This window comes from Balaenoptera physalus, assembly GCF_965194825.1.
Source record: "Balaenoptera physalus genome assembly, chromosome: 17".
NCBI lineage: Eukaryota > Metazoa > Chordata > Mammalia > Artiodactyla > Balaenopteridae > Balaenoptera > Balaenoptera physalus.
The window spans coordinates 71,217,235-71,505,592 of NC_138895.1; the positions used below are offsets into that span (position 1 = coordinate 71,217,235).

A 288,358-nucleotide genomic window follows, 5' to 3' on the forward strand; every position below is an offset into this window, starting at 1 on the left:
AAAGAAGAACAAATGAAATCAAAGGTAAGCAGATGAAAGAAAAAATAAAGATCAGAGTGGAAATTAGTCAAATAGAAATTAGATAATCAGTAGAAAAACTCAGTGAAACTCAAAGCAGTTTGTTTGAGAAGATCGACACAATTGATATACCTCTAGCCAGACCAAGGAGGAAAAAACAAAGCGAAACAGAAAGATTATGTTAATTACTAGTATCTGGAATGAGAGATGTTACATCAACATAAGCATTACACGTATTAGAAGGATAAGTGAATATTATGAACAACTTTATGCCGATTAATCCAACACCACAGATGAAATGGACAAATTCATTTAAAGCCTCAAACTACCAAAGCTCACTTATGAAGAAATAGATAACTTAAATAGTGCTGCATCTATTACAGAAATTTAATTGCAGTTAAAAAAAAAAAATTTCCACAAAGAAAGCTCCAGGCCAAGATGGCTTCATGATGAATTTTACCAAATATTTAAGGAAGAAATAATACCAATTCTACACAAACTTTTACAGAAAATCAAAAAAGAAAATACTGGGACTTCCCTGGTGGCACAGTGGTTAAGAATCTTGCCTGCCAATGCAGGGGACATGGGTTCAAGCCCTGGTCCGGGAAGACCCCACATGCCGCGGAGCAACTAAGCCCGTGCACCACAACTACTGAGCCTGCACTCTAGAGCTCTCGAGCCACAACTACTGAGCCTGTGTGCCACAACTATTGAAGCCCGCGCACCTAGAGCCCGTGCTCCGCAACAAGAGAAGCCACCGCGTGAGAAACCCATGCACCGCAACGAAGAGTAGCCCCCGCTCACCGCAACTAGAGAAAGCCTGCGTGCAGCAACAAAGACCCAACACAGCCCCAAAAAATAAATAATTAATTAATTAATTAAAAAAAAAAAATACTACCCAATACATTCTTTGAGGTCAGCATTACCCAGATACCAAAAACAGTTATTACAAGAAAGCTACAAATCCAATGTTCCTCATAAACATAGATGCAAAAATTCTAAACAAATTTTTAGCAAATGGAATTCAAATATATATTTAAAAGATAATACATCATGACCAAATAGGATTTATTTCAGAAATGCAAATTTAGTTTAACATTTGAAAATTGATAAGTGTAATTTACCATATTAACGGATCAATAGATGCAGAAAAAGCATTTGACAAAATCCAATATTGATTCTTGATAAAAGCTCTCAGCAAACTAAGAATAGAAGGGACCTTCTTAAACCTAAGAATGGTGTTTATGAAAAACCTGTAGCTAAAATCATAGTTTGTGGTAAAAAAATAACTGAAAGCTTGTGCTCTCAGGAAACAAGCAAGGATGTCTACTCACCACTTCTATTCAGCATTGTACTGGGTATTCTAACAAGTGCAATAAAGTGAGAAAAAGCATAAAAAGCATCTAGATTGGAAAGAAAGTAGTAAAACTCTTTATTTGAAGATGACATGATCATCTGTGCAGGAGATCCAATGGAATCTCCAAAAAAGCTACTAGAACCAATAAGTGAGTTTAGCAAATTTGCAGGATACAGGATCAATAAATAGAAATTATATTTCTAAATACCGGCAATAAACTATCAGAAATTGAAAATTATTAAATGCCATTTATAGTATCATCAAAAAATATGAAGTACCTATAAATGTATCTGACAAAAGTGTGCAAGAGCTGTACACTAAATACTACAAAAGACTGCCGAGAGAAGTCAAAGAAGACCTAAATAAATGGAGAGATACACCATGTAAATGAGCTGGAAAACTCAATTTACTTAAGAAGTCGTTTCTCACCAAATTGATCTGTTGATTCAAGCAACCCCAATCAAAATCCCAAGGGTTTTTTTTTTTTGGGGGGGGGGAGGAGGGAGAGGGCGTGGATATTGACAAGCTTGTTCTGAAATTCATTTGGAAATGCGAAGGACCTAGAGCAGCCAAAATAACTTGGAAAATGAGGAACAAAGTTAGAGAAGTTATTCTGTCTGACTTCAAGACTTTTAAAGCTATAGTAATCAAGAAAATGTAGTAAGATAGACACAGTTAAACAAATTAATGGAACAGAATAGGGTCCAGAAGTAGACCCATATACAAGCAACCAATTAATTCTCCACAAACATGTAAAAACAATTCAGTGAAGAAAGGATAGTCTTTTTCAACAAGTGGTCCTATAGCAATTGACTATCCATATGTTTAAAAAAAAAACTTTGAAAAGATATTGAAATGGACAGAAAGTATTGAAGTGAACAGACACTTAAAATATGCTGGTGACAAGTAAGTACATGTAAAGTCTCTTTAGTCATTAGGGAAATACAGATTAAAATCATAATGAGATACCACCACAAACCTATTAGGATGGCTAAAATTTAAAAACAAAACAAGACACAACTGACCAAGTGGTAGCAAGGATATGGAGTATGTCAGTCTCTTACACAGCTGGTGGGACTGTAAAATGATACAACCACTTTGGAAAACAATTCAACAGTTTAGTTAATGTATACCTACCATATGATCCAGCCATCCCATTCCTAGGTATTATACAAAAGCATTGGAAACACATGTCCATACAAAGACTTCTAGTACACAGATGTTCATAACAGCTTTATTTGTAGTCATTCAAAACTGGAAACAATCTAAATGTCCATCAACTGATGAATGGACAAACATTCTATGGTATATCCATAGAATGTAAGACTGCTCAGCAAAAAAGCAGGAACAAACTTTTGATATATGCAGCAAGGAGCCAGGAAAAAAAAAAGCGCATACTATATGATTCTTTATATAAAATTCTTTGCAGTGCAAATTGATCTAAAGTGGCAGAAAATGGATCAGCTGTTGCCTGGGAGTGGGGAGTGGGAAGGGGTGGAAGGAAGGGATAACCCTGGGCAAAAGGAAATTTGGGGAATGATTGATTCACTATCTTGATTGTGGTGATGGTTTCACGGATACATACCTATGTCAAACTTAACAAATTATACACTTTAAATATTAGTTCGTTGCATGTCAGTTATACCTCAGTAAAAGAGGGGGACAGGAAGCTGCTTAAATGTTATTTATTAGGGGACTCATTAAGTGAATTCTAGATACCTATAAAATAAAATATTAAGCAGCTATTTTTAAAAATGAAGTCAACTTGTGTGTGCCAATATGAAATGATCCCCCAAACATATTATTAGATGTAAAAATCAAGGTGCAAAACAATATATATTAACATAAGTTCTCTTTTGAATGAACAGTAGACGTGTGTGTGTGTGTGTGTGTGTGTGTGTGTGTAAGGGATTTCTTGAAGTATACATAAAAACCTAACAGTAGTTATTTCTGAGGATTGGAATTGTGGGCTGTGGACAGGGAGGGAGTCTTTTACTTCTCATTTTATTCACTTCTGTTGAGTTTTTAACCATATGCATGCATAATTTTTTAAAATAAGTCTAAAAAGAAAACTCTGGTTTAAAAGAGCGAAAGAGAAAGGAAAGGGAAAAACAAAAATTGGGAATTATTGATTAAAATATAATCACCAAATGAATATAATTACCAACTGAAAAATACTTGTTTTTTATTCCTTAGAACCATTACAGAATGTTGCCTTTAAAGGAGACTTTAAAGATTATTCCGGGTTAAGAAATTGATTTTGTGGGTTTGTCCGAAATAAATATTTTATGCCTCATTTCTTGGTCAAGTTGAAGCGAGAGAGTATTATTTTTCAAAAGGCCCTTTACATTGAGCTAAAAAACAAACGTCTTAGTATTGTGTGCGAGGGACAGCTATATTACAAGAAAGCAGGTGCAGAAGTAAGGAGGTTGGGGGTATTTTTTATACAAGTATTGGGCACAGAATGTCCAGAAATAAAAGGTGTTGAAAGTAATATTTCTTTAGGAATATTATAGATTGGAACGTTTGACCTGAAGGACTCATTTCTCCAGTATGGATAAGTAACCACGAAATATATGTATATAATTGTCAAAGGATTTAAAGGCAAAACTGTATTAGGTAACTAATTATCATAGGGATTATTACAAATGGGTTTAACAAAGGTTCTCAGCATCTCTAAATGTGTCTGAATGGATTATAAATGGGTAATCTGGGAACTCCCTTTGAATCTTTTGAGATTAGTATGTATTAAAGAGCTCCTCCTCAATAAAAGATTGCCGTATTTGTGACATGTTCTAATTATGGGTGAGGTTTTCCAGCACAAGGAAATACATTTTTAAAAACTGCTTTAGTGAAACTAACTTTTAAGGAAATAGCACTGGTCATTTTTTCAAGTTTGTTAGTCACTTTTAAGAGGCAGGCATCCCCCAAAGACCCTTCACTGGCCCTTTTCTACAGATTCTTTTGATCTTTTTAAAAATTCTCACATTGAAATTGACTGTCAGAATCATGTCTGCAAGTAGCATGTTCTAAACCCAATGGTAGAGACCTTCGTGATGCATCTGTCTTTACAAGTGATTCCTAAACTGTTTATAAGATCATGCATTAATGCAAGGGTGAAGTGGAGCTAAGTATAATAATGATATTCCCCATTTAAAGATCAATTTCCATGCCTGTCACATCAGCTTCTAGTGAAAAGAAAATAAAGTAAACGTGTATAAAAGCACATGGAGAGCTATGAACCTGTGAATGACTGAGCACCTCGAGAGCCGGGACTGGGTTCTGTGCCCGGCAAAGGGGTATCTTGACGCACATATTCCTTGGAGAAATTCGGGATGCTGAGCCCTGTTGGTTTGGGAACTTGATTAGCTGCCAGGCCAGAAGTGGTGATGAGTAGTTCTCTCCTGAAAGCCCAACTCAGGGATTTTCAAAATGTGGTCTTGAGGATCGTCCGTATGATTCAGAGGCTGCTGCACAGGATCTCAACCTTGCTGTTTGTTTTCTGGCGTGAATCAGTGATAGGATATCCATCATCACTGTTTCATCAGCAACAGTATCAGTCTTTCCATTAATTCCAGTCAGTTGGGTTTCCATTTTCTTGTGGTTTTCCTCTTTCTTTTTAGTGGCGGGGGAGTTACAGTCTTCAAATGTTATAGTTAGAAATAATATTCCAGGGCATCTAGTTCTAACGCTGTCATAGATGAGGAAATGTCTGGTTACTGCGTCAGCAGGACCTGAAGTCCGATCTCCTGACCCCAGTTCAGTGCCTTCTCTGCTACCTATGTCGTGCCTGTCCCCTCAGACAAACAGTCTGCAGGCCAAAGAAAAGTGAAGAGCATTGTTCAGACTCACCCAGGATCGAGCTGTGAGCTTAGATGCAGAGAAAACCACTCTTGAATCATGTTGCAGCATCAAGGATGTTCTCAGTAACATCGCCACCTGGGAGACCAAGTCTGAAGTGTAGCAAGACCAGGCTGACCTCAGTCCACATCAGGGCATCCTTTCTTAATAGGTTCTCTCGGTGAGACAATAAAGATGTTCTTGGAAGTGTTTGAAAACCCAGCGCAGCCTTGCTGTTGCACCCCGCGTTTGTTCAGCCCCGGGAACTGCAGTAGCTCAGCACTGCAGGAACCCTAGGCTGTGAGCAGGGCTATTCAGCTTGGCTCTTCCTTCAAAGCTGCCACAACCCCTTTGAATTGCCATTGTCTTTTAATATCCTGTTTCCTTTCTTTTTAGTTAACAAGAACATTTCCTTTTGAACAAATACTGTGCTTTGTTTAGTTTGGAGTTAGGTGTTTATGTGGATTTCCACTTGGAATCCACATCAACCTTTGATTATAGACAACTTCATTGCCAGATGATCTTATTCTCCAGCAGCGCACCTGTCCGGCTTGTTCCAATACCACTGGACAAGCTCAGAGTCTGGAGGCCCTTCCTTATCTTGTGACCCCATCACAGTATAGAGAGTGGTAACGAGTGTGGCCTCTTGGACCAGAATTAGCGGTGGGACATTGGGCAACTTTACCGCTCTGTGCCTCAGTTTCCTTGTCTGTAAAATGGGTATATTTGTAACCAGCCTCATAGAGTTGTAGTGAGACACATGATGAATTGGGTTAATTCACACAGAGTGTTCACTTAGCACAGGGCATGGAACTCAGTGAACACTCAATAAAATGATGGGGGGTAGAGGTAGTGATGGTGGTGATATTAGTAGTAAGAATGGTCATCATTAGCACTTCTCTCCAGACCCCTACAAAAGAACCACCGTTACCTAAACTGTTGACTTTGGGGCCAGTGAGGTTAGGAGTTAGTCAAAAGTGGGTAAGCTGAACCGGGAGGAATGATGACGTAGGAACAGGAGTGGATGGGTTGCTTTAAGGATTTGGAGCATGTAGCTTTCAGAGGGGTGGAAATAAAGCTGCTCTCTTGCTAGGGAAAAGCAGAACTCGTTCTGTGACCCACCATGAGAAGTATGGCAATCTGCTCCACTGCCCTTTTGATAATCTCCAACCTCGGGAAAGAAAGCTAGTCTCAGAGGAACACAGATCTGCTCCAGAGGTTTGAGTACTTCACGGACCAGTGATAAGCTGGCACCTGGAGGACTCTAGATTTAATTCCACATCTAATGACATTCATTTCTTCAGCCTTGAATGTATACTAGGTGCTAAAGAAAACAGTTTAGATCTAACCCTTTAGAGTTTCACATCCCAACAAGAAGGGACAGTCCACATGGGAAGCCTGCGGGTCTGGGATTTGGATGAGCGGTGGGCGTCCTGACACTGGCTCTGAAGAGCATGAGGCCTTGAGCGCTCACCTCTCTCCAGGTCCCATCTGTAAAGTGCGGGGTTTGAACTAGATGACCACAGGCTCCTTTCAGTTTTAATGTAATACTGAGTCCACTAAAAGAGAAACCCAAACCTTGTTCCCTTTATGTGTTCAGTCTTTGAGTTTGTGCTGACACTCTCAAAGAGGTGGTAAAATGTCTTATATATAAAGGAAGAAAGGTTTCTCATAATTTTGAACAAGTCATTAGGCTTCTATGACTGTTTCCTCACCTGTAAAAGGGTTATCAGTACCCAGGGCTCTCCCTCATAGGGTGCCTGTGAACATGAGATAATAAAAAGATTGTAAAACGCTGTGTAAATGTCAAGAGCCGTGTAATGGGAAAGAGTAACCTCAAATAGGGTAGGAAAACAGCATGCGGAAGACGAAAACTATAAATTTTCTTCTTCCTGAAGTTTAAAAAATACGTATTTTCCGCTTTGCTTTTTAACAGAAAACAACTGAATGCTTTTTGTACACTTTTCTATGAATACTTTCTAATAGCACAGTTTGGGGGCCGACCTTCAAAAATCAGACCGTGTTCTAAGAAGTTACTTCAACAGAGTCCAAATTGGGTTTCAGAACCGAAATCCCCTTGGAAAGAATTTAAGACAGGCTTATTGTATTTTTTTTTTTGAAGTATACTTGGTGTACAATATTATGTAAGTTACAGGTGTACAATATAGTGATTCACAGTTTTTAAAGGTTATACTCCACTTATAGTTATTATAAAATATTGGCTATATTCCCCGTGTTGTACAGTATATCCTTGTAGCTTATTTTATCCACAATAGTTTTCATCCCGCACCCCTACCGTGCCCCTCCCCCTTCCCTCTCCCCACTGGTAACCACTAGTTTGTTACTGTATTTCAAATTCCAATCAATAATGAAGTTGCAGCCTACAGTCTGGTCCACCTCTTGCAATCACAGATTTATTTGCAGGGGTAAAATTTGGAAAGTTTAGAAAATGATGGAGGATGTCTGGTCTCTAGGGTGCTTCTTATAAGCTTCAGTCAGCTATGGCCTTTAGAAGGACAAATAATGTTCCCTAATTCATTTATTTGTCACCTTTCTCTAAAGAGATCAAAGCTGCTTTGTGGACTTAAATCTATTTAATTCTCACAACATCCCTGCCATGTAAGTAGCTCCTATCACCCTCACTCTGCTGATATGGAACCCACAGCCAGATATGAAAACTGCCTTTTCAAGGGCACTCACACCATCAAACCAACATCAAGAATGGGAGGTGGATTCAAATTTTCTGAATTATATTTATTATCTTCTTTCCATTTGTCCGAATTCCTCTAAGTGAAGCACATCTGAGAATTCCATAAAAGACATACTTCTGTCTCCAATTCATAGATTCCTAGAAACCTGGCAGATTTGCTGAGCTTTCCTATTCAGTGTTGGATATTCTAGAAATTTTGACCTAAAGCTTATTAGATATTAAGGTCATGTTTGTAGTATTACGTGGTTTATGGAGTCAAATCTACCTGGGTTTGGCTAGCTCTGTGAACTTCAGTTTTCAACAAAATGTGAATACTTGCATCAGAGTTGGTTCAGTGAAACGGAGAAATGTGTGTAAAATGCTTAGCGCGGGGCCTGGCACACATAGTAAGGCTTCAATAGATAAGAGCGCTCGGACTACAAAGCAAACCGATTCTTGGGTTCGTTCTTCCCTTGTTAATATAGACTTTCACTGAATCTTTAAGCTTTCGTCAAGCAGATCCAGATGTATTACAGGTTTTTGTTTTGAAAAGAAGCTTCTTAGGCTGCTGCAGCAAGCCTGTTGCCTTTACCCGTTCCTCTTCAGCCTTTCAGGCTGGTTACGCAGGACTCGCTGCACTTTAGCTTGGATTTCTATCAAAACAAGGTTACCTCTTTACTGACCCTGTGAGTCTCATGAACCAACATTTGATTTCAAAATTCTTTGGGTTTTCTTGCATGTGGTAAGCTCCCATGTAATATGCTTGGAAATAGTCCAGTTTGGGCTCTCCTCAAGAGACAAAGAGAAGGATTAGATGATCTAATGGGCCTTGGAACTTGGAAGAGACAAAGTTGTCTGAATGGAACGCTAAGCTGTGACTCCAGTGTCATAGGCATTTATAGCTGCCAGTGATCTTTGTTCCCATAGCGGGGCACATGCAGAAAATAAAGTGTACTGAGCCCCACTCCAGCTCCATGGAATAAGAATCTCCAAGAGTGGACCCGGGAGTCTAGATTTGTTTCTAATATTGTTTTCTTTGTGGTCCTGATACCCTTCCAGGCTTGAGAACCACTGCTCAAGGCCATTTTCCAGATGAGGAAAGTAAGGCCCCAAAACTGCCACCTCCAAGATCACACACATGGCCAATGGCAGAAGCCTGCCTGGAACTCAGGTCTCCCTCCCAGTCAGTCTAGGGTTTTTCCACTACTCACGCGGACCCCTGGGTCCACTGGTGACTCAGGAGGAGTGGATGGAGCTGTCTGCGTCTGTACTTTCTCATCTGTGTTACAGAGATAAAAACTCCTGACCTTACAGGGCCACTGGGAGGTTAAATTAGTTAAAGGGTATTCAGTTCACTTCGCTCTTCACTCAGAGCCTGTTCTTTAGACTGAAAGAGTGCTAAATTAAGCCATTTTGCAGAGAGGTCTGAGTCATCTAGTGGCAGCTGTCTGTGCCTCACTGGAGGTGCTTTGATCATTGTCATCTAAATGCACGTGTTAAGTACTGTCTGTGGCACCTCGCTCCAGGCTGTGCTAAGTGAGTTACCCAGATAATGGTCTCTGCCCTTGAGAACAGTGCTGAGGCTAAGGGGTCTAAAGTTTATTCACACAGCAGCAGAACAACACAGATAGGCAGACAAGACTGGGCATCCGAATATACCGAATTCAGAGAATCTAATCTTCGAGCCTAGAGGGAGCTTGGAGACATCCAGTCTGCCTCCCTGGCTTAGACAAGTGAAGTGCCTTAGCCCAGGTCACATAGCAGGTTGGGAGCAGGTTACCTGATCTGACCAGCATTCTCTCCACCTCCCCATGCTGGAGCAGAATTGTTTTTCTCAAGGGTTGGAAGGTAACAGTGTCCATTATATTTAATCAGGAAAGTTGGGAGCTGGCATTTCAAGGACATCTGGAGATGAGAGAGCTCAGAATGTGGGCATAGGGGATGGTGGGCAGAGTGTGTGTGAGAAGGATTGGGCCAAAAAGGATTATGAAATAACTTGAAACAACCTAGAAAGAAGTCTTGAAGCAGTAGGTGAGGTTCATGGGCCTGTTTTGTACCACAGAGGGAAGTCACAGTGTGACCATGAGAGGAAGGTCAAACACTCAAAATTACTGCCGCTAAAAGGTCTGGGATGGGGTGGGATGGAGTGGTTGGGTGATGGGAAGCAGCTCTGGAAGTTCAAGAAAAATCTTTTCCCCCATTTCTTGACAGCTGTCATATGTCAAGGCCCATATCTAGCATTTTACGCAAAATGTTTTTATCCTCAGAGCCACCCTACCACACAGGTGTTGTTTTCCCATTTACAGATGAGGAAACACACTCAGAAGGATTGGGTAACTCGCTCAAAAACACCAAAGTACTGAGGGAGGCAAGATTCAAGCTCATGTTGTCTCCTTCCATGAGGTCTCTCTGAGAACACTGAGAGGAAAGTTATAGACATCCAGCCAGGAGGTAATTAAAGTTGTCCCTTTTTGTCTGTAAACAAAGAAAGGAACAATAGAGGGGATATTGCACAGGCTGAGAGGTGGGAAACCCACACGAGCTCTTGGAGTAGTCTGAATCATGCCCCAGAGAGGACAAGTGGAACATGGCTAGCGGTTACTTATTTGTCAGATCATTAACATGGGACGTGATACAATGAGATAGAGGAGAGGAAGACTCAGAGAAGAAAGATAAGCAGATGTCATATAAAATAAGAGTTACTGATGATTTAGGGTGTTTCAGATTGAGGACTAAGCATTGCTCAACTGAAGGGGAAAGTTCAAAGTGAATAGGTTGGTTGATGTATCCTCTAAACAAATAATATAGTGGCACTGGGTGAGCTAAATCCTCAGAAAACGTCATTTATGGCCCTGTGTGCATATGGCACTGTACTAAGACACTGTAACAAGGAAGTGAATAGTCAGGACTAGGAAAATAACAAACTAGGAGGGGCCGTATATTATCACACAGCACCTTGTAGTGGAGGGAGAAGAACAGGGAAAGTTAAGCCCTGACAGGACCTCAGTGCCAGGAAGAGGGGATCATTGAAGTGGTTTTGAAGAAGATACGAAAGAATTGAGGCAGAAAACAAAAGCAAACGCATCCAGTCTCCTGGAATCCAAGGGAAAAGAAAGGGAGAGAAGACCTGATGGGTGCTTTATTATGTGCTGCGTACATTAAATAATCAATTTACTCAAATTAAATAAGGTATTCAGTTAAATTCTCAGTCCTCACAACAGTCCTGCCAGTTGAATGTTGTCCCATTTTACAGATGAGGAAACTAAGGCTCTGAGAGGTGGTGCCTTTCCAGCGATCAGACAGCTAGGGGAGGCAGGATCCACCTAGATCTGCCTCTGAAGCCCTTGCTCCTTCCTCACTGCCCCAGTCACAAGTTGGCTAGGAGACGGTGGGGGGGACTGGTTATGTGCAGAGTCGGAAGCTATGAAAGGATGATGAGGATCAGAATGGATGCAGAGAAGTGACGAGGAGGCTGGTGGTCTCGCTGAGTGAAACTGCTGCGGAACAGAAATGGGAGATGTTGACCGCAGGGAAATTCACGTGGTCAGGTTCACGGTTCATTTGCCATGTGTGGCATTTTACTGTCTGGAACATGGAAGAGTAAATATTAGCTGCATCCAATTTGTGCTTTTGGAGAATGTGAGTTCCTTGTTTGAAAATTCTTTGCAAGCCACATTTTAGTCTTTGGGCTTCCAGATCGGTACCTCTTCAAATAATAGTTCCAAGAAAAATACTGGCTCCAATGTGTGGTTTTCACATTTTTAAACTGATGGTCCTGTTGGCTACCTAGACATTCACACCAGCAAGACATCTGGAAGTTATGGGAATCCTTTCCCCCAGCTAATACAGTGATTTGGCCATCTATGTTCAGTAATGTCCCCAGGTCTGACCTCCTTGCCCTTTTCAATGACCGGTGGGCTACTTAATGTTTGTGAGATTATGGGTTTGTGTGAATTGCAACTAATTGGTGAAAAAATAATTATAATTTGGGGAAATGAGGTTTGTCTATATGAGGACTTTGTAATCTGGAGTATGAAAAGAAGAATGGACAAATGTTTTGTTTTAAAAATACCTAAGTGTCTGTGGCATAGTAAGAAGTCTGGGAAAATGTATTTCAGCTACTGACTTAATTTCTGTTATTGTTGCTGACTTACAGCCCTGCTCCTCCTCTAAGTATGTGTCAGGTCTGAACATAATTCTTCTTTGTAGTCCATTGACTCTTGGAAAATAATGCTGTGATTATAAGGCTTCCTGAATACTGTTTTCAAAATGTTAGTAATAACCGCATTGTACCTATCTGCTATACTTGGGTAACCATCTCTGTTGCTCAATTTATACGTAACATTGGTCATAGTGAAACATGTTTTCATCACTTGAAATCCAAATTTTATTTGCTAGGTTAGTAATGGCCACTTATTTCTGTAACATAAATTAGGATGTTGTGCAAGTTTGGTTTGCAAATAGGTTGACTCTTGAAGGCAACAAGTTTGCCTTGGAATTAGTATGAGGAGTCATTTGAGTTGACTACCTTAATATTCATGAAAATCTTTGTTTTTCTGGTTTTCAGATAGTGGTAAACTTTGATAGTGATTATAAGGATAAAGGATTTAAAACTGGAATGGGTTTTTAGAACTATAGAGTCCACCTTCCTTCCTATTCTCATTCCTTTATTTTTCAGGTTGGAGAAAGAACAAGGTCAAGAACAATAGCTTAAGTGGCATGACCTGCCAAGTGGCAGAGCCCAGAACTTTCAGTCATTCCCATTTACTATCCACCAAAGTACTGTTTTCCTCTAATTGGCAAACAGTTCACTTGAAGGCACTGTGTTTTTCTACCCTAGATGTTGGGTTGGAAAAAAAAAGAAACTGCCTTTTACATAAAAGCTCTTGAAAATGTTTCTCATACATCAGATCAGCAGAACACAAAAGTTTCTTCCTGCCAAATTTCCCCAAGTCCTCTCTGCTTGAATTTTCTTCTCACTTTTCTTTTGAAAAGCCGTGTTCCCTTTGCACTTAGGAATAACGAATCTTATTTGTTCTGACAACAGTATGCAAACATCTATTGCATCAAAATTCCCAAGCAGAGTAAAAAAACCAACAGTCCTTTTCTGAATTTCATTAGCAATGGCAGCAAACATTTCATCAGAACCTCAGAAGCAACACAGAGAAGAAAAGAAAAATCAAGTTAGCAATTATATAGTTAACATTATACAAGATGAAAGCCTGCATTAGAAAATCCTGAGTGCTGTAAACTCTACTTTTGAATCTGCCTTCAGGCTGTCTGTCCTTTCAAAATGTGGTGCCTGTTGGCAGAAGTAGGATTTGAAATGAAATTCATTACAGGAGTAATAAATACAGTGTGTATGGTGAAATTGAATGTTTATGGAAAAGGTTTTTTGATAAGGACTGAATCAGGCCATCACAATGCTCAAGACATCTTTGGACATGAAATCAGACCAGAGGTTTTTAAGAGAGTCTCTGAAAACTTATGTATAGCTCTAGCCCTGAATTTGCAGTCGACCTGAAGGGGCAAGGGTGAGCAGACAACTGGGGAGAACACAGAGTACCTCATCACAAGATATAACTTATCCCGAGAAATCTTGTCCAAAATGTTACATGTGGATAATTCACATACGGAGAGGAAAATTTCTAACAAGCACCCTGACACCTTGCTGCTCTGGAAGGCTCACTGCTTAGCAGTGTCTGGTGTCATCCAGGTCTGCCTCATGTCCCATCCACTCCCAACTTCCTCTCCCCCAGCATCCCTGAGCCAAGCACTTAGAGTTCTCCAAATGTACCTGGACCTCTCTTGCCTGTAGGCCTTGCAGGAGCGCCCCACCCCGCTTGGAATCCCCTTTCTCCTCTGGAAGCCATTGCTGAAGCTCGTAGAACTTATTCCACTGTATTTTAACGGCACTCTCTCCCCTGACACTAGACAGTGAGTCATTTAGGTCAGGAGCTCTGCTCGGCCTTACTGATGTTGGTGAACACAGGACCCACCAAGATGACAGGCCCTCAGTTCATGGTGGTGGGTGGGTGGGTGGAAGAGGAAGAAGCAAGCAGACAACCTCCTGGGTAGCTTGCATTTTAGGATGCACTTAAAAAATAATAATAATACTGGGGAAATATCAGTAATATCAGAAAACCTGACTTTAATATTGCTTCCTTTAGTGTAATATACATAATAGGGTATCTGTACATATCACTGGAGTTGCTGCTCTTAAACCCATCCGCTGAGGATGATGGAATGGCAAGCATTGCTTTCTCTCACCTTTTTGCCTTTGCTCATCTTACCTCCTCTTCCTTCAAGATTCTTCCCAGTATCACTGTCCCTCCTGCAGTCGTGTTTAGAAGCCTCCCGGTAAGCTCCCCCAGACCCCCTAAGCTCACGTCCATCCTGGTACTCAGGCCACCAGGATAGAGTCATGTGTTTTCTAGTCCATTTCAACCCCTGGCCTTTGCATCCTCCTCGCCTAGGAAACAGGAGTGGTCGGCAGACATTTACTCAGTGAAAGTTACATGAATCATTCCTTGAGCCCCCAAATGAGGAAGAGAAAATAGATTTTCTTGACATTTTATTCCCAATACATAAGCTTTCAATACTGTAGTCTCTTCTTACAACCTAAGGTTTAACCCTATTTAGGGCTACAAGTTTCAGTTATCTGACAGCTGTGAGACTGCTACCAGACTGTCATCCTGAAACTGGGTTAAAATTTGAAAGCTCTTTACCGTGTCCTGACAATGATTAATTAAGTTTAATTGCCATTTTTGTATTAATTCTGAAAAAGTAACTGAATTCGTTCTGAAAAATAAGAGAAACCAATCATATTTTTAGTACTTATTCCTTTCTAGTTTGCCATCATCTGTAAGTCTGTTGTCAACTGAAGGACGTTTGACTGTATTCCATTCTCCTCACTTGTTCTCACTTTGCCGGTTTCAATCTCCTTACATGTTGAATCATATTTTTGGAATGAAATAGTCATAGGCTTTTTTATCATTAGCTATTTTACAATTTAATTTAGAAGAGGGAACAGAATGATAAAATTAAATACGAGAGGCCCTCTGTGTGTCATCAAGTAACCTCGTCTACTTTTGGTAACAAAAATAAAATTCCCTTTAAATAATTTCTAGCTCATTCTGAACCAACTCTGTACAGATGAATGGCCTTCAGACTGTGTGAAGATTATGAGAGAACTCAATCTCTCCCTCACGATGAGCCCAACCAAGTTTTTCCTGACAATTAAAATTTTCCTTTTCTTAATTTCATTCCATCGCTCCTAATTATGACCCCTGTAGTTAGTGTGCCGATTACCTCCCCTGCACAAAGTCTCTTCCTCCTTGATGTTCACCCTTTATGTATTTTTAGGCTCCTCCTCTCTCAGCCCCTGAATTCCCTCACGGGGCTGCTGGTTGAGGGACTCAGAGTGAGTCTTCTGCAGTCACTTAACCAGCTGTCTCACCACGCTTGGCTTTTGTCTCAATTTTTAGCTAAGGAAGAGAATTGTCCTCAGGGAAACCAGAGAGCTATTGTACAGCCTTGTCCTTCTGCGATATTGGGGTATGTGTGCTAATGAGTTGGTGCTCTCTCACTACTTCCTGCACAATCCAGATCAGGTCCACACTCTAGGCTGGAGACTGTGGCTCAAACAGCATCACCCTCGTTAGAAGCTCAGAAAGGTAGTTAGCTGAGATCTTTCCATCTGCCTATAGAGTTTGTAAAGCAAGTTCTGAGAGCCTTTTTGCTTCTTTCCTTCCTTCCTTCCTTCCTTTGTTTCGTCCCTCCTTACCATCTTTCACTCCCATTAGTGCTACCTTTTGGAGCTCGTGAATGTCCGTAGACCGTACACTGTAGCACTAGAACTTGGACCCCCCCCCCCCCCGCAAAGTCTTTGAAAATGAACAAGATCAGCCAGTCGCCCTGATTTGCCCTTTCAGAAACTGTCTCCAGGGTTCTCCTTCCTCATGATGTTCTTGTTACTGCCTGGATGTATTTGTTAGGTCCTTTTTTCTAGAGAGGGCAAAACATTTCATCTCATCTTCACTGTATCCTACTGAAATAGTTGAGAAGAGACAGTGTTCGCCTGAAGGAACTTCAACACCTATCCCCCAATTTATGGTAGAGCCACGTGGTACCTAGATCTAGACTTAACTCACCCCACGGAAGTCCATGCCTTACAGAGCTCTTCTCTGGGTCTTGCGCAGAACCGCTTTTCTGCAGAAGAGCTAGGGGGTGAATGGTGTAATTTTTAAGCCGCCCTTGAGATTGGATGCCAGGTATCAACCCTGAGCCCCTATCATGCGCCACGCACTGTGATGCAGAGATGATGAGCAAAGGTGGTCCCTGTCCTTGAGCGGCTTACAGATTAGGCAGGGAGACAGTGGCAGAAACAGGTAATTACCGAGGATTTAAGTTTGGGAGGGATGAGGGAGCCCCTGAGTGAGAAGCTTTCCCAGAGGAAGGCAGCGGCCTTGGTGAGATGCTCTCCTGGGCTGCTGCTCAGTTCTCTGTGTTTCTGCGTGGCCCAGCCCAAGTTCGTAGCCACCTCCGCCACTGTCAGGCCCACTTCTGCCTCCCTTAGCGAGCTCGCTCCTAATTGCCACCTGCCCTGGAGTATGTGAGCTCTCAGTGAGAAAGAAAATTTATCCCTCCTGACATCTTTAGGTGTGGATAAGGAAAAGAGTAAATGTTCCATGCTAAGCATATTGTCAAGTGCTGTGAATGTCACAGACGAAGTTTCACAAGTGTGATTTCTCCATGTTTACAAAACGAACAAATGACTCAGATCTATTGTACGCATTCACAAGAGCTGTGTCCTAAGCTGCTCCCGATTTTGAAGTCATGTGTCTTCTTCCTTTGCATGTGCGGAAGGTTTTATAGAGGGTGGAAAGTGGAGGAGGCGGGGGCGGGGGGGAGCAGAAAGAAGGCTTGGCCACAGGACTTGGTTCTAGGTGTGTGAGCGCCGCCAGGGCCTTTCCTCGGGCTCTGTGGTGTGGGAGATGCCCCATAGCCCTCACCCCTGCTTCCTTTCTTCTTTCTCTCTCTCTCCCTCCCTCCCTCCCCCTCCTCCTTCCCTTCCTCCGCCTCCCCATTCTCCTTCTCTTTCTCCATCTCTCTCTCTCTCTCTCTCTCTGTCATTTTTCTTCTTCCTTCCAGTTGGCAGGGATTTTTTCCCCCTTTGGTATGTTTTCTGTTAGGCTAACTTCAGACAAGACCCTGAAAACTGAAAACAGATGTCGAGGTGGCCCAGAGCGTCTGTGGGTTCATCGCTCTCGGAAGCCCCGATTGGCTCTGCGCACTTTGCAGGCTGGGAGCTGGGCTGCGTTTTGGGTGGCTTCGCTGACTTTGCGGCTGACAGGATTGTTGAGCCTCACTAGATCTGGTCCCTCGGGCTCTCACCTTTTTAAATTTCTTCCATATGGAATGCACTTTGGGGATTATTCCCCTTTCTTTTTTCTATTCTTTTTTTTTTTTTTTTCTTGTTTAAAAATGACTACACTGTGCCACCATAAAGAAGGATTTTTAAATGGATCAAAAATAAACCTTGAAAAAAAAAAAAAAATAAACCTTGATACTCTTTATCAGATGCATGTAGAAAGGAAAAATAAGCATATTTAATTCATGCCAGATTCTGAGGCATTTTGTAACTACCATGCTGGGTAAATCCTACCGAGTAACATACCTGATTAGACTTGAGGCCTGCCCTCACTTAGTAAGACAAATAATTCCCCCTTCACTGAGCTTTATGCCACAATGGACGTCTTCAGTGCCTCTTTACCTTTTATCGTCTGAAGATCAAAATTTATCATTTATTTCGAGAAGCTTTACAAAACAAAGTATGATACTGGTGCTGGCTTTATTCTGTTATTAAAGTCTTGCATTCTACACAGCAATTTCATTTTTGTTTTGTCTAGAGCTTCGAAATTAGAGGAGATAGAAGAGAAGATGTTATATAAATTACATTGTGAGGGGAGCAGATAAGTTTGAAATATTACAACTGTCATTAGGATAATAAATCTCAAATGTATCAGGGATGGAAATGGTGTCATAGTCCCTGTCTTACCCAAAGCTGAAGTGTTGCAGTTTTAAAGTTGAGCAATTAAAAATTGTAAAGTTCATTTTTAAAATATTATGATCTCTAGACTTGATTTCGTTATCTGTTTCAGTTTGACAAACTGAATAAACAAATCCATCCATCCCCATTGCCATCAGTCCTACTTTCTTCTTAAATATTACTTGGTCTCATAAACAGTACCAGTTACAAAAAGTACAAATGAAATAATTATTCTTCAAAAATTAAAAAATGTCCTACTGCCAGTTCACATATACAGTAGTTATGCCACCAGGACACAGTGGACTGCAATATTTTGTCATATTTTCTTTCAGTCTTTTTTCTGTACGCCATATTTAAGATAAATTAATCACACTACATATATAGTTTTAATTTCATTTTTTCCACCTCTTGTTATAAGCATTTTCTGATGATAAAGATTGTTCTTAATTTCTGTCAGATTTTGAGTGGTGATGTCACAGTTCATTGAAACTCTCAGTCTGTCAAATGTCTAGATTTCCCCAGTGTTTTTCTCTGTTATAAAAACTGCTGTACTTGAATGTCACTACATGTACACTCTGGCTAAACTCAATAAACTTAAGATGATTTACACATTTTTCATAACTGATGATTATTGTACTTTCCTCTGGGCAAGGGAATAGAATCAGAGATGATATAAAGACATAGTGTGGAATAGTTTATTTCTTGGAATACGACCTCTATCATCTTGCTTTTTGGTAGTTTGCTTTTGCATTCTCTTTTGGAACAGAGAATGGAGAGTGGAATGACCTAGACAGTGTAAAATGGCTCCCTTTATGGAAAAAAGTAATTAGATCAAAGACCAGCTTGTCTTATTCTAAAATATTTGCCTGCAGAACAGTCTTCTTTACCGTTTTCATCTTATTATCACTGTCAGTTTATATATAACAATAATCAAAGCATTCTCTTGTTTTGGCACCCAGTCACTCAGTGGACATTTATTAAGTTCCAGCACCTTGCCTGGCTCCCTGAGAATATGAAGATAAATAAGGCAGAGTTCCTTCCCTCAAGGAATTCATAGTCTAGTAGGGAAGATAGAGAAGTAAACAAATGATTACAGCATCTACAAAGGTATTCTGGGGGCTGAAGGAGGTATTACCTCTGCTTTGGGGCTTCACGGAGGAAATACTTGAATTAATTTAGTCTTGAAGCGTGGTCACAGGTTGCTAGGGGAAGGGCTAGCAGAGGTGCAGAATAGCCTGGCAAGTGTGAGCAAACTGTAATGAGTTTGGGATGGATATGGGGAATGGGATTGAGGAGGGAGATGAAGATGCTCTGGGCCAACTAATGGAAAGTCTTGTTGTTGTGCTTAGGAGACCATGGCTTTAGAAAGATGAGCTAGGGTGTAGAAGGAGGTTGGGGAGAGACTGAGGCAGAGAGATAAATAAAGAACTTTTGCAATATTCTAAATAGGAAGGCTGGGGACTTGAATTAGGACAGCAGCAGTGAGCATGAAAAGAAGGAGACAGAGTCAAGGTAGTTTAAAGATAGAGATTGGAAAGTGTATAGGAATAAGTTGCATCTACTGTGTTGGGTACCTGGATAGGTGGTATTTGCAGCCCTCTAAAATAAGGACACATAAGATGGACCCAAATGGGATTTCTCATCTTCTGATCTTTGCTTGCTTCATACTCTTCCGTGGTTCTAAACAATTGAGAGTTGTATACCTTCTCGATGCTGGCAAATCAGTTTTCCTATCATGTGGTTTTCTAGTTAACTGCCCAAAGCAAAGAAATAGAATGTGTGCATTCGGTGGTCTGCTTTTGCTTAGAAACCTAGAGATGGGCATCAAACCTTCTCTGTACTTGCATAACAAGTACTAAATGCATGTACTGAATTTGGGGATATTTTCAGTATTTATTGACTTAAAGTGGATATTGTATGACCAGATCTCAAAGGATGGGTTTTTGTCCCACCAGTAGAATGCACCAGGTTCTGATTACTTTAAAACCCTCGTATTTTGACATATGACGTATTTTGACAGTATTTAAAGAAATGGAGGCAAATTAATACATGATGTCAGCTGAGGACAAAGAACGTGTCTAAAACAACAGCAGATAAATTAACAAGTGCATGATAATGTGACAGGGTACATCTTATGAAAATCTCAGCTCATTTGGAGGTTATAAGCTGAAACTCTTCATTCAGTTTACTTTCAAGATCTTTAGAGGAGTTTGTTGAAAGAGCTGTGGAAGTGAAAGCGGCCAGGAAACTAAAGATGTTGATAGTGCCCGGTCAGCTAACTACAACTGGGCTAATTGAGGCCTCCCTCTGCCCTGGGCATGGAAGGGCTCATCCCATTCAGAATCCTGGGTCGAGCAATCTTGTGGTTTCTCTTCGGGTGAGTCCATAGCACATCGTTTTTATTTAATAGAGCATATATGTTGCAGGTACCCACTCTATGCTAGCTCCGTGGGAATTCTGAGTAATAATATTAATAATCATAACAATATTTATCGACCCCCTGCTATTTGCCAGACACCCTTCTAAGAATCTTTCATACATTAATTCATTTAATCCTCATACAGCTCTATGAAGTAGGTTCATTCTCTGTGAAGTAGATTGTAAACTCCATTTTACGGCTGAGAAGATGGAAACAGAAAAAGGTAAAGTAACTCACCCAGGAGCGCCCAGCTGATAAAGTGTTGGGACCAGGATTTAAACCCGGGCAAGCTGTCTCCGAGCCCATGTTCCTAAACACTCTAATCCTCACTGCCTGAGTGTCCTTCCCTCTTCTTATCGCACCTCCCTGGAGAGCCTGGCTTAGTCATCACTTTCTCAGGGAGGTTCACCTTGATTCCTCACCCCACCTTCCGAGATCTTCTAGGTTACTTTTCTTCTTTGTACAAAACATGTTTGTTATTTCACTCATTGCACAGAATAGAAGTGTTTGTATCTGTCTCTCCCACCAGACATGATTTTGATTTTAATCCTCTTCATATCCACGGGCATTTGTGTAGTGTTTGGCACAGAGCAGGTGTTCAATGAATACAACTTGAGTTGAGTTGTTTTGGCTTGAGCCCACAATGCTTGTCCTCAAGGAGCTTTCAATCTACCTAGAAAAGAAGTTCCATCCACATGAAACAACTGAATAATGAAGAAATTTAAGCTAAAAGAGTATGGTATATACAGTAGGTGTTATAGGATTTCAAAGGAAGGAGATTAGCTGCAGGGATTGGGTTAGGTTGAGTTTGGTTGGGTTGGATTGTGTTTGGTTGGACTGGATTGGATTGGATTGGGTTGGATTGAATTGTATTGGATATATATAGCTTCTTCCAAATGTGTAGAATCTGAGATGAATATAGATTATAGCTAACCGAAGAAGGAAGAATACTGATCAAAATGTTGACCTGAGGTAGCTGCGAATTCAATGCTCACGTTTAAGGGGGCAGCAGAGTTGTTTCAGACAATGTGAGCTGAAAGATCCTCCTCATTGTCACAGATCAATTATGAGCTCCTCAGAGAGGCTGACCCTGTTTGCTCCTGGGAGCTTCCTTCCACAGTATCTTGTATGTGCATAGCCCTCACAAGACTGCTTTGTGTTGTATATATCTGTCCTGTGTGACTGAACTCCCTGAGGGCAAGGATTATTTTTTGCCAATACCAAGCATACAACCTGGCACAAAGTAATGATAAAAATAACAATAGCAGCAACAATTTACAGTTATATAGCATTGGTTTATAATAAAATGTATACATGATAAATAACATTTATCGGATCCTTACTATGTTCTATCCATTGTTCTGATTATTAAGTCAATCTACCTTTGCTGAATATTTTTTGTTGAAATTGTGTCTGTTGAATTTTGCTATCCTATGAAGATTATGACACCTAGGAAATTTTTAATTCTGTAGGCCCTTTCTGGACATGATCTGCATTTTAATTCTGCAAAAGCTGTTCACACACAGAAGAGTCTTAGCTCTTAGCCAGTGCCAGAGAATTTCAAAACTAGGATTCCCTCAATGGTAACTTGACCCAACCAAAGTGCTAGCATTCAGGACAGGCCACTCAACCCAGGAAGAAACTAAGAAGCATTCAGGACAGGCCACTCATCCCAGGAAGAAAGTAAGAACAAAGCTAGGTACCCATTAGTAGTAGAGTAGACCCCAAAACAACGCGCACGCGCACACACACAATCCTGTTAATTCCAAGCCAAAGAGACTGAGCCTGCTGACCCACTTCTTTTTCCGTTTGGAGTCTAAGACATGTCCGAGTTCACAGATGAGGCCCCTCATAACCCCGCCTGTGGGCTGCTTGGTGGGGCAACAAGTCGGGAGTTGGCACAGACACATATGCAGACACTGTGACTGCAGAGCTTCCAACTTGGAATCAACCTTCTTTTGCAGGTTAGGGAGGGGATCTCCCATGTACCAGCTCAGCCGCTCCAAATACTCCATCCCAGAACAGTGCAAGTAAAATAATCCAGGCAGTCCAATAAGCATTTCAGGCGGGCAACAAATATTTGTAAAATATTTGCTACTAACTTTTAAGAGAAAAGTGCTTTTAGAAAAATGTCGAGGCTTAATTGAAAAAGCACATAGCAATCAACTTTTATTCCCAGCTGGCGTAAAACTGTCTGTCAGCCAAATTTGGGTTGCCTGAAGACAGACAAGTGACTAATATTAGGGCTGTGTGTGGCCAGGCCCAAGTGTATTTTCTGACCACAAAACCATGTCTGGATTCTCCTTTGTAATTACCACACGGCCTGCTATAATTGTAACATTTACTTGCTGCCTTTGACATGGAATTCAGGGTCCAAGGCTGTACCCCAAGCTAGAGTGAAGTCCTCTGTGTTATTTGCCTAAAACCTATAAAATCATCATTGTGTGAGACATGTGTGTGTCTGTGTCTGTGTGTGTCTGTGTTGTCGCATCTGTTAAATATGTTAAGTATATCCTTGTGAAAAGTATGCCCACTCCTGCCTTGTTGGATGAAGCACTTTACTAATGGGATGCTTATTGAACGTGCTACCACTACGTGCCAAGGACATTTTAGAATCTAGGAAACAGCAATGAACAAGACAACGAAGTCCCTGCTTTCCTGGAAGAGAACAGGAGTAGGGGAAAGTAGAAGAGAGGGAGACAGACAAGAAAGTAGCACTTAAAGAGATGCGCTGTGCAGTCACAACAGAGTGACGGGGTAGAGGAGGGCTGGTGTCTTCTTTAGCTTACGAGGTCAGAGAAGGCCTCTCCAAGGCGACAACATTTAAACCGACATTTTAAAATGACAAGAAGGAGTAGGACAAGCAAAGATCCGGAGGGCAGAACATTCCAGGCAGGTTAGTATAGCAGCCAAAGATGAGAAAGAGCTTGGCATGTTCCAGAAGCAGAGGAAAGACCAGTGGGACTCGAGCACGGTGGGTGAGAGGGGGACTGGTCAGAGGAGCTGTCTATGTAGGCCCCTGTAAGAAGCAGGCGGGGGTGGAGGGGAGGAGGTGGTGACCCCTGTAAGAAGCAGGGATTCTAGTTAGGAGGCGCCTGAAGAGGTCTGGGCAGAAGGCCGTAGTGGTTTGGGCTAAGATGCAGTAGAAATCGAGAGAAGAGGCTAGATTTCGATTTAGGGAATATAGTTGAGAACCAGTCAACAGAACTTGACAGTGGTTTGGATGTGAGGAATGAAGGGAAAGGAATAATCAAGAATGATTCCAGGGACCTCCCTGGCGGTCCAGTGGTTAAGACTCCACGCTCTCAATGCAGGGGACACTGGTTCGATCCCTGGTTGGGAAACTAAGATCCCGCATGCAGCACGGCACGGCCAAAATAAATAAGATAGATAGGTAGATAGATAGATAGATAGATAGATAGATAGATAGATAGATAGATAGATAGATTGATTCCAAAGGTTTGGGCTTGAGCACCTAGGAGGAGGACGACTGAGATGAGGATTTAGCTGTTCACTGGCGGTCATCACTGACTAACCATGAACCCACATCTTGGGATCTAATAACTGCCCTCACCGACCTCCTAACCTTACATCACTGGGGAATATTCGTAGACTTTTGGAAATCCTTGATTGTTTACTTAATTACTACTACAAGCATTTTCATGTCTTCTCCTTTTGGTTTTTATTTTATGACATCAAAAAAATCCCATTCAAGTTACTAACTCAGTCCTGATACATCCCTCCTGGGTGCTCTGTAGATATTAGTTCATGCCCAGGTTTCCCTCCTCAGCACTTTGCTTGGGTGCCCTGGGCCCGGGCATGGATGTTAGGTGTGGGTCTGAGATCTGCCCATCTGGGCGGAAGCTGACAGCTGGCGCGTATACTTCTGACAACATGCCTTGTTTATGTATATGGAAAACGGTGTGACTCATCATCTTGTTTTTCCTTTTTTAATCAGAAATTTTTTTGAGATCTCTTGAATACCAAACAGATTTAATCCGCTTATTTCTTTATTATAATGCTGATATTTTCTACTTTTGCCTTAAAAATATTGTGGAGGCTTCAGCTTTCTTGTCTATTCAGTAGGAATAACAATAGAGTTGTTCTTCATGGGTGTTTTGTGCAGATTAAATGAAATAATGTATATAAAGTGCTTAGCATAGTAGCTGCTATGTAGCAGTCAGTAAACTTGAGGTATTATTATTAATAAAATAATAATCTGGGGGAGGGAGGGATGGCTCCCAGAAACTATACACTGGTTTTAGTATTCAAATTAAGCAGACCAAGAAAGTAGAGCTATACATTGATTTTCTGTACTAACTCCCTGCATGACTTTGGACAAAACCTATAATGTCTTTGGATCTCAGTTTTCTCCAGGAAATGAGAGAATAAGGATAAATAACCTCAGTTTAAAACTTTTGTGATTCTAGTAGACGATCTGGATTTTTTCTCTCCAATCTTCCTTTCAGCGGGCTTATCAAAAAGTTTTGTCTTTCTGTATAGATTAGTGTAAGTGGTATTTATTGCCAGATGTGACCTTTTGTTTTAGCACACTGTAGAATCCCAACGTTAATATCACTTTCTATAAATATAGATTTCGGGTGAGGAAATGTTCTAGCTCAAGAGAAGTTTAGCTATTGAGGCTCTTTCTCTTTTTAGACTCTCGGTCCTTGGGCTATTACTCACCGTTGGCATTCTTTCCCAGTCTCACTTATGTCACCTTCTTCTTTCGTGATCGCTGCTGTTGATAGCCACCTACAGCTTCTAAGTTCCCCACTCAGCTTTCCCTAGTGGTTGGCATTGCATTTGAGTTGTGCTTTCTTGCTTCCTCTACTTTTTGAAATTTAAAAATAGAAAATTAAAAAAAAAGAAAAACCCACAGTCTTTCACATTGGCTGAACCCTGTTATTCATCCAACAGATTTTCTGGTGAATTCCACAGTATAACATATACAGTCAGAAATCTATCAGTTCAGAGTAAGCCCTGTAAGAAATGGACAAAGAGATACTTTTATTTTGACTGTCAAACGCACAATCAGAAATGGGCGGCAGCAGCCCGCAAGAGGAGGCTTTGGAAAGTGAATCAAAGAATCAGAATAGCTCTCAGCTCTGCTCCTTGACTTTTCTCCTTACCTGTCCAACTTTCCTGAACCATCGTGAAGAATCATTGGGTTGATAAGAGGACTCTTTTAAGAGTCTGACTCTTGCGCTATTCATACCAAAGACAGGTCCTGGGAAGCACAGAGACTCTTCATAGATCGAAGGAAAATTATTTCAGAAGCCCCAACTCACATCATAGCAAACATACTAAACTATGGCAACTTCCACATTAAATATAATTCTATTGCTGGCAAAATTTTTTGAAGATATTTTTACAATTTTGCTTTGGAAAACGGTTGGCTACAAGTAAGTGATTTAACCTCTAATTGGCTATTAATTTCTCAGCAATTATCTTAGCATACTTGGGAATTATTAAATTAAAACCTAAATCCAGCGTATATATTGCTTCCAAAGGAAATACTTTTGATTACCAAATCAACAATTAATGAAGTTAACCCAACATTACATTTTGTAGACCTTTAAAATTGATTGTTTTCCATTTTGTAGTTATCCTGTTTTGAAACCAGTAAATGGTTTTCAAGGTCTCAGACCTTTTTATCGACCCTTGAAAAGCTGAAAGGCCCCAGGCATTGTACCTTAATGACCAATGGTTAGAAAATGCTCTGTCTGGGAAATCTTAAGCTCTGAGGGCTTCACTCTTGCCTTCTTCAAGGAATAAGCGCTGTTTGGGGGACATTTCTCTAAGAAAATACAACAAGCTGGCATATAAATAGCACTAGTTGCTAAAACAAAGAGAAACCCCTACCAAAAAAACAGAGTAATTGGGGGCAGAATCCCTGGGTTTCAGCCATAAGTTCACTGGGTGACCTTGAACAAGTGCTCTGTGACCCTTTTCCTGCCCCCAGTAGTACTTTTCCAGCATATACTTCATCTGGCCAAGGGGGAAGGCCAGGGCCAGCAGTTGTAGGAACTAAAAGATGTGCAGAACCATCTCAACTTAAGAAAAGGGTTTCCCTCACACATTAAAAGCGAGGCACTTTTTAATGTCTATATTCAATATTTTGCCAAAATGAAAGAAGGAAGGGAAGAGAGAAGAGAGAAAGGGAGGGGAAAAAGGAGGAGGAAGGACTACACTGTCACTGCACTGTCACACTTGTGTTTAAAACACTACTGATCTTTGATTTCAGTGCAGAATGACAAGTCTGCCTTCTCCAGAAAGAAAGGCTTTTTCATATGAGATTCTCTCAGTACCCCATTCAGAAGCCATCTATTATCTAGTTTCCCTTGGTGAGGGGCAAGGACCATGAAAAGAACACAGATATCAGAATCAAATAAGTTATATTCAAAGCTAGCTCTACCACTCATTTACTCAGCGGTTCTCAAAGTGTGGGCCAGGAACCCCTAGGGTACTCTGAGAGCCTTTCAGGGTACCCACAACGTCAAAACTATCTTTATAATAATACTAAGATGTCATTTGCCCTTTTCATTCTCTTTCTTTTCATAAGTGAATTTTTCCAGAGGCTATGTGATGTGATATCATGACAGACTGGACGCATACGCAGATATCAAAATCCTACTATCTTCTATTAAGCCACACATTAAAGATATTTTCACAAATGTAAAACAATGCTACTCTCATCTCTAACTTTTTTTTGTTCTGGAAAATATAATTACTTTTAATTTTTTAAACGTCATTTATGTTCACATGTCATGGGATTGTTCTTTTTAAATGAATTAATAAATACATATTTTTAAATTCCTAAGTCGTAGTGTCTAACATGGCAAATCTTGATAAATATAAACCACATTTTAAAAGTTTATTGGCATCCTGAATAATTTCTAAAAGTACAAAAAGGTTCTAAGGCCAAAAAGTCTGAGAGAATCCCTGTACTGTCCAACAGTAACTATCATTTATTGAATGTGTCTTCGTGCCAGGAGCTGTGCAGAGCACACTGAAGTCTTCACCTCTTAATCTTTGCAGTAAAGTTATAGAGACGTTAAAAACAGACCTTGCTAGCACTAGGTCTCACAGCTGGAAGTGACAAAGATAACCACGTCCTTCTGACTCCAAAGCCACATTCTTGATTAGTGAACAGTACTCCCTCACAAATTCACTCTCTGTAACTTTGAAAAAGTTACTTCGCTGCTCCAAATCTGTTTCCTTACCAAACATGGGCAGATTCCTGCCTCCCCTGCAGAAGAGTTAATATGCATCCAAGCGCCTAGCACAGGGACTAACACCAAAGAGACCCTTCCATCCCTTCCTGTCCTTGACATGTTAGACCAACAAGACTCAGCAACTTCCCTTTTTCCCTCTAGATGGTCTTCAAGTAGACAGAGAGGCTGACGGCACGGAAGGAGTTGATGAAGATATGATTGTGACCCAAAGTCAGACCAACTTCATCTGCCCCATTACACAGGTACTGTTTTCTCCTCCTTCCCCTGAAAGAAAAAGCGATTTACTTCATAGAGGCAAAGGGTTCCTGTTTGCTTTCTGACTTCATTTCATGTCTAGAGTTGAGGAGGGAGGAAAGGACAGGGATGAGAGTTGAAGAGTATACCTGGGAAAGAGTTTTCAGTCAATGATGCCCTTAGGGATCTAGGAATAAATTCCTGACCCACAGGCCAAGTGTCATTGGTGCCACTGGTCTCCCTGCATTTTCTGATGTGGTCACCTGCCCTAAGAGTTATCTAGAGCCATGAGATGGGGAGGTTAAACCTCGGAAGCCCCAGGTCTAGGCAAACATAGCGCCGAATAATTGTTGGCTTGGAGAAGTTACTGGAAGCTGATCACTATCATTCCTGAAAGCCTGATGTCTCCTTGATTGCAGTTGGAAATGAAGAAGCCAGTGAAAAATAAAGTGTGTGGCCACACCTATGAAGAAGAAGCCATTGTTCGCATGATTGAGTCCAAGCACAAGCGGAAGAAAAAGGCCTGGTGAGTTGCCGCAAGAAGGGAAGTGACACCTTCCCAGGGGGTGGTCAGTCCGAGGCGGTGCGTTCACGCTGGAGGAAAAGGCACTTAAACTTCTCCCCTGAAGTCCATTCAGCTGGAGGGATAGTGTCAACATGGAAAAACAGGACATGAGGGAACAAATTAGTAATCTGTTCAGGAAGAAACTGAAGGAGCTTCAACCACACCTTCAGAACACGAGAAAAAGGAATTGGATGTAATGTTAATCATTAGATAACAGGAATTTTTATGAATTTGTGCTGGAGCCTGAAAAAAATAGAGAACTGTCATACCGAGAGATTTCTTTTCCCCTTTGTATATGCACTTACCCAAACAAGAAGGAATGGTTAAAAAAAAAATTTTTTTTTTTTTTTTGCATCCTGAAATACAGGTAGTTTATTTAAAAAATATATTAAGTCATCACTCTAAGATAAGAATTCGTATCCAGTTGGTCTTGATGATCAAGATTTGATTGTCCGGGAAAACTTTTCGTATCTTTAATTACGTAAATAACTTCCCAAATGGTTTAAGTAAATTCATGGATGACTGCACTGAGAAAAAAATGTTTAATTGGAATGTTTAGAGAATCCTTCTTTTATATATATATTTCTACCCCTTTCTCTTACACATACACACACACGCACACACACACATGCACACATGCTCCAACCCTGGAGGACCATGGCTCTGTTTCTATAATTAAATAGAAGCCTGGGTTGGCTAGCCTAGCTTTGACTTGGTTGGCATTTCTTGTGCTTTTATCACAGATTTGTGGAAGGAATGGAATTGCAGGTGTGACCAGTTCTCAATGGACTTGTGATAACAGTCCCTTTGATGTGTGGCTTGCTTCTCCATCACCCAGAAATTTGCTGGTCCAGACCTAGAACTGGAATTCCCCACCACTCCTCATCTGGGTGTGGACTTAAAGATAGGGCATTTGAGACTGCAGATATCTTGATGGTCATTCAGTCAAGTAGTTTGCCCTATTTATTCTAGAAGAACTGCCTAATGATTACAAAATCGAGATTGTTTGAGCACATTTTTATCTGTTTTGACTTTCCAGCTTACAACTGAGATATCATATTTCCCTAAGGAACCTTTCATTTTCCCTTGTGAGTGTAATTTTCTTTGTTTCTGGACTTCTAAGCCTTCTTTTTCTCCTAACTTTTTTCTATGTTTATTCTCTGAAAAACAAAATTTTAATTTGTTGACATAATTGCTAAGAATAGGTATTCCCAGATAGTTCTGCGTCACAGCTCTTCTTCCTTAAAGTTTGTGACATTCTCCTCGAGTCAGATTTGAAAAGGGCAGGCACTGATACAAAAGCACATTTCTCCCAAGTCACAGGATGGCTGGGAGCAACTCCCAGAGCAGGCTCACATTTAAATGCATCTTCTTGATTACATACTTTGACTTTCTAATGTCCTTTGCCTTTTTTGAATTGTAAATGATGTTTGGAAGCACTTGAGTAACACCCGTCATTTGGAAAAGGTGGGCATTTTTCTGTCATACTTCTATAACTTGGGTGCAGATTCCACAAACTCTGCAGGTTCTCATAGCATAGTAAGAACAGTTAAGTCCAAGTGGAGGAAGTCTGGAAGGACTACAGCGAAGGTACTATTTTTGCTGGGCCTTGAAAAATGAGAAGGATTTCAGAGAATGGTGAAGAAGACTCTTTCTAGCCAAGAGGCTCGCCCTATTCAGAGTCTGTTCCACTTGGGGGAGAGTAGGTACAGCAACAGTTATTGCATGTTAGCCGGTGATTAGAAGGATGTTCTGGACAATAGCAATAGGGGAGTGGTGTATGTAAATTCTCTCTCTATTCTATACTCATTGTAGAGGGTGTTAAATGTCATGATTTCATTAGTTTCTTCATCTATAAATTGATGATAATAGTTGTAATTGCCTCATTGGTATGTTTGAAATTTGAATAAGATATATGTAGAGCACTTAAAGTACCTGTCACATGGTCAGTAAACTTTATCCCATCATCATTATCCTCATCATCATTCTTGCCACCATTATTCTGTAGGCATGAGAGAACATTGCAGGGTTTTGAGGGAATAAGGCGAGTCAACCTGGGTTTTAGGAAGTTACTCCAGTAGCAGTTCAAGAGATGGATGAATAAAGGCATGAGGTGGAGATGTCAATTTAGATGCTTTTGCAGTAGAGTAAGTTATAGATAATGAGAGCTGGGATTGAGGCAGGAGTCATAGGTGGAAGGAAATGAGGAGGCACATGATCGTGGAGGTATGATGGACGGAATTTGGTAGCCGGAAGTTGAAGGGAACAAGTGGAAGGATGACTGACATTTCTAAACTGGAAGGATGTCTAGAAGGATGGCAATGTCATTAGCCAACAGAGAGGTCGTAAGGGGGACACATTTAGGAAGGATTATAAGAGGCACAGTTTGGGTCATGCTGAGTTTGAGGTCCTAGCAATACAGCCATCTGGAAAGTATCGAGGCACAGAAAATGTGGGTGTTTGAGCTCGGGAGAGAGCTCTGAGTGTGAGATGTTGACTGTAAGGTTATTGATACAGAAGAGTCAGACCAGCACAGGTACAGCTCTGGACCAGATGTGACAGCCAGCTGAGAACCCCCAAGGACGGGACCTTGGCCTGGCTCTGAGCAACGCGAGGCCAGGATCTAGCTCTGCTCTGCTTACCGTGTTCCCCCAGCACCTAACATAGACCCACAAAAAAGCATTCTGCCATTTTGAAAGGGCAATCAAAGGAAGAAGACTCCAACAAAGCAGTCTGAGACGTAGCCAGGAGAGAAGGGATGAGAGATAAGCGAGTTGAGTATCACAGGAGCCAGTGCTGGAGTGACAGGATCTTGAGGATGAGGTACATTGTATTTGGCAACAGGTTAGAATCCAGGGCCTCTTCAAAGCCTCCTCCAGAGGTTCCGGATTAAACACGAGTTAGTGTTGTTTCCCAGGACGCATGTTAGGGCAATGAGCAGTTCCGGGTTCCCTTTGTTTAAAAGTGTCTGTGACACATCCAGTCTGAGGAATCTCAGTTTTTCCTCCTTGTTGGTTCCAACTATGTTTTGTCAGACAGGAGTTCCAGGTACATTGTGTTACTGGCACTGACTCCATTTTAAAGTCTCCATTGTTGAGACTTTAGCCCTAACTAAATACAATAGTTAGAATAGTTTCTTTTTTTTTTTTTTTTTTAATAAATTTATTTATTTATTTTTTAGCTGTGTTGGGTCTTCGTTTCTGTGCGAGGGCTTTCTCTAGTTGCGGCGAACGGGGGCCACTCTTCATTGCGGTGCGCGGGCCTCTCACTATCGCGGCCTCTCTTGTTGCGGAGCACAGACTCCAGACGGGCAGGCTCAGTAGTTGTGGCTCACGGGCCCAGTTGCTCCGCGGCATGTGGGATCTTCCCAGACCAGGGCTCGAACCCGTGTCCCCTGCATTGGTAGGCAGATTCTCAACCACTCCGCCACCAGGGAAGCCCTAGAATAGTTTCTTAAAACACATCTCTTAATAATCAGGCTGTTTATTATCTTACTAATAAAGCTGCCTTATGATTTTCATATTAATAAGACATTTCCTATTATCCATAGTCATTTCTTTCCTTTTTTGTTTAAGAACAGAGGCTATATTAACAAACAGTCACATTTAAGAGCACGGAGAGTACAATTAAGTTGAACAGAAATGTGTCGTTGAATAACAGAACTCCAGCATTGCGCTTGGAGGCCCTATTTTAACCATTTACCAACAAGTCCATTAACCTCTCAGAGCCTCAGTGTCTTCATCTGTAAAATGGAAATAGCGACATCTCACAGAATTTCAGGATCAAAAGAACAGTGGGGAATTCCAGTCCAGGTCTGGACCAGCAAATTTCTTGGCAGTGGAGAAGCAGAGCACTTAGGAGAAAGCTCTTTTTGGACTACAGCGTGCTGAACAAATAGCAGTCGGGTTATTGAGGTCAAGACTGTTCATGTTTGTATTACTTACCTCACTGCTTAGTGACACATTATTTTAGACTCAGAGGATGTAGGATAGAGTTACACTCTGTGTTTAGGTATGATGGGAATCCATCCCACTCACATTTCCAGACCTGCTTTCTAGAGCTGGGCTGGACTCTGGAATTCTTGGGGCCCAGATCCAGGAGCTCGTAAGACCCAGAATCCTGTACTTTTCAGCTGATGCTGAGGCCAAGGGTCCCCACAGCCTCTGGGACCCCCTACGACTCGGTCCCTTTGTTCAGCAGACACTTACACGCTTGCCCACTGCTGCAGTGGAATGTTCTGCCCTGTCAGTGACCCCAGTTCAGGACCCAGCCTCTCCTTCCAGGCCTGTAGGTCTGACTCTTGCACAGCAATGACGCGAGAGCTTAAGACTGGGTGTTGCCACGCCTATCTTGTTCACCAGGATGTCGTGGGGATGAATGCACTAATGCTTATAGAGTGTTCTTTCTCCAGGGGAGGAGTGCCCTGATTCAGTATCATGTCATTATGACCTTGTCTTATCCTCTTTAGAGACTTGTGTTTGTTTATTTGAGACGGGGTGAGAAACAAGGTTCTCCTGCATCGACCTCTCCTCCGGGAAGCCTTCCTGGAACCCCCATTTGTGCTGCGCAAGGTGCCCCACCCCTGTGCTCCCACGACGCCTGCCTCCTGCCAGCATTGTAGGTGGGCCCGGTTCTTCTCCACAAGGTTCTAGAGAACGGAAGTTGTGTCCTAGAGCAGGAACCAGCTTATTGAGCACCTGAGTGAATTCCTGGACCGTTGTCGCATGCATCCTACTCATTCTCACAACAACCCTATGCTCTGCCTTCCTAGAGGAAGAAACTGAGGCCCATTAATGACATCAGTTGCCCAGAGTGTCACAGCCAGGAGGCTTGAGCCCAGGTCTTTTTCACCCTTGAGCCTGTAGTTGTGTCTTTAGGCCGTCTGGCTCCCATTGGGAGGGCTTTTTGGTTAATGCCTCTGTCCCCTGGGCTGATACCCTAAGTGAGCTCAGACCTCTTTGTGTGACACGGGTGGCCCTGGGATAATGTGCATGCAGCTCTGCAGCTGACTGGTGTGGTTAATCCCACCACACATTCTCAGAATGCTCTCATTTACTGACTAAAACCACTGATGTCATCAGGAAGTCCTCCCCACCCCACTCTCCACTTCCCTAAAACAGCTTATTCACTGTCTGACTATTGGTGCTAAAGACTTTGTTCTGTGAAGCGGGGGGACTACAGCCTGGCAGTCAGTGCGAATGATCAGCGGGTTGACAAGCGCTAACTGATGGTCATCCCAGCCACCGCCTTCAGGTTGCATTTCCATGTCATGGAAGTTGAAGTGATGACAAATGCCTTTGCTGAAGTCAGGAAAGTGTCCATATCCTTCTCATAATCTCACCTTAGTTACTTTCATACTGAAAGAAAGAATTCACTTTGAGACAGCAGGGTGTTTTAAACCAGTGTAAAGCATTTCTCAAGCACCTCCAATCCTTCCCCTAACGCAAAGCCAAATCATCATACCTGGGCCAAATCACCCCCATCATCTTTCATATGATTGCCTTTCTTTAATCACATTTTAACACATGTCCCCAACCATACAGGACACATTTCAGTATTTTAAATATAAATATTGTTAGCAAGCATATTATTCATTACATTGATTAATGCTCCTCTAATATAAAGATGCCTTGGTCCAGAAATCAAGACCAAGAAAAAGTTTCACTTTTGTGTTGAACTGTTGAGCTTTCTACTGCTGGACAAATTAGAGCTCCCATGATCTGCTTTCTTCCCCTTCTGGTTTATAGCTTTTGTCTTGAATTTGTTATTTTTGATCTGTGCTTTTTGGAGGGTTGTCTCAGATCACTGGGCCAGAGCTCTGTGTGGGGCAGGAACCTATATTTGTATTTTACAGCTGGGTGCTTAGAACTAGCACAGGGCCAATCACATAAAAGGGTCAAATGAATGCACGAATGTGCGCCCGTCTGCGTTGGAGGTATGCAATCTATAGACAGATCAGCAGCTTTCATCAGGAGACGGGTGATAGTCCTAGGAGATGGTGAAGGGAATGAAAGTTATTGAGCACTATGTTGCCTGGAGCCCTGTGAAATTGGGACTCTGCCCCTTTTGTAAATCTGAGGACACAGAGGCTCCAAAAGGTAAAGTGAGTTGCCGGTGGTCTCATAATAAGCAAGTAGGCAGTGGAGTTAGAATTCAGACCTAGGTTGGCTTGACTCCAAAACTGGGCACTCTACTCTACCAGAGTCTGGTTCATGTTGAGAAGAAATCAGGTGACTTCATCCAGCCCACTGCCTTCAGAGGAGACCACATCCAAACAGAACCGTGACTCACCCACTGATTTCTTCAGCCACAGCTTTTCCCCTGAGTCCCCATCAGCCCACTCAGTCTCTCCACTGCGAGGACTAGTGGGCATTTCAGAGGGAACATGTAGCAACCAGGACTCCTGCCTGACTCCATCCCAACCCGGTTTTCCAGTTGTTGCCATGGAGATGAAGGGTACCACCAGTCCCCTTCGGCTCGGGCCAGACTCTGCACAAAGCTCAGCTCTTTCCTTTACCCTCCACATCGGGTCCATCAGCAAGTCCCATAGGTTCTATTTCCGGCTGTATCCCAAAGCTGCTCACCGCTACACCCTCATCCAAGCCGCCCTCTCTCTGCTGGCTGCTGCACAATCCCCCTCTCTTCCCTGCTTGCCCTGTGCCTGTGTTCTGTATTAAACAGCCAGAGTCATGTTTTCTAAATGTAAGCCAAATCCCATCCCTCCCCTATCTCCACCCCTCCATTGTTTTCATATTTAAAATAAAATCCAAAGCCCCACACGCCCTCCAACCAAATCTCCAAATGCCCTCCCTCTTGCCCTGGGCATTCCAGCCACACTGACCTTGCTCTTACTCCCGGGCACCAAGCGGCTATCTCCTCGACTTCTACACATGCTGCTTCCCCAGCCCGAGCCTCATGCAGCCCTTGTTCTAGATAAGACCTCCCAGTGAGCCTTGCCCTGACCCCCTCTAGATAAGCCCCTTAGCTCACACTCTCTCCCTTGACCCTCCTCTTTAGCCTTTGCAGCACTTAATGCCGCATGAACTCACGGCAAGCATCTATGCGGTTGAGTTAGCGAAGATCTGTCTCCCCCACTGGAAAGTGAGCGCTGTGAAGTGGGCATTGCCCTGCCCCCGGTGCTGGACAGGCCCTGGCGCAGGTGGGCACCCGGTGAACAAATGAATGAGTGCACATTGGTCCTGATTTTTCAAGTGTGCTCCATTTTTGGTAAAATGTCCTCCCTTGAACACCACTCAGCCATAAAAAAGAATGAAATGTTGCCATTTGTAGCAACATGGATGGACTTGGAGGACATTATGCTAAGTGAAATAAGTCAGAGAAAAACAAATACTGTATGATATCACTTATCTGTGGAATCTAAAAAATACAACAAACTAATAAAACAAAAAAGAAGCCAACTCACAGATACAGAGAACAAACTCTAGTGGCTATCGGTGGGGAGAGGGAGGGGGAGGGGCAAGATAGGGGTGAGAAGAAAAAAAAGGGGTTATTATGGGATCATATGAAATCACCTGTGTGAAACTTTTGAAGATTGTAAAGCACTATAGAATTTAAAGAATCTTTCATTCAATTAAAATAAAAAATGCCTTCGTTTAAATTCTTGCCTGTGAGAGAAGTTTATGCTGAAGGCATTAAGGTGAAGTGGCCTGATTTGATTTTCTCATCCCTCACAGTTGCCCGAAAATTGGCTGTAGCCACACAGACGTGAGAATGTCTGATCTCATCCAGGATGAGGCGCTGAGAAGGGCGATTGAGAGTCACAACAAGAAAAAACATCGTCAGTCCAACTAGGAAGAGCCCCCTTCCTGCAGGGAACTCCGCAGCCTACCTCCTACCCCAGCCATCTGTAGAGAGCGATGCTTGTCAGAGCATTTCGACTGGCTGCATAGCATACTTTGGGGTAAAATTGAAGGAAGCCTTTTTCTATGTTACAGTAAACATTCAAGCATATTATATTGTTTATTTTTAAGTGTTCTGCAATTTTAAATAAAACTTTGATTATCTGTGTGTGTCCTATCTGTGCACCTCCCGAGGTGTAAATGCTTCCAGTGGTAAAGCCTGGGTGGTGCCAGACTTCTCTATTTCTAATCCTTCAGACTGTTTTTTATTATAGTTTTAACAGAAAAAATGTCTTGGAAGGCATGTTTGAAATGCAAACACATAGAAACATCCCCAACTGCAAGCATTTTCTATCAGGATAGTAAAGAATAGCATGAGAATGTAAAGCAAAGCCAGCTCCCTTACCTATATTTACTTTGTATATTGACAGTTCCAAATATGTAAATGCTTTTGTCATTCTGATGGGCACAGAATGCTCCAGTAGCTGGCTTATCAGTGCGATGATAATTGATGCCATAATGGAAACTCTGCTGCAGCCTTCTGAGATCCTGAAGCGTCATCGGAAGCAACCACGTCCTGGCTGTTCTCTGCCTTGCTCCGTGGCTTTCGGTAAGTGGCTTCAGCCCCCTGGGGCTGGGGGGTCTTCAGCCACGAAATAAAGATATTGAATAAGATGTTCTGTACTGTCCCTTCAGCCCCGAAAGTCTGTAGACTTATGACCAGCAGGGTCTTTAAATTGAATAACATTGATTTATATTCCGTTTGTATAAAAAGTGCTAATCGATTCATAGTCTCCATAGCAGCCTTTCATCAACTAGAATAATCAATTAAACCTAACGAAGCATACCCTGACTACACTAGGAAACCAAGAATAACTAATAATGGCTAACATTTATTGAGCACTTACTGTATATCGGGTGCTATTCGAAGCACTTTACATATATATTAACTCCTATCATTTTCACAGCCTGATGAGAGAGGTACAGTTATTATTCCCACTTTACAGATAAGTAAAACGAGGCACAGAGAAGTGAAGTGACCCGTGGAAAGTCACAGAGCCAGTAAATGGCTGAGCTGGGATGGGAACTTAGATCATCTGGTCCCAGGGTCTGGATTCTTAATCGTATGCTCTCCTCCTCCCTATCGATTTATTTAGAATCTAAAAATATACTCCAAGTCCACATTTAAAAATGGAACCTTTTGTAAATAAACAAGCATATACATGTTTGTGCAAAAAAAAAGTTCACTAAAATGCAGGAAGTAACTGGATTTGATATCTAATAGGCAGTAAAGGCCATGAAATAATAACACACTTGAGTTTCAAAGCATAGTCTAAAATGGCACAATTAATTTGGAAAACACTTTCATGAAATTCAGAAAGCAGTATGACATTCAGTTGTCTACAAACTAAGTAATTTTGCATTTCTTAAGATGCTTTACCTGAATCAGACTTTCAGAGGAAATGATTATGTTTAAGCCAGAACAAACATGCTTTTCATGGAATGTGGTTCTTTTGTGAAATAATTTGTTTCCTAAACAGATAGGGGCAAGCATGAAATGCTTGCCCAAGGTTGGATTTGCATTTTCCCCTACTCTTTCTAAAGAGAATTCTGGAATATTGGTGTGGACACTGATATCGGTTAGAAAAATGCAAACACCATTCTACTACGGAAAAGGTATTTGTATTGTATCCTGTGACATTTTTCCTTCTTTAGTCTCCAGAAACATATACTTGTCCAGCCAATTAACGAATTTGAAGTTTTATGTAAAACTTATTTTTATCTTTGAAGATTCACCATTTGGTTGTCATTATCAATCTGGTATATTTGTTAAATTGCTATTACAAGAGTTTTCCAAAAAAGTGAAACCTTTTCTTCAAATGAAATCGTATTTGTCTTACTGAGAAACCCAGTAATAATATGCCAGCTGAAAGGGGAGCAGTTCTAGTCAAAGAGGAGGTGGGAGTTCCATCCCCTTTTCCCCAGGGCAGCCCCAGTCTTATCTGAGATCACCCAAGTCCCCATGAGTGACATTTGAAAACCGCACCAGATATTGTAGCTAAATCATTTCTTCGGATGACTGGTTTAGGACTTGGATAATTGTGTGAACATGGCATTTTAAAAAAATTGCTAGTTCCTTTAAGAAATTTCCAATTGAGTAAGTTTAAAACATTACCACAAACTCCAAACAATAAGATGATCTCTCTCTCACCTTATATAGAAGTTCAAACATGGAGTGTCCAGTTTGAAGCAACTCCTTTTGGGAGCACTGCTCCCAACTGAACATGCCCCAATTCAAGTTTTCTGTGAGGACAGAGAGATTACAGGACTGGGGGAACCGAGGCCACTGGGAACTGATCGCTGGCCACACACCAGGCTCAGGTCTAAGTGCCTTAAACATATCACCTAAGTGAATCCTCCCTACAACCCTAGAGGGAAGCGTTATCGCCCCATTTTACAGATGAGGAAACTGAGGCTTGGCGTCATTAAGTCATTGGCCTGAGGTCACTGGCTTGTGAGTGGTGGTGGTAGAGCTTATACTGGGATGGAACCGTGAGTGCAGAGGGAGTGCTCTCACCCACTGGGCTCCCGCTGGGCTCCTTGCCCCAGGGCCGTAGAGGATGCATAAATGATCAGCAGACCTGCACTTCTATCCCATCTTCCTTATTTCTGCTCCTGAGACCGCCATTTCCCGGGGGAGGGGGGCACCGTTTTCCAGTCATCGGTGCATTTTGCATAGCCCAGTGCTCCTCCCCTCCTCCCCTCTGCAAACACCCCACCAAGTCCAGGCCCTCCCTCCTGGCTTCACACTTAGACTGTTTTCTAGCCTTCCAGCTGGTCTCCCACCTCACATCTGCCCCCTCCCATGTTAATCTACTAGAATACTGATTGGGTAATTCTATATCCTTTCCTACCGAATGAACTTCAGGCCTGGCCTTCAGGATTCTACCCACAGACCAGCCCCACTTCTGTCTCCCCAACACTTCCGTTCACCTGCTCTCTTCATGGCAGGGTTTCTTCCAGAAGTAATGGCATATTCCTAACCAGCACATGCAGATGACCTTGGGCAAGTCACTTTACTGATCCAGGCCTCAGATTTGTCACATAAACTAAAAGATTTGGACTTCTTCCCAAGGTTTTCTTAAACCCTAAGATTCCTCTTCAGTGAATCAGTCCTATGCAAAGTATATGGCCCTTTTGAAGGAAAACAAGCTGACTTGGAAATTAGAGTATATTTGAACCCAATGTGTATGTTGCATCTTTAAGTATTTATTCAGCAAACACTTTTTAAGGCCCACTTTATGCCATGTTTTGTGTTAGTCACTTTGGATACAAAAATATTCCTTCCAGAGCGCTTCTTGTCTAGTTGGGGTAGACAGATATGTAAAAAAATAAATTGCATAAAGGGTTATGTGAGTGCCACGTATGGGGGACAGTAGCACAAAGAAAGGAAATAACAGGAAAATTATTGAGTAAGTAAAAATTGTGTTTTAGTAAGTCAGGTCACAAGACTCAAAAGAAGTTAATCAAAAGTTTGTGAAACCTTCTGATTGGGATATGGGAGATAAATCCTGAGGGTGGATGACCCAGTGGCACTGGAAATCTGTTATGTTTTGGAAATCTGCCTTCTATCTTGTGTCAAACTTTGTGGAAGGGAGTAACTATTCTGAAAAGAAGGCAGTTAAATCTGAGTGGGAACAGGAACTCTCATATATTGCTGGTGGAAATGCAAATTGGTGCAGTCACTGAAAAGTTTGGCTTTAAAAAAAAATGTTAAACATGAATTCACCACACAACCCATCAATTCCAGTCCTGGGTATCTACCCGAGAGAAGTCAAAACTATGTTCACACAAAGACTTGTGTGTAAATGTTCATAAGGAACATGCTTTATAATAGCAAAAAAGTGGAAACGATACAGATATCCAACTGGTAAGTGGCTAAACAGAAGCGGTGGGTCCATACAAATGGAATATTATGTGGTTACAAAAAGGAATAAAGTATCAATGCTTGTAACATGGTTGAACATGATGCTGGTGAAAGGAGCCAGTCACAAAGATCAAATATTGTATGAATCCACTTACATGAAATGTCCAGAAAAGATAGCTCTATAAAGACAGAAAGTAGATTATTGGTGGCCTGAGGCTGGAGGTGAGGATGGAATTGCTTTGGGGTGAAGGAAATGTTCTAAAACCAGATTGTGGTGAGGATTACACAACTCTAGATTTATTAAAAGTCATTGAATCCAGCACTTGAAACAGGTGAATTTTATGGGGTATAAATGATATAAATCAGCTGAGGGAGGCACTGCTTTACAGGAGAGGGAGGGGAGGCCTTTCCTCCTGGTCATTTGAAAAGACGGGACAGCTATAACAGCCATTGATTTCCCCAGTTCAGCTGGTAACCACATCTCTATCAATATTCTGAGAAGCGATTTTGCATCTTAAAGATTAACGTGAAATAAAAAAGAGTTCTATTCAAGCCTCAAGAAATCCAAGAAAAAAGAAGCAATTACTTAAACAAAGAAATCTGTTAAGGGTTAATGAGAGGGTAAGATTAAATAGGATTGACAACAATGAGGAACTTGATTTTACCTATTTCTATGTCTTAATCTCCCAATTGTAGATTCATTTTACCGCAGTGATCACTAATAGTAATCAATAGTTCTAATTAGCTACTTTTATTATTTTTTTTAAGTATAATGGAGTGAAAACCCTGGCTAGTTCCTTTCTCTGTTCATCCTGCCATTGGGAAGGATGAAACTGAGTCCCCAAAAACGACCCCGTAATCATTTAGTGGTTGGCAGAATGACCCAAACTTATAACAAGACCATAAACATTTATGACCACAAAAAGGAACATTTAGTGGGGATTTTTTTTCATGAGCAAATACAGAATTTGTTTTAAAACAAAAAGAAAAAGCAAGACACACTTACGAAAGGAAGCGCAGCCCAAGGACCATCCTCCGTCATAACCAGAATACAAACCAGAAGTGCAGTGCTGTTAAGAAAGAAGTCAGAAGGCTGCTGGAATGTACGGGAAAAGCTGTCGTTCAGAGTCAGGGAAGACTCTGGCCGTCAGGCTTTGCGTGGGCCCTGAGCTGATAACGGTCCCCACGGTTCACAAGGAATGCGGCGACGCTGATGAGTCCAGAGATCAGCACAAACAAGGCTCAGGATGATGAAACGTGGATGCTATGCTGGAAGGCACTGGGATGTTTTTGCCCACAGAGAAAAAAGACTGAGGCTTCTGTTTTACACAAAACATGGGACTTTGTGAAATATTGCAAGACAATTGACAATAAGCTCCATAAGAGGGCCAACTAAAAGTTCTTTGGTAATCAGAAGAAAAAAATTACTGTTAGCATCTCAGCACAAGAGCTCTTATCCAGGAAACCATGGATCCCCAGGAGACTGTGAATAAAATTCAGAAGGTTTACGAATTAGTACGGGGAGAAAAAGGACATCTTTACTTTTACTAACCTCTAATCGGAATTTGATTCCCTGCAATTATGAATGCAGGCAATGAACTCCAGTAGAATTAGCAGTATCTGTGACTTCATCACCAATAAAAATGACATTTTCACATAGCATTCTTGTTGCTGTAAAGATAAATTTATACTCATCTCTTCTTTTGAAATACAATACTTAGTTTCCTTCTGGCAATGATGGGCTAACAGAAATTGGATTTACCTCCCACCTTTAACAACTAAAAACCTGAACAAAGTATGTATGAAATTGTGGTTTTCAGACATTGGATGCTGCCCTTGCTTCCTGCCTAAAGAGTTCCCAGGCTACCATAGAGGGAGAGGGACCTAGCTGGAGCCTGGAGGTCTGTCTGAGTTGAGGAGACAGAGTTGAAGATCAGGGAGGCCAAGTAGCTAGAATTCGCAGAGCAGAGAGCTGCTCGGAGATTGAGCTCTGGAGACCTGCAGAGGGTCCCCTGGGGTCTTCTTCTGAGTCATCATCAGCTCGTGCCTGTGAGGAAGCTACCTGAGGCTGGGAAAGAACCTCCCAGAGGGTCAGCGGGAACAAAAGCCAGAGCTCACACAGGCCCAAGATGTTCCTTCTCCCACCAGCCAAAGTGGGGCGAAGTTAGCCCTGGACTAAAGGATGCATTTATCTGCTTAACAGTGCTTATAAGCAAGCCTCAAAAGCAAGGGTAGGCAACTTTTTGTGTGAAGGGCCAGACAGTAAATATTCTCAGCTTTGCAGATCACTTGGTCTCTGTTGCAATCACTCAACTCTGCCATGGTAGCACGAAAGCAGCCACAGACAGTACGGAAATGAATGCTAGTGGCTGTGTGCCAATAAAACTTTATTTATAGACACTGAAAAGTTAATAAAATTTTCACATCACAAAATATTCTTTTGATTTTTTTCAACCATTTCAAAACATAAAAACCATTCTTAGCTCATGAGCCATACAAAAACAGAAAGGGAAGCCAGATTTGGTCCCTGGACTGCTGGTTGTTGACCTTTGATCAAAAAGATTGAACTGTCTCTGATTAACAGTGCCCAGAAAAAGGCTCAAAGATATTTAAAAGAATATAAAAGAAATAAAAAAGCCAGCACCCAGCAATGTTAAATTCACAATGTCTGGTATCCAATGAAAAAGTTCCAGGCATGCAATGAAGCAGGAAAATATGATCCATAATGAGGAGAGAAATTATTCAATAGAAATAGACCCAGAAATGACACAGATAATAGAATTAGTAGACAAGGGCATTAAAAGAGCTATCGAAAAATATACTCCATGTGTTTTAAAAAGGTAGAGGAAAGCACAGAATGTTGTGGAGAGACATGGAAGATATAAAAATGACTAAATCAAATTCCTAGAAATAAAAGAATATATCTGCAGTGAAAATTACACTGGGTGGGATTAACAGCAGATTAGACACTGTAGTAGAAAAGATTAGGGGTTGAAGATACAGCAATAGAAACTATTCAATGGAAACACAGGGAGAAAAAGGTCACAGAAAACAGTAAACAGGGCATCAGTGAGCTGAGGGACAGCGTCAAGCAAACTAGCACACATGTATTTGGAGCCCCCAAAGGAAGGAAGACAGATAGGAAGCAGAAAAAGTGAAGAAATAAAACACAGTACTTACTAAATCTGCTAGATCTCATTTACTGTGTTAAAAGAGAACCATATCTACTAGATCACAAATTCATTTTTCAAAATGGTTCCATAACTATATTTCAGTATTATTGGTTTCCTTTGTAATCTTATGCTTTTAAAAGCATTGTTCTAAACAGGGGTGGAACACTTCACTCAACCACCCAGGAGTCCAGGGCACGTTGAAGGTCTACAGCCCTGTGGACACTTGTACCTGTCTCTGTTGTGGCCCTCTCCCACAGTTCTGGGGCATCCTCTGGTGGGGTGTGCTGTATTCACACATCTCCAGCCCCTAACACAGAGCCTTGGCACCTCACAGATGCTCACTGATTAGTAAAGAGGACATGGGGAAAAAAAGAATGTTCTCTATGTCCTTGGAAGATTAAATAAGAAGGAGTATGCATAAATTAATGAAGATAAATTTTCTCCCAGACCCATGGTAGTTAACGTCTGTCAGAGTTCATCTGACACATTTCACGTACATTATCCCATTAATCCTCCCAACTGCCCTGGATTCAGATAAGGAAACTGATGACCAAAGATGAAATCTTTTCCCAGGTCTCTGAGCTTGTGAGTGATGGGGCCGGGGTTGGAACCAGAACCTCCAAAGCACATTCTCCTGTGTCAGGGCTGTGGTTTGACAGGAAAGAACTGCTGGGTGAAGGCAGACCAAGTCCTGGGCCAAACCATGAAGTAAGTGTGTGAAGTCCCTGAGGGAACCAGCCTTAGTGGTTCAGATCCTCTCAGATGGAGTCCCCAGAGTCTTCTAACACTTGGGTCTAACTCCCTTTTATTAGGCCATGGGCCCTCAAGGAGGGGCGGTGGGTGGTGATGAATCAGATATTGTGAGAGGAGGTCCCAGCTCTTGGTCTTGCCTCAGCTTCTCACAAGATCTCTAACTTCCTTCAAAGGAGCCTTCAGGACCGCTTTCTTGATTCTGTTGGTAAGCAGTAGAGGGTGGGGTATTGGAGGCTGTATTTGTTTCAGGCTGCATGTCACCTCCATACAGCTTCGGAAGAGCACCCAGGTCTTGCCACCCGAATCTGGTTTCTATCCAAGACCAGTAAGTGTTTTCCTCCCCACTACCCTTCACCAAAATGAAAGATGAGCTCCTACATCACTGAAATGATTCTTCTGCTAGAGGTAGAAGTAATACTATGAATATGTAATTCAAGGTTGGTTGGAATACAATCCAGCAAAAGTGTGGAAACTTCTCAGAACAGAGGGTCAAGCTTCAGCACCCCTGGGTGTCGGAGATGGTGGTGAGAGCTTCCTTGCACTTTATCTCATGCTCTCCAGCTGCACTGGGTACCTTCTACCTTGTGACTTATTGTGGTGTCTCATCTCCCTCCCTCGACTGCGTTCTGAGGGTGGACTCCACATCTGGACCATGTATATTCCCCAGGCTTCAAGGTTTCTCAAAGGGAGGTCCAGGAACACCTTTATCCAGGGATTTGAAGAGCTTGTTAAAAATGCAGATGACGACTGAGTCAGAATCCTGGGAGGCAGGTCCAGGAATCCGCGTTTTAACGAATTCTCCAGCTGATTGTGATTCACACTTCACGTGAGGACTGTAGGCATCTGATCTATAAGGAAAGGCCCAAATGAATTCATGTTGGGTTAATAAAGCCAAACAGAATGACATATGTATACACAGTAGAGCTACAGCTATCTAAATACCACATTCTTACGTCAAAAGCTCAAAAAAAGACCATAGGTAAATACAAAGAGTTGTACATCTTTTTCTTTCTTTACTTTAAAAAAAAAAAAAAAAATCATCTGCTGAGTTGAAAGCTTGATGACCCACTTCATCCTGATTCTATGCGTCACGCCCTCCCTGCCATTTCAGATTTCACTACACAGACTCTTTTTAATTGCCCCACTTGGTGGCATCTGTTCATGTCTATCCCCCAGGGCCCCATATACTGTAAAGTCTCAATTAAACCAAAACAAACAAAAAAACCATCTTACTCGCTTTCCCTTACCAATCTAGCTTTCATACACGTTGAAAGCTTGGGAATGGACTAATGTGGTTCCAGAGAGAGAAATCTCTAACCCTCCCCTCATCTGGATCTAGGCTTGGTCCATATGTTTGGCATGAATATTGGATTCTCCAAGAAAGTAGTGTTTCCCAAACGCCAATAGTTCAAGCTCCTCCATTAGTTTTGCCACACTCTCATCACCTGTACTATCATTTGCTTAATTTTTTACTTTAATCAAGCCAACTTAAAAAAAATGTTTAGCCTCCTCCTAAGTAATAGTATACATGAAATTGCGGGTTTGATGTGCTAAGTATCTTTTAAAACATATTAAAATAAATAGGTAATTCTTAAAATAAAAGAAATAGGTATCTTGAAGCAGCTACAATCATCCCGAGTGGCCCTTTGGGAAACTCTTGCACTGAGTGGGACTAGGGGTCCAGGCCAGGGCCCAGAGCCTTCCCACACTCACCAGGGTTCTCTTAAGAACCACCCTCCACAGGCTGCCAGCGTTGAAATCAAGTCCCTTGAGAGGACATTGACACCACTATGAAGCTCTGGCAATTAATCATCAAGATGTACCCGCCCACCCACTGTGGTTGGGATTTCAGCAGGCACTGCAGAAAGATGGCCCGAGACCAGGTTTGTGCTGACCCACAGATCTGAGTTTCACATGAGAAGCGTGAGCCCAGGAACAGGGCTTTCTGAGCCCCTGGGGCTGCCTGGTCTGGTTCACGCCCCCAGCGCTCAGCCAGGCATTCCTGCTTCTCCCCCGAGTCAGTAACGAGGAGCTTACCCACACGTCCCATCTGTTTCCTGAAGGCAGGTGACATCCCTGCCAGCCGTGGAAGCTTCGTAGGGAGAAGCCAGCTCTTGGCACCCTAGAGCACTTGTATTCTACCAATCTGTTTTTCCTGTGGATCCGTGTTTGCCTTGGAGGCAACGTCCTGCATCTCAGCACATGTCAGAGGTGACTGTTTAATACCAGCAAAAGAAAACAAGCTTCACACTGCACCGAGCTAAAGGTGAGGCGACAGCTGGCTGATGGTTGATGATTCACCCAGGTGGACGCTGAACCAGAGGCGTGAAAGGGACTGCCACCCAGGGCCCGTATCAAGTCACAGATGAGAACCCCGGCTTGGCTGCCCCCGGAGCGAAGAGGGATTGCAACATGTTTTTTGCTAACCTCAGCTCTGCAGAGCAGGGCACTCGGGGAGTGAGGTTTAGGGAAGTCAAGCATCCTTCAGAGTTTTTCCCAGAACAGCTGGGCTTGTCAGAAGACGCCAGTTCCAATTTCACTCTCTTTCTCGCTAGCTCTGTGACCTCAGGTGACTCCATGAAGTCTGCTGTGTCTCTGTAGCTTCACCTGTGAAAAGGAGGTCTTACCCCCTGCTCTTGGGGCTGGCTGTCCAGAGCCAGGGGGACAGTGCATGTAGAAGGAATTAAGCACTAATGGCCGAAGCCTGGCTGGATGCTTGGGGAACCAGGGAAGCCTGCCTCAGCTCCTGTTCCTGCTTTCAAGACCGTTCATTTGAATGTGTGTGAATGCATGAAAATTAAATAATGCAAAGTACCAACCAAATTTATAATGGGTTACCTGGGGGGCTGGGATTGGGGGGTTTGGACCAGGTTTGAGGGTGGGGTAGTTCATTTTTCTAAAATAAACATTCATGTCTTTATAATTCATTACATCTTTTTCAAGGATAATTCTAGAGTCGAATTGTGCCACCAGCTCGGTGAGGCAGACACAATCCTTCAGGATGTAAGAGGAGTGACAAAGCCCTGTGGGCATCAGTGGTCAGAAAAGACTTTGTGGACCGGGGAGACTCACCTTGGGCCATGAGAAAGGGACAAATTTGGATGGACGGGAGGGAGCAAAGGTCATGGGCACCAGCAGAAGCAAATGCCCCGTGTGGTCCCAGTGGGGCAGGAGTGAGGGGAGGTCGGGCGGATGAGAGCCCAGACTCCTACTGGGGACTCGAGCCCACAGAGGGAGCCACTGGACGCGGGTCAATATGTATTTACTGTCTGAGTGTGCAAGGCCTGTAGCAAATACTGGGCATGTTAGCACTTGGTGCAGTTAAGAGACAGTGGAGAAAGAAAACTCTCAGGTTTAAAGAGGGAGGGAAGGGGGCTTCCCTGGTGGCGCAGTGGTTGAGAATCTGCCTGCCAATGCAGGGGACACGGGTTCGAGCCCTGGTCTGGGAAGATCCCACATGCTGTGGAGCAACTAGGCCCGTGAGCCACAGCTATTGAGCCTGCGCGTCTGGAGCCTGTGCTCCGCAGCAAGAGAGGCCGCGACAGTGAGAGGCCCCCGCACCGCGATGAAGAGTGGCCCCCGCTCGCCGCAACTAGAGAAAGCCCTCGCACAGAAACGAAGACCCAACACAGCCATAAATAAATAAATAAATAAATAAATTAAATAAATAAATAAATAAATAAATAAATAAACCCAAAGTTTAAAAAAAAAAAAAAGAGGGAGGGGAAAAAAGTTCAAACCATAAGCAAAAAGACCCAGGGACAGTTAAACCACAGAACATGTAAAAAGAAGCTGTGCCCAGGGATTTAATAAAATTTCCACATCTTAAAAGTGCACTGGGTGGGGTCTGGGAAATGAAAAACAGTCATTTGTGTCATCCTTTTCTCTCCCAGGGAAACCAACTGAGAGCCACTCAAAGCTTGGGCTTTGGCTGATGGGGGAAGTGGTGAGGGAGCACAGATAAAATCTGACCCCTCCCCTCTCAGACCCAGGAGCTTTGCAGGAGATGCGCTTGGACCTCACAATGGATGCCAGCTTGGCCGACACCTTCCAGGGGACACACAGGGGGTTGGGGGCTTATGTCCTGGGCTGAGTCCCCATCCAGGTCCCCAAGCCTGGCCTTGGGATTTGGCAAGAGTCCCTGACCTCTCAGCCTCCACCCGTGAGATAACAGGACAAGAACCCCTCACACCCTTGAGCAGAGGTTGAAAGGGTGAAATGAGTCAGGGTACTGTTCTCTGTCCTTGTTGTTTATTCACAGCTCAGATAAGACACTTGGGCATGGCCATGGCTGTGAGACTGTTTCTTAGGGAGAAAGAATGCTTTTGCTGTCAGTTCCCCCACAGGCAGCCTCCCGTTTGGACTCTTGGCGCCGAGGCAAAGCCTGAAACTCTGGGAGGGATGCAGGAGTTAACAAGCTCCCCGGGGGTAGCCTGGGAACCACCCCACACAGGAGTTCCACCCAACAGATTTACCGAAAAATTCTTGACCAACGTCCGCGGGTTGGAGGTTCATGCCAAGGACTTAGCCAACACTACCGCTTTGGATTTGCAAATCTGCCCTCTGAATTTGAACATGCAGTTGTCGAAATTTGTTTTCTGAACTATGTGTGTGTGCACACAATGAGGAGGGATGTAAAAACACACACCCTTCTTAGATATCGTCTGTTCTTGGAAATGCTAAAGCCGTCTACCGAGGGAACCCAGCAGTAGCAATTGCAGATGCCCGATCTAAGAGTCTGAATCCCAGCTCTGCCATTGACTAGATGTGTGCTTGGAGCAAGTTTCTTTATGGCCCTCGGCCTCAGTTTGCACATCTGTAAAATGGGGGAGAGGTGTTTGTGAGGATAAATAAGGGAATGTATGTAAAGTGTGAAGGTGGAGCCTGGCACGTTATAAGTGCTCGATAAATAGGAGCTATTATGAGCAGTTTTCATCCCATAAATCTTTACTGAGTACCTTCTATGTGCCCAACATCTAGGCTCTGAACAAAACAGACAAGAAGTGAGGGAGCTGGGCAATAAACAGGCAGAGGAGCAAAATGCATAGTGTGTGAATGATGACAAGGGCCGAGGAGAAATACAGAGCAGGACCAGGGAAAGTGTAGAAGTTGCAAATACGGTAATTAGGACAGGCCGCAGGAGAACGTGCTGTTTAGGAAAAGACAGGGGAGAGGTGAGGAAGCCCTAGCCACACGGATGCGGGTGTGAGGGAAGCGTGGTCCAGCGAGGGAGACCCCCACCCCTGCAGCAATGCCGCTGTTGCCGCAGCCCTGGGCCTCCATGCCCACTGGGGTTTGTGCGGGGGAGCTGCGTGCTGCTCGGGGCTCTCCCCTGAAGGCTTTGTCTCAGCGCCAGTTGTTTCCCTCAGGCCCATTCCATCTATTCCGTCCCATCAGTCTATGGCTTTCCCCATCACTCTGCCAAACAGAATGTTCCGCCTTCCCCGAAGCTCCGAGGCCCTCACCTGGCTGTGGCCTGTGCAGGTGCTGCTCTGTTAGCCTGGACCCTTCCTTGTGCCCTCACCGCCTCTCCTTTTCACCTGCTAGCTCCTCCTCCTCCTCCAGCTCTCAGCCTAGCTGTTCTGTCCTCCACGAAGCCTCTCTGCCCCTGCAAACCGCCCCCCACCCCCGCCCCACCAGAGTCTGCGTGCGGTACTTTGTCTTTGGTTTCCCCCTGCATCCTGTGCGGTCCCCATCCCAGCTTGGACACAGGGATGCGCTAGACTGTGGGTTCCTTCAGAGCAGGGTCTCGCGCTGCCATGTGGCGGGGTATTTGTGAAAGGAGCACAGGAGAGCAGGAAAATGTCTCCTCCCCCAGGGCCTCCAGCCTCTCTTGGGACCTCTATCAGGACCAACCCCCTCTAGGTCTCAGGTAAAACTTAGCCCTTTGGGGTAGCATACTTTGGGGGGGCATCTCCTTTCTCCTCCAGAAGCTTCCTGATAGTGTGGGTGGAGGAAGAAGCACAATCTTCTCCAGTGGGGGGTGGGGGGGAGTGGAGAGGGGGCGGGTCCTTCTGGGGTGGTTCATCAATTACATTCCCTCAGTATGGGGGGCGGGGGGCAGGGACGACTGGTTCCAGGACCCCCAGGAATACCAGAATCTGAGGATGCTCAAGTCTCTTATATAAAATGGTACAGTACTTGCATATAACCTACACACATCCTCCCGTGTACTTTCAATCATCTCTAGATTACTTATAATACCTAATACAGGGTAAATATAAATACGATGTAAATAGTTGTAAATACCATGTAAATGCCATGTAAATAGTTGCCAGTGTGGCAAATTCAAGTTTTGCATTTTAGAACTTTCTAGAACTTTTTTTCCCCAAATATTTTCAATCTTTGGTTGGTTGCATCCACGGATACAGAACCCGTGGGTACTGTATCTGGTCCAGAAACCAGCCAAGGGATTTTCTTAATCGCTATGGGTGACATGAAGGAAATTACAGAGTTCAGAATTATCTTGTCTTTCATCAATATCAAGAGGAGCCCTGAGATTAGTGAAAATGGAAGCAAAAGCTCAGAAAAAATCTAGTGAAAAAACAGCGAGAGAGAGAAGAAACTAAGCCATGGGGAGTAGCTCTGTGAGCCGAGAACTGAGCTTTACTTTGGACCTGCCTCAGGCCAGCGCCTGCTGAGGTCCTGAGCAGGCACAGCTTGAAAGGTCCCTGTCCTAGCAGGGGGGTGAGGCATGCATCCAAGTGGGTGCAAATGAGTCTTGTGAAGGGCCCAGAAGGAGAGTGTCTAGGTGGTGATATTTAGGCATTGATGTAATTTTTACTCCACCCTTCCTGGGGGGAGGGGGCAATGATGGACTTGTGGCCTCAGCAATGATGGACTTGCGGCCTCAGAAAGGGCTTCTGGAGAGGTGTCCCTGCTATTCTAAGTTGGAACATCAGAGGTCTTATTCCACGAAATGCTGAAGAACCAAGGAGGATGGGTTCCAGAACAAACTTAGACCTTGGTGACTGTGTGGTACACCAACCACAGGCCCCTCCAGGACCAAGGCATTTGTTTCCCCAGCTGCCAGAGCTCGAGCTGCAGAGCTGAGGCCCTCTGCCTACCCCGGGGCAGCTGGTTGACAGGGGATCACAAAGGGGCCAACTTTTTAAGGCCACCCCAACTCCAGAGCCTCTGTTGCAGGTGCATTACTCATCTCCCTCTGCCCAATGTGCTTCCTTTGCCCCCCGCCTCACAGATGTGGTTCCCAAGAGTGCTCCCCGCAGCCTCCCCATATGCAAATCTCTGTCTCAGAAACTGCAGGGAACCTGACACAAAGCAAAACCTGCATCTCTGAACTGTTACGTGCCCGGCGCGTCAATTCCACGAGGGGTCCCCGGCGCGTCAATTCCACGAGGGGTCCCCGGCGCGTCAATTCCACGAGGGGTCCCCGGCGCGTCAATTCCACGAGGGGTCCCCGGCGCGTCAATTCCACGAGGGGTCCCCGGTGCGTCAATTCCATGAGGGGTCCCACCGGCAGTGTGGGCTGGCCTGGGAACCCGTGGGACTGTCATTGTATACCTGGGAGAAGGCGTTCAGAGGGCCACACAACTGACTTTTAATGGCTTTTGAGGACAGAGAGGGTCCAGGCCATCACTACTCCCTGGGAACATGTGGACCCTAGGATTTCCAAGCTGGAAAAGTTCTCTCTCCCTCTCTCTTTTTTTTTTTTGGCGTTTCTATCCAGTGATCGGCAGCCTTCACCATCTGGAAGTTCTTCCTTACTTCAAATTGGAATCCCTCCTTCTGTGATGTATCCCCATTTCCTCTCCCTTTTCCTTTATGGAGCTGTGTTCTTGCCAAGAAAGAAAGTTAAAAGGGAATAAAGACATACGGTTTTCCTATTCAGACTGACACCCACAGTTTAGGAGAGTCAGAGGAAAGAGTTCAGAATAGGGCAACAGAAATACATTTGCATGGACGGCACCAACATCTGAAACTCTTTTTTTTAAAAAGTAACCAAAACAGTGAGTGCTCCTTTTTGTTCAGTTTATTAAACTCTGGAGTACTAAGAATATATTGGAGACTCTACTCAGAGGTGGCTTGGTACAGAGAGCTGTGGATTTGGAGTTTGACATTATGCATTAAAAGCCTATTTGCCAGACTTCCCTGGTGGTGCAGTGGTTAAGAATCCGCCTGCCAACGCAGGGGGCACGGGTTCGAGCCCTGGTCCGGGAAGATCCCACATGCTGCGGAGCAACTAAGCCCGTTTGCCACAACTACTGAGCCTGTGCTCTTAAGAGCCGGTGAGCCACAACTACTGAAGCCCGTGCGCCTAGAGCCCGTGCTCCGCGATAAAAAAAGCCACCGCAGTGAGAAGCCCGCGCACTGCAATGAAGAGTAGCCCCTGCTCGCCACAACTAGAGAAAGCCCATGTGCAGCAACGAAGACCCAACGCAGCCAAAAATAAATAAATTTATTTAAAAAAAAAGCCTATTTGCCATATTTGCCTATTTGCCACCTGCTAGCAATGTGACCGTGGGAAAGGCTCTTTGCCTTTGAGCCTCAGTTTTCCTTATTGTACACCAGCTACACCTGCCTGGGTCACAGGCTTGTTGAGAGAGTTAAGTTGAGGGCATGAAAGAGCCCAGTAAACCAGGAAGCACTATTGTAGTGTGAAGAGTCAAGACTGAAATCCTGAACAATTTCTTGAGCAATGACTTGGTACAAAGTCCCACCACATCTTTCTTCTTTTTGAGAAATTGACAAACTAAAATTCGTATGGAAACGCAAAGGACCTAGAAGACCCGAACAATTTTGAAAAAGAGCAAAGTTGGAGGACTAATACTCCCTGATTTCAAGTCCTATTATAAAGCCACAGTAGTCAGGACAGGGTGGTATTGGCCTAATGATAGACAAATACATCAATGGAACAAAAAGAGAATCCATAAACAGACCTACACATAGATGAATAACTAAATTTTTTTAAAAAAACAAGGGTGCAAATGCAGTTCTGTGGAGAAAGGATAGTCTTTTAAATAAATGGTTCTAGGACAATTGGATGTCCATATGCTAAAAAATGAACTTCGGACCATACCGTGTGCCTTATACAAAATTTAACTCAGAATGGATCATAGGTCTAAAGGTGAAACCTAAAACAATAAAATTTTTAGAATAAAAAAAAAGGGAGAAAACCTTTGTGTCCTTGTGTGAGGCAAAGATTTCTTAATTGTGACCTCAAAAGTATAACCCATTAAATAAGTGGATAAATTGAACTTCATCAAAATTTTAAAACTTCTGCTTTTTAAAAGACACTATTAAGAGAATGGTAAGCTAAGCCACAGACTTGGAAAAAATATTTGCAAATCATGTATCTGATAAAGGACTTGTATCCGGAATATATAAAGAACTCTCCAAACTCAGTAATAAGAAAACAAACAAGTATAAAAAGTGGGCAAAAGATTTGAACAGATCTTTTATCGCCAAATACAATAAACAGATGACAAGTGAGCAGGTTTGAAAGATGCACAATATCATTAATCATCAGAGAAATGCAAGTTAAAACCACAGTAAGATACCATGACTCATATATTAGAATGGTTGTCATGGACTAATGTTTGCATCTCCCACAAATTCATATGTTGAAGTCCTAACCTCCAGTGTGATGGTATTTGGAGATGGGGCCTTCGAGAGGTGATTAAAGTTAGATGAAGTCTTGAGGGTGGAGCCCCCATGATGGGATTGGGGCCCTTTTAAAGGGATGAAGAGACCAGGGCTCGCTCTGTTGCTCGCTCTCTCTCTCACTCTCTCTCTGATGTTTGAGGACACAGTGAGAAGGCAGCTGTCTGCGAGCCAAGAAGAGAGTCCTTACCAGAACTGGTCCATGCTGGCACCTTGATCTCAGACTTCCAACCTCCAGAAGTGTAAGAAAATAAACTTCTGTTGTTTAAGACACCCAGTCTGTAGTATTTTGTTATGGCAGCCTGAGTGGACCAAGACAGTAGCTAAAATTAAAAAGACTGACTAAGGGTTGTCAGGCAAGTGGAGCAGCTAGACCTTTCATACACGTGAGAATATAAATGGTGCAACCACTCTGGAAAACTGTTTAGCCATTTCTTACAAAGTTCAATCATACCTACCACTATCCAGTCTTTCTCCTCCTAGGAATTTGCTCAAGGGAAATGAAAACATAGGCCCACACAGAGACTTGTCCACAAACATTCATAGCAACTCTACTAGTAATCACCACAAACTGGAAACAACCCAACTCTCCATCCACAGGTGAATGGATAAACAAACTGGGGTGTCTCTATCACACGGTGTACCAGGGCCTTGGTCAGGGGTCAGTGGGGCGTCAGTGGGTCAGATGCCCAGCGCTCAGGGTGGAGGCCTGAGGGTGATATTCCAGGTGGGCTGACTCTCTGACGTAGAGCTGGCCCAATCCCGCACACCTGGACCTCAGAGACTGCCAGGCCCGGAGCGGAGGTGGCAGCTGGTGGAAGTCTGAAGCATGGGTCTGAGTGCTGACCTGGCCACTACTTGCCCTATGACCTCGAGCTGATCCCTGAATCTTTCTGTCACAACAGGAATGTGATTCTAACTCAACTTCCTCTGGGATTCCTCTTGACCCCCTGACCCTCCCATCAGAGCCTTCCCACGCTGGGCTGTGTCTGCCTTGTTATCGGGTTGCTCCATCATGGCAGCGACCTGCTTGTTCACCAGCAGCTGGCACACAGTTGGTGCTCAACCCGTGTTTGCCAAGTGATCGAAAAAGCCGCTATGTGCTAGGCACTTGGCATATGACAGCTCATTTAATTTTCTAAACAATCCTGCAATGTGGGTCTCATCGTCCCCACTTTAGAGATGAGAAAACTGAGGCTGAGTGAAAGGACTGAAGTTATCCAGAGACACAGGGCTATTAAGAGGTGGTGCTGGAATTTGAACCCTGGCTCATTAGACTCCAAAGCTCCTGAGTTTGCTGCCACATGGAGCTCCCCCAGCCTCTGAGGAGGGGACGACCCTGCCTGCCTTTCCCCCCACCCCCACCGGCTGGACCCATGAGACAGTCTAGAGAGTGGTTGGCAAGGCTCACCTTGCCCCCAGCGGGATTGCCCCTTAGAGAGCTTTGTGGCCGGAGAGGGGGTGAGCTCACCGTGTGGAGTGCAGTGTGTAAGGCTGGTGGCCGGACTGGTTCGTGTTTGGGGTGTGCCACCCATGAGCCTGGTTGGGTTTCTCGCAGGTTCCCACGGAGCTCAGCTTCTTCTGGGAGGTATCTGATGCTCTCTTCCTTGATGGCTGACCGGGCAACGACTCCACTCGCCCCTCTGGAGGCCTCAGTCTCCAGCCCGACCGAATTACTCAGGGGAAGTCAAAGCTCATCATTATTTGACTAATCCTCATGTGGCAACACACCGGCGACTGTTTTTTTAGCCAGAGGCAGGGCCCAGCCCGAGTGAGAGCTTTCTCCCTGCAGCGTTGCCCCGTCTGGGTCTGCAGGCTGAAAGCAGGGCGCTTCCTCCTTCCCAAACCCTGGGAACCCGCATCACCCCATGTATTAGTTTCCTAGGGCTGCTGTAACAAATTACTACAAATGTGGTGGCTTAAAACAACAGAGATTGATTCTCTCACGGTTCTGGAGGCCAGAAATCCAAAGTCAAAGTTCCAGCAGAGCTCTAAGAATCCTTCCTCGGCTCTTCCAGCTTCTGGTGGCTCCAGGTATTCTTGGCTTATTGGCTGCATCACTCCAGTGGGTTCCGCCTGCCAATGCAGGGGACATGGGTTCGAGCCTGGTGCGGGAAGATCCCACATGCTGCAGAGCAACTAAGCCCGTGCGCCACAACTACTGAGCCCACGTGCCACAACTACTGAAGCCCACGCACCTCAACGAAGAGTAGCCCACGCTCGCTGCAACTAGAGAAAGCCCGCGAGCAAGACCCAACGCAGCCATAAATAAATAAATAAATAAATAAATAAATAAATTTATAATTAAAAAAAAAAAGAAAAAACCCAGCTACAAAAGACCACGTCTGATATGATTCCATTCACTTGAAATGTGCAGAATAAGCAAATCTATAGAGCCAGGGCCTGCTCCGCTACAGCTTCTTTACATACTTTTCCCTGAAGGTTTTACCAACCTACATAAGGGGCCCAGGGTTGGGCTACAGCAGGTGTAACGGAGAGCCTGTGTCACCTCGGGCAGGTCACCTCCCTCTCCTGCCATCTACTTCCTCATTTGTAAAATCGGAATAATCATAGCTGCCTCAACCCTCAGGGAGGTGGTGACAGGTGGATGGGATCGCAGAGTGAAAGGGCTTTAGAGCCTGTAATTACCATTTTTGATATGACTTCACTTTCCAGGGAAGTACCCAGGAAGACATCTGAGCGGGAACGTGACAGCTCCGTGTACCTGTCTACTTGTTTCTCTATCTCTACTCCAGTCTGTCGGCTCCATGAGGGCGAGGACTGGGCCTTTTTTGGTCATTAACGGATGCCCAGTGCCTGGCATGGTGCCTGCACACAGGAGGTGCTGCAGAAATACTTGTGAGTAGAAGAAAACATGAATGACTGTGGCAAAGAGGATCAAAAGAAGGAATAAAAATCATATAATACGTCCAACGGGTGTCTACCCACCTCTCTGATCACTCCTCCCCTGCCTGCCCCGTGAATGCCAGGGCCCCTCGCCTGCTTCATTCATTCACCAGCTCTTCGTTTGTTGGGCGCCCACCACAGGCTGAGCTGAGCTTGACATCAGTAGATGTCAAAGGTTTTCCTGAGTGGTTGTCCCCTTTCTCCAATGGATGCACGTCCACCCTGCCCCACATCCTCATCAGTGCTTGATGATCCGCACGCGTGCACACACACACACACACACACACACACACACACATATTTTTTAGGCCACTCCATGCAGCATGTGGGATCTTAGTTTCCCGACTAGGGATCGAACCCGTGCCCCCTGCATTGGGAGCACGGAGTCTTAACCACTGGACCCCCAGGGAAGTCCCAGCACTTGATGATATTAATCCTCCCTTTCACTTAAACAATTCTAAGAGGCGACTTTTAAAAGGCGTGATGTTCTCTATTTTCTAATGTTCATGAAAACTGACACATAAATATGAAAATGAAAAGGATGCATTCAAGCGCCACCTCGAATCAGGTGGTGCAGCCCTGGAGGGACACCTGTATCCCTTCTGAGGACCTGCCCCTCCCAGGCCGTCCCTTCTCTGCTCCATCCTCAGCGTCTCCCTGAGTCTCATCCACTCCCAGGCTGCAGGGAGCACCTACCGTGTGCGAGGCACCCTGGGGGCTCTGCACAACCCCCAGCTCCGCCGTCAGCCCCGCCCTCAGCTCAGGCTTTCCTGAGCTCTGGCTCTCACAGCAGACACCCAGGAGCTGCCAGCACAGTCCTGTACAAACACAGGCAGACCTCGGAGGTATTGTGGTTTCGATTCCAGATCGCAGTAAAAAGAATATCTCAATAAAGCGGGTCACACGATCTTTTTGGTTTCCCAGTGCATATAAAAGTTATGTTTACACTATACTGTGTAATGCTATTAGGTGTGCAATAGCATTAAGTCTAAAAAAAGCAACGTACATACCTTAATTTAAAAATACAAAACAAAAAAACAATAACAGTCACATCAAAGATCACTGATCCCAGATCACCATGACAAATATAATAACAAGGAAAAAGATGAAATATTGCAAGAATTACCAAAACGTGACACAGAGACACAAAGAGAGCAAACGCTGTTGGCAAAATGGCGCCGATAGACTTGCTTGATGCAGGGTTGCCACAAGTCTTCAATTTGTAAAAACACAGTATCTGCGAGGACGATAAAGCAAAGTGCAATAAAATGAGGCATGCTGGTACCTCAAGGAGATTTTCATCTCCAGCCCCACCTGCCGACGCAGTCTGCAAAATGGGCTTGCCCTCCAGGTGGGGAGCCAGTCTCTCAGCCCAGCCAGTCAGGAGCTGTGCTCCCCTGGGTCCCCTGCTCCTCACTCGCCCCTCCCCACACGAGGCACCCAGATCCGGGTCCCCTCCTCTCTGACTACCCCCTTGCCAGTGCCACTGCCTTCATGGGATCCTTGCCCTCTCCTGCTGGCTGGCCTCTGACAGCAGCTCCTAAGGGACCTCCCTGCTTCCAAGACTCCTACCCCTTTCTGTCCCTTCCCTCGAGGCAGCCAGAGTTAGACCTAGAATCACAGATATGGCCATCCACCCCTCCCTGCCTGTTTCCCAGGGCCCCTGGGACAAAGTCTACAACTTATTCTGACACTCAGGCCCCTCCAAGTGTATCCCTACCCCCTCCCCATTTTCTCCTGTTCCCCTCCCCCTCACCAAGCCAGCCATGCTACCTCCAAGGCTCTGCTCAGGCTGAGCCCTTTGCCTGGAATGCCCGTCCCAATTTCTGTGCGATAACCAGAATGCAGCTCAGCTATCACCTTCTCCAGGAAGCCTTCCCTGATCTCACCCTGCCTAAGCCCATCTCAGCTGGGTTTATTAGGTGGCCCTGCTCTGAGCCTCCAGGGCCCCCTGCTCCTCTCCACGCTCTACTGAGCTCATCTGCAGATGACTCCAGGGGCCTGGCTGTCCAGTCTGTCTCTATACCCCTGAGTCTGGCAGGTTGGCAGCGGCACTGAATTGAGCTGAAGCCCTCTCCTCTGCTCTGGGATCTGACCTTACGTAAGGCTCCAAAGCTGCCATGGCAGGAAACAGGTTGTCACCACGGCCTGAGGGACACTGGGGCCAGCCAGGAGGAGAGTGGTTTCTTGGAGGGAGGGGAGGCGGGGCGGTGGAGAGGGGGACCTTCTCACGTCCTTAGCAGCTAGCTGGAATGGCTCTGGGCGGGCAGGCGCCTGTGGGAAGTATGACTGGTATGCAGGCTCCAAGCTGCTCCCGCCCTCCACCCTCCCCCTGCATCTCAGTTTACACAGGTCTGGCCCTGGGGGGCAGGGCTGGACCCCACTCTCCCTGCCAGGCACTCTGAGGGGCAAGAATCCCCATTTTTCATGTTGTCACAGAAGAATGTCCTCGATGCTTAGAATACCTATTCTACCTTGGTCCGAGGTGATGAACTGAGGCCACGTGGGCATGGCCGGGGCACAGGGCAGTGGGGAGGGGTTTTGAGACTGCCCTGCTCTGGGGTCATCTCAGCCCCCATGGATGCTGGATGGGCGGCCTGGGCAAATTAAACGGAGACAAGAGAGTCCGGACCCTGCCGCTGGCCTTTGAGCTCTGGGCTAGGGACTTGCCACATCTTTCCTCATTAATCCTCACAAAGGAGCCCTAGGCGTTGGGTGATCATTTCAGGTTCAGGAAACTGGGTCAGAGAGGTTAAATCAGCTGCCCCGCTGGAAGAGGGCAGAAAAGACAGGGCCATCTGCCTTTCAAGCTCTGTCCTTTTTAATACGCTTTTTAAATAAATAGGAATAGGACTTCCCTGGTGGCGCAGTGGTTAAGAATCCGCCTGCCAACGCAGGGGACACGGGTTTGAGCCCTGGTCCGGGAAGATCCCATGTGCCACGGAGCAACTAAGCCGGAGAGCCACAACTGCTGAGCCTGCGCTCTAGAGCCTGTGAGCTACAACTACTGAGCCTGCGTGCCACAACTACTGAAGCCCGCATGCCTAGAGCCCGTGCTGCGCAACAAGAGAAGCCACCGCAATGAGAAGTTTGTGCACCGCAATGAAGAGTAGCCCCCGCTCACTGCAACTAGAGAAAGCCCGCGCACAGCAACGAAGATCCAACACAGCCCAAAATAAATAAATAAATTTATAAAATTATTTAAAAATAAATAGGAATAGTGATAATATAGCCTTGTTAAAAACAACAGACTAGTATACGTATCTGGGAAGAAACAAAAAGCAAGTTTGGATCTTGAAGAGCTGCCATAAATTATTCCCTCAAGAAAGAATCACCCAGCCCTCCCCCACCCCAAATTCACGTGGCCTACACCCTTGGCCCGTCAGGGAATCTTCTCACGAGTCACTCAGTGGAGGCCTGAGCTCTGTGGCCGGCCCCCTTTCACGTGTGACAGGAAGCTCCGGTTACCAGGGCCGTGGGCCATACTAGTTACCACCAGGGTCACATCACCTGGGATTCATCGGTGTCAGGGAACAAGCCCAGCGTGCTCTGGCTGGGAACCTGGGCTGCTTGGTGACTCTACCTCTACATGGGTAAGTCCTGTTACATCTCCTAGCCTCAGTTTCTGCAGAAATGGTGTGAGGTTCAAAGGCAGGGAAGTGTGGGAAAGCCCTTCGCAGACTGCAAAGTGATTGACAAGAAGGGAGGGGTACTGATGTCATTATCACCGGTTGAGGCCCTGAATGCGCTTCCTGGTTCCACCTGGCTTCCAGGAGGTTCCCTGGGAGTCTAACAGTGGCTCATCACTTAAGTGAAGGAAGGACAAAGTACTGAGGTTCTCATAAGGTGTTAGAAACACAGTTAATTGGGGAAATATGTAACTCATTCAGAGGACACCTGCCCCCTCCTCCGTCACCCAGGTAGCTGAGCAATTGCTGGGCCTCTGAGCCACTCAGGCCTGGGGTGCCCTGTGCCAGCTCAGCCACCAAGAGCAAGACCGACTTGTCTGTCTGGCACACGACACCCAATACCTAGGGCCCAGTATACTTCTAGGGGCCCACGCAAATGGTTCAATTTTCATTTCTTTTAAAATCAGAAGAAAAAATGAATATGTCCATCATTATACCAATGTAGTCATAAAATATAACGTTAGTTGTTAATTTATTTTATGGAGGAAGGGGCCCATGGAGGCAAACTGCCTAAGGCCCATGAAAGTCACAGCGAGGTCCTGGCAGAGAGCAGTGTCTGGGGAACAAGGTGAGTCCTTTCCTGGTTTGGGGCCACTCAGCTTGCGAAAGTGGTTTGCAAAAATGGTCCCAATTCTTCTCACTACAGAGGCAGTCTGTTTTTCCAGCCCTTGAATCTAGGCTGGCATTCTCAGTTGCTTTGGACAATAGCTGTGGCACAAGTGCCATGGAGTGAGTTCTGAGCCTAGGCCTCCAGAGGTCCTGCAGCTTCCTATTCTCTAGCTTTTGGAACCTCAGGACCACTGTGGGAATGATCCTGGGCTAGCCTGATGGGTGATGAGAGACACAGACTCAGCTTCTTTGTCACTCTGGCCACAGCCAGCTAATCCCTGGAATCAGAGCTGCCCAGCTGACTCTGGACACTGAGTATGACCAGCTGAGATCGACAGAAGAACCGTCTAGCTGAGCCTGGCCCAAATTGCAGGCTCACAGAGCTGGTAGCTAAATAAATGCTCCTTTTAAGCCACTATATTTTGGGATGGTTTGTTATGCAACAAAAGCCTAATTAATGCAGCTGCCTTCTGCCCCGAGGAAGAACTTTTGAACGAGAAGGGATGGGCTGTTATCCCATCCTCTAATCTAAGTGGGACAAAGCCTAAGGAGTCAACTAGACCAGTGTTGTCCAAAGGAAGTGCAATGTAAGCCACAGATGTGAGCGTGTGTGTAATTCTATTTTATTTTATTTTTTGGTGGGGGGCTCTTTTTTTAATTGAAGGATAGTTGATTTACAATGTTGTGTTAGTTTCAGGCGTACAGCAAAGTGATTCAGTTTTCTTTCCATAATAGGTTATTCAGATTCTTTTCCATTATAGGTTATTACAAGAGATTGAATATAGTTCCCTGTGCTCTATAGGTCCTTGTTGGTTATCTATTTTATATATAATAGTGTGTATCTGTTCATCCCAAACCCCTAATTTATCCCTCCCCCACCCCCTTTCCCCTTTGGTAACCGTAAGTCTGTTTTTCTCTGTCTGTGAGTCTGTTTCTGTTTTGTTAATAAGTTCATGTATATTGTTTTTTTAGATTCCAGCATGTGTGTAATTTTAAATTGTCTAGGTGACATATTGTTAAAAGTACAAAGAAACAGGGAGATTAATTTTATTATTCATTTGTATTTTATTTTTTAGTTACATAGAACTACATTTATTCAAATGGAAAGATGTCTATACAATAGTGGAAAAGGCAGGTTATTAAACAGAAGGAAGCCATAGCTATTTAAAAATTCTCCCCCCGAGTAATTCTAATTTTTAGTTTAGGTTTCGAACCACCCCCAAGTTGAACCCCTTTCTTTGAGAGATGGGGCCAACTGAGGCCAAGAGAAGGGAAGTGACTTAGTACAAAAGCTAGGAGGAGGCCCAGGGCTCCCCAGCCCCCAGACCAAAGCTTTGTTTCCCAGACCCTTCCTCACTGAACCAGGAAAAGGAACGGGGGCTGAGGGCTTCCCTGGGTTTACAGAGCAGTAACTCTAAGGGAGCCAGCAGCTGAACTCAAGGCCAGGGGAATGAGCAAAGGGAAAAGTGGGTGGCACTCCCTGATTTAAAGCTGAGATGAGCACTATTCTGATCCTTACTTTATAGATGGGGAAACTGAATCACAGTGTGGTTAAGTCACTTGCCAAGGTCACACAGCTGGAGAGGGGCAGTCATGACTTCAAGATAGGCAGGACTCTGGAATCCTGACTGTCAAGTGTTCCCTAAAGCTACCCACATTCTTTCTTACCTTCTTCTCTTCCTTTTGGGCCCTGAGTACAGACACTCATCGGCAGGAGGCAGTGGCTTTCGGGAGGGCTGAGAAGTGGGCTACAGGAGAGCGAAGAGCCAGGACCAGGGGGGCTTCACCGTTGCTGAACACGTGCTGGGCCAGGTAAGGTGCTGGGTGCCTTAGGGCCACCATCTCATTCCGTCTCCCAGAGCTCAGAGTCAGTGGGAGGTTGGTGCTTTATCTCGCTTTACAGAAGAGACAGGTGAGGCTCCCAGAAGTTAAGGATCTTGTTCTCCATACTGAGCTGCTGTGGGGCAGAGCTCAGAGGCTGCCTCTGAAGGGGCTACACAGGCCAGGGGCTCTAGGTGAGGCTCCGAGGGAGGTGGACTGTGGCCTGCCCTTCTCTGTCTCCTCCTTCCCACCTGAGGCACCCAGCCATGGCTGAACACTGCTAGGGAGGGCAGAGAGCAACGGGGTATATGCGCTGTAGGTGGCCTGCGCTGTCCCCACGGAGGGCTGGCCCCATTCTGCTGCCTCGGGCCAGGGACCCCTCCCTCGTCTCTCCCTGCTTCCTTCTTTCCACCACCATTCCAGTTAGCCTCCCTCCCTCCCTCCCTTCCTTTCTTCCTATCAACAAAGGGTAACTGAGGAGACACTGGTAGGTGAAATAGATGTGGTTGCTGGCCTGATGGCACTTGTAGTCTGGGGCGGTGGGGAGTAGGGGCAGGCACTGATCAAACAATTGCACAGATGATTTTCCTATGATGGTCAGTGACATAGAGGAACTGTAATCATTGGATGCTGGGAGCAGGAGTAACAGAGTGACTCAGCTAATTTAGTTTGGGGGTTCAGAGAGGTCTCTCTGGGGAAGGGACATCTCAGCTAAAACCTAAAGGATGAGTGGGAGTTGGTGGGGAGGAGAAATGGGCAGGTGGTGAGGAAGAGGCTTTTAGAAACAGACTCAGCATGTGCAAAGGCCCTGAGACAGAAAGTGGCTGCCACGTTTATATAGAGAAGGTGTGTCTGGAACATGACTAGGAGATGAAGTTAGAGTAGGCAGGGCATGGAGGGGTCCAGACTTTATTATATTTGACAAAGATTTTTGGTGAATGCTCTGAGAAGTAGCATTAAGCCACCCCATTGACCATCTGCTTTCCCTCCCTCTGGCTTCACTCTGAGCCATTGACCATTGGGGTCCAGCCAGGCGTGCTGTCCTTGATGTCTGTGTTTTTTGTGCCCACAGAGGGTGCACTGATTCATTCAAGTTCCCCCACTCCAGGCAAGTGGCAGCACCTGCTCTGGAAACCAGGCCGCCTCGTTTAATTCCAGTGGCCACTCACGTATGTGTCCCACCTTGTGGGAGCAGGCTGGCAGGGTGTCGACAGCCTCTGTAAATCTGGACTCATTTCTTCCTTCCCCAATGCAGTCGCATTGTCCGTGCCCGCAGGCCCTCCCTTGCTCCACAGATCTGTGTTCTCCATCACTCCTGCTTCTCAACCCTGCCCGGCAACCTCCTTGGTTTCCCAAGTACCCTCTCTTCTGCCCACAGAAGCGATTTGAAACTTCTCTCCTGGCCTTCGGGCTTCAGAATTGCCTTGGCCCCAGTCCCACTCTTGCACGTCTCCCCATGCCTGGCACGTGGAGGGTGTTCGGAATATACTTTCAGGGCATCCCTGAGTGCGGGGCAGAGGCCCCCTGGCTCTCTTCTTCTCTCTGCCCCGGGTGAGGTGGAGCTCAGGCCTCCCGGCTCCGGAAAGGGACACCTCCTGTTCCCAAGAATCCCCCCTCCTCTATCTGTGTCCCCTACTCAGGAACTGCTTCCTTTCTGTTCCGCAGTTACTCACACTTATTCTTATGCAGAGAGAGCAACAATGGACCGCAATTAACCTAGTGCTTCCTGAGAGGAGTTGGCTGAGGACTGTGAGTCACCCTCAGGGCAGTGCCAGAGAAGGCTCAGCCTCCCCTGCCTCCCCAGGGGGAAGCGTGTTCAGACCCCACATCCTGCCTCTCCCCGGGGAAGAGAGGCAATACGGTGTGAGGACTGTAAGAGGTAAAAGTGCCGGCTTTGCAGCCTGATGGATACTGATGCCCTAGGGCAAGTCCTAACTCTGTTCTTACTAGCTGTGTGACCTTGGCCATTTAGCTTAACTACTCTGAAGCCGCTCAGGAGGGAGAGACTGCAGAGCCCACCTCACAGGGCTTGGTGAAGTCTGAGTGTCCTCATGCCCACAAATGATCTGCCACTTTGAGGGGGCTCATGACAGGAAGGCTGTGCAGACGTTGGCAAGGATGACGATGGCTGATACGATGATGATGGTGGTGCTTGGAGCCATGCTCTGTGGATGTGGGAGGCCACCGATGGCCTAGGGACCTCTGGGAATGTTCTCGATGCCTTCCCCCAAATCTGGCTTCTGCCCAGGCTCAGGGGACACCATGGAAACAATGGCTGCTCTGGGGTAGGTGACTTGGGCCTCCTGGGCACTGCCCTTGAAAGGGGTAGAAGCTGCCTCGGGGATGTGAAACGCCAGGCAAGTGGACTCCACGGGCTGGTCAGAAGGGAAGGAGGAAAGAGCGTCTTCTCGAGGGAAATCCCTGCTGCAGCCCCAAAAGAGAAGGTGCAGGGGTACCCCCTCGCTATCTAGGAGGTGGTCCATAATCTCCCCCAATTCCCACCGAAGCATCCACTGGCCCTGGTGGTGTCACTGATTCCGGGGACACCCTCCCTGGGGCAGTGACAGTTGAATCTCCTCTCAGAGGGTGTATTTTGGGTGAAGATGGGAGATGCCATAGTCTACCTCAGGGTTCCCTGCCCCTGATCTTAGGTTCCAGGCATGGAGAAGGAAAGAGAAATTGGCAAGAAGGTGGGCAAGGTACATTTTTGAGCAGCTCAGTCCAAAATGTTTATTGTGTCCATTTCTCATTTGGACAACTCTGTCACAAGCCCATTTTACAGAAGAGGAAACTGAGGCTTAGAAGTAAGGATTTGAACCAGTGACAGAACTTGGGCTGACCTCTGGCTCATCCTACTCTAACGTTGATGGCAAAATTGAGCTCTAGCTTAACTCTCAATGAAATGACAGAAAAAAAAATTCAAAAAACAAAACAAAAACACCCTCATATTCATTGGAGCTGTCCCCTTGAATTCCCGGTATTTTTTTTTTTTTTTTTACTAAATACAATTTTATTTTTATTTTTAAAATTTTCTTAAAGATTAAAAAAAATTAATTTTTTTCCCCTTTATTGAGACATGACTGATATACAACACTGTATAAGTTTGAGGTCTATAACATAATGACTTGACTTACATACATCATGGAATGACACCACAGTAGGTTTAGTGAACATTCATCATCTCATGAAGGTACAACATTAAATAAATAGAAAAAAAATTTCTTTTCCTTGTGATGAGAACTCTCAGGTCTTACTCTCCTAACAACTTTCAGTTATAACGGACAGCAGTGTGAATTATCTTTATCATGTTGTACATTGCATCCCTAGTACTTGTTTATCTTACAACTGGAAGGTTGTACCTTTTGACCACCTTCCTCCAATCTCCCCTCCCCCACCTCCCACCTCTGGTAGAGACAAATCTGCCTCTTTTCCTATGAGTGAGTTTGTTTGTTTCTGAAGCATAACTGACCTGCGACACTATGTTAATTCCTGGTATACAGCAGAGTGATTCCATATTTCTATACATTTCAAAATGATCACCATGATAATTCTAGTTGCCATCTGTCACCATACAAAGATATTACATTAGTAGTGGCTATATTCCCCACATTGCACATTTCATACCCGTGACTCATTTATTTTGTAACTGTAAGTTTGTACCTCCTAATCTCCCTCACCTATTTCTCACTTCCTCCCACCCCACTCTCCTCTGGCAACCACCTGTTTGTTCTCCGTATCTATGACTCTGTTTCTGTTTAGTTATGTTTGTTCATTTGTTTTGTTTTTCAGATTTCACATATAAGTGAAATCATACAGTATTTGTCTTTCTCTGTCTGACTTATTTCACTCAGCATAATATCCTCAGCGTCCTTCTATGTTGTCATGAATGGCAAGATTTTATTCTTTTTTATGGCTAATATTCCACTGTATGTACATACCACATCTTCTTTATCCATTTACCTACTAATGGACACTTAAGTCCCTCCCATATCTTGGCTATTGTAAATAATGCTGCAATGAACATAGGGGAGCATATATCTTTACAAATTAGTGTTATCATTTTCTTCAGGTAAATACCCAAGAGTAGAATTGCTGGATTGTATAGTAGTTTTATTTTTAATTTTTTGAGGAATCTCCATATTCTTTTCCATAGCAGCTGTACCAATTTACATTACCACATTACATTACTAGGGCTCCCTTTTCTTCACATTCTCACCAACACTTGTTATTTGTTGTTTTTTGGATAATCACCATTCTGACAGGTGTGAGGTGGTTTCTCATTGTGGTTTTGATTTGCATTTCCCTGATGATTAGTGATGTTGAGCATCTTTTCATGTGCCTGTTTGCCATCTGTATGTCTTTCTTTTTTACTTTTTAAAAAACTTTTCAGATTTTATTTTTTGCTTTGCTATTAAATTTTTTTAATAAACAAACTCTTCATATTTATTTTATATTTAAGGATCATTGTCAGTTCATTCACCATATTTTATTTTTTATTTTAAAAAATTTTTTGGCTGCGTTGGGTCTTCATTGCTGCGCACAGGCTTTATTTGCGGCGAGCGTGGGCTACTCTTCATTGCGGTGCACGGGCTTCTCATTGCAGTGGCTTCTCTTGTTGCGGAGCATGGGCTCTAGGCACGTGGGCTTCAATAATTGCAGCACTGCGGGCTCAGTAGTTGCGGCACATGGGCTCAGTGGCTGTGCCGCAACAGGCTTAGTTGCTCCGCAGCACGGGGGATCTTCCCGGACCAGGGCTCAAACCCATGTCCCCTGCATTGGCAGGTGGATTCTTATCCACTGTGCCACCAGGGAAGTCCCTTGCTATTTAAATTTATTTTTTCATTTTACTTTAATCTTTTTTTTTATTGGAGTATAATTGCTTTACAATGTTGTGTTAGTTTTTGCTATACAATGAAGTGAATCAGCTATATGTATACCTATATGCCCTCCCTCTTAGATTTTATCTATTTTTTAAGGAAATAAAATGTTAGAGTTTCAGCTATATACCCATTCCTTCTCCCTTCCCCGTCCCATGTTTATCTTCTTTTACTATACAGTATTTATCCATAAACGATTTATACCATTGTTTTATGTTTTGCAGTTCACATCAATGACATTATACACCACACATTATTTTGCACTTTGCTTTTTTTCACTTAACGTGTTCGTGAATTATTTCGGTTTACGTGTGAGGACTTATTTCATTTATTTTATCTGCTATAAATGCACCCATCATATAACTAGAGTTTCTTTATCCACCCTTGATGGAGGCGTTGTTGCTTCTACTTACTCCCTTTAAAAACAGGGCTGCAGTGAAAATCTTTGTGCACACCGTCTCCTGTCTGTGGGGAAGAGTTTCTCCAGGTCTTGCAGCCTCCTTGAGCACAGGGATTACAGCCCTCCCCTCCCCCAGCCCTGTCTCGAAACGGGCACATAGCAGGTTCTGATATTTGGATGCTTGTTTCATAAATTTATTTATTTATTTTTGGCTGCATTGGGTCTTCATTGCTGCGCGGGCTTTCTCTAGTTGCGGTGAGCGGGGGCAACTCTTCGTTGCAGTGCGTGGGCTTCTCAATGCAGTGGCTTCTCTTGTCGCGGAGCATGGGCTCTAGGCGCGCAGGCTTCAGCAGTTGTGGCGCACGGGCTTAGTTGCTCCGCGGCATGTGGGATCTTCCCAGACCAGGGCTTGAACCCATGTCCCCTGCACTGGCAGGCGGGTTCTTAACCACTGTGTCACCAGGGAAGCCCTGGATGTTTATGTGTTGAATGAGTGAATTCAAGAAGTTCAAGGCCACCCAGACAGCACACATAGTGCAAACTTTGCTATCTGCCTCTCTAAATCCCTTCCCTTTTCCTCGTTAACAGAGCATGCCAGCCAAGTAGTGGATCGCCATTGGCCTAAACCAATCATGAGAATCCTGTTCCTGCTTTCCAGCTCCCCTAGTGGCTGGGAGTGGCCACGTGACCCAGTTCTGGCCCATGAGATTGAAAGGATGTCTGGATGGGAGTCTGTGGGAAGGCTTTGCTTTCCTGGTGAAAGGGGGCTCTGAGGCCCTTGGCTGAAGATGGCCAGGACAATATCTCCTGCTCCTGGACCCACACTGCTTTGCAATGTGACTTTGCTGCTCCTCCATCAAGAGGTGGAGTTTATTTCTCACCCCTGTGACTGGCCTTGTGACTTGCTTTGTTTGATCAAAATGTAAAGGGCATAACATTGTGGGACTTCCAAGGCTTTGAATTTCCAAGAACTTTGAAGCAAACTCTTGTTCTCTTGCTATTCTGAAACCACCATACAAGGAAGCCTCAGCAAGCCTCCTAGAGCAGACAGGGGCTGGCAAACTATTCTTATAAAGGGCCAGACAGTAAATATTTTACTTTTTTTTTTTGGCAGCACCTTGGCATGTAGGATCTTAGTTCCCCGACCAGAGATCGAACCCATGCCCCCTGCATTGGAAGCGCAGAGTCTTAACTACTGGACTGCCAGGGAAGCCCCCAGATAGTAAATATTTCAGACTTTGTGGGCCATTCAGTCTCGGTCACAACTACTGTGCTGTTGTAGCGTGAAAGCAGATAATACGGAAAGGAATGTATGTTCCAAACAACCTTATTTACAAAATCAGGCAGCAGGGGCATAGTTGGCTAACCTCTACCTTAGAGAATGAGAGAGCAGTGGAGGGAGACAGTTTCTTACTGCTGCTGTAATAAGTGATGTAACACAAATTTACTATCATACAGTTCTGGAGGTTCGAAGTCCAAAATTGGTCTTACTGGGGTAAAATCAAGGTGTTGGCAGTGTTTGTTCTTTCTGGAAGTTTCAGGGAAGAATCCGCTCCTTGCCTTTTCCAGCTTGTAGAGGCCACCCACATTCCTTGGGTAGTGGTCGCCTTTCAGCAATGGCATCACTCTGACCTCTGCTTCTGTAATCACATATCCAATAGCCAGCATCAAATACCAGATATTTGAGTTAGGCTATCTTGGACAATATAGCCCCTACTGAGCCATCAACTGACAACTGTCACATGAGTGAGCCCAATAGACCAGTAGGAGAACTGCCAGCTGGTCCCAGCCCAAACTCTGACCCTCAGAAACATGAGCTAATAAATAATTGTTGTTTCCAGCTACTAAGTTTTACGGTGGTATTTTAAGTGACAATAAATGACTGATACAGAAATATTTGACACCAATAGTGCCACTGTTTTGTGCCCTTCCCTCCTTTTTCAGCCTTGAGGGTAGGTGTGATATCTGGAGCTGCAGCAGCCATCTTGCAACTTGAGGGAAAGACCAACAGAATCATGGTGTGTATGGCTTTGACATCACTGTGCTGCCAAAATAACAACAGTCCTTGTTCAGTTTTGAATTTCTTTTTATGTGAGAAAATAAACCTGTACTTATGTAATACTATAATTCCAGCTACTTGCAAACTAAATAACATCTAACTAATATATGGCAAGTTGTCAGGCCTCTGAGGCAACTAGGAAAGAGTCAGGGATAGCTAAGAATTAAGAAGGCAGAAATGATGTTTGACGGGGGAATTTCGAAACCTGGGTCCCAGTCGTGTTCGGTTTCTTCTTCTGAATCTTGACCTGCCATCAGCATAAACATCTGGAGAACCTCCTCCCAGTGGAGAGAACTTGGAAAGGACCTGAATGAGGAATGTCTGAAAGACACCTGGGTTCAGACTCACTGATGAGACTTGGAGTTCTTGTCCCTTGGCTGTGTCTTCTTAAAGAGAAGTACTCAGGACAGTTACAAAACTCTGAGGCCCATGTGTATTTACACTTGGACCCTTTCACTACTCTGGGCAGGAAGATTTCTAGCCTTAGGTTGTTCTCCCAAAGGAATTGTTGCTGGGACTGGGGAGTGGCTAGAAAGAAGCTGCACTTGACTCATAGCAAAGAGTCAATGGAGCACACAGGTGAAGGACAGGTGGTTGTTTCAGCAGGAAACATCCCAAAGCAGGACCAGGGCCAGCCCAGGTCCCCTTCTGCTTCTTCCTCCTTTCTAGAAGGTTCCAATTCCATCTGTGAAGAACCCCCCCGCACTTCCTTCCAAACACACACACACTCACACACACACACACACACACACAGGAAATGTGCTTTCTCTCCTTTCATCTCCAAAAGCTCTTTTCTTCTCCATTTTGTAGATAACAACAAGGGTTACTCATTAATGACTGCTTACCGTAAGCCAGGCCTGTGCTAAGAGCCTCATTGGTATTAGCTAAGCAAATCCTCACAGCAAGACTGTAGGTGGGTTTAAAATTGCTCATTTGACAGATAAGGAAATGAACATAGTGAGGTTAAGTGACTTGTCCAAGGTCACACAGGCTGTAAGTAGCACAGCCAGGATTAAAATCCAGGCATTCTGATTCCAGAGTTCAGACTCTTAACCGCAACCCTCTCTCACCTGCAGAGGAGGAAAGTAAGGCTCAGAGAGGTTAAGTAACCTGCCTGATGTTGCAGAGCCAAGATTTGCACTTGGGTCAGTCTGGTTCCTGTACTTGTTCTCACCCTGACACCTCTGTTTGCCTCTGAACCCTCCTGACAGCATCACCCATCACCCCCAACTGTGAGAAATGAGCACTAGACCCAGAGTGTGGAAGTCAGATTTGAGCCTTACTTCTGCCCTTTCCTCATCCGCTGACCTTGCGCAAACCGATGTTGTTGGCTGTAAATTGAGACTTGGGTTTGCCCCTCCCACCTGAGTGGACTTTGTTGATTAAATGTGATTAGGGGTGTGGAAGAATTGGATCAACTGTGGGGTTGGTGGTGGTGTTCTTGCTGTTTCTCTAAGGCCCCAGCCTGGGGTAACTGTATTTCTGGACTAGCGTTTGACCTGCAGGGCCTTGTTCTGGCAGCCAGGTGAGTTTGGGGTTTCCTGCTGCTGTGGGAAATTACCACCCTCCATAAAACACTCAGGGATGCAAGGGCTTTGCGATCAGTTACTGCATCAGGAAGACTCTCTCAGTGGTGCCATTTTACCCTCTTCCCCACCCAGGTGCTGGCTCAGCCAGCCGGAGGTGGGGCATTGCGGGGAAGGATAGGTGTTTCCTCTCCCACCACCCAGACAGCGCCTGCAGCAGGACCAGCTGGACCTTGGATCTAACCCAAACACCCCCAGAAAAGTGCTGGTCCTCTGGGGGGATAGGACGAGAACGAGGACACCAAAGCCAGCCTGGGAAGTGGGGTGGGGGACATGGATGGACTGGGCAGCAGCCCCCTGCCCCACCCCACCTCAAAGGGTCCTCAGTCCTGCCCTGCCACTAATCAGCTGTGACACAGGGCAAGCTGCACACCCTCTCTGAGCCTTGGGTTCCTCATCTGCAGAACGGGAGACAAATTCACCCTGATCCCATAGGGAGATCAATGCGTATTTTCACCCTCACTTTTTAAATTAAGTCCTCAGTAAGCTCTAGCCACAGTCATTGTTATTATTACTCTATGACTCTGCCTGGCCTGTTTGACCCTAGCAGCACCATGGAAAACCCGCAGTTTCAGTCACCTCGGCCCTGCCACCATGACCTTGAGACCGTTCCTCTGACCTCCGTGAACCTTATTTTTGGGACGGGACTATACCCACCAAGTCTGTGGGTCAGTGGTATGAATTCAACGAGAAAATGGGTCTGGAGGGTCCGGCCCAGTGCCTGGCGCAGAGGAAGTGCCCGTCAATGGTGGCCTTTATCATGAGTCTGGCTTGGATGGGACCCTGAGGGAAGCGGAGCTGGGGAACAGAGGAAGCGATTGTACAGAGGTGAGTGGGGGAGGGAGCCTCCCCGGGGGCGGGTAGTGACAGTCCTGGGCTGCCTGGGCCCGGCTGAGCCCTACTTCCACTTCATTCTCTACGGCGGCATTCATCCTCCATCCTCGAAGCCTGGGAACAGCGAGGGAGGGAGCCCTTCCAGGATGCCGCACCGGACACCCTCAGGATTTTCCCATGCCCTCTGTTTGCTCGCAGGTTCCCACTCGCGGGCTCATAAAACGTTTTTAACCCTCTCCTGCCCCAGGAACCATTTTCCCGCAAACATCATGAGGGACTGGACTTTCAGATGATAAAAGTCATCCCGGAAGGCAACGGGGAGGTCTTCCTAAGCACCAGCGGGCTGGGGCTGCCACTGTGCACGTCTCTTCCCAATTCTGTGCTCAGTGGCCTAATGTGGGTCCTTTAGAATGGGCCACAGGGGAGTATTTACACCATGGAAATCGGCAAATACTACAGCGCTGCACAGCTTATTAAACATTCACCGCACCCCTCTGTCCCCCAGCAACTTGGAAATGAGGTTGTCGTGGGAGTTAAAGTGGGATTGGTCTTCAGCTGAGGAAACCAGGGGGCAGACCATACAGGTGTGAGAGAAGAGTTGGGGGACCTTCGCCCCCTTCCCTGCCAAACTCCTAGCAAGGTCAACTGCATTAACTTCTAGAAAGAGAACTGGAGAGTGATGGTAGTTTGGGAAGCAGAAATCTAATGAGACAGTTGTCCTGATGCCTGTTTGGAGAAGGATGGCAGGGGGCTGGAGTGCACAGAAAGGGCGCTGGTCCGAGGACAGGGGTCAAGCAGCACCTGTGGGGTGCACGGCGGCCATGTTGGCTATCACTGGCATCGCCCTCTGTTCGCCCAGTGTCCCTCCCATCAGCTTCCTTCTTCAGAGCCCAGACCTCGCTCTCCCATGAGCTGTGTCTCACACCGACTGCACCCCGGGAGTGAACTGGATTGATCCATTCTGATTGCCAGTTGTACCAGTTAGCTAGAGCTACTGTGACAAAACACCATGGACCAGGTGGCTTAAACAGCAGAATCATATTTTCTCACTGTTCTGGAGCTCAAAGTCCAAGATCAAGGTGTTGGCAAGTTTGGTTTGTTTTGAGACCCCTCTCCTTGGCCTACAGATGGCCACCACGTCCTCACATGGTCATCCCTTGGAATGCGTGTTATCTGTGTCCTAGTCTTCTTTTCTTATAAGGACATCAGGCATATTGGATTAGGGCCCACACATATGACCTCATTTTCACTTAATTACCTCTTTTAAGGCCCCATCTCCAAATATGGTCACAGTCTTCGGTACTGGGGATCAAGGACTTCAACATGTGAATTGGTGGGTGTTGCGGGAGGGTGACCACAATTTAGCTTACAGCAGCAGTAATTGGTTCAGAAATGGGCATATGGCCCAATTCAGGCCAATGGTATACGAGAGGATGTCTGCTGGGGTTGGAGTGGGGTTCTCTGGGGAAACCCTCATCTATCCTATGGGAGAGCACAGGGAGAGATGCTCTCTTCTTCCTTTGAAAACTGTCATGTTGGGATGTGATACCCAGGCCTGCTGGAGCCGACAATGAGGGTGGTACCTGGAACCCTCCAGGGTTGAGTTGGTGAATCAGCCAACCCTGGAATCGGCCCAAAGTTGTCCTTTGGCTTTAAGCTGGTTTAAGTTAAGGTTTTGGTTACGCCTGAGAAACACCCTAACTGCCATTTGAAGCAGAGATAGTCAGGGGTCCACCTACACCTACTCTCTCCATCTTCCTGGGCTCATGGCAGGACACATGTCATTTCTCAGCTTCCCTTGGAGTTGGATGGGACCATGTGACCAAGTTCTCACCAATGGAATGTGAATATGAACGCAGGGCACATGTGCCCTCTCCAGGCTGTAGTGGGTGGGCCTCCTTCACCCACCCCTCCCCCCTAGCCAGAGAGGACCTGATGTGGTTGAGACCTGGCCTTGACCATGTGGATGATGTGCTAGAGCCCCAACATGGAGGGAACCTAGGTCCCTAAAAATCTGTCCATCAGTAATGGTCACCTCGGAAAGTTACAGGGGAGAGAAACAGTCTCTGTAGTCTTCGCACAGCTTCTTTCTGGCTATCTTTGGTAAAGCAGTAGAGCTTTGCTTTAACTAATACATCATCTTTATTCTAAGGTGGAGAGAGTTTTGCCAGAGCAAACTTGATGGCAAATGTTTCCTGCAGAAGACTTTCTTTCCCTTTAGGGTCAGAGATGGCTTCGAGCTACCCTGGCTGACATAGACTTCTTAATACTGCCAAGTCCCCTTTGTGGATTCCATTTGTGCAAGTAACTTTCCGATAATGTGGCTTCCTGTGGGCGGCTTGTCCAGGCAAAGGGAATGCTTTCATTGATCTGCTGATGCGTACATCCTGCTCTGCCGGATGCCTGCCTTTATCAATGTAGTTCTCACTATGTGTCGAGTTCACAGAACCCGGTTCAAGTGAATCTGCTTCTGACGTGTATCCAGACTCTACAAGGACAATGTCAGGTTCCAGAGCCTGGCCCATGAGGAGCCTTCTGGCAGAACCAATCTCTCCTTCCTGTGTGTCCCTCTTCTATTATCTATTTCGTTTTGCTCAGACCACAGTGCTCCGTGCCACTGACTTCCTTCCCATTCCGCTGGGAGCTCACCGAGGACAGGGCTGCCTTCCACTACTGGTGTCCATCATGATGCCTAGTGCACAGGAGGAGCTCGGTAAGTATGGGCCCAGTGAAGGCTGACTTTGGCCAAGGACAAAGATCCCTTCCCGAGCCCCAGCCCAGGTTCACCCCAATATACAAAGTAGGAATATTCTCCAAAGGTCTTGAAACAAGTTTTGATAAGTTGAATTGTGTTTTACATGCACTAGGTAAGCCCTCCCTCAAGCCCACAGGTGAAGCTATGTGTAGTCTCACCCCATACCCATAGGTTAAGCAGAGGCACTTACTCTATGGTTTCCTCAAGAGAAATGGAGAGAGAGAGACTGTGAGGGAGGGAGGGAGAGTGAGAGAGAAAGAGAGAGAGAGATCAGGGAATGGAGCAGAGGAACAAGGGAAGGACAAGTGCCTGGAGATGGTCCAACCTTGGGTTTGAACTCTGACTCCCAATCTTTCTAGCTGTGACTTTAAGCAAGTTACTTAGCCTCTCTGGGCCTCTCTTTCCACAGCTGACAAGTGAAGATGATCATATCAATCTGTAGGGCTGTTGTGAGGATAAACGACATAACATATGCAAAGCACATAGAGTGGGTATCCAGCAGAGGTGGGTCTTCCCCAATAAAGGCAAATCATCTTTGACTGGACAGTCTCCCAGGGAAGGAGGTGGCCTGAACCCACAGGCTATGTGGACGACTACCCCTCTGCAGTCTTTCTCAGAAAACCAGACTTTTGTCCACCAGGTTTGCATAAGATGAGTTATAAAGTCTGCAAACCCCTTGACATCTGCCCCTACTGAATTTGCAGCTGCCAGTTAGACCAAAGGGGAAAAGACCTCCATGCTGGGAGCCGGGAGGCCAGAGCCATGGCAGGGAGCCGGCAGGCCTCTCTGCCACACTGCTGAGATGGCCCTCCCACCCCCTGCAATTCCCGTGACCCCACGTGATCTGCCGCAGCCCCCTCCGCCCTTCAGTTCTTGCCTGCAGCCTTCCTCAGGAATACTGCAGAAGAGCCACAGGCCTCGAGTTTTTTAAATGGAAATCCCAGAAACCAAACAGTCCTGCACACGGGGCCAGCTTCCTTTGAGAATGAAGGTAGATGGGCTTGGCTGGCTGCCACCAGGGCCTCATTCAAGTTGAGTGAGGGAAAATGGTATGTTTGAAGAGGCAAGATGAATTACTTCAAAATAGCCTGAAGATCTCAGATCAGATCACGGTAGGGTGGAGCTTTTTTTTAATGAGAAAAGGGAAAAAGAAGCCCGTAGGATATGTGTGTGTGTGTGTGTGTGTGTGTGTGTGTTTGATGAATGCTTTATATGTCAAGATGACTCACTGTGAGGCAGCGCTAGCAAGGTCTGAGGCCTTGCTAGGGGCCTCCCCAAATCCTGGGAGATGCTCAAGGAGCTCATGGGGCAATTATCTGAGTTTTGAGAAAATGCCTTCCTTCCTGTCAGCTCAGCCATGCCGATCCCAGCAGAAGAGAAGAAAGTGTCTCTAGGCAGTAGGGCCACCTGGTTGTGAAATCCAGCCTGCACTCTGCTGGCCAAGCCCTCTGCCAGGTGTGGGGTTGTGACCATCCGGAGGAGGGAGCTCCCTTTTCTAGTCAGCATCTAAAGGTGTCCTATGGGCTGGTGAGGCCCTGCCTGTCAGACCTCCTAATTTATCCAGAACAGATTCCGAATGTTATACTGGTCATCCATTGCTGTGTAACAAATCACCCTAAAACTTAGGGGGTAAATGATTCTGTGGGTCAGGAATTCAGAAAGGGCAAGGTAAGGACGGCTCTTGTCTGCACTGTGATGCCTGGGGCCTCAGCTGGGAAGAAGCAGGTAGCTGAGGCTGGAGGATTCACCCCCAGTACGGCTTCCTTACTCACCTGTCTGGCGCCTGGGCTGGGATAGCTGCAGGACAGTCTCAGCTGGGTCTTTCTTCTGGAGGGTCTACCTGTGGCCTCTCCAGCACCGTGTTCTCAGGGTAGACGGACTTCTTACCTAGCCACACAGGGTTCCAACTGCAAGTGTCCTGCAGAACAAGACAGAAGCTGCATGGACTTTTGTGACCCAACCTTGGAAGCCTCAGAGTGGCACTTTCATTGTACCTGATTGGTCAAAGCAGTCCTGAGCCTGTCCAGATTCGAGAGACTCTGCCTCTCAATGAAAAAAGTGACAAAGAAGTTGCAGCTATGTTTTTATACCTATCACAGTGGTCTTCTGGGCTGGGCAGACAGGAGGAAAGAGGGGCACTCGTTATACCTAGACTACCCCAGTCCCTCTGGTGGGGAACATCTGTTTCCAGGCTATGGACCCTTCTCTTTTTTGCCATCTGGAGCGTCTCTTGGGAAAAGAGGATCTCAAGGGAGCACTTCTGAGGATGCAAGCTCAAAGAGCTCCAGGGGCCATGCTGCTAATGTATATGTGAGGTGGCAAGTGTTAGACAATAAGGAACAGTGGGGACTGTGGTAAACTAGACGGTGCATCATCACTGCAACGACCTACAAAACATGCTGCAGATTGGATCTGGCCTCTGGGCTTCTGATTTGTAACCCTTGACATTAAATAAAAGAATCAGTAGCAGAGATGGGGCCTCAGAGATACAAAGGCCACTGGTTTTCACACTCTTTTTCTCCAAAGCAGTGGAAGCCTTTTCTCAAACGTGATCTTACAGAAGCAGCATGACATGGAACATGTGATGGAAACTGGAATGGGCAGCCCAGAATCCCACATCAGCTTCCCGCTCTCCTCTTTTTATTAAAATAAATTTATTTATTTATTTATTTGTTTATTTATTTTTGGCTGTGTTGGGTCTTCATTGCTGTGTGCCGGCTTTCTCTAGTTGCGGCGAGTGGGGACTACTCTTCGTTGCGGTGCGCGGGCTTCTCATTGCAGTGGCTTCTCTTGTTGCGGAGCATGGGCTCTAGGCACACAGGCTTCAGTAGTTGTGGCTCGCGGGCTCTAGAGTGCAGGCTCAGTAGTTGTGGTGCATGGGCTTAGTTGCTCGGCAGCATGTGGCATCTTTCCGGACCAGGGCTCGAACCTGTGTCCCCTGCATTGGCAGGCGGATTCTTAACCACTGCACCACCAGGGAAGTCCTCCCACTCTCTTCTTAAGGTACCGCCATGAAGCCCAGGGTTCCAAGGAACCCAGTCCGAGAACCACCCGTTTAACATCTTCGCGCAAAAAAGGAGAAAAGTGAGGCCCAAACTGGGGAAGTGACCTGTCCAAATTCACACTGTGAGCTAACGGCAAAGCCAGGCCTTGAACCCAGGTCTTTTCTGACACGAAGACCTATGCCCTTTCCACAGGCAATACAATGAATGCCTTACATGTGCACGAAGCTTAATCATTGACAAAGTGTTTTCACCTGTATTAGGACAACATGCTGCCTTGTGTCTGTCCCCCAACCCCTTCCCAGCCTACAGGTGATCTTGGTGAGGGCAAGTGACTCACCAGGTCAGCAGTGAAGGGCTGGGCCGGGGGAGGGAGGTGATTCCCCAGCCAAGCGGTAGAGAGGGTTAGCCATTGTCCATGTGCTGGAAGAATTAAAGCAAAAATGAACCAAGAGCCAGTGGGCAGGGACGACTTACAGACGAAAGGTGCAGCAAATAACTCTGAAGAAAGTGAGGGCTGTTCCACCACGTCATCTAAGGTGGCTGTGGAGTTGTGCTCGCCCCTGGATCCAGGAAACTTCCAGCCTCTGTCCCCAAGAGGCTTCCGGTCCAGCCACCCTGACAAGTGCATGTAAACCCTGGACACGCCATCCGTGGAGATAAGTAATAGATCGTCCATGGTGTTCCAAGGCCACCTGTTCTGTGAAGTCTGCCCTGATCCTTCCTTCCTCTCCCTGCCAAATTATTCTCTGCCTTCTAGGCAATAGACTGCAGCCATTTGTTTATATTTCTGTTTACTCTGCCTTTTCCACTAAGGCTCATTCTGGAAGGGCAGGGATTATGCTAATTACGGCTCAGGTCACTGGAAGAGCATTTTAAAGGCAAAAGGCAGAAATGAGCATATGAAGAGGTGGGAGAGAAGGTCTTGGTGGAGCTCCCAGGAATCCGTCATGGGGACCAGTGCCTCTCTCTTAGACCTGGGCGATCCAGCCCTGACCTGGCCCTCTGCCCACTGCATCTGTCCCCACATGGCCAGGGGGTGTGCCTACATAGAGCCTGTACCTGCTGGCCTAGACCAAATTCCAGGTACCCAGGACTGGGGAATCCTCTGCCCCAATGTCCAGAACATGCTTCTAGGGTCCAAGAGTCCAAGAGTTCTTTCCTGGGTCTATTTTCCCAACGTGACCTGCTGTGGGCACCTCTAGCACTGTGGGTGGTCAAGGAAGGGCCAAGGGCAGCACCACGGATGTAGATGTTGGCATGGCCAAGGTGTGCCCTGGAGACCTTACAGGGGGAAGGCAGGAGCTGGGGCGGGGGGGAGAGAAGGGGCATCAGGTCACAGACTCTCATTTTCACTTCCGTCCAGCCCCCCACAGATGTTAGGGGGAGGCCTGGAAGACCTAAGTCTTCCTGTGCTCTTAAAATTAATAGTTAAACAAAAGAAAATTTAAAAAAAAGAAGTAATATGAAATCATCATGTTAAGGTCAGATTTGAGGCTCTATGAATGTTAATTTTCTATCTGTGTATGTGAATGTTTGGTGGGGGAAGGGTAAGTTCTTAAAAGATAAAGATTTTTACTGAACTAAAAAAAAAAAGATACAGGAGGAGAAATATATGGATAAACTTTCTCTTCATTGGGAGACTGGGTGGTATATAAAGCAGAAAGAGCCGGACTTGAGGTCAGCTGGATCAGGGTTCCGATTCTAACGGGCCACCTTCCAGCTGCGTGATCTTAGACAAGCTAATCGACTTCTCTGAGCCTTCTTGTGAATCTGTAAAATGGTGGTAATAACTAGTTTATGAGATAACTTTGAACATTAAACAAGAAAATAGACAAGGTTCTACCATATGGGAGGAACTCAGTAAATGTTCATCTCTTTTCCAGTTTTTGGAACCTTATCGTAAACACTAATATTGTTTTTCTTAAATATGTCCCAATATTTTTGGAATGGGTAGGATGTTCATAACCTTCCTAATGGTGCTGCCAGGCACCTACCTGGGCATGAATGAAAATGAATCAAGCCTGAGCTCATCAGTAGCCCAACTTTGTCCCCAAAAAATCAATACAGGTTTCCCCACATTATGTAATATGTGCTTTCCAGAGACATTGGAGGTAAATCAATTTTTTCCCCAGTTCAACATGTCATCCAGTGAGCATCCGGTGTCAGCTCAGCATTGTGCTGGGGCTACAAAGGGGACACACACATACACACACACGCACAACCAACTGTGATTCTTGCTTTCAAGTTTCCTATATTTTTACCAAACCACACCATAAATGTGCCAAAGGAGCTTGCTAAATGGCATCACGTGGTAGACCCTTTTATAAAGCAAAGAACCCTTTTAACACAGGAAGAATTACTATCTAATTCACATCCTATTTACTTATATATTTGTATTTGTCAATTTGGATTTTCATGGTAAAGGCCTTTTCCAACTCCGGCATATGGTAAGCTGATAGTGAATATTTGTTGACATAGTTCAAAATCAAGGCATGCCCATATTTGATAATCATATTTGTGTATGGGTAGATAACTCATAAGGACAAATAGTTTATAGCTATTTGTTCCCATAAGAATCTTGCAGGGGAGGAAAAACAGGCCTTTGTTATGCCCATTTCACAGGTGAGGCAACTGAGGCCTATAAAGAGTAACTGACTCCCTCAAGTAAGTATCTGAAAAGTCTGATGGAAGTTCAGTCCAGACTTTGCCAGCAGGGAAAGCCCCAGCAATGAAGTCAGGACATTTTTAGCTCACTTGTCCCCTTGGCTGACTTGATCTCAGGACCTGTCAAGAGTACATGTCTGTCCTCCCAGGCATGCAGGCTGGAGGCCCCCAAAGCTTCAGCCCTTTCTTTTTCCATATCCTGTTGCCTTCCAGGGCTAGACATTCAACTCTGAAATCTGTGCCCTATTCTCCAGTCCCCTGTCTTGGCCCAAATGCCTGTTCTCCATCCCTGTCTCTCATCTCAGGCCCTCCCTGTGGGTGACCCTCTGCCCTTGAGTACATTTGTTTGGTTGTCACTTACTAAGCCCCTCCTGTATAACAGACACTGGGCTGGGGACTGGAGACACACGGCTGAATAAGAAATGGCCTCTGCCCTCTGGAACACAGCTGAGTGGACAGTGCCATGAGAAAAAGCTAGATGGAGGACTCAACAGCACTTGGCAGGACATTTAAATTTGACTGCTGTGCAGGGGAAATCTGTGTGGGGTTTTGAAGGATGAATAGGAGTTCATCAGCTTGGCAGTGGGAGGGGAGGGAATTCCAGTGGGAGGAAAGAGCACAGGCAAAAATGCAGAGGTATGAATTAGCAAGATCTGTTTAGGGCCCTACCAGGAGCTGGCATGGGTATGTTGCTAGTGAGGAGACAAGAAAGTTGAGACTGGAATGGGAAATAGGGCCAGGAAAGAGGGTGTTTGGATTTTATCATCTGAGGGTCCCTGCCAGGTTTTTAGGCCAGGGCCTGATGTGATCAAATTTAAATTTTAGAAAAAGTACTCTGATAGGGGTGTGGGGAATAGATTAAAGAGCTCAAGGATACATTTTGTTTTGTGAACCATTATTTCTCCAGCACCTAGTAGGTGCACTGGCAGAGTAGGTGCCCTTGTATGCTGAAAGGGTGAATGAGTGATCCAGTTAGCAGCTTACTGCAGAAAGCCAGGAGAAGGTTCTGAACTAAGATCATGAGAGTAGAGAAGAGTGGATTGACATGTGAAAGGTACAGGGTTTGTAACAGTCAGGAAAATGGAACCCAGGCCAGGAAGTTCAGTGGAAAAAGATTAAAGCGAGGAACTAGTTATGAAGGTATTGGAAGAGCAGAAACAAACATAGAACAAAACAACACCCAGAGGTTATCAACATTGTGAAGCTGCTTCCACCCTAGGGCAGGAGGGATGAAAGTTGTGTCACTTGATCCCAGGAGCCAGAGTGCCTAGAGCAAGCTAGGGCCAGGAAGAGGGAGGCGGTGCCTTGGTCGGGTCCCCCAGGAAGCCAACTCGAGATGGAGATTAGCATGCAGGAGGTTTATCAGGGAGTGCCTGTGGAAGGGGAGGGAAGGAATAGGACTGGGTGGAGAGAAGAGCTGGGCTGGAGGCAATCTCAAGGAAGAACTCAGTTGACCCTAAATGGGCGGGCTGAAGCTGGGTTGCCCTTCAGAGTTGGCTCAAGTTCGGGCGAGGAGGCTGGACTCCACAATCACCTGTCATTGGATGTGGACCTCCTGGGAAGTGAGTGTGAACTTGGGGCAAGGTAGCCCTTCTCAGTTGAGGCAGTTTCCAAAACTCCCAAAAGGCGCTCCTAGCAGCCCCGGGGTGGAGGGTGGGTGGGTGTGGGTGGATAAATTCTTCATTCCTGTAGGGAGGTCTGGCAGCACATGGCAACAGCCACACAGAGGGGCTGGCTAGTGGGGCCTGGGCCACAGAGGAGGTGCAGCCAGTGCCCAAAGCAGCACCCTCCCATCTCCCTCCAGGGCCTCCCTCTGGGCAAAATGGGCTGTAAGCCAGTGGGCAAGGGAGCATGAGAAATAGTCTGCAAGGGGCAGCTCCAGGAAGCTGAGGAGGGGACGGCAGGGGGTGGCTGTGAGAGCTAGCAGGTCTAGGATGGACCCAGTGACAACTGAGTGGGAGATAGGAAAAGGGTGGATTCAAGGGGAAATGACTGCCAGAGATTCTGGCCCTGGGGATGGGTGGTGGTGATGACTTTCTCTCAGAAGAGGCAGTGAGGGAGGTGCACACCTTGGAGGAAGATGCTGGTGGCCCATGCTGAGTTTGCCATCCAAGTGCTGATGCCCAGCTGGCAGTTCAATGGATCTTAAATAAAAAGCACAAAATGAACTTGAAAGAAGGAAAACCTCTGGTGGGCTCTCGCCTGGTTACGGGATTAAGTGCAGCCTTCTCAGCAGGCAGGCATTGGAGCTTTTCACATTTTCCCCAATGACACGTGCAGGCTCAGCTCAGCTCCAGCCTTGCAGCCACCCTGGCCTCTTTAAGCTGACCCTAACCTTCCCCACATCCCTGCCCTCCCCCCCAACCCTCCCCCGCCCCCCCCAGCAACTCGTTTACAATCCCACACATCCCCCCAGGTCAAATGCCTTCTGGGGGAAATCCTCCCTAACTCCTCTTTTCTCTGTACAAATTGTAATCTCCCCTGAGTTCCCACAAATGCTTAAGAGCTTGAGTGCATTCAGTAGCTATTTGACCACAGCAAGTAACTTAATATTTGCAGGCTTCCTCTGTGTGAAAAATGGCAAAAAATAACCCCACTGGGTGGCTGTAAAACTGCAGTGTGTGTAAAGTGCACCTTACAGACCTCAATTAATGTTAGCTGTTATTACTAGTTTTCATCTTCTCATCCCTAGCGTCTAGTTTAGCAGATGCTTCATTAGTATTTGTTGAACGAATGGAGATTTGATATGGAAAAGGATTTATCCTTGGGGCTCGACCTGGTTTTAGAAAATGAAATATTTAGCAGAAGTACAGAAGGGACTGTCTGATAACAGTTATCTATGTTGGGTGTCCAGAGACTCCAAATTGACCTGGTTCTCGAAAGTAAGAAAACCGACAGATTCTAGGTTGTTTTTTCACGGACCTTTGTGCAGGGTCTGACACACATCTCGAGCTCACCCAAATCACGCTGCACGAGTGCATGCACACGCCCTGGCAGGGTTGCCCGGGTGTAGGCAGCACCTCTGTCGGTGGCCAGAATGACTTACACTCCGCTACCCGGCCACCACGGAACCGGGCTGGCCCCGGCGTCCTAGACCCTGCTGCGCGTGTGGAGTCTGGGGAGAGGGCAGGAATTCGGCGACGGCCACGTGGGCCCCTTCCGCCCTCTCCCCACATCCTTTGTTTCCCACCGGCCCCGGCTCAGGAAGCTCTTTCTGCGAGTCACCGCGAAGGGGCGGCCCGGGAGCCCGGAGGAGCTATTTCCGTGCAATCCGGGCGGGCGGCAGCCGCGGGAGGGGCGTGGAGGTGGAGGCAGCGCAGAAGGCCCAGTGTTTGCTCTTATTTCATCCAACAGAAGGTTCTATTTGTGGAAGCGAACAGACGCTGGGGATTAGAGCTGGGAGGGGGCGGGAAAAGGAAAAAAAAAAGCCACATCCACTACCACGCGCAGGTCTTCCCCGGAACCACCGCGTGGGGGTGAATGAGTGATTCTGGAATTCATCACCTTCTCTCTCCTCCCTTCCTCCGACTACCGCCGGGCCTCGGCGACGCCCACGGCTCCAACCGGAGGTCCCAAGGCGCGGGGCATTGGGGGGATCCCCGGGGCAAAAGGTGTCACCCCGCGGCTGCAGCGAGCGGCGGGTGCTGAGAGCCCTGGTGCGCGCGCCCGCAGTCCATTGTGCTCGGTGTGAATGGGGAGCGCGCACCAATCAACGGTCGCTTCGCCCCCCACGGCCCCTCCCCTCCCGCCCACTTCCCCGGGACCCTGACGTCACGGGAACTTTTCCTCCGCCCCCTCCTCCGGCTTCTCGCGCTGAGCCCGCGGCCTGCGGGAGGGCGCGCGCCTCCTCCCGCCTAGACCATCCCGGGGGGCGTGTGCGCGCGCCCCAGCGGGCTCAGGACACGCCACCTGCGCCGGAGCGCGCTCAGCCCGAAGCATCCCCAGCCGTCGGGCCACCCCCGTCTCCTCCGCCGACCCAGCTCCACCTCCCCTCCGCTCCGGTGACTGCTCGCCCGGCGGCAGGGCCTGAGTCGTCGCAGCCACCTCATTGCACAACCCGGCTTCCCAACTGTTTACACAGCCCGGCCTGTGAGTGTATGTGTATACAGCGTGAGTCACCGGGAGGCGGAGGAGGTGGAGGAAAAGGAGAAGGAGGAGTGCACTGGCCGGGATCGGTGCGGCGCACACACTCACTCACTCACACTCAGTCACCCTCTCCGAGCGCGTCTGTCTCGCGCACACTCACGCCGGGAGCCCGGAACGCGTAGGATCCCGAGCGCCGCGGAAAAGTTGGTCCGGCTTTCGCTCCGACACTGCTTGCTTCGGGAAGTGCATTTGCTCCGTGGCTCCGCCGAGCCTGCGGAATCCTGTTCTCGCTGCTCCGGACCTCGGAGGCCGCCGCCGCCTCTGCTTCCCCGACTGTCGGCAGCCTCTACAACAATAGCGAGGCGCCCCGAGCCGGTACCCACGGGGATCCGGGGACCCGAACCGACCTCCTTGCCCCGGACGCGCGGCCACCGTGGTCCTCGCGTGTACCGCGAGCGCCCGGGAGCGGCTCCAGCTTTGCCCCCCGTGGGGGCAGAACCAAGCTCCGTCTGCAACCTCCATCCCGCGGGCTGGAGTAAGTCGCGGCGCCGGCGCCGACCCCATTGCGCCTTCCCGCGCCGATTCGAGGACGTACAAAGCCGGGGCCGCCCCGGCCGGGGACGGGATGCGGGTCGGTCCCGTGCGCTCTGCTATGAGCGGTGTCTCTCAGCCCCGCGCTCCGGCCTTGCTGCTCCCGGTCGGCCGGGGCGCCCCGGCCAAACGCTTGCTGGACGCGGACGACGCGGCGGCCGTGGCGGCCAAGTGCCCACGTCTCTCCGAGTGCTCTAGCCCCCCGGACTACCTCAGCCCCCCTGGCTCTCCCTGCAGCCCGCAGCCTCCGCCCGCCGCTCCGGGGGCTGGCGGCGGCTCCGGGAGCGCGCCGGGGCCCAGCCGCATCGCTGACTACCTGCTGCTGCCCCTGGCCGAGCGCGAGCATGTGTCCCGGGCGCTGTGCCTCCACACCGGCCGCGAGCTGCGCTGCAAGGTAGGCACTCAGGGGGCCGGGACCTGGCGGGGGTCGCGGGGTGAGGGGACACGGTGGCAGGCAAAGGTGTTTGGGGTCTCGCCCGCCGTCGCCCGGGGGCCGAAGGTGCCATCAGGGCTTGGGCTTGGGGCAAGGCGGATAAGGGGGTTTGAGCCCGGTAAGTCAGCATTTGACCAGGGTCACCCTATTGGGGATTGAGGGGTTCGGATGGAGTGGTATAGTGGGGGCTTGGCGGTCGAGAGAAAGTGCGGTGCTCAGTTGCTTTACATCTATATTATTTCCTTAGCGCCTAGTTTATAGTGCGAGGCGTTCCACATAAGTTGTGGAATTGAAATGGATTCCAGGGCCATGCCATTCCCCTTTTCCCATTCTCCTCGCTTCCCCCGCCCCTCGTTCTGGAAGGGCGCCCTGCTGTGGGTGCCTCCTTGGAGCTTGGAGCAGCTGGCAACTCTCTTGCTGGGGCTGTGAGGCACCCGGGCTCAGCCGTGGGTGGTAAGGGGGCGGGAAGTCCGTGTTGGGCTCCGGTCTTGGGGATTCCGGCTGGAACCCGCGCTGGAACCGGAACCCTGTCCTCCCCAGAGAGTAGTCTGAGAGGGTCTTCCAGCGAGGGCGGGGGGATTTGCCCGGAATAGAAATGTTGGAAAGCCCACACCGACTAGGAACCCTCGCTTCCATTCATGTCTTGCTTTTCCGGCCCGCGATTTTCCTTTGAACATAAGGGGCTCCATCCAGGAGGGGATACAACTCGTGGCAACAGGATCCTCCGCGCTCTCCTCCAGCGCCCATAGACGCAGAACATTCCCACAGGCCATGCACCCTTTGCGAGCTGGACACCCGGGCCTCAGACATCCCTGAGAACCCTCCAGGCTGCTCGTTTTCACCCGAAAGATAGGGTCACCCCTCAGTTTAAGTCGCTCTTTGGTTTTCCGCAACTCACCTGACCCCCCGAGCTTCCCTTCCCTGGGCTCGCTGCTGCCACCTACTGTCCGACCCGAACGAAACTTCACATGTGTGATCAAGCCCAGTTTAAAGGGGGGAAAAAATCTTTTCTTCGGGGTGGCTGGGGAGCAGACCTCAGAGAGTGTGAATGTCGGCTGGGGTGGGAGGAGGGGGGCAGCGGAAAGGTTTTTCGAGCTGGTGCCAGAGCAACCCAGCGTCAGAGGTGGGGTGGGTCTGGTCATTGTGCAACCCCTTCCAGTTCCTCCGAGCAGATAATAGCTGAATCCAGATGGTGACAGCCCGTGTGTCACCGTTTCCAGTTGAGTCTAGGATATGAGTAACCGGACTAAACAAAAGGCCCTTAAAGAGACCAGCCAGCTTCTTAGAGAAGATGCTACCCATGTCCTGAGTGACAGTGGGGATGGGAGTTGGTGGGGGGTGGAGATAAATAAACAAATGAACTCCCCCCCCCCCCCGAGAGGATTCCGTATCCCTCCTGTGGGAATTTTAACTCAAGACTGCTTATACCTGAGTCAGCCTAGGCAGGTTGCTTAGGGCTGTGTTGACAGTCTTGCTCTTGGAGTCATCTGTTCCTTCTGAGTAATGACAGAGCTGTACAGTCTCCAGCTGTATGTTCTTCCACTTGGAGGCTGCACAGTCACCATGTCCTGTGCTCTCTCTGGTCTGCAGGAGGTCATGCATTTCCAGGGGCTGCTCCTGGAGATCCCAGGGGGACCTCTATCAGCCACTTTGCACAGCATTACCTGCCAACGAGAAAGGGCCACAGAGGGTGGGGACTTAGGAGCTTAGCTCTCTGGAGCCGGAAGGCCATACATAGAAGACTTCTTTCAAACCATCCATATGGTCGCTCTTTGGAGATTTGCTAGCCCTAGATGCTACTGCTTTTGGGTGTTAGGAGTAGCCCAGGCTGCATAAGGTGGGGTTGCAGAACTAACAGGGGTTGCAGGAGGTTGGGGTAAATGAATGGAGACTTACTTTCACCCAAAGCCCCAAGATTGAGAACTGCAGCCCAGCCCAGGATCTGGGAGGCGGCCTCTGCTTTTCTAGCCTCCTAAGTGAGTCCCCTTCTCTCTGCAGGTGTTTCCCATTAAACACTACCAGGACAGAATCCGGCCTTACATCCAGCTGCCCTCACACAGGAACATCACTGGCATTGTGGAAGTGATCCTTGGGGAAACCAAAGCCTATGTCTTCTTTGAGAGGGACTTTGGGGACATGCACTCCTACGTGCGCAGCCGGAAGAGGCTGCGGGAAGAGGAGGCTGCCCGGCTCTTCAAGCAGATCGTCTCTGCCGTTGCCCACTGCCACCAGTCAGCCATCGTGCTGGGGGACCTAAAGCTTAGGAAATTTGTCTTCTCCACGGAGGAGAGGTGAGCCGCCTCCACAGCCCCTCCTGTGCCTTTTGACACCAAAACGAGGGTGCAGGTCGAGCAGTTAGGTGCAGGGTGTTGGTTCAAAACAACACCAAGGGCTCAGTTGTCCCAGAGTTAGTCTTTAGAAATCCTCTCTCCAGAGGAGCCGAGGCCAAAGTTGGTTATCCTGCACCCTTGTGGATGTGGCCTGGGGACACCTTGGTGCATCTATGGGATGTCACGTGAGGACACGATGCCCTCCCCACTTCCACCCCAGGATCAGTTTTATTCCCCATCGTTGTCAGAAAGGTCATTTCTTCTGGGGTACAAATGTCAGTCTGCCCTTCACAACATCCATTCCTAGAAGATGTCTTCAAATCCTTGTTTACACCGAGTGGGGTTTTTTCCTTGTTTTTTTTCCCCTGTTTATTTATTTATTTATTGTACCTAGTAAGTATCACAGAGCTGGTCAGACTGTCGTATTTGCAGAAACCTATCCCTTTCCTTCACACCACACTCCTATTATGTGTCAGCCTTGGCCCCCAGTATTTTCTCCCCATTCTCCGGTGACTGTTTAGACATCTTGTTTGGATACATCTTCAGAAGATAGCCACAGTTGAATGAGAAATGGAAGCTGGCTAGAATTGGTTGCTAAATATAGATCATGGCTTACTTCATAAAGAACAAGATGAGCTCGATAAGACAATAATGTGACATTAAGATTCAGAGTTGAGGTTTCAGTTGAGAATTCAGGAAGCCACAGGAGATAAACCTTACCTGATTTTAAGAGGTGGGCCACATCCCTTGTGGAAAGATTAAAAGCAGTACCATTGTAGAATTGCACAGGTGGGTGTGTGTTACTTTGTTGTAGGTATTCATGCAGGGCTCACCCCACCTGTGCCTTTTTTACCCTTAACTTCAGATCCTATGAAAAAGTACAGGGTTGAGTTGCCAGAAAGCATGGCTTTGTGTCTGACCTTGCAAGAGTCATTGGATCATACTGATTAGCAAAAAAAAGCAAAGTGTTGACAGTGAAGAAGTTTCCAATTCCTGGAACACACTCCTTTGATATGGTGATGTATTTTCTGAAACACACCTTACACACCTCCTTGCTTACTGTTGAAATCTGCCATTGCACAGGCCAATGTCATGTGCGTGGAGTTTGGCAACCCGAGGGTTAAGCAATGGCAAGCTGACGCTATTCGTGTAACCAGCACAGGTGCAGGGTTTTAGTACTACAGCAGCCAATCAGTGGCAGACAGTGTGGGTTGAGTCATATTTTCCGTTTACAGAACCAATGGGTATTTTACATAACGACGGGCGGGGGGTGGGGGGGTGGGGGGGGAGGTCAGGCTGAGGACATACTGAAGTTAGCACATGTATACTACACTCCAGGGAACAGGAAGGCAGGAAGAAGAAGGAAAAAAAAACAAAAAGAAACTAGACCTTTGAGAGGAAAAGGAATTGACCCAGTAGCCTGTACCAAATGTTTGCGTCTAACTTCGCAATGAGTGACTTACTGAAACAGGGCTATTTCAGAGAAGCTGGGAAGAGCATAAGTGACCACCAGATATTGGAGACTCCCCACATGGCTCTGGGCTTTGGGGGAGCCAAGAGGCTTGAGTGGCTGGATCTGAACAAGGAGGCACCTGCAGCTTCATCAGAGAGCATTAACTAAAGATGTTTTAAACCTTAGTTGTTACCTGAACAGATAAACCCTTACCTGAGTAAATGGGCTCAGGTGTTGATGTGCCATCCTAGGGGGTGTGTGTGTGTGTGTTTGTATGTGCATGTGCACACATACGTGGACGTTTTAGGGCTCCTGCATCTTTCAAATCCACCAGCTGCTTTTCTTTGTCCTCTCTGTCCAGGCTAAGCATTCTTTGCAATTAAACATCCCAGTAAATGTAATTAACATTCCTTGTACTTTTCCCATCATGACCATCATGGCTTGGGCTCAGGTGGACAGAATTCCCTCTGTGTGTATATATCGATGTGAGCAGGAGTGCTAACAACCTGTGCGCAGTAACAGTGACCTCGGGCTCCGTGTTCTGTAATGCCAAGCAATGGGTCCAAGTAGCCCTGGCAGTCAGTGGCATGATAAGAGATAAGATCGGCTTGTAGGATGCCCAGGCTCTCCCTGAAGCAGTAGGATAAACTGCTCTTCCCTGATAGCTTTTGGAGAAATGTCAGCATTCCCCTGAGACAGGCTCCCACTGCTGCAATGTGAACTTTGTAAATTGTGTAACCCCTATTAGGATATGTCTTATAAGCTGTAGCATAATGAATAGTATTTGGGGCTTTGCATCATACCCTCCACCCCAGGCTCTCTCTCAATACTTTGCTAATGTTTATTGCAATTTGTATTGGTTTGTGAAATCCTGAGTCCTCCTGGGTGATGCAAGGCACTGCTAACTGGATGAAGGGGTAACTAGCATTCCTCGGGCCTTTGCGATGGGTACTTGTGGGCGCTATTATTGGGAAGGCCTTGTTTTTCATAGTAGCTGATCTGGAAGTAATGGCTTGTTTCCTCTCTCCTACAGAACCCAGCTCAGACTGGAAAGTCTAGAAGACACACACATAATTAAGGGAGAAGATGATGCTTTGTCAGACAAACACGGCTGCCCAGCCTACGTGAGCCCCGAGATCCTCAACACCACAGGGACCTACTCCGGAAAGGCGGCGGACGTTTGGAGCCTTGGCGTGATGCTCTACACCCTTTTGGTGGGACGCTACCCCTTCCATGACTCAGACCCCAGTGCCCTTTTCTCCAAAATCCGACGTGGACAGTTCTGCATTCCTGACCACATTTCCCCCAAAGCCAGGTGCCTCATTCGCAGCCTCCTGAGACGGGAGCCTTCAGAAAGACTCACTGCTCCAGAGATCTTACTCCATCCCTGGTTCGAGTCTGTCTTGGAACCTGGGTACGTCGACTCAGAAATAGGAACTTCCGACCAGATTGTTCCAGAGTACCAGGAGGACAGTGACATCAGTTCCTTCTTCTGCTAATCCCCAAACCTCAGAAACCTCATAATTCTCACACATGGCATTTCCATTTCTAAAGATGGACAGGCCTTTCGGCGTCTGGCCAGTCAGACACGTGACGGCATAAAGACTGTCGCTGCTGAATTCAACGTGGCGCCCTCTTTCTTATCTGTCCTGATGAGTGACTATGGAGGAGAGCAGCATACACTCTGATTGGCTGCCCTGCAGAGTTGTTTCCCTTAACGAACCTTCGCCAACTGTCCCTCTGTCAGATTTGGGGGTTCCGCATTTTTTATAGGTGGCAAGGAGTATGGATATCCTACAGCATGTGATCAAGTGAAATGAACATTCTAAAGGGAGAGGAAATGAATCGCACAATGGCATTTTGGGCGATAACCATATTTTTAACAGGGTGACAAATAATTTGGGCCAATAAACCTGCCATCTTTGAACTTGTCTTTGGTAGCCAGACTTTTGCTACCCTAGCTTCTCTGATCGGAAAGCTGTTCTTTTCTGGTTTGGTTTAACACTCACCCTTTCTTCATCTTTTTGGAGCAGACTGTTTCTGGGGCCTAGGAGCCTGCCTGAACCATGAACCCAGAATTTCTCCTCCATTCCCTGCCAAGACCTCATTTGCACTAATGCCTTCTTTCTGACCTTGAAATGCGCCCTCCCACCCCTTCACTATAAAAGCACTTACCAGCTAACTGTGGAAAAGTATCATAAAAGATTCAAACTCCTGGCTATTTTAGAACTCTGAGCTCAGACAGAGAGACTGGAGACTTTTAACAAGGATTTGAGCACTTGGAAACCATTAGCTTTCTTGGTTCCCCTCAAATATGTTAGCATTTATCCTTTACTTTTTTCCCCAAGACCATCTCAGGGTGGAGCATTTTGTCTAGGAGGAGAAGATAAGAAGACTCTCCACTCCCTCTCCCAAGAGCAAATGTTAAACATCTTTGTGCTTCAGAGAAAGTGAATTTTGGGTAGTCTTAGATGGTTCTCAGACTAACTTCCAGAATTATACTTTAACCACCCCCATGGGTATGGTCTGCAGTTTTGCATGACAGGTGGTTAATATTTCAGATGTGGTGTGGTTTATGAATACATCTGTATCATCAGTATCTGGGATGAAATAGCAAGCCCCAAATCTTTAAACTTGAAAGGGACGTTAAAAGTCATCTGGTCCAACTTCTTTTGTTTCTCTGCCACCTCCCAATGCAGAAATCCACCCCCCTACCACACAGCTTCTTTCACAGGTGGGTCTGCAACCTCTGTTTGAATGCTTCCAGAGATGGGAACTCACTACCTACAAAAGATAGAGCTTAACAAAGAAACTGCAACTTGCATTAAAAAAACAAGTACAGATGAAATATCAGTAAATGTCTCAGACAGTACTGAAATCAGGTGATTAAACGGGTAAACCAAACATACTGTATTTTGAGAAATGGCACAAAAACAGGCAGTCACTTTTAAGGGCTACGCCTAGGCAAACTACTAACATGCATTGTGAGAATACCGTGTATACCTCACGTACTGTGTACTTTGTACATATAGTGTACCTTTTATACATATGTCCGATTTTTTTTGTTGTTGTTTTGGCTCTGACGCTTGTTCTGTTGTCTGTGTCTGTCTGAATAACCTGCGTGTCTAAGACCACGTGAAATGTGAATGATCATTGGCAATATTACCTTGACAGAATCATGGGACTTGGAGAAGAGGGAGGACAGAAGCCTCTGTCCCACTAACGCTCTCGTGGTTGCTTGAATGTTGTATCTGTGATACATGACCCGGCTAAGGACTGTGGGCTGGCTGGGGCTTCGAAACACTAGATCCTTCCTGTACATGTGTATATATGTGAGACGGCTGTTTCTGACTTGTAGAGAAATTTTAATAAATCTGGTTTCGTAAATAGGTGCAGTGACTTTCTTTGGAGTCCAATCCGCCATTGCCTGGTGCAATTTCATGCTGAGGGTGCAAAGGTCTCTGGCATCAGGGCCTGGAATCTCGAGGAGGAGATGGAGAAGTAAACAGATGATGATTATTATGTATGACCTTTGACAGCTGAGCCCATTCACTTTTTCCATTGAAGTGGGCAAATTCATTTTGATGGGTGAAACCAATTTGGTGAATCAGGTTGGTGAGGGCTATGGGTTGAATTTAGAGTCGAGAAACATTTCAAGAGGAGCATACATAAAAAAGTCGAGTTGTAAGAGTCCCTCTGACTTATGGTCCTTTTTAGTTCAGGGACCCTTGAGAATTTGATGAAAATTGCGGACACTTCTCAGAAAAATGTACATGTGTATCCAACAGAATTTTGTTGTAATTTCAGAGGTCCACATACATCCCTGGAGGCATCACAGGACTTCCGTTGAGAACCAACCTCCCCCCTTACCTCCCCCATTAGACTTAATTAAAATGGCTAATTGAGGCTCTTCCTTTTTTTCCCTTTTTCCTGTAAGTGTGAAAATGGAACTAAAGGAAGGAAAACTGAAAGCAACATTATTTTGAATTGCAAAGGCAGAGAAAGAGAAAGGATTTTGATTTGATTAGGTGTATAGCTTCACTATCACCTCAGAATTTATTCTATATGAAGTCAGTTAGCATCCAGAGTGATTTTTAAAAAAATCTTTGCATTGTAAGTGTAACAAATATATAGGAAAATGCACGTAGAAGTGTGTGGCTCTGAATTTTCACAAAACAAACTGGCCTAACCTACAGTCAGGGCAAGGAAACAAAACACTGCCAGGACCCCAGGAGCCCCCTCCTACCCGTTTCAGTCCCTACCTGACACCTCCTCCAAGGGTTACCACCATGGGACAGAATTTTAACTCTAAGTTCTAAAGGTAAAAGTTATAATGAAGATTAAGTCATCACTCTGGGCTTAAATGAAAAGGCATACAGAAATTACAGATGACACAATTGCCCTCTTCTAGGACTTAGGCTGAGATCACTCAGGAAAGAGACCTATGACACCAAAGTAAGTGCAACTCAGGCCTCGTGACCCAGGAACTTAAGAAATGGAAAAAGCACGAAGCAACACAAAGAATGGTCAGATGCCTGAGTAGCTAAGAGACTAGGAAGCTGGGAGTGGATCTAGGGCCATTCCATGAAGAAGACCCTTAAACCCCGAAGTTCCTGGGTCCTCAGAACATACACTGCAATTTCTCCCTGCCCTGACGAACCCAGGCGAGGCTCAGCACAACTCCTTGGGCACACAGAAGGCTAATACTTTGTACTTCACAGAGCTTTTTAATCTAAGGATTTCAAAATACTTTGCAAGCAATTAAGGTTACAGCACCTTTTTGTACTGTCGTTGCATGAACGAAGTGGAGAGAAATGTGGGTCAGGATTGGCTGGGACGACACATGATGCCACAGATCCATAAATTTAATCTCTTCCAAGGTTGGAACAAATCTGGGGCAATCACAACCAGTTACATCATAGAAGGTTGGAAGGAGAGTGTACCGAGCACTGGTTAAAAAGCTGATCACTTTTATTTTCTCTTGTACCCTCAACATAAATCATTCAAGTAACATCTCAATGACTGTTTATTCATGTTGTACTTTCTAGAAGTTTTCACTCTTTTTCTCCCCTTTTCCTTCTCCCTCTCCTTGTCTCTCTCCTTTTATATTCACAGCAGCCAAGTGAAATAGGCAAGTCAAATATTATTTGCTCCATTTGATAGATGAGAAAACAGGCTCGAATGTCTTTCAGGAGCTACTTAGAAGTAAGCAGCTCAGGGCTGGGACATAAACTCAGCTCTTTTACTCCTTGTCTAATGTTGTGGCTATGTCTGCACACGGCTGTTTAAATTCGTCTGGTAAGAATGACGACTGGAGAAGACGGTTCAAGACAAATACAGATACTGAGATTTTAGCCTCCTCAACATCTTCACAACAATTCAGTACGTCAGTTATAAAGGTGGGAGCATTACTGAAGATGAGAGATCCATTATTCAAAAAACATTTACTGTTCACCTACCATGTGCCAGGCACTGTGGTAGACCCTTGGGAAACAGATGACCAAGACTCAGTCCTAGCTCAGTGAATAGAAAGCTCCATGAAGTCGGGGACTGCGACCGTCTTTGTCACCCCTGGCTCCCAGCACTCAGCTCAGTGCCTATCACAGGAAGGTGTCCAATGCCAACGTGGGTGGATGAGTGGGTGGGTGAGTGGATGAGTGGAAGGATGGGTGGTTGGGTGAATGGATACGTGGATGGATGAGTGGGTGGGTGCGTGTGTGGATGGATAAATGGAGGGATGTCCTCCAGCAGCTCAGAGCCTACTGGGCCTCCAAGTCAGAGAGCCGAGAGCACAGAAGCAGGAATCTTGTGACTGGGGTCTCTTCCTAGCTCTGAAGCCCTTCCACTATTTGACCTTGAACAAGCAGATCTGCCTCTCTGGTTCTCATTTGCTCGTCTTTAAACAGGAGTGATACTCTTTGACTTCTTCGGCCTCTTCAGCTGCTATTCTGTGAAAACAGACTGATTCTGTGATTCTGTGAAAACGGGCCCTACAATAATCTTCGTCAGAGGGACCATCGGAATAGCTTTATGCTTCCTTTTAAAACTAGGCACAGGGCTTCCCTGGTGGCGCAGTGGTTGGGAGTCTGCCTGCCGGTGCGGGGGACGCGGGTTCGGGCCCTGCTCTGGGAGGATCCCGCGTGCCGCCGAGCGGCTGGGCCCGTGGGCCGCAGTTGCTGAGCCTGCGCGTCTGGAGCCTGTGCTCCGCAGCAAGAGAGGCCGCGATGAAGAGTGGCCCCCGCTCGCCGCGGCTGGGGAGGGCCCTGGCGCAGAGGCGAGGACCCAACACAGCCAAAAATAAATAAATAAATAAATAAATAAATATTAAAAAAAAAAAAGCTAGGCACAGGCAGCATGAAATAGAATGAAAATTTCATTCTGGATGAGAAAAGGCATTGTAGCAATGAAGATTATGGAACTGGCTTTTCAATATGACTTTGGCTCCCCTCCAAAAAAAAAAAAAAAAAGAGGAGTAGGATCTCACTACCAACCCCTGGGAACTGCCCATACGATTTCAGTGGATTCTTTAAAGATCCCAGTAGCAGTCAATGACTTACGGTTCCTAGAAGAGGTAGGAAAAGAGAAAGATGGTCTCTTTCACAAATATCACACCTCAATCCTGCTAGATGCTTTACAGTACGCGTCTCATTTTATCTTCTCAGCAACCCTGTGAAGTGAATGATTTGTTCCCATTTAGCAGATATGGATGCCGAGACCTAGAGGCTGAACAGTGTGTCCAAGTTCATGCAGCGGGTGGATGGGACTCTAACCCGGGCCTGTTTGACTCCAGATCTTTGCCTTTTCCAGTCCTGTGCTTTACACTTTGGGTTTGATGTGCTAGACCAGCAACATGATATCTTCTTTTTGGAGCAGCCATTGTGCTGGGAGATTTTTTGCCAGGAAGTGTACCATATGCTGGGTTACTCCTTGTTTTAGTCTATGATTTCTACTTGCTGAGACTTATCAACGGAGCGCTCATGGTGTACTAAGAGCTGTGCTAAGTGCTTCACGTGAATTAATGAATGATTACCTCACAGCACCCCTATAGAGCAGTACTGGTATCATCCCCTTTTTATAGATAAAGAGACTGAGGTTCAGAGAGGGTGAGGGATTTATCCAAAGTCACACAGCACAGCATTCATCCAGAGCCCTTAACCATGAGGGCTTACTGCCTCTTGGTTTTTAGAACTGGAAGACTTTGTAAACGATTTAGTCCTAAATGCAATGTGGCATCCTGGAACAGGAAAAGGACGTTAGCGAGAAAATGAGTGAAATCCAAATAAAGTCTGGATTTTAATTAGTAATAATGTGCCACTGTTGGTTTCTTAATTGGGACAAATGTAGCACGGAAATGTAAAATATCATCAGGGGAAACTGAGTGAGGGATATTCGGCAACTATCTGTACTATTTCTGCAACTTTTCTGTAAATCTAACATTATTCCAAACTAAAAAGTTTATTATAAAAAACACGATTTAGTCCACACTTCCCCCATTTTAGGAGGGGGCACCAAGGCTGAGACCGGGGAAGCCACAGCCAAACAGTGGCCAGAACACTCCTGACCAAGCTCCCACCCCCGCGCCCGCCCCCTGCAGCTCAGCTTCCTGGGTGCCAGCTGGTGTATGTGACCTTCTAGAATGTGTCTGGACCCAAATGAGATCAATGTCAGGCACTTACATGGAATGAGCCAGAAAAATTTTGTACGGAGGACACAGCATTTTGAAAACATCGGTTCTGAGGTCTGTCCTTTCAGACAGTGACTCCATGAGTGTCCCCAGCAGTTTCCTCACCTGGCTGTCGCACTTGGTCAGCACAGCCCGGAGAGCCAGGACCGTGGCTGTGCAGCTCAGTCATGACCTCAACTCCATGCCTCGTTAGCTAGAAGGCAGCAGGCGCATCCCCAGTAGAAGGCTGGAATACGAGGGCCCGTGGGGTCAGGGTTCAAGCACACTCCACACGGACTTCCCATCCCCGTTACACGCGAGGAGGCCTTCGGGAGGTGAAGAGCCACCACACCCGCTCTCTGTGGAGCCATAGCTGCCAGCAGCCGGGAGGCAGGTTCACCCACACTCCCCCCATTTTATGGATGGGGAAGCCAAGGCTGAGAGAGGGGAAAGAACAGCCAATTAGCAGCCAACGCTCGTCTTGTATCTGAAAGTTTCTTTCTCAGTAGCTGCAGTTAGAGTTGGTTTTCAAGTTCCTGCTGACGAGCATCTTTCTCACTCTTCACTGGGGAAGCGAATTTGTGGAGGACATTTCACGGACAGCCCCTGAACACTCAATATGCTTTCGACACACTGCTGGATGTCCTGTGCCAGTTATGAACACAGAAGGGGAATCATTAGAATAACTGTGATGATAGGAACCCACGTGTACGGAGTACTCAGTATCTGCCCAGCGCTGCCTTAGCACTTTACAGGCAAGGCCTCATTTCATTCTTATAACAACGCTGTGAGGAAGGTACTCTTATTTGTCCCATTTTACAGGTGGGCACATGTAAACCCAGAGAGGGTAAGTAACTTGCTCAAGGTCACACAGCTAGTAAATGGGATCTGAACATAGGGAGTCTCACGCTAATGAATATGCTCTTAACATGTGAGTGACCTGCTCCCCCATTTTGGCAGATGTTCATCTTTTTTTTTTTTTTTTTAGAAATTCACGTTCTTTTATTTATTTATTTATTTATTTATTTATGGCTGTGTTGGGTCTTCGTTTCTGTGCGAGGGCTTTCCCCAGTCGCGGCAAGTGGGGACCACTCTTCATCGCGGTGCGCGGGCCTCTCACCATCGCGGCCTCTCTTGTTGCGGAGCACAGGCTCCAGACGCGCAGGCTCAGTAATTGTGGCTCACGGGCCCAGTTGCTCTGCGGCATGTGGGATCTTCCCAGACCAGGGCTCGAACCCGTGTCCCCTGCATTGGCAGGCAGATTCTCAACCACTGCGCCACCAGGGAAGCCCCATCTTTTATATTTATTCCCACAGCTAAAGTCCTATCATGTCAGTAGACCCTGAGCTCTCTTGGGGTAAAACACTTTACACTTCCCCAAGCTGGCAGCAAAGAGGAAAGAGCTTGAACTTCAGGGTGAGAGAGACCTGGTAGCAAATACCAGCTCCATAGCTAATTAGCTGTACGACCCAGACAAGTCACGTGACTGCTCACTGCCTCAGTTGCAATAATAATGCCACCTATCCCCAAGGCTGTGGCGGTGAGGGTTACATGAAGGAAACCTGTTCAGTGTCTAGGCCAAGGTGCCTCGTAGGTGGCTTGAAATTCAGGCAAATCCCTTCAAAGTAGAAAGAATCCAGGCTGGGAAGTCAGACGGACCTGGATTTGGATCCCAGCCTCCCTCTTTACTTGCTCTGTGACCTTCAGCAAGTTGCAAAATCTTTCTGACCCATCATTTCCTCATCCGTAAAATGGGTACATAAAAATAAGTGTTTTGCAGAGCTGCAGGGCTGCAGGCAGGATTGGTGATAAAACACACAAAGGGCCTGGCCTGGGATTTCGGTCAGAGATTAGTGTTCCCATTGTCATTATTACACGTCCCCCTCTCTCCTTTGTCATAACTGTTCTTTTCCTTCTGGCTTGCAGGCTTGCCAGGTCAAAGTGTTGACTGTTCTAGGGGGCAGCTTAGATGGGAGGGCCAGTCTCAGGGGGCAGGGCGGTGCCCAGAGCATTAGCCTTCCCACTACCTGCTTCCCCGGGGGGCCTGTTGACCTTGGCCTTAGTCAGTTCAAGTGAGCAGAGAGCAGTCTGGCTTCTCTGACTTTGTCCAGCTGGCTGGCTCCTCCAGGGTCTCAAAAACCCACCTTGGGAGCCCGGGGGGACTTGAAACTGCCATTTCACAGATACCCAAGAGGACTCACTGGGATCCCACAGGACAACAGGGATTAAAAAATTAACCCATGCCCAGTTTCTGCAGAGGCAGAGGTAGCTTAGTTCTAGCCAGCAGGGTGGCAAAGTGAGGAGCATGGAGTTGCAGAGGCCCAGGGTTTGAAGTGTGGCTCTAGAACTCACCCGCGGAGGGAACTCACCCACCTCAGCTTCGGTTGTCTTATCTGTGAAATGGGTGGGGTTAGTGAGCATTCTCACTTCCGGAGATTGTGCAGTTTAGATAAGATCATGCCCGTAAAACATTTCCCACATGCCTGCCATGTATCAAAGTCTCAACAAATGTTGGCTACCAACAGCTGGGGTCAATGATGGCCAAAAGCAGTAAGTCAACTCATTAAAAAAACATGCTTAGTGGTGCTTCTCATGAGTAGGGTTGGGGATCTTGTTAAGATGCAGATTCTGTTCATCAGGGCTGGGTGGGGCCGGAGACTCTGCATTTTCAACCAGCTCCTGGCTGAAGCTGATGCTGTTGACCAATTAGGGCAACATGAGATTGCCACCCATTTTCAAACAGAGACCTGTTAAGTCTCAGTTAAGGTGAGGTCATTCCTGAAAATGGGTATATTTTGGGTAAATCCAGGAGAGGGGAGCGGGGAGGAACTAATATTACCGAGTAGCTGCTGGGCATTGGGTGTGTTGAATGAATTATCGCTTGCAATCCGCACAGCATCTCAGGGATATTATCATCTCCTTTGTACAGATGGGGAAAGGAGACTCAGATGTTAAGTGCTCAAGGTCACAGAGCTCACTAAAGACAGGACTGGGATATGGACTTGTCTGCCTGCCTCCAGTCCCATCACCTTTCTCAACCTCAGAGGCAACGGCAAGAGCCTGAGAACACAGCTGAAATAAGACCTTGGTTTCCCAGTTGGCAGAATGAGTGGCCTGTGTGTAAATGACCTCTAAGCTCCCTCCCCAGCCTCCTGTTGGAAGAGTTTGCCAGTCCGTGTGCTCTCTACTCTTACTCAGCATTCACTTGGCTGTGTCCCCATGCTGCTTCCTAATTTGGTGCTGACGTTCTGGTTGCAGATGCATCAATGTCACCCTGTCAAGTTGGGAACACCAGCAGAGCTGCTGGACCCCGTCATCTTCCCAAGAGCTGGCCAAGCGGTGCAATGGTGACCAGAATAAACTCAGCACCCGGGCCAAAGAGAACATTCTTCCACACCCCAGAGATGAGACTTTCAGCGTCCCTGCAGGTAGAGAAGGCCACTTGCGTCAACTGGAAGTCATGTGGGGCCCGGTTTCACCTGGAGCCCAGTCTTGGAGTCTTAACCCCACAGGGCCTGGGTGCTAAAGGGTTCTGTTTGAACCCACACTTAGTGAAGCAGGCAGAGGCACCTACATGCCTCAGGTGGGCTCACGCATATCTCCTGGGCTCATAGAGCAGAGGTTCTGAGAACTGGGCAGGATTTCAGAAGGACATGTTGGCCAGAGCTAAAATCTCTGGGTTCAAATCCTGACTCTGCCACTTTCTAGTGTGTGACCTTGGGCAACTTATTTAATCTCCCTAGGCCTCCGTTTCCTCTTCTGTAAAATGGGGCTAACGGTAGTAGTTGCCTGGTAGGGATGTGGTGAGAATTGAATGAGTTAATACACGAATAGCCCTTAGAACAGTGGCTGGCACATGGCAAGCATGCAGGCCATCTCCATAAAATGTGAAATCTGTCAGAGCAGGGACTTATCTCTTCTTGTTGTTGGATACCTAGTACCTGGAAGAATGACTAGAGTGGTGGATGCTCGTGAATATCTGTGCAATGATTGAATCAGAGAGCTCTAGAGTGTGGTTTTCTAGCTGTGTTCCAAGGAACACTGGGGTGCCTGGGGCCACTGCATGGTGAGTTGGCGGGAGTGTGAGCGAGAAACACTTTAGAAGGAGTCAGCATCATTCTGTTCCTTTCGCCCGCCCAGAGCTTCTCCGATTTATGTGCTGGATATATAGTTTCTACATAAAATGATATTTGGAGGAAGACTTTTGCAGCTCAAAAATTATTTGAAACTATCAATATCCAACATTTGGTCCCTAGACTGTCAGATTGCCCTGGGTGAGGGTTAAGAGTGCTGATTTCCTGACTCCACCAATGATCTGCTGAATCTCATTTTCTTGGGAAAGGACATGCATTTTAAATCAATTTCTTAGAGGATTCCTATTCATGCTAACATCCAAAGAACACACTTCTAATCATTTTACAAGTGGGGAAGTTGAGACCTTGTTAGGTGACGTGCCTGGCTCAGGGTCTCCCAGGCTGGTGTAGAAGTGTCTTAACTCCAAGACCAGTGATCTTTTCACGCTGCAACTTCTGTGACTGTTAAACAGGCGAGGCCCTTGCAGAGACCCCTCCCAGGTTACCAGAGGGGGTGCTGGGAGGGAGACAGGACCGATCAACACTATCTCGGCCTTGTGGGAACTTTCTGCCTCGGGGAGTTTTGCTCTGCCCACACATACCGCAGGGTAGGCACGCAGTGGGTGTTGGAATGGAAGAAGGAGCAAATGAAAAAATGACATTCTTATGGAGAGATAGAAACAAAACATGTGCAATGTAATGGCGGGTAGTACTAAGATCTGGGAAGAAAGTAAAACTAGGTAAGGGATACAGAGTGATAGGTTGAGGGACTATTCTAGATAGAATGGGGACAGAAGGTCTCTTCTGAGGAGGTGACTTTGAATAGATACCCAAGGAATGTGGGAGATGGAGTCATCTAGTGGAAGAACATTCCAGATAAAGGGAACAGCAAGTGCAAAGGGCCTGAGACAGGAAAGTGCTTGCTGTGTTTGAGGACCTGCAAGGATTGTCTGAGGCTTAAATGAAACAATGGGTGTAAATTTCTTAGGATAGTGCCTGCTGCACGTTGACTGTTACAATTACTGGTGCCATTTTATCTTCATGATGAAGACAGGTTCCATCAGATTTGCATTTTATTTTATTCCACTTTCTGTTATTTAAAAGTCAGATTCATTGAGGTATAATTTCCCTACAGTAAAATTGACCCTTGTCTAGTGAACACGTGGATGAGACTTGACAAATGCCTCCACCTGTATGAGTCCCACCACAATCAAGATTTCAAACATTTCTGTCACCACAAAAGTTCCCCTGTGCCTTTTGTAGTCACTCTCCTTGTTTACCCATAGCCCCTAGCAATCATTAATCTGATTTCTGTCTCTAGAGATTTGGAATCATACAGATATAAACTTTTATGTCTACCTTCTTTCACTTGGCAAAATGCTTCTGAGATTTCTCTATGCTGTTGTATGTATGCTAGTTCGTTCTTTTTTATTGCTAAGTAGTATTCCACTGTGTGGATGGAAACCTATTGTTTACCCCTTCACCAATTGAAGGACATCTGGGTTGTTTGCAGTTTGGGCTTATTATGAGTAAAGTTGCCATCAACATTCATGTACATGTCTTTGTGTGAATGTGTGTTTTCATTTCTCTTGGGTGAATACCTAGAAGTGAAATTGCTGGCTCATATGTTTGACTTGATAAGAAATCACTGAATTGCTTTTCAGAGTGGCCGTACTATTTTGCATCCCCATCAGCAATGTAGGAGTGTTCCAGTTGCTCCACATCTTCACCAAGATTTTGTATTGTCAGTTAATTAGTTAATTAATCAATTAATTAATATTTTAGCCATCCTAGTAGACGTGCAGTGGTAGCTTGCTGTGGCTCTAAATTTCACTTCCCTAAAGTCTAGTGAGGTCTGGCATCTTTTCCAGTGCTTATTTGCCCTCTGCGTCTCTTCTTTGGTGAACTATCTGCTCAAGTATTTTGCCTATTATTCAGTTGGGATGTTTGTTTTCTTATTGAGTTGTAGGAATTCTTTTCATATTCCAGATGCAAGTTCTTTATCCAATACATGTTTTGCAAATACATAGTTCCTCCCTGAACATAACTTGTCTTTTCATGTTCTTAAAGAATGCTTTTTGAGGAGGTAAAGTTTTACATTTTTTTAAAGCCCAGTTTACCACTTTTTTCTTTTATGGTTCATGTACTTTCTAAGAAAAGTTTTGCCTAGCTCAATGTTACAAAGATTCTATCCCACATTTACTTTCTTGTAAAAGTTTTATCGTTTTAGGTTTTATATCTGGGTCAATGATCCATCCTGAGACTTTGAGTGAACTTTCATATATAATATGAACTAAAGGTCAAGGCTTTTTTTTTTTTTTTTCCCCATACTGATCGGCCAATAGTTTCAGCACCATTGGTTGAAAGATCTGCTTTACTGAAAGATATAAGGCTTTGCCCACCATTCCATGTAGAATAGACTTTTTAGTCCAGTGTGAGTGATGACAGAGAAAGGGTGAAGGTACAGATTGGGGGGAGCGTCGTGTGAGAAGTGGAGCTCCAAGTCACGTACCAAGTGGCCCACATGGTAACGAACAGCATCTGGCGGTTTCATCTCCACGATGAAACCGCCAGCCCCAAAGCAGGGTGAAGGCCAGCCGGGGAAGTGCCTGGTCGGGTGTTTCTCTTAGTGTTTCTCAGAGATTTGCACTCATCTTGCGTAAACTGCAGATTAGGAAGGCATTAGGTAATGAGAGGGTGGCTGGAGCGTATTACACGCCAGGCTGGCGTGAGGCCACAGAATGCAGCCTACGGGGACGGCCATGCTCAGCAAGTCAAACGGAGCTGGAACCTGGATGGGATGACTTCCCCTTTCCCTCCTGCAGCCAGAAGGGAGCTTCTGCTGGGTCCGGCTGGTCTCTGGAGCCTCAGTGTGTCACAGCCTCAGGAGGTGACTGTGGGACAGGAAGGCCCTGGGAGCTGCGTAACTCGTTCCACTTTAAGAAGGAAGCGAGGAAAATATTGAGAAATTTAAGAGAAATGGACCAATACGGTTGGAGTCATTAGCATCTCTCTGTCACTGATAGATCAAGCCGGCAAAAAATCATATGAACATAGATAATCTAAACAGCACGATCCAGCAAGCTGATCTGATTAATATTATGGTGATACTAGCCTCATATAATGAATTAGGAAGTGTTCCTCTGCTTTTATTTTCTGGAAAAATTATGGAGAATCTGTAGCCTTTCTTCCCTTTAATATTTGGTGTAATTTACTGGTGAAACCATCTAGGCCCGGTGATGTCTTTTTTGGAAGGTTTTGATTATTGACTCAATTTTCAAAATGAATATAGACTTATTAAAATTATCTATTAAAAAAAAAAAAAGAAGGAGGTATGTTGCAGAAGCTCCGCCTAGAGGAAAGTTAGCGACAAATAAAAATTCATTCCAGTCCTCCTGCTTGCACCGCCCCCTGCCCCAGTCCCCGCATTGCTGACCTCCCTCAGGACCACTCAGATGTTTGATGCTCAAATATTTGGGGAGCATCTTGTATGAGCTCACAAATTCTCCCTTCATCTTATAGGATGAAGGCATGATCCCTGCCCTCTAGGTGCTTACGCTCAAGCTGGGGAAGATGTGAATTCACGTGATTAAAGGTAAAAAGGAAACTAATCTTCGCTGAGGGTCTCCTCTGTGCCAGACACCATGTCAGGGTGTCCAGAGGTTATCGGATTTATTCCCACAGCAACTCTATGAGACCGAGATGGTCATCCTCATTCCTAAGGTGAAAATTGGAGCTCAGAGAGGTTAAGTAATTTACCCAAGATTGCACAGCTAGTAGTGTCAGAGCCAGGGTGTGCACTCAAGACCGTCAGACCCCAGAGCCTGTGTACTTTCACTAATCATGGTGCCACACTATGTACCAAGAACTCCTCTGGGGCCTGTGGGGATCACAGAGGGGAAGGAGCCTCAGTGTCTAACTACAGGCCCTTGATGTCTGGTGAAGGGTGAACAGAAATAACTATGATATTGAGGTAATGCAGACAGTACCATGGGGCTCCGGGGGGTCTGGGTAGCATTTGTGGAGGAGGTGGCATGTCAGAGGGGTCTTGAAAGACAGAGGCCTGTACTCTGCAGATGTGGGGCTGGGGAAGAAGACCCTGGAGGGAGAGAACAGTGGTAGGAATAGTAACAGCACACCCAGCATTATTCTGTGCCAAGACCTGTCATGCTTTGCAAATCCAAACTCATTAAATCCTTACATCAGTCCTAGGAGGTAGATACTATTATTATCTTTATTTTACGGTAGGTCAGAAAGGTTAAATAACTTGCCGGTGGTCACACAGCTGGTAGATGATAGAGCAGATATTAAACCCAGGCTCTGGAGGGGGAAGTAAAGTCAGCCAGGAGTGTCATATTTGCAGGGGCAGCAGGACGGAGGGTCAGATTGAAAAGGTAGGCTGGGGCTGGCTCCCAGAGAGTTCACATGCCCGGCTGGGGAGTCCGGCCTTTGTCCTGTGACCTTGGTGAGCTCTGGGAGGCTTTGAGGTAGGGGAGTGATGTCAGCAACCTGTGTTCAGGCAGGTGACTCTGCTAGAAGGGGATGCCCGGGAGGAAGCAAGATCGTAGGTTGGAGAGGGGTTGGGAGGTTGCTGTCCTTACCCCGGGGGGCACGGATGGCAGCAGTGTGTATGAGGGTTGGGGAGGTGGGGGTGGGTGGCCGGGGGAGGGGACTTGCCCAGATGCAGGCCTGGCCTCTTATGCAGCGGGCGCTCAGTCGGAGATGGATGAGCTGCGACATGTGCTCAGACCACGATGAAGAGCAGTGTGGCATGAAAGGCTGTGCTGTGTGGTGTTCGTGCAAATGCCATCAGAATCTTGGGCCTGGAGGTCAGACCCCTGTGGGCTGGGCTGGCTGAAGGCAGCTTCAGGGCAGAGGACAGAGGGGGGTCTCCCCAGAGGATGGACAGACGGAAGGAGGAAGCCATGCACAAGGGTTTCCACTGTCCTGATGGACTCATCTGCCCACTGGGGTTGCTGCTACCTGCCTGCATCAGAGGGTTCCCAGGCGTGTTTTGAAGGCCAAATGAAACAATGCTTATAAAGCACGTGGTGAATTATTATCTTGTGCCCACATACAAAAGGAGCTTGGTCCCCTGGGGAACTGGGGAGCAGCTGGTGGCTGTGGGAGTTGCTTCACTGGTCAGCAAACGCACTGGCTTCTGGTGACCTGGAAGGGGGACTGCTTTGCCCTCTGATGACAGCAGGCTCACTCCCCTTTCTACAGGAGCAGTGACTGGAGCAGGGCTTTCCACCTTGGAGCAGAGTAAACCTAGGCCAAATGGAAGCGCTCTCAGTCTTAATTCACCAACCCTCAAGGGCACTATGCCAGGGTGGGGGTGTGGCTGTGACTAGTGCCCGGTTCTTGTCTTCCCGAGGCTCTCAGTTTAGCGGCCCAGGTGTGATAGAGTATTCCTGTCCCCTTTGAGTAGGATTGCACATCATTGCCACGTTAAACACCCGTGTGGTCGTTTAACTTGCTTTGAATAATGAAATGTCAAAAGAATAAATGTGTATTACTTCTAGGTGGAAGTTTTAAAAGTCAACACCTTCTTTAACGTGTTTTTCTTTTCTCTCTCTCATGATGACCAGCAATGTCCACAAAATGGGATGTACTGTCCAACTGAGTTCTTGAGTGAAGCTGAACAGAGGGGCAACCAATCTGTGCTGGACACATAGGGTGAGTGAGAAGTAAACCTGGGCTGTTGTAAGCCACTGAGAATCCGGTGCTCTTTGTTACTGCAGCATAACCTAGACCATCCTGACTAATAAACCAGGAAACAGTCCACTATAGTGGTGAGGGTAGTGCTGGAAATGAAAAACATAGTGTTCCAGGGGAACATAAAGGAGCAGAGGAGGGAACAGAGATTAACCCTGTAGGGAGAAGCCTTTGATTGTTTCTTCTTTTGATCTGGTACTCATTTACTCCTTCCAAAACTTAGTGAGGTAGGAAGTATTATCCTCATTTTTCAGGTAAGGAATTTTCAGCTCAGAGATGTTAGATTTCTCAGTGTCATTCAGCTTGCCTTGCATGGAGACGGCATTCAAATTTAGGTCTCCCTGCTACCTACACCCTGGACTTTTTTTCTTTTTTGGATTAATAATAGCTAACACCTTAATACACATTAATAATAGTAGCACCTCTCATGTGCAAGTGTCTGATGGTGTTCTAAAAGCTATGCATGAATGAACGCAGTTAATCCTTATATCAACCCCATGAGTAGGTGTATTGTAAACCATGTTATAGACAAGGAAACTGAGACCAAGTGACTTACCCCATGTCACACAGCTGGCATTTGAAGCCCAGAAGTCTGGCCCCAGAGTCTATGTTCTTAGCCACTGTACTATGCTCAGCCTGGTTCTTCTAGGCCCGTGGGGGAGACAGAGGAGCTCTCAAATAACTCCTCACTCTATGTGCTTTGCCTGGGTGATCTCACCAACACCCATGGCTTCAGCCATTGTATGCCAGCTGTGTACTCAGACAGATCTTTTCCCACTTCTCATTAAACCTCCCTTCCTGGATGTCTGGTGCACATCACAGACAACTAGATCCAGTCCTTGTAGGTCACCTTCAGGCTCCAATCAGCAAGCTGTATCAAGGGATCCTCCTGCTGAAAATCATGCCGGGTCTTTTCAACGTCCTCCCTTCGTATCGGTGCCATGGCTGTTCCTCTGTCTCTTTCTCCAGTCTTTCTTTTTCCTCCTCCCTTTGCTGATCTTCTTTTCTAGAATATTCTAGACTAACCCTCACGGTCCTTTAAGACTGAGGTCAATAGCAGCTTTACTTAGGATAGCCCCAAAGTGGAAGCAGCCCAAGTGTCCACCAGTTGGTGAATGGATAAACAACCCGTGGTACATCCATATGACAGAGTCCTGCTGAGCAACAAAAAGGACTGTACTCATACACAACAACGTGGATGACTCTCAGAGACATGAAGCTAAATGAAAGGGACCAGAAACAAAAGACTGTATGATTCCAGGAAGTGCTAGGAAAGGCAATACTATAATAACAAAACTCATCAGTGGTTTGCAGGGGTTGGGGGTGGAGAGGGCAGGGATTGGGTACAAAGATGCACATAGGAAATTTTTGGTTTTTTTGGAAAGAAGGAAGTAAAACGCTCTTTATTCACAGATAATGACCACTTATATAGAAAACCCTATGCAATCTGCAAAAGGACTCCTAGAACTAACAAAGGAAATTTTTAAGGTGATAAAATTATTCTAGATCATGCTTGTGGTGGTGGTTACACAGGTGTATACATTTGTCAGACTCATAGAACAGTTAAAACAGATTATTTTACTTATGTAAATGACACCTTAATAAAGTTGATTTTAAAAAAATAACTTTATTCATGGGGTCTGGCCTGGGGAAGCCTTGCAGATCTCTATCTCTATACCCGAACCCTCCTCACGCTGTATTTTCTCAGTCTGTTTTCAGACTCACATCACTTTTTCTGTTTTGTGTCTCACATTAGACTCTGAGCTCCCGGAGACTTACCTTGCATGATCACCATCACTTAGCACAGTGACTCATACTCACTGGACACACAAGGAGTGTTTGTCTAAGGAAGAGCTGGTAATGACTTGGCAAAGTAATGGAGCCACCTGAAGAAACCTTTCCTTGCCTTCAGGATCATATTCAAGCCCCCAGTCACTTGGGCTGGAAAAATCTCTGACCCAAATGCTGCAGGCTGTATCAAACCTCAGTTAACCAGCTCTCTGGTCTGAAGAGAGGTGAGAGCAGAGGGTGCGGATGGGGCCTGAGCACACATCACTGCGCCTGGAGCAAACCCTGAGCAGAGGGTCTCTCGGTCACCGTCACACCCTCATCCCCTCCCTGGCCCAGCTGTCTGTCATGCATCCTGGAATGTAACCAGAATCCCCAGGAGGGAAGGGACCTTATCTGTCTTTCTCATGGATAGTTCTCAATGCTTGGCATGCAATAAAATTGCAACAGCTCTCCTAAATGACTAAATTGTCAAGTTTGGATACCTGGAATAAGCAAATTGATAGTTTGTAGCTAAACATATTAGAGTCATTTTAATTTCTGGAATGGGGGGCAGCCCAGGCAGGGGTCATTTCCCCATCCTACCCCCAATTGTCTTTAACCTTAAATGGTGGTTTGGCGCTTTGGGGGTAAGAAACACAAGAGAGATGGCGTCTCTGAGGTGTTAAAGTCTTGATGACCAGGTACATTTTGGAGGGGAGTCGTGAGTGGGACTGGGTTACTGACATTTTGGACAATGCTCTGTAGAAAATTTTTTAAAAAGAATTTCATTTTTTAAGGATAGTTTTAGAGTTACAGAAAAATTGCAATGATAGTACGGAGAGTTCACATATATTCTACACCTAGTTTTCTCTATTAGTAATGTCTTAAATTAGAATGGGACTCTTTTCTTTTTCTTTTTTGTACAATTAATGAACCAATATTGATATATTGTTAGTAACTACAAATCCAAAGTTTATTTAGATCTCCTTAGTTTTTCATCTAATGTCCTTTTCCTGTTCCAGGATTCCATCTAAGAGAGCACATTCCATTTTTTGTGTGTGTCTCCTTAGGCTCCTCTTGGCTATGATAGTTTCTCAAACCTTCTTTGTTTTTGATGACCTTTTGAGTTTGACCTTTTAACGAGGTTTGAGGCGTAACAGTCTGGTATTTTGTAGAACGTTCCTTGATTGGGATTTGCCTGATGCTTTTCTCATGATCAGTCTGGAGTTATAGGTTTTTGGGAGGAAGACCATGGAGGTAAAGGGTTGCACTTATTTTTAAGATCTAAATTCAGTTAAGTTTAGATGAAAATGTGTTGTGGTTGACATTATATGCTCACGAAATCACCATGCTGATAAGAGATAAGAGGACCTGAACCCCAAATGAAAACAAAACAAAAAAATTACACATTTTGTTTTGCACCTAATTTCACCCCCCCAACTCCCCACCCCCAAAGCAACAATTACTGCAATTTCTGGATCTTGATAACTTTTTCTAAATGGACTCAGAATGAACCAGGAAGCCATTGCCTTTCCCACCTGAGATCAAGCTCTTTCTGCTTCAGGGTTTTGTTTCTGAATGAATCTTCTTGGGATCAGAAGGTCGGGAAATCATTCTGTTCTCAAAGGTCTGCCCAGCCAGGGAGCCCCTTACTTTCTCCCTTCCTTCCTCACACATTTATTAAGTTCCTGTTATTAAGTTCCAGGAGCTATGCTTGGGCTGAAAAGATGACCAAGCCCTAGCAGGACTGATGCCTGCAGAGAGTTGGGTTTGGAAGGAGAGACACACAATGAATGAAAGCTGTCGCACCTTTCAGGTGTTGGGGAAGTTAAGGATGTACCGGGGACTCGGTGACCCAGTGGAGGGGGGGTGTCATTCTTTGGGGTTTGTATAAAGCTTGCCAATCAAAAGAAATCGGGCAGCATAGGAAGCAAATAAAATGAGCATGTTAACGAGCAGGGTGGGCTCTGCTTGCCAGGGGCCAATGGAAGCAGGAGTTAGCAAGGACAGTCTCTCCCTGCATACTATCAGACTTTGGGTGAGCGAGAGGTGCATTCCCCTTCCAAGTTCTGCCTGTGTGATGGCAAACAGTTTGCTTTGTACCCAAGCTGGCCTGGGGGAGGTAACCCAGTTTATCCAGAGGCAGCGCTATGTTGTACCAACCCCTAATCCTTAAGTCCTTGGCTCTTTTCCACAAAGCTAATGTCAAAACCACCCCCGGGAGTGGGCAGCGCACTGCTTTGCAAAATGCTATGAATCTTGAGCCAGAAGGTTTGGGTTCAAATTAAAATTAATGAAAATTGCCTCTATTTGGGGGCCATATGAAAAGCCAGCTTCTATACTAAAGAAGCTGTGTGTACTGTGTCATCCAATCCTAACAGTATGAGATAATCATACTAATGGGAGTTACAAGTTATTGAGCATTTATGATGTGCTAGGGCTGTTTAAAGAGCTTGCTGCGGATGACCTCATTTCATGTTCACAACAACCCTGTAAATGCATACATCTCAAGCATGGAGCTCGATCAGTTTTTACCTCTGTGATCATCCAGCACCTAGATTAAGATACAGGACATTTCCCAGCAGGCTCCCTCGTGTCCCCTCCCATCTTCTCCTCACCCCCAAGTGACCACTCTTTTGACTTGTAGTACTGAAGACGAGTTTGGCCCATTTAAAAAATTATTTTTATTAAAGGTGAAATTCATATAAGAAAATTCACCACCTTAAAGTGCGCAATCCAGGGCCATTTAGTACATTCACACGGTTGTGCAACCAACAGCTCTATCTAGTTCCAAAACATTTTCAGCACTCCACAAGGAAACCCTACGCTCATTAAGCAGTTGGCTCGTTTTTGAATACCAAATATAATGAATCACGCACTATGGCCTTTTGGGTTTGGCTTCTTTCTCCCCACATATGTTTGTGAGAGTCACTGTGCTGTGTGTGCCATGGGTACCGGTATCATCCCCGCATTATAGATGAGGAAACCAAGGCACAGAGAGGGTAAGTAACCTGCCCACGATCACACAACTGTTACGCGGTGGAGCTGTGACCCCTGGCAGTGTGGCCCCGGAACCCTGCTCCTGGAGTGTGCGCCATACTGCAGGGGAGGAAACCAGCTCCAGGGAGTGAGGTAATAAGCTGAGGGCAGCCAGCCAGGGTTTCAGCGAGATTCCTCTGACTGCAAAGACCAAGCTGTTGATAAGTAGGCGATCTCCCCCTTGACTAGCTGTGTGACGTGGGGCACTTTTCTGGGCCTCAGTTTCCCAATCTCAGTAGAGCCTTCTGAACCTTCCTTGTTGGGCTGTGGGAGGTTGGCTGAGAGCCCTTGAAAACCTTGGGGTGCCATACAAACTCAGTCATTAGGATTTAGTTGGCTCTATGCTGTCGCGGTCCTTTGGGAACTTGGCAGGGGCTGGCTGGGCCCTCGAGGAGGGCTGGCACTGCTTGGGACTGGGGCAGTGGGAGTCCAGCCCTTCCTGTTCTCTCTGAGTGCTTGTAGAGCTTTAGTATTTCCTGTGCTTGGCTCCATCCAGAGTTATCACTCCAAACCTTGAAAATCCAGGGTCTCTGCATGTAAGGCAGTTCACCTTCAGAAATATCCCTTCCCAGCCTGTGGCCTAGAATATACATCCTCTGGACAGGCCCTGCTGGAATTCCACAGGATGGCATTGTTATCCTTATGAAGGTAATTATCTGTTGGTTCAGAAGTCAGATTAGGAGCAAAAAAGAAAGTCAAGGGCATTTTTCTCATTAGCCCATATGTACCACTTTATTCCCACTTTAAATGGCCATTTTTAACTTGAATCGATGTCATATTTATGGCCTGAAGCCTGCATTTACTTAGAACAAATAGTGTTAACTGACCAGCTTTGTTAGTTTGTGATAACAAGGAGTTTACAGCTAGTGAAAAGATGACATGTACTAATCTGAAAATGGTTTCAGATCTCTTGGTTTTAATATAGCTACTTATGATGCTTTAAATGTATCTTGAAATGAACAATTCCTTTAAACTCCATGTTTAACTGACCTTGAAAGAGGACCTGCCTTATAGATGCTTTAAAAATACTCAATTTTAGTACAGCAGAATTTTTGGCAAAGAGGTATGTTCTGAAGCAGGCTGATTTAGATATGAATGTATTTCAATTGTTCCTGTTTTGTTGAAAGGGCCTAACGCAGATGATATCAAGAAACACACTATTTGTGCAATATTCCAAAAATATTTACTATATAGGGCAAATAAAATACTTGAAATAATCCTAAAACAGTTGTACCTGGGGCAGATGGCCTCTCAGGGTTTCTTCAGGCTTTATGGCTTCATAGTCTAAGGAAAATTTTTTAAAGTAGTTACTTGACCTGAGGGGACCCCATATTAGTTAGGGCTGCACTCTGAAAAATCAAATGATTATGATCTCTGAAATACTATTTAACTCTGGGGAAGAGAAATGCCAGAATAAAGCCAAAAGACCATCACCACAATGATGGAGAATTCAAATTGACCTGCCTGTTCTTTTCAATGCCTATCTTACTAAGGTTTGGATCTTTTAAAATCACCTTATCAGTATAATTCTTTAGGGAATGTTAGGTCGTTCTCCTGCAAGGATAAAACTGCACAAGCACAGGACACCATGATTGGTTAATACGTACCTTGGTGTGTTCCACTTCGAGCCTTGCCATCCCTTCAGAATATTGTGGTGTGAATGTGTTCACTAGGCCTGCATAATAACTGACCTATAGACCTGTTGAACTTTGCCACATATGACAGTTCACACAGGTTAATACTGAATGTAAACTAAAATTACAATGAGAATTGTTGTATTCAATTTTTTTGGCTGTAATTTATGCAAATGCTTTTTGTGATTTTTAGAAAAGGAAGCACCTGTGTTACTTTATTACTGTAAAATTTTCTTAACCAAAATTTGGTGAATTTCACTAGTCAGTCTACGTCACATTTTGTTTATGATTCTAAATTGTCTTAAGTTGTGTCTACAGTATGTTCTTGTCCTTTAATTTGGTGAATGTATTAAAATTCTCTCCCACTCACCCCCCCCAAAAAAAAAAAAAAAAAGAAAGTCAAGGGACCAGATGTGGGGCAGTTCTCTCCAAGGAGCTGGTGCTTTGTTGAAATGAGTCCCGTTATGTACCCAGGGCCAGAAAGGTCGCATATTATACAGAGCAGACTTTATACTTTCAATCCTATAAATGAAGAAAGTAATGTCATATCATGAAACATCATACTCCTGAATAACAATTCTCATCACCCTGGGATTCCTGCAAAGTTTCCAGTATTCCTCTCAATCTGGTAGCCATTTCGTATGTACACTGGGAAAAATGAATTCAGGTTTTGGTGGCCTCATCGGTCTGCTCTAGTATTCCTTTGGGCACCAAGTCTTCCACTCTAGCCTTGCTTAAATCCCAACACTTCCCTTTCCAAGTGGGTTCTAAGGGGAAAAATAAAAAGAATGTTCCAGAAGGCTCTGCTGGCTCAGGGATGATTTGCCAGAGCAGTTTCCTGGATTACGACCTCTTCCCCCATCAGCAAATCATGTGAAACCAACTCTCGTCAGCTGTAAACCCTGAATGTGGGAAAAAGAGCTGACACACAGGGCGTGTTTTCATAAAGTTGACATTTCTCATGAATAGCAAATTCCTGAACGTGGGCCGTTGACCAAGCTCAGGAATTCTCATTAGCTGGTGATAATCAGGCATGACTCTGGCTGCGCCTGCTAAAATACTAAAGTGCTCTGTATGGGCTGCTGAGCCCTTTGCCTCCCTCACGGCTCCGACCCTCCTCAGGGACCCCCGCCACCCCACAATCCAGCAGCAAAAGGGTTAGTGCTGACCTGGCAAAGGCCTTCCAGACAAGGTCCAGCTGGGGTCTGCACCTCATTTGGCTGGACCTGTGGCAAACTGGTGGGTAAATAAATTACACACCCCTCCTGGCTGTGGGGTAGCAGTTCCTTCCTCAGGCCTTGCAGAGACATAGGCTCGGGCCCCAGCCTTCTTCCTGCTTCCTGAGAATGAAACCTCTGATCCCCCCACTTCAGAGTTGAAGGACATCTAGGAAATGAGTTAAGCTGATTGTTTCCCATCCAGAAGCCCAATCCCACCCCTCTCACATCCACGCTCCCCAAACAGTCAGCATTAGCTATTTTTTTTTCCTACCCTCATCTCTGTAGCATTTCCTGGTTTTCCCAAACAGAATTAGTCACTTCCTTCTCTGTGTTCCCACCACACTCAGAAGGCACCATATCTCTGTGGTCCAATTTTATTTTATACACACTGTGATTTTTCTCCTATGGACATGTGAGAGCTTGTGAGTATTTCTTTTTCTCTTTTTGCTTTGGCTTCTGGGAAGCTCAAATCCCAATTTGTAGCTTCACTTGGTCAAGGGATTGATATGTACGTACTTTGTGAATTGACTTTCTCCCTGGATTTATCTTCCATTCAGACTTTCTTTCCTCCATTTCTTTGTTTATATATATTTGGATTATCTCCATCTATGTGACCCACTTCAAATTAAAAAACATTGTTTTGCATTATCTACTTAAATGAGGTATAATTTACATAAATAAAATGTATCCACTTTAAGTATATAGTTTGATGAGTTTGACAAATGTATACACCCATGTACCACCACTACAATAATGACAGGGAACACATTTCTATCACGCAACATTCCCTTGTACCTGGTCCCAGCTACCACTGATCAGCTTACAGCCACTGTATATCAGATTCATCTTTTCCTAGAGTTTCATATAAATGGAACCATACAGTATGTGGTCTTTTGTGCCTGGCTTTGTTCACTTGGCGTAATGCTTTTGAGATGCGTCCATGATTTTATGTATACCAGCAGTGGTTCCTTTTTATTGCTTAGTAGTGTTCCATCGTATGGATATATAATAATTTGTTTGTTCATTCTCCTGTTGATAGACATGTGAGCTATTTCCATTTCTGGGCTATTATGAATATAAGTGCTCTATTTATATACAAGTTTGTATGTAGAAAATAAAAGACAGCTGATGTATTATTCAAGGTCCTCCAGAGAAACAGAGCCAATAGGATTTATCTCTCACCTATCTATCTGTCTATCTATCATCTATTATTTATTTATTGAAATTGGCTCACATAATTATCTAAGCTCTCAAGTTCCTAGATCTGCAGCTGGCAAATTGGAGACCCAGGAAAGCTGATGTTTCAGTTTGAGTCTGAAGGCAGTAAAAAAAGTCGATGTCCTAGATCAAAGGCAGTCAGGCAGGAGGAATTCCCTCTCACTGGGGGAATGGTCGAGGTTTTGTTCTATTCAGGCCTTCAACTGATTGGACGAGGCCCACCAGCTTTAGGGAGAGCAATCTGTTTTATTCAGTCTACCGATTTAAATGTTAATTGTATCCAACAACATCCTCACAGAAACAACCAGAATGATGTTTGACTGAGTATCTGTGGTCCAATCAAGGTGACATATAAAATCAGCCATCACAGCTGGAATCAGTAAACACACAAGTAAACATAATCCAATTGGATTATTGATTTTGTCTCCAGGGCTTACCTCCCTGAGTGGGCCTGTTTATCAATTAGAATACATTCATCTGCAGGTAATAGGAATCCAAGACCAATGGCTAGAGTAAACAGATATTTCTTTCTCCTCACATGGCAAGAAGTTTGGAGGTGGGGGATGCTGGCATTGGTTCAGCTGTTTGATGGTGCCACCAGAGATCTGAGTTGTTTCTCCTCTTCATCTTCCACATCCTGCTGTGGTCTTATGGTTGCAGGATGCAAGGTGGCCATCCTGAGGCCTCAGGTTACAAGCAAGGCAGGGGAAAGGGGACTAGGGAAGCAGAAGGACTGGGAGACACAGCTGAGTCTGTCCCCTCTTCTCAAGAAAGTAGAGGGGAGTTTCCCTGGCTGTCCAGTAGTTAGGACTCGGTGCTTTCACTGCTGTGGCCCAGGTTAAATCCCTGGTCAGGGATCTAAGATGACACAGCCAAAAAAAAAAAAGAGAGAGGGAGAAAGTAGAATCTTCCCAGAAACCCCGCCTGGCAGATTTCTCCTTATACCTCATTGGCCAGAAATGGGTCATGTTACCACCCTTAAGTTGCAGGAAACCGAGGAGCAGGATTGTCATGTGTGGTTTGGTCCAGTCAAAGACACTTTGTTACCTCAAGTGAAATCAGAGCTCGGTAGCAGCAAGGAGCGTGGAGTGGGTATTGGGCAACAACTAACATGTCTGTCACTCATGAAATTCATCATCAATGCCTTCATGTGGTGCCTAGCACACGAGGGTGCCTAAGAAATGTGTGTTTGGTTGGGTTGATTTCAGAAGCACCCTGGTGGGGAGAGTTGGACCACGAATCACAGAAACAGGGGTCTCCATCCCAGCCCTGCCATTCCCCACTCTGTGATCTTGAGCAAGCCACTGAACTTTCCCAAAACTATTTCCCATTTCTGTAAAATGGGACTCATTCTTCCAAAATTAAGACAATGCCAGTGAAATCACTTTGCAAAGGACAAGACAGATATGAGTCAAAACCACTACTACTGTGGAACCCCAGAAGATTGAGCCTTCTCCTCAAGTCTCAGATTCTCTGCTCCTCCTCCTGCCCTGCTGTACCTGACGGCGCATGAGGTTTCTCAAATTCCAGGGGGGAATGGAGATAGTGCCCACCGTCATGACTGGACTTCATCCTCGCTGCCTTCTGAGCAGTCCATGGACAAATACAGCGGCTCTCCAATCTTCCCCCTGCTCTTAGCACCTTCTAGAGACTGGAGCTTCTGGTGGAATCCCCGTGTATACACTCACTCCTTGGGCCAGTGCCAGGTCACAGGGTCACCAGGGCTGTTTACTACCCTGACCTTGCTCCCTATCACTCAGGAGTCAATGTTGTGCAAGTTCATACAACACCACGTCCCCCCCCCCGGCACCCCCGCCATGAAGGGTTTCATCAAATACCGCAGTGACCTGGACGTTGGCTTCCCACACTGACCCAACAAACTCTTGGCTCCTGACGTCTTTCTGTAACTTTCTGTCCTTATCTTCTCCTTTTCCTTCCTGTGACATTTTAATGCATCAAGCTCTTCCTGTCTTGACATAATGACTTAACCCTACCGGCTTTAGCTTCTTTTTTTTTTTTTTAAGTTAGTTAATTAATTTGGTTGCACTGGGTCTTAGTTGCAGCAGGTGGGCTCCTTAGTTGCGGCTTGAGGGCTCCTTAGTTGTGGCTTGCCAGCTCCTTAGTTGTGGCATGAGAACTCTTAGTTGCGCCATGCATGTGGGATCTAGTTCCCTGACCAGAGATTGAACCCAGGCCCCCTGCGTTGGGAGCACGGAGTCCCATCCACTGTGCCACCAGGGAAGTCCCAGTCCCCTGGCTTTAGCTTTTTAATTGTAGTTCCTTTTCTTTCCCCTCATTCTCAACTCGTATATCCACCCACCTCAATCCACTACCTTCACCCCCATCACTTCCCTGAAATAAATAAGCTCCCGAGAGCCAAGCGCCCTGGAGATGTGTTAGATTTTCTCTTCCTGGCGCTCTTTGTGGCATCCACATTTCCCCGGACACTTGTCATTCTTCTTGGCTTCTTCAACTTTCACCCCATCCTCCAGCTGACCCTTGAGTGCTGCCGTATCCCCTGTTCTGACCTCACCTTTTTCCTCTTCTTGAAACACATGTCACCTAAACAGTTTCTTCTCCTTCCACTGTTGATGTTGCCCAGATCAATATTTCCAGCCCAGGTCTCTCACTTCAGAACACTCTTTACCAATATGGAAGCTGAAACACACAGAGGTTAAGTAATATGTCCATGTTCACAACTATGAAGGAGATGAGTATTTTTTCTTTCTTTTTTTTTTATTGAGGTGTAGTTGATTTACAATACTGTGTTACTTTCAGGTGTACAGAAAAGTGATTCAGTTATTTATACATATATATTTTTTTCAGATTATTTCCCATTATGGGTTATTGTAAGATATTGAATATTGTTTCCTGTGTTAAACAGTAAATCCTTGTTGTTTATCTATTTTATATATAGTAGTTTGTATCTGTTAATCCCACACTCCTAATTTATCCCTCCCCCTCCTCCCTTTCCCCTTTGGTAACCATAACTTTATTTTCTATGTCTGTGAGTCTGTTTCTGTTTCATAAATAAGTTCATTTTTATCATTTTTTTTAAGATTCCACATATAAGTGATATCATACAATATTTGTCTTTCTTTGTCTGACTTACTTCACTTAGTATGATAATCTCTAGGTCCATCCATGTTGCTGCAAATGGCAATATTTCATTCTTTTTATGGCTGAGTAGTATTCCAGTGTGTATATACACCACATCTTCTTAAACCAATCGTCTGCTGATGGACACTTAGGCTGTTTTCATGTCTTGGCTATTGTAAATAATGCTGCTATGAACCCTGGGATGCATGTATTTTTTGGAATTAGAGTTTTCATCTTTTCTGGATACATACCCAAGAGTGGGATTGCTGGATCATATGGTAGCTCTATGTTTAGTTTTTAAAGGAACCCCCATACTGTTTTCTTTTTTTAATTTTTATTTATTATTTATTTATTATGTTTATTTTTGGCTGTGTTGGGTCTTCGTTTCTGTGTGAGGGCTTTCTCCAGTTGCGGCAAGCGGGGGCCACTCTTCATCGCGGTGCGCGGGCCTCTCACTATCGCGGCCTCTCTTGTTGCGGAGCAGAGGCTCCAGACGCTCAGGCTCAGTAGTTGTGGCTCACGGGCCCAGTTGCTCCGCGGCATGTGGGATCTTCCCAGACCAGGGCTCGAACCCGTGTCCCCTGCATTGGCAGGCAGATTCTCAACCACTGCGCCACCAGGGAAGCCCCCCCATACTGTTTTCCATAGTGGCTGCACCAATGTACATTCGAAGGGGCTATTAACTCCAGCTGTTTATTTCACCGACTTGCTCACAACCTGTCTGTAGGGGAAAGAAGAGACAAGGTACAGCAAGGGGACTCACATTTATTGAGGACTCACTGTGTGCCAGGGACTAACTGAGCTGGGTAGCTTTTGGTCATTGCATGGACTCTTCTGTGATTTCATCAATCCATGTTTTATAGGTGAGGAACTGGAGGACCAGGGAGGTGGAAAGCATTGCCTCGGTCACACAGCTGGTAAGTAGGGCAGCTTTAACTCAAGCCTCCTGACACCAAAGTTCGGGCACTCTCTTTTTCATTACCCTGTGTATCTCTTTCTTTAAAAATCCAGATTTAGACAGATGGCCTTTTAGTTCCAATGAGTCCAGACCATGTGACCTCTTATGCCATCTTTTGGGATGAGGCCCTGATGGGAATGGCTGCAGAATGGACCCGTACACAGCAGCAGGCACAGACACTGTCTCGAATTAGCCCGGGTCAGCAGTTGCAGTCTTGGCAGCCACGTAATGTCAACCCTGAAATTCCTTGGACAGGCTCCAGTGGGCTCCACAGCCAGCAGGACACTGTGAGAGCCATGGGAAATCTGCTATCTACTGTCGGCCCTTCCTGTTAAACTGGGACTCAAATTGTTCCAGAATTATCTGGCTGGTTGTAACTGCAGGGGAAAGAATGAGTTAATCCTCCTGTCTGGGCTGTTCGCAAGAAGCTGTGTGCTTTGCTTATTAAAGTCTGCCCAACGTGGGAGGGAATAAATGGCCCTTCCAGGAGGGAGCCTCCTTAAGCAGTAGAAATCATTTTCTCTTGGTCAAGTGCAGGTCGGGGGTTGGAGACCTGCCCACAGGTTTAAAATAGTTGGTGCCAGGCCCGTGGATCTTGTCTGCTGCGTTCTGCTCATTTAGCAAGACTCCCTCCTCTGTTACCTCCTGAATCAGGCTTCTGCTGAGAGCGTCTTGTGCTCACAAAACTTCTGAACTGCCTTTTCAAATTGCCCTAATTTTTTCTTTCTCATTTGGTGGTTACTGTCATAAACACAAATTTCAGAAAGTCACAACACACCAAATGAAAACCCAGCCACTCCCTCACTCCCCCGCCAAAGTAAATCTGATGTGTAAATTTAACCTTCTAAAAACATCCAATTTCATCTTGCAGAGAAAGCTCTCTAGATGAGGTGTAAACGCAATTTTAAATCATAAAAAAAAAAAAAAAATGACAGCACAGAAAACACAAACCATAAAAGAAAAAAAATGATAAATTCTACTTCATCAAAATGAAAACATATGCCCTTTGAAAGACAGTATTAAGGAAATGAGATGATAAGCCACAATCTGGGAGAAAATATTTGCAAGACAAACAATCTAATTAAGAAATGGTCAAAAAATTTTTTAATAAACACTTTACCAAAGATCATGTACAAATGGCCAGTAGGTCCATAAAAAGATGCTCTGCACTGTTCGTCATCAGCGAAATGTGAATAAAAACCAAAATGAAACACTAATACACAGACACTGGAATGACTAAAGCTAAAAAGACTGACAATGCCAACTGGAATTCTTGCACATTGCTGGTAAGAATGCAAAATGGAATGACTGCATTTTATTTTTAAGATGGTAAAAAAAAAAGCGTGCTATATTTAGAATTAGCCAACTGGACTCAGCTTAGATGATCCCAATTTTTTTTGCAACATCCAAAATATTGTAGGGAGGGATCAAATGCACACTGTCTTCTCACCATGAGACCTGGTCAGAGTGTTGGCTTTGGCCAGCCCAGGTAGTAGAGCTTCTTTACAGCGTTGTTTGGTCTCATGGTTATTGACCTTGATATCCATGATGAACACCAGTGTGAACTTGATCTTCTTGGCCAACTTCATGGTCAGGGTGCCTGATGATGGCAAATGGTCAAGCTTGTTTCTCCTGGGGATGCTCTTCCTTAGTGAGTTGGGCTGCCTCTGGAGCCACAGTGTCTTGGGCCGCTGGAAGGTAAGTGACATATGGCTCTTCATTGTTGGTGGCTTTGGACATATTTCAGCACTGTCTTCCTGGTCGTCAAAGCCTTTGCTTTGGATTGGGTTTTGGTAGAAACAACGGCTTCTTTTTTCACTTTTGGTTGCCATCTTTGTAAAAATCTGGGAAACAACTTTGGACGACACTTTGGCACTTTCTTATGAAAGTAAACATATACTTTCTGTCTGATCCATCAATCCTTAGAGAAATGAAAATATAAGTCCACACATATACCTGTATGTGAATATTCATAGCAGCTGTACTTGTAACAGCCCTAACCTGGAAACAACCCAGATCTTCATTAGCTGGTGAATAGACAAACAAATAGTGGTACCTCCATGCATCAGAATACTACTCAGCAAAGGAATAAACTCCTGATGTAAGCAACAACATGGGTAGATCTGAAAATCGTTACAATTAGTGAAAGAAGCCAGACTTCAAAGGCCACACATGTGATTCCAAAAGTACAGAGACAGAAATCAGGTGAATCGTTGTCAGGGGCTGGGGGAAGAGGGACGAGAAAGGGATTGACTGCCAAAAAGCCCAGGAAACCTTCTGGGAATGACAGAAATATTCTGTATCTTGATTGTGTTAATGGGTACATGACTGCATTTGTCAAAACTCATGAAGCTATACTCTTTTTCTTTTTTTGGCTGCGTTGGGTCTTCGTTGCTGCGTGCAGGCTTTCTCTAGTTGTGGCGAGTGGGGGCTACTCCTTGTTGCGGTGCACGGGCTTCTCATTGCGGTGGCTTCTCTTGTTGCAGAGCACGGGCTCTAGGCGCGCAGGCTTCAGTAGTTGCAGCATGCGGGCTCAGTAGTTGTGTCTTGTGGGCTCTAGAGCGCAGGCTCAGTAGTTTTGGTGCACGGGCTTAGTTGCTCCGTGGCAAGTGGGATCTTCCCAGACCAGGGATCAAACCCATGTCCCCTGCGTTGGCAGGCGGACTCCTAACCACCAGGGAAGTCAGTGTACTGTTAAAAAAGATCAATTTTGTTGCATGTAACTAATACCTCAATAAACCTGGCTGAAAATGAGGCATAAAAGTTATTTTGAGCACCAGCTTTAAAATTGGTGGGTCTGGGTTTGAACTCCTCCTGCATTCCCACGTTATCTTTGTGACACTGAACAGATGTCTTGACCTCTTCGTGTGTCCATTGCTACATTTATAAAATGGAGTGTATTGGTCAGGATAGGCTAACTGCTGTAACAAATAGACCCCAAATGTATCATAGCTCAAGAAAGGGTTTTTGGTTACATTACAGTCTAAGGTGGTTCCAAGTTGGTGCTGGCTGTGCTCCAGGCAGTCACCTGGGGATGCTGGCTTCCAGTGGTTTTGTCATCTTACAGATGTAGCTTCTAAGGTCACCCTGGGGGTCATTTTAGCCACCCATTCAACCAGAAGTTAAAGAGTACATGGAGGTCTCATGGGCCAGGCCTGAGTAATACTTCTATTCATGTTACAGTGGCGAGAACTCAGTCACATGGCCACACCTAGCTGCTGGGAAATGTAGTCTAGCTGTGTGCCCAGGGTGAAGAGGAGAACATGGGTTTTGGTGAGCAGCAAGCAGACTGGGATAAAAGGATATGGCACAAAGCAGCACAATAAGTGGCAAGATGGGTGGTATGAATCTCAGTCATAACATCTCCATAATATGATCCCAGCCTCAATAATAATTATAATTTATATTATAGAACAGGGGCCCCAGACTCAAATGCCCACAGGGCCAAGAATATAAAATAATTGTGAATTTGGACTGGGTTATAAAAGTAGGGAGTGGTGAGGTCTAGAGCTGAGCTGGAGAGACAATATCCTGTCTAATGGCCTATCGACTCCCCCAAACTGTAAACCCCTGTGTCGGGTGAACAAAATGCATCTGTAAAGTACCTATAGTGACTTACAACAAAGTCTCATATTCTGCAGATGCTCGATGGTCAGCCAGGGAGGCAGATTCTGTTTGTGAGTCGGCTTCCAAAATCCATTCTTCCATTTGTCCTGTTGTTAGAATCGTGGCTGGGCACATAGATGGACAGCTAGATTGCATTTCCCAGCATTCTTAGCAGTTAGGTGTGGCCACGGGCCTGAGTGGTTGCCAGTGGAAGTGACGTGTGCCACTTGTGGGTCTGAGACTTGAGTTACTGGACAAAACTCTTCTTTACTCTGGCAACTGGAACCCAGCTGTGATGGTGACCCAACTTGGACCAGGCAGACAGCAATGATATTCTAGTCGAGGGGATGGTGGAACAATAGGACATAGGAGCCTGGGTCCCTGAATGACCAAGTGGAGCAGGGCCTCCCTGCTGACCTGGACAGCTCATCTCAGGACTGTTTCATGAAAGAGAAGCCTCCGTATTATTTAAGCCATTGCATTTTTGGACTTCTTTGTTACAGCAGCCCAGTCTTCACCTGATTGATATGGTCAGACCCATTTGCTAAGTGCCTTGCCTGTCTCACCAGCTTTATTGTTTCTGTAATTCTAAGCCAGACTTCAGCTAAATTCAAAGTCACTACCATGTCAGAGGCCTTCAGAATTGCTCATGGATAGTCAAAACTACTGATTGTGGAAAATATCAAACATCCAATCAATCAGTCAATCAATCAATCAAAGAACATGTTTAGAAATTGTTTATTTTCAGCTTAGGAGCAAGAAGAATGCATCTCAGGAAAAGGAAAGGGGAAGGAAACTCCTTTACTGAGCCTGTCTAATGGACCAGGTGCTGGACTAGGCATTTACAGATATAATCCCAGGTTCTGACCACAGAATTGCTGTTACTTTACATTGCAGATGAAGAAATTGTGGTTCAGAGAGATAAAGCAGCTTGGTCAATACATGGTGTGGAGTTGAAGGAATGGGCTCAAACCGTGGTGGTATAAAGGAAATGGGCCTTGTACTGGCTGCGAGGTGCCCTTAACCTTTTGCAGACTTCCTCTTGGAGATGGGAGCTCAGGAAGCCTGGATGTTTATGAGGGCAGGTGAGCAGAGCTTCCAAAATTGTAAACCTGATCATGTCGTTCTCTTGTTTACAACCCTTCAACAGGCCCTCATGGCCTTCCAGATAAAACCCCCAATTCTTACCAGCTTGGCAATCAAGACTTCAGTCACCTGACCCCTATTTTCTAGCCTCACCCGTCATCATAGGCTTCTTGTACTGTTCACAGGGAACAGTGTGAACAAAGAACAGCTCTTTGTTCCCTCGGCTCCTGCCCTGGCTGTCCACTCTTCCCAAACCCCCTCCCCTTTGCTGACTCTTCCTTATGTTGCAAGATGCAGACATCACCTCCTCCAGACAGCCCTCTCTCCCAAAAAACCCTCTGCTCCTGCTGGGTTACATGCTCCTGCTCTGTGCTCTCTCAGAGCAGTTGATTGGCTGTGTGGCCCCGTGTATATTGTGTAATCTATTTGAGTCTCAGTTTCTGCAGCTGTAAAATGGCTGTGATAGGAATTGCATGGACAACACAGAGATGTTGAGAGGTGGAGAGAGGTCATCTCCGTGGAGCTCTCGGCGTAGTGCCTTGCTCAGAGGACGCGCTCAGCCTGTCAACCACTCAGCACTCTTTAGTGTAGTTCTCTCCTTAAGCATCTGCTTCCTGCAGGAGATTGGAAAGGACTTGAAGGCCCCACATAGCGCTGTATCTCCAGCATCTAGCCCAGGGCAGGACACAGAAGTGATCACTAAAGGCTGTGCAGAAGCCAACACCTAGGAGCTTCTCTGGCTCTTTTCAGGGAAGGCCCTGTAGACTAATGATGTGACTGACTTATTTGGTGGAGTGGTTACCAGCATCTGTGCTTTGAAGATATGCAGGGACCTGCCTGAGGCCGTGCAGACGGTATTTGACAGAACAAGGACTTTTGTCCTCTGTGCTTGAAGGTTACCTCTCCACGGCCACCTGATTGACTAAGGGAAGGAGGTGTTTTGTTTTGGAGTGGGAAGGAGAGGGGACAAAGAAGGCACCAGACCCGCCACTTTCTTTATTTTGTTCTCTGCAGCTCGTGTCTGAGACAGCAAACCCTGGGAGAGCAAGTTAACATGCGTTAGAGCAATACCAGCCCTCACCATGCCCTGGTCCCTCTGTTCTGACAAACTCTCCATGGCATTCTCTTGTTTATCTGCCCAGAGATCCTTTTGGGTTGGAACTATTTTAATCTCCATTTTACAGATGAGGAAACTGAGGTTAAGTAACTTGCTGAAGTCACTCTTTGTAAGTAGCAGGGCTGGAATTCAAGCACAGGCCGTGGGACCTGAAGCCCACACGTGACCCTCTGTGCAATGCTGTCCCAGGCTTTCCAACCCAAGTAACATCAGTTACTCAGCACATCTCTCCCAGGCACCTCCTGGCAAAGGCGTTATGCTAATACAGAGATGCAATGATTCCCAGAGGAGGGAATAAAGGAAAGCTACACACAATCACTGGCCATCGCTAACATTGATGAGGTATTTACTGTGTGTTATGTGCTATTCTAGAGACTGTGCACGTGTTAGACGTATTTAATTCTCACAGGGAACCTTTGTGATAGGTGCTAGGGTTAATCCCCATTTTACAGCTCAGGAAACTGAGGTTTATAGCTTGCATAAGGACGCATAGCTCTTAAATGGTTGAGCCTGCATTTGCGCGCAGAGCTATTACCCCATGCAGCTTTGCCGGGTGCAGTCATGCTGGGGGTAGCATTTGGCATGGGCTTTGAAAGAGAAAAGGTCAAGGGGAGATGCATACAGCTGGGTACCAATGAGTAGGTATCCAGCAAACCCTTCCCACCTCGAAGTCAGTTCATATGGTAATCCACGACCCAGGGCTGATAATATCTCTGGGAACAGCTTGGAACACCCATGAGAAACTGAGTGCAATAGTTGAGCAATGCAGCTTCATCTCTTGGGGAATGGAAAAATCTGGAAAAGGAGGTTCTGGGAGTTTGGCAGAGCCGCAGATCTGAGAGTCCCTTCCATTTTCTCCCTCTAGCCTCAATTTACCTTGCCTGTTTCTCCACCTCTGAGCCTTTTCTGTTGCCTGTGAAACTTACTCTCCCCTCCCCCTGCCCCTCCAGTCCTCGTCTGCCCTTTAAGGTCCCCCACTGCTTGTGACAGTGGTATGCCCTCCCTCCCTCCCCGGGGGCAGAGCCAGCAGGCTGTGGGCACCTTTATCCACATCATTCTTGAAGGGCCAGCTGAGCCCTGGGTAATATCCGGGCTGTGGAGGTGGACCCACCTGCACTGACAATGGTAGAGGAATTAAGCTAGTGACTTAGCTAGTCCTGGATTTGCCCAGGATTAAAGGTTCAGAGAGGGAGAGTAAATCTCCTTAGGTCACGTGGAGAATTATTAGAGAATTAGAGAATTCCCTTCCTCGTTCTGCTTAACCAATCTGAGCCTTTAAAATGGGGAGAGTGATACCTTCAGGGGTGGCATTTCCCTCCGTGCTCAGTCAATGTAGAAATTAGCCCTACTCCCCACCCACCCCTTTGTCTTTGCAGATTTATGAAAAGTTTCCTACCACTTCTTTTCTGAAGTGGTAGGAAACTAGAGGTCAGAGGATCTTGCTTAGAGCATTTCAGTAACCCTGAGAGTGTCTTGCCCATACAAAAATGCTCAAAAGATGTTGGTTAACAAAACGGCCTTTCAAAGAATGTCCAGAGCCAAAGCAAAGTCCAGAATCCCTGGGGCTGTTTTGGCATTTCAACTGCCATGTCAGAACAGTACCCTTGTGGTGCACAGGGGTCGGCTTTCCGGAAAAACCTGTTCTGGGGACAGAGCCCAGCCCAGGGGAACAAGGTGTTAGGCAGCCATCCCAGAGCGAGACCCCATTTATCTTTGTGCAGCTGGTTGGAAGGGAGCTGAATAATCATTTACGTGCTCGTTGTGACAGGCACCTGGGCCCCAGGTTGAGACAGGTGGCCTCGGGTGGCCTGGGTATTAATGTGGCTAATTATGTAGATTGCTTCACTGGGAGATGGGAGAGATGATGGGGCCCTGGGAGTCGCAGTGGGAAGGCAGCCCTTGTGGGACCCAGCCCTTGGTGTGCTCATCCATGTGCTGCTTGGGAAAACTGGGGTGCCCCAGCCAGTTCCTGAGGTGGCTGATCCCCACAGCTGCTCTCTGCGACAGTCTGCGTCTCCAGGATGATCTTGGCATGGCTGCAGAGGGAGAGATGGGCCCTCCGGGAAGGAGAAACTCTGGGGCCAGGTAGAGTGGCGCTGACAGATGGCTTGATAATGATCAAAAGGTACACCTCCCAGGTCAGGAGGGAAATGCCGCCCCCTGGAAGTAGGGAAAAGAAGAAACTTGCCAAGGACAAGTCCTTGTAGGGTATTTGATCCCAGAGAAGGGCAAGTGTGTTTTCACTATTGATCTTGGCTTGATCTTATTTCTAGCTCTGAAGAGAGTAAAAGTGTAGGCTCTATTTCCTGTTCTCTATGGCTGGAATTGGCCACACCTGTAAAGTTCTGTCAAGACTAGTGACACACCAGCTTACGCTGGAGCTTTAAAAAAAAAAAGATAGAGAAAACCAAAGATCAGTGTCATTCACAAAGCTACTGACTTCACTTTACAGTGAGTAAGCAACTACAAATTGGCAAAACAAACCCAGTCCATTTCCTTGTATCTCTGCCCTCATTGTAGGTACTCCAACCCCAGATAGTCTTCTACTTAAAGATAGTAGTTTGGAGATCTGAGCAAACCCAGCCCAAGAGCAAGTCAGTGTGACTTAGTCAAGTGGAAATGAGCCAAAACTTTGGGAAGAGTCTTAAGCACAGCTCTCAGGAAACCAAGTGGTGTAACTCCTACCTATTTAAAAAATGTATCCCCTGGTTTTTGTGAACACCTATGACTTTGGGAAACATTTGCTGTGTTTATGTATTAAAAGCTTTTTACAGGTTCTGAGAGAACACTGAATTTGGTGAGACTGTCACTTCTTAGTGGTGTTTTGGAGGGATGGGAGTGAGGGTGAGGGATGGGCAAACCAGTGTGACCTTGGCGTTTCCTCTTTTTGAGCTGGAGAGCCTGTTGCTTTTCAGGAATAAGGCTCTGATTCTTTGTCATGCTAAACTGGAAAAGTGTTTCTCCTTCCCTTGTAGATTCTTCCCTCTCTTGCTGTTTGATGAGACAAAATGTAATTCAAGCACAGTTCTTGGTCCACAGTAGACACCTAGTAAATGGTAGATCTCTTTCTGGCTCTCTTTTAGCGCCTTTCTCTCCTGGTTGTCATGACAACATATCCCTCCCCCCATTGATTATAAGATGCTCTATTGATTTAGTAACAGCCTTTATTTATTTATCTATCTCTTTATTTATTTATTGGCAAGGTTGGTGTGTGTGGTGGGGACAAATATTGACGGCAAGGGGTACCCTGATTCCCTCAGTGTTAGCATTTGAAAACAAAAAGCGAATCTTAGAATTGAAGGGAGTCAGTAGCTTATCTGAACGGACTCAGGAGCAATACGGCTCAGAAAAAGAGGCACAGGGTCAAGGCACTTGGCAGCGTTTGATGAAGCTGACCACGTCTGCCATCGGGAGATGCTTTCTTCCTTTGGCTTCCAGGACACACTTTCTCTCTCTCTCACACACACACACACACACACACACACACACACACACACACACACTCTCTTTCTCTCTCTCAAAAGGAAAATTTCCCCACTGTTATTATGATATAACTGACAAGTAACATTGTGTAAGTTTAAGGTGTACAATGTGGTGGTTTGATACATGTATCTAATGTGAAATTTACCAGAATAAGGTTAGTAAACACATCCTTCACCTCACATAATTACCTTTTTTATGGTAAGAACTTTTACGACCTCTCTCATAGCAACTTTCAAGTGTACAGTACTATATTGTTAACTACAGTCACCATGTTATGCATTAGCTCCCCAGAACTTACTCATCTTCTAACTGGAAGTTTGTACCTTTTGATCACTTTCACCTCTTTTCCCCACCTCCCTGTCCCAGCAACCATCAGTCTGTTCTGTTTCTATGACTTGGGTTTTCTTAGATTCCACATGTGAGTGAGATCATGCAGTATTTGTCTTTCTTGGACTTGTTTCACTTATTATAATACCCTGAAGTTTCACCCATGTGGCAAATGGAAGGATTTCCTTCTTTAATGGCTAAATATATTCCATTGAATATATATACCACATCTTTATTCATTCATCCATTGATGGACGCTTAGGTTGTTTCTATGCCTTGTCTATTCTAAATAGTACTGCAGTGAAATGGGAGTGCAGATATCTCTTCGAGTTAATGACTTCATCTCAGCAGTGAAAATTTAGTCAGCAGTGGAATTGTTGGATCCTATGGTAGTTCTGTTTTTAATTTCTTGAGGAACCTCCACACTGTTTTCCATACTGGTTGTACCAATTTACATTTCCACCAACAGTGTACGAGGGCTTCCTTTTCTCCACATCTTCACCAGCATCCGTCATCTCGTGTCTTTTTCATAAGAGGCATTCTAACACATATGACGTTGTATCTCATTGTGGTTTTATTTGCATTTCCCTAATTAGTAACAGTGAGACCTCTTGACCGTTTGTATGATTTCTTTGGACAGATGTCTCTTCAAGTCCTCTGCCCATTTCTCAATAGAATTATTTGTTTTTCGGTTACTGTTATTCACTTAAGGTGCCCTAGAGGCACGGCAAATGATACCTATCTAAGACCACTGCCCAGTTTCCTCTCCAGTGATTCCCTTTTCCACGCTGGGTTCGGGGCTGGTCGGGATGCTCTGGCAGTGTGGCCGGCCAGGACCCAGGGGCCTTCTCCTGGCCTCCCGACGGATGGCTGGGGCCCTCTCCGCCACACCTCTGGACTCTTTTTTGAAACACATAGAAAAGGGTCAGGAAGATGGGTTCTCCTCAGGCCGCGGATGTTTACTGGGTCAGGCTGACTGATTGCAAAATGGAGATTGGGAAAGGGTGAGTGGGGGGCAGGGCCCAGGATCTCAGGGCTGTGGTTGGACCCCGGCAGACCCTCCAGAAACAGCCAGGTGCCCTGCCAGCTGCAGTGACAGGTGATCCTCAGGTCCTACTGCTTCCAAGGGCAGCCGACGTCTAAGTGCTCAGTAGAGCCCACAGCCCAGGTCATGCCAGGCTTAACACACCTACAGTGACACCTGGCACATAGTGTTCAACCCATGTTAGCTGTTGTGATTACTCAGAACCCTGTGCCTGGCGTTGCTAGGCTCTGGCTCCACTAGAACATGGCCCTCTGCACCCTGCCTCTTCCCTTGGTGACTGGTCCCACCATCCACCCAGGAGGGTGGAATGGGTCCTCTGGACATCCTGAGAGGGGCAGGAAGGGCTCTCGGGCCCTAACCTAGCTGCCAGGCAAGACCTGACCTGTTCCCTTTAAGACCAAGTGTCCACTGGGCCATTTGCTGAACCGTACACCAAGCAGGTTAACGTGTGTTCCCACATCCCAGAAATGGGGTTACTGAAATGGCAACAACACACACAGACCAATGGTGGCAGCGGGAGGTGGCAGAGGACCCTCTCAGAAGCTAAGAGGCCTGGAATTTCATACCGATCACATAACTTTGCACCTTAGTTTTCCCATTATGGTGAGCACAGTTCCTGCGGAATCCTTCTGAGGGGTCTTGGAAGGAATCAAATGGAGTGAGGGGCAGAAGGTGAAGGTCGAACTCCAAGCTCTGCCATTTATTAACTTTGTACCTTTGAGCAAGTCACTTATATCCTCCCCCAGCCTCAGGGCTCCTTCCTGTACAATGGGAATTATCATACCAACCACTGGAGTTGCAGACTCTAATCACAGCAGTCACGTGAGAAGGAAGGTGGAGGGCATGGCCAGGGCCTGAAATGGGCATCCGTGTGGGCTTGCATGCTCTACAACACCCCCCGGGAAATGGGGAGTCCTTGCGCTGTCTTCATACAGATTGAAGAGCCAGCAGGGTGTAAGGTCTTGCTTTGCGCTGTGCTTAGAACCTTCCTGGAGAGACTGGCCTAGGCCGGAAACCCAGGCCGACGTTGCACAATAAACCATAGTCAGTTAAGATGCATCTGGAGCCAGGCTGCTTGGGTTCAAATTCCAGCTCCTTCTCTTCCTAGCTGTGTGCCGTTGGGCAAGTAAGTGAACCTCTCTGGACCTTATTTCCTAATCTCTGAACTGGGGATGATAGCAATATCCTCTTCTTGAGTTATTCTGAGGATTGAAATGAGTTAATTTCAGAGCACTTAGAGTAGGGTCACATCAGTGCTTATAAGTAAAATAAATTACCACCTATCCTGTGCCCTTCCTGAAGCCCCGACCCCCTGTGTCTGGCCACTGTCAGGAAGTGAAGACAGGGAGAAAGCAGGCTTCGATCTTCCTCATCCTCAAATGATTAGGTGAGAAGAAAGGAGGAAGGTCAGAATCACCTGCCTGCTTTGGGCTTCATCTAAAGTGAGAAGTGAGGTCTGCTTTCTGCACCTACCACTTTGGTGAACATCTGTCTTTTGGCAACAGGTAACCAGAAACCAGAACTGGTCAAACCAGGGCACCTCTCCTGCATCCCCCTTCCCCGCTTCTCCTCCTGACCCCTGGTTATAAGCTCCGCTGGCCCTCTGTCCAGGCAGGCGGAAAACACTTCTATAAAGCACAAAGCAGGAAATCCCATGCCCAGACCCCCCGGACTGGCCTCAGGTGGACAGAGCACTGGACTTGGAGCCCACAGATCTGGTTCTGGGTCCGGGTGTAGCTTTGGTTCTGGGGCAAAGTCTTAAAAGTTCCCTGAGCTTCAGTCTGCCCTTTGGTAGAATAGGGATTGTCATGAATACACCTCAGAGACAATAGATGCAAATGTGTGTTGTAAATAGGGAGGCTCGGTGTGTCCAGAACAGTGGGTAAGGGATTATCTTTGAGTAGAGCTGCCAGTGCGTCTGGCAACTTCCACCAGGAGATTCCTGCACAGCCTGTCTTGGGCGCGGGGAGAGGGGGGGGTGTCCAAACTCAGCTAATGGTGTAGAGTCTCAGGAGAACCCCACATGCTTGTGGAGCTTGGTCGGCAGGAGACCGGCTGTGGGCACTAGAGGTGCGGTCACATCCCCGACCTGAGATAAGAGTTCTTATCTGGTTTCTGTCACTGTGGGGCTTTGGCAGGTCACTTTCCTTCTCTGGGCCCTGGTTTCATCTTCTGTGAAATGAGAGGATGGTGGCAGGAAGCAACACAGTGTGGCAAGCTGTAGACCGACTAGGTAATGTATGTGAAATACTTTTGCAAACTCTATGGGCTACAGCATAGAAATAGTGCTGGCCAGACATTTGGGCTCTAGTCCGTCCTCTGGAGCAAGCATGCCGCGTGACTTTGGGCAAGTCACTTCTCTCTGAGCCTTGCTTTCTTCATCTATGAACTGAGCCTCTGGGGCTGGATCAGTAGTTCCAAACCAGCTACACATTAGAAACCACTCGGGGGACGGGTATAAAGACACAGACGTCCCACCCCGTCCCAGACTAACTCAATCAGAACATCTGCGTGGGGCATCAGGATCATTTCCAAGCTACCCATTTGTTGCCAATGCTCGGCCAGGGTTGGGACCATCTATCTGGTTGATCGGGAGGGGCCCCTTTTGGCTTAAGCTTGTTCGATTTCTTGGAAGTTGGTGAGATATGGTGGTCACAAGTGTCACCAACACTGGGGCCGCCATCCTCCCTGCTGAGAAGCAGGGGTTCTAGCCCAGCTTCAGAGCCTCTGTCTTCACCTCAACTCTGCCTGTGCACTAGAATGTCCTCGTGGAGGTTTTCAAAAACTTCCATAACTGGGCACCACCGAGAGCAGAGAATACAATATCTGGGGACAGGACCTCCCTATTGTAAAAGAGCCTCCCAGGTGGTTCTAATGTGCAGCTCGAGTTGCGAGCCACCGGTTTAAAAAGGGCCAGTGGACCGGAGAAACAGAGACCCCCTACCTCCCGGCCCCTTCCTTGCCCTGCCCGGGGTGCCCCTGGATGAGGTGCTCCCCCCGGACGGTGTGCTCTGAGTGAGGCAGGTGGTCTAGAGGTTAAGGGCAAGGACTCTGAAGCCAGGTGGGCTGGTGAATTCCAACTCTACCTCTTCATTGGCTGTGTGACTGGGTTCAAATCATGCGACTGCTCTGAGCCTCAGTTTCCCAATTTGTAAGCTGGGGCTTATGACAAGACCCACCTCATGGAGCTGTGGAGACTGAAGGAGGTAATGCACGGAAGGTCTACCGAATAGGGCTTGGCGCGCAGTGCATGATGGCTCTAATTTGGGAGCAGGGGCTGAGTCTTGTTCACTCCAGACCCTAGTGTTAGGGTCCAGTAGCCCCAGCAGTGACCTGTTAGGTTGGGTTAACCGGAAGCCTCTCTATAAACGATAGGCTCATAGCCCATATTTCTAGAGTTCCTTCCTTGATCTTTTTTCCCTTAAAGCTTGTCAGCTAATTCGGCAGCTCTTTACCTTGACTGCGGATCAGAATCAATGGGAGAACTTTTGAAAATGCAGATCACCAGGCCGAATCCTCCCACTGCCCCGCCCCTAATAAGTTCTTATTTAGCAGGTCTTGGGTACGTACCAGGAATTTGGGATTTGGAAACGCCTCTCAGGGGACTTTCACGTTCAGCCAGGGCAGAGAAACGCCGCCCTTGATGTGACTTGATGTGAGCCTGTTGACTTACCTCTGTACGCGCACTCACGGACCAGAGGAAAGTTGTCAGTCTGGGAATCTGGATTTTTGATTCAGAAAATATAACTTTGCCAAACTATTTTCTAATGGTGAGGACATTTTTCCGTGGAGCCGTTTATACTGGGTTGGCCTAAAAGTTCATTTGGGTTTTTCCGTGCCATCGTATGGAAAAACCTAAACGAACTTTTAGGCCAACCCAGTATTGTCTTACCTTGTGGTAGATTGAAAAACATATTTTGCAGCAACTCCCATCAAGAGGAGGAGTCTATTTCGCGATTCCTTGAACCTGAGCTGGTTTTGGGGAGTCGCTTTGACCAGCAGAACGTGGTGTAAGTGAGGTTGTGTGAGTTCTGGAGCCCAGGCATCCGGATGCTTTGTGGCTTTCACCTTCGCCCCTTGGGATGCTCCCCTGAGAATCCCCATGTAAGGCAGCCAATTCACCGACTGGAGGATGGGAGGTCGCATGGAGGAGAACTGAGGTGCCCCAGACAACAGCCAGCACCATCTTGCAGACTCATGAGGAAGACCATCTTGGACCTTCCACTCCACTGACCGTTCAGCGGACCCAGACAAAACCAACAGAGGAACTGTCTAGCCAACCAGCAGAACTGTGAGAAATCATCAGTCATTGTTTTAAGCTGCTATGTTTTGGCCTGATTTGCTGCATAGCAATAGATGCCTGAGATACATCTTATCCACCCCTTTCAACTCGGGATTTCTATCATCAGGGCAGGTCCCCAGAATAAGGGGCAAAATTGATGGACTGGAACAAAACTTACCCCTAACACCCTGGGGTTTGAACCTGGCTCCCAGGTTTAGCCCAACATGCTAAACAGCCCAGAGAAGGCCCACATGGGGGCTACTGGGGCCAAGGTGATGCAGACCCCAACTGGCCTGTTCACCTTTGGAAGCCTCATCCTGTAGGTGACCTGAGGCTCCAACTGTCCCCACCAACCTCTGACTGCGTTGTAGCAATATCCATTCTGTGGCCCCAGAGCCTTGGGAAACCCTGGCGCAATCATGAATGAGTTAAATGCTATCTGATCAGAAGCCAGAGGGCCTGTTTTCATTTTCAAAACTCCGTGTGTCAGTGACTCTAATGCAATGTCCAGCAATGTCTTGAGCAAGTGACCGGCAGGGGACATAGGATGCTATTTACTCAAGATAGTCTCATCACGCAAAAGCAACTTGCCTAACCGGGTTTGTAAGCGATTGTTACGAGACCACCATTGCAACAGGGATGGCCCTGGGTGATGGTCTCAGGAAGGGGCTGATCCCTTCCCCCAGGCCAAATTTGGGGCCATCTCTCTGTTTTTGGAATCCTTGGGGCCTGGGTTTCTGGCAAAGAGCAGAGAAAAAGGGTGATTGGGCAATCCCACGTGGATGTGGAATGGTCCTTTTAAGGATGGGTGCCCTGGGGAAGAAAGCTTCATGCTTCTTCATGGTCCATCTCCTCAGCCCCTTGGATTCTGCCTCCGTTTCTCCAATTTCCAAATGCAGTTTTCCTTCCTGAGAGCCAATCGCGCACACCTTGCTGTTTTGGTCTTCCAGTTCACAAATCCTCCGTTCCCTCTGCCGGTGGAAACGCAAAGCTTCCCCCCAACTTCTCTTGCCTCCAGGTGGAGCCTCCATCCTGCACCTCATCATCCTCAGTGTGAGTCTTAGACCATCTCTTTGCTCTGTACCCCCAAACCCCCAAGATCTTGAAACTTTAGGAGATGCTCTTGAAGGTCTTCTGGGGCTCACAGGGAGGAGCCCCGTCTTCTCCCCTGTCCCCCACCCTCCCCATCCCTTGCTCGATCCCAAGTCTTACTATTTCTAAGGCAAAACACCTCGCTCTTACTGGTCTTCCCCTGCAAATCCCCTCCCGGGCTCACCCTGCCTCACAAGTACCCATCGAGGTATTTATCATTCCCCCCTCCTCACACACCCCAAACAAAAACAGCTCTCTCCTTCAGAGAAATCCTGGTGTCAGCTTTCATTTATACACTTTTTCTTTAATCCACGGATTGAGATTATAACTGGGCAAGACCTTTTAACCCGGGGTCTCCAGCTCCCCAGCTATTTGCCTATCTCAGCTTTCAGGAGGGTGAAGGCAGATGTCTCCTGGGGAGGTGAGACATTTCTGCCGCTGAATGCCTGTCCCCTGTCGCCGTACCTAAATGCCCACATGCACCAGGTGCTCTTCTCAGTGTTTTATATAATCTCTTTGAATTTGCAAAGCAGTCTTAGGAGGTAGATACTATTTGTATCCAGATTTTACAGTGATACAGCTGAGACAGGGAAGTTAGTAACTTGTCCAAGATCATGTAACTCGGAAGCGATGGCACAGGGATTCTGCCCTGGTGCTGCCCTGGTCTCCAGCCCCCTCTTTGAGGCTTTCTGGCCTGGGTCTGTGCCTGCAGGCCAGTTCTCTCTTAGCAGTCAGAGCTGTGGGTGGGTGACAAGACTGCGCTGTAGGTGGGTAGAAGTTCAGGATCTGGATCGGAAGGGATGGGGTGTCCAGTGGTGAAATGCTGTGGGCAGGTGGGGTTGCCACCAACCTCTTGCCATTGCACCCCAAGGGCAGTAACAAGTCCTGCCGTCTTCAGGGCGGTGGCCTTACAAAGCAGGGTGCTGTGTCTGGGTGTCTGGACTCTTCCTCCTCTTTCTCCCATTCCTCCGTTCCCCATCAAAGTGAGTGAGCCTCTCAGCTACTTCGAAGCCCTTTGCAACTCAGGTTGCTCACCCTGATGGAGGGATGTTCCCTGAGAGTCTCTCTTGGCCCCTGGAGGCATTGCCCAACACCATGTTTGTCAAATGATCGACATGGTCCGGTGTTTTGAAATAAAGTTCTTAAAGAGAAGGCAAAAGTTTTTTTTGTTTGTTTGTTTTTTGTGTTTTTCCCCACAGAGGAGAATTTCTCTGCACTGTGGGAGGGGTGCATGATCTCAGATAGATAAAGAAACCTGTCCTAACTCAGAAAATACAAACGTGACTAGACTCTCCATTGGCCTTTGGGAGAAAGCATTTTTCTTCCCAGAGCAGCTGAATGATGGCAGAGGCAGTTTATAAAGCTTGGGGGCTGGGGATGGTGAGGGAAGAGGTGATTAGCGCAGGCTGAATGGTGGGAAGGTGGATGAGGGGAGTGGATGATGGGATGAAATGTTCAGCTCCCTGTGGAGAAAGTCATGTGATTTAAGGGTGTGCGCGTGTACTGGGTGCTGGGGTTAGGGTGGGCTGCTTGGTGTATTGTGGGAAGTGGGAGAGTGATTATATGGGTCAGTAGTATTAAGGGATGGTGCTAGGGTGGGGCTTGGGGGTATGTATGTGTTTTGGCTGGAGTGTAGGATTATAACTTGAATAGTGTATTAACAGTGTGTTGGGCAACAGGTAACAGAGAACTCAACCCATAGCAGCTTCAATAATAAGGGGATTATTTTTCTCACAAAACAAGAAGTCTGGAGGTGGGTGGGCAAGAGGTGGTGCAGAAACTCAACGGCGTCATCCAGGTCCAGGCTTTTTTGATCTTCGCGCTCTGCCATCTCGGTGTGTTGACTTTCAGCCTTCTGGTTATGAGGTGGGCATCGTGCCCATCGGCCAGGCAGGAGGAAGGAGCAAGAGATCACACCAGCTGGGGCTGTTTACTTTTTATTAGGAAAGTCATAAACTTTCCCAGATGCATCCTCACTTCCCAGCAAACTTCTGCTTATATTTTACCCATCACAACCGTGCCATATGGTAACCCCTTAACAACAAGGGAGATGGGGAAGTTGATTATTTGGTTTTCCCACCTATCTACTAGAGGAGGGCATGGGAGAAGGAGGTGGGTGTGGGTGTGGATCGGCCCAACCCCAGCGCTTCCCCAAATGGGAGACTGAAATGATGTGGGGATGGGTTGCAGGGTAGGTAAGAGGGTAGTTGGGAAGGTGGTCCAGCAGAAGGAACACGACCTTTTTATTCAGACATCATGCAGTCCAACTCTGCTAGCCACGGAGTTCTTGGCAAGCTGCTTACCTTTTCTAAGCTCTGGTTTCCATGTGCGTCTGCTTCGTCCTTTCAGGACACGTGCACTGCTGTGTGTAAATGCCCAGCACAGCACCCAACACTTAGTTGGTGCCTAGCCAAGGGGATTTTTGTTATAACCTGTGTGAATGTATATGGGGAGTGGGGTTTAGCAAGGAGGGGAGGGATGTTCAATGTCTGCTCCCCCATCCCTGTCTTGATCAAAAACTTGCTCTCGTATTCAGCTTTAGGTCGCAGGTTCCTCTGTGTTTGTGTTTCAGGCAGGGTCTCTCAAGAGAGCTTGTGGGGTAGGGGGTGGCGTTTGGCCCCTTCAGGGCAGAGGCCCACAGAGGAGACAGCCGGGAGGGGTGGGGTATGGGAGTTGGGGCTGGATGCACCCCTCCTCAAGAAGAAGTGGGTGTGAGGCAGGCTGTCTGGCACTTTCCTCATGGTTCCATCGAGGAACCCTAGAAGGTGGATGTCATCAACCCCATTCTCAACACGAGGAAGCTGAGACTCAGAGAGGGGAAGTTCGTTGTTCAGGATGCCCCAGTTTGGGGTTTATGTGGGACCCGGGGGGCAGAGGAAACCCAGGGCGTCCTGGGGGGTGGGGGTGGGTGGAGAATCAGCCAGGGCTGGGCCTCCTGGCGCGGGTGGGTGTGGGAGACTGTGAGTGTGAGAAGGTGGGCTCCCAGCTTCCCAGCAGCAGGCCAGGGAGAGACTGAAGGGCACTGCGGTGATGAAAGCTTTGTGACTCATTTCTACCTGGCCCACTGACTTTTCCACCTGAGCGCTCTGGAGGCCAAGCAGCCCCGGGGGTGTGAGGGTTGGGGGGCTCCGAGTATCTTTCCAAGGCCTCTCCCTCCCCCCACCAGGGCTGGTCATTTTGGGGCTTTTGTCCTTGAGCCTTTGCATATGTCATTCTGGCTCTCAGCTCGCCTTCCCTCCTCCCCACTGATGGCTGCTTTCACAAAAGTGGCCCAAACCTTGCCTCCTCCAGGAAGCCTTCTCTGATTGCCCCCACCCACCACACACACCTGCTACCCATCAGCGCTTAGAGGGCACTTGGCTTCTGCAGGTGGGTCCTGCTTTACACAGTAGGAAGGTGCAGATGCTCAGAGAAGACAAATAAAGGGGAGGATTGTTCTTCACTTTACAAACGAGCCAGTCAAATATCAATCATACACTAGAAAATGATTCGATGTGAGGAAATTAGATTTAAGCCCAGGCTACTACTAAGGCCTACAATGAAGGGCACATGTGTTCAGATTCAATCATTTACATGTTTTATTTTTTCAAAACCAGTTGAATTCACTTCCCCTCCCGCTTTCTCCTTTTGATGGGAAAACAACATAAAAATAACACCAAAGATTTCTTTTTTTGGAAAATAGAGAAAAAAACCTCTCCACCCATCAGCCCTCTTATTTTTGAACATTCCAGTCTCTGTTCACATGCATGTCAACTTAAATAGCTGCAACCGTGGAACTTTGACTTGACTGCTGGGCTCTGAGCTTCCTGAAAGGAAGCAGAGACCGATGTCATTCACCTGACCGCCAGCAGAGTGCCAGCCGGTGGCAGACACAGGATACAAGGGTTATTGTTACTGTCGCTATCACTCCTAGCTTGGTTGAGTCAGAGGTTGAGATCACTGCCCTCCTTTGGCAAGTTGAAGCAACCCCCTCCCTCATTCGATCCTCACCACAATCTGGCAGGTTAGGTGTTATTCCCTTCATTTTACAGAAGAGGAAAGTCGCTTTCCTGCCCAGAATTTCAGATTTACAAAGTGGCCGAGCTGAGATTTGAACCTAGGACCTCTGAGTTTAGAGCCCATAGTTTTTTCATTGCACTAGGGTTTCTCAAACTCAGCACTATTCCCATTTGGGGCTGGATATTCTTGGCTGTGTGACGCTGTCCTGTGCATTGTCAGATCCTGAGTAGCATTCCTGGGTTCCACCTGCTAAATGCCAGTAGTGCTCTCACCCCCACCCACTGTGACAACTCAACATGTTTCCAGACATCGGCAAATGTCCTCCAAGGGACAAAACATCCCAGCACTGAGAACCACCGCAATACAGTAAAGACTAGCAGACCGTGCTGCCTGCTTCTTTGATGTTCTTTCCCAGGGTTTAGGGCGGCATATATACAGTAGGTGCCAATCCATGGGGCTGACTGCTAGGGCCCCTTGCTGTCTGGGTTTGTGGTTGGTCCAAAGGCAGGTCCAGGCTGTGTAAGAGGCACAGAAATGAGGATTTGTGTCCAGTCTCTGCCTCAACCCATGGGCGGCTGCAGCATCTCCTGGCACCCTTTCTAAGAATTTGGGGTTTGCCTGTCCCTCGCTGCACCCAGATGTGTTTGGGAGGCTCATACTTACGGGGTGAGGCCTCGGCTGCTGCCAGCACACCCCGCAGCACTGGACAGATTAGGAAAATGCACCCCTTCCTTAGCCCTGTTACAGGGCACAAGGCTTGGCGAACAGAGCCTGGGCTGGATTCCTGCCTCCACACACCCTCTCAGAGGCTCTTGAAGAGTCCACAACCTATACAACCTTTCACAGCAGCCCCAAAGTGGAACGTTTTGCAAACTCTCTTTCTCCCCTTCCACCCCATGAAGGCAGAGCCTCAATAATGGAAGCTCACGGACGACTTTTGACCTAAGACTCGACCTTTTCCTCCCCCAGCTTTGTCCTGGACTTGCTCCTTTATTCACTCAACAAACACGTTAAACATCTGTTTTGTGCAAAGCACACGTTTAGAAACTTGGGTTTGGAGCATCAGAAATGAGGTAGTACGATGTAGCGTGGTGATTCTCAAAGTCTGGTTCAGGATCCTTGCGGGGGTTCTGTAAGATCCTAGGATTTTCCCTATAGACTTTAATCCAAACAGCGTATTGCACAATCCTGAATGTAGAAGCAGAGGCGGAAGCTCAGCTGTCTTCTCTTAAGCTCAGCATTAAGGAGGTTTACCAGATGTAAAACAGTGCCACCCTTCTCAGTAATTCTTGTCTTGTTTTGGAAAATAGGGTTACTTTTCATGAAAAGGTATTATTTATGTTAAAGTGAAATGGGTTTCTTGTTATTTTAGGTGAATTAATAAAGATGAAAATTTTTAAAATTTTAATTTCTAATGGAGCAAATATCAGTAGATAGAACCCACAAAAATGAAAGCTCACTGGGGGCCGCGGTGATTGTTAAGACAGTAAAGAGGGCCTGAGGCCAAAAGTCTGGGGACTCCTCATGTGGTGACAGAGCCCTGGGCTTGGAGGCCTGGACTTCAATACCAGCCCGGTTCTTCATTAGCTGGTTGTGAACTTTGGGCAAGTCCCTTAAATTTTCGGAGCTTCAGTTTTCTCATCTGTAAAATGGGAGCCCAATGGCCTCCTCAGAGGGTGACTGTGAGAATTTTGGCTCATGTGCTGGAACCCATGGTCTGTTGAAGGTGCTACTGGTCCTGGAGGTGAGCTGAGGGTCGTGTTGAGGTGCTCAAGGGGGAGGCGTTGAGTGGACGCCACCATGGGGGGGTGGGTACCAGCCTCCCCTGCAAGGTAAATATGTGAGGATTGGGAAAGGTGGTCAAAGGAAAGGAATTCAGTTTGTGAAATAGCTTCAAAGGGGAGTTGGAGGCAATGTGTTTTGCCTTTGATTATTTTGATGGTAACTACTGTTGAGCTTTGTAAACTGTTACTTACGGTCTCTCCCTCTCTTTTCAATGGACAGAGAGGCCTTCTCAGGGTGCAGCTACCTGCCCTTGCTGGGGTCCATTCAGGGGAGGTGACCACCATGTCTGCCGGGCACACAGCCCTGGAAGTGGCTTCAGAGAAGTCCAAAGGCCCAAGAGCACCAAGAGGGGACCAGGCGTTAGTCCTGACCAGGCAACTGAGGTGGGGCTTCACGACCATACATGCCATCTTGGGGCAGCAAAATGGCCCTGCCACCAGCCTGTCATGGTATTGAATTTCCGCCACATGAGATTTCTTCTTTGGGCTATGGTTCTTTTATTTATTTATTTATTTATTTATTTAATTTATTTATTTTTGGCTGCACTGGGTCTTTGTTGCTGCACTCGGGCTTTCTCTAGTCGCGGTGAGTGGGGGCTACTCTTCGTTGCTGTGCGCGGGCTTCTCATTGCAGTGGCTTCTCTTGTTGCGGAGCACGGGCTTTAGGTGCGTGGGCTTCAGTAGTTGTGGCACACACACTCAGTAGTTGTGGCTCACAGGCTCTAGAGCGCAGGCTCAGTAGTTGTGGTGCGTGGGCTTAGTTGCTCCGCAGCATGTGGGATCTTCCCGGACCAGGGCTTGAACCCGTGTCCCCTGCATTGGCAGGCAGATTCTTAACCACTGCACTACCAGGGAAGCCCTGGGCTATGGTTCTTACTTACCAGAAAACTTCTACCAAAGTATGAATAACTTGTCACCAGCCAATGAATGCCTCATGGTGGCCTTATTTATTTGATAACAGAAAGCCATGCTTTGGGGTTATGAGATGGAGGACAGGTAAGTTTTAAATGTCACAGGCCCTCTCGAGTTTCCAGCCTCTATGTCTTGGCTTTTCCTTCTCCTGGGGCCCCTGAGACCCAGCCCTGGGGTTAGGACCACTTCTGTTCTGGAGATGATGGGTCTCAAATCTTTAAGTCTAAGCACCAGGGACTTAGTATCCTTCTCCCGTCCCTCAGCTGCCTTTTGTCTTATTTTTCCCAATTCTGGTTCAAGTCTTTTCTGACCTCCACCTAACGAGGCTCTACTTGCCTAAATACCAAGAAATGTCAAATCGGAAACTTGTAGAATCATAACTGGGAGCTTGTGTTGGCCCTGAGATCTCCATCCTCATCCCGATGATGCTGTTTACCTACTGCCCTGCTAATGAATTCCTGGTGGCTTCATTAAGGCCCCTAGTGGGTGCATTTGACATAGTAACACTCCCTCTCCCAAATGTCCACACCCTAATTCCTGGAATTTGTGAATATGTTGCCTCACCTGGCAAAAGGGACTTTGCAGATGTGAATAAGTGAAGGCTCCTGAGATGGGAGATTATCCTGGATTATCCGGAGGGCCTGATATAATCCCAAGTGTCCTTAGAATAGGGAGGCAGGAGGGTCAGAGGCAGAGAAGGAGAGGTGATGATGGATGCAGAGGTTGGGCTGATGCGATTGCTGGCTTTGAAGATGGAGGAAGAGGCCATAGGCCAAGGAGTGCAGGTGGCCTCCGAAGCTGGAAAAGGCAAGCAAACGGATTCTCTCCTAGAATTTCCAGGAAGGAACGTGATCCGGCTCATTTAGCCCCTTGAAACCCATTTTGGACTCTGACTCCCGGAATTGTAATATAATAAATTTGTGTTGTTTTAAGCTGGTAAGTCTGTGGTGATTTGTTACAGTAAAAATAGGAAACAAATATAGTTGGGAATAAGGACTGTCGGAAGCTGAGAAAGTGGTAGGCAGATACCCCTCAGGATGCAGGGAGAGGTCCTAGTATAAATAGCACATGGATTCTACCATCTAGGAGCTTACAGTCTAGGAGTGGGAACCAGACTTAAGGCAAAGGACTCCAGTGAGAGGCGCAGAGTGATGAGCGCTAGAGTGAAGCTGCAGATCAAGTGCAGGTGACAGAGACGCGGCTTCTGGTCAGTGAGTTCCTGGGAGGATTCCTATCAGAGGTGACATTTGAGTCGGTCTTTAAGGGAAGGATAAGATTCCCACAAATGGGCAGAGGGAACAGCACGAATGATGGCACAGAAGTGGAAAAGCAGAGTATGAATTTAGAACCCAGGGCAGAGTTGGGTTTGGAGTCAGTGATTTTCTATCAGGATGTCTGGCTATAAGCAACAGACAACCTCAAGTCCTTTCATACAGAAGAAGCCCCGAAGTAGGGACTGTCCAGGTTGGCCAATGTGGTGCCTCGACTATCTGGCCAGGGACCCCTGTTCTTTCCCTCCCCTGTTCTGCCACCCTCATCTCACAGGGTTTGCCTTGGCCACGGCTCTTCACCGCAGGAGGGCTGCTGGTAATTCAGGGACCTAGTACAGACATGAAAGTGTCTAGCAGAGGACGGGGGACTGTTTCTTCACATGAATGTCTACTGATCAGCAAAGAAACCTTCCCTAGAAGTTCCCACTCCTCTTTTCCTCTGCATGTTTCCAAGGCCAGAATTTTATCTCCTGCTTACCGGCAAGAGGACTAGGGAAGTCTAGGGAAGCATGTGTGTAGAAGAGAATAGATTATCAAACAACATTTGGGTTCTGTTAGCTAGGAAGATGGGGAGATGTATTTTGGATAAGCAACCAAAAGTGTGTGCCACCAGGGATGTGGAACTGAGGATGAGTGAGGGAGGATGGGGAGGACTTAAATGCCAAGTGGGCATTGTCAGTTCATTTTCCTGGGTTTGGGGAGCCATGGAAGGTTGTAGAGCGAGGGTGTGACCTGACCAAAGCTGAGCTTTAGAGAGATCACTCTGGCATTGTCATGGAGTGAAGAAGGGTGTCCCTGGAGGCTGAGAGACAAGTTGGGAAGCTAATGCAATCATCCATGTAAGAGGGCAGTGGGAGCGAAAAGGAGAGAATGGAAGTGAGAGGCATCATGGGAGCAGAACGGATGGAACTTGAAGGCTGATTCCATTTCTCCCCACGTCTAATCCATCACCAATCCTGCTGGCACGGATCTCTCCATTTTCATAGCTGATGCCCTACTTCACGTTTCCTGCTTCTCCTGCCAGGCTTACCACCCTCCTTGCTTCCTTTTTGCTTTCCTCTAATCTAGGGTGTCTCAAGCTGAGCACTGTCAACATTCTGGGTCAAACAACTCTTTGTTGCAGGGGGTGGGCTGTCCTGTGCCCTGTAGAGTGTTTGGCGGCATCCTGGCTTTTACCCAGGATGGGTGACAGATGCCTGTAGCACCTCCACCCCCAGTTTTGACAACCAACAATGTCTGCACACATGCCCTATGTTCCCTGGGGACAAAATCACCCCAGCTGAGAACCACTGCTCTACTTCTTTCCTCCACAGCTGCCTGAACGATCTTTAAAATGTCAAATCTGATAGAGCCACTCCCTTGCCTCCCATCCTAAAAGTCTTCAGAGGTTTCCGGTTACAGCCTGGCTACACTCCTTATGTTGCTGGTTTCCACACACTCTTTGAACTTTACCCCCAGCTACTCCTCCCTCTCTCCAAGCCCGCCCTGGACACACTGATCTTCTCTCTGCTCCTCAAGTCCTTCCCATGAGTTGCGTCCTCTGCCTGAAACGTTATCCCACCTCTTTGCCTGGCCATACCTGAGCATCCCTCAGCTCTTGGAGCCAATGCGACTTCTTCCAGGAAGCATTCCCTGACTTCTCCCAATCCAGGTCGGATCCCCAGTTATGAAATACCCTCTCAAACACTACCTGCTGGACTCAAGCTGAGGGGCTGAACCAGAAAACCACTGAGGGGCTGTTTCTTGTGAGGGTCTGAAATCTGGCAGGTCAAGTGAAGGCAGTTTTTGTGACCAGAGACATTGTGTGGAATGTGACAGTCTGAGGAGTAATGCTGCATCTGAAAGCTGCAAGTTATCCTTGTGCCTTTAGAGAAGACACCGCTGGGTGCGTGTAAGAGTGCTTGGGGTCTGAACACAGGTGGGAAGTTCTCTTTGATCCAAACAGACCTCACAGTTGTGAAAGCATGCTGGCTTTTGTACCGGCTGTGTGGCCTTGGGCACCTCAGTTCATGTCTCTGAGCCTCATTTTTACCATCTGTAAAATGGGTATACATATACATACCCTCTACCAAGTGAGGCCTATTTTACAGAGTTGCAATTCAGTTAATGGCAATATATATAAAATGCCTGGCAAGTCCTAAACGCTCAACAGGTGAATAAATGGGAACTGTTATTCGTACTTAATCACTTCAGCAGGGAGTCTTTGCACCCTGCGCTGGAGCTCCTTCAGCTGTGTGTGTGTGTGTGTGTGTGTGTGTGCGTGTGAGGGTGGCAGCCCGGGGAGGTGGCTGCAATGTCTGCAGGCTCTTACTCCTGGGGTAGTCAGGGCCCTCCTGACAGCTCGGCCGCTTCGCCTGCCCAGATCACAGACACCTCACCCCAGGTGGTTAGAGACAGCCAGTTGGGAGTGGTTTGGGTTTTTCACAATGACAGTTTCCTGAAAGTCACCCTGACTCTGGGCTGGGGATTGCTGGGTACTGGCCAAGGGGGGAAACATAGAAAGAGGAAGGCACTTCCTGTTAGAAAGCAGAGGGCTGGGAGGTGAAGCAAGGGGAGCAGGGAACCCGGGCCCCAGAATTGAGGGGGGGACTGTGGACGGGCCTCAGCAGATGCCCAGGCCCCTCACGGCCCTGTAGCGGGAGGGGCTGGCATGGCCTCCCGTGGCCGGGTCTGACCGGGTCCGGCCAGCTCTGCCCAGGTTGGCCTGCAGACCTCTGCCTGTCCCTGTCCTGGTCCCATCCAGTTTCCGGCACTGCCTTTCTCTGCCTTGACTGAGGGTGCTGCTTCCCTTTGGCGCCCTCCTGGCTCTCAGACCCTGGACTGGCTGCTTTCGAACCTACTTAGAAAAAAAGGAAGGAAGCTGAGGGCTTCCCTGCCAGAGAGGCCACCACCCAGCGAGGCCAAGCTGCCTGCGGTGGCTCCTTCTAGCGTCCCTGAAACTCCAGGAATGGGGGGCCTCCTGGCTGTGCAACACCCCTCCTCTGCCCCGTCCCCATCCCACAGAGCCCTCTGCTGTCCTGGGCTGCCCCGGGCTCCTTCTCTGCAGGGAATATTAAACGTCTGTAATAGTCCCCAGCTTGCCCAATCGCAATGGACGGAAACCACCCCAAACCCTCCGGAGGTGACCGGACCAGCTGACTATTCGCCTGCTTTTTCCTTTCTTTTCTCGGTACCCAGATTCTATCTGCTCACCCTGTTTTGCAGCTGCCTGTTGGCCGGGGGATTCTGAACAGGTATTAGTACTCGCTGAGCCTCAGTTTCTGAACCTGACAGATGGACATGTAATACTAACAACCACCTTTCAGGGCTGATGTGACGATCCAGTGACTAAATCTCCTCTCACGTCGGAGGCTCATGGCTCGTGTGACCACGTGTCCCAGTTTGCCTGGGACAGCCGCGTTTATGCCCGTTGTCCTAGTGTCATTACTAATAGCCGTTCCTTTTACTCTCAAAAGTGTCCCCGTTTGGACACTAAATGACACAGCCGTGGTCTGTTCCCTCTCCTAAATGCTGGAGTCCCTCTTCCCTCCACCAACGGTAGGCTGGGTTCCGGCCCCAGCTCTGCCGCCAAGCCCAGTGTGGCCTTGGACAAGCCACCCCCGTGAGCTTCTGTGTCCCCCGCTGTGGGGCTACTGTCACCTGCCACCCAGAGGGCCTGGTTGTGTGCTGTTCTGGTATGTGCCCCCAGGGCCTGGCACACAGTAGGTGCTTTGCTGGCCGGACGGCCGATCTGCTCTGACTGGAGAAGCCGCCTGAGCCTCACCTCCCACTCACAGTGATGCTGGTGCCTGAGTCAGGGCCGGTGGGCGCCTGTGGTCAGTGGCCCAGGGTCACCCGCTCGCCTCCCAGGCCACCCCACCCCAGGCGGGGCGCAGGCCCTTGATTCCAGCTGCTCCACACTGCTGCCCTGAGTTCTCTGAGCACCTGTTTCCTCAGCCTCAAGCTGGGAGATTGGGCAAGATGGTGTGTCAGGCCGTTGCCAACTCGAGCTGGGATTCTGGCCGCAGGGGCCACACGTGGTGACAGGCTTGCGGGGCACCGAGAGCACGGTCTGGACCCTGGCTCTGCCCCTCAGTCAGGGTGTGATCTCGGGCAAGTCACTTATCCTCCTGGGCCACGATTTTCTCAAGTGAACGACGGGGAAATCTTACTTAGGCTGCGGGGTGGAGCCAAGGAGAGGCCGTGTTAGGTGTGCACAGTGCTGGGGGCCCAGGTAGGCACTTATACACTTGTCCCTCCCACCAGGCTTTACTTGTGACAAGAATGCAGCTCTCTCTCCCCTCCCCCTTCCTCCTGACAGCTCCCCTGGGCAGGGAAGGCGGGACCAGTGTCCCCAGCTGGACGATGGGAACCCAGTCACCCTTCACCACACGCTATCTCAGTCCAGAGAGGTGTGACACGTGGCCTAACAACTATGTAACGTTTTACCAAGAGGAGAAAGTCAACAAACCACTGTCATGGAAAGTGTCCAGTGTGGACCTGATTGGCAGCCTCACCCATCACACTGGTTTCTCAGGGAGGAAACAGGACGGTCTGGGGTGCAGTTTCCTGAGCACCTACTAGGTGCTGGCATTTGCACTCACGTGACGCCACCTCATCTCACCACGACTCCGGGAAGCAGCTGTTGTCACTCGCATTTCAGGATGAAGCCTGAAGAGCTTGCCTTGCCCAAGCCTGTCTAACTTATTCTCAGCAGACTTGCTGGGGAGACTTGGACCCAGGCGTGTGTATCACCTAAGGCCGAATACCTTCCACCACCTTCCCCATCTGGGCCCCCCAGGCGTTCGTTCCATCTTCCTCTCTGTCACAAAGGTGCTTACCTCTTGGGATGCCTCAGTTTCCTCCCTCCCCATCAGCTGAGACCTTCCTCCCACCTATTTCTCAAGGATGCTTTGAAGATGAATCAGAGCGTGTTTTCCCAAAGCTCCCAGGGCCCTCTGGGGCCTCACCAGGGCAGCGTATTTTTAGCTAAAGCACAATCACAGCAGCAGTGCAGCCGTAATGAGCGCTCTCCACGCATCCTGTTGCCGAGGCAAGTGGCAGGCATCATTAGTCCCATTTTAGAGATGGGAAAGCCGAGGCCGGGATTATCATTTGTGACCTGCCCATGGTGCCACGATGAGTCAGTTGAGGCTCCCTGCAGCCTCCCTTTGTTCCCTTTCCTTCTGGAGGAAAGGAGGGTCAGAAAGAAGAATTGCCACCCCTGGGAATGTCGGGCTCTTCTTTGGAGAGGGAAGGGGTACAGCCAGACTCAGTGGCTCCAGCCCGACCTAGGGTGGGGTTGGAGAAAAATGAGGATGGGGGTGGCGGTGCCCAGGATCCTCTTCCTCACTGGACTCGGGCCCCCGGTGGTAGAGCTGGGACAGTGTCCCCCAAGTTTCTCCAGCTCTTACTTTGAGGCTAAGACCATGGCCAAGGTGATGATGGTGGTGGTGGTGGTGATGGTGGTGTATGTGTCCTGTTTCTTCTAGCCTGAAGGGGAAGAAACTGATGTGGAGGAGGGAGGCGGGGAGGGAGGCAAAGAACTCCCATTTGCTCAGTGCCTTTCATATGCCACACACTTTACATCTCATCCCCATTCTACAATGAGGAAACTGAGGCCAGAGGGGTGAAGCATTTCATATGAGTTGCACAGCAGGTGAAAAGCAAAGCTGGGATTTCAATGCAGGCTTATTTAGCTGGCAAGCAGTTGTTTTGGAAGCAGCCCGCCCTGCCTCTTTGGGAGAGGTGGCTTCTACACAGGGCTGGCTTCAAGCGTGTGTGACTTTTGTGATCACACAGGACCCTGCACTCACAGGGACCCTGCCCTTGGTTTAATTGGTCCTGCTGTCACCATCCTTGAAATTCTTAATAATTTTTGAACAAGGGACCCTGCAAATGGTGTGGCTAGTCCTGGGTGTATGCACAAAAGGTTATGGGACCCGATGCCCCTAACTTGCAGAAGGCTTTGGGCTGGTCACTTCCACTAAGTGTCCCTATCTGCACTGTAGGCGGCTGGGTGAAAGGTCAGGCCTCGAGAGCATCACACTCACAGGGCCTGAGCTGCGGACGCTTGGGGAGGACCTCTTGTGGGAAGAAGGACCCTGATGGAGATAGAAGCTGGGGTTCAGCCGGGGAGGACCTGGTACCTGGTAGAGCTTTAGAGAGGCTGACAGGTGCTGGAGACCAAAGAAAAGGGACACATAAGCCCTCTGGGATGCTGTGGGCCAGAGGGCCTTACTTCAGCTATTAGTGCAGGAAGTCACTGAGAAACTGTTGACACGCATCGTCGTGACTCTGATGGTCAGAACCGGATGGGAGGCGTGACCAACTTTTTCTTTCAAATAAACACACTTGGACTATTTTCAAAGTCGTCACCAGGGATGACTGTGGACTTATTCCAAAGATGTCACTGGAGGGGCTTCTGTGCCCTGAGCACATCCCAGCCGACTGCCTCTGGTTTTAGCGGCACCTGTGGTGGGTGGACGGTTCCATGAGAGTTCTGACTCTTGCTCACAGCCTCCCGTCTCAGGCACTGGACACGTGACTCTCTGATTTCTCTTTTGGCCCCAATTGGAGTCGCCCACTCAGCTCCCCTGGTGCAGGGGCCGCCCAGAGGTCAGAAGTCCCGGAAGACTCTAGTTCCTGTGCCTACCAGGGAGACTTTGAAATCACATTCTTGTATTGACTTTTCCTCCTTTTCTGATTCATTCCCCTCACCTCTCATTCTGCCGTCTTGGGGCTACCTCCTAAATAAACTGCGTTTACCTTTGTCCTTGTCTGAGGCTCTGTTTTGGAGGAACACAAGCCGAAATAGGTGGTATCGCTTACAGCATTGTCAGTCTCTCTTCTGGACTGCCCTTCGGAAGCTGAGCCCCGATCTTTTGTATCTCCTTGAACATGGCAAACCTTTCATCTTCCAGGAGGGGGAGATTTCTGCCAGCAGCCAAACATGATCCAGAACAAAGCTTGGTTTCAAGGTGGGTGATAAATCACATTTGGTGTGGAGTGGGGCTGGGTGGAGGCCCCAGCAGAGGACTGGCCTTTGCCAAGACTTGGCTTTAAGTCTGATCTTGGTTGTGCCTTTGCTATGTGATCTTGGGCCAGTGACTTGACTTCTCTGGGACCCAGGGGCTTCACCTGGAAAACGAAGGGCAGGAGCACTCAGCTCCCAGATTTGCTGTGAGGATCGAGCATATTTGTGAAATCATTGTGTGACTGAAAAACAGCTGTACATACACAAGTTATGATTGGTTGAAAACAAGATGGTGGCAGCAGTTCAAGAGGTTGGGGCCAGTAAATTGTGAAGGCCAGTTCCCCATGGGAGTCTGAACACATTTGATCAGTGTGAGCATCATTGGAAGGGCCTCCTAAGAGGCTTCTGGGCCAAGACAACTATTTTCTGGTTGTGGTCATCCTGGTATGCTGGTTACGAAGCAGCCCTTTGTCCTCTGTGGGCGAGCCTTGGAGACACTGTTTGTACAGAGAAATGGTCTGGGTTCTGAGCTTGCTTTGTGCGCATTCGTGAACTAGTTCTTGAAGAGAAACATGTGACCCCAGGGCTTGGCAGATGATGCGCTGCCCTGGTGGGTGTGGGTCGGGGCCTTGGTGTCGGTGTGAACACCACACCGGGCTTGTCCATCTGTTTAGCAAATATTTTTATTGAGCAGTTGCTGTGTTCCGGTCACTCTGCTGGGGCTGGGGGTACAGCAGGAAACCCCGCCCCTTCTGGGACCACATTCTAATCGAGGATAAAGGGATAAACAAATACAGACATAAGGTCAGGTTGTGCCATGAAGGAAGATAAAGCGAAGTGAGAAAATGGAGAGGCACCGAGGCACTGATTCTGACTTAGAATCCTGAGGGATTGGGTTAAAGGTAAGGGTAACAGGCAGTGCAAAGGCCCAGAGGTGAGAGAAAGAGAGAGGAGAGAGAGAGAGAGAGAGAGAGAGAGTCAGGGAGCGGGAGAGGGAGGAAGAGAGGCGGTGGAGATTAGGAGAGAAAGAGGGAGAGAGAGGAGGTAAAGTGAGAGAACTCAAGAGAGGTGATGAGGACACGGGGAAGTCAGATCATGGAGGGCTTTGTAGGCCAAGGGAAAGTTCAAGTCCAGTGACTCCTCATATGCAAAGTGAGGGCTTGGACTAGGCAAGTAGTTTTCAGCTCTAAAATGTCTGGTTTTCAAAAGGACCAATGCCCAGGCCCTACCCAACATCTCTGGAGATGGGGCCTGAGCATCCGTGTTTATTACAACTCCCCCCAACCCCCCACCCCAGGTGATTCTGTGGGCAGCCAGAATCCAAAAACCACTGGACCAAAAGGGCTTCAGGGCCATCAGGAGGAGCTCCTGATGGGGCCACCTCCCTCCCTTCTGTCCCTTCTGGCGTCCTCCTCAGGCTCAGACCAGCTTCAGCCTCGGCCAGCAGCCTGCCTCCCCCGTCAAACATCCTGATCTGCAGGAAGAGAAGATCAGCCGTGTCAGGGCCTCCTTCCTATCCACAGACCCCAAGACCAGAGGGCACAGGCCAGCGGCCACCCTTGGCCTTGGGAGATTTTGTTTACGGTGCACATTTCACTTCAACAGAGCCGCACAGCTGCGATCTTGCCTCACTGCAGTTGCCAGCAATGGGGGGCGGCCTTCACCCCGCCTGCTAGTTTCTCAAGTTCCTCTTTTGGGCATGTGCCTGCCCCTCCGTGTTCCCGTGGCTGCGTGGAAGTGGACTGGGGCCCAGAGGGTGACTAAGAGGGGAAGCCCCTATGCCGAGGCTCCCAGAGGCTCCTGGATTGCGTAAGGGCTATTTCTGAGGCGATTGCAGACGATCTGATGAATCATAGCAAACACACATGGCTCCGGCGGTGGGGACAATCCTTCCTCATGAAGCTGTGGAAAGCGGAGCTTCTCAAAATGAATCAGCAGCAGCCGAACCCCACGTCTGTGGGAGGAGGATGAGGGTGCGAATTACACATTTCCAAAGTGTAGGGGTGAGGCCTCTGGGGCCTGGGAGCGGGGGCTGCAGGGACCCAAGTCTGTGGTTTCCTCCATGACTCAAAAGGCATCCCTCGCCCACCTGAGCCCGCCACTGGAATCTAGCGGCACTCCATCATGGAACAAAGTCCCTTGCACTTACCAAGGAGTTGAAGACTGGAGAAAACCCGAGGAGGTGTGGCTAGTGTAGCTGCTTGATGGCGACACACAGGCTTTGGATGCAGAAACCCCAGAGGCCTCCCCTTGACTGGGTGGCCCATGTGAGAAGTTCTTGACCATGAGGAGAAGGCTCAAACCATCCCTGTCAGGAGTTGGGGAGGCCCTCCCTGCTCCCCCAAGCTCAGAGGAGTGTGAGCTGAGGGGCAGAGACGTGTGCTGGTTGGGACCTCACACTTTAGAATTAGACAATACTGGGTTTGAGGTCCGATTCCAATATGGCGACTTGGTGCATGTGCCCAGACATAGCTGAGCCTCAGCTTTCTCATTTGTAAAATCAGGAAATAATATCTGCCTGGAAAGACTGTCATTAAAGACACATGAGGATTGCATGAGGCAGCAGGACATAGATGCTAAGAACTTGGACTCTACAGCCAGGTGTTTAAGTCCTTGCTCTGCTACTGTGTGTCCTTAGGCAGGTGACTTAACTGTTCTGTGCCCCACTTTCCTCATCTATAAATGGGGATGATATAATAATAGCATCTTGCTCATAGCTGATATAATAAATAAGCTAATATATGTAAAATTGAAAGAAGGATGCCTGGTACATAATGAGTTCTCAATAAGTTCTAGGTATCATTATATAAAGTGATTATCATAGCATGTTATCATAAATTAATTACAGCCAGAGCTCAAGAAAGTGTAGTTGTCATTCATTATCATCATTACTTTCCTTCCAGAGAGTTGAAGTGAATTTGGATAAAAGCTGGGGCCAGAAGGTGCATTGGAGAGAAGAAAACCTGAAGTTAGGAACAAACAATCCTAAACTTTGTATGGAACCACAAAAGACCCTGAATAGTCAAAGCAATCTTGAGAAAGAAGAACAAAGCTGGAGGCATAATGCCCCTTATCTCAAACTATATTACAAAGCTATAGTAACTAAAAGAGTATGGTAATTAGCATAAAAACAGATACATAGATCCATGAAACGGAACAGAGAGCATAGGAATAAACCCATGCGTATATGGCCAATAAATTTTTGACATGGGAACCAAAAATATACAATGGGGAAAGGACAGTCTTTTCAATAAGTGGTTTTGGGAAAATTGGATGGCCACATGCAAAAGAATGAAACTGGACCACTATCTTACACCATATACAAAAATTAACTCAAAATGGATTAAAGACTTGAATGTAAGACCTGAAACTATAAAATTCCTAGAAGAAAACATGGGGGTAAGATCCTTTGAAATAGGTCTTGGTGATAAGTAGTTGTGTCTGACACTAAAAGCAAAAGCAACAAAAGCAAAAATAAACAAGTAGGACTACATCAACTTAAAAGCTTCTGCACAGCAAGGAAATCATCAACAAAATGAAAAGGCAGCCTATGGAATGGGAGAAAGTAATTGCAAATCATATGTCTGTTAAGGGGCGAGTATGCAAAATATATAAAGAACTCATACAATTAAGTAGCAAAACCCCAAACAATCTGATTAAAAAATAGTCAGAGGCCCTGAATAGACATTTTCCTAAAGAAGACATACAATGGCCAACAGATACATGAAAAGATGCTCAACGTCACTAATCATCAGGGAAATGCAAATTGAAACCCCAGTGAGATATCACCTCGCATCTATTAGAATGGCTATTATCAAGAACACAAGAGGGAGTTCCCTGGTGGTCCAGTGGTTAAGACTTCGTGCTCCCAATGCAAGGGGCCCAGGTTTGATCCCTGGTCAGGGAACTAGATACAGCATGCTGCAAGTAAGAGCCCACATGCTGCAACTAAAAGATCCCACACGCCACAATGAAGATCTCACACGAGGCAATGAAGATCCTGTGTGCTGCAACTAAGACCCAGCACAACCAAATAAATAAATAAATATTAAAAAGAAAAGAAGACAAGAAATAAGTGTTGGTGAGGATATAGAGAAAAGGGAACCCTAGTACACCATTGATGGGAATGTAAACTGGTGTAACTACTATGGAAAACAATATGGAGGTTCCTAGAAAAATTAAAAATAGAACTACCATATGATCCAGCAATTCTACTTCTGGGTATTTACCTGAAGAAAATAAAAATACTAATTTAAAAAGATATATGCACCCCCATGTTCATTGCAGCATTATTTACAATAGCCAAGATATGAAAACAAAGTGTCCATTGATGGATAAGTGGATAGAGAATAAGTCACACACGCACACACACACACACACACACAAAACGGAATATTAGCCATAAAAAGAATGAAATTTTGCCATTTGCGACACCATGGATGAACCTCAAGGGCATTATAAGTGAAATAAGTCAGACAAAGAAAGACAAATACTGAATGATCTCTCTTATATATGGTATCTAAAAAACAAATAAACAAAACCCAAAACAAACAAAGCTCAAAGACACAGAGAACAGATTGGGAGTTGCAAGAGGTGGGTGGTGAGAGAGATGGGTAAACTGGTTTTGTTTTAGTTTAAATACATTGAATAAAAAAAAATCTGTAGTCAGGAAGACTGTGGAAGTCAGACTTTGGGGTTCCTTTATAATTCTGCTTGGTTTTGTCCAAAGCAGAGGGGCACTTTGTGATTAGCTGGATAGTGGGAGAAAGACAAGGGGGAGAGTCTGCCTTAGAGAAGACTGGAGTTCCAGGGTGATCCCATTTATCTGTCTGCAAAGATGGAACGACTTCGCAGAGTGCCCAATCCATACTGCGCACAGAAGAGCCTGGAGATACTTCAGCAGTCTGCCCGGCCCCACGGCAGAACCAACCGTTGAGGTTCAGATGAGAGTTTTCACGCATACGTTTGTCCGAACAACACGCAATATCTATGGGGCAATAGCTGAAAATTCGAGAGGTTTTTTTCTGTGGTTGTTGCTGGTGGACATGTTTCCCTTACAGACATGCTGTTTGTAGGGTCTGAGGTTCTGGTTTGTGACTCTTGTGTGCATAAGCCTGACAGCTGGGCTTGAGGTTAACCTAATTTCTTTAACTAGAATGTCCTAATAGAATGGTTCTCACCCCCGGATGCAAATTTGAATCACATGAAAAGCTTTAAAAAAATAATGGCGCTTGGGCCCCATGCCAGACCAATTGAGTCTGAATGGCCATGGGTAGGTCCAGGCATTGCATGGTTTGAAAGCTCCTCGGGTGGTTCCAATGTGCATTGAGGGTTGAAAAGCCACTGTTCCAGTTCATCTGCTGCTCTGAATTGATTTTTTTTCCTGCTTCCTTTCATCTTGAACTACCTGCCCCTCCCCACCCCACCCTGCCCCATCTCACTCCATTCCATTTTTTCCCTTTTATGTTCCACTCCACTCCACTTTATTTTACTGTGATCCATTCTACTTGAATACATTCCAATGAGATTGATTGGTTGAATGATTCAATCATACAAAAATTATTTATGGAAGGCCTACCGTATACCTGCTACTAGACTAGGAAGGGCAGACAACAGCAGGAAGCAGGAAAGGACAAGGTTCCTGCTCTCATGGGATTAGAAAGGGAAATAAGCCAATAAATAGAGGATATTTACAGATGGAGATTAAAAAAAAATTAGGGAAGAGGGTGTGAGAGTGATGGGTGGTCAGAGAAGGTGACACTTGAGCAGAGACCTGAATGAAATGAGAAAGCTGCCATAAGGTTAAAGAAAGTTCTAGAAAAAGAAAAGAAACGAAGGCCTGAGAAGGGAACACATTCCCTTCCAGTTCATTCTATTCCACACATTACATTTCATTCTTTTATTTATTATCTACCCTATTCCAATCCTTTAAATGCTCCCCTAGTTTATTATTTCAGTCCTAATTCATTTCATTTGACTTGGCTTAACCAACTGGGTTACTAGTCTAATATCAGGTAACAGGTAGAGATGCAATAATTGCTAATTTGGAGGTCAGCCAGTGGAGATGGTTCTGTCTCACTGCGGGGCTCAGCTCAAGTCTGGACAGATGTTCTGCCTGACAACCAGGTTCAGGTTTAGAAAGAAATTAGAAATTGGTTGCCTCAGATACACTTCCCCATGTGTAGCCTGCTGATCTCATGAATTTTTTGTGTCATGATATACTCCAAATATAGGGCCTTAGTAGACATCATAAACCCATTTGGATTCAAAATACGTGCCTCATTTTCTCACCTGCCACAGTGTCTGAAATTGCCTTCTTTGGGTCACTTAGTGGGAGGCTTTCTAGAGATGAGCAGGTTTAATGGGGTTCAGGGGTCCAGTTAGTCTAGTAGAGTCCCTTGGGATCTTGCATAGACTGGGATCCTGAGGGAATGGGACATAGGGCAGGTGTGTTAGTCTGCTCAGGCGACCATAACAAAATACCATAGACTGGGTGACTTAAGCAATAGACACTAACTTCTCACAGTTCTGGAGGCTGGAAGTCGAAGATCAAGGTGCTGGCAGGTTTGGGGTCTGGTGGGGGCTCTCTTCCTGGCTTGCTGATGGCAGCCTTCTCACCGTGTCCTCACACAGCAGGAAGAGACACAGAGAGCTTTGGTCTCTTCAACTCGTCTTACAAGCACACTAATCTCATCGGGGAGGCCTCATGACCTCATGTGAACCTACTCACCTCCCCAAGGTCTCACCTCCAAATACCATTACATTGGGGATTAGGACTTCAACATATGAATTTTGGGGGAAACATAAACATTTAGTCCATAACAAAAGGCAAGATTTGATTAGAGAGAAGAAAGACCTAAGACCTGGTAAAGTAGGGGACATATCCCAGGATAGTATGAGGGCCCTGAGGCTGTGGACATGGGATGAACAGGGAAGGCCAAGGCCACACATGGTACATCAGTGTTCTACCGAGGGCCAGGCTGATACCTTGTGTGGCTATTTTAAGACAAGTCTGCAAACTCATTGATATACATCCCATTGAGAGGTGAGGTTTATGTTTCTCCCTGCCCCATATCTTAAATCTGAGCTGGCCTTAGTGACTCACTTGTAAGCAGTAGAATGCAGTAGAGGTTTTGCCACATGATTTCCAAGGCTAGGTCATAAAAGCCCATGGAGCTTCTGCCTGGTTCTCTTGGGTCATTTGCTCTGGAGGAAGCCAGCTGGTATGTAAAAAGTCTGAGACTGCCACGCTGGAGAGACACATCTGAGCACCTAGCCCAAAACCAGCCTCGACTACCAGCCATCTTGGACTGAGTCTGGATGTGACTGAGCAACCCGGGATGTCCAACCCCACCAAGCCTTCAGATGACTGTAACCCTAGCCGGCATTGACTCCACTCTCATGAGGGACCTGAAGCAAGAACTGCCCAGTCAAGCCATTGCTGGGTTCTCAACCCACAAAATCATGAGCAAGATAAAATGGCGGTTCTTTTATACCACAGAGTGTTGGGGTAATTTATTTCATAGCAATAGTAACCAGAACACCTTGTACCTCGCCAGCTCTCTGTGGCCCACGGTGATGGACCAAACATCCAGAAAAATGACAATAGGAGCACACAACAGGCTGCCCCAGGTAGTTGGAAGGGAGAGGGAAGAATAAAAAGGGGCTTATAGACAGATGCAAACTATTATATATAGAATGGATAAACAACAAGGTCCTACTGTATAGCACAGGAACTGTATTCAATATCCTGTGATAAAACATAATGGAAAAGAGTATAAAAAGGAATGTATATATATGTATAACTGAATCACTTTGCTATACAGCAGAAATTAACACAACATTGTAAATCAGCTATACTTCAACTATACTTCAATAATATAACTATACTTATAGAAAAAATAACTTGTAGACTTGGAAATGATTTTAGAAATGAACTTGTCCGACACCTTTCCTTTGAGAGGCTGACAGGAAGTGACTTGCCCCAGGTCACCAGGATTGTAGGTGAGAGATCTAAGGACTGGAAACCAAGTTCCCACATCCAGACTCCTACTTTCCTTCTTCAGATTTTCTGGGTCAATACAGGGCTTTGGGGATAAGGGGAGGTGGTTGGTTCTGGTTTCCCTGGAACGAGTTTGGATGTCACTAAATGAAACACTATCTTAGACCTCCCTGGAAGTGACCCCTCTTGGAATTCTTTGCCTAGAATGTTCCCCCTCTGTCCATCCCTGCATATCTGGATCTTCCCAGGCCATCTTCTTTCTGATGCATTCAATGATTTGATATATAAATATTCGTAAGGCACTTCTTATATGCCAAGATCTGTATTGGGGTCTGGAGTTCGCTTGCGGAGCAAGGTAAACATGGACCCTGCCCTCAGGAGCCACCCTGACCTCCCCACTTGGAAAAAACAGCTCACATCTGAAACTCCAGGCCTGTTGTTTTCACTCTGCGTAGAACACCACCCCTCTGTGTAATAACTGGATTCGTGACTCATCTCTGGAATCGAAGCTCCTCCAGGGCAGGATTAGTGCCGGTTGGTGGATGTCTCTTGCATGTGGCTCAGTACCTGACCCAGCTGCTCTGGCTGCTCTGTAAGGTAGTGAGTTCCCTGTCACTATCAGAGTGTGGGTGGGAGGACTAGGGTATCAGAGGATTAGACAGGGGAGCCTCATCCCTCTAGTGGAGAGTCTTGGTTCCTTATGTGATATTGTAATGGCACCTGCCATTTACTGAATGCTCACTGTGTCCTGGTGTGGTGCTTTGGGGTTTATATACATTTAATCCTCACATCCAGGAGGTGGTATTGTTTTAATACCCACACCTGCCCCAGCTGGGAAGTTACTCCATCAGCCAGGCCTCTCATTATTTTAGGATGTGTTGATTCATTTATTTCCATTCTTCAAGTACAAGCGCATTGACGTGTTTCCAAAATTGGATGCAGGGCAGGTGGTTGTAACAGGAGCCGGAAGATGAGAGAGGAGAGGAGAGGACAGCTCTTTCTCTGCCTTTTCAAGTTGTGGGTCACAGAACATCAAAGCAGGCAGAGTCTCCTTAGATGTCACCTGATCCAGCCCCCTAATTTTATAGATGAGAAAACTGAGGCCCAGAGAGGGGAAGGGAAGCCACGATGGTCCTTCTCCTTCAGCTGGGTTCTGTTGGGAAGTGAAGGGGCACGGGCTACTGTGGTCAATAAAGGTGCCCCCCACAAGGTCTTCCTCCACCCCCAGAGAAAGGAAGGTTTAGGGCAAGGCAACTATGCTGCCGTCTGGGGCTCACACACACACACACCACAGCCTCATGCAAGAAGGAACAAGACTGGGCTTTCCAAACCAGTGCAAGTTAGGCTTCTGCAGCCAAAGCAGAGGGCAGAGTCACGGAAAAGATGCACAGTTCTTACTCAGACTAGAAACATTGGCAATGCCCCTGGCTGGCGTTCTCAGCCCGTTCGGAGCCAGAACTTCAGGGTGAGAGTAATAGGGAGCTTTTTCCTGGGCTGCTGTTGGCAAGGCATGTGGGCAAGTCACAGGCAGAATTGGCCCCCAAATAAATAAGACCAGGTTGCCTGGGCTTGAGCAAACCCACAGTAAGAAGGATCCATAGAACATCTGAGCTGGAGGGAGCCTTGAGAACATCTTACTCAGTGGTTCCCAAAATGGGTGGGTTCCACGGCACCTTAAGTGTTCCCATCCCCTTCAACTGGGGCAGATCTGCTGCAGGGATATACATTGTGATTCTCCTACTAAGGTTTGCCATAAACTCCATGCAGCACTTTTTTCCCCTTAGATTTACCCTAATACCATAGGGTCTACCAGGGCTTAACGCTCAAGTATTGTAACTGTGTGTACAGTAACCAGAATCTGCTGCACAGCACTTCTTTGCTCCAGGCTCCATTCAAAGTTGGCGGTCTTCTGTGTCACTTAGAAATTGGTTTGGAGCATTATTCTCTTAAAAAATATATAACTAAATAAGATCTACTGCAAATAATGAAAAGTGTAGTACAGATACATCAAACATAAATTATAGCCACAACATTTTCCTTGTGAAAAATACAACTCTTAGGGAAATAAAATGTACAATTGAAAAATTTTCCAAAGGAAAGACACCTTAAAGGAAAATACTTTTCTTTGAGATAGGGAAAAGGGTATGTCATTGCTTTTTCATCAAGATGTAATCTGACACAAAAAGCAGTCATAGAATTGCACCAATTCCATATCCATTTTCCTGAAAATGTTAAGAATAAAAGGAGTTTATAAAGCAGAACACACTTTCTGAATTTTACATTTTAAATTGATGGTATTCTCCTACAAAATGTCACATCACACCAGATCTGTTTACAGACTGTACAATACTTTTCGTTTTGTGGCCAGACATGAATGTGAACATATGGTTTCTGCTACCTCTCTCTCATTCTGGTGTTCGTCAGAGTCAGGAAAAAATAATGAAGTCACTGAAGTGTTATCTCTCTAGCAATAAAGAAGAAAATATATTTAGTGCATGCTTCATCATTTGTCAAGAAACATTTCTGAAAAATAAAACTCATTTACCCAGTGGTTTACAAAATAGAAAAAGCATTCACTAGGAAATGCTAAATCCTAATGAATGATTAGCTGAATATGCTCACTCCAGAACCTGAAGAGGCTTTCCAGGTGTTGTGCTTTTGTCTTAGTGGTGTGGGGTGCCAGGTACCATAATTTACCCTTCACTTTGGAGGGGATGCCCTGGCCTTTCCCAGAACCCATTAAAACTGATGTGGCAGGACCCTGCATCTTCGTGGGTTTTATCTCCCATCCTCTGGAGTGCTTGTGTCTTATAGAGACCTCCAAGGTACTTGCCACTTCTTACTCATCACTTACTGATTAACAGGAAGTCATTAATGGGGTCGACCAATGTGCCGTTCTGTGGAACGTCCAGATGGTCCAAACTGCTACGACAGAGCGTAGAAGAGTCAATGTAGCCCTAGGGGAAGACTGTCCATGTAGAGTGTTGTCCATTCTACACGAGTGAGAGCTGCTCCTGGCCCACCTTCCTGAGATACATTTGAAGGAATACCTCCATCAGCTCAGCTCAGTGGCCACACTCCAGCCCAGGCTGTTACCCTGCTCAGTAGAGATACTGCATACAGCACAGCAATTGCAATCAGAGCTACTACTTGGTTGTGACAGCCTCTAAATCCTTCTAGGGTATTTTTAGTGGCCCGACTAACAAGTTAAATGGAGCTATGGTGGGAACTACCATCTCTATATCCTTTAGATCTGTAAGGGTGGCATTAATCTTTCCCTGATGCAATACTGATTTTGATTTACTCTCTTAGCTGGTGGGGGTAGAGTTGGGGGGGGGGTGGAGGCAGTTCCAGAAGTTTCTACCTGCCCTTCCCCTACTATGACTGTTCTGACTCACGGACCAAGGAAACTCTACGGAAGTTCTGCCAACTATCAAGTATGTCCATCCTGGTTGTATATTTAGGGACTGATGAAATGACCACTGGGTGGTAGGTCTGAGTCTGGACTCCATTTCTTACCTGGCCCCCTGGACCTTCTCATTCTAACAGGGGCCAAGGTAATATTTTGTATTAACTCAGACCTTATATCTAACAGTCCTTAAAATTCCTGGATATTTTCCTTTCCGGAGTGAAACTCTGGAGGTCACTTTGACATGGCGATGCAGGGTTCTTCTTCCTGGGGGGCTGGTCTTTCCTTCAGTCAATAGATTCCGTGTCTGAAAATGGGTTCAGGTCTGGGAACTTGGCAAGAGATCCTGATTCTTGATTTTTTCTGATTGCATAGATTGAGCAATTGCTCATCTAACTTGTCTTTAGGGATGTCGTGTTCTATTAATCATTTCCATGGCTGTCTGTGGGTCAGGCCCTAGCTTCCTGTGACTTTTGCTGCTCCTTACAAGATTTGCACTCATCTCCCTTCTGACGGCTAAGTGCCATCTGGCATCTATTATTTCGGGATCCTGTCATTCCCGTTCCTTTTGGGGAAGCCTAGCAGACCCAGTGTTTTCTGGCTGAATAAGGTTATAACTTGGCCTTAGATATGGGTTTGTCAGTCAGGAGGTAAGGTGGGCATCTAACTGAGTGGGAGATGGGGGCATATGTTTTCTTGCAGCACAGAGAAGGGGAGATAACTTTCTGCAAACTTTTAAAGCCAAGCAGGAGTGCTTGTATTTACTAGGAGTCCTGGACCACTTCTGCAGGCTTAGAGAGTTCTGGAGAGTCTGGGGACCCCAAGGTTCTTGAGTGCATCCACATTCATGTTCCTATTCCAGGTCTCAGGGCCCCACTTCTTTCGAATGAAAGCTCTGACCTTGGCATAAGAGAATTGCCAGGGTTGAGACTTTTCTGGTGCTCTGTTGCCCTTATAATGAAGACCCGGGCCTGAGTCTCAGCCTTTTCTATCTTCTGACTGCAGGAGATGAAGGCTCTTTAGATGTTGCCAAAGAGGCCCTCTGACATTGACATTTTGGAGAGCCAACCAATTTTATTGTCCTTATAATTAATACCTTATCTAAACCTCCCCAAAGCCTGAGATTTTGCACCTACGAGTTCATTGCCTTCCGCAGGTAACCCATCCCAGTTTGCCACCACTGAAAAGCTTCATGTTTCCACTGTTACATCACCCCACGGGCTGTGCTTACTCAACTTACTCCCAACCTGTCCCAGGGCCGGAGCACTCATTGTCAGCCAGTTGGTGAATGGGTGAATCAAAGTCCCATTTTAATCTGCTTCTTTAGACCACCCACTTCTGGTATCAACTCTCTAAAGCCAGACACTCTGGGAAATCGATTCTGGGACAGAAATTTGAATTCAGGGTGTTTCACGGGGAGTGCTTTGGGGACCAGCACCTACAGGGATGAAGCATATAGGATTGGCAGAGGGAGACGTTGAATTCTGGTGCAGTTGCCAGGGAGGCCTCAGCCGGTCCCATGGGGAACTCTGCAGCTGAGCTGGCCCTGCAGAGTTGTCCCAAATTAAGGCCTCAGAGGTTCTCCATTGACCAGCAGTGGGCTGCTCACAGGATGGGGTGATAACTCCGGGTGAGGCAGTACCCTTCAATGAAGAACAATTTCTGGGGAGGGGTGATTCCTGGGTGAGTGAGGGCCTCAGTCCTAAAGGGTGGTCTGGGCAGAGACCATAGCGTCCATTACGGCAGCGGTTCTCAGCGTCCACTACGGCAGTGGTTCTCAGTGTCCACTATGGCAGCGGTTCTCAAAGTGTGGTCCCCAAACCAGCCGCATCAGCATCACCTGGGAACCTGTTAGAGATGCGAAATCTCTGGCCCTACCCTAGACCTGCTGACTCAGAAATTCTGGGTATAAGATCCAGCAGCCTGTGTTTTAATAATCCCTCCCAGTTAGTTTGATGCAGTGGAAGTTTGAGTTCCATGGTACCACAGGGAGCAGGGTCCAGCAGGCCCTTTATGAAGAAATAATCCTTCTGCCCTAGTTCAGTTTCAAAGGACATTCCGAGAGGCACATCTGATGATGGGAAGTAGCTATAGAGCAATATCTTTGTATACATGTTTTCCTTGATCTACTTTTTAAAATGTGTTCATATGTTTCTCAATGGACTGATCCATGAGGGCAACTGACTCATTTGTTGCCTCACCTGCTTGGGCCCTGAGATGTTTCCCAAAGAAAGTTCCAGCAATTTTCAGGAAGTACCTGGGTCCTGAGCAGCTTAGGTGTCTAGGAATATTGACGTAAATTTGAAGCATTTGCCAGTGGCAACGTAAATCAGAAGCATTTCCACCGAAGCAACAGCCCAGTAGAAAGGGTGTGGGCTTTGGCATCAGGAGAACCTGGGTTTAGAGCCTGGTGGACCCTAGGGGACCATGTTTCCTTTCTTGTCTGTGAAAAAATGGAGTTGATGTGAAGAGAAAGAGGACACCACATGCAGTAAGTGCTAAACACGTGAGCTCCACGTTCATTTCCAGCATCCCGTGTTCTAGTTTCTGCTCTGCCATAGCCACTCAGTGTGATCTTGGGCACATGCCTTCCCATCTCTGGGCTGTCCCCCCATCGACAGAGCAGAGGGCGTTGATCTATTCAAGTGCCTATGAGTGGGAGTCTTGTTGGTCACCCTTGTCCTCCAGGCATTCGGGACCAGGAAGGGAAGAGCCCTCCAGGGTGTTGAAAATCTCCCTTTAAATACAGTCCTAGCTCCTGCCCTGGCCTAGGAGGCCCCGTCTTCGTGATCTGGAGTCTGGAAGCTTCTCAGAACTGCCCTCCTCCTCGTGCTATGTGCTCCAGACACACTGTCCCTTCCTGTCTTTGAGCAAGCCAGCCTTTCCCCCATTTTATAGGCTCTGCATTTCCAGCCCCCTCTTCTGGAACATTCTACACCAGTTCCTCGCATGGCCGGCTCCTTCTCATCTTCTGGGCCTCTGCTCATTGTCGCCTCCTCAGAGAAACCCTCCCTAATCTCCCCACTAACTCAGTACCCTCTCCCCTGCCTCAGTTACTATGGCACTGGCCCATCTGTTTCCTGCAAAGCATTTTTCACAACCTGAAGCTCTCTTGCTTTGTTTTGTTGTGAGTTTACTCGGCTATCAGCTGTGCTGTCCACTCAAATGTACAGCTCTGTGAGGCTGGAAACTCTGGTCCGGCCTGACTCATGACAGTGTCTCCAGCTGTGACCCTAGCACACAGTCAGCGCTCAAAAAATATTTTTGAATGGGTGAGAGAGTGGAGATGTTCCTGGGAACTCAGCCTGGCTCCTCTCTCTCTCTGTTTCTCTGTCTCTCCTTGACCAGCCCGCCTTGGCTCTCCTCACTGAGAAATGGGTTTCAACAGGCAGGCCCGTTTCCTCACGTCACCACATTGCTGCACCTGTGGCTTTTGCCATCCAGCCTCAGGAACCGACGGGTGGTGCTGGATGGGCCGGGCCTGGCTCTGCTGCCTTGGGGGCCCTCTCCCAGCTCCTCAGGTCTCAGAGGCCAGGGGAGAGAGAGCCAAGCGAAAAAGGGGCTGGACTTGGCTTTGCCCGCCAACGAACCAGCAAACACACATACAGCATCTGGTTTTGAATTTCAGTGAGGATGTGTCAGCAGAGCCCGGGTTACGCCAGTCTGGGGTGGGTAGGGAGGGAGATGGAGGGGGGTTATGTCACTGGTGAGGTGTGGTGGTGTAACGTATGGTGACAACATCAGCTGAGCCCGGATGTGGTGTCAACAAACACAGCACGAGCAGCGCTGCTGGCCGGGAGGTGGGGAAGTGTTGGGTGACCCCTCAGGGAAGGGAAGAGAAATGGTACTTTCCTGGGCAGGTCGACCAGATGCCGGGTGTTTTCACATGAGAATTCCATGAGGATTCTGACGTCAGCCAGGCAGGGCTCATATTCCTGATGCCACTTTTGTGGGTAAGGAAATTGAGTTTATTGAAGAAACATGTCCAAGATCATTTGACCTGGGTATTGAGGGGGGAGCAGAGGTAGTTCTGTTAGACCCTCAACCCAGCTTCGTTCCCCTCTTCTTAGGGGCTCTGGGTGGACACGGTGGCCCACAAAGTTCCTCAACTCCTAGAGCACACATCCCAATCCCACCAGTTTTTCCCAGGCTTCTTTGACCTTCCCTGGGATGAATCCTTCATGTTCCCTTATATTTCCAGCTACTGTAATTGAAACACGTGAAGTTGCTGGCTTTTTAGGTCATAAGCAGCTGAATTGTTGCAATTTCACATAGTTTAGCCTAACTCTTTCACCCTTCCACTTGCTAGCAGGGTTCCTTCCACTTGTATCTGTCCCTTAAAAGACTACGGGCTTACAGAGGGCAGGGCCTCAAAGGGCACTGGAGTTGGTGGGCTTTGGATGGATGGGGGAAGAAGATGCTCTTGGGAGAGAAAGGAAGGAAATTTTTATTTACCAAGTGTCTTCTATGTGCTGGATGCTTTCTGGGTGTTTCTACACATATTCTTCTTCAGTCTCCACTAGAGCACCACGAAGTAGGTCTGATTGTCTCCACATTATAGAAGAGGAAACTAAAGTTCCAAGAGTTTAAGTGCCTTTTGATGGATCACACAGCTTAGGAAATGGCAGAGATGGATTTAAGACCAGGCTCATCTAACTCAAGAGTTAAAATTCTTTTCACGTGAAGAACCTTGATATTTGAAGGACGCCATCAAGGGCAGATTTTAGTACCAGGTATTGCAAGCAGGAGGCTATCTAATTATCCGTCTGCTTATTCATTTCACTTATAAGAATTCTTACGATGTGTAAGACACTAAAACAGCCCTGGTTATTGGTCTCATAGAGGTCATAATTTAGTTCCTTAGTCTTCCTCTAAGAAGCTATGAATCTACTCATCATTCACTCACTGATACATCAGTCCATTCAGCCATCCATCACATCCATCCATCCATCCATCCATCTGTCCATCATTCATATATTCATTCAATTGACTCACATATTTGTGCATTCATCTTTTCACATGCTCAATCATGTATTCATTTAATTGCTTTGTTACTCTTTCCTCTCATTTATTCCTTCAAGCTCTTAGAAGTTTATTCTTTTATTCACCCTGATTCATTCTTCTATTTTCTTTCTCCCTTCGTTGGTCCATTTAATGATATCTAATTCATTTACTCATTCACTCACTCTCACATTCACTCATTTGTTTCAACCGTTTACTCATAAACCATCTATGAAGTCTGTTCTGTGTTCCGGGACCCTGTCATCTCTGAGTTCCACAGGGAGGCTGTAGCTGTCCCGGTCTTCTTTGATAAGCCAGTGAAAAAGAGTCTTCTGTGGTGTGTATCTAGTGGGAGCCTCCAGGAGCTGTGGAGGTCAAGGGCACGTACTACAGCCCATCCAGTACAGTTCCTAATCTGGGGAGCCTCTCTGGAAAGGCGACAGTCTTCACACAAAGTGTCACGTAAGAAGCGATGGACTGAGAGAAGCTGCCAGCTTTCAGCTTTCTGTCTTTCCTCCCCTCCCACAGAGAAGACTCTCCTAAAGTACTTGGTCTTCCCCGACTCTGGACAGGGGCTGAGGAGTGACTGGCAGGGTGGAAGTAATGCCTAGGGAGATACGAAGCCTGTTCCATGAGGCTTATCTCAAGCCTGTGTGGCAACTGAAGACAGAAGCCACAAGAAGAGGAGGAGCTTGGCGTCCATCTCATCAGCAACTGTTTGTTTTGTACTTATCTGAGGATGGGGGCGAGGTAGGGAATGGGACTGAGTTGCAGAAGGAATTTAGAGTAGATACCTGGAAGAATTTCCCAGCATCAATGCTGTAAGGTCAAAGGGAGATACTGCAGCTGCTTTTTATCCTGTACAATACTACAATACTCATGGACGGGTCTTCAGCACATGCTTACTGAATACACAGGACTAGGAATCTGGAGACAGGTCAAAAGCCTCCCTCTGCCATTCATTCCCGCGGGGGCCATTTCTTCTCTAGATTTCACTCCTCTGAGCCTCTGTGTGTTTATCAGCCTCGTAGGATTATGGTGAGGATTAAATGCCACAGGATGTGAAAGTGACTAGTCCGGCCAATGCCTTCCACCGAGTATGTGTTGAGAAATATCCGTGGCATCTGAATTCTGGAAGTCCTGTGCCCCATAGTAGTCCAGTAAAAATAGACCCAATAAGTCATTAACATGATTTAATTTATGGGGGCAAAGAATGTTTATTCACGTTGGTTATTAGCTAGCATGTTTTGGAGTGAGACAGAGCCGGGAAATATTTAGAGCTGGGTGTGGGGTGGGGAGTAGGTTTGGGAGGAAGAAGAAAGAATAGACTGGAAGAGTCAATAAAGATGTTAGGAGAACACTTAATCCACCTTCTGGCCCAGTAATAGGAGAGGGTTGGGAGAAAAAAAAAATAGCCATTGAAAAATTTTAAACACCTTTCCCCCACTTTGTGTACCTCTGCTTCCTGGACTGTCCTCCTCCGTGGCAGAAGAGGTTCCAGGCAGTTCCAGTTATCAATAGCATCTCCCCTCCCTTGGCCACACTTATCATCACTTGTAGAACGTCTGTTATTCCTGCTGCATTGTGAGCTCCTTGGAGCACCTAGCATAGGGCCTTGCCCATAATGGACATTTTGAAAATAGTTATTCAGTGAATAAATAAGAAGATGGATGAGACCTTCTTTAGATCACTACAAGGAATTGTGCTACCTGCATCTTTGAGAGAAAGGAAAGCAAGTTAAGTTTTTTCAGAATGATGCCACGTGGGATTCTGAGTGACAAGATAAAATCTAAATATCTGGGTTTGATGTTTGCCCTTTTGTCTTCTTGACAAATATGATGACAGCAAAATGATGAACAACATGGGCTTTAGAGTCGGATGCTGTGGATTTGAATCTTGCCCCTTGTGCTGAGTACCCTTAGGCAAGGTCTTTACCTTGTCTAAGCCTCAGTTTCCTTATCTGTACAATGGGCACATTAATAGCACCACGTATAGTGGAGTGGTTAAGTGTAGACTCTAGAACAGGACTTCGGAATTCAAATACCAATTTTACCACTTAGAAACAGTGTAATCTTGTGCAAGTAATTTATTCTCATCATCTTCATCTTCAAAATAGAGATAATTATACTATTTACCTTATAGGGCTGCTGGGAGGATTAAATGAGTAAATATATGTAAGGAACTTAAACCATGTCTGGAAAGTAGTAAGCTCTATAAAAGTTCAGCTCATATTATTACCCACCTCAGAGAGAAGATAGACTAAGATAACACATGTAAGGTGCATGCTTAGCACAGTTCCTGGGATGTCCCAGCTGTTCAATACCTGTTAGCTGCCATTATTATTTCATGTTTTATCAATTTAAATGCACTTTCCTTTCCTTTCTATCATCTCTGAAAACAGGATGCACCTATCAGTCACATTGGGACAGAGGCATTCATGATGTGGTTTTCACCACCTGTGCTTCAAATTTGGCAAAACAATGTCAGCAGCTTGGAAGAAAACCCCAGAGACAGTGCTGGGGCCACTCTCTGAACACATGCTGCATTGTTCCTGTGATCGTCCCTGTGCTCCTGACGGCACAGGGGACGAGCTTGTGGGGAAAACCATGGATGTAGACAGCTCTCTTTCTTTCCTTGTGACACCTCTCACAGTCACTGGCATCTTAGATGGATGCATCATGACGCTGTGCATACCCTCCTGTCAATCACTGTGGTCTGAGCAGCCAGCCCACTGTAGCCAGGGCTGCAGGGTAAGAGTTAGAGGTGGGAGGAGGGGAAACAGATCTTGAGGTCCCTGCCTGGAGTCGGCCAGTGATTGTTACTGTGTACTGGGGCAACCCAGGTCTCCCCTGTTCTCCCCATAGCATCCTGCTGCCAAACTGACCTGCTCTGGCTTTTCTTGGGTGGCTCGGTTCTGGCTCACTGTCAGCTTTCAGGCAAGTCAGTTTGCTTCACCTGGGCAAGTTGCAACCATCTGGGCTGAGCCTCTCTGGTGACTATACAAGGAAAGGTCTGGGTCGGGCAGGCAAGTAGGTCTGATGAGGACGATGGGGCAATTTCTGTAGGCACCACCTTGTAGGGAATCTGGCCTTTCCCTCCAGGGCTCAGGGCATGGGCAAGGGAAAGAAGGGTGGGGACTTGTACCCAGTGAAAGTGATAGGCCTCTCTGAATATCAGTGAGAGAGAGCAGGATAGAGTCGCAAAAGGAGGCATATCCTCCTGTTTCCATGCGCCCAAGGCTTATAAGAAATGAGGCAGTACTCTTGCTTCCCACCCCCCTAACATGAACTTCTCCAGGCATTCCCCTTTGGTGTCTAGAGGGTTCTGTGGGGAGAGGAAATTTTGTTTGTCAAGAAGAGTAGGCGATAATCACTTAGCTTTGGTGACATTGGGTACAGGTGATGACATGTGGATATCAGGGAGGGAAGGGCCCAGGCTGGAGTAAGAGGCTGGATGAGGTGGCTCATTGTAGCCAATGCTCACATTGTGCAGGGGGGAGAATTACGAGAACCCACTCCTTCCTGAAAAGTATCCCCAGGGTGTGAGTACATATGTGTATGTCTTTACTCCCAAGTCCAAGTTCTCTGGCTAAATAATGATATTTTGAACACACCAGCCACTGTGAATCCACCTCCCAGGAAAAGAATAGTTGATTTGGTTTGCCTATTTCTAATCTGAACACAATAAAAAAAAAAAAAAAAAGAAAGAAAAAAGAAAGAAAAGAGAAAGAAAAAAAGGAAGAAAAAGAAAGAAAATCACACAAAGACAATTCTTTTCTGTTACAACTGTAGGATATTGCTACATTGCCATAATTTATGTTTTTGATTTGTTTTTTGATTGATTCATTCATTGAGCAAACATTTAGTGAATGCCTAAGACGAATCAGTTGCTAAGAATAAGGGACATATAGTAATGAAACAGAAGTTTCCTGGCTTCGAGAAACTTCCCAGGTAGTAAACAAGCAAATGCTTATGATATGAAACATTTGCTTGAGTCACTTGATCTTCATAACCTCCCTTTGAAGTAGGCATTGTTGTCTGTTTCATAGATAATGAAACTGAGGCTCCAAGAGGTGAAGCAACAAGGATACACAGGACTATGGGAGTTCAGAGCGGTGAGGAATGGTTTCCAGCTGGGAGTAGTCTGGAAAAGCCTTGGATGGGGTGGCCTTTGAGCGTTGAGATGAAGGCAGAGCTGGCCTGTAGCAGGTGGCATGCAGGGGTAGCCAGCTCCAGAACTTGGGGCACAACCCAGGCAATGGTGAGGAGAGGGTTAGCTGCTCACAGAGCAGCCAGTGAGGCTGTTGGCTAAGACTGAGGCCCTGGGATCTTCCAGTGGGAGAAGTTCAATTCCATGAAAACAGGTCAACACCCTAGTCATACGAGGAATCGTCATTGCAAAGCTGCATCGCGTGGAGTTGCACAACTCCAATGGCATGAGCAGCTGTGTTAGGAGGAATAGCTCAGCCCTGGGGAGAGCATAAGCAAGTCTCCTCTAAGCAAATCAGCTCAGCCAACATGGGCCTCGAGTCCACGGAAACCAAGGCAGCCTCTAGAGAAAGCCAACTGTAGGCAGAGGGTTCAACAGAGGCTATGGCCTCTATTGCCCATTCGTTCATTCTGCAAATATTTACTGAGTACCTACTACGTGCCAGAGGCTATGCTAAGAGAGAATTATGACACCATCTGTACAATCAAGAATTCAGTCTAGTGAACGGATGGACCAGAAAACAGTAGATTACTGTAATGATACAGTAATGAGCACTTGCTATATGTCAGGCATTGTTTTACGAGCCTTGCGTGTATTAACTCTTGGGTTTTTTACAACAGGCTGGTTATGTTATTATTCTTATTTTGCAGAGGCAGAGACGGGGACACGGAGAGATTAAGCGACTTGCTCAAGGTCACAGAGCTCATACATAAGAGGCGGAGCCAAGATTTAAACCCAGGCCGACTGGCTCCAGAGCCCAGGCTTTGAACCACAGGGCTGGATCACCTCTTGTTCATACAACCAAATCAACTGTTTATTCAGGGCAGGATGACAAGAGGCAGCACAGGATGCTACAAGAGCCCAGAGAAAGGGTTCCCGCTGCAGCTGGTGGAGAGGGGGCAGGGAGGACTTCCTGGAGGAAATGAGACCACGTGGAGGTCTGAAGGATGGTGGTGGCCGCCCAGGCTGCGGAGAGGTTGTGGGAAAGATCTAGGCAGTGGAATGGAACTAGAAAAAGCTGCTGGTAATAGGGAACACAGACTGAGAGGAGCCCATTACGGCTGCAGGGGAGGAGGGGTGAGAGTCTGGGGTGGAGGACGAGAGAGGTAGGGGTCATGGTTTGAGAGGAGCTGGAAGTGACTCCCTCTGGCCTGGTGCTACCCTGGGTTCCCAAGAACCCCAAGGCCTGTAAGCATATCAGTCATGCACTGGCCCACCCAGAGGCCCGACTGCCTTCTTGAAAATAAACAATCCCTTGCACAAATCCCTGCACATCGAGTGACAAAGGTACATACTGAGGCCTTTCCCTTAGGAAATCAAGGATGCAATGACTTCACCTTTTTGAAATTCAGTTTCATCATCTATAAAATGGGGTTTTGTAATAATCCCAGACAAGGTGGAGCCTGATAGGACGTTTGTGGGGGACCCAGATCCCTTACCCTTGTTTTCAGCAGATTTCCATGTGAGGGAAACTTCACCAAACAAGTGAAGCCCTTTGTGGGAGATTTTAGAGCAACAACTTTCAAATGCAGGTTTCCAAAAATCTTTGAACATGCAGGAATATGCTAATAAAAACAACATGATGATTTCTATTGTGTCACCATCCTCTCCCAGGAACGGTGTCCAATTGTTATCAGGGTAGCATGCCTTCAGACTTAGAGTTCAGATTTGGATGTCAGCCATGACAATCTACCAAGCTGGGTGAGAAATTCTGATAGGTGAGATTGGATCCATCAAACACCATCTGCCTCTCATCTTGCATGGTCAATTTCTCCAAACACCACTGGTTCCTTCCTTCGAGGTCCATCAGTTTGGTCACCGAGTCATTCTTTTTTTTTTTTTTTTTTTTAATATTTTTCTTAACCATATTTGCGTATTTATTTATTTATTTATTTTTATTTTTTTATGGCTGTGTTGGGTCTTCGTTTCTGTGCGAGGGCTTTCTCTAGTTGCGGCAAGCGGGGGCCACTCTTCATCGCGGTGCGCGGGCCTCTCACTATCGTGGCCTCTCTTGTTGCGCAGCACAGGCTCCAGACATGCAGGCTCAGTAATTGTGGCTCACGGGCCTAGTTGCTCCGCGGCATGTGGGATCTTCCCGGGCCAGGGCTCGAACCCGTGTCCCCTGCATTGGCAGGCAGATTCTCAACCACTGCGCCACCAGGGAAGCCCCACACCGAGTCATTCTTAATAACCATCAAGGGCTAGTGCCCTTCGCAGTATGTTTTAAGATGATGTGGAAGAAGAATAAGCACCCCTGCTTGGTCTGGCAATTGGAACTGAAACAAAATGCAATGGTTCGGGACATGTGTAGCATTCTTGTGAAGACCATGTGGAGTAACTCGTGTTGGTTATGTTGATGCCGTCATGAAGAAAATTAAACTTTGTATCATTCTTAGGAAAATGAAGCTGTGGGACCATATGTACATCATATGTAGATCTATATTCTTGAAAAAGTTTGCCTGCTGTTTCATTTAATGCTTTATTCCATACATGTACATATTCATGTATATACATATACAAAACCTCAAAAAAAGTTTTTTTGTGCTCATGTTCATAAAATATATATTTAAATTTAATAACTAAGAATCAAATTCTTAGTAAATAAACAACACTGTTATATTGTTTTCTGATTTAAGTTCCCAAGATATTTTTTCTTCCAGGATTTTTTGGTACTCATTTGAAAGGATGATTTTTAAACTCTGAAACCCTCTATGATTATTTTTTGGCATGATTCTTCTACCCCGTCCTGAATAGTTTCGAAATATTTATCGCTTTACACATGATAAATCATGAAGAAAGAAAAAAAGAAGTGATTATAGATAATTTTATTTTGCAGCCCTTCGAAAGAATTCCTGAAATACTTAATATGTATTAGACAAAAGATAAATTCAAAGTTGGAAGTTAACCTCAGTGCCCTGCTCAATTTATCAGACACTTGATCTTTCAAGAATCATTTTATACAGTTTTCTAAATTCTGTAATCTCTGAAAGGATGTTAAACCCAAATGAACACAAATTACCATATTGGATAGCCCAAAGACATTTTCACAGAATAACACAGCTTCCTGCCTGTTGCGCCTTCACTCTGTGTGGAAATGTTTTGAAAAAAATCATCAGCTTTTTCTCATATGCATGAGTTGATAGTATTGAGAGCTTTTCAGAGTTTTTTAATTTCTCGATCTCACATCAAAACTTATTACTACCGAGTCTCAAACTTTGACGTAACCTTGTGTGTATGAAATGCTTGGCTCTCTTTTCACCAGCATTGCTGCAAATCCATTCAATTTTCTGCTCCTGTTAGCAACTCTGTGATAGGCCTGGCCAGGAATTTTGTTCAGATGAACTCCATGCTGCAAATCCGTTTTTGCAACCATGTGCAAATTGGTTCCAGTTTTCCCTTCAACCTTAATGCGTCCTAACAGCCTGTCTTTGTTTATGCTGGGCCTTGAGGTCTTCTTGGATCTCTGCTGCACAAGATGACAAGTCTTCCTTCATTGCCCTGCCAGAAGGCTCATCACACATTATTGACTAAGCCGAGGAAACACTGATCTCATTCTTATGCCCTGAAACGTTTCATTCTTCATTGTTCTTTGAAAGATTTCATTTAAAGAATGAAATCACTTTTATAGTGATCAACTAGGAAACTCCTCAGTCCAGGTAAGTTCTCTGAGGGCAGGGCCTTTTGTCTGTTGTAAAAAAATTTTTCTATTTTTGCATAGCTTGACACACAGTAGGTACTTATCATATATTTATGGAATGAACAAATGAAGTTTTTCTTTTCTTTCATGGTTCACTCTGATTTCAAATATACTCCCAAATACTCCCAGTTTCCAGGGAACATAGATTGGTATATTATTTTTATTTATTTATTTTTAAAATTTATTTATTTATTTATTTTTGGCTGCGTTGGGTCTTCGTTGCTGCACGCGGGCTTTCTCTAGTTGCAGCGAACGGGGGCTACTCTTCGTTGCAGTGCACGGGCTTCTCATTGCAGTGGTTTCTCTTGTGGCAAAGCCCAGGCTCTAGGTGCGCGGGCTTCAGTAGTTGTGGCACATGGGCTCCAGTAGTTTGGTTCACGGGCTCTAGAGCACAGGCTCAGTAGTTGTGGTGCACGGATTTAGTTGCTCCGTGGCATGTGGGATCTTCCCTGACCAGGGATCGAACCCGTGTCCCCTGCATTGGCAGGCAGATTCTTAACCAGGGAAGCCCTAGATTGATATTTTAAACGAGGGGTTGGCAAAGTTTTTCTATAAAGTGCGACAGAGTTAATATTTTAGGCTCAGTGGGCCATAAAGTCTCTGTAACAAGTACTCACCTCTGTTATTGTAGCACAAAGGCAGCCAGAGACGATATGTAAATGAATGAGTGTGGCCGTATGACAATAAAACTTTATTTACAAAAGCAGGTGGAGGGCCAGATTTGACCACTGGGTCATTATTTATTTATTTATTTATTTATTTATTTATTTATTTATTTGGCTGCACCAGGTCTTAGTTGTGGCATGCGGGATCTTTCAAGTGCAGCATGCGGACTCCTAATTGCAGCATGCATGTGGAATCTAGTTCCCCGACCAGTGATTGAACCCGGGCTCCCTGCATTGGGAGCACGGAGCCTTACCCACTGGACCACCAGGGAAGTCCCAGGTCATAATTTGTTGACCCCTGTTTTAAACTCCTAATTTTAAAAAGGCTGTTCTCTTTTCTTCAACTCTTTTTGTCTAAGCAGGCGGTACTATTCTCCAATGGTTTCACCACAAATCAATACTAACCCTGTAATTGCAATGTTATTTCTCCCATATTTTCTGAAAATTTTCAGTTTTTTCCCCTAATAGAAATAGAAAGTCCCCTTTCCCACTGCTAAATTTTCCTGGCTGCAAAATCAATCTGAGGAATAGAATCCTATTGAATTTCAGCCTTCAAAAATCTGTTTTTCAGAATCTTTACACTTTGTAATTCACCCTGAACTTTCTGTACTTTGAAGGTCCATTTTAGTTGAAAGAGTGCAGCTGTTTCTTAGGGTATAAATTTCAAATCTTGTTCAGGATCTTAACCATCAGCACTGTATCCTGCTTCTCTACTGGTCCCAGATATCCCCTGATGTTTTATCTGTGGTGATGAAATTTGCTGTCATTCAACATTATCATTATCTGCCCTCCCATTTGACTTGCTGTGTAAGCTTTTAGCAAGTTTTGTGAAGAATGACTATACAGGCTTTCAAATAGTTACAGGTACCAGGGAAAAACCACAAATTATCACACCTAAAATATGAAAGCTCTATAGAGAGCAAGTTTTATAATTTTTAAAAATTTTGCTCACAGAGCCAGAGTGCTGGCAGGAATTTTTAAAAAGTATGCTGGGACAACAGGAAGGACAGCACCTAGGCCTGTGAAAATGTCATCATCAGTTGGCGTCTGTCAATATGCTCATAGTTCTTATTTGCTACGGCGATAAAAAAATCTTATTTGCTACGGCGATGGATCGAATAAAACTGTGATGTACAATTTCACAGTTTGGAACTGATTTCATATAACCATAACAACAAAATAGTTACCTTTATTGAGTATTTACTATGCACCAGGAACTGTACTAGACTCTTTGCATAGGTTATCTCATTTAATCCCAATGCCAGCCCTACCAGAGGGGCACTTTGACTGTTCCCAGTTAGCTGTGCCTTAGAGACACTATGGACTTTGCCAAAGATCACAGAGTTAGCACCTGCGAAGCTAGTGTGTGTGTTTCTGAAGGGCACAATTTTCTTTTCTTTGGAAAAATGTCATTGGGGAGAGAGTAGAGTGAAGAACAAGGAACCTTCAACTCTAAATAGACACTTCACTGTATCCGGTAGCCTAACCCCTTGTTATGCCCTGAATTGGCCCCTTCTTCTGCAAAGATTAAAAAAACCAGGGAGAAAGTTCCAACCTGGTTGTGGGGGGTGAAGGTTTGGTGGGAGCAGGAGTGGAATCAAAAGGCCATCAGTTATACCCTGGGCAGTCAGGGAAAGGGAGGCTAAGGGAGGGGAAGACGTTGGAAGAGCTGTCGGGAATGTTGCAGCTTGGTCAAGATTTGGGCAAGCTGAGAGATTTAGAAAGCTGTCTTATTTAGGACTTATCAGTAGAGTATTCACCCATGTTCTTGGAGTGTAGCACGTCTTCAGTGGGAAGAGAACACTCAGAAAAGATGCTCTAAGAGCGTATTAATCAGGGTTCTGCAGAGAAACAGAATCATTAGGATATATACTGATAGATGGAAAGAGATTAATTATAAGGGATCGGCTCACATGATATGGAAACTGAGAGGGTCCATGATCGTCAATCTGCAGTCTGGAAACTCAGGATAGCTGGTGGCTCCAGTCCAAACTCAAAGGCCTGTGAACCAGAGAAGCCAATGGTATAAGTCATAGTCTGAATCTGAACGCTTGAGAACCAGGCATGCCGAGGTCTGAGGGCAGGAGAAGATGGACATCTCAGCACAAGCAGAGAGAGCAAAATCGCCTTTCCTCTACCATTTTATTCTATTCGAATTCTCAGCAGATTGGACGATGACCACCTGCACTGATGGGGGTCATCTTCTTACTCAGTCTATCGATTTAAGTGCTAATCTGAGAAACACCCTCCCAGACACACCCTGAATAATGTTTTATCAGCTCTCTGGGCATTTCTCAGTCCAGTCAACTTGACACATAAAATTAACCATCACAAATCACAAGATGCTCATCAGGCGCTTGCTGCTTTGCAGGGAATCTTGTGTGTACGAGAGTTTTTCCAAGAATAGCACCAACCACCACTTGGTGATTACCATGCTGGTCACCCTACGACCACCCTGCAATACAGCTATCTCCATCAGCTCCACTTTGTAGAGGAGAAACTCAACACTGAGAGAGGTAAAGTGATTTGCCCGAAGTCACATAGCTAAGAAGAGGCAGATTCAGGATTGAAAGACAATGCAGAAGAAATCCTGGTGATTGGCAGGCATGCATCTTGTTCAGTTCTTTACTGAGTGGTGTGACTGGCCAGGGTGTGGCCAGACTCAGGTTGACTGAGGTGAAGCGGGTAGGAGCTAATGACCTTTGTTTCTTTAGCACCAGGTGTAATAAGCCTTAGTTTCACTACTGGTAATTAATAGGAGTAACTGCTTAGACCTGGATTGTTAAAAAGCACTTTGACATCTGTCATTACATTTAATCCAGGCAAATCTGTGATGTAGGTCTATTTATTACAGATGAAGAAGCTGAAGCTGGAGTTCCTTCCAGGTTCATGTTCCTGTGAGTTGAGATATCCGAGCCAGGCCCAAAGAGGGCAAATCTATCAAATATGGTTAAGAGCAGTAATCTGAGGCCGACTGCTTGGGTTGGAGCCCTGGTCCTCCCACTTCCCAGCTGTATGGCTGGAGGAGAGGTAAGGGGAGAAGACAGGATTTGGGAAAAGGGGAGAGGGTTTTCCAGACAGGGAGAAAGAGGGCCTGCCTAAAACAGGGAGGGGCAGTGGGGCCCATTGGTTAAGAAGGGTCTTGGAACCATTTATTGGCACTTGATGTTGCCTCTTGTTAACTTGGAACCTCAGATGCCTGAAGTGGGGTCAGTTAAACCCATCTCTTGGGGTGTTGGTAGTGAGCATCAGATGAAAGAAAAGAGCTTAGCTCCATGACACGAAGGCCTTGTTACCGTAGCGGCTGAAATGGGGGAGGGCTGTAGAAGCTGGCCTGGGTGACAGTTTGAGGCTGTTGGTGCCTGAGGCCCAGAGGTGTCTCAGGGACAGCTCTTGGGGAGGGGCGATGAGATGCAAATGCCCCTTCAGAAGACACACCTGGGCTGAAATCACTAAGCCTGTGACCCACCATCAGAATGGTCACCACAACTAAGGCTTCTCTCCAGGAGGCTGTGGACACAGAGCTCCTGGAGTCCCTTTCCTTCCCTCTCTTCTCCTGCAGGCATCTTCATGGCCTTTATTCACTCCTGGCAGGATGGGCGACATCATTTGTGAAGCCCAGTGTAAAATAGAAGCAGGAGGCCCCTTGTTCAAAATTATTAAGAATTTCAAGATGGCGACAGTAGAACATTGAACCAAGTGGGGGGACATTTCTGAGCACAGGACCCTGTGCAGCTGTACAGACCACACAGGGCCATGAAGCCGGCCCTGACTCTTGGCCCTACCTGTCTCCTCCTGGGCACCTGAATAAACTCTGAAAACCTCAGGGTGCCTGCCAGGCACCCTGGATCACACATCAGATAAGTGGGCATTGGGGAACGTCTATTCCTTAATATATTCTCTCTTTAATCATTTATTAAATGCACAGGGAGGCATCGGCAAGACCAATATTTTCTTCAAGAAATTCAATGTCTAGTGGGAGACACAAATGCACATACACAAACACAGTAATTAACCAATTAATTATTCATTCATCTAGTCACCACACAGTTATTACTACATATCACGTGCCAGGCATCAGAGATACAGAACTGAATCCAATACCATTAAGAGTACAGAATTTGAGGCCATGCTGTTGAGATTAGAATCCTGATTCTACAACTTTCTGGCTGTACGACCTTGGGCGAGTTACCGAACCTCTCTGGTCCTTAGGTTCCTCATCTGTAACATGAGGATAATCATAGTAGTTTCCTTGTAGAATTGCTGTGAGGATTAAATGAGTTAATCCTCATACTAAATGACCTAACATGAGAAGATTTTCAGAACAGCGCCCAGCACACAGGGCATGCTATGTAAGTTATTTACTCAAGAAATTAAAAGTCTAGTGGCAGAGAATTACACACACACACAATGCACACAGTGATTAATTTAACAAATAGCTAATCACATCTGCCCTGTTCCGGGCTTTGTGTGTGGCACTGGTGGGGGAGGAGGGGTATAAGGAAAAGCAAGATGTGGTCTCTTTCCTAACCCTCACCCCGAGCCTACAGTCCTGTGGGCGTATGACAGCAGACCAGCACCCCGTTATGACAAAAACACTGTTTCAAAATGCGTTATTATTACTTCTCTATTTCGTGCTTCATATAATGGTGTGGGGAGAGCAGATGTGCAGTGGGGGGTTGACAAGGTGCTTGGAGAGTGCAAAGCAAAGTGCCACCCACTGGTGAGGGAGCAAGAGGGGTCAGCGAGTGTGCAATAGTGTCCCTTCTTCATCAGGGACCCTGCTGTCATGTGGAACAGACACAGCCTTAGGCCTCTGGCAGCGTGAATGGCAAGACAGAGCAGAGCACAGCTCCATATTTGGCCAGGGAGAAGTGCACTTCACTACACGCCCTCTGACTCACCCTCCCACCCAGCAGCTGGGGGCTGAGTTCACAGGCCCTCTGACTCAGGCGCTCTGGGGTGTCCTGTCTGACAGGGGGCAGGGGAGGAGACTGCCCTGTGTCCCCAGCTCCCATCCCTCAGTCGGCCCCTCCTCCCTTCGTCAGCCTCTGCTCTCTCTGCTGCATGCATGTTGGAAGCTTCACCTGCCCTGGAGCCCCTTTCCACTGAGGGCTGCCACCCACCCCCATCCAGAAACATTCTACAGGAGCTGATGTCTCCGTGGTAGATTTCACCCCAGCCTCACCTCACACAGTGAGCTAGGAGGTGCTGTGATTTGGATGGGTGGGTGAAGTCACCTGTCGGGGGAGACAGCATTGTGTGGTGGGAAACAGCAGAGATCTGGGTGCTCTGTGTGACCTGGGGCTGCTCACTGCCCCTCTCTAGGCCCCTTTGCCAATGAGCTCCAAGGAGACAGGAGCTGTCCGGAAGAGCCAGCTCAGTTTGCTCACCTGCTAATGAGCTGCTGTCTTCTGGCCCCTTGCCTCTCAATGTGTGGTCCCTGGAAATGCAGCATCAACATCACCTTGGAGCTTGTCAGAAATGCAGAATCCCGGGCCCCACCCGGACCCACTGAATCAGAACCTGCCTCATCTCCTAATGATTCATGTGCACATTGAAGTTTGAGTCTGTTGGGCAGAGGTGTGTCCTGGGCACCTTCAAAGCGCCCCAGATGATTCACAGGTGCAGGAGCCCTGCTCTAGTGCATCAGGGTGATGAAGCTGGGTCCCACACTCCAGTAACTGCACACAACATCTGGTCAGGCACAGAAATGAGCCCAGTAGGCTGGGGTGAGGGCACGTGACACCTGGTGTATGTGGTGGGGAATGCAGAGGACGCAGGTGGGCTGTTGCCAGGGGGACAGGGCCCAGCAGCTATTGTCACTATGCCTGAATGCATACCCTGATCTCCCCAAAGTGTAGCTCTTAATAAGATATGTCTTCTAATTTTTAAATGTTGGCTCAATATTATTTCAGAATACTGTGTGGTTCAAATAGAATGGGCTGGATGTGGCCTGAGGGCTGCTGGTTTGTAACCTCTGTCCGCTGCCCTGGTTTGTCTGGGATTCTCCTGGCTTTAGTGCTGAAAGTTCAGCATCTTTGAAAGCCTCTCAGTCCCAGGCCAACCAGGATGCTAGGTCTTGGTGCAATGCAGCTTATTGGTTTAGGAGTATCGATTTTGGAGCTATTTTCCCCAGTGTGAATCCTGGCTCTGTCGCTCACTTGTTGTGCGATCTTGGTCACATCACTTAATCTCTATATGCCCGAGTCCCTTCATTAGTAAAATGCGGATAATAAGAGAGCCTACCTCATAGGCTTGTTGTGAGAATGAAATGAATTCATATACACAAAGTGCTCAGAACAGTACCTGGCATTCAGCAAATGCTATGTGAAGGTTAGCTGTTATTATTTGATGATTGGATGCTCAGAGTAAACCATCTAACTCCACCAGGTTTAAAAGTATCCCAGAGCATGTGCTGTGATGTGATAAAAATGAGAGATCTGGATGCAGAAGACCTGGTCTTGACAGGGCTCAGGTCTGCCCCTATGAGCTGTGTGACCTTGGGCAGGTCGCTTGACTTCTCTGGGCCTCATTGCCTCGGTTAAGTTGGAATAATCACACCTATGTCCAGGAATGCTGTGAGGAACAAATGAGGTGATGTGTATGAATGTGAGACCCACCTGGCAGAGGTGTGTTCTTGTTAGAGAGGTTGATGCTGCCGCTTCATGCTTCAGAAATGTCCAAAAGAAAAGGTTCAGGGTGATTTTTAAGAAATGAATTCATTGTAAAGGTATGTAAATGTTTCAAGAAATTCAATGAATCACTTAATACTACTGGCTGCATCATCTCAAAAGGAAGTCAAACATGTATTATACCAGGGTAAGCTTCAGCTGTGTTTGTGGTCGGAAAACTAGAGCCCTTATTATAATATAATATTGTATAATATATAAAATATTATACACAAGAATATAATATATAAAATATAATATTCTTGTGTCTGTTGTCCTTCATAAAAGGCAGCCCTCAATTTGATATACTTTTATTTTTAAAAGAGACTCTTTGTGAATAGTTTGTGGTGATTTTGCTGCAGGTTCTTGACTTTTTTTTTTCATTTGAAAAATCACATACAGTTGAGCACTTTGTTTAGAAGCCATGTGACTAAAGTAACTTGTATTGGTTATCCGTTGTTGCATGACAAACCATGAACCACCCTAAAATTTAGTGGCCTGAAATAACAGCTGTCTGTTTAGCTCATGATCCTGTCAGGTGGTTCTCTGGTCGAGGTCGGGCTTGGATGATCTTGGCCGCACCGGCTCACGTGTCTGTGGTCGGTCTGGTCTCAGATGGCGGGAGTGGACTGCCTGTCTCATCATTCAGCTGGCTAGCCTGGGCTTCTTCATATGTTGTTAGGGCTCCAAGACCCCCAGTGTGCAAGTGCTTTTCAAGCCTTAATTTTGTCATGCTTGCTACTTTTCCATTGACCAAAACCAAGCCACAGGGCCGAGCCCAGAGACAGTGTTGGGAGAGCACTACCAAGAAGCACAGATCCAAGAACTGGGGCAATGACTGAAGTTCAGCCTATCTCATAATTTTAAATTAAGAAAAGATCAACTTGTATATACAAGTTATACAGTTATACAGTACATATGCAGTCTTGTATATATACAAGACTACATTTTCTCTCTCAGAAGACTGGAGACAAATTCCAGAAAAAATGAAAAAAACTTTGAATTGACTATGATGGTGCCAGTAAACAATTAAAATGTTTACTTTTCCTCTTGTTTTACATTCGAACGTTATTGCTGTTTTCTGTTTTTTACCAGGTATCAGGCTCCTTGCAAAACATTTGTTAGAGAAAAGTATGATTTAAAAAGGATAAATCCTTTATAATCCTGTCATTCCAGAGACAACATCTATTAACAGTTTGGTATATACTTTTTCAGTTTCTTTTTCTGTGTATGTAGTAGCAAATGCAACATATATTTTCTTTTACAGGAATTAATTCATTTAACAGTGATTTATTGGAATGCACCTATGTATTGACGGGTACATACTGGTGAACAAAACAGCAAAGTCCCTGCTGAAATAAGATAATATCCTAAAGATAAAAAGCAATTTGTCTCTTTCCCTCATACTTAACATGTCTTAAATATCAGTCCATGGGAGTGTAACTGTCACATATTTAATGCAATGCTTATTTTGTGGCAGGCACTGGGATAAGGACTTTGTATACATCATTTCATTCTAATACTCATTAGAACCCAATGAAGAATGTACTCTCATTATTTTCATTTTATGGGGAGGGAACACAGCACAGCCAGTAGGTGGTGGAGCCAGAATCTGAACCCAATCTAATATCTGGTTCCAAAGCCCAAACTCCTAACCACTTTACCCAACTGTTAGTTGCTTCCAGTAGAGCTACCTCTTCCTTGTAGGGGTTGCATACTGTTTCATTTTGAGAGCATTTTAAAATCATAAGTATTCCAAGTGTGTATTTGCTGTGGTTAAAACTACCCATCATCTTTATTGTCCCGTGAGGTGGATGTGCTTTGCTCTTTACACCTGGAAAGCTCTTCCCCTTCCTTCTTCCTTGTAATTAACTCCTATTCATCCTCAAAACCCTTTGCAGATAGCACCTCCTTCAGAAAGTCTTCTTCAACCTACCATCTAGGTGCCATCCTCTATGGTCCCATAATTTTCAGGACTTTTCTCAATCATGACACTGATTTTTCCCCCATTGCCAACATTTATTTGACTAGCTCCCTCACTTGACAATGAGCCACTAGAAGGCAGGGTCTCTGTGTTACTTTCCTTTGTGGATCTACGTAATCCCAGCACCTAGCACTTGGTTGGGGTATAATAAACCCTTATCAATGTTAATTAAATAAATTCATAACTGGACTTTGTATCCAGGGCACATATTCTATTAAAATTAATTGAGATAAATTACAGGTGGATAAACCAGTAAATTAATTTTCATTATGGAAATAACATATGTACATGGTAAAAATTCAAAAGCAAAGGATGTACCAATGCAAAAATAATTCTTCCACTTTAGATCTTCAATTCTACTTCCCAGAGGTAATCACCTTCAACAGTTTTTATGTATTACTATTCCAATTTTCCATGTATATAATCCACACCTGTCTAAATAGCCTCTTAAAAATATCACAAATGGTAGCCTGTTGTGACATTTTGCATCTTGACTTTCTCAATTTATTGTAGATGTCTTTCCATATCAACAGAACTGGTCTACTTTTTAAAGATAACCACACAATAGTCAGTTATAGAAATTGTGCCATATTTAGTTCAGCTGATCCTTACAAATGGACTTTTCATTTGTTTCTAGCTTTTTGTCTGTTTTGTTTTACTATTACAACATTTGCTACTGTGAACATTCTCGTATGCTCTATTTTGCTTTCATATTTGAATTTACTGTGTGGTCCAAATAGAAAAAGAAATGGAATTAAGAAAAAAAAAAAACTAACTCCAATACAAAGGTAGTAGAGAGAAGGGCTATAGAAAAGAAATTGCACCGAGGGCCAGTACTGAACTCCATGCCTGAAGTTCACCTTTGCAGAGAATATGTAGGCTTTCAGCTGCCTGTGTTTGAACCCTTTCCAAATTTTGAGAGTTATGGGTGCTTGGTGGGATAAAGGCCCTGCAACAAAAGATAATGGGGGGCTTCCCTGGTGGTGCAGTGATTGAGAATCCGCCTGCCAATGCAGGCCACACGGGTTCGAGCCCTGGTCTGGGAAGATCCCACATGCCGCGGAGCGACTAGGCCCGTGAGCCACAATTACTGAGCCTGAGCGTCTGGAGCCTGTGCTCCGCAACAAGAGAGGCCGCGACAGTGAGAGGCCCGCGCACCGCGATGAGGAGTGGCCCCCGCTCGCCGCAACTGGAGAAAGCCCTCGCACAGAAACGAAGACCCAACACAGCCAAAAATTAATATAAATAAATAAATAATTAATTAATTAAAAAAAAAAAAAAGATAATGGGGCTGAGGCTCCCTCCCTGCCTCTTGGCAATGCTGCTGCTGGACACTGAAGTTTAGGATCTACAGGGTGTGGGGTAAAGATACAGGGAAGATTGGAAGTTACTCTCAGGGAGATGGGGCGCCCATCAGGACCCCAAACCGCCCAGGGTCCTGCCTTTGCTTTGGCCTCTGCCTGGAATGGTGGGCTCACCTTCCCATCCAGGGGAGCACCTACCCGTCCTTCTTGACTTACCTTAAATATCATCCCCTCCACGAAGCCATTCCGAACTTTCACCCAGAATCATTCATTCCTAACTTTATACATTCAGCCTACAAGTTTGTTTTTTAAACACCTGCCACATCCCAGGTACTATCTGAGACAGCTAGTAGCACCTTGGATTCTTGACTGCATTCTGTATTATGGTGCCACTGCACAGAACCATGACTAAGCACCTGGGTTTCAGAGATATAAGACCTGGGTTCAAATCCCAGTTTTGTCGCTCACTCAGGACACAGATTTTGCACCTAAAGGCAGAGCTACTGAGTTGAAAGAGGGTTGGGGCCCGGGTTCTTACCCACTTGGCTTTCCCTTCTCTGGGCAGTGGCTCTCCAGGAGTTGCCACAGAACCCTGGGGTTCTGGAGAGTATAGTCTGCTAACCACTGATCTACTTCACCCTCTTCGATTGTATGCGTGAGGAGCGTGTGGCCTGTTGTGGTCTGCTGACCTACCCGAGATCGCACCACTGAGGCCCAGCTGGACTGTAAAACCCGGGTCTCCTCACGTCCGGTGGAATATTCATCCCATCGCATCAGGAGCTTCCCTAGAGCAAAGTGGGGGAGGGGAAAGTTTCTCCATTATCCTTTAGTGAGCTGAGCAGAGTTCATACAATCATTCATTCTTGCATCCACTTGTGCGTCTGTTGAACGGCTCCTGTGCTCCAGGCTCTGTGCTAGGCACTGAGGGTGCAAAGGCGACAGCGGTGGCAACAGACAAGGTTCCTGCTTACAATCCAGTGGGGAGACAGCAAATAAGCAACTATTCCCATGTGTAAACCGGTGTTTATGGACTGGGATAAATCTTCTAAAGCAGGGGTCCCCAGCCCTCCGGGCCATGGACCGGTACTGGGCCACAGCCTGTTAGGAGCCGGGCCGCACAGCAGGAGGTGAGAGGCAGGCAAGGGAGCGAAGCTTCATCTGCCAGTCCCCCATCGCTCCCCCATCGCTCCCCCGTCGCTCGCATCACCGCCTGAACCATCCCCCGACCCCGACCGTGGAAAAATTGTCTTCCCCGAAACCAGTCCCTGGTGACAAAAAGTTTGGGGACCACTGTTCTAAAGGACAAAAATAGGGCATAAGGATATCTGTCATGGCCGTGCCGTCCTGGTCTCCCTGCTTGTGGGAGATGCTGAGTGCCTCAGTGACTCTGGGATCGAGCTGGGGGCAGGGTGACTGGGGACCACTCACTGCCACCAAGAATGTGAGCACCAGGCCTGAAGAAGGGCAGCGGAGAGGCCAACAGCTCATGCCGTTCCTCATTCAGGGCCTTGGTGGAACAAGGCGGGTATAAAAAACAAACCTATAGGATAAACCCCTCACATGGATTCAGAAAGCTATTTTTAAGCTCCAATTTAGGAATTTTATGAGCTCTATCTAAAGGGACTGTGTGACTTGAGTGGTACCCTTAATTAATTATTCCATATGCAGGGCGGGCCTGAGCATTTGTGCCAGGCCTGGATATAAGCAAGGGGGTGAGGGTGTTAGCACTGGTGGGAAGGGAGGGAGGGAGGAGACACAGAAAGAAAGGTGGGACTTAAGAAGAGAGAGACCCCCATGATCTCTTCTCGAGGGTCTGCTATGTACCAGGCACTGGGCGAGCCTCTGTCTATTCAAAGAGGAATGAAAGAGTTGCAGCCCTCCAGGAATTCCCCTTTCGTGGTGTACACAGTGAGGACTTTTTGCTGGGGGCTGGGAGACCCCCACTGTTGACTTTTGACTTTGTCTCTCTGATCAGGGTAACTGCCAAGTTCAGAGGGGTCTGCTTTCTTCTGATCTGCCAGCCTTACCTTCACGCTAGAAATGGAGTTCTTCATATTCATTCATAGATTTTTTTTTTCATGGCTAATTATTGAGCGACTACCTGGCACCAGGCTGGGCACCAGGGATAGGGAGACAGGGTCCATGTCCTTGAGAAGATTCCTACTCGGTGGGGCAAAAAAATGTACCCCAACACTGTCTGTTGGGGGGAATGAAGGGGTTGAAGAAGGAAGTGAGATGTCTAGAGTCCTAAATAGCTCTATGGGTCTGGAAGAGCTTTTTAATAATCTTTAAAAAAATTGTTAATTTACTCCATGATAGGGGTAACTAAACTCTCAGTTTCTTTGCTTTGGCTGGAATTAAATCATGCATGCAGGGTGTCAAATGCTTAGATTGGCTGTTGATGACATCTCGGGTGTTTCTGGAATACGATGAGCAGATCAAAACCGTGGTGCCAATGCGAGCGTGTCCAGTTGTAGATCACACACACACACAACACATGCACACACACACCCTTGATTAAGAAGAAGTGGGGAAATATATTTGTTATTACTCAATAAGTGCAGTTTGTTTGTTTGACAAAATCTTTCAAAACATGAAGTCCAAAGGGAAAACTTATGAAAGGGGCCCTTGAGAATGAAAAGTGTGGGAATCGCTGATGTAATCCAGTTGTCTGATGGAAAACTTGATTCTCGATAACTCCACCAATGATCAGCCTCTGTTTGCCTTCTTGCAGTGACAGGGAACTCACTACTCCCTGAGGCCAGGCGGGGCAGATGCCTCACCTAGGTTCAAGGCCCTCGGTTTCACCCCTCCCCACTCCACACATGCTATCTAGTTTCAGCGATGCCCAGTTTTCTTCCCAGCTCTGTTGTTAATGGCCATGTGCTTTGGGCAGCTTTGTTACAGGCTTTGATTCTCAAAATTGTCATGTTCACGATGACGGGATTAGACCATGTTGGGCATGGCAGAGACTGCTGAAGTTCACCAACATCTAGTTCTCCCTGGGCACGTGAATGAGACACATTTTCCAGCCTCCTTTGCATCTAGGAGATGTCATGTAACTTACTTTGCCCAACGGAGTGTAGGTGGAATTCATCTCTGACATTTCCAGGCTTGGCTGTTCACACTATAAAATATCCCACAGCATGATCTTCCAGGCTTTCACCATCTCCCATGGCTGGATGATTCCAGGTTGGCTTGGAAGCCGCATAATGGTGGAGACACAATATGAAAGCAAATTGGGTCCCTGAGCCACCCTTTTACAGCACAGCCCCTTGACCAGAAACATCATCATTGGACTTTGTGAGATGAGAACTAAAACTTTTATGGTGTTAGGACACTGAGATTTGGAGGTTGTTCATAACAGCTGTCAACGTTAATTATACTGACGGGCCAAAAATAACTCATTCCTTCTCTTCTTGAATTCAGAACCAAAAAAGAGAGGGAGATAAAAATATCAACTTTTGGGCTTCCCTGGTGGCGCAGTGGTTGAGAATCTGCCTGCCAATGCAGGGGACACGGGTTCGAGCCCTGGTCTGGGAAGATCCCACATGCCGCGGAGTGACTGGGCCCGTGAGACACAATTACTGAGCCTGCGCGTCTGGAGCCTGTGCTCCGCAACGAGAGGCCGCGATAGTGAGAGGCCCGCGCACCACGATGAAGAGTGGCCCCCGCTTGCCACAACTAGAGAAAGCCCTCGCACAGAAACGAAGATCCAACACAGCCATAATAATAAATAAATAAATAAACAAATACTTAAAAAAAAAAATCAACTTTTTAACTGATAAAAGCTGGGTTGAAGGATGTGGCACAAGTATGTGATTGGGCTCCCTGGAGTCAGACGGACTTGTCCACTCCTTCAGTGGAAACTGAACATCCTACAGGCACATCCTAAGGTGGATCTTAAAGAGAGAGAACGCAGAAAGGCTTATCTGTTTCTGCTCTCAGACTCACTCCACCTCTCATGAGGAGTGAGCCTTGTGGGGAAATGAGGTAGGAAATGTTACCCCAGATAAGATCCCTCCACATGGAACCTCGAGGCCAGGAAACCGAGGTTCCCACCAAGGTTCTTCCCAGACATGAGTTCGTGAGTATCTGTAAGTGTAAGCCTCCTGGGGTCAGGAGCCATATCTCCTCCATATGCCTCCCCCCATGGCATCTAACACAATGCCAGGCACAGAGAGGATGCTGAGCTAAGACTTCTGATTGACTGGTGACACCTCATGAACATATGTGACATTTTCCCCACTGGGTGACTACAGAAGCAGCAGAAACTGCTGTGGTTTGACCCCTCACACTGCCAGTCCTTGCCTAACCCAACAATTTGAGAGTGTGAAAGGCCACGCTGATGACCCAATCCTTCCTTGGGGAGATCCCAGTGCTCTCCTTCTGCCCACCAAGCCCCATGCTGGGCAAGGCACTTGACCCCGCTGAGTTCCTCCTGGCCAGCGCATTGCCCTGGGGGTCAGCGGGTATGTCTGAATCTTATTATTGGTTGTAAGTTCCTGAAGTCAGGGACTGAATCTTATTCAAGGTATCATTGACAAGTACCTTTAGTAGGTAGTGTTTGAAAAAAGATAGGGACTTATTTTTCTCTCTGCTAAAGTATGTCTGGGTTAAGAAGACAGGCCTGGAATGACAACTGTGACATCATTGATGTTCCAAGCTCCTTTTGTCTGTGTGGTTTACCATTTACCATCCTTAGCTCATGGCTCCCAACCTCAAGGTTTTGTTTGTTTGTTTGTTTTGGCCGAGCCTCGCGGCTTTCAGGATTAGTTCCACGACCCGACCAGGGATTGAACCTGGGTCCCCTGCCATGGAAGCATGGAGTCCTAACCACTGGACTGCCAAGGAATTTCCCCATCTTCAGGGTTGACTTATGGTTGTAAGATAGTCATGGCAGTCTCAGCCCTTATGTCCACATTCCAGGTAGCAAGAAAGAGAAGGGACAAAGAGGTCCCCCAGACAAGTCCACTCATTCTTTTTAGGAGTCTTCCTGGAAGTACCACCCAACAAAGAAAGCCTATATAACACCAGCCAGAATATAACCAAATGGTCATATCTCTCTACAAGGGTACCTGGGAAATAGAGCTTTTCAGCTCGTTCCATTGCTTCCTGAACAAAATCAGGATTGTGTTACTAAGGGAGAAGAAGAGGGGGGATAAAGGCAGGCAACCCAGTGTCCCCGCCTCACCCATCTCTGTACCCCTGCAGCACTGACCACACAGTGGGTATGTCTATGTTTCACTCGTCCATTATTTCTACCAAAAAATATTCACTGAATCTACTCAGGGCAAGACATATATCTATGCACCGAGGAAAAGAACAATACAAAATAAATAAAAGTATAATCTAATATTAGGTAATTATACAAGAAGCAAAATAAAGCAGGGCCAGGTGGAGGTGCAGGGGACAATGTTAAACTGAGTGGTCAAGGATGGCCTTTCATCTGAATGAAGCAAGGAAGTAAGGCATGCAGGGCTCTGGGGGAAGAATGCTCCCCGAAGAAACCCTGGAGGTGCAGGAATATGCTTGACAAGGTCCAGAACAGATGGCCAGCATGAAGTGGTTAGGAGCCAGACTGTGTCTGACTGTGTAGGCCTTGATAGGGACTTTGACATTTCTCCTCAGAGTGAGGGAAGTGATAGGAGACATTGAGCTGGGAATTGATATGTTCCTATTCAACTGCTTGCCTCTTCTCTCTCATATCTTCTTCTGACCATCCAATAGACATATGTTAGTCCCTCTCATTCTATCCACCATGTTGTTTTTTTCTCTCTAGAGTGCAGTGTGGATAATTTCTTAAGATTTTTTTTTTTTTACTAATTTTCCCTTTCCCACTAACTGCTAAAACATTGTTTCAGCAATCCATTGAGTTTCTAATTTTAATTATTATAATTAAAATTTCTAATTTTAATTATTATACTTTCTCATGTCTAGAAGTTCTATCTGGTTCTTTTCCAAACATGCCTGGTTGGTTTCTTACTCCTTTATCACTCATTCAAATCTCTCTTTTATTTCATTATCTGCATGATTGCTTTATATGTTGTATCTATTAATTCCACCATCTGTAGTTACGGAGCTGAACCATCGTTTGTTGATTCCGCTGCTTCTCACTTACGAAGTTTTGTCTATTAGTGTGTTTTCGATTCTTGATTGTGAGTTTATGCTCCTTGGAACAGTATCTGTGGCCATTCTTTGAGGCTTAGCTTTAAAGCATACACCTCCAGAGAGTATTTGTGGTATGTTTCTGGTAGGTACCTGAATCGACTCAAGTTGTGCTGGGCCACATAAGAGACATGAATAATGGCCCCAAACTCTGCGAATTTGGGCCTGTGGTTAGGAATTCTCAAGAGAATAGTTTTTTCCTTTGTTTCTGCTTCACCCAGAGCCAAAGCCAGACCAACAAATCTCATGCTGTGGGATGAATTTTTATTCCTCATTTATCCATTGAGGTTGTCATTCTTGGAGGTCCCGGCTTTTTTATGGGCATCTCCAGTCTGACCTCTCACATTGCTAGGGCCCCAGGTCTTGTCTCCTGCTTCCCGCCCATGCCCTTTCCCCCCCACAATTCACAAGATTCATTAAGACCTCATCGCTTTGCCTCTGGGGAATCACTCTTACCCTGGGTACACGTCAGTTCCACTCCTTGCCTATCCCTACAGATTCAAGCTTTCTCATTTTTTCTGATCTTTAAGGGATTCCTTTTCTGTTTTACTAGCTTAGCCATTCATTAATGAATAATCAAAAAAAATTTTTTTTAATTTTTGGCTGCGTTGGGTCTTAGTTGTGGTGCGTGAGCTTCTCATTGCGGTGGCTTCTCTTGTTGTGCAGCATGGGCTCTAGGCGTTCAGGCTTCAGTAGTTGCAGCATGCAGGCTTCAGTAGTTGTGGCATGTAGGCTCAGTAGTTGTGGTGCATAGTCCCTAGGGCGTGAGGAATAATTTTTAAAAAAGGCTTTGTCCAGTATTTTTATTGTGCTAAACTGGGTGGGTTTCTGCTGTATTTTAGGAGAATCACATGACCACACTTACATTTTAGAAGGATAGTCTGGCTGTCAGGAGAAGATGGGATTGTAAGGAGAAAGATCTCACATTGGGAGACCAGTTAGGACACTATCGCCATAGTTCAGGCACAAGATATGGTGACTCGGACTAGGGAGATGGTGGTGCAGTGAAAAGGAGTAAAATTTGAGTTCTATTTTAAAGTTCTGATGACAGGACTTGATGATGGTTTGGATATGAGGTGTGAGAAAAAGAGAGGAGTTGAAGGTGATTCCAAAGTTTTTGGTTTGAGTTTCTGAGTTAAGGGTACATCTCTGTGAATGAGACAATGAACAAAGAAGTGGCTGTGGGTATAGGTGGCTGGAACCCTTTTTCTAGGGTCCGATCTTTCCTGGGTAAGCTGACCAACGAGCTTCTAGACCCACAGCCATCGAGATCAAATCTTGAAGTGTTGAAAGGCTGCTGAGGCCTGAAAATTATTCTCTACTGTCCCACTTCAGTTTGGTTGGTCCTCCCTTGTCATCCAGGCTTAAATATAACCACAAAAAGAAGTCCTGGGTAGGGTGGGGAGCAAGTACCCCATCACTTAAGTATGGGCACAGACTGCATCAATCGTTCCCATGCCTTTGGATTACGCTGACTTGCAAATTGAACCAAGTACCAGGGATGAATAAATGATAAAAAAATGTGATATATACATATAATGGAACATTAATCAGCCTTACAAAAGAAGGAAACGCTACCCCATTCTTCAACATGAATGAACCTTGAGGGAATTACGCTAAGTGAAATAAGTAAGATACAAAAGGACAGATACTATACGATTCCATTTATAGCAGGTACCTGGAGCAGTCATAACTACAGAAAGTAGAACAGAGGTTGCCAGGGGCTGGGGGAATGGGGGAATGGGGAATTATTGTTCAGTGGGTACAGAGTTTCAGTTTGGGATGATGAAAAAATTCTGGAGATGGATGGTAGTGATGGTTACAGAACAATGCAAATCTACTTAATACCATTGAACTGAACACTGTAAAATGGTAAAACAAAATTAAACCAAGCAAACCAATATCATAATGTTGTCAAATTTTAATTTTGTCCATTGAAGGCATTAAAAACCAAGCGACAATTTATTATAACCATTGTGTCATCCAAATAAAGGGTGTTTTTAAACCTTAAGAAAGCAAGAAAAATGTGCTCTTAAGGTGTATGACAATGCTTTGAATAGGGCAGTGTTTTATAAAAAAGCTACATAATAAAATCCATTGCTCTCACTTCTTTTACATTCTTTAGTGTGTGGTCAGTGTCCCTGAAGCCCTGGAAAGACTGATGGCCCCTTGCTGGGGAGGATGAAGAGGACTCAAGGATCACACAGGAGAGTTGGATTTAAGCCCCTTCAGGCATATTTGCTCAAGGGGATGGATGGATGATTGGAAGAGCGACTACAACCAGGACAAACACATGAGACAGTGCCCTTGTACTTGCTGCTCAGAACTGCTCTGGTTTGGATGCTACGTGATGTGGTCACCTTGGCTGTTGGCCCCTGTGCCAGAGGAGCACCTGGGCACGGGCTGCTCTGTCGGGAGAATCTTTTCAGTGAGTCCATGTGACACCATTTGTAAAGGGCCTTCCTAGGACTTGACAAGCAGAGCGTTCTTGATATATGGCAGTTATTTTTATCCAGGCCATCTAGAAAAAGCACTGTCTTCCGAGTCTTCAGATTTTGGATGGAATCCTTGTTTATGAGGGCTTGGACCTTAGGTGTGTTACTTAAATTCTCTGAGACTAAGTTTCTTAGCTGTAAAGTAGAGTCAATGAAAGCTTTCTCACAGATTGTTTGGAAGCAGAAATTAAATATAACAGTGTTTAATATTAAGTGTAAAGTGTTTCGCTTGGTGCCAGGCACACGGTAGGTACTCAAAAAGTAACCACCTTGCAGTCCTTCCTCCCTCCCTCCCTCCCTTCCTTCCCTCCTTCCTTCCCTCCTCCCTTTTCCCTGCTGTCCTGCCTTCTGCAGATGGATGGAATATTTAGCCTCTGGATCCCAATCACTTAGGTACCTCTCTAGGCCCAGCTGGGGGAACCTTCCAGATTGGCAAGGAGAGATTCAGCTATGTCAAAGTGTCTACCTTTCCCGTTAAGAAAGTCTTGTTTGTGTACTATCTTAGTCCGTTTGGGGTGCTATAACAAAATACCACAGATTGGGTAGCGAATAAACCCTAGCAAGTTATTTCTCACAGTCTGGAGGCTGGGAAGTCCGAGATCATGGTGCTGGCATATTCAGTGAGATGGCCGCTGAGGGTTCATTCCCTGGTTCAAGAAGGGACGGTGCTTTCTCTCTGTGCCCTCAATGGTGGAAGGGGCAAGGGATCTCCCGGGAGCCTGTTTTATGAAAGGACTAATCCCATTCATGAGGGCTCCACCCTCATGACTGGGGTCAGCGGGGAGCGTGGGAATAGAACCCTGCTGGAATCCCCTACATCTGGCTCACTCTCCCTGGCCAGTGCTGGTGTTTCGCCTGGTATCCCAGAAACACTTCACCATCGCTACTTGAAGTCATCCTCTGAGGCCCGGTTCACCATTTGCTTCTTCTGAATCCTCCTGGGATTGCCCAGACAGGACAAGTCACTCCTCCGTCTGGGCTCCCAGAGTCCATACACACTACGGCATCCATCATATTGGATTGTAATTATCCATGGGCTCCAGACAAAGAAGTCCTCGAGGGCAGAGGCTGTGTCCTTGCACCTCTTGCCCCAGCTCCTGATACTTGCGGAGTAACTGAGAACCACTGGTCAGTCTGTCTGGCACTGGTAGTGGTCAGGGGGGTCTTGAGGAATTAGGGGCTAGCTGAATACCAGGGACCACTGAATATCAGGCTCCAGGGCTACGATCTGCTTGACAGTAACTCTGTTCCACATTTCCCAGAGATTGTTCTCGTAATACACAGGCAGCGTGCCAAAGCCATGCTCTGACTAGTTCCTAAAACAAGTTAAATCTTTCCTTTTGGGACAATTCCATCAGCAGGGCAGTTGAGCATGCTTCTTTGACAACTGTGCCTTTCACAGTCCTGATTGTTGGGTCATTTCCCACTTGTTTCCTCATGGCCCCTCACAGCAGCCCTATTATGCTTGGCTGGGCTTCTGGCGGGTGAAGAGATGATCTCCATCTTCCCAGATCTTGGTGTGGAAGAGAGCTCCATCCACAGCCCCACCCACAGTGCCTGTGCACGGCTGTGATGGAAATTGGCTCCTCATCCAGCAGATCTCAGTGGAGGTTGGGAAGTGCTTGTCAGAAGAGGGAGTTGTGTCACTGTTGGTAAGTGGATGGAAGCCAGGCTGCAAATGAGACTACAGTCTTCCCAGGGCCCTTGCTTGCCACCCTGATGGAAGGACAATGCCAGCTTCAGAGAGCCTGGGCATTATATGCCTTGGCTGGACCTAGTTTCACCAGATGAGGGTCATGGAGGTATACCCTAGGATGGCCAGACAATAGAAGGTGGGAATGTCTGTGGAGAATTCACAGTCCTCGGCAGGCCCTATCTGCAGGATGGTGCATTTTAACCCTTCAAGTCCTCTCAAAACACCTGGGGCATGAACATGATTTCTGACACATGAATTTGTAAATTAACATCAACCTGAGTCATTGCAACAATCTCTACCCTGCACATGATCTGTGGGGAGCCTGAGATTTGAACCTCGGGAGTCCCTTCTGCTGAATTCTTTGACTTGGGGATGCACAAAGGGTCTCCCTGTGATATATATGTCCAGAGGGGAGTACACAGATGATTTAAATCTCTCACTGAAAATGGAGGCACAAATTTAGTTGAGCAGCAGAATAGAGGTGCGTAGCAAGAGCACTGGATCAGGGGTCAATTCCAACTTTGACCCAGTGCTGTGAACTTGGGCTAATCATGTCATTTTCTTTTGTTTTGTTTCTAAAATTCATTTAATAAAATTAATATAGTACTTAAATGTGTCATGAACTATTTTTTGTACTTTATAAATATTAACTTGTTTAATCTTTATAATAATCCACGACATACATATAATTATTAAATTCATTTTATAGATGAGGCAAGTGAAGGACAGAAATGTTCAGTAACTTGCCCAAGGTCACACAGCTAATAAGCAGCGGAGTAAGTCTGAGCTCTCCTGGATCTCAGAATCCTCATCTGTAAAACAGGGATAAAACTTGTTACCCTTCCCATCTCAGCGTTTAGTTCCTTTGTGCCCCCACAGAGCTTCACTTGTACCTCTGTGATTATTGGAATGAAATCCCCTTAAAATATAAAGTGGATGAGGGCTTGGCTCTGCACTTTGTTCATTGATCACTGGTACAAATGAGTAGGAGTCCCTGACGTGTAGTTGGCACTCATAAGATGTTGAATGAATGAACGAATTGACCCCATCACTCTGGGTTGTGATGAGAGGGATTCGGCCATTCCCCAAACTTGGCTTTTTGAAGGATGGACTGTGTCTTATTTATCTGTGGGTCTCTAGACCCCAACCTATTCCTGGCACAGGCAGATGCTCACACTGAATGAATGAAGCCACATCACTGCCCTTTGCCTTAGGTAGGAACCTGTCCATTAGTCATGAAGGCATGAGAACACTTAAATGCCATCAGCCAGCGGACATTGACACCTGTGAGCTATGGAGTTATCTTTTGTGGTGAAAAAAGATAAGGTGGAAGAAATGGGGTTCTTTCAATTACTGTGTAATAAATCACTCCCAAGTGTAGTGGCTTAAAACAACAAAGATTTATTATTTCTCCCCAGAGTTGGGCAATTTTTTGCTCTGCGTGGTGTAACCAAGGTTAGTCAAGTAACTGTACTCAGCTGGGTTTTGCCGGGGGCAGGAACATCCAAGGTGACCTCTCATCCTCAGGCCCTCCCTCCTCCATGTGGTTTCTCATCATTCATCATCTAGCTTGGTTTCTCTACAGCCTAGCAGCTGCCTTCCAAGAAGCAGGAGCCTGAGCTCTCCAAACTCTTCAGACCAGGCTCAGAGGTCCCAGGATGTCATCTCTACCACATTCGGTTGAGCAAAGCAAATCACAAGGCCAGACCAGAGTCAAGGGGAAGGAAAATAGACTCCACCTCTTGCTGCGGGAGCAGAATGTATGTACTGACAAGGGAGAAACTATTGGTGGCCGTACTGGAGACTCTGCCACAGGGGTGGATGAGGAGTGGTGACAGGAACCCTTTGTTATCCTCATGCAAATGAGCAGCTGCTCAGGGTTAAGCTGTGGTTTGCCGGCCACAAAACAACTGGTTTCATACTCAGGTGATACTCTGGGATGGTCAAACTTCCCATCGTGTCCCGGGAGGTCTGAGTTGACCAGGCTCTTAAAAAATATCAAAGTTTTTCTTCTTCTTTTCCAGGTGGTGAAACGGAGGCAGGGAGAGAAGTGACATGTGCACTGCACACCAGAAGTCAGAGGGCTACTCTTGCCAAGTGGTTAATAGTGTGGCTCTTGGGTTCTAATGGTTTTGCCACCAAAATTACCGGACAGGTCATATAATATTGTTGGACCTCTACCTCCTTATTTGTTTGACGTGGATATAGGGCTGAATGGATAATGGTGAATAGCATGAGTTCTGAAGCCAGACTGCTGAGTTCAAAAGCCTGGTTCTTCTATTTACCCCCTATGTTACTTTGGGATAAACACTTACCTGCTCTATGCCTCAGTTTTCTCTTCTGTAAAGTGGGGATAATAATAATACTTATTGTGTAGAGTTGTGAGGATCCGATGAGTGTAAAAATAGAGAAGCATCTAGAACAATGGCCGGCACATGCTTCACAATCAATGGATACTATCTATAATTATCAGAGTGTTTCTAGGAAAATTAAAATGAAATAATGCTTGCAAAAGCCTAGTGTATGCCTTGCCCGTAGTAAGTGTAGCTATTAATGGTGGGAAAATGAGCTCCTTTGTCCATTTCCCCTCTAACCATTCTTGCATTCAGGAAACTTTGGAGCAAACAGTCCCAATCTCTCTCTTTAATTGTTCTGCAAGCGACAAGCTTTGTTATTCATTGTACTGCTGTTTACTGGTAGGCAGAGAGACTGTGCCTTTCAAACAGAAATAGGCTTTACCTTCTCCCCTTCCTGCATGCTCCCACTTCCTGCTTCCCCGTAGGGAGTCCGCTCCAGAGGAGTCCTCCCACTGGAGGAACCATACTTCTTTCTCCCTCTCTGTCCCAGCCGCACCTCTGACCGGACAGATAAGTTCCAGAGACACCTGGGATTCAATATCTGCTTTGACCATTACTGGTTTGTCATTACGACTGTAACTCAGTGTCCTCACCTGTATGATGGGAATAACAACAGCCCTAACCTTGTAGAATTAAAGAGGTGATATTGGAAGAATTAAATGAGACGATATACATAAGAAGGGCTTATCTCGTGTCTGGCATAGAGCAAGTGGTCAACAGTAGTTAGTGGATTATGGTTGCTGTTACTGTTACGTGTATTCCAAGGCCCAGCTAAAATGCTCCCTCTTCCAGGAAGCCTTCCTGAGCTTCTCCAAGTGGAAATTAGCATTTTCTTCTCCTGGGCTTTCTTTTCATCATTTCTCTAGTTTTTTGAAATCATGTTTCTCTTTCAACGTTAAATTAGAATAATCAAGAAGTGAGTCTTCTCCATAATGGTAAGCTCAGAGATGAGGTTTTGTGCTGGAATCAGCCCTTGTGCTTTACTGGTCCACCTCAGGTCTGGGCACAGAGCAGGTGCTTAAGCCGTATCCAGGACAAGTAAACATGATATCAGTTACAACCCTATGTGTGCACATATTAACATGTGTGTATATTAATAGAGTACCTACTATGTGCTAGGCTGAGTTCTAGGGGCTAAAATGAACCCATTCCTTCCCCATCTTCCCTCTTCGGCCTCACACACCTGTTCGGCTGCCCTTCTGTGATCCCTTTATCTCTTTCAAGCTGCTCAGGCTGGTTCCTTTAGTTTGACCTCACTTGCAGTAAACTATTGGGGGTGGGGGAACCCCCTGTGCCTTCTCCAGGGCGGGAGCAAGAGCTCAAGCGTCTTATGGCTGAGTAGCTCTGAGCCTCCTCTTCCTCCCGCGGAAAATGTAGCTCGAGACGCTTCACTCCCGGTGTCTTAGGGGTTGACCAGGATCATATGCATCAAAGAGCCTGGTAGACAACAGGCCCTTCCTGGATGTAATGACTATCCTCTAGCTATGGCTGGGAGCAGTTTTGTGGCCCTGAAATTCGCTGCAGATGTTGCAGGTGTCCTAAAAGGAGGGGCCCTGCTGGAAGTTTAACCTGGGCAAAATTTCATTCTCTTCTTTAGTGAGGAAGTTGCCAGGTATATCAGGGAACAGGCAGAAAACCAAGGTCAGCTTCCCCGAGCAGGGTAGGGACATCACACGTAGCCCTCATGCTCTTGAGAGAAGGATAAAAAGATGTTTCTCTATCTGGAAATTTAAAAGATGGAAGGTGTTCCCTGCAGCGCTTGCAGGGCATGCAGAAAGGGGTTTGTGAGGGGTGGAAAGTAGTATCAGGCCTGACTTAGTGTCCCTGCTGTCTTCTTATACCCTGGGAAATAGCTGAGTATGAGAAAATAAAGTACGAGAATTATACTTTAAGAGCTCTCATGGGGTCCTGTCTGTGGGTTAGGGACTTGGTTTTGACATTTGTGTGTATCCACGAAATTACGGAGGCATGAGTTTCAACAGTGACGCTGTGTGGTGGTAAGAATTCGTGGCCAGGAATCGGGGCAGTTTGTAAACTGGACAGACTCCAGTTCCTTTGTGACTGGTGAAGGCAAGGACTCGGTTTTGTTTTCGCTTGGCCTGTCCCCAGGGCTTTGGGACAATTTTGTTGGGAAGGGAGGAAACCTCCAGAGGGAGATGCTGGACTTTCTGCTTTTAATATAGATGTGTGCTTAAGAGATTAATTAGAAAAGTCAGTGGAATGTGACCGTATTTATGCTCTGAGTTTATGGAGTGGTTCATACCAGTTACATGAATTATCCCAGAGGGCATTGTGAAATGCTAAGAGAGATTTGGTCTTCTTTTTTTTTTTTTTAATATTTGAGTATTTATTTAACTAGATCAGTTCTATAACTGACACATATTACACACCAGCTAACAGAATACTGTTTGCCTGAATACTGCAAAATGCCTGTTATCAACATGACATATTAGGAAAATTTTCACACTCAAAAGCAACAATATTAGGCTAAACAGGGGTACTTTTGATAGCTCAAACACAATTCTTTTTTCTTTTTTTGAATTTTATTTTATTTATATTTTTATACAGCAGGTTCTCATTAGTTATCCATTTTATACATATTAGTGTATACATGTCAATCCCAATCTCCCAGTTCATCACACCACCACCACCCCGCCGCTTTCCCCCCTTGATGTCCATACGTTTGTTCTCTACATCTGTGTCTCAATTTCTGCCCTGCAAACTGGTTCATCTGTACCATTTTTCTAGGTTCCACATATATGCGTTAATATACGATATTTGTTTTTCTCTTTCTGACTTACTTCACTCTGTATGACAGTCTCTCGATCCATCCACGTCTCTACAAATGACCCAATTTCGTTCCTTTTTATGGCTGAGTAATATTTCATTGTATATATGTACCACATCTTCTTTATCCATTCGTCTGTCGATGGACATTTAGGTTGCTTCCATAACCTGGCTATTGTAAATAGTGCTGCAGTGAACATTGGGGTGCATGTGTCTTTTTGAATTATGGTTTTCTCTGGGTGTATGTCCAGTAGTGGGATTGCTGGGTCATATGGTAATTCTAATTTTAGTTTCTTAAGGAACCTCCATACTGTTCTCCATAGTGGCTGTATCAATTTACATTCCCACCAACAGTGCAAGAGGGTTCCCTTTTCTCCACACCCTCTCCAGCATTTGTTGTTTGTAGGTTTTCTGATGATGCCCATTCTAACTGGTGTGAGGTGATACCTCATGGTAGTTTTGAGTTGCATTTCTCTAATGATTAGTGATGTTGAGCAGCTTTTCATGTGTTTCTTAGCCATCTGTATATCTTCTTTGGAGAAATGTCTATTTAGGTCTTCTGTCCATTTTTTGATTGGGTTGTTTTTTTAATATTGAGCTGCATGAGCTGTTTATATATTTTGGAGATTAATCCTTTGCCCGTTGACTCGTTTGCAAATATTTTCTCCCATTCTGAGGGTTGTCTTTTCGTCTTGTTTGTAGTTTCCTTTGCTCTGCAAAAGCTTTAAAGTTTCATTAGGTCCCATTTATTTATTTTTGTTTTTATTTCCATTTCTCTAGGAGGTGGATCAAAAAGGATCTTGCTGTGATTTATGTCAAAGATGCAAACACAATTCTTGCTTTGAATATATTTGATATTGCTGCTTTTATTAAAGAGTGTGTTTGTGGCACACACTTTATATATAACATATATATATATAATTTTAAAAATTTTGACAGAAATGAATACATTTCAAAGACCACAGATACATTGTGAAGATTTATTCCCTAAGGGCAGAAAACACATGTAATGTTCTTTTTTTTTTTTTTTTAGCATCTTTATTGGAGTATAATTGCTTTACAATTGTGTGTTAGTTTCTGCTGTATAACAAAGTGAATCAGCTGTACATATACATATACCCCCATATCCCTCCTCCCTCTTGCGTCTCCCTCCCACCCTCCCTATCCCACCCCTCTAGGTGGTCACAAAGCACCGAGCTGATCTCCCCGTGCTATGTGGCTGCTTCCCACTAGCTAGAGAGATTTGGTCTTAATTAACTGCTGTTTTTAGGATTATGGGATGAATAGTTCTTTGAGGACAGGGGATAGTCTGTTTCCTGGGAATGGAGACAGTGAAGGAAAACGTATGTTTGGGATCCAGCTAGAAGGCTGGTTAGTCAGATCATAGAGTCTGTCAGAGGCAACAGTGGAAGAAGTTGAAGTCCAGGTTACTTCTGGGCCGTGGAAGGCCTTGGGTACCTAGCTAAGGGGTCTAGAGCAGCTCTTGGCACTTTGGGAGGCGTGAAGCTACCTGGCGGTGACTGTGAGGGGCTTGGGGGGCTGGAGGAGCCGTGTGTCCTGAGGGCTGGTGCGTCTCCAAGATGGCCGCCCACCTGGGCCTCCCAGCCTGTCAGCCCTCAAACTCCTTATCCACCGACCGTTCTCAAAAAATAGCCAACGCGGCAGCTCCGGGTGGCCAGGATTGCGACACCAAATGTGTTTGTTCCCTGAGTTTGTGAAATACCTCAGAGGCACCGTTCCCGTCCCACCTGACTAGTTTTCTGATTGCTACACGGCCCTGGCTCTATCTGCCAATACTCAACCGGGGCTGACTGGTCAGAGATTTTGAGATGTTTGTGGGTTCAGAACTTAAGACCTCATTTCTGTCTGCCTGAGTGAGGAGATTTTTACCTTTCTGAAGCTTCTGAATATCACTGGTTGGGCTTGGAGGCAGTGCTGGTGCCCTGGAGTGAGTCGTGTGACCTTGGGCCAGTCACTTGACCTCTCTGAGCTTTTGTCCCTTCAGCTGCATGAAGAGGATAATAATTCCTATCTTGCAGGGTTGTAACCCATAAAGCATACCACCAGATGAAAGGTCAGGATACCAGTTCACTCGCCAGGCTTCCCGTCCCTACAGGTCACTGCAAGCAAAGTTGACCTCAAATTTCTAAGTCGTTAAAATTCAATCTTGCATTTAATTCTTGCAAATGAATTACTGTCGATCTTGGAGAGCAGGCGTAAGAGGCCTGGCTAATATCTAACTTAATGGGAACTCAGAAGTCCCTGGAAATGGCTCAAGAATATGATCAGTGGTACTTAGCCCACGGAAGAGGGCTGCAAGAGGCATGTGACCTAATGCATCATTTCATCCTTTAACCTCCTTCTACAAAGGAGGGGAAAAAACTGAAGTTAGGGAGGGGAAGGGCTAAGAATTATTGGGTTTCTATTATGTGCCAAGCACCAAGAGAGTAAGAGAGTAGTTTTGCATATATTTTCTCATTTTGTCATCCAAGAACCTTTGTCAACCCTAAGAAGGAGGCAGCATTGTCCCCAGATAACAATCACTCATTTAATAGATATTTACTGAGTGGTTATTAGTTACTAGGTATTGCTCTAGGAACTAGAACATATGAGAAAACTGAGGCTCAGAGTGGTGACATGATTTGCTCAAAGTCGCACAGCTTGTATGTGGCCGATCGGGATAAGATCCCATCTTTTTTGAGACTTATTCCACGGTTGTTTTCATTCCGGGATTCTGTACAGACACAGATGCACAGATATGCACACACATTCACATACACACACAAACACACACACCATTCTAGCACACAAACACAGATGCGTACATACTCACACATATATTCACACACACCATTCCATTCGTTCGGAAGGATTTTTTTTTTAAACTGCTGGAATCCGTGACTATTTCAGATTGGTAATGTTGCAGCTGCCCCAATCCCCCGAAGCCTCCTTCTCGTCCCATCCTCAGCTTCTCTGCCACCATTGCACACTCAAGTTCAAGTTGAGACCTTGCAGCTGGGTGTCCCCAGCCCCAGCACCCACCTGCCCTGCTCTCTCACGCATGTGCCGAGCACCTGCGAAGGCCTCTTGCAAGTGTTTCATCATGCCTCGGGGTGGGGATGCATCCATTTTTGTTTCAACATTTTGCTTCCACCTGGCATTTTCTTGGCCAGTGAAGCGGTGAAGTAACTCACTGTGATGCTGGCGGCAGTGAAGGAGGGGAGATGTGCTGTGGTCTGTAGAGTGTTGGTGAGGCCACAGCAAGTCTGACCTGTAGTCCTTAGTGATCCCCTGGGAGGCAGGCTGGGCTGCTGGCTTTAGCTCAGCTCATCAGAGGAGGCAACTCAAACTCTTCAGAATATTTCATCATCCAGGCAACTCCAGGTGGGGCTGGTAGAATTTGAGAAATTTTGGCAATTTCCGTGCCTCAGGCCCTGAAGAGTGCCAAGAGAGTCACCTTACACAACTCATCTGTTTTCCTTTGGTATCAGGGGTCTCTATGTATCCAAAGCACCTTTGCCTCTCCCATCAAAGGATCTTGAAAGTGTGCTTAAGGACTCCAAGTAATCATGGAAACCTTTGGACCCAGGGTCTAGCATGTACCCTCTCCCTGGCCATTTGGCCATGTCGCCCAATTGGATGAGTTTGCTAGAGGCAGGCTGTTGAGTTCAAACACTCATAAAAAACAATTCCTAGGCATATTCTGTAGACAACCGGGAATGGAAAGGTTTTAGCCATGTGCACTTTATCGGGGACAAGTTCACTGGAACACACATACGCACACACCCCTACTGGAGAAGATAAAATAGAAAGATGGAAACAGGAGATCCAGGGGTGATGGTGCTGTGCAAGAGAACACCGCCCAGTGAGAAAGGGAACCGAGCACCCAGGTGCCTCATGGGCATGGGGCCAGACTTTGGGATTGTTCAGTGATAAAGACATGGAATTCTGGAGGTGGGGTTCTCTTGCACTTTAGCTGATAGTCTTATATGGTGATGACTTCTGATTAGGGCTTATGTTGTAACCAGACCATAAACCCTTAGCGCACAGGGATCAGGGCTGAAGCACAGTTTCCCTCTCCTGTACCACCTAACTCAGACCCTTGTGGGTAGAGAGTGTTCAATCAGTACAGGGAAGGAAAGGAGGCTGGGCTGCACTTGTATGACGCTGTGTCACGTTCACCACCCTTTACAGTGAGTCAACCCTTCTGGTGGTTGAGCTCGCCTTCAGGCATGAGGGCCCCTCACCTCCCTCGCCTGGCGTCGTTGTGTAGCCCGGTGTCAGGCTTTGGTGAGCTGTCTTCTTAGCAGGGGAGGTGAGAGTGACACGCTCAGGGCAGAGCGCAGCCCACGGGCTGCAGTGGACTTACCGAAGCCTCGGCACGTTCAGACGACATGTCCTACGGCGCCGTGAGGAGGAGTGTCTCCTCGTGTTACAGATGCCCAGGGAGGCCTTCTCGGAACACATGGGACTAAGTGGGGGCTTCCGGTCAGAAGACAGGAGGCTGGGCCGGCGAGGGGATGGGGCACAAGCCAAAGAGCAGCACATGGGGCTCACACATGCTCTCGTTTCCTCCTTCTTTCTCTTGTTTACTCATTCATTCACCCAAAAAATACTTCACGGAGCCCTGCTCTGTGCCAGGTACTGTTGCAGCCTTGGGGAGCAGAGCAGGGAACAAGGCCAGTTCACAAAGTTGTGCGGGAGCCAGATAGTGAACAAATATGACAAGTGAGGAAAGCATGAGCTGGAAAAGGATGCAGGGTCAGGGCAGTGCTGAACGGCCGCACAGGGGATGGACAGGGGACGGGAGGCAGGAAGCGGGTGGGCGAGGGCGGAACCCTGAAGGATGAGGGGTCAGCCTGGAAATGGGAGGAATGGCAGCCAGTGTCCCAAGCATGAAGCTCCAGGGACAGAAAGAGGTTAGCTCTTGCAAGACACTTGAAGACTTGTGTGGCCAGAGTGAAGGAAGTCCAGGGTGGGGTGGGAACGAGACTGGGGTGGGAAGGTGAGGAGTAGGGGGTGGGTCGGACCAGAAAGAGGCCACACAGAACCTTCTGGGCCATGATGAGGATATGGGCTTCATAGAAAGCATCTAAGCAAGAGATGCTATTGACTTGAACTAGAGTGCGGATGGCTTAGAGGAGAGATGGGGTAGCTCGGTGAGTGATTTAGGAAGGTCCTACTCCCCAGAAGACGTTCTGCAGGGCTGCTTCCAGCTCTGCCCTTTTATGATCTCACTCTGTGCTGGCCCTGGTTCTTGTAGAGGAGGCCCAGGCTCTGCCAGGGGCCCCCCTGCTCCCTGCAGCCCCCCACTCACCACCTGCTCCTGCTTCCTCCCATGGTGACCCCTGCCCTCCTCCTGCTCTGCACCAGGTACCCCATCACTTTACCCCAAGGAGCCTGCAGCTCCCCTTCCCTCTGCCTAAACCCCTCACTCCCGTCCTCAATCAGACCCCTGATTTTTCCAGTAAGAGCCAGGGTCCCTCTGAGCCTGCTTCTCCTCTTACTAACTGGGCAACCTGGGTGCTCCAGATCTCAGTGTCTTCAGGAGAAAAAGAGAATGGTAATAGCACCTCCGAGGGCTGCTGGGAGGGTTTCCTAAGTGACTGCTAAGAAAACACCTCACCTGGGCCTTGCTCGTGGTTGGTCCATAAACTCTGCTGTTACTAGAGTCCTAGAGGCCCTTCCCAACCTGCCCCTTCCTCTGCATTCAGCCTCGTTTATATCCCTCCTCCCAACTCTCCCACCTCCCCAGCCACGCTGGACTCCTCCCCAGCCCCAAGCACACCGATTTCTTCCTTCCCCACACATTGCTCCCACTGTTCCCTCTGCCTGCCGTGCCCTGGCTTCCCCAAACAGCCTGAGGCCCGGTCCACGTTTGTGTCCTCCGGGCAACCATCCTCAGGCATGGGCAACAAGCTCCTGCAGCCCGACTTGAAGGCAGATATAATTCTTCCTGCTGTCTTGTCTCCCCATCACTTGGGGGCATTGCCTTATTACAGTACACGTTGGGACGTATTTCTTTGGTTGTTTCGGGGGCAGTCTCCCCCGTAGGTGTGTTTCCTGCAGGCGGGGATGTGTGTATCCACCTTAGCGCTCGGCACAGAGCCCGGTACATGGTACAATGAGCAGAGCTGGCTGGGCGAGTGAATGAAATGCCCTGGTGCACTCGTCTGCTTGAAGGCAAGGACTGTGTCTAAGTAATCTTTGTTTCCCCAGTGCCTGGCGCCCAGTAGGACTTGACTAAATTCTCCTGGTCTTTAGTTGAAGGATAGATAAGGCAGCTGTGGGCAGACGCGTGAAGCAGGAAAGGTATGAAGCACCGAGGGGAAAGGTAACTTGGACAATGGAGTTGGGGGCCAAGGGATGATTCCAAACCTCTGTGGGGAGGCCCCGGGGGCCGGGGAGCTGAGGGGTCCCAGGAGGCTCAGCCTCTCCTTCCTAGCTACGTAGGGGGAAGAGACCCTAGCCAGCCCGAAGGGACGTATGAACATGTCAAAATGACTCTTGGAATATATCATGGGCTTATCTGTTAATAATAAAAATGAAATTATATTAAAATTCCAATCATGTGGGTTGCAGGACAGGTTAATGATTCTTCGTGTAGGTAGATGGGTGCCCCTTTAATGGAGGCAGGTAATGACCATGGTAATAATACCCTGTCTCTGTTTATGGTTTCTTTCTCCCGAGGAGCTCAAAGCACTTTCCCTTCCTATCTCATCTCTCTCCCCAACTTCCCAAGGAAGTGGGTCTTATTACCCCCTTTCTTGGGTGTCTGGGTGCAGTGACTCACCCCTTGGCTCTGGAGCTCACCTCCTACTCCCTTGGCCTTGGCGGGGCCCTCGGGTCTCTCCCTCCCTGGCTCTGGGCCTGGAGCACCCCGTTTCCTGGAAGACCAAGAAGGCCTGGCTCACTGTGAAGGGCCCTCTGAACCGCAGGGCAGGGCGAGGGACAGCTGAGGCACCAGAGAAAGCAGAGGGAGCAGGGGAGGGAGGGCTTGCAGAGAAAATGGGAGGCGCTGAGAAGGCTGGACAGTAGAATCCCAAGCGTCATGAGAGCGGGGACCATGTCCTGTTTCTCTTTCTATATCCTGGACCAAGCATAGTGCTAGGCATGTTGCGTGACAGATGGAAATAACCAAGAGATCAGCCAAGACCCAGCTGAAACGCCACCTCTTCCAGGCAGTTTTCCTTGGTTCCTCCCCAGTGTCAGCACTGGCTCTCACAGCCCTTGGAGCCTCTGCTTATCCTTCTTCTCAGCAGCTTTGTGTTAGAGATAACTCTTGATGTGTCAGCCACCCCCATTCAGGTGTCAGCTCCCAGACCAGGCGTGAGTCTGACTCATCCCATATCCCTAAGGCTCTCACACAGTAGGCCTACACCTAGAGGGATCCTGGTGATCCTGGGCATTGAAATCAGAAAGACCCAGAGTCAAAGCTTGCCTCTGCCTCTTACCAGCTGTGGCTCGGGAAGCCCCTTATCCCCCTCTTCATCACAACGTGAAGCTGAGAAAGCCCACTTTGCTGGGTGGTGGCAAGGTTAACCACGGAGACACTGCTTGTCACCTAGCAGGTGCTCAGTATTTATTTCCTATGATTAATTTTAGATTTGGTGGTTCCTGGCCCTGGTTCCACATCAGACCTGCCCTTCTCAGGAATAGGCACGCTTGGGACCTCCCTGAGAAATCCCGAGCTGGGACATGGGGCCAAGGCATCTGCTTTTGAAAACAGTTCCTCTGGTCCTTCTGATGTCAAGGGTCTGAATGTTCATCAGATGGGACATGCGATTGAATATAAAGTGGTACAGAGGTCACTGACGTCTCTGGTTTCTAGAGTCCAGTGAAGGGACAGGAGGAGCTCCTGGGTAAAATGGAACCAAGGTGGGTGACCCTTGGAGGTAGTTTATTAAATGGTGGGAGGAAGCTCACCCCCACTCTGCCTCCTGCTAGCTCTGTGCCCCAGGGAGCTCTCTGCCGTCTCTGAGCTTCATCTTGCTGCTTTTGGGGGCACGGAGTCCTAAGTGCTGATTTCTTCAGCGAGCATTCTCCGTGTTTTTATTTATTTTATTTTATTTTTTAACTAATTAACTTATTTTATTTATTTTTGGCTGCGTTGGGTCTTTTTTGCTGCACACGGGCTATCTCTAGTTGTGGCCAGCAGGGGCTACTCTTCATTGCGGTGCGCGGTCTTCTCATTGCAGTGGCTTCTCTTGTTGCGGGGCACGGGCTCTAGATGCGTGGGCTTCAGTAGTTGTGGCACGCGGGCTCAGTAGTTGTGGCTCACGGGCTTAGTTGCTCCGCGGCATGTGGGATCTTCCCGGACCAGGGCTCGAAACTGTGTCCCCTGCATTGGTAGGCGTATTCTTCACCACTGCGCCACCAGGGAAGTCCCAGGTGTCATTTTCAACAGTTGTGATAACCAACTCCATTTTACAGGTGAGAAAACTGAGGCTCAGAGAAGTGAGTGTTCCCAAAGGCAGAGAGCAATTTGGTGGTGCCAGGATCTGCATCCAGATCTCTCTGACTGTGGTATCTGCTTGTTTGTTTGCTTTCCTCCACTATATTTACGACTGGAGGAAAGCAAACAAGACGACTGTCCCAAAGCATTCGGGTTTATTTAGATTACCTGTGGAGGGGTCTCCCGAATCTTCCCCCAGGGGAGGCAGACACCTCCCCTTTCCCGGAAATAGGCCACTCTCAGAAGCTGGAAGCCATCAAGGCGTGGCTTCCTCTCATTGCAGTGGGTGATGGAGCTTGTTCTCAGGCTCCTGATCGGGAGCTGGAAGCTTCTCTCAGCAGGCAGGACCTGGGGTGACGGCCCTGAGTGGGTGATTGTTTTTGCTACTAATCAGGGAGGGTGGACAGGTCTGAAGTTTCAAAAGGCACAGATTTCCAGCCTGGGTATCACCCAGGAGATTCAAAGGGCAGGATTGTGCAAGGGCGAGTGCCACTTGGGTCCAGAAAACAAGACAGTCTTCTTCTTTTCTGTGAAAGATGAGTGAATCAGCTTTCCAAGAACCCAAGCCATTCTCTGTTCTCCCACACATCCCACAAGCTCAGAGGGATGGCCTTGCCAGGGCAGAGTGCAGCAGGGAAGATGAGGCGATGACAGTAGGGTTATGCCCCGTCTTCCTCCCTTTCTGGATCGGGGGGCAAGGAGCTCAGAGGATTAGCCTGGGAATGGCTCCATCACACATGCCAACCCTTCCCAGGCCTGACATTTCCATAGGTTATTCCACACGAGCAGGACTGCGTACTGAGGCTGGCATGAGGACGATCACTGCCTAAGGCACAGAAGTGAGGGGTGTAAAAGCCACAGAGACCATGGCAGAGAAAAGACTTCCATTTCTCAATTCCATCTTCCCTACCTGGTGTCAACAGGCTTCAAAGTCCGAGGTCTGGGTTCAAATGTCAGCTCTCCCCCTTGTGTTCCTCCTCTGCTAGCCCTCCTATCTCACGGCAACTTTGGCCAGGTCATGCCAACCTGCCTGAGCCTTCGTTTTCTCATCCGGGTTGTGGGGATAACATTACCTGCCTCTCCGAGTTGAGAATTATCAAGCAGATCCAACAAAAGAGGTGGCCTGGGTTTAAATCATAGCTCTTTGCCTCGTCACTAACCCACTTGGCCACACTTACCCTCTCTGAGCCTCAGTCTGATTATCTATAAAGTGTTCCCCCTCACGGAGCTGTTATAAGATGACGCTCCTACATATGTAAGGTGCCCAGCAAAAGTGCTAACTGCCTTCTCTTTCCATACTTATTTCCTCATGATTTTGCCAAGAAAAGAGATTTGGATCTGAAAATGTCAAATCGCTCCAGGGATTGGTCTTTTCTGAGTTCCATAAAATGGGATAAGAATAGAATGTGTCTCATGGAGTTGTTATGAGTTTAACTGACATGATACAGGCACCATGCTAGACCGTGCCCAACACATGGGAAGTGCCCTGTAAAGGTCAGCTTTGTGGCTGGCTATGTATACTTCTTTTTGCTGGTGATGGAGCCTCGGTCCAAGGGGTCAGAGTTGACCCTGAGTGACAGATCTAGGCAGTGACAGTCCAGGGTGATTGGGCAGTAGTAGCTGGGCTCCTCACTGAGCCTCCAGGAACAGTGTGGGCATTGTCTTGTAGCAGAGGCCACCTCTGTCCTGGACCTGTCCTGGAGATTGTACGGAAGAGAGATGCCCATGACCATTGGATGCTCCTACATTTTTTCATGGCCAAGGAATCAGATGAGGGCAGTGGCGGGCAGGCTGCGGTCCTTTAGTGGATGCTGAGGGGCTGGGAGGCACCTCCCATGGTGTGGGGCACTGGGCATGTGGCAGGGTCCCAGAGGACCCCTACCCTGGGAGCTCAGCCACTGGTCTGTGGCCGGTGACTGACTGGATGCTCAGGGCGCACGGGGGAAGGAGGAAGGTTCAGAGAAGGTTTGTGGAGGAGGTGACATTTGAGCCAGGCCTTTTAGGTGGAGATGAGGGAGAAAGCAGTTGTCCCCGCTTCCTCATCTTCCACTCATTTCTCCTCTCCACCCACTGCAATCTGGCTTCTGCCAGGTCATCAGCGACCTTCTTGTGGCAAATCCAATGGATGCATCACAGCCTTCCTCTTAACTAACGTGGGGTCACCTTTCACTTCCCCCTTGACTGCTGCTTCTCCCCTGCCTCCCCCGCTGTTCCTTCTAAATTTCCCTGTTACCATCTATCTACTATCCATCCATCCATCCATCCTACCATCCATTTATTTATTCTCTCTCCTATATCTATCTATCTATCTATCTATCTATATCTATCTATCTATCTATCTACCTACCTACCTATCATCTATTTATCTATCTCTATCATCTCTGTAATTAAGGAGAGTTTAATGAAGGCATTGTTCACAAAAGTAAGGGAGGATTAAGGGAATCCAACAGGAAATAGTACAGCATGCTAGGATGAATAATCTCAAAGAGCCATTGTTAACCCTAGACTTGAAGGCCAAGTGAGTATAGCTATGAGAGGGGACTTCCTGTTAGCTGCTTTGACAGAGGGACACAGCCACCCAAGGGTGTAAATACCCCCGACTCTTCTCCCACCCTTGGATGACTTCACAAAGGTCAGCCTCCCGTGCCCCTTACATGCTGATGTTGGCCTGTTGCTCTGTCTGACCCCCACTCCCTTCCTCTACATTCTCAACCTGAGGACCCTCCACTGCCCAATGGCTGAAGCCCCCAAATTGCTTTCTCGGGCAGAGATTTCTCTCCCGACTTCCTGAACACGCAACTATCTGCTTACTGGACATCTCTGGCTGTCCTTCAAGCATCTCAGACTCAGCATGTCCTCAGTAGAACTCATGGCCTTCCCTTAAACTGTTTATCTTATATATTCCCTGCCTGCGCGAATGGCCTTCCTGACTCCTGGCCCTCCTTTCCTGTCCACATCCCTCACTGAGCCCTGCCAAATCCACACCCAGACATTTGACACGTGCAGCCCCCTCTCCATCCCCTCCCCACCCTCTTCCTTGCTTAGACCCTCTTCATCTCTCCCTGGATTATGACAATTACTTCTTAATTAACTTCCAACTTATATCTCACATCCTTGTGGCAGGTGCTACTAGGCACCTCTTAAGGTCTATTCGCTCTCCCTTCTTAGTTAAAGAACCCCAATTTTTAGTTAGCTACATAGCCAGTGATCTAAAAGACAATATCTGGGGGTTCCCTGGCAGTCCAGTGGCTGGGACTCTGTGCTTTCACAGCAGAGGGCACGGGTTCAGTCCCTGGCTGGGGAGCTGGGAGCCTGTGGGCTGCGGCGGGGCCAAAATAAATAAATAAATAAATTTAAAAGACAATATCAGCCAGTCTGTCTTGCAGCTAGGAATGACCAGGGACCGAAGTTCTGGCCAAGAAGATAGAAGCAGAAGTGTCAAGTGGAAGGGCTGGGAAGTTTCCTTAAAGTGGAGAGGGAGCATTCTTTTTTCTCCTGGCTCTTTGCTGCTGCTTGGAACACGGATCTGATGGCTGAAGCTTTAATAGCTACCTCGGGCCATTTAGAGCATGGCCTTCCATAGCTAGAGGAAGGCCCTTCACATGTACATCAGCCCTAAAGCATTACTTCTGGACTTCTTCAGTGCAAGGGTGAAAGCAATATCTAACCTGATTAAGCTGCTATTATTTTTTGTTTTTCTGTTATTTGCAACAAAACACAATTCTTTTTTTTTTTTTTTTAATGTATTTATTATTTATTTATTTATTTTTGGCTGCGTTGGGTCTTCGTTTCTGTGCAAGGGCTTTCTCTAGTTGCGGCAAGCGGGGGCCACTCTTCATCGCGGTGCGCGGGCCTGTCACTGTCGCGGCCTCTCTGGTTGCGGAGCACAGGCTCCAGACGCGCAGGCTCAGTAGTTGTGGCTCAACGGGCTTAGTTGCTCCCCGGCATGTGGGATCTTCCCGGACCAGGGATCGAACCCGTGTCCCCTGCATTGGCAGGCAGATTCTCAACCACTGCGCCACCAGGGAAGCCCAACAAAACACAGTTCTTACCATGCACCTTGTACCTGGGACATTGTTGCAGATGCTTCTGTGGCCCCCTGCCCCACACCTCCCTTGAGCCACCTGATTTCAGCACAGCTATGAGGACATGCATACATGAGTGTCCTATTTCAAACTTTCAGGGCTTGTTCAAAACCATAGAAGGCCCATCAACCCCGGCCAAGGAACAATCTGGAAGAATGTTATGGGAGGGGAGGCAGTTCATGCCTCTTGGAGGCTGCCCTCAAACAGTGGGGACTCAAAGTTGGCAACAATATGAAGTTCATTAACGGTGCCTCTGAGTGTCCCCAGCACGACTGGTTCTAGCTTCCCACAGGGATAACCAGCTCAATAATGCACCCCTCACTGTATTTTCTCCAAATCCCTAGCTCACTCTCCTCCTCTTGTCACTGCTTCCTGGGGTCACCTTGCAAATAAACCACCTCCACTCACGTTCTTGTCTCAGGCTCTGGTGCTGGGGGAACCGGCAGGGTTCCCTCTAAAATGCAGCTCTGTTCGTGCCTCTCCCGTTTCCAGCTCCACCCCTGAGCCCACAGACTCCTAGAGATGGTACAGCTCCTCGGCCTGTTCCGTGCAGCCCCTTCAGCTCCGGTCACTTCCTCCCCAGAAGCCCCATCCCTTGCCTCTTGGCCCCTGGGTGCCCTTTGCTCCTGCTGTGTCAAGCCATAAGCAACTCCATGCTCTTGCGCCTTCTCACAGACTGGAACATTCCTTACCTTCCCCCACTGCAAAGGCTCACGTGCCCTTCGCCATCCTGTTCACATGTCTCTTCTTCCGGAAAGCCCTCCCTGACCCCCAAGTTCAGCTGGCGCTGCCCTGCGTCCAGGGTCTTACTCTTTGTTGACATCACACTCAAACTGGCTAATTAGCTTCTTCGACTTGTCTTCTTTCTAGAGCAGAGACGTCACACACCCCATGCGGTTTTATATCCTGGGCTGAACGCTGAGTCGGGACAGAGTTGCAGCTCAGCGTTTGCTGACGGGCAGCGTGAGCAGAGACAGGACGAGGGTGAGCAAGGCCCAGAGAGGGACACGTGTGTGGTACGTCCCTAGACTGAGAAGCGGTCCACACCCCGAGGCCCCTCGCTGTAACATCCCTTTTCTTCAAGGTTTGAGCTCCTGTCTTTTCCTCCTCAACACCTACGATCTATTGTTTGCCCGACACCCACTTGCTCTTCAGCCAGACTGACTCTACTCAGGTGCTTTCCTTTACCTGAAGTGCTCCACCCCCCTGCCCCACCCACCCAGGAGTATTTCCCTGCCCTTCAAGGCCATATCGAGTATGCCTGCCTCCATAAGCCCTTTCCTGTGCCTTGTACAATGTGGGTTCTTAGGAAAGCTTGCTGTGTTGGGTGGGATGGAGGGAATGTATGTATGTATGTAACCAATATTTACATAGGGCTTAGTATATTCTAGGCACTATCCACGTGCTGTACGCATATCAACTAATTTAATATACATAACCATTTTATAAAGAAGGCTTTGCTATAGTCCCCATTTTATAGATGATAAAACTGAGGCACAGAGAGACTAAGTCACTTTTCTAAGGTTGCACAGATAGAAAGGATTTGAACACGAGCAATTTGGCCCCAAGGTCCATGCTCCTAATTGGGGGCCGAGGCAAAAGGCTTTGACGGTCACACGGAGGAGGATGAACTTTTTTTGGAGGCATGGAGAGCCGTGGGAGGGCTTTGAGTTCGCACAGTGTGGACAGACTGAGGGGGGCCCTGGAGAGTCTTTTTAAAAATTAATTAATTAATTTATTTTTGGCTGCGTTGGGTCCTCATTGCTGCACGTGGGCTTTCTCTAGTTGAGGCGAGCGGGGGCTACTCTTCATTGCAGTGTGTGGGTTTCTCACTGCGGTGGCTTCTCTTGTTGCGGAGCACAGGCTCCAGATGCGCAGGCTCAGTAGTTGCGGCGCATGCGCTTAGTTGCTCCGTGGCATGTGGGATCTTCCCGGACCAGGGCTCAAACCCGTGTCCCCTGCATTGGCAGGTGGATTCTTAACCACTGTGCCACCAGGGAAGTCCCAGAGAGTCTTGTACTATACAGACGTGAGCTGCCCTGCCCTGGGCTGTGCAGGCTTGAAGAGGCTGTGAAACAGGGGATGCGGGGCTACCCCCCAGGCTCCCAGGACAACGGGGGTGACTTTCAGCTTCTGGGAAGCCTTTGACCAACTGAAGCAGAGCACGTCGGGTGGCGAGGGGCTCTTTTTTTTACTGACATTCTGGATTGGAACAGAAGGTCAAATGCTTGGCATTTTGATCAAATTCCCCTTCTGGGAGCTCTCAGGTTGAGCCTGAGTGACCAGGGGTAGCTTGCAGAAATCCCACAGGTAGCTGGGGACTGCTCCAGAGGCCTGGGCTTCAGGTAAGATAGGAGAGTTCCTGGCAGGGAATCTGCTTCCGGTTCCCACAAGCCTCCCCTCTGTTCTGCCTTGGCGGCTGGATGGGCGCTCAAAATCACAAAGACGGTATTTGCAAATGGATGTGCGGTCACAGAAAGACCCCTGGACCAGCAGTCAGGAGCTTTGACTTGATTTGTGGGGTGATTTGGGTGGTAAGCCGATTCCCGTCTGTGGGCCTCAAGTCTCCCCATCTGTGAAATGCCAGTGTTGAGCTGGATACTCATGAAAGTCTTTCCCAGCCTGATCTTTAGTGATTCTAGCTGCATATGGGTCACCTAGGGGAGCAGGAGGAAAGAGGGGAACTGGGGTACGTTATGGGCTGAATTGTATCTCCCCCAAATCCCTATGTTGAAGTCTTAAACCCCCAGGACCTCAGAATGTGACTGTATTTGGAGATAGGGTCTTTTTTTTTAATTATTATTTTTTTTAAATTTATTTTTGGCCGCATCGGGTCTTGGTTGCAGCTCGCGGTCTCTTTCATTGCGTCTTTGTGGTGCACGGGCTTCTCTCTAGCTGTGGTGCAGGGGCTCCTTGGCATGTGGGACCTTAGTTCCCCAACCAGGGATTAAACCCACGTCCCCTGCATTGGAAGGCGGATTCTTAACCACTGGACCACCAGGGAAGTCCCTGGAGATAGGGTCTTAAAGAGGTGATTAAGCAAGCTGTGCAGCGTGGCCAAAAAAAAAAAAAAGAAGTGATTAAGGTCATTGGGTTGGGCTCTGACCCAACCTGACTAGCGTCCTTATGAGAAGAGGAGACTGGGACACAGACACACACACGCAGAGGGATGAGCGTGTGAAGACACTAGAAGAAGACAACCATCTACAACCAAGAAGAGAGACCACAGAAGAATCCCCCTGCTGACAATACTTGGATCTTGGACTTCCGTCTTCCAGGATCGTGAGAAAATAAAAATTTCTGTTGCTTAAGCCACCCAGTCTGTAGTCCTTTGTTGTGACAATCCTAGCAAACTGATACAGGGTGACACCATTGGCTGATTCAACAGCACTGTCCCCCAAACATGATATCTGGGTCCTCGTGGGGTCCAGCTAAACCAAACATGAAAGGAGTTCAGGCAAGACAAGGGGAGGGGTTCAGTGTAGGTCACCTTGGACACCACGTGTTGAATCTGCTGTGTTGTCGGGGCTGGATGACGAAGGCTAGCCCTGCCCTCAAGGACCTCCTAATCCTACAAGGAGATAAACATATAGCTTGTCCAATGGGAGTCCTTCAGGGATGAAAATACACACCATGCCGATGCAGGCCTGGAAAGGGAATAATCCACAGTCCGGGATGACTTCACAGAAGACATGCTTCGAAGGCTCAGCCATGGTGCCCACCAATCAGAGAATGGAGGGAAGAGCATTTCAGGCAGAGGGATCAGCAGGTGCAAAGGCACAGAGGCACGCATGATTTCATGAGGGGAGTTAGATATGACACTGGAGGGCAAGACTGGGCTGGATCAGACAGGCCCACCCATGGAGGCTGGGCTTCATCCTGTTAGGAGGGGTTGACGCTGTATTTCAACACCAGAGAGAATATGACTTATAAGCTTGGGGCTCTGGAGCCAGACCACCTGGGTCTCAGCAGCGCCAGCTGGGTGACCCCAGGCAGGTTACTCAGCCTCTTGGAACCTCAGTGCTCTCCTCTGCAAAAAAATGTCGATAATGGTACCTCCCTTGCAGAGGTACTACGAAGATGAAGTTGATTAAAACCTACAACATCCTTTGAACAGTGCCTGACAGGGGGATGGCTCTTAACACCCTCTGGCTTGTCAGCTCAGCCTCGGGTTTCTCACCTGCTCTCCCACGTGGTGGCGGACACAATGATTTCATCCACCTTTTCTGCTCGGCGCAGCGGGGAGTGAGGTCAGTGTAAGAAATCTATCATCACAAACGGGAACTGGGAACTGAGAGGTGCGGAGCCTCCTGGAAATGCAAGGAGAACTTGCCAGGATGCATCACTGTGGGATTCCAGGAGGCCTAGCCCTCAGAGGGACACCCTCTGTGGCCTCACAGGTCTGTGACGCGTGTGGGGGAAGGAACCGAAAAGGGGACCTGAAAGATGTGTTTTCTCAGAAACAGGCAAAGGGAACAGCAGGGGTGGAGGGGCAGTGTCTCGGAGGCCCCAGGGCGCAGATTTGCTGCCCATCAGGGCTGAGAGGTCCAGAGAGGTTATCTGGCCTGTAGAGGTCACGGTGGCAGCCACTGGACCAGCCTTGACTTGAAGACTTGCTTAGTTTTACTTCACAGTGTTTGATAAGATTTAAAGATTCAAAGAGTTACCATCTTCTTTTAATTCAAGACTTTTTTTTTTTTTTTATTTACAAAAATCCATTTTGACTCCTTTCACCTGTTTCTCCCACCCTACTCCCAGCCTCTGGCAACCCTTGATCTGTTCTCTATATGTAGGAGCTTGTTTTTCTGTTTTGTTTTGTTTTGTTTCAGAGTCCACATATAAATGAGATCATACGGTATTTGTCTTTCTGTGTCTGAATTATTTCACTCAGCCTAATGCCCTCCAGGACCATCCAGGTGGTTGTAAATGGCACGTCCAGCTTTGGTGAAAATCAGAATATCTGGGAACAGTAGGCCAGAATTCCCATGTGACAACTGTCAGTGGGAGTTGAATGGTAGCACCCCCCTATTAGGTTTCCTTGGCCCATTTTCTTTCCCTGCACTGTCCCAGTAGACATTTGTATGTCAGATTACCGTGTTTAAGGCCAATAGTCTCATTTTACAGCTGGGGAGCCTGAGATGCAGAGCGGGGACATGACATGAATTTTATGAAAATGATCAAGCTTGGATGAGACCCCAGGTCTCCTAACACTCAACCACACATTCCACGCCTCTGGTTTTCTTCCTTTGCCTCAGTGCCCTGATGGGAAGGACAGAGGAGCAAGGGGACATGGTCTGCTCTTAGCTCTAATCGATAACAATTTTAATAACAATAGTCACCATCTATTAAAAGTCTACAAAGTATTAGGGGCTTTGCACACATTTAATCCTCATAAAAACCCTGGAAAGTAAATATTATTATTCCAACTTTTCAGATGAGGACACTGAGACTCAGAAAGGCTAAAACAAGCTTGCCTAAGGTCACTGGGGCACTGTGTGGTAGAGCTGGACCTTGAACTTGTGGTCTAACTGATCCTAAAGCTCCACAGCCTTGGTGCAGGCCTGTTATGACTTGAGTGCCAGGTTAGGCTCTGGAAGATGAAAAACTTGGAAAGTGTTGGAAATCACAGTCTGAGTGGGTTACCAGTGGCCAATTTGGACAGTTGAGGGCACGTCAGGGGAGGTTTTGAGTTGTTGCGTGTCCTGTGGGCTTCAGTGGGAGAGGGGGCATTGACCCCCTCCCTGGGACTGCCCTGCCCTTCCCTCTCATGTGTTCCCCATCACGGGGAGGAAAGCACCTAGCGAGGAGAGTTGGAGGACCCAGCCAGGGCTCAGGAAGCAGGAAGTATTTGTGTGTAGAGAAGGCTTTCTCTTTGTCCAGATACCCTAACATCTCTGTGCTGGGTTAATGGCCCTGGCTGAGGGCTCCTCGGCATCGTGAACTGAACTTGAACGTGGCAGTTGTGACTTGGTTGTGAGGCTTCCTTTCATTTGTCTGTCTCCTTCTATAGATTTTCGGCTCCCCTTGGCCAGGGCCCACACCCCTTTTATGTCTGTATCCCCATTACGTGGTTCGGTGCTTGATTTACATCAGACACACAATGACTATGCATCTCAGGAATGAATGAATGAATGATGAGGGAACCATTTCTTCTCTCTGGGTTTAGTCTGCTGGGATTTGAATCTTGGCTTGACACTTCTAACTGAGCGAGTTGGACAAATCATCCTCTCTGGCTCTCAGTTTCTACATCTGTAAAGTGGAGATGATAATCATGCTTATCTCATCTTTGATTGTTAGAATTGATATATTACCCATAAAGTACTTAGTGACTACAATATCTTGTACTGTGTTGTCTAATCTAGAGCCACTAGTCACATGTGGCTATTTAAATAAACTAAAATTAAAAATTCAGTTCATCTATTGCACTAGCCACCTTTCAAGTGCACAATAGCCACGTGTGGCTAGTGGCTACCCTATTGGACGTCACAGATATAGAACATTTCCATCATCACAGAAAGTTCTATTGGACAGAGCTGGTCTAGAATATAGTAAGCTACTACCATTCTTATTGTTTTTGCTTCTCTCTCTCAGCTCAAGTTGGAGCAAGTTACCAGGGCTCTCTCCAGCACTAAAGGGGGAGATCTGCCCTTGCGGCACGCCAGGCTGAGGCCATACCTTGCTTGTACCCTCTTCCTGGAATGCCTTCCCCCTGCCCTTCACCTGGTGACATTCCACTTGTGCCGATACCCGGGCATCAGCCTTTGAGACGCCTCCAAACGGGAGAACCCAACGTAAGCACCCTCCCCTCCTCCATGAGGCTAGACGCTCTTCAAGGGTCGGGACTGGGTTTTATTCACCCCTGTGTCCCCAGTGCCTGGCATCCGGCAAACACTCAAAATGACTTTGTTGGGGAATGAAGAAGCTGCGCCGAAAGGTTTCCAAGACAGAGCATTTGCTCAGCCTTGTGGCTGCATCAGAGGGTTTCACATCACGTGATTTACAGTGTGGAAGAGAAAGCAGCTCTGAAGCAGGCCAGGTGGGCCGCCAGGAGGCATGAGCTCGGGAAATACCTGCAGGATGATCGGCTTTCGTGAATGACAGTGGCCACAAGGGAAGTGACCGAAAACCCAGGCAAAGGGAAGGTGGATGGACAGGCTTCAACACACCTCTGGTTGGGGTGGGACAAGCCACTAGCATTACTTTCTTTCTGTTACAGTGTCCCCATTTGTCTGTCCCCCTTTGTCTTCATTTTTGACCTGTACTGATGGAGTCTGGGGAAATGAAAGTTAAATAGAATCAAATACCTTTTAGTCTGTAACCCTAAAGACTCTTCAGTTTGGTTTCTCTCATCACTGGGGATTATTTCTTTTACGGGCGTGTGTTCTTTGCCAAGTCTGTATTGTTCAAGGAGAAGTGGGTCCAGACACTTCTCCTTGAAAGGTAAACTGTTGTTATTTAACTTGAGGTAATCAGCTTCAGTCCCCTTTAATCAGCCCACAGATCTAGAGGCCCATATGGGGGGAGAGATGTATCTTTTGCTCCCTGTGGTTATTGGAAGTTACCCCTGCTTCCAGTCTGCTCCACCTCAAATCTCTACCTGGCCCGCCCTGGCTTCAGTGTCTTCCCCGGTTCACTCCCCTTTGACCTCAGGGTAAACCCTAACTTCACGTCAGGGTCCACATGACCCTGTGGTGTCTGTCTGCCTTCAGCTTCCACAGCTGACCTCCCTCCTGCCAACAGCTTCACTCAACTTTCTGTTTTCCTAGCCATCCAGCTCTCCATCACCCTTGGGACTTTGCACGTGCTCTTCCTGCTTCTTGGTTCATTCTGCCTCTGCTTTCTCATCTGGCAGACTCCTACTTCTTCGTGAGGCCTCGGCTTAGACGTCACTTCTCTACACCTGCCCCATCCTCCCACCCCGGGACTCCCATAGTGAGCTGGCCCATACCTGCCACCTATATTACAGCTCCCAGCTGAGGCCCTGACTGCTGGCCAGACTGTAAGCTCCAGGCAGGCAAGGCTGTGACTGTCTCATTGATGATTGTCTACTCAGTGTCCAGCCGGAGGCACAGAGGGTGCTTGGTAATACTTGTTGAATGAGTCAAAAAGGTGAATTAATGAATGTCATCATCAAGTTCATAAGCCAATCTTTGATTACGGGTTCTGAGAATCTTGAAAATGCTTTTAAAGTTGAATGTTGAAATGACTTACTCATCACAAGAGTTTATTCATTTATTTGTCCAAAAAAGATAAAATTATACTCATGGCTTTGTATTCTTTCGCTTTTACACCATAAAAGTGAATAGCGTGGACTTTAGAGCCAGCCTTGCCTGGATTTGAACTTCCGTTCCGCCACTTAGAAACTGCGTGACGTGTGGCAAATCACTTAATTCTTCTGTACCCCACCTTCCTCATCTGTAAGATGGGAATACTAATATTACTCATCTAGTGAGGTAGTTGTTGTGAAGATTAAATTAGATTATATTTGTAAAGAGCTTAAAACAACCCCTAACACAGAGTCAATAGATGTACTATATGAAATTTATCAAATAAAGTAAATAAAGAATAAATTTCATAAACAATATGGAGGTCTATTAGATGATAACCTCCTCTCAGAGTAAAGCTTTGGCATGGTCCCGGCACAAGGCAAAGTCATGACAGAAGTCAAGTTCATTTTCAGCATGTGACAATCCTGTTCCTACTCCTTTTGCACCCACTGTGGTATCTAGTCCTGCTTGTAACTCCCAGAAGTTTCATCTTCTTCACCTTCTCCATCTGACAACTGCTTTCAGATCTGCTAAAAGGCCAATCATACTCTAGCGTAAATGACTTCTGGGGTTTAATGTGCCTCTTCTCCAAAATTACTGTCTTAACATGAAGTGTCCTGATTTCAGGAATCCAGGAGGGCGGGAAGCATATGTTATACATGTTCTACACGTCCAAGTGCAGCAGATCTTGGTCAGCCTTATTTGTCACGTCTCCCAGAATAAGGAGTCAAGAGTGGGAGGGTTAGACCCACGGAACTTAACACTGAGAATATGGGAGACGCATTGGGAGGAGAGAGCAAAGTGCCGCAGGGCCAGACCGAGCTGGTCTAGCTCTTCCGGAGTGAATAATTGCCACAGAGACTGTGTGATCTACAAAGCCTAAACGCACCACTGTTTAATAACAGTGATGAGCTTAAAATAAAAAATCAGAATCCAGGCTAGCCCATACCGCCCCTTGAAGGTTATGGAGCCCTCAGATGCCATGTGACCCGACCTCAAAGGAGAGCTGTGGTTTCAGGGTCAGAGTGGCAGCAGCCAAAGATTTAGAAAGCGGAGCTCAGTGTGGGACCCACAGCAGGAGGCCACCTGGCGTCCGTAAATGACACCATTGTTTGAAGTTACATGCAATCAAAGGAAAAAAAAAAACAAGAAAAGAAAGAAAGAAAAAGAAAACCAAACCACTTAAAATTTTTGGGACAACATCTCTTGCCAAACTTTTTTGTAAAGAAACAAACCAATCTGAAGCCGGTGAAGATAAAAAGGAAAGTGGTGGCCAGGTCTGCTCCGAGGGAAGATGGCAGCCTCTTGGATTTCAGCTTCTGTTGATCTTTGCATAAACAAGGTGACTTCCAGGCAGGGGTGGCCTGCTCTGTAAGAGCCAACCTGCTGACCAAGATTTGGGCCTTTCAGTGTCCCCATTCTTCCAGCCTGGAAGTGCCCCATCCTGTAGCCCCTTCATTTTGGGCCTTGCTGGGTAACTTACTTTGTGCTGTCACAAGGGTCTCAGTTAATCCTCATGATTGCTACCAGGGTGGCATGAATTATTAGACCCACTTTATGGACAGGGTAACACCGAGTTTCAGAAAGGTGACCTTGCTTGCTCAAGGTCAGCGGGTAAGGAACTGGCAGAGGCAAGCTCAGAACACGGATCTCTGTTTGGCCATTTGGCCTCGAAAGTGCAGATGGGAAGGAAAGAGGAAGGCATGCCTGACTTTGGGGAGGGCTGGGAGCCTTAATAATAACGTCACCTGGAGTTTGTTGAATGTGTCTGTGATATCATGCACAGGCTCTGGAACAAAAGAACAAGAACTCAAATCCCAGATCGATGTCCTTCTAGCGGTGTGAATTGGGACAAGTTACTAAACATTTCTGAGCCTCTGCTTCCTCATCTGTAAGATGGGGATGATAGTAGGACCTGCTTTATGAGGCTGTGGAGGGGATTGAATGAGCCAAAGCAGGTAAAAGGTTTAGAGCCACTCTGGGCACACCATGAGTGTTAGCTTTATTACAACATCCTGTAACAGAAGCTCTTTTGTTTTGGGTTTTATGATGAAAGGGAGTTCTCTATTTTTATTTCTATTTTACAGATGATGAAATGAGGCACAGAGAAGTTAAGTTGTTTGTAAAGAAGCAGAGCTGTGGGTTGATTTTGATGCTAAACCTGCATTGCTCCTGGCTTGTTTTATTGGTTCCCTGCACCAAAGTTCTTCAGATTTCCATCCCAGGTGTCTTGTTAGGAGCTGCACCAGGACCAACACTGAGCAGAATCACGGCCAGGGAATCAGCATCCGCGGACTTTCTGCCCAATTCCTAGTTAGTGGAAGCCTCCAACCTCCCCCCCCACCCCAGGTACTGTTCTTCTGCACTAGGCTGTTCTGCACCCATGAATGTGAACTGGTTCCCAATTCAAGTGGATATTAACCGCCTCCTCAGCAGTCAGGAGGCTATGGCAGTGGACCCGGTGAGTGCTGACAATAACTTGGACCGGCGTGGAGGTGGTGGTGATGGAGATGGATGGGTTTGATTTAGGAGGTGAAAATAGACTGCTCTAGGCACTGCAATAGGCACTGGAGATACAAAGATTAAACCCATCTTTAAAGGTCTTACAGTCTAAAAAGAGGGAGGTGTACATGTAACAAATACATACACACAAGTGCAACTGGCTCTGATGGCATGACTGTGGACATGGTCACAATTCTTTGACTTGTTACTTCCTAGCTCCTCCTATCAAGAGATTGAGGCTATTTTCCTACCCCTTGGATCTGGACTGGTCTTGTGAGGTGCTTTGTCAATAAAATGTGATGGAAGTGATGGTGTACCAGTTTCCAGCCTAGGTCTCAATTGTCCTTGTGTGCTTCCACCATAGGAAACTTGCGGAGCTTCTAGAAGAACAAACCCAGGTTAACATCCCTGATGATGAAAGACACACAGCCCTGTTATCTCTGCCACCTTCACTCATAGCAGGTCAACTACCAAGTATGCAAATAAGCATCTTAGACCAGCTAACCTTTGGGCATCTGGCCAGCTGACCACAGATGCATGAGTGAGTTCAGCCAAGATCAGTGGAGCCCAACCCAGATGAGCAGATTGTTTCAGCCAACTCATAGACTCGTGAACCATGACAAATGCTTACTGCTCAAAGCAGGGATTGGCAAACTATGGCCTGTGGGCCAGCCAGCTGTCTGTTTTTGTAAATAAAACTTTATTAGAATACAGTCATGTCCATTTATTTATTGTTTAGTTTCTTTTGATCTACAAAGGCAGAGTGAATAATTGCAACAGAGACTGTGTGATCTATAAAGCCTAAAATATTTGCTATGTGTCCCTTTAAGAAAATGTTTTCAGACCGCTGGTTTGAAGCCATTGAGTTTGGGAGTGCTTCATTACACAGCGATAACAACTGATACATAGGTGCTGTGACAAAGGGACTGGTGGGAACACGAAGGAAGAATTATTAGTTGTCCATTGACTATGAGTTGGAGTGGCTGGGAGAAGCTCTGTAGAGGAAGTGATGATACACGTGTCCTGAGTTTAGTGTAACCTTGGACTTAGAGGGAAATGATGAGGAAATCAAGGGTCAGAATGATTGTGACCAGGCCAGTCACGTGGCAGGTCTCCTGGTTCCTGTTTAGGGACTTTTCCCCTTGTTCAAGTAGGCAGTTTAACATTTTGGGTAAGAGGAAGCGCCACGGGACCAGACAGAGCTGGTCTAGCTCTTCCATTTCTGAGATGTGTGATCTTGGGCACCGTAATTTCTCAGTAACTTAGTTTCCTTATCCATAAAATGGGGAAAATAATACTAATCTCATAGAGTTGTTGTGAAATTAAATGAGTTGATGGGCACAGGTATATCACTTTATGATTACAAAGAAAGCTGCAGAGATAAAGACAGCTTAGAAGTCCTTGTCATGAGACTTTCCCTTTTAACCAGGGAGAGAGATTTCAGCTAAAGGTAAGTTGCTCTAGTGCTGGAATTTCTGGTGGGATGGTTGGTTTGGAACCCATGAAACCTATACCACTTGGGACTACCTGGGGACTCCCACCACCAACAGCTCCTTGGGGCCCCCATTCTGGGCTGTCCACTCTGTTTCACAGCCCACTACAAATGGTGGAAGAGCCTGTGGGCTCAGGAGATTCAGTCACTTTGTACTTATCGTTAAGTTCCTGTTTCTCTGCGCAGGGACTGAGCCAATTCACATGCCTGTTTAGAGGATGAGGGCAAACAAAGGGTGTTGAGCCAAATTCCAGACAGAGCTCCTTTGAGCATCCGCTGTATGTCAGGCCCTGTGCTGGGCTCCGGGGATCGGGAGGCGTCAGAGAGGGTCTTCCCAGAACTCAGAGTTCACTGTGGGAGGTGGACCAGAAAGCAGATGTCTCTAACACAAGGTACTAAATGTCGAGGCAGAGGGGAACCTGGGGCTCCCAGTGGGGGCACAGCTTAGCTTGGGGCTCAGGAAATGACATTCAGGGTCAGCCTGAGCTGAGTCTTCCAGCAAAAGTAGAAGTTTGCTGGAGAGAGACTGAGGGAGAGTGGCGTCCCAGGCAGAGGAAACAGCATGAGCAAAGGTAGAGTGATGGAACAGCACAGCCTGTGCAAGACATGACAGGGGCCTGGTGTTGCCTGGCATGGAGTCTGAGCAAAGGAAGATAAGGTGAGGGAGGCCAGCAGAGTAAGCAGGACTTACATCTCATAGTCACCGAGAAGACTGAGGCACCAGCCTGGAAGAAGGGTGACAGGGTAAGTATGCAGTGTAAGGGATGGCAGGGACCCTGTCCATGGGCCACCATAACGGGTGATGGTTTCTATTTTCTTGGCCCCCAGGACGGGCAGGGAGTAAGGAAGTTTCCAGCATCATCTGGGGCCCATTCAGCTCTGAAGCCCACTGTGGTTTCACCATCGGGTTACATTCTATTTCTTACTAAACCTAAGAGGAGATTGTATCATGTTGCTTCATAACGTAGGGGGACATGGAAGGGGCTGATAAACTGTGTTGAGTGTGTGAGTTGAGGATGGGGGAAACAAAGAGGAGGTGGAGACACCCCATCTTGTGCCGTGTGGTTCCAAGAGGTGACAGTCAGGGTCTAGGGACAAGGCCAGTCTTCAGTGCTCAGAGGAGACGTTTGGTAAGCATTTGGAAATCCTTTCTGTTCTTCCAGATGAATGAAGAAGTGAATCCAAACCTGGAAGTGGCAATTAAAAAAAAAAGTCCCATCATCACTTTGGGAGCTGAGATGTCCAAGTGTCACAAAAGAGAATTTCTCAATGAGGAACTGGCCAGCAAGGCAGAAAAATACCCTTTAAAAATACTTCCTGCTAGAAGTCAAATGGTAGGCAAACAAGAGTTGCACCATCAGTGCAGTGTTCTTCTGGGGTCATTTTCTGAGTTTTGAGTAGGTTGGTTTCTACAAATCCAGCATTTTGCTTCCCCATCATCAACTCCCCCAAACTCTAGCCACAGAGTTGGAACTTCCAGCTGATCAGCTTGGGCTGGCATTGATGGGGTAACTGATGATCGGTCAGTAGGCAGTGAGGAGGGAGGCAAGCGCTTCCCTGATTATTTTAGAGTCAGAGTGACCCAGGGCATTGGAAGGCCTGAGCTCTATTCCTCTGCCCTCACCCTGGCTTGTGGGGACCATCTCAAATCAGCAAAGAGCAATTCCACTTTGTACCTAGTAACCTTGGGTTGGAGACCACCGATATGCAGAACTCATAATCTCCCACTCACGTGGAGACTGTAGGAAGAGTTCCACTACCCCTCCACTATCCCACTATAGGCCACTATTCCTTAACCTCCCATCACCTGGCAGGCCCTGTGCTAGGCTCAGGGATGGAGAACTCGGTGGTTGAAGGCATGGCCCGCTGAGTTAGGCTCACTGGGGCTGGAGCCCTGGCTCTGCCCCTCACTAGTTGAGTCACCTTGGGAAAGCTATGAACCTTTTTTAGCCTCAGTTTCCATATCTGAATAAATAGGGACGGGCAAACTTACCCCATAGGGAGTAAATGATACCATGAATGCAAAGGGCTTAAGACACGCTTGGCACATAGTAAGAACTCAGTCGGAGTGTGTATGTGTGTGTGTGTGATTTAAGCACCTTCAGTTGGTGCTTGTGCTGAGTACTGAGGACAGAGCAGCTTGTGGAGGACCCTGGGAGCTGGGGCTGCAGGATGCCTGTAAGCGTTTATTCAGGTCTAGTCTGTGCTGGGCTCTGAACCAAGCAGCGGGAAAACTCTGAATGGTTATTAGACAGCCACCTCTGCCGGTTCTTCTCCGCGGTTCACCAGATCCACTCCCTGCCCTGCTCTGTGCCCTGGAGGCCGACCCTGCCGACTGCGCCCCCCAGCTCCCTAGCCACCTGTCTTCCGGAGGGCCCTGGCAGGAGCCCAGAGGGCAGAAGGAGAGAGACGTTAGCATCTTTCATGGCAGCTGTGCTTCTCCACCATGGTGGTTCCCATCACTCTCTTCGAAGCCTCCAGTACCACGATCGCCTCCCTCTACTCCTTCGGGGGGTGTCGTGGCTTCACACTGCTGCTGGCCCCGGGAGCCTCAGCTCCAGCCCACATCTGTAAATGGCCCCTCCATCGAATGCTCTCCATCTGCACCACCTGGGGTAAATTCTGTTTTCTGCTGGCACCCTTATGGGTACACCGAATGTTCCTGTTATTATGGATGCTCTTTTAGGCTGGAGTTTCCTTTTCTTAGGATGAACTCCCAGCCCCCCACCTTGATTTCATCTCTTGGGCATAAGCGAAGCAGCAAATCAGCGGGCTAGAGACTCGTTGAGGTTTGCCTCACCTCGGAAGATTCTCGGTTTGGCTTTTAGTTTTCTTGCCTGCTCTGGGGTGGGGGTCAGCTCTGGGTGGTTTCGGGGTGCCCTCCACTTTGAGGAGGAGAAGGGGGAAGATCAGCAACTGCACCCAGCTGTGCCCTGCCAGGGGCACCCGCCGGCAGCTGACAGCAGCTCACAGTTCCTTCTTCAGAGCTGCTCTGCGCCCCTCCCTCCCCCCCCACATTACTCAGCCCCTGCTTTCTGCCTTCCCGCTCCCTCTGCCCACGATGCCCAAAGGAACCTCGTAGTTCATTCTCTTACGCAATAGATCTGCATAGAACACCTACCGTATGCCTGGTCCTGGTCTAAGCAATGAAGATACAGCACCAATAAGACAAGCAATGCCCCTGCCCTCATGGAGCTTATGTTCTAGTGGGAAGAGATAGATAGTAAACAGAGATGTACGATCCTAATTTGTCAGGTGATGTTTAGATAAAAAGTAAGGTGGGATGAGGAGGTTAGGAAAATTATGGGAGCTCTTTTATAAAGGTGGTCATGGAAGGGGTCACTGAGAAGGAGAGGGAGGGGTCCCTGCAGATGTACCGGGGAGAGTGCACCAGGCAGAGGGGACAGTAGGGATGAATGTCTGGAGGAGGGAACGTGCTGCCCTGTGTATTCCAGGAAGAGGGCTGGAGGGGAGTGCAGTGAATGAGGAGGGGCGAGGGGGAGGTGAGGTCAGAGAGGCGTGGGAACAGATCCTGTAAGGCCTCAAAGGCCGCAGGGGTGCCTGTGGGTTTTGCACTGGGTGAAGTGGGAAGCCTGGGGAGGAACAGGGAAGGGATGGAGATTGAAGGAGGCCTCTGGCTGTTGAGTGGAGAACACAGGAGGCAGAGTGGAAGCAGGGAACCAGAAAGGGACCATCGCAGTGACAATAAAACCCACCGCTACCGCCACCACCACTGTATCCACCGGAACCCGGTCCAGTTTATGAAATCTGCCCAAGGTCCTTGCGAGGTGCTGATGCTATTGTTCTCACAATCAACATCGTTATCACCCCACCTGCTGTGTGAGCTTATGGAAATTATTTTTTCTATCTGACATTCAGTTTCCTCATCCCTAAAATGCAGATAATAATATCTACCTTTCAGGGTTGCTGTGAGGATTTATATCACTCGCGTACCGTATCCTCATAGAAAGTGATGTAATAACTGTTCTTCCCATAACCTATAACTGAGGCAGTAACTTGTCTCCTACCCCCTTCATCCTCTATGGGTGTGGAGGTCATCTGACTTGGAGCCTGGTTCCTGGTGGGTGTATAGGGACTGTTGTCATTGGAATGATAAGATGTCGAGCCTTTCTCCTCTGAAACCAGGCTGTGATTGACAGGTGTCCATCAAGGTGTAGATGGCAAACCCTGGAGTTGTTCAGAGCAGCCAGGAGAGCTGATGGACTGGGCTGGTCAGAGAAGCTTCCTTAGAGAATGTGGGACTGGAGACATGAATTGGAGGGACATCACAGGGGAATTATTGGGTTGGCCAAAAAGTTCGTTCAGGTTTTTCTGTACGATGGTATGGAAAAACCCCGAACGAACTTTCTGGCCAGCCCCAATATTTTGTGGCTCTAAGAAATTAAAGTCTGTTAAATCCACGTATTAGAGTTACCATCCCCCGCCTATGGGGCGGCTGGCTCCAGGTCAGGCGTGGCTCCCTGCAGCAGGGGCTTGGAGTCAGGAAACCCTGCCTCTGGGTCCTCTCTGTGTCGCTTACCAGCTTGTCATTAGCCTCTCTGAATATTTTTAAAAACAAGGATAACGACACCTAGCACATGAGCTTCATAGGAAGGTAACATAAGTGAGATGTTGATGGCGAACATTCTTCAAAGGCTGCGTGGCAGTGGACAAAAGTGAATCACAGTTATTCTTTCCATTGTCTATGGCCAAGCACACTTGCACTGCTGTGACGAAATGGCCCGCCCAATAGAACACCGTTTGATTTTGGACCGTTCTCCCGAGCAGCTGTCCTCTGCTCTCCTAGAACACATGCCCATTCCTGCCATCCTCACGTCTCTCTAAAGACTCACTTCCTCCCCAGGAGCCTGTGCAGTCAGGGAAAGGGTACCCATTTTTTTCTGTGTCACTGAAGGGAGGTTGCTTCTTCCCCTTACCTCTCCCTTGCCATGTGACCTGGGGGAAACGACTTTCTCTTTCTGGGCCCTGTTTCCTTGTCCGCAAAATAAAGATATTGCTCTGGATGACCTCTCAGGTACCCCTTAGCTCTGAGTCTGTGAGTCTACGTATTTCCAAGAAAAAAAAAGAAAGAAACAAAACTAAGCAAAAAATTGACATTATCACTTTAAGATGAGAATAATCAAGACTACATTTACTTGCCAGAAGCCAGACACTGTTCATTTCATTGCTCATTTAATCCTCACAAGAATTCTAAAAGGTCTGTGTTGTTCTACTTCCCAGGCACAGAGAGGTTAGGTTTCTTGCCTCAGATCACACAGCATGCACGTGGTGTGACTGAGCTATATCCTCAGCCATTGTCCTCCACAGGTCACGCTAGTAACCCAGAGCCTTGGACCACTTCCATTCTCTCCTCCATTGTTTCAGAGTCAACATGAAACACCATCAAGAGCTGGTTGTATCTTTCTTACACCCCATCTAGCCTGTAACTCTATTTACCTAATATTGTCACATTAGTTACACTTAACCGTTTCCCAGAAATTTGGGGCTGGGCTGGAAGACTACCCTGAGATGTTTAATACCTGGGTCTTCATGTTGTTAGATGATATGTGAGTCCTACATTCTAAATAATTGTAATTATAGCTGATATTTATTGAGCAATTACTGAATATGGGATCCATTCCAAGAACTGTACCTATGTTAACACTTTTAATTCTCACACCCCCCGTCTGATGAGGTGGTCCTCTTATCATCCACATTTTGCAGATGAGGAAATGAAAGCACAGAGCATGGGTAGAGCAGTGTGCTTCCATCACACAGAGAGTGCAAGACATAAGCTCAGCCTGTCTGGCTGCAGAGACCAGTCTCTCACCCACTTCACTTTACTGTCTTTCTCAAGATAGCCTCCTCTGGAAAGGAATTCTATGGAATGTTTTCAGAAATTCTATCATAAAAAGGTCCCATGGCCAAATAAGTTTCTAAAAGTAGGGTTAAATAAAATGAAATGAGTTGCTTTACTTTTGGATTCTTCAGAGTCTTGCGTAACCAAATGATGATCAGGCTCTTTAAAAGCAGGACAGAGCAGGTGCACTGGTTAAACTCATTTGATCATGGGGACTCTTTACTTCTGGTGGATCAGCTCAAGACTTATTTTGTGAAAATCAATTCTAAAGGAATTGCAGGGGGAAGGTTTTGGGGGAGGAGTCAAGTTCCAGATTCTCACTAGCCCTCCCCCATTCTAGTTCTCCCTCAAATATCCCACCATCACTTCGCCACCAACTCCACTGACCCTGCAGTTCACCTAGCATGTGTCCAGGAAAAAACAAACGTATGTATTGAATCTCTGAAAATTCAAGTTCACTTTCAGTGCACCACACTGGCAATTTGCCACTTACAGAATGCTTTTTTAAAAGTAAATAATTTCTGACTTACTTCACTCTGTATAAGTCTCTAGGTCCATCCATGTCTCTACAAATGACCCAATTTCATTCCTTTTTATGGCTGAGTAATATTCCATTGTATATATGTACCACATCTTCTTTATCCATTCGTCTGTTGATGGACATTTAGGTTGCTTCCATGACCTGGCTATTGTAAATAGCGCTGCAAAGAACATTGGGGTGCATGTGTTAACGCATGTATGTGGAATCTAGAAAAATGGTACAGATGAACCGGTTTGCAAGGCAGAAATAGAGACACAGATGTAGAGAACAAATATATGGACACCAAGGGGGGAAAATGGGGGATGGCTGGGTGGGATGAATTGGGAGATTGGGATTGACATATATGTATAAAATAGATAACTAATAAGAACCTGCTGTACAGCACAGGGGACTCCACTTCGCTGTACAGTAGAAACTAACACAACATTGTAAAACAACTATACCCCAATTTAAAAAAAAACCCTTAAAAAAATAAAAATAAAAGTAAATAATTTCTGGTAGAGCAGATCATTACTCCTAAGTGATTTACAGTCTTGGTAAATCTAGATTTTCATGGCATAGGTTTTTTAAAGAGAGGCACTTTTGGATTTTCTTGTGTGGATGGGAGGAAAAAGTTGGATGGGCAGGGAAGGGCAGCACAGGGCGTGGAAAACAAAGGAGTAGAAACTGTGGTTTTCCCCCAAAGTTGCACAAAATAATAATATGACTTCTGCTTTTCATCTACTCTGGGTGGCAACTGGGGAATCCAGCAGCCTGCTTGAGAGGACAGAGTCGATTAAGTTGGAGGGCAGTCTAATTGTTAAATCTTAGGAAGTCTTGGTTGTCTAACCTGTTGGCCTTTCTTGCTCATAGCATCTGCTGACTTTCCTCCTCATGCTTCAACTCTGGGATGCGAGATTTTCTCCTTGTGTTGTCTCATTTTGTCAATTTCCAATTCCATTCTGTAAATGGTTGTCAAGCACCTACGTGGGCTTGCTATGAGCCAGGCATATGGGTTTAGTGCCCATTAATCCATGCATGAATTCCAGTCCCTGGAGATAAGACAGTTGACTAAACAAGGTCTCTGCTTTGGTGGAAAACTCATTTAGTAGACAAATAAGCCAGATACACAGCAGATCATAACTTTTGGCAGAATGTAAGGGCCACCAGAGTTGGACAAACACAAAGGTATGAGAGATTGTACCTAGGTGGTATGGTAAGGGCATTCTGGAAAATCTTCTTGGTAGCGGTGGCAATGGAGTTGAGCTTTGAAAGATGAGTAGAGTGTAGCTACAAAGAGAAGGTAGAGGGGAAGACCTTCTCAGGGAGGGAACAGTCTGAGCCTGGAGAAGGACTTAAGAAAGTCCAGAGAGGGTGCTAATTAGTTTGTCAGCAGTGAAGTGCACTAGGTTTATGTTCCTTTGCTGTTTCTATGACAACCAGTGACGCCTCATATGTTAGATGCCCCCCACATTGGGGGCAACAATTGAAAGCTTTCCAGGTAAGACAGTTTCTGAGCCCAGATAACTTATTTAACGTCTTGGTACCTCGATGTTTTCATCAGCAGATGGAGATAATGTCCTTATCTCATGAGGTTAAGATGAGGATTAAGAGTGAATGATGCATGTAAAGCTTTAGAACTATTTATTGAGCACCTAATAAATGCTCAATAAATATTAATTATTATTATTATTGTTGTTGTTATTGAATGCTTAAAGATTTCAATAAATAAGCTTGAACATACCATGAGATCTCTAGGGTTAGGTATACTTAATTACTTCTGCATCTTGGGCATTTACCAGTTTCTGAGCTGGTAGTTTTCAGTAAATGTCTTTCAGATGACTTGAATGGTTGAATGAGTAAACATGAGGAAAATATCCCTTCTCTCTAGGATGCAGGTGCCTTTTATCCTTGAGGCTCCAGACACCAGACCCCAGCCTGGGTGGGAAGACCCCCCCCCAACTTCCTCACCCTCCCACACACACTACCCGGCCAGCCCTTTATCTTCATGTGCATCTTCTGTGAGTTACTCTCGGGTAAAGAAGAACATTTGACCCCGGTTTAGAAAGATTGCCTTACACAATCTCCCAGTTCCCTAGATGGGGCTTGCTGAGCTGACAGAATGTACAGAGAAGAGCTAACTATTTTTAGGATGAACTAGAAAGATTAGAACTTTGCTCTCTCCTCAAATATCAAAACTCCAATCTGTAGGAATCCAAACAGGAATTATTGGGGAATTGGATGTAGGGAGTTATTCATTGTGCTCCTATTGCCTAAAATTCCCACATGAAAATAACAATAGACCATTGATGTTGGAGTGACTACTATACGCCAGGCACTGGCTAAGTGCTTTACATGCACTATATTGTTTCATTCGTACAGCAATCTCATGAGATTGGTTTCAATCTCCCTATTTTGCAGATAGGAAAACTGAGGCATAGAGAATTAACTGTCTTGACCAAAGCCACAGAAAGAGGGTTAGTGAAGCTGGAATTCCATCCCTGGTCTGTCTGGCTTCAAGACCCATGCTTTCCATGAGGATTCAAACGACAGTGACACAAATCAAAACAAGGAGGAGAAAACAAACTCAGCCTCCTGGCTGAAGAATGAAATCATGGATTGGTTGAGTGCATCATTTTGCTGGGTAGAACCGCAGATGTGCAGAAGAGAAAGTCAGGGGTTCTGTCTCTGGGGAGTGCACATCCTAATAAGGGCTATGTAAGGACTTTTTCTTGTTTCTCATCTGCCCAGCTCTCTCATTCTCCTTTTGGGATCTCCCTTCCCCTCATTGCATGCCACACTGGGGGGCTTGCTCATCAGGGTTCCCGCACTCCTCTGGCCAAGGGGTAGGCGTTTGCCTCAAACTGGAAAATCAGACTATGGGAAAGCAAATTATGACTCAAGAACTTCAAATGGCTGGAGCTGAGTGATCCAGCCAGCAACATCCTGAAGATACCTGCATATTAGTTTCCACCATCTGGCTATTCAGCTTTTCCCTTTTTCCTGAGAGCTTCCCTGTGGCAGATAATATAGGCTGGTTCACTCAGCACACATCCCAACTCCACTCAAACTATGCTTTCTCTATTCCAGAAGGTGGAAATCTCAAAGCTCACTTTCCCAGGCTCCCTCGCAGTTTGGGATGGCTGTGTGGCTTGCCAATGAGATGCAAGTGTACATCTGCTGGGGATGTCTCTCCCCTTTCTCTTTCTTGCTACTGGGATATAGGAAAGACAGGATGGTTGGAGCTGTAGCAGATAAGTTATGAGCATGAGGAAAAAGTGAAGAGACATCAGCCCTGCTTAGTGACGTCAGGCAACACCTCCCCTTTGGATCTCTTGCTGAGAACCCCTTACTGTTTTAAACCACTATGTTTAGGGGTTTTGTTACTTGTAGCCAAATGTACCTCTTAACAGATATGGAATCTGCATTTTTTGCATTTTTTTAATAGGGAGGGTGCTTGAGGTAGGCAGAATTTCTTTACACAACCAAAAATACCCTAATTGATACAGGGAAGGGAGGAAAGTACAAAGCAAACCACCACATCAGCCAGAATGCAATCTGCTCTCCTGGAGGGAAGAGCTGCCACAATACCAATTCATGTTGACATAGTCTGTGATATTTTTCTAAGAGTTTTCCCACACATTGTTTCCTTTGACCTTCTCAGCCACCCTGTAAAGTACAAATTATTATTATACCTGTCTTAAAAATCTCAGAGTTTGAGTACTATGGAAGTGAAGAAAGGGAAGTGATTAATTCTAGCTGGAGAAACTGGCAGCCTCAGGAAGAGGCTGGCCTTGAGCTGGGGTTTGAAGGATGAGCAGACTTTTAATAAATGGAGGAAGCAGTAGGAAGGGCATTCCTGGCTAAAGTGAGAACCACAAAGCTTAGAGGCACGAGAGGCCTGGGTGAGTCTGGCAAACATGGCTGGTGCTCAGGGGAACTTGAGAAGCATGTAGAGGAGGTAGGCTTGGAAAAGCCAGCAGGGGCCAGATCATAAAGATCTGTTGTGTTGGCAGCCTCTTTGGGTTGCAGAAGCATTCAAATAACTTCAGCTAACGGGGTAATTGTGAGGATACATATAGGAATAAAGGAGCTTCCAGAGTTCAGGCCAAACTTCTTGGGGAATCAGGAATATGCCACAACCAGCATCACAGAATGAACACAATCCTCAGGACAGCCAGGCCTCACAGAGGGTGGAAGGTAGTTGGACACCATAAAATTGCTCAGGACAGAACCCACTTCTTGTAACTGAGTTATCTTCCACTTAGTAGCAAAAATTCACTGGGTTCCTGCTCTAGAGCTTTGACATTAACATGAAACTTTTTTGTGTCCAATTCTCTGTGTGTATCTTCTCTTTAAATTCTTGAGTGTATGTTAGTTAGGATGGGATAGTCTCTGCTGTGCTAACAGATAAACCCTCGAAATCTTGTGGCTTTATACAATTATGCAAGCATCTCCTGGAACACATGGTCACCAAAGTCTCTCATGGAGGAGAAGAGAGTGACAAAGGAGGGGCACTAGTTCTTAACATCCTTGCTTCTTATCTTCACAATACGTTGATCAGAAGTGGTTACATGGCCCCATCTAACTGCAAGGGATGCTGGGAAAGGCAGGGAGCAGAGAGTCCTTGACAAGCATGAACTCTCCCGACATGCAACTGGGATGGGTTTGGTTGCTCATCTTCATCTCTATTAGTAAAGCACTCATGCCAGGGAGTCTTAGTCTCTTTGGGCTGCTATAACAAAAATATCATAGACTGGGTGGCTTAAACAGTAAGCTTTTATTTCCCACAGTTCTGGAGGCTGGAAGTCCAAGATGGAGGTGCCAGCAGATTGGATGTCTGGTGAAGGGGTGTCTGATTCCTAGCCATTTTCTGGCTGTGTCCTTGAATAGCAGAGAGAGCAAGAGAGCAAAGCCCTCACCTCCAAGTACCATCACACTGCGGGTTAGGGGGTTAGTTCTAGAGTGTGTGCTTCAGGCAGTGCTTGATCCAGCAGTTAGCTGAAAGATGCCCCTGAAGACCTCTCTCTATTTCTTCACTCTGCCTACTATGATATCAATTTCCTTTAATGCTGGCTCTCTTTCTGGTTGCAATATGGCTTCCAGCACTTCCTTCCTTGGTTATGTACTTTGTTTGTATCATATCCAGATAGAGACGGAAAATGATTTTTCTCCTTTGTTTTAAGCACACATCCTGCAATTCACTCTCATCAGTTCAGTTTAGATCAATGCCTACCCTTGGACCAATCACTGTTTGCAGGTAGGTGGACTTCAGTGGTTGGCTTAGCCAAGGTCCCACTCCTGGGGTGGGAGGTAGCATCAGCTTTCCCAGAGTGCCATCGATGGAAATCAGTGGGAAGAGAGAACAGGAATGAGGCCTGGGGAGGCACCACAACTGCCCATGTCATGCCTTCCCTCATCATCTTTTTTTTTATCTCCTCTATCCTCTATGCCTCTTTTAATAATGAAGGATCTTAAGTTGAGCTTTGGGGTGCGGCCTTTCACTGGCGGGGAAACTGAGGCTCAGAAAGGAGAATCGCTGGTTCTGGGTCACAGAGTCATGGAGCCCCAATTTCCTCTGATACTTCTAGAAACTTCTCCTCTCTGGGACTCAGTTTCCCTCTCTGTAAGATGAAGTACCTTCTTTGGCTCTGAGTTTGCCGGTGAAGCAAGTAGGAGTTAGCTGGAGAGCTTGTAGAAAACACACCTGCCCAGCTCACCCAGAAATTGTGACGCACCTGGAGAAAAGCATGGTGGGTACATGCATTTTGAACAAGCTTCTCAGGTCACACTGAGCCGCAGCCTCTACCACTCTGAAACCCCTCTGTGGGGACCCTCCCGCTCTGGCCCCAAGACCTCTGAACCTAGTCTGCCCATGGGCTCCAGGACTGAGAGACAGGGCAAGGCAGTGGGTGCCCCAGGGGACCCTACCTCCTGTGACCCAACCACAGAAGGAAGACAAGAGACCCGGGGGTGCTGGTGAGGGCTCAGAGCACCGAGCCAGGAATTTACAAGGACGCTGCTGGCCAGCTATGCTGTTCTGATGCCCTGGGCAACGTCATCATGCTGGGAGGCCACACACGTGCCAGAGCCATTTGGCTGATGAGGGGAGGCTGTGAGGCCAGGGGCACTGGTCCTTTTCCTTCCCACCCACCTTATAAGTTACTGGATGTTTCTGGAAGGTACAAGTTCTAGAGAGAGGACTGAAATTGGAGGGAAGACCCCAGGATCCAGTCCACGTGCTGCCACCTGGGCACTCCGTGACCCCCAGCCACTGTAAGACTCGACTGCCTCATCTGCAAAGGAGGGCTAGTGGCCTCTGTCCAGCTTTCTTCTTCCCCAAGACACGAGGATTTCAAAGGCAGTGACGCGATGTAGTGAAAGGACTGGGTCCACAACGCACATGTTAGGTGATTATTATTATTATTGTGAAAAATAACAAATGGTTTTGAAGTTGGAACCTGGAGGCTCCTGCAAAATTCAGCCACTGCCAGCCAGCTGCTACCTTTCAGATAGAGATGAAGATATGAGAGGCAGAGAGGAAAAGCTGCTCCTGGAGGCTTCTTTCCTGAGACCTCATTGTCTCCTTTCTCCTTTTGAGGCCTGCAGGGGATTTGGGAGGCTTCCAAATTAGACAGCGCTACCTGATGGAATAATGCACCTGTCAGCACCTCCAGAGAGATAGCTGGCTGGGGTTGGGGAAACAGAGGCCAAGCACACGAAGGGTGGCTCTCCGCCCCACCCTCCGCTTTACCTGTGGCCCCGTGGGTTCTCAGGCTCCTGGGCACCAGCCGTTCAGGTGCTCCTGCTCCGCGCTGGCCACACCTGTTTCTCACCTGTAACGCTGCTAACTTGGGATTTGAGATGAAATCAACCCACATTTCTTTCATTTAAATCCATGTCTTTAGCACAGACATTGCTACTGTAAACGTAAACCCCACTCACTTGTAGGATGAGGTGTGATTATTAAAATAAAAGTGTGGACCTCCTAACAGAAGGGATCTCAGGTCCTTCCTGGGGGTTCTGCTCCGCAACTTGGAGAGCCCTGAATCCGCAGATGCCGTCAATGCTTCAGGAGCACCTGCAGGTGTCAAGATCCATGCTCAGTGTGTTTACACTCATGGGACAACAAACTCATTCAATCCAAGCCTTGGGGCCACTTTACGGGTGAAGCAGCCAAGGCTCAAGGAGAGATCAAGTGACTTTCCCAAGGTTCCCAGCCAGGAAATGGTAGGACTGGGGATCAAAGTGGATCCTTGGACCCCAGGTCCAACATAAGTGGCATCCTTGGTAGCATTTAGCCCTGGGCTTGACACAGTGGTGGCCAAGAGGGAGTTTTTGAATGAGGAAGGCAACCTCAGGGAAGCGGGGTGCTACAGTTGAAGGAACATGAGATTAGAACATAAACGTAAATGCTCTAGAACGTCTATTTGGATCAGTGGCTTTCCAGTGGTGTTCGTGAACCCTCTCCCTCCTCCTGAGGGCCAGTTGAGGGGCTGAAATGATGGGCGTTCAATATTTCTACTTTTTCTTTATCAAGAGCAGGTTCTCCTGGCAAACGTTTTATATTGTGATTTCGAGGAAGATTTCACTGGGGAAAGAAGAAAAAAAGATTCCTTTGCTAAAACCAGGTTGGAAGAGCTCTGTCTTACATGGCCTTCAAGGCTCGCCCAAATCTCATCATCCGTGGTTTTGTAATCCTAGTGTGGGGGCTACCCTTTCCTGGCTGGACAGTATTGGATGAGTCATTCAGCGTTCTGAGTCTTAGTGCATTTATCTTTAAAATGGGCACAAGGAGAGAACCACTACCTAGTTCCCAGGGTTATTATGTGGATGTGCTCTCAGAAGAGCAGAGGCTTCTGCAGGAGTATGGGATTGGGGAAGTCGTGCAATCATCGAACATTTAAGTCGTGGTTCTGCTCTGCACTCTGGCTAAATGCTGAAGATGCAAAGAACCATCGGGCACAAGGCGTAGTAGGAAATAGATAAACACAGGCACACAGCCTCCCGGAAGAGAGATAAATAAGCAGGAAGTTTTAATGCAAAAGTGATGTGTGCCCTGACGTAAGCATGGCGGAGGGCCATCCCACCCAGCCTGGTGATGGGATGGCAGGAGGGGGTGGGGACCGTAGGAAAGTGACACCTAGCTTGAGTCTTAAAGCAGATGCAAACACAATAGTGATACTGGGTGTATATATTTCATTCACACAGGATTTTAGTCATACAGAGCTAAGATTTCTGAGGTTCCACTTCCCCTTCTGTGCAAGGATCTTACAGAGACAAAAGTAAACGCAAAGCATGCTATTGGATCAATGTTATGGACTCTGTTAATGAGTTTTGCTGCACCCTTTTTGCAAACAAATGTGATTCAAGCAACAAATGTGCTAGGCCCTGTCCTCTTGAGAAAACTCATCACACTTTCAGAAGCATCCCCTGTGAGAGCCTAGAGGTCCCTCTGAGTGCCTCGTGTCCAATAACATGTTTGCACAGATGAGAAAGCTTCTCCAGTGCAAACATGGACCTGGGGGAGGTGAGATGTCTTTACCAAGGTCAGGAAGTACAGGGGGCAGGTTTAGATCTGGGGTTTCCTCAGACCACAGGCTCTGAGGGCTCTGGAATGGGAGTGGCAGTGAGTACAGGGGACACGCCCAGGTCTGCCCTCTGAGGGCCAGAGGTTGGGTCCTTCACGGATTTCATCCAACAATGGGTGCATGCGTCTATGTCAATTAGTGAGCTGTGTGCTGAGGGTACAGAGATGAATAAAGTACTCTCCTTGCTTTGAGGAGCTCACAGGACAAAGAGATGTAGAGTGTCAATTCAAATTCACGATAAGTGCCAGTGGAATAACGTGCAAAGTTCTTTGAGAGCAGTATTTGCCTGTGAAGGGTTGGAAAAGACACAGGCTTTAAAACCAGGCACACTTGGGTTTCAATTCCAGCTCTGCCACTCGATGTGAGACATTGGGAAAGTTACTTAACCTCTCTGAGCCTCAGTTTCTCTATCTAGAAAATGGGGAGATTAACAACCTACCTGTGGGCACTGGTGGATGAAGAGTATAACGTTGAGATACAGCTGGCAAAGTGCCCGGCTCACTCAGGGCACAGAGACAAGCATCGCTATCGACTGCCAGCACTCAGGCAAGACATCCACCTTCTCCACTTCTCCAGGAGCTTTGAATGTTCTCATCTGCACAGGTGATGGAAGTGAAATGTGCTTTGTAAAACCATGACACATTAAGCAATTGTTAGCTGTCGCTCTTCGTATCCTTAGCCAGTCCTAATGGGGGTAGAGAAGGTGATGTAGCGGGCTGGTCTGTCAAAGTCCAGTGAGCGACTGCGGGCTGGAAGCCAGGGCAGCCTCTCTGATCTTGTGCTCCCTCCCCCACTGCCGTCCACAGCCTCCAGACATTTCCTTCCCAGCCTCTGAAACCTAAACATATTTGGACCAGGATGGGCAGATCCTGAGCTTGGTTTCTTTGTTTATCAGTCCTTCTGCTGGGAGGGGGGACTTGCCATCAGGCCTGAGAAAAAAGTCAGGAGTGCTTGGAATGCAATTGCAAAAGAGGTTACAAGAGCCTGGCAAGAATGCTGAAATCAAGTGATGTCGAGAGGTTTTGTTATTTTTGAAAAAATGACTCATTCTGAGAAACCCTAACGGCCTCACAGAACGTTCACCTAGTTGCCTGTATGTATAACCCAGAGCCCACTGCAGAGAAAAACAAATCCTGTTGTCACAGCTGAGGGAGAGGATGGTGGGGGCAGTGAGGGTTGGCGGTGGGAATCAGGATGACCGTTTGATGGAGGAAGAGTTTACAGATAACTCCTGCCCTCTGTGTGGACCGTTTTAATTTCCCAAGGCCTTTTCCCCAAATTGCATCATTTCAGTCATTACCAGAGCATCCCCTTGGAGGTAACTTGTGTTCTTTGGATTGACCTGAGCTGGCCAGGGGGGGGGCGGTCGTTCCCATTTGGCATGCAAAGGAAGTAGGTGCCCAGAGAGCTTAAGCTATTTCCCCAAGTTGAAGGATGGGGGAAGAGAAGGTGAGAGAGGAAGAGGAGGAGGAGGAGACCCATGAATGAGAATAAAAATGAGAACCTGTCTCGTGGAGAAACACTATGAAGGGCTGGTTTCAGCGAGGGCACCTGTTGGCCTCCCCACTGTGGAATGCTCAGGAGAGCACGGGATCAAGAGTCAGGATATGGGCTTTTGCTCCACCTCTGCCCTTAACCAAAATGCGCGTCTCTGGGGAAACTTGTCTCTTTACCAATTCTCCACTTCCTATCTGTAAAGGCATGGGGGTGGAGGGGAGTCGAACAAACCCAGAGCTTCTAAAACCTAGTAGGCATAAGAATATTCTGGAACACTTGTTATTATACCAATTGCTGGATCCCTCCCCAGAAATTCTGATTCCGAAGATCTGGGGAAGGGCCAGGGAATCTGCATTGCTTACAAGCTCCGCAGTGGGACTGCTGATTGGTCATGGTCTCCACTTTGAGTCTCCTGGGGCTGGATGATCTTGAATGACCCTGTTGTTTCTGCTGTTCAATGATTCAAAACACTCGACAACTCCTGGTCATTGGGAACGGTGCCCGGTGTGGGGAATTAAAAAAAAAAAAGAACTAGACGTGGTTTCTGCCTTCTGTGTCTAGCACTCCAGGTGGGGATACAGACAGGACAATGGGTCCCATTATCACACAGGGTACATGGGGGACATGCAGAGGCGGGAATGGTCAGCTGCCCGTGGGAGTCAGGTAGGGCTTCAAGGAGGAGGGTGCTGGGTGAGCCTTTGGGTCTAAGTTGTCACTAACTGGGAGGATGTGTTAGGGGGACCACTCTGGGCAGAGAGCAGTGCAGGCTGTTTTAAATATTCCACAGAGAAAGCGTTGGCTAAGCACTCTTTGCATGTGAATGCTGCTCAGAACCATCTTCCAGCTCTGCCCTCTGGGAGCCACCAACCACAGCTGCAGCTGTTCCCCATCTGCCTGGAGGGCCCGGGGAAACCAGGGGAGGGGGCTCCTGATAGGCCAGCATCCCTGGGGACCACAGTCAGGTATAACATATACAACACACACACACACACACACACACACACACACACACACACAGTTGATCCTCACTATTTGTGAATTCTGTATTTGTAAATTTGCCTACTTGCTAATATTTGCTTGTAACCCCCAAACCTATATTCATGGCTCTTTCACAAACATTTGTGGTCATGTGCAGCGCAGTGAAAACATGTGACTCACCCAACCCTCACGTTCCCACCTGAACAGTGCGCTGCCTTCTTGTTTCAGCTCTTGTATTGTAAACAAGGGTCCTTTTTGTAGTCTATTTAATGCCATCTTTTGAGCATTTTTGTACTTCTTTTGGGTGACTTTGCTGTTTAACATCGCCCCCAAGCATAGTGCCTCGTGCTGTGTAGTGTCCTAAGCACAGGAGGCTGTGAGGTGCCTTATGGGGAATATAGGTGTATTAGCTAAGCTTCTTTCAGGCATGGGTTATAGTGTTGTTAGCCATGAGTTCAGTGTTAATGAATCAACAATACATACTAAATAAAGTGTCTTGAAACAGAAACATATTGATATGTAAAGCAAGGTTATGGTACTGATGGGTTGATGAAAATGTTGTGACCAGAGGCTCACAGGAACCTAACCTTCTATTTCCCCTAGGAACAGTGGTACAGCATTAACTAATTCAGTGGTCATGGCAATTTAAAAGAACATCACTACGGTTCGATGAATAATGAGAATTTGTGTGTGTGTGTGTGTGTGTGCACGCACGTGTGCTGTGAAGCCACTGCCAAGTATTTCTTTTGCTCAGTATGACAAGTTAGTATGTTTAACAAGACAATTCAGAGTTGCAGCAAGAATTTAATAAAATCCAAACATCTAGGTAAATTTTGGAAGCTTTCTTACTAATCCTAACTGGTAGCAATCCTTATTCAATTTAGCCATCTCCTCTTCTGCCTAGATTTGAGCAAAAGGCTTCTTTCTATTCAGCCTGAACTTATCCTCAGCTTCAACACCCAGCTGAATTCACAACATCTCACCAACTTGGTTCAGATACAAATTTACATGTAACAGACCTTGGTGTCACAATGTACCTGAACGCAACTTCAATATAGATCACAGGACCGTATTAAATTTGATATTATTTTGGTTTTACTCCTATGATTCTGACACCAGTTTGGATGTGTGTTTTTTCCCACACCACCAAGTAATTCTCCGAGACACCATCTGGATGTCCTGCATTTTAACTAAATTTTGACACTATCTACTGCTATCTGAAGTGGCATCAGATCTCACAGGCTAAGGGCTCAATCCCACAAGACTGCCCCCACTTCAGATGTTTATTGCAAGTCCAGGTTGTTACCTGTGCTCCTGACAGACTGGCAGTAAATCGGAGGTTCCCATGACCCCCTCCTTGGGGGGATTAATTTGCCAGAGCGGCTCACAGAACTCAGGAAATCAGTTCAATCACTAGATTACCGGTTTATTACAACGAATATTAAAGGATATGAATCAACAGCCAGATGCAGAGAAACGTAGGGTGAAGTCCCAAATGCGGGAGCTTCTGTGGAGTTTGGGGGCCACCACTATGGCACGTGGAGGAGTTCTGGTTCATCAACCCGGAAGCTCTCCAAAAGCCCATCCTTTTGGATTTTTATGGCGGTTTCAGGACGTCAAAACAATTAATTAAATCATTGGCCTTCGGCCACAGAACTCAATCTCCAGCCCTTCTCCCCTCCCCCGAGGCTGGAGGGTGGGGCTGAAATTTCCAACCCTGTAATCACTTGGCTGGTTTCCCTGGCAACCAGCCCCCATCCTTAGGTGAAGTAGGGGCTTTCCAAAAGTTACCTCACTTAAATAACAAAAGACACCTTGATCACTCTCTTCACTTAGGAAATTCCAAGAGTTTTAGGAATGCTATGTAAGGAACCAGGATGAAGACCAAATATATATTTCTTCTTAATAAGTCACAGTCACATTTGTGCTACGTAATTCCTGCACTTGGTAGACTGATAATTTTTTTTTTATTTAAAAAAATTAGTGTCATTCACTTTAATTTTTCTGATTTACTAGTAGTTTACATTCCTCTGATGTCATTCTTTTTTTTTAAATTAATTTTTATTGGAGTATAGTTGCTTTACAATGTTTTGTTAGTTTCTGCTGCACAGCAAAGTGAATCAGCTATATGTATACTTATATCCCCTCTTTTTTGGATTTCCTTCCCATTTAGGTCACCACAGAGCATTGGGTAGAGTTCCCTGTGCTATACAGTCTGTTCTCATTAGTTATCTATTTTATACATAGTATCAATAGTGTATATATGTCAATCCCAGTCTCCCAATTCATCCCACTCTCCCTTCCCCACTTTGTATCCAAACTGTCTTCGTGCCTCTATTCAACATCGGTGCACAGAGCCACGATTTTGGCAGCAGGAGCCATACGTCTGTTCTCTACGTCTGTGTCTCTATTTCTGCTTTGCAAAGAAGTTCATCTGTATCATTTTTCTAGATTCCACATGTAAGCGATATTCTACCATAGTTGTTTTTCTCTTTCTGACTTTCTTCACTCCGTATGACACAGACTGATTAAGTTTTTGCCATCGGGGGAGAGCTGGTTCATGGGATTGAGGAGCTTTCCTTGGGGACCCTGGACTCCGGGGCAGGGAAACCGCTGTGCAGGCACAGCCCCAGCCCCTGCAGGCTCAGGCAGGAAGCCCCGCTCACGTGCCTCCCCCACGCTGCCCCTCACTTCCAGGCCCAGCCCTCCACCCTGTCCCCGAGGCCACGTCCACCCTTTCTAACTTATTTCTGGAAAATGTGCTGAGAACAGGAAAGGCCCCTTCATGGGGTTGGGATTGGATGTGATTTCCCTGGGACCCAGGACTGAGGGGCTCCGCAGCCTTCCCGGACCGTGAAATCCCTGACTCTCACCGGAGGGGCGGCGCTGGAGGGAGTCCTCTGGTGCTCCCGGCCTCTGACTCCTCCCCGCGGGGCCGGGGGCGGGGCCTCGCCGGCCCGCGGAGCGAGAGGAAGCACTGAGGCTGGAGGAGCGAGGCGGCGGGCTGGCCACACAAACACGCTCCGTCACTGGAAATTATTTACGCGCCATGTGGAGGCCGGACGGGCTCCTTGACCGACACGTTAATGAGAAGCCCGAGGATCCTGCCTTGGCCGGGATTCCTGGGGGCCGGGGGCGAGTGGGGAGGAGCATCCCCGTGATTGGAAACCTGCAGTGAGTCCCCGTCTTCTGCAGGAACAGTCTGAACTCCATAGCCCAGCGCTCAAGGCCTCTTTCCAGACGCGGCTCTGACACCTGCCCGCCCCCCGCTTCAGGCAGGGCAGCGTCTCACTGTCCTGCACACTGTTCTCACCCCCAGGCCTCTGTGTCACGTGCGCTCTCCCCATCCCGCCCCCCGCCCTCCAGTCCCTTCTCTTTCTCAGCATCAGCATCCTTAAAGGCACAGCTCAGACGTCACCTCCTCTGCGTGGCCTCCCCTCTCACCCACTGGAGGGTGAACTTGCTCCTTCCTCGTGCCCCCCTAGCCCTGCGCATCCTACTTAGCAGTGTGGCCTCCGGTCTGAATTGAGACCCCAGCTGCATCCTTTGCTGAGAAGTCTTGTTTCCTCAAGTAGAACTAGAGACAATGATGGTCTCTCCCTAAAGCTCTGTGGGGAGGATCGAATATACAGCCAGCTTTACACAGTCCTTTGCACCCACGAATCACACCATGGATGAGAATTCCTCATGATTATTATTAATATAGGACTGTTTTCCTCTGTTGTAATCACTTTTGTCATAAGCCTCACTCTTACTCGACTGCCCTACTGGAGTGCAGTGGCCATGGTCTTATTCATCTCTGTTAAAAAACATCATTCAACTGAGTAAATGTGAAGATCTAACTGGCCTTACTCAAAGACTCATGAATCAGGCAGCATGCCATCCAGTAAACAAACAGGCACTCCAAGGTGTTGGACCAAATGGAAGGTTTTTATAGGCAGAAGGAGGGGCAAGAAGGTATCTGCAATGGAAAAGAAAAGATCATTTCAGGGCAGAACGTCTTCTTTTGGGAACAGGGACCAGCAGGGGTCTTCGTCGTGCAGACTGCCTCTTCTTCCTTTGGGGGAGGGATGGAGAAGGCCCCTGTGACAGATTACCTCATTGGTGCTGACCAGAAAATTCCAGACTGGCTGATTAAGATTACATTTTGGGGGAAGGTCAAAATTGCAATTAAGTCAGGTTTTATTTATTTTTTAAATTTTTATTTATTTTATTTATTTATTTTTGGCTGCATTGGGTCTTCGCTGCGGTGCACAGGCTTCTCACTGCGGTGGCTTCTCTAGTTGCGGAGCACGGGCTCTAGAGCACAGGCTCAGTAGTTGTTGCACATGGGCTCAGTAGTTGTGGCGCACGGGCTTAGTTGCTCCGCGGCATGTGGGATCTTCCTGGACCAGGGCTCGAACCCGTGTCCCCTGCATTGGCAGGCGGATTCTTAACCACTGCGCCACCAGGGAAGCCTTAAGTCATGTTTTAAATCCAGATTTGGTATCGTGAGATTTAGCACAAGCAACCCCGTTTTGGGCCTGCGGTTTTCTCCTTAATATCTCTAAACCCTCTGCTTCTAGCCCAGTGCCTGGCACTTAGTAGGTGTTCAATAAAGAGTATATTTTCAATGGTAGTGCACATGTATAATATCCAACATCTACTGAGTGCTTACTATCTGCCAGGCTGTTCATTAAATGAACTCATTTAATACAACAGTCCTATGTGATTGCTGTTTATCAGTATTCTCATTTAACACATAAGGAAACAAGGTATGGAGGGGAGAAATAACTTGTGCAAGGTTACGTGCCTGGTGAGTATTTACCGGAGCTGAGATGCAAACCTGGACAAATTCAAACCTTAATTGTTCCACCTCCTCTCATAGTACAACGTTTACAGCCCAGATTGGGTGTTCGCTGGTAAGTGCCTGGCACCTAGTAGGTGTTTAGTGAATGTTGAATAAGTGTTTGGGGCCTTTGTATGTTTTGATTGCCTGGACTTAAGCAGGCAAGTCACGCAGATGGGCTACTAAAAAGGGTGAAAGTTTCTATTCGTTAAACTTATCTCTAGAGTATGTTTTTCTAGAGTTTCCAGTCCTGTGTGTCTTTTCCTGAGCTGGCCTGCTCTAGACTCAGCCCTTGACTTTCCAGAGGGGAGAAGCAGCCTGCGTCTCCCAGACAGGCTCTGTCTTATCGCCATCTCACCACCAGAGTCCTGCAGGCTGCAGACCTCTTCCCTCCACCTAGAATATTCCTTCCTCCCTCTCTCCTGCACCCTCCCCACTGAACCCATGATCCATCTGGAAAACTCTTCCTATCTTTTAAGGTCCAATTCATGCTGACTTTCTGGGAAATCTTTCCCAACTGCCGTCCCATTCCTTTGCTCTCCTACGCTGAACACACGTCTAGACAATTTATATACACACATGTGTGTATGTTCATGACAAAGCGGTGAGTGTCAAGTCCTTTCATGACAGCCTCCTGGCTTTCAGTCTGGCTCTGCCACCCTGTACAAGTCTCCCCACCTGAGCCTCACTTTCCCCATCTGTGAAATGGTGCTAATCATAGTACCTACTTCATAGGGTTTCGTGAGGATTAAGTGGAAGAGTATGTGCAGAGCACTTAGCCCTGGGATATGAACATAGCAAGTGCGGCATATATGCTCCTGTACTTTTTATTCTTCTAGAATGAGCCCTTGTGTATCTTTGCATCGCCAGTGCTTGGCACACAGCAGGTGCTCAATAAAGGAAAATGCAACTGGATTTCAACAACGTGAGCATGTATCGAGGGCCTACCAGGTACCAAGGGCTAGCTATGCAAGATATTTTGGGGTGGGGGGAACAGCTAAAGGTCAGTATGCCTGTGTATAGAGACTACCAATAAGAGGTAGGATGATGCCAGTGTGGTACTTTCATCAGCTCATCTATTCACTAAGGCATTTGTTGTGCCAGGCTCTGGAGAGACAGAGATGAATAAAATGCACTCCTGGTCCTTGAAGAGACCTGACTGGGTACGTAAAACTTACAGCACAGGCAGCTGACTGCTGTTCTAGAGGCATGAACAAGGTGGGCTCTGGGCTTAGGGGACAGAACCACTGGATTGAGGATGAGTTTGTAAAGGAAGGGGGCGGGGGAGCTGGATGAGATGGGCTGTGCCTTTGCACGTGCTGGTCCTTTTGCCTGGGACATCTCTCCTTATCCTGCCTGCCTCAGATGACGTGGCCTCTCCTCAGGGGATCCCCCTCGGAAAGCCCACCTCCCCATCACTCTATCATTACACCTTGTTCATTTCTTCTCAAGCACTAGCCATAGTCCTTAGTGAATTAAAGGCAGGGAAGGAAAGGGAAGGTTATTTCTTGAACACCTACTATGTGCCAGGCACTGGGCTCTTCAACTGACAAACAATATTTAATTTTCCCAATGCTCCAGGGGCATCCATATTATTTTCCTCATTTTGAAGACTACTAAAGAGACTCCAAGAGGGCAAATGCCTTTGCCCAGGGTCACTGGCCAGGAAGTGGTGGAACTGGACTTGGAATCCAGGGCCGGCTGTCTCCCCACATCCACAGAGCTTTCATGGCACCGGGAGAGGCCAAGTAGGCAAGAAAGGAAACGGAATGATTCGTTTACTGCCCCAGGCATTTTCAGCAACAAGTAAGTGATTTCCCTAATTCCCAGTCTGCCGTTTAAGCAGAGGCTTGGCAGCTGGACACCAGGCTGCAGAAAAACAGGTCTTCTCCTTAACTCAGCAGCACCACCTGCAGGATCTGAGGGAACCCTGCAAAAAAAGATCAGGAGCCAGAGGTGGGAGGGGATCTTGGAGAAGGGACCTGAGACATCATCTAACGACCTTTGATCTTAAAAAGGAGCAAATTGAGACAAAGACAGGAACTTACTCAAAGTCACAATGTTAGTGATGTCAGATTGGAAGCTGTATCTCTCCTGACTCCCAGTTCAGTACCCTCTTTCCTCCCACCCCCCTCACGTTCATTCTCATTCTCTGTGTTTCTCCTCTTTCTTTCTTTCTCTCTCTCTCATTCAGTAAGCATTAACTGAGCACTCAGTATGTCTTGGGCATATTCATTCTGGTGGTATATAAATATTGATAGTTAAAATGTGCCTTTTAGGATTAATGTTTAATTATGGATTAATTGCCATTAACAATGTACTTTTATCATTACAACTAAGACTTACATTACTATGTACCAGGCACTAGGCTAAAGCATGATCTCAGTGGGTCCTCACAGACGAGGAAACTAAGGCTTAGAGAGGTTTACGAATGTGCCCAGCATGGTTCAGTAGTTGCGGAGCAGGGATTCAAACCCAGATCCTTCTGAGCTCAGAGCCAGAGATCTTAATCACTCTGTTATATTTACTCTTTAAAGTATCCAAGGTTAGTTCAAGAAGAACCCATACTCTAATTAGGATGCTGCTGCTATTTAAAATAATTACGTATTTCCTGTCTAAGTGGGGTGCTGACTCTCTTCTCAAATTCATTGCTTCTGAAATCCCTAGGAGTTTCATTTGATGTTCTACTCTGTACCAGGCACTGTGCTAGGTGCTAGGGACACAGAGGTGACTGTAATTCAGCTAGAACCTTGTGGCCTTGTAGATGTCAGTCTTAAGACATAGCAATTGGCAAGATATTCTAATAGAAGGGCGGCACAACTCCAGGGGGCGCCATTCACACTGCCGCTGATGGAAATGGCACCCCCTGAATTGGGCAGTGTGCTGCCTGTGTGACTGTATATGGTGGCCCTGACCCAGTGGGATGGGAACAAGGGACAGGGGCATGGGGGAGAGGGGTGGGGACCAATCACTTCCGCCTTTGCAGGGCAGGGGAGCTTCACGGCAGAGGGCACTGGAGTGTGAACGCTGCCAAAGCTGTACAAACTTGGATTTCCTGTTCTCTTCAACTGGGAGGTAGGGTTAAGTTTTGAGGAAATTTGTTTCTGCGTTTCGACCTGTAGAGCAGAAAGTGTATTTCAGTTTCCATTTTTGCATTAGCTCCCGAGTTGCATTTTGTTTTAAGTTCCTGGGAAATTTGCCCTCATTCTCATTTTTGGGTGGATGGGTAGTTTCTTTCTGGGTGGTTGGTTGCTTAAATTGGAGCTCACCGATTGCAGGGGGCGTGTCTAAAACAGGAAGATCAAGTATGGGCAACCTTGTAGCTGTTTAAGGAATTCTCTGCCCAAACCACAGGACAATGACCCCACAGTGGCCCCAGAGAACGGGAGACTTCATCTCACAGATAACAGCCCCCCATCTCTCCACACCTCCCCTCATTCGCCTCACCATCTAAGAGCACTTTGTGTGTGTGTGCAAATTTTACTTTATTTCACTTAGAGTAGAAAAACAAAAGGCAATTTTTTTCATTTTCCAAATATAAAATGATTTCATAATAATGACTATACTTTAAAAATAATTAATCAATTAATTTTTGGCTGCATTGGGTCTTTGTTGCTGCGCGTGGGCTTTCTCTAGTTGCGGCGAGTGGGGGCTACTCTTCGTTGCGGTGCACGGGCTTCTCATTGCGGTGGCTTCTCCTGTTGTGGAGCACGGGCTCTAGGCATGCGGGCTTCAGTAGTTGTGGCTCGCGGGCTCTAGAGTGCAGGCTCAGTAGTTGTGGTGCGCGGGCTTAGTTGCTCCGAGACAGGTGGGATTTTCCCGGACCAGGGCTCGAACCCGTGTCCCCTGCATTGGCAGAATAATGACTATACTTTGAAGATGCTAATTCAGATCCCACTAGGGAGGGCATGGTGACAATCACAGGATTTGGTTGGGCCAGTTACTAGAAGAGTGCCGAGGGTGCAAAGGTGTTTTTAAAAAAAAAAAAAAGAACCTGCTTCCAGCCCTCCGGGAGCTCTTACCCTGTGGCTGAGCCTGCAGCCACAGGAATGAGCACTGTGGGAAAGTCTGGCAGTGATGAAGGAGGAGTGATGAAGGCAGGGAGGTCCCCACCCCCAGGACCCCTTTAATGGCAGAGCAAGGAGATGGGGGAGAGACTCTCTTCTGTTCTGCCCTGGGAGAAAGATGCTCATCAGCCTCTTGATTTCACATTAATTCGGAGAAGGAAGGTTCCTTTCTTCCCATGTGGTGGGCTAGAGAGCCAGACTGGGACCACAATCAGCCAAGATAGCCTTGTTTCTATGGGAAAATGAGTTCTCAGGTCTGAACAATCATCTTAGAAATCAACTGTTGGAATACATCCCTTTGTTAAGCTGAAGCACCTCTGCTAGTCATCATTGTAAGGTTAATGCTGTGAAAAAAGCTACGAACTAGGAATTCAGATGCCTGGGTTTCAGGCTGCCCCTAGCCAGCTGATTCTGGGCAAGTCATGTCATTTTCCTCTTTGAGGCCTCGCCTGTGGAATGAGGGATTGGGCCAGATGAATTCCCATGCTCTTTTGGAGTCTGAGTCTTTGGGACTTCTGAGTCTCTTTGTTATGTTACTTTCATTTCTAGCATATTATTGCATTTCTGGCTAAATAGACTGCTTCTTTGGCCCAGGGCTTGTTGGCTTCAGTTCCATTTGTCATTCCTGTGTCAGCTGGTTTCTAGCTGGGTCTGGCCAATGGGAGGCCCTGGATAATTATTGAAGGGCATTGGGAAGGGAGAAACCAGGGTATTTCTCACCCCCCCCCCCCCCGCCCCGCCGCTGCCTTCAGAAGTATCTGGCAGAGGTTGCATTTCTTCCTTGCTTCTGGCTCCCACTATGGTTCCAGGTTCTTATAGGGTGACCCCAGGCCTTAGGTTGTTATGGTCCTGCCTCCTTCCTCTATCCCTCCAGCTAAGAGATTTCCTGCTATTATTATTATTTTTTTAAATTTATTTTATTTATTTTTGGCCATGTTGGGTCTTTGTTGCTGCGTGCGGGCTTTCTCTAGTTGCGAGCAGGGGCTACTCGTCCTTGCGGTGCGCGGGCTTCTCATTGCGGTGGCTTCTCTTGTTGCGGAGCATGGGCTCTAGGCACGCGGGCTTCAGTAATTGTGGCTCATGGGCTCAGTAGTTGTGGCTCGCGGGCTCTAGAACGCAGGCTCAGTAGTTGTGGCACACGGGCTTAATTGCTCTGCGGCATGTGGGATCATCCCAGACCAGGGCTTGAACCCGTGTCCCCTGCATTGGCAGGCGGATTCTTAACCACTGCACCACCAGGGAAGCCCTTCTTGCTATTACTAATCTCTGGGTCACCCCCATTATTTTCTGGTGGGCTTTCCAGCCCTTCCATCACCTGTGGAACCCACTTCCTATATTAATTTCTCCCGGTTCCAAATACTTAGAGTGGTTTCTAGTCACTTGGTTGGACTTTGACTGAGCCTTTCAGAGTTTTGTTGGCTTTACCTTGTAACAGCCAGCAATAAAGATGGTGATGATAATGTGGATGATTATAACCCCTTACTTGGGATATAACCTCACATATTACAAAGCTTTCACTCGGGTTCTGTAATCTCAGTCTCACAGTAACAGTGTGATGTAAGAAAGGCATTTATCATGAATTCTACTTTACAGAAGAGGAAATGATCTCACAGAGCTCAGACAGCTGGGGAGTCTTGATAGAGCTGGAACCAGAACCCAAGGCTTTTGATTTCTCATCTAGCTTTCTGTCCCTCTCTTTTTCATCATTATCCCACTCACCCCACTGGAATGGTGACTTAATGTTGATCTTTTAGGATGCTGTTTTCTAAAGCGTGGGGCACAAACCCTCAGTTGAGGGTGTATTAATTATCTATTGCTGTGTAACAAATGTCCCCTACACTTCATGGCTTAAAACAGCATCATTTATTATTTTGGAAATGGTCCATGCTTGCATTGATGTTTTCTCCATTCCACATTTTCTGGGTTGATTGTTCTTGGAGCTGGACCAAGAGTGGGTTCAGCTTTGAGGAAGGGGAAGGCTTTGAGATTGTACTTTCCAACAGTTTGAGATGGGGCCTGGCTGTGGTGTGATGACGAGCTGGCTGACGTGCAGCCCCGAATACACAGGCTTCTGCCCTCAGCCGACCCGGCCCAAAAAGCAGCCTGTAACCAAGGGACGGGGCAAGTGGATGAAGCATAAACTTATTTCTATTCAACTCATTAAATAGGAAAGACCACTGTCTTTCTCTCCATCCGTATTCTTCACCTCTGTACTGTAGGGACTTATAATACCATTAGGAAGAAAATGATTTTATATTCCTACATCCTCAGGGATCAAAGATTGGGGGAAGGGTCAGGGTCACCATATCCATCACATCCATCACTTTGTCACCGTCAATAAATATTTATATTTACCCATGCGCACCTTGTGCTAGTCTCTTCCTCCCTGCCAAGGCTCTCACCTCAGTTATTTCTGGAAGTCCCAGGGGATGGCTCATGTGTACATGTGAACTCCGTCCTTCTGGCTCCCATGTAGTGTTTACTCTTCTCTTTGTCGTCTCCAGCTTTCTGCTCTGATGTCTACAGCCAAGTTTTGGTGGCTCTTGCCAAGGCTGGTGTGACTGGTATCTGTATTGGGGCTACTGTCTCCATTCAGCATCTCACTGTGTTTCCTGACGACCTGAGGAGAATGCCTGTCTCTGCATCTTGTCTGCAAGACAAGGCCACCTTGCCTCTTAATAGACAAGGAGATTTTAATGGAATAATTCTAATTTTTGTTTGCTTCGGTTTCAACCTCTCTGCTCACAGGTTCTGGGTCAAGCTCCAAGATGTAAAGAGGCTATTGAGAAATTTCTGAGCCATTGCACTCAAGCTGTCCCTTTGTTTTCTGCATTGCCCCACTTATCCCCTTGGAACAGTGCCCCAACACTCTTCTTTTAGGATGATGTTTACTAAGGTATTGGGCACAAACCATTGGTGAGGGGTGTGTTAGTTATCTATTGCTGTGTAACAAATTATTCCAATACTTAGTGGCTTCAAACAGCATCATTTAGTATCTCACAGCTTTTCTGGGTCAGGAATCCAAGAGAGGCTTAACTGGGTCCTCTGGCTCTGGGACTCTCACGTGGCTGAAGTCTTCTCAAGGCTTGATTGGGAAGGTTCTGCTTTCCAGTTCGCTCCTACGGTTGTTGGCAGGATTTAGTTTCTTGCACTGAGGGCCTCAGTTCCTCAGGAGCTGTTGGCTGGAGGCCCTCCTTGGTTCCTTGCCATGTGGATCCCTCCATAGAGCATCACACAACACAGCACTGGCTTCATCAAAATGAACAAGTGAGAGGAAGAGAGACTGCAAACGAGACAGGAGTCACAGTCTCTTGCAATCTCGTCTTGGAATTGGCATCCCATCAATTTTTTTTCTATTAATTAGAAACAAGTAACTAGGTTCAGCCCACAATCAGGAGGGGATTATACAAGGGTTGAATAACAGGAGATGAGAAGTAAACGACCATGATAGATGAGCCCACGTGGCAAGGAGCTGTGGGTACATCTTGGATCTGAGGAGAGCCTCTAGCTGGCAGCCGGCACGCAGCCAGGACCCTCAGTGAGACAGCCACCGGAAGTGAATTCTGCCAACAACCTGCATGAACTTGGAACTCGGTCCTTTCCCAGTGGAGGAGTCTCCAGATGAGAATGCATTCCAACGGACACCTGGATTGTAGCCTGGTGGACCCTAAGCAGAGAACCCAGTTAAGCAATGCCTGAATTCCTGACTGTGAGGAAATAAATATGTGCTGTTTTTAGCCTCTAAGTTTGTGGTAACATGTTGCACAGCAATAGAAAAAAGCTAATTCACCTCCTCTAAGACACATGTGAAAATCTAGAAAACATTTCAGGGCACAGCAAATTTGACTATATAATTTTGTTTAACAGTTGTCGTTAGGTTCCAAATATTTTTGAAACCTTCAGAAGGACAAAACCCTCAAATACAATTTTAACAAGTCTTGGTGGAAGATCAGTCTGTCAAGAGACAACTTAGCCACATCTGCAGAGCTGAGTAAAGGGTACTTATTTGATACAGATGAGGAATGCAACTAGGAGGAAGAGGACATTCTTTGAATAAGTCATTGAGAAGATGCCTTTCCTCAGCTAAGAGACTTCTGAAGATTGTGCAGGAAAAAGATGAGAGGGTACACTGATTTTTTCCTTTTAAGTCTGTGATCTGGAAAAAAAAGGATGAAAGAGAATGGCGGGAAGTTGACACTGAGTGAGCCAAAAAGCAGCTGTCTCTTGGCCTTGGAGAGTCTAATTAATTTATTTCTGAGAGCTCAGCACTGGCTGGTCACAGGCTTTGGAAGGACTCACATCATATGCATGGCTGGGGCTGGTATGACTAGTGAGCAAGGCCCTGACCTTGAGTTAACTGGTGGTCGGCATTAGAGGAGTCTGTTGAGACAGAGACATTGTAACCAGGGGTTTTATTCATTTTAGACTTGCTCCATATCATATTTCAGTGCCAGTGTCTGCCTAATTTAGTATTAATAGTTAAATGATTTGTGCACCTTTAGTATAACAACTATTTTTCATTGAAGAATCTGTCTTAGTTTGGGTGTTCCCAAAAGCAGACCCCAGGCAGAGATTCGGGTGCCAGCAGTCAATACGGAGGTGATCTGAGGAAGCTTCATTAGGGGAGTGAGGCAGTCATCCAGGGAAAGGCGGAAGCCAGTGAAGGTGCACGAATGAGTCAGTTGTCACTGTGGGCTCCTGGGATTCAGTTGTGCTAAGGACCCTTTAAGAGGCAGTATTGGCTGATCTCGAAATCGCTGCACTGAGGGATGAGGTAACTGGGGTATTTATCTACTAATTCTTGTCCTGTATTAGTTGAGGGTCACTCATGGAAGCATTATCTCCCTGGCCTGCCCTGAGAGAGGGGGGTGCACTCCTGTGGCCGAGAAAGAGCTCAGACCAAGAGATGTAGGGGTTTGGAGTAAGAAGGCAGAGGAGTGTATGGGAACTGTCACCAAACTGCAGGTGACCTGCAGGATGAGCTGATGGGATGAGGGTAGGACGTTGGCGTGTATGAAGTGCAGCAGTAATATCCAAAAAGAATGGGAGCCTATAATAGGACATGCCTTTTCAAGCATATTGAGTAATCGGGCTCATTTGGAGTCAGCCTTCCAGGTCAGGAAACACTATAAAACTGACTCAAGCCAAGATGCGATTGCAGTTAGGGACCACAGCTGCACATGACACCTTGTCTCAGAAGCCCAGCCTCTGGCCTCTCTTTGTTAGCTGACTTTAATTTGTTGGACCCTGGACCTGTGGATGAACAGGTGGCAATGACAAGACAAGGGAAGTACAAGGCAGGACCCCAGAAAGAATTTTGAGGCCATGACAAGCCAGACGCATCTCTGTGACTCTTAGAGCATTCTTGCTATAACAGGTATCCTTTGCATTAAGAGTAATGAATCATCTCTTGTTTAAAACATGGCAAGTAGCTGAGATTATTAAGAGTAAAAATGAACTTCCTTGTCCCGGAAGGGAAGGAATTGGTCAAACACTGAGATTTGAACTTAATTCCTTAATAGCCAGACTATGAGAATGGAGAATTACTTTTCAAACTCAGATCACTTACGTGAGTAATGCTATTAATAATTGCTAACATTTATTGAATGGTTACCACATGCTGGGCTTTCTGCTATGCTTTTTATGTGCCTGACCTCACCGACTCCTCACAATAACCCAATTAGAGAGGTTTTCTGTATATCTCCAGTTCATATATGCGGGAAGTGGGACTTAGGTTAAGTAACTTGCCTAGGTCCTGGGAATAGCAAGGGCAGAACTGGGATCTTAAGTCGGGTACGACTTTATGAACTTGAGAAGTTCTGTAAGATGACCGCTGAGATTGAGTATGCCCTCTAAAACGGTTTGCGTATAGGTGGGCCAAGGAGTAACTGGGTTGTTATTGTTAGGTTGGGGGCCTGGGTTTCATAAACTGCTAATGTGAGAAGACCATCAAGACATCTTGATGTTGCCAAAGGCAGACGCCAAGTTGCCGTGTATTCGTGGAAGTGTCCGTGGGTGCTAAATGGTTGGAATAGACCCTGTGGACCACTCCCTGCCCTAACATCCCAAATGTGGGTTCAGACTCCCCAGGAGCGGTCCAGCCTCCGTGTAGTGGGAGGCTCTGGAGTAATGGTGTCCTGGGAATTGGGTGACTGTGATGCTTATTTGGGGTTCCACCCTTTGCTGGCTGTTTGACTTCAGGCAAGGGACTTAGTCACCAGGGAAACTACTTTTCTCATCTGTAAAATGAGGATTATGAGACCTGACTCTTGCCTTCCTCACAGGGAGGGCAGGAAGCTTCCTGAGATCACCTCACCAGAGTCTTTTGATCTGCTTGAAAGCATCCTCCTTAATTGCCCAGCCAGGCACTCGAGCAGCTGGGTGAAAGTTTTATGACCCGAGATTCCCACAGCCCATTATCCACATGCTCCCAGAAGCCCTTTGAGGTTTTCAATGAGAGATTCTGCTGGCGAAGGTTCTGCCAGGCCATCAGCAGAGATTTCTCAGAACCTTAGTCATGTAATAGGCGGTTTCCCAGGGAAGCTCTTGCCAAGGCTTCCATTTATTCATGCAGTATTTCTTAAGAGCTCCGATGCACACATGGCGATTTCTCACCCCTCCCCAGGCTTGTCCACAGCAGTCATCTCTGGTGTCATGGAATCCTGCCATCTCTCAAGAACAACTCTTGGCCAGTTTAGCCAGAGCCTGGATGTGCTCTGTGCCCTCTGGTTCCAGTTTTTGAAAGTCTTCTTCAAGAGAGTAGTCTGTCCACCTCCTCACTTCTTGTCTGGACCATCACAAAAGCCTCCTAAAGACTCTCCCTGCCTCCAGCCCTGCTCTCTCTCTGTCTGCCACGCTATATCCCGACGCACAGGATGTATTGCTTCCCTCCTCGAAACCCATCAATCCTTCCCCATTGACCACATGGTAAAAATGGAACAAATTCACCTGGCACTGAAAGCCCTGCTCTAACTCGAAAGCTGGCCCCCCGTTTCCTTTCTTTCCCCATTTCTCCTCTCTTTCTATGGTCAGTTCATTGATTAAGTTTGCCATTCTACTTTATTCCCTTATCACCTCCTATGTGCCAGGAGCTGCCTTACACTCTGGGGAACCAAATGAGAGCCCTGTTCTCATGAGACTCACGGCCTCCTGGGAGATACACACACGTACACTGGTGAGTGCTGGCCGTGCAGCTGGGTGAGTGCCGTAACATGGGGAATGGAGGGTCAGCAGGAGCCCATTGGAGGGAGCCCACTGGAGGGAAGCCTGGTCTTCCTGGGGTGAGGGTACGATATCTAGCACTCAAGATGATTAGGATGCAGACTGACAGAGTCAGGTGTGGACGGTGGGAGTGCAAAGCGTGTCCCATCAAGAGTGACTTTGGTGTGAAAGAGGTCACGGGAAGTTGGGGAGACTGACACAACTATGGCAGTTCATGGCTTGGGAAGGAGCCCAGTTTCTGGAGGTCCTGGTGAGCCTTGCCTGGACCTTTTCCTGGAAGAAAAGGAATCAGAAGCAGGGTGTGGTCTCCGCCCTCCTTACTGCACAGCCTGGCAGGTACCCTCAGACTCTCAGGCCTTCGCCAGGGCTAGTCTTTCTCCCTCACTGCCCCTCCCTCCTTTCCCCACCTCTCCCTGTTCTCCTCCTGCTGTGGTTCTGCCCATCTTTCATGGGTCCCTTCAAATGCCCTCTGGATCTGGGATCAGTATTCATTGTTCCTTCCTCTGGACACTTAGAATCCATTGCTGGTATGTTACTGTTTAGTGTATTCCACCTTATATTTTATGTCAGTTGCACCTGTTTTTCTCCCTCACAGGACTGAAAGTTCCTTAAAGGGCATATTAACCCTGGAATATTTACTTTTGCATTTCCCACAGCACTTAGCATACAATGCTTTGAGCCAGGCTTTTCTCAAGCTCCAGTTCCTCTGCTTATTAGCAATGTGATCTTGGAGAAGTTACTTTATCTGTGAGACCTCGAGCTGTCTCATCTATAGAATGGGGATCATGATTTTTATTGCACAAGATAATTGTGAGCATTACCTGGTTAGCACTCAATAAACAGTAGTTGCCCTCCTCGCTCCTCTGTTCTCTAGCTCATAAAGATTGCTGCAACATCTTGGGAAAGCATCCCTGAGGGAGGGGTACCCCACTTTCCCCGTGGGTCCAGAGGAAGTGTCTGGTGCCCAGGTGAGATCCCATCTGCACTGGTTTGCTGAGTACCTGGGCAGAAAGGCAGGATATCAACATCATTGCGTGGAGCCTTGGTTATCAGTGGCGGTCGACACCACCCAATTCTAATCTGATCATTTTTTTTTTTAACAACTTCCATGGAACACTCATCCTTAATGTAAACAAAAAGAAAATGCTGGAAAGGAATCGAAAAACAAATTAAATCACGTGCGTATCCTTGTCTAGGATTATGCCCTAAACCAAGGTAGGCTCCCAGGGAGAGGAGAAACAGCGGTCTGCCTATGAGTCTTTCCCTTTTGTACCTGTTCGCTGCTCAGCCTGTGTACAGAATCTGTACTCTGAGACGACAAGGGTCATTGTCATGGCTGTGGTCGCCCTTGACATCACCAGCAGCAGGAGGCTGCTCCTCCTTCCCCTCATCACTGCCATTTGGTGGGGGGGGGGGCGGGCAGGGTGGATCCCCATCTCCTCACCTCCTATGCCATTCTCTGTAGCCCTCATCTGCATACATAGTCTCATAAGTCCCAATCCTGCGTTTGTACAAACTTGATTCTCACTGCAACCCTGCGAGGCAGGTTGAACAACTGCCATTATCTTAATCAGTGAGGAATCCAGTTGCAGAGAAGTCAGGTGACTTGCCCAAGTCATGGCAGGAGCCGGGAGAGGAGAGGGGGCATGCAGGGCTGGGGCTGAGCCTCAGGTGGTTTGAGCCTGAAGAGGGTCGTTCGAAAGTGAGGACAGCCTTGTTTCTGGGCAGCCAGCCCTCGTTCCTCCTGATATAATGGTGTCTGAAGAATTTTTTTAAAGCACCAGTGAAAGCCAATTCCTTTTTCTACCTCCTTTTGGTACTTGGAACTCCCACTGTGTGCCTGGGACATCGAAGTGTTGGCTGCATGAATAAAGATTGAAGGGGCACATGAAGAATAAAAAGAAGATAAGAGTTTGCCCTGGGGTTTATGGGGCTGGTGTGATTTCTGGAATATTCCACAGATGCTCTTAACCTTCCTGCCTTGGCTCGTAGACGTGTAAAATCCCATCAACATATTCATCCTCTTTGAAAGTACTAGAGACAGATCTTCCCTCTCTCTATTGCTTTACTCATGTTTCCTCATGGGAAGAACAGATGTGTTGTCATATTGGGGATACTGGGAAAGACTGGTGTTCATTGAGTCACGTCTGTCTGTGGAGCAGGGTTTCACGTCTCTTTCTCCTTCTGGACCTGCTTGGATCCTGACATGGTTCCTTGCACTTTTGCTCTTCATGCTTTAAACTACCTTCCCTCTCCCTGCAGCTGTTTTAGGAAAAGTTTTGGCCAAAGAACAGAGATGATTCCTTTCTTTTTTTGCCAACCTCTTAATTAACTAAAAAAAAAATCTACTTCAATCAGGTAGGGTGTGCAAGGTTTAGAATTCCAAGAGACACGTATCAGCAAATGGATTTTTCAACAAGACCTTTTCCATTTTCTACTCAAGATAATATTGAGATATAATCGTGTGTCACCTGCACTGCCTTCTCAGCTGTCTGCTGGAGAGAGTTCCTTCCTTGACCCGTGAGTGCTATGTGGGTGGGCTCCTTTTGGTGGGCGGTAGGAGGTGCTGGGGCCTTGGTTCTCAAACCCAGCTGTACATCATAGTCACCCTGACCACTTGAATCAGAATTCCCTGGAGGTGGGCCCAGGCATTGGGATTTTTTAAAAAAAACTCCCCTTATCTAGAATATGGATCCAGATGGCATATCCATATTCTAACATGCGATGTGAACCACTGCTCTGAGGCAGTCTCCGTTTCTAAAGAGAGAAATACATCTTTACATTTAAATAAAGTGAATTTTTTCATTTCTACAGACAGCTCCTTCTATCTGTTATCTAGTGGGAATAAGCACCCAGTGGGAGAAGCACCCTAGTACCTAGGGAGAGAAGTACTTAGCACCTTGAGAGAGAAGTACCTAGTACCTAGTGAGAGAAGCACCCTAGTACCTGGTGGGAGAAGAAGGGATGAGAAATGGTACTTTCAGCTCCAGCACCTCCTAAGAGCCTGAAGTCTATAGACCTTCATCATTTAATCCTCACACCAGTCCTTAAAGAAGGTGTCACCATTCAAATGGAATTCAAGTGAAGAGACTGTAGCTCAGAGAAATTTAGGGACATGCCTGAGGCTTACATGGTAGGTAAGGGTAGAACTAGGATTTGAATGCAGGCCTGCTTGGCCCCAAAGCCCAGTTCCTTTGCTCCCTACCTGTGGGTCGCACCCTGTGGCCCCTTCAGCCCTCTTACAGACCCTACGGTGGCAGTTTAGACCCACTCCTTCTCCGAGGCCTCTGGATGACAGGATCTGTTATAATCGTACCCTCCAGATTGCCTGGGGAACCCCTGTGGCCAAGGGTCCTTTCCTCTTAACCCAAAGGACCACCCAATATTCCTAAAATTCCCCAAAGTCAGCCTACATATTAATCCCCCAGCCTGACCCTCACAGTAGTGGCATCACATTTTTTTTATCTGGTCGGTATCCTGATTTTCAGCTTGGAAAAAACAGTCCCCATAACTACAGCTCCAACTGAACTCATTTCTCAGAATCCCTCCAAGAACCTGGGACTATTGTGTGTAAGAAATACAGAACTGTGGACACTTTGCAGCACTTTCTGACTCTTCCTCCCAGGTCGTCCTGTTCTCTTCAGCTGGGTGATAGCTGTCGAGAGGCTGGCAGGGCAGCCTAGGAGGAAATGGAACAGAGCCTTTTGGTCTCCATTAAAAGCCAATTTTACAAAACCTGTACGAGAAGATGGGCTTCACAGAGGCAACGATGATAAATGCTTAGGGTTTTGATTCACCGGAAACTCCATATATACCAAAAATAAGATCTGACCTCCCTCCCCCCACGCACACCTGATGTGACCTGAGGGTGTATTCCTGTAGGTGGTCCCATTCTGTTGAAAGTCAGGCCCATCTGGGGGGTCATCATCAATTCTGGGCATTGGCTTAGAGAAGAGCATGCACAGATTGGAAGGTATTTAGAGATGGCGGCTGGCACAGTAGAAGGATTTGAGATGGTATATGAAAATGAAAAGAAATAAAACTAAGAAAGTTTGTGTAACTTGGAGTGGTCTTGGGAAAAAAACAATAGATTTATTCTTTATGGCCTCAAGGGCTGTACCTTGTGTGTCAGGCTAGGCCAGGTTGTGCTGCAGCAACAAAATAAGCCACAAAGATCACAGTAGCTTAGTACAGTCATGGTTTATCTCTTGCTCTGCTAAAGCACAACGCAGATTGTGAGTTCTCTTGAATTTTGTAAATGGCAGTGAGTGACACCTTCTGGAATATACAGCCTATGGGGCAGCTGCTGCTGGGGAAGAGAGAGATGGAAGAGGCATATCAGCTTCAAGAAACCTCAGCCTAGAGGTGACCAAGTTGTATGACCAGTGAAGCCAAAAATATTTACTATCTGGCACGTTGGAGACAGAGTTTGCTGACCCTGACCTAGAGAACCAGCTGGCTTCTGAAGTCTTTCCTTTTTCTTCATTGAACATTACTTCTGTTTTAAATGTTTTACAAATATAAGGTCATTGGGTCTTTACAATAACCCCATGAGGTGGATATTATTATCTCCATTTCCCAGATCAGAAAACTGACATCTCACGACATTCAGTGAGTTGTTTGAGGTCACATAATTAGGACATGGTTGATCCAGGATTCTAATCCTCACATTGGAGTTCCAGAATCTCTTCTCTAACCACTACACTACACAGGTCACACAAGCTTGCTATGAAAACACAAGCTTGAGGTGCCCGGGGGGCGGTGAGAGTTTGGAATCCATGGAGATGATCAGCTCACAGGGAAGCAGAGCTGGAAAAGGGCTCAGAGAAACCAATGCCTCCTCCTTTATCAGGAGACAGCTAGGCTTCTGGGGAAACTGAGGCCCATGAGGGGAAGTGAGGTCAAACTTTCCCAGCACAATCTTGGTGCTCCAGAAGCTTAAAGGCTGGTGAGGGGTGACTGGACCAAATCTCTTTAAAATGACAACCATGAAATTTTTTTTATTATGGAAACTTAAAACATATCCCAAAGTAGAAAGAATGGTTTCATGGACTCACGCATCCTTCACTCAGTTGAACAATTATCAACATTTTGCCAATCTCATTTCATCTGTCACCTCCCAGTGATTTTAGAGTAGGGAATAGAATTTTTAAAATAAATCCCAGAACCCTCTTATTTTACACATAAACACCCCAGTGTCCAAATTCATTCTGTTGGAGGATTTGGGGGAGAAAACGAGGCCTAGACCAGCCCTCTGGGGGAAGGGCGCTGCTGTTTTCTGCAACAATCAAAGGAAGATTCGCACACATCCGTCCATCCCTGGACCTTGATTCCGGCCTGTGACCCCCCTCCCCTGTGAGTAATGCCGGGGCCTGCCAGACTCAGGCAGCTCCCGGTGGAAAGAAGTACTTTGTGAACGCTATCTGTAACCAGGACAAGAAAAAAAAATGTGCTGAGTGGATCTCTTATACACAATCATCCTCCTTTTCCGAATGAGCCTCCTGCCCTCTGTGGGGCCTCTGAGCCCTGCCAGATGGGTGTTGATGTCAGCTGAGTCACCCGTGTCATTCCTATTATCTTATTTACCCGTGTTTGTCATTTTCGAGCAGCATGACTCACCCGGCCCAGAGGAAAATGCAGAGCCTGGAGAGGTGAGTCTTTTATCGAACCCTCAGAGCCACTCCTTTGGAAGCGAAATCCTTTCCCTCTGAACTCTCATCTGAGCACCCAAAAGAAGGGGCGAGAAAGGCCGAGGGGCTTTTGGACCTTTCGGAAGGGCCACTGGTCAGGGTGACAGGCTCTGGACTAGGTCTAGATAGACTCGTGGAATTCTCGCAAATCTCGGTCCCACGCTCCAACCTGCCTGCTGGGTCTTCCCAGAGGGTGTGTTGTTCTTGGACTGGGCCCTCAGTAGCCGAGGAGAGAAAGTTCTCTACCCAGCACCCAAAGAAGCACCTTCCTCTGGAGGCTGCGAAGGTGAGAAGCAGCAGGAGGCCAGTAGAGCAAGCCCACGCTTGGCCCCTTCCCGGGCTCGATAACCTCCACCCCTTCACACTGTTGGCCTCCTGCACTGGGCATGGGCGCTGTGCTTGGTTCCCCATCCATTCCCGCTTGGAAGAGAGGAGAGGAGTCCTTTTACACCGTCTGTGGACCACGGCAGACATTGGGCCTCCTGCTTCTAGGCAGCCTTCCACCTCCCCATCACGCAGGGCTTTGTTCTTTACACAGCAGTTGGCGTGATCCTTGCATGTGGTAGAATGGATTGTAACACTCCCCTGTTTAAAAGTCTGCAGGGGCTTCCCTGGCACGTAAAATAAAATTCATATCCTCACCAAGACCTACAGTCTTGGTATCCAAAGTGTGGTCCACCAGCCTCGGGGCTGGGGAGGAGGCCTGGTTAGAAATGCAGAACCTCAGGTCCCACTCCAGACTTGCTGAACCAGAAGGCACATCCGTATCACATTAAAGTGTGAGACACCCCTGCAACCCACGTGGGCCCAGTGGATGGAACCTAACCTTGACTCCTTCTCAGAATCACCTGGGGAGTTTTTACAGTGGTCATGCCCAGCCCCCAGGCCCCGGGGGTCCTGATTCAATGGCTCCCCACTACCACCTGGAAGGTAGGTTGTATGGGCCCTACACCTGCAACCGAAGAAGCCAACTCTCAGAGAGGTATGGCATCCAAGGGCACCCGGCGTGCAGAGGCTGCGACAGTTAAATGGATTCATCTCTGGCTGCGAAGGCAAGAGGAACTGAGAGTACGGGCTCTGGATTCAGGCTCGTCTGGGTTTGATTCCTGCTGCACCACATACAAACTGGGCAAATCATTTATCATCTGAGCTTTATTTTCCTTATTTGTAAAACAAGGATAAAAAGGAACTTACGTCATGGTGATGGTAAGAAGATTAAATGAGATACTGTGCTTAGCATGGCATGTGAAGAGCTTAGTAAACGTTACCTGCCACTATTATCATTGTTATTTATTTTTCCTCACCCTCAGATTTTTGGCCCTTTAAGCAACAGAAGCTCTGAATTATCTGGCTCTAGGCTTTTTCTCTAGTGGTTCCATGGCCTATGTGGCGCAGTGAAAAAGGCATGAGATTTGGAGTTCTCTTGTTTGTTGTATGATTTAAACAGGCCACTAGGCCTCTCTAATCCTCTGTGTTCCTTATCTGTGAAATGGGGACAGGAACACCCATCTCCAGATTTGGGCTGAAAATAGGATGTGAAGTCAGGTACAAGGCCTGATCATCCTGGGCCTTAGTCAGTCTGATCTTGTTAGAATGTGCGTCACGGGTACACCATCAAAGCATCGTCCTTGAAATTTCACCCTACATACCTACATATGTCAATGTCGCCAAAAAAAAAGCACAACCTAAAGTGTGAGAACTCTGTTTTATTCGGCGGATTTTTCTGAGGACTGAAGTCTGGAAGACAGCCTCTCAGGTGGCTCTGAGGGACTGCTGCAAAGAGGTAAGGGGGGAACCAGGATACACAGGAGTTTTGCAACAAAAACCAGGTGGCCGGAACATCAAAAAATTACTGTTCATTAAAGAAAACCAGACCTCTCAAGTTAATGGATTTAGCATTTTCTCTGTCTGGGAAGATGCGAGAGTCTGGACTCATTGAAATCATTCCTTTGATATGCACCTTCACTATCTAGGGTCAGTATCCTGCATTTCTCCATCCCGAACCCCCTCAGGGTGCACAGCTGGGGGCAGCTACAGTGGCTGCTGGCTTGATGGTTGCAACATTCTTTGTTTACTTATATGGCAGGCGACATTTTTCATCCACAGTAATAACTTTGAGCAGCAGGGCCCCGAGGGTAAGATGAGTTCCTCTCTCTGGACAGGAGTCCAGCGTTGGCATTCTAGGCAGATCCCACTCTCTTTTCTAATGCTGAGGGAATTGAGAACCCAAAGGTGAAATGCAATGGGTCACCAACCAGGGACACCTCAGCCCAGTCTGAGGGGCAGAGAGCACAGGTTCTGGAGTCCCGCTATCTGGATGCACATTGATTCTACCCTTATTAGCTGTGTGACATTAGGCAAGTGGTTTAACCTCTCTGTTTTTCATTTTCCCTGACTGTAAATTAGGGCCGTACCATCTACCCCACTGAGTGACTGTAAGGGTGGAATGAGTTAATAAAGGGAAACGCTTTGAGTCATGTTTAGCACATAGCAAGAGCTCCATAATTGCTCTACACTCACTCCCTGGTTAGCTGCAGTGTCTCTTTTGTGATCCCACCAAACAGGACTTGCAATGTTCTGTTCGTTAATCTTGTTTTCCCATGAGCTCATCTCTGTGTTCCCAGAGCCTAGCAGCAGAGGGCTGGATACATACTTGGTGTTTATTAGTATTATTATTTTTGTCAGGAGGAATGAGAGTGCTCAGTGATCAGCTGACATGAGCTAGATGCCTGCACACCAGTGTCACAGGAATTAGGCTCAAATTAGCAAGACCTGCAGCCATAGTCCAGGAATGCCTGGTCCCAGGCCTGGAGTAACCCTAATCGCATCAGTGGGAGAGAATTACTCACCACCTGTGCTGTGCCAGGGGCTGTGCATGTGCACGCCCCTCACTTACGCCCGTGGTGTTGGAAAGACTGGCACATGACAATTCATCACCGGAAAGAAAACATTCTCACTGTCAGCCAATCACCAAACCCTCAGACTTTTATCAAACTCTCTTTCTGTCCACACTGAGTCAGGCAGAGAGGGAGCTTTCAGACTCTTAGAGTGGAGCATCTGTCAGAAAAGAAAACTTTTCTCTTGCTAAAACTGACATTGATGCATTTTATGCAATCAAAATTCTGTCTTTTTTACCAAATTCTAAGTCACTTAGGAGTCCCTTCTTGTGAGGAGGTGAGAAAAACCCTCCCCTTCCATAGGTACATTTTCATGTTGTTTTTACAAATGCTCATACAGCACTATTCTGCCAGACACTGTTTAAGTACTTTATAACTATTAGCTTATTCTAACCTTCATAATGACCCTTGGAGGCAGGTAGCATACCCCATTTTATAGATGAGAAAACCAAGGCACAGAGAGGTAATTGTCCAAGACCCACAGCTAGTATCACAGAGGCATGGGTCTACTAGCTTGGCTCCAGAATCTGGGTCAGATCCCTAGGCTGTGTCATGTCATTTAATTCTTGCAACCTTCGTTCTGTAACCATCCTGCAATGTAGCTATTTTCTCAGAGGACACTGAGGCTCTGAGAAGTTGACTTTGCTCAAGGTTACACAGACTTAAGTGACAGGGCTGCAGTGGGAAGTCACTTTTGTCTGACTCCAAAGTGACAGCAGGTTGAGCTGAATGCTCAGTCCATGGTGGAAGAATATTCTGCCTTCATAGGTGTCAATACCATGGGCGCTTTCCTCACATCTCCTGTGGACAGTCAGGAGCTCCCACTACTTGAATTCTCCTTTCTCTTTTTCCATTTTCTTTCTTTATCTCCACTTCTCACAGTGTTTGGAACCTGTAGTTGAATGTTGGATGGTGGTGCTGATAATCAAGGGCATCTTTGCCTTGTCGTTCACTATAACGGGAGTGTTGCTGATATTTTCCTCTTTGTTTTCCAAGGACATTGAAGTACTGGTGGTTCCTTGGGGAACAGGCAGAGCCTTGCAGAGGGTGGAAGAAGGCGGTGGTGCTGACCGTAGCTCTGCCTCTTGTTTGCAGGGGAACTTGGACAAGTTACGTAACTCCTCTGATCTTCCGTGTTAACATTTAGAGTTGGCTAAGATTTGGGGTTGGTTGATTAGATTTTTAATTTTTTTTTTTTTTTTTTGCCAAGCTGCATGACTTGCAGGGTTTTAGTTCCCTGACTAGGGATTGAACCCGTGCCCATGGCAGTAAAAACGCTGAGTCCTAAACACTGGACTGCCAGGGAATTCCCTAATTTAGTTTTTTTAAGCTGCAGAATATTTAAATTACAAGGAATCTTAGAAGTACCTCTAAATACAAAATTGCATCATGGGGGCCACAGAGGGCTCTGCAGAACTTAAGTTTGGAAATCACTGGATGAGGTAATACCAAATTTGCACGATCACATGAAGCCAATGGGATTGGTGTATTCATTTCCTAGGCCTATGGTAGCAAATCACCACAAGCTTGGTGGCTTAAAACAATAGAAATGTATTCTCTTACGGTTCTGGACCAGAAGTTCAAAATCAAAGTGTCTGGCAGGGTTGCAGTCACTCCACAGGCTCTAGGAAAGAATCTTCCTTTGCCTCTTCCTAAACTTCTGTGGCTCTAACCATCCTTGCCGTGGCTGCATAACTCCAGTCTCTGTTTCCATCTTTACATGAGTTCCTCCTCCGTGTTCTGTGTCTTCTGTCTCTTACAAGGACACTTGTCATTGGTTTAGAGTTCACCTGGATATATTCCAGGATATTTTCAACTCAAGATCCTTAAGTTGGGACTTCCTTGGTGGTGCAGTGGTTAAGAATCAGTTTGCCAATGCAGGAGATGCGGGTTCGTGCCCTTGCCCAGGAAGATGTCACATGCTGCGGAGCAACTAAGCCTGTGTGCCACAACTACTGAAGCCCGCGTGCCTAGAGCCCGTGCTCCGCTACAAGAGAAGCCACCACAATGAGAAGCCCGCTCACCGCAACTAGAGAAAGCCCACGTGCAGCAACAAAGACCCAACACAGCCAAAAATAAATAAAGAAATAAATAAAGAAAGAAAGATCCTTAAATTACATCTGCAAAGACCCTTTAACCAGATAAGGTCATATTCAGAGGTTCCAGGAATTTGGACATAGACGTATCTTTTTGGGGCCACCATTCAACCCACTACAATCAGTAATAACTTTTAAGCATCTACTATGTGCTAAGCATGCCAAGGATACAGAGGTAATCAAGACAGAAATGCTACTCACTGGGAGCCTCTAGGCTCGTTTGACAATCTCTACTGAATTTCAGACTTTAGCATTGATGTTTTCTTTCCTCCCTCCCCACTCCCTTCCTTCCCTTTAAAGATGGGTTTATGGAGATATAATTTACAAATGGTAGCGTTTGCCCTGTGTGGGTAAACAGCTGGGGAAACAGGCTTAGAGAGGCAGCATAATTTCTTCCAGCATACACAGAGAGGAGGTGGCAGAGACTGGGGCTTGAACCTATGTTCTCTACCACCAGAGCCCGCCTCAGTCTCCATCGTCTGTACTCTTCCCCTGGATGCCTCCTACTCATCTATCGCCTGAGGAGGCTGACAAGATGCTTTCTAGAAACCCTGAGAGCTCTGACCTTGGAAACTCCCATGGTGAAGTGCAGGGAACACTCCTTATTCAGAGGACACTTCCTGAAATGGAAATTTGTATGCCTCCTATAAGCCTTGCCTATTTGTGTCTTGTGTCCTGTTAAGTGGATTTACAGCTTCGGAGATCTCATTTCAATTTAACTAATCCTCACAAAACGGACAAGCGACTGAAATGATTCCTGTGAAGAAACTGCAAGCTGAGGACCACGTTGATGATGCCAGCCCAGGGAACAGTAGGAGAATGGCTGACTCTATCCATCTGCAACCCCTAGCGTTTGCTGCTTTTCAGCTAATTGCAAGAGAAAAATAATGGCTGTCGTATATCAATCACAAAGTTGGTCAAAAGACTCAAAAAAATTATTGACTGATATTTGAAATAGGGTCTGTGGTCCACTATCATTAATGATGACTGTGTCCTTGAGTGAATATTGTGTGTTGACATAGCTAGTTGAAAGGGTGAAGCCATTGCAATCGCCAAGACATTTAGAAAATTTTTCAACTGGTTAAAGCCATAATATACTCAACCCAGTCCTTTATAAAATTGGATTAAATGTGATAATTTTAAACTTATTACTTAATGCCATAATCCATCGGTCAAACCCTTGCTACTCTTGCTATGGTGAAATGGCTGAAGAAATATCTAAAAACTACATAATGACACATTATAATGGACTCCTTGGTCATTAAATATTGTTGGAAGATGCATAGAACTTTTGCTGAAGAGTTGAAGAAAACTTAAATAATTCAGTGTGAGAGGTTTGCAATACAATTACTTTCCAAATTACAATTTGGAAAGTACAAATGTTTCCAGCATATTTTAGCTTACGTTTTTTCTAGATTCTTCATTTCAGTAATGAAATACATTAGAGCACCCTTTCTTGTCAGCTCTTAAAGGAAAGATATTCCAGAAAAAATACATTTTCAATAGTAAATGAATTTCTTAACCAATTTCAAACATTTCTTAAGCAATGTTTTTGTTATTTATGTTGACTGGAATGAAAAGGAAAAAAAAAAAGGTAAATTTCACCAGCTAGTACTATACGCGAAATTTAATGCGAATTTAATTTAATTTAATTTAATCACACTAAGTCCTGTCATGTTTGTCTTCTGTGCCTCTACGTACTTGTTTCCCCCATTCCTCATCTTGCTCTCCAGGGAAGACCGTTCTCGTTGAGCAGCATGGAGCTGGTGTTCTTCTCTGGCACAGACACTCTGCTGTGTCCTGACAGCCCTGAGTTGCCCTCCCTCTGAAGGTGTGGATAATTAAGCTAATGAACACTTTTTCACTAGCTGCTGAAAGCCTCATTAATCTACACCCACGTTGCCACAGGCAAATCATAGCATCAAGGGTAGGAGGATAAACAAAAATAACTTCAGAAATTCATTAATCAGACTTGGTCAAGCTTGCTGTTTGGGAACTGAGAGTACTTATCCCCCAGGGGCCAAATGATTAGATGGTTGTGTGTGCGTGTGTGTGTGCGTGCGTGTGTGTGTGTGCGTGTGTGTGTTTCAATGACATGAAAGGGACTTCTTAAGCCATATTTTGGAACATCCAGGTTATTGTGCTGGCATTTATGACTCTTGCAGTTGGCGCTAATGGAATCTGTCCAAAGACTTCAGTGTGGAGGATTCTAGAACTGTTAAATATGCTAAAGTGGATGACCAAGTTTTCCCGGCACAGAAGAGGGAAAACACGATCATGGGATCACACACAGAAACATACCCAGCTGTGGCAGAGCTGGTTTGTGCCACCAGTCATTTTCTCCCCGACATTTCACAGGTCCCCTCGGCTTGGGTTGGAGCCACATGACTATTTCCTGCTAGTGGATGGTGAGCGGGGGAGGAGCTGGCATGGCCTCGTTTTCTGCCGTGGCAGCCTCAGAGGCCACTGCTCCAGACGCAGCGTAACAAGATGGAGAACTCTTTGACCCATCCTCGAATTCTTATGCCTGAAGAATAAAGTGTTATGATAATCCACGGAGATTTCCCAACTTGTCTGTTACTGCAGAAGAGTCTGCTCCATCCTGCCCAATATGCCAACCGATATGCCAACCACTTAAGGTCCAAGGCTTTTTTTGGAATATGGTGATTAGACTAGCTGTCTCATGATATCTTCATGAGGAGTGTCTGGATTTCAGCAGGGCCTTCAGTGGGCTCTTTTAGGGGTAAGTTGGGGTCTTTTTTAGACAAGTTGGGGTCATGAGTGGTGAATGATAAAACAGTTACATGGATTCTAAGTTACTTGAATAACCATTTACACTAAATGTGCTCATTAGCAAATCAACACAAGCCTTAGGAGAGGATATTAAGACCATACTCCCTGCTATGCATCCTTCAAGAGTTTAATCAATGGCCTGGGTGAAGACAGAGACCCTCTGCTTTTTAATTTGTGTGTTTGCCATAGAGAAGGGAGACACAGAGAGCGTCTTGATGGAGAGAATCAGAACACAACTCTGGCAGCTCAGAACAATGGGCTCACTATGACAATATAGGAGGAAAGCAACACATGTGAATGTGTGACATGCAGATTTGTACTCCAGAATCATAGGAGAGGAGAAATGAGGTTCAAGGGCATTTTGAAAATAGCTGTAAGTAGAGGATGATGATTATGACGATGATGATGATGATTTAAATAGCTGGAAGTAGGCCAGTACCCAGAGCCAGAGACCAAGTGTCCTCTAGAGCTCTAACAATCTCATTCCTCAATAATCCCTGTACCTAAAGACCTATTTAGGAGGCTGGGAGGAGATGGGATGGGGAGAAAAAAGGGAAAGTATAGGCGGTCTGGGATTCAGTTGAAGAATTTCCAGTTCCTTTAATAGAGTTGAACCCAGATCCTTCAAAGTTGGCAATGAAAGGAAAATCTTCATGAAGACAGAGGTGCTCGTTGTAAGAACAGCTAGAAATTGAATTCTACATTACTCTAAATAGAGTAAAGGAAAAATATACTGTTGTGGAAAATAAGGCTGGAAGGTGGTTTGGGATTAAAGGGTGAAGAGCTCTGAATGCCATGCCTGAGAGTGTGAATTTCAGGCAATGGGAAGCCAAGGCCAATATTTGAGAGAGGGAGTGATGTGATTTGATCCAGTGATGTTTTACCCTTCTTTCCATTGCCAATGTCCAGTCTCTCCTTTCTTTCTAGCAGGTTGGAGGATACTTGTGAGGGGCTTGGTCAATTGTTAAATTTCAGGCATTAACACATGCATTGACTCACTGAGTCCTCACAACGATTATGTGAGGTAGGTATAACTATACCCATTTTACATATTAATAAATGGGGACCCAGAGAAGTTATCAAATTTGTCCAAAGACATTCAAGCCCTCTCTTCTGTATACTATGGTATTAGGTATCGGCAGACACCCCCTTTCCTTTCCTCCCAGCTCTGAGGATTTGTTTAATCCGGCTAAGTGAAAATGAATAGAGTTTCAGTTTGAAGAGAGTTAAGGAAAGTAAAGAAGTTCAACCTTCTTCTTTTATAAATGAGGAAAATGAGGCCAGAGAAGGTAAGCCATTTCCCAATGTCGTGGCACTGAGGCCTTGAGTTTATCCAGCGATTGTTTCAAGGTTTGTTGCTTCGACTGAGGTTATACAAGCCGCTTATGCATAGGCATTTGTGGGCAAGACAACTGTACAAAGTAGAAAAGACCAATCAAAAGCACTAGCCCAGGGAATTCCCTGGTGGTCCAGTGGTTAGGACTCTGCACTTCTACTGCAAGGGGCATGGGTTCCATCCCTGGTCTGGGAGCTAAGGTCCCACAAGTCATAGCGCGTGGCTGAAAAAAAACAAAAGCACTAGTCCATGAACAAGAACAGCAGTGTACATGTGTGGTGGGGCAGTAATGGTGGCTCGTCTGTGAATTAATTACTGAAGATGCTTCAGAAGCATGGCTCCCTGGGGACAAAGGTGGACAGGGAACCCCCTGGGTATTCTCCAGGTCTGAGTGCAGAGTAATTGTAAAGACATCTCCTTGAAGAATATTTACCAGGCAGTAAGAGTCACACAGGAGCTTTCCAAAGACAAACCTAGCTTGGGTACCGTTAGACATCCCAGGGATTCAAAGCAGTGTTGACCAAAAAGTGTGCCCTGGACCAATAGTCCCACATGATTGGCCATGAAAAAAGGATCCATGGTCATCACAGTGACCTCTATAATTGTACATTGCTGTTAAAGTATATTTCCCAAAGTGACTTGAGAACAATCTTTTTGTAATTATCATTCCTTGCAACTAGTGTTCCACTGTTATTTTTTAGGAACTGTTAGCCTGGAGACATTGAGATGTGTAGGCTATCAGGCAACGCTGACACATGAGTGAGTATTCTATGAAGTTAGAAATGCACTGGCCACTTTATGAGAAGAAGCCATGCCGTATGAAAGACTAAAGCAAGAGGAACTCCTCAGAGGAAGGGCTCCACAGGAAGATAAAGCCCCTGGTTCCGCACAAATGTGTGTCAACAGTTGAATGTGGGTACTCTTCTTCAAAGCAACCAGTAGACTCCACTACCTGCCAGCAATGGCTCTCTCATATTAATCTACTTGGATCTGGGATGGGATGTTTCAGCTAAATTAAGACATCCTGACTCACTGAGAGTCACCATGGTGAACATGGGTGCTTATAAATTTCCAAGGATTCCACTCCTGATTTAGTCATTCTGGGATGATTCAGAAGGTCCTCCAGGAGCTGAATGTGACTCCAGGGTCACAACTGTGAACACTAGTTCTCAGTAGGTGGCTGATGGAGAGGGTGAACACAGATGGGCAGACCTTACCAAGGGTGGGCCCTGAGGTCATTCTTTGGGTCAAGGTCTAGGATGTTATTTATCTTCATTGGGATGACAACACCCAGGTGAGCATGCCTTTTACAAATTATGGCACTCTGAGGTTGTCAGCGCATGCACTGTTATTCCCATTTTAGATGAGGAATTGGAGGGGAAGTGCTTTGCTCAAGATCATGGAGTGGTTAGCAGTTCACCTGGAGCAGGATTTCTTGACTCCTAATCCAGGGCTTATTCTCATGCCCTGTGATGCCTTTCATAAATTCAGAGGTCTGGGAGCAGCTTGGCCACTTGGATCCCTTGAAGTATCCAGCCAACAAGTAGTTTTTAAAGTCTGTGGATCTGTTTTAGAACCACATAACTATCTCCCAGGGGAGCAAGTCCCAGACTAAAGCCCCAATGACATTCACAGTAAAAGTCTAAAAAAAATTAACATCTTAAAAATAACAGTGACACATACTTATTGCTGGAATTTCAGTAAATACAAAAGTGCGTATACAAAATTCAAATCACATTTAACTCCACCACCCAGATTATTCACATACTTTTGCAGTATTTCCTTCTAATTTTTTCTGAAGCATAGAATTCTGTTTCCTTTGACATCTTTATGAATAGTTTTATTTTGTTTCCTGACATTTCACTTGTTTACAATCTTTTCTTTATATAATTAAACATCCTTAAATATATTTTTTAATGGTTGCATAGGCTGGGTGTACCAGAACCTCTTTAAGGTGATTCCCAATTTTGAATATTTAGATTAGTTAAAATTTCTGTTAATATAAATGACACTATTGCAAACAATGTCCCTTAGAGATCTTTATATAATTTTATAGAACTCTTTTTTAAAAAAAATATTTTATTTATTTATTTATTTGGCTGCATGGGGTCTTTAGTTGTGGCATGTGGGATCTTTCACTGTGGTGCATCAGCTCTTCATCGCAGCACATGGTCTTCTCTCTATTTGTGGCGTGTGGGCTCTAGTGCGCGCAGGCTTAGTTGCTCCGCAGCATGTGGGATCTTAGTTCCCCGACCAGGGCTCAAACCCACGTCCCCTGCATTGGAAGGCGGAATTTTAACCACTGGACCACCAGGGAAGTCCCCTAGAAATCTTTAAATACTTGTCCTATTACTTGCTTTGGACAAATTCCTGAAATGAGCATTTTGAAGATTTTTTTTTAAAAAACAACCCATTTAAAAAAAATTTATTTATTTTATTTTTGGCTGCGTTGGGTCTTCTTTGCTGGGCGCGGGGTTTCTCTAGTTGCGGCGAGCGGGGGCAACTCTTCGTTGCGGTGCGCGGGCTTCTCATCGTGGTGGCTTCTCTTGTTGCAGAGCACAGGTTCTAGGCACGCGGGCTTCAGTAGTTGTGGCTTGTGGGCTCTAGAGCGCACGCTCAGTAGTTGTGGTGCATGGGCTTAGTTGCTCCGCGGCTTGTGGGATCTTCCCGGACCAGGGCTCGAACCCGTGTCCCCTGCATTGGTAGGCGGATCCTTAACCACTGCGCCACCAGGGAAGCCCTTGATGATTCTTGATATATACAACTTCCCAGAGTAAATTTTGAACCTCATCTGTAGCTCCTGTATCCCAGCCTTCATCTTGCTCCCTGGATCTGATGCCGGCCATGCCCTTGGCCTCCTTTCTGGTTACTGTCTACACACCTCTTCGTTCTGGGTCCTAAATCTCTCAGCCCAATCCGCCCTACCCTCTGCGGCCTGCTGTGTTTATCATCACTCTTCTGATGGGGAATTGGATGAGAAGAAGACATTGGGCTCCTTTTGGAGCATCCCCTCTACCCTTTAATCCAATAAAACCTTGTGAAATGCCCACTGCATGGCCGACTCTTGCAATGCTCTCCAGAGATCCTGTCCCGTTCCCCCGGCAACCGCTCGCCCCCGCCCCGTCATGGCAACCACAGAAGGAACCGTGTAGCTTTCTGCTGAGCGTGTGTTTCCGTCCCCGATTTGTGGGGAGGCCCAGCAGGCCTGGATCTTTAAGAGTCACCACTTCCCCTCTTGTCACATCTCCATGTTTGCTCGACAGCCACCTAATCTCTCAGTTACTTACGAGTGTCGTCACTTAATAGCCCTTTCTATCCATTTTCCCATCTGCAGAATGGGGACCACGCTTCTGGGACAAAAGGGTCGTGGTGTGAGCGCTGAGCCTTTTGAGGTGCGTCGAGATCTGTAGATAAATGAGCCTCACGAAGCACAGCGTCCTCACGAGCCTGGTGTGGGGCAACCTGCTCTGAGAGGCGGCTTTGTTTCCCACTGAATAGACATCAGCTCCTAATCCCTGGGAGACAGTGTCTTCCCGCTGCTTCCGGATGAACCAAAACAGCGGAGGCCAAGGGAAGTTTTAGTAGACATATGCAGCTCTCAGGTAAACTGGAAATGCAAAATTAGGTCTGAAACAGAACCAAAATAACCCCCAAGTCGGTCTGTGCCGTGATGGCCTCCCTGACATGCTATTTGACACTTTCTGGAGCAATGCTTGTCTAAACCCGGAATGTATACCACGGCTGATACACAGATGACGTTAGATGGTTTACAGATGAGCTTTTAATGACATTTCACGGTTATGCATATATTTTTGGTGGCTATTTTCTATTTGTAGCAAGCGATATTTCTTTTTTCATTTCTTATCATAAGAATAACTACATTTTGTGAGTGCTTACCATGTGCTGGGCATGGTTGTCAGTGCTTTACAGTAAAATATTTAATCATCACTAAAGCCTTGCAATGTATCTACTCTTATTACCCCTTTGGACACGTGGCATACTGAGGCAGAGCCCTTAGGTAGCCTGTCCAAACTGACACGGCTGGTGAGCAGCAGACATGGGATTTCAATCAGGCAGTTTGGGCTTTGGGGCCCCTGGTAACAGCCTGCTGTCTTTCCTTGCAATATATTTGTGTTTCAGGGACTGATACAAAATATGTTTAAACAATAGATTTATTGAAAGTCACAAAGGCATGTTGATGGGAATAAACATGATGAATAAAAAAGTAAGTTAAAGGGGACTTCTCTGGTGGCGCAGTGGTTAAGAATCCGCCTGCCAATGCAGGGGACATGGGTTCGATCCCTGGTCCGGGAAGATCCCACATGCCGCAGAGCAACTAAGCCTGTGCGTCACAACTACTGAGCCTGCGCTCTAGATCCCACGAGCCACAACTACTGAAGCCTGCATGCCTAGAGCCCGTGCTCCGCAAAAGAAAAGCCACCGCAATGAGAAGCCCACACACCGCAACAAAGAGTAGCCCCCGCTCACCGCAACTAGAAAAACCCTGCATGCAGCAACAAAGACCCAATGCAGCCAAAAATAAAAAAATAAAAAATAAATAAATTTATAAATAAATAAATAAATAAGTTAAAGATATTGAGACGGTTTGAGGATAAGGTGGGTGTTGTGATGTTGGAACCGAATGACTGAAGGGCGGAGTTCCTCAGAGGGTGGTCTGGCGACTACCTGTGTCAGCACGCCCTACAAACTGGTGAAAAATCCAGGTTTATTGAATCAGAATCTCTAGGGTGGAGTCCAAGATTCTTTATTTATGACAGATTCCTCAGGGAGTTTCTATGTGTCCTAAGGCCATGACACACCCCTTGCCCACACCCCAATCCCTACCCAGGTCTAGAAAACAACAACAACAACAACAATTGTTGATTGGCTGGGAGCTCCACTGGGCTGCGAATCTTTTGGCCTAAAGTTTGGCAAAGACAAAAATGAAGGCACACAGAGCCATTGTTTAGGGAGCATGTGTTATGTTTAGACCTGTGTTGGGCTTGCACCTAATCCTCAGAGCTTACTGTGAGGTAGGAATATACCCATTTTATAGATGAGGAAACTGAAGCTGCAGAGGTGATGTGACTTAATAAGTGGTGGGGTCAAGAGTGAGACCTGGGCACGTGAGGTTTTTAAACTCTACCCCGTCCACTGCACCAGCCCATCAAGGCCAGACCTTCAGGGACAGTGCATCCCACAGACCAGCTGGAAGATGCTCAAGTCAGGGAAGTGAGCTTGCATTTGGATAACTGCACTGACAGGTGTATACAGCACTTAGCGTTAAAATTTAAGGTAAAAAGAAGGAGCATTCAAGTCAAAGAGATGTGTCTGCTCCTAAGCGTACCCAGTGTTGGGTGAGATGCTAATGATGCAGGATGGAGGGGAGTCACTGCCACTCATTAGATGCTGATTTTGAACGAGTTACTTTAAATCTCTAAACCTCATCGTCCTCATCTGTCCCACGGGGATCATAATGGATTCAATCTCTGATGGTTATTTTTGGCATTAAATGGGATGGTGCGTGCTGAGTGCCCAATACTCAATAAATAGTTGCTGGTGTTTCACAGAGATGAAATGTGCTGCTGGTTCCATAAAGACTTGTCACCTGGCTGAAGACCCCCAGAATCTACAAATCAATAGGATGTCTTCACCTGGCGGAGACATGGTTTTTTCTCAGAGTAATGTTTGCTTGTTGGGATTGTTCATATTTTCCTTATTTTGGGAGGTAAAATTGCCCTCCCAACTGCTGATTGTGGGTGTTAAAGAGAAAACACAGGGGCACCTGCTGGACTTGCCCACACCCACGCTGATGCACGGGGCACCTAATAAAGATAGCAAACCTCGGTGAAGCAAGTAAACAAGCCAGAAATGCTACACTGTTAACACTTCACTAGCACTTAAGTAGCTGTGGTATCTGTGTAAGAAATAAAAATGTCTGGGGAAGTAAATCTCCTTTAGACTTTTGCTTCTGAGTAACATTTTAGTATTAGGATACCTTATAATATTGAACATTTTATTTTCTAATAATTACTCTGTGCTGGGAGCTGTATCTAGGATGTACATATTTTGTCTCTCTTAATCCCCAAAGATAATAGTTTTTAGTAAAATGTTGAGTATTTAGTGAAGAAATATTGAATTTCTCCACTTAACAGAGGAGGAAAAGGCAGCTCAGGGAAGCCGAGTGGCTCGTCTTGGTTCCCACAGTTGGGTGGAGGAGCCGGGATTTGAACCCAGGTGTGTCTCACTCTAGGGATCTTCCTCTTCACCACCACATTCTCCTGCCTCCTGAGAATATTACTCTTTATTTAGCACATACTATGTGCTGGCTATTAGACAAATCACACCCATATTCCCTTTTGAGTTGTCACATCTTAGTCACCGAGCATCCCCATACCTAGTATAAGTTGAGGCACATCATTGAAAACCAAGAACAAGTTATTGGTTGCCTAAAATTGTGCCTAAAAATGGCACAGTTTCCTAGCAATTAAGTACCTATCGAATATACACTGTATTAAGAAAAGCCATGTTAATAATTGCAACCTTAATGATAATATGGATGGAACTAGTCTGGGTTATTGATGGTATTAGTTAGAGTGATAAACTCTATGTCCCGTCCTAAACCACCCTCGGACTTTGGTGGTGGAACAGTGAAAGATTTATTTCATGGTTTGATGCTGTCTGGGGTGTCTGTTCTCCACACGATGATTTGGGGGTATATCTCCTTCCATCCTGTGATGCTCTCTTCTTAGCCACGTAGCTTCTGAAGTCCCCGTGGAAGGGAAAGAGAGAATATGGTGATCGCTCAAAGGGTTCGATGACCGCCCCATCGGCCGGAACCCCACTAACCTAACTGCAAGGGAGGCTGAGAGAAATGGCCTTGTGTGCTTAGGAAAAGAGGAAGTGGCATTGGTGATCATCTGGCCAGCTTCTGCCATGATTTTCAAGCTACAGAAGTGGACTCTGCCTCAGTTTAGAATTCACTGGAGTATATTGAGTAGTTCACAGAATGGATGGGAGAGGGCTGGAGAACCAGGCTGGGAACCAGGGGAGGCTGGGCTGCAGCAACCGCAGCCAAGGTCAGCCCTGGGCACTATGGCTATAACATTGCCACCAGCACAGTGACAACCCCTGTGAACTCCACGCTATGGCTGGATTCTTGACATCACCACTACCTTGAAAAATGTCTACATCCTTCCAGCATCCTTGATCTAAGATCAGAGTTTCAGACAGACTCTTTCTTAGGTCCTTACCAGCATCCTAGATGCAAGGGATAGATCAGGTATTATCTCGCTCTCTCTAAGCTTCCAAAGTGGGAGTGACTGTGGGATGACCTAAGACTGCGGAATTCTCTTCAAAAGACAGGATTGATTTTGGGGAAATAAAGAGAGTAAGAGAGTGAGAGAGAGGGATCTACTGTATTCCATAGCCTGCTAAAGTCCACAAAGTGCTTCTTTGTTGTCCAAATTGCATGATGGAATTGAGGGCAGGAGATTGGCAGGACGTAGTCAAGCCAGTTCACAGAGAGGATCTGGGTACAGAGTGCCCAAGGGACCAGATGTATTAATTTGTGGTTTTGTTTATTTGTCCATTTATTCACTGAGTATATACTGAGTTCACTCTGTGTGTGAGGCTCTGTGCTGGGCTCCAGGGACCTGATGGTGAATATGACATGGTTCTTAGACTAATGTTTGGGATCCAAACATGGAATCCCCCAGAAGAAGGAGCAGCACTGAGACCAGGAGAGCGCCTGTGTCTGGGAACTGTACCAGGATAGGAATTAACAGATGATGCTTTTGACCTGCATCCCAGGGAGGTGAAGTGACCTGTACAATTAGTCAATCATTGACCAGGGACTTGCACTGAAGTCTTCAAGTTCATGTTCTGAGGCTTTCCTTCACCCTGGGTGCTACTCTTTGCAAGGCAGAGGGGGAGGCAGTAGCTTAGGGTCATGGTGAGATCACAGGCTTCGGGGTCCTGCATATTCTTCTTGTTATCTAGGTGACAGTGGTCTAGAGTCATGTAATTTCCGAGACTTAATCTTCCATCTATAAAATGTGGATAATGCTACTGACTTCCCAGGGTTACTGTGAAGACTAATAATCAACAAATCTAAAGAATAATGTGCCCTTGATAATGCCAGACACAGAGGTGCTCAAAAATTGGCAGCTTCATAGAAGGAAGGTTGAGTTAGGGTCATTGGCGTCAAGAAACTTACTTTTTACCTGGCAGGGGTGGGGTGGGGATAGGAGAGTGGAATTTACCTAAGTACAAATCCCTTTTTTGGATTGCTGGTAAATAAGATCAGAATTCAGAGAAGAGAGAGCACAGTGCAGGCATGAGTCAAGGGTTTGTGGAAGGACCAGAGAGGTGGCCACGATGCGGCTTTGGTTCTATAATCAGACTCCATGGGCTCATATCTGAATTCCATCCCCCTTGTTAGCTCTGTGTTCCTGGTCAAGGATGTTGTTGAATTTCTTCAAGCTTCAGTCTATTCTGCTATAAAATGGGTATAATGGTAGTACTTACTTATTGGGTAGTTCTGGGAATTAAATCAGCTAATTCACAGAAAGTGCTTAGCACTTAGTGCCCTGAATCTTATTCCTGTTGAACTGAGTCTTGAAAATGAATATATAAAACCTACCTCATTGTAGTTGTAGGGATTCCAGCTGAGTGCCTGGTACACAGCAAACATTCCTTAAATGCCCTTACCCTCAAGGGTAAGGACAATGCCTTATATTGTTTTGTACCTCCCTTGGCCCCTAGCACAGTGGTTGGCCCAAAGTTGCATATGAAGAAGTTGGCTGGGAGGTTGACAACAGGTTGGAGGGTTAAAGAGGGACGCATTCTAAGTAGGGGAAATAGCACGAGTGAAAACAAATCAGTGGGAAATAGCCCAAATCTTCAGGGAATTTAAGGATACCTTTCACATTTCGTAGTCAATTAAGTCCCCTTTTTCTCCCCCTGGTGGCCATCAAAAGCATACACAGCTCACTTCTTGGGGAAAGTCTTCCACAGCTTAAAAGAGAACTAACGGTCGTCTCCTTTGCCTGAAGACTCTGGAGAAGTTGTGCTTTGGCTGTGATTCAGCCCTGCAGGCTGACTCATGACCCGTCTCCACTGCAGTGACTTGCTCTTGGTGACATTTCCCGAGGAATAACAAACAGTGACACGAGACCAGACCAGGAACTAAAGAAAAGAACTGCTATTTAATCTCTTCTCTCGCTATCCATCCAAATCCTTTGGAACTCCGCCCTTTGACCTGCTCTTTCAAGAACCACAGTGTCAAATATCCTCTTCTTTCTTGTGTCATTTGGGGCAATTGATCATGGAACAATGACAACAGCATTTTGGATGGTTACTCTGTGGCAGGCACTGTTTTAAACTTTCTACACATTTAACTCATTCAGTCCCCCAAACAACCTTCTAGATGTGTCCTATCCTGACTGCAATTTTTCAGATGAGGAAACTGAGGCACAAGGAAGACTGTGGCTTGCCCAGGGTGACACAGCTAGCATTCAGCAGAGCCGGGATTCAAGCTCAAGCGACCTGGCTCCAGAGACTATGCTCTAACCGCTGTGCCGTCAGCCGTCCATGTCGCAGCCTCCTGGTGACAATCCTGGCTCACTGTCTCGTATTACTGGACCTTTGAGGCATAAAGGCCGTGAGTGCCCAGCTCAGGACCCCTGATGGAGGTCAGTGTTCTCGCACTTGGCCAATCAGAAAATCATGAAGAGAAATGGTTTTAAAAGCACAGCCCCGGGGTCCCACCCTCAGAGATGCTGATTCAGCCAAGCTGGGGTGGGGCCCCGGAGTCTGCATCGTTCCCGGTGGTGATCTCTCCTGGAGTCGAAAGGGCATAGCTTTGGGGACCGAATCTTCCATTTACCTGTTCTTGGGTCTTTCTTTGATGCATCACGTTCAGCTTCCCTGAGGCTCTGTTTCCTTGTCTGTAGAACAGGTGTGATAATCCCGACCTCAAAGTAGTTGTTGGAAGGGATCATCTGTTTAAGATGGTTCATGTTAGGTGACCGGCGCAGTGCCTGGCACACAGCGGGCATGCCTTTAGGTGGCCTCGCCATCGAGGGTAAGGGCAATGCCTCCTCTTTCTTTGGGTCTCCCATGGTCCCTAGCACAGGGGGGTGTCAGCTAGTCACACACGCCACGCTAAAATGGGACTTTCTGGGTCAGACACCGCCATCTCCTCCTCAGAGTTGCAGTGGTACAGTGCCTGGCATGAGCCTTGGCACATGAGTGCAGACCTCAGTTTCTTGTCTGAGCAGCGTGGATCAGCACGCCTTCCACGAGGGTTGCTGGGAGAATCCTCACGTAAGCGTATACGTGAGGCAGGGGTGTTTTAATTTTCCAAGCATTATCCTTCTCTTTACCTAGACCATTTTTACCTGGGGGCTCAGTGGAGTTGCAACCAGGCCAGGGGCTGAGTGTGTGAGCAGGTTTGAGAGGATGTGAGCTGTGTCCTGGATATCTGGAAGGCAGATCTTGGGGCAGCAGGGCAGGGCAGGGCAGGGCAGGGCTCTCAGAGACTGCAAAGCTGTGTGCCAATACACTGTGGAAGGGGCTGCTTCAGCTCTGGCGTAGGAGAAAGGGCAAGAAGTTCTGGGGAGCCTGTAAGAACATTCCACTTGACCTCCGCGGTGGATGTAGCTGTGGGATTGAGATTCTCCTTTTGCTGAGGGGGGCAGGCAAGAAGGCAGCCGGACTGGCTCCAAAAAGGGAATCAATAATGCTCGCTTCTCTTTTGCTCTACCCGCTCCTCTCGCTTCCTGCTTTGAGCACTTTGATATTTTCTCACTTTCCATCTATAAAGGCTGTCTGTCTCGTTACTCACCAGTGATGACCCCACAAGCAGAAGCTGTCGCTGCGAAAAACCACCAGGGCGCCCAAAGCCGCTCCGCGTCATCCTCTGAGTCACCCTGGAAAGTGAAACCTGGGGGTGCAGCTGTGTTCCAAGGGCTGGCCGGGTTCACCTGGGGTAGCAGCTGCTCTCTCCGGGTGTCCCTCTGTGGCCTGTGACAGGGGGGCCCCGCTCGATGCTGCTCTGGGTTTCCACTGACACCTTCTTGCTGGTGCACTTTGTGCTCTGCCTGGGATGATTTCTCCACTCTTCTCTTTCTGGATAACTTCCATGTATCCATTAAGACCGAGCTCCAATACCTCCTTTCAGAAAACTTCCCCATGTCTGGGAGTCTGTTTCTGTTTCGTAGCTAAGTTCATTTGTATTATTTTTTAGATTCCACATATAAATGACAGCATATGATACTTGTCTTCCTCTGTCTGGCTTTCTTCACTTAGTATGATAATCTCTAAGTCCATCCATGTTGCTGAAAATGGCATTATTTCCTTCTTTTTTATGGCTGAGACTCACAGACAAAGAAAACGAACTTATGGTTACCAAAGGGGGAAGGAGGGGGGAGTGATAAATTAGAAGTTTGGGATTAGTAGATACAAACTACTGTGTATAAACTAAACAACAAAGTCCTACTGTATAGCACAGGGTTCTGTATTCAATATCTTGTAATAACCTATAGTGGAAAAGAATCTGAAAAAGAATATATACAACTGAAGCATATTACTGTACACCCGAAATTAACACAATATTTTAAATCAATTCTTCCATAAATAAAATAAATAAACAACAATTTGAAGAAAAAAAAAAGAAACTCTTCCTACTTGTCCCTCTGCCTTCTTACCAGGATGCCCATGTCTCTGCCCTCGCATATTCCTGTGGCACCTTAAACCACTCTGTTATAGTACAGACCCCACAGTGTGGCCATCGTTTGTCTCCCACCAGACTGTGAGCCACTTGTGGGCAGGGACCATATCTTAGCTCCCTTGTAGCCCGAGCATCTGGCCTGGCATGGTAGGGGTTTTGGGAATATATTTTACATGAATTTTTCACAATATGGTTGGTTTTTGTCATGACTCCTACTACGCACATGGGTCTCACACCCACTGGGTTGCTGGTTCTTGGAATCCAGCTGATGGAAGATTCTGTTCTCTAATAACCTTAACAGAAGTTTGTACAGTATTTCTTTCAGTATTGTTTGTTGTGGGAGTTGACTTTCTCATTTGTGCATCCCATTCTATTGTACAAAGCCCTTGTTAGAAAGGTCAATGTGGCATGTCAAGTCATGATAGAAAACTATATTAGTTAGAATGAGGTTCAGCTGAAAATTATAGAAAACTCAAAACGAGAGTGGCTTGAATAGGTATTGATTTCTCTCTCATGTGAACATCAGTAGGCGATCCAGTCCAGGACAGCCATGACGGCTGTCTCCACAAAGTCCTTGGGAACACAGCTATTCTTACCTTCCATCCACTCTCCCTAGGGTTTAACCACTGTCCTCATGGCCCAATTTGGAGTTTCAGTAGTCACACCCACATTCCAAACACAGCATGGAGGAAGGTGGGAAGAAGAGGCAGAGGGGGTGGACCAACTACCTATAAAAAAGTCCCAGGATCTGCCAGAAGCTACCACATGACATTTTGTTGACATCCCATTGGCAAGAACTTAGTCACATGACCACACTTAACTGCAAGGACATCTGGGGGATGTAATTTTATGCTGAACAGTCATGTTTCCAGCTAGGGAAGAAGGGGAAAATGATATTGAGGAATATGATTGGTCTTTGCCAAATTTTGGCCTGGCACTTTACTGTTTAGATATCATTTTAAAATCCATTATCTGGGCTGGTACTCATATGGTAGACAGGATAAAGAGCTGGTTCAAGGACAGACAGCAGGTAAGTGGCAGAGTCAGAGGAGCTGAGAGGTATTTTGATGCTGCTCACTTGCTGGGCTGGAGCTGGAGCTGGCGTCTTTGCAAATACCCATTGGTCCTCCTTGTGTCAGCTTGGGAGAAGAGGAAGGAGAACAGTGTTCCTGTGGGGCAGTGAGTGCCTTAAGTCCAGCGCCAAGGGGTATTTTGAATACCCTCCCCTCCCTCAGGACGGTGCCTGGAACTCAGAAGCACTCAGTAAATTGTGGAATTGATGACTCATTGTGGAGCCTCAACTCTTCCGGTCTAATAATGATTAACAACCTATGTTCTTATGGCACGTTACAGTTTTTGTCTTTACATCTCTGTGGTTTCCAACTAGCTTCATAGTTTTTGGAGGAATCTATAGTTCACAAAGCTCAGGAAGGGCTTTCTTTGGCATATACAAAGGGTTTAATACTTGATGAAGCACTTTCAAGTGTGATATCCCTTTAACCCTCACTGAATTTTCCAGAGCTTGTTATCCTGATTTTAGAGACGAGGAAACTGAAGTTTAAAGAGGCTTAAAACTTTCTGGAAAGGGCAAGCTGTGCCCTGACCCTAACTGCCTGACTCCAAGTGGCTGTGGTCTTGGGATTCCTCCATTTTTTTTTTTTTATACCTATTCATAGGTTTACTGTTGAAGACCTTTTAAAAATTGAAATATAACTGACCTACAACACTATGTTAGTTCTGGGTGCACAACACAGTGATTTGCTATTTCTATACATTACAAATGATCTGTCAGTCTGGTCACCATCT

At 46.6% G+C, this 288,358-nt stretch overlaps 3 protein-coding genes and 2 long non-coding RNA genes across 12 annotated transcripts in view; 4 read left to right on the plus strand and 1 right to left on the minus strand.

The window, feature by feature from the left end:
* The window catches only part of NSMCE2 (NSE2 (MMS21) homolog, SMC5-SMC6 complex SUMO ligase), a 221,492-nt gene extending 185,057 nt beyond the window's left edge, over nucleotides 1–36,435 (plus strand). For 2 of the 8 annotated variants that reach the window (XM_082433245.1, XM_082433252.1), the window contains 3 exons: nucleotides 27,754–27,854; nucleotides 28,266–28,372; nucleotides 36,106–36,435. In XM_082433245.1, the coding sequence (XP_082289371.1) occupies nucleotides 27,754–27,854; nucleotides 28,266–28,372; nucleotides 36,106–36,223 (326 nt within the window). In that variant the 3' untranslated portion in view covers nucleotides 36,224–36,435. The other 6 variants (XM_082433254.1, XR_014255496.1, XM_082433257.1 and 3 more) reach the window with 6 other exon arrangements.
* An 8,712-nt stretch (nucleotides 36,436–45,147) lies between these two features.
* LOC309646677 (uncharacterized protein) lies at nucleotides 45,148–85,670 on the minus strand. The gene is made up of 3 exons (XM_082433288.1): nucleotides 84,459–85,670; nucleotides 58,752–77,203; nucleotides 45,148–46,731 (listed from the first exon to the last, which is right to left on the minus strand). The coding sequence occupies exon 1, from the start codon at nucleotides 85,602–85,604 to the stop codon at nucleotides 85,197–85,199; it is 408 nt and encodes a 135-aa protein (XP_082289414.1). The 5' UTR covers nucleotides 85,605–85,670; the 3' UTR covers nucleotides 45,148–46,731; nucleotides 58,752–77,203; nucleotides 84,459–85,196.
* TRIB1 (tribbles pseudokinase 1) lies at nucleotides 85,666–93,236 on the plus strand (the record flags this gene model as incomplete). Its single annotated transcript, XM_082433218.1, has 3 exons — nucleotides 85,666–86,025; nucleotides 88,063–88,355; nucleotides 90,881–93,236. The coding sequence occupies 3 exons, from the start codon at nucleotides 85,666–85,668 to the stop codon at nucleotides 91,344–91,346; spliced, it is 1,119 nt and encodes a 372-aa protein (XP_082289344.1). The 3' UTR covers nucleotides 91,347–93,236.
* A 13,658-nt stretch (nucleotides 93,237–106,894) lies between these two features.
* On the plus strand, nucleotides 106,895–164,378 carry LOC309647109. The gene is made up of 3 exons (XR_014255809.1): nucleotides 106,895–112,073; nucleotides 120,145–120,198; nucleotides 154,102–164,378. It is a non-coding gene; the product is annotated as an uncharacterized lncRNA (long non-coding RNA).
* A 103,517-nt stretch (nucleotides 164,379–267,895) lies between these two features.
* LOC309647112 lies at nucleotides 267,896–286,188 on the plus strand. Its single transcript, XR_014255814.1, has 2 exons — nucleotides 267,896–269,702; nucleotides 273,048–286,188. It is a non-coding gene; the product is annotated as an uncharacterized lncRNA (long non-coding RNA).
* Nucleotides 286,189–288,358: the final 2,170 nt, after the last annotated feature.

Excerpts from the sequence above, each read along its gene's own strand:
- LOC309646677 (XM_082433288.1), bottom strand. The coding sequence starts at position 85,604 with ATGGGGTCGGCGCCGGCGCCGCGACTTACTCCAGCCCGCGGGATGGAG.